The sequence below is a fragment of the Rhinatrema bivittatum genome, chromosome 3, assembly GCF_901001135.1.
Source record: "Rhinatrema bivittatum chromosome 3, aRhiBiv1.1, whole genome shotgun sequence".
Taxonomy (NCBI): domain Eukaryota; kingdom Metazoa; phylum Chordata; class Amphibia; order Gymnophiona; family Rhinatrematidae; genus Rhinatrema; species Rhinatrema bivittatum.
In genome coordinates this window covers 408,841,959-409,130,316 of record NC_042617.1, presented here as the reverse complement: position 1 = coordinate 409,130,316, position 288,358 = coordinate 408,841,959, and the positions used below count along the sequence as shown (strand labels likewise).

Below are 288,358 nucleotides of genomic sequence, written 5' to 3'. Positions count from 1 at the left end.
TTAGTTGGAATCAGCACGGCAAAGAGAGAAAGAAAAATCCATAGCTTGCCAGAAACTGAGATTCAGCACTTTTGTTTTTTTTTTTTAAGAAACATGATGGCTAAGTAGTACCAGCACCTTTCGCATCCAAAATGGTTGCCAATTATTTCTCAGGACAAAGAGTTCCACACAAAAAGGCAAGCTAATGAGAGCTTATTTTGTGAAATACCAGTTGCCTGAAACTCGGGTGGAGGAGATGACTCCTGGAGTCATTTTACCCAAACAGCATGGAATGATTCATATAATGAAAGCAATCTTTTATAGTATTTATTAACTTACATGACACTGCTGCATTATTCAACCTGATCTGAAATAATGGAAACGTTTCTGACATACCGGTAGATTGTAAGCTCCATGGAGGAAGGACTGTCTCTTATGCATATCCATACAGTGCTGAATGTGTCTAGTGGTGCAAGAGAAATAAGTAGTGGACGTGTTAATAATTAATTTTGCTTATCTAGCTTTGCATAACTAGTGACATTTACTTTGTTTTTCATCATTTTTTATTTATTAAACACAAACTATGATCTTGAGGCCTATGCACTTTCTAAATATTTTTTAGCTTAAAAGCATAAGAAATGCCATGTTCAGTAAGACTAATGGTCCATTGAGTCTTGCATCTTATCACTGACAGTAGCCAGCTGGAAGTACTCGGACAGTCTGTTTCATGTTGCCCTCCCAAGAATTTAGAGGTAGATAAAACAAAGTCTATCTGGGTAATAATTATTTATGGACCTGTCCTCCAGAAACTTGTCCAAATTTGTTTACACTACTATCCTTAGCCAAAACAAGTTCCATAGCTTAATTGTGTGTTAACTAAAAAAATACTTTCTTAAATTTACTTTAAATCTGCTACCTGTTTGTTTCAGGGAGAGTCCCCTCGTTCTATTACTATATGATAGTGTAAATAAATAACCATTCCTATTAACCTGTTCCTCACCATACATAATTTTATAAACCTCTATTGTATCCCCAAGTCATCTCTTATCTACGATGAAGAGCCCTAATCTATTTAGCCTCTCTTCATAAGGTAACCAACCCATCTCCATAATCAATTTTGTTGCCTTTTTCTGTACTTTTTCTATTTCTGGTATATCTTTTTTGAGGTGTGACAACCAGAATTGCACTCAGAACCTAAGGTGTGGCTACAACATGAATCTTAATAATTTGTAACATTCTATTTGTTTTTTGGCCACCGCTGCACACTGAGCTGAAGATTTCAACAAATTGTCCACAGTGATTCCAAGGTTGTTTTCCTGGGTGGTTAACTCCAAATATGGAACTCAGCATTGGAAACAGATACGTTTTCCTAAAGTGCATCACTTAAAAAGAGGTGCAACACAAAATTCTGATATGTGGTTCTATAGTGGAATAGTATCAGAAAAAGATGTGCTTTGTTGATGTAATCTACTGCCTCTTCCCTGCAGTGGGCCTCAAGCAGTGCTGAAATACCTGCACCAAAATATCACCTCATTTACCAAACCTGTTAAATCTTTTCATATCCCTACATATATAACTAAAAAATAAATGAATTTTCAAAAAGTTGTACTTATCTTAAAACTGATGCCCAAAACCTAATAGCCAATATTTATACTCTTCTCTATATCACCTTTATATTCTTCTTTGTATAAGAGTGATATAGGTGATACAGAGAATAATATAAGGGTGATATTAGTGATACAGAGAAGGTGATATAGAGAAGAGTATAAGTATTGACTATTAGGTTTTGGGCATCAGTTTTAAGATAAGTACACATTTTTGAAAATTCATTTATTTTTGAGTTATATATATATAGGGATATGAAAATATTTAAGAAGTTTGGTAAATGACGTGATATTTTGATGCTGGTGTCTGATCACTGCTTGAGGCCCATTGCAGACGAGAGACAGTAGATTATATCAATTCAACACATCTTTTTCTGATACCATTCCTCTATAGTGCTTCATATCAAACTTTGTGTTGCACCTCTTTTTAGTTCTTTATTGTGATTAGTAAAATGTTCACACTTTGTAGATTTCTAGTTTGCACTAATTTTAGTGCATACATGGTAACATCTTTTTAAACTAGCAGTAAGTATGCAAGGGCCTTCGTGCATAGCATACTATTAACTAAATGTTAATGTTAAATGGTTTTAGTTACTGTATATGCTAAGCTTAGTGCATAGGCCCCTTTGATATCTCTGCATAAGACATCCATCTCTGTAGTCATCCTTCCAAAAAGAAAAGAAAATTAATTATCCTAAAACATAAGTAGCTAGCACAAGATGTAATGTTTGATATTTTTTTCTTGCAGAAAGGGAAAGGTGCTACTATTAGCTGAACTGGAAGAGAATGAGCAGTAGCAAAGTTGTAAAATAATGCAATCTGAAAAGAAAGGTTCTGAAAGAACTCAAAAATGAAATTTCAGTTCTATTACTAGTAATTTTTAACCTATAATTGAAATAGTCTGTTGTACTTGAAGATTGGAAGGTGGCCAGTGTAACCCAGATATTTGAAAAGGGCTCCAGGGGTGATATGGGAAACTAGAATGGTGAGCCTGACTTCAGTGCTGAGAAAAATTGTGGAAACTATTCTAAAGCATAAAATCACAGAATATATAGATAAACATGGTTTAATGGGACACAGCCAGCATACATTTACCCAAGGGAAGTCTTGCTTCACAAATCTGCCTTGTTTTTGGAGGGATTAATAAACATATGGATAAAGATGAACCAGTAGATGTAGTATATTTGGATTTTCAGAAAGCATTTGACAAAGTCTCCCATGAGAGACTCCTAAGAAAATTAAAAAGTTATGGAATAGGAGGCAATGTCCTTTTGTAGTTTGAAAACAGGTTAATAGATAGGAGACAAAGAGTAGGATTAAATGGTCCATTTTCTCATTAGAGAAAGGTAAGCAGTGGAGTGCCTCAGGGATTTGTACTTGGACTGGAGCTTTTTAATATATTTATAAATGATCTGGAATGTGGAACAATGAGCGAGGTGATCAAATTTGCAGATGATGCAAAATTATTCAGAACTGTTAAATCACAAGCAGATTGTGATAAATTACAGGAGGACCTTGGGAGACTGGAAGACTGGGCATCCAAATCGCAGATGAAAGTTAATGTGGACAAGTGCCAAGTGATGCACATAGGGAAAAATAACCCATTATAGTTACATGATGTTAGTTTCATATTAGGAGTTACCATCCAGAAAAACAATCTAGATATCAATGTGGACAATACATTTAAACTGTTGGCTCGGTGTGCTGCAGCAGTCAAAAAAGCAAACTGAATGTTAGGAATTATTTGGGAAGGAATGGTGAATAAAATGGCGAATGTCATAATGCCTCTGTATCGCTCCATGGTGAGACCACTCCTTGAGCACTATGTGCAATTCTGGTCACCACATCTCAAAAAAGATATAGTTTTACGAGAAAAGGTACAGGGAAGAGCGACCAAAATGACAGAGGGCTAGAACGGCTCCCCTGTGAGGAACGATGTTAGGGATGTTCAGCTTGGGGAAGAGATGGCTGAGGAGGGATAGGACAGAGATTTATAAAATTATGAGAGGACTAGAACAGGTAAATGTGAATTAGTTATTTACTTTTTCAGATAATACAAGGACTAGGTGGCACTCCATGAATTAGCAAATAGCACATTTAAAACAAATCAGAGAAAATTATTTTTCATTCAATGAACAATTAAGCTCTGGAATTCATTACCAGAGGGTTAGGTAAAAGCAGTTAGCATAATTCATTACCAGAGGGTTAGGTAAAAGCAGTTAGCATAAATAAGTTTAAAAATGTGTGACCTTTTTCGGTGGTTCTATTGTCTCCCAAAGGATCCTAAAATAATTTGTTTCTTGTGGCATAGTTTTCTCCTCCCTGCATGACCAAAGACTAGGATTCTTTCTGAAGGGGAAGGATAACACTCTAGGCCCAGGTGGTGGTGGTATGATACTCTTCCTGTATGTGCCTCTTGTTTTCTGACTGGATGCAGTTTTGGGCGTTCAAAATAAGTTTACTGTGATTCTCAAGAATAAATAAATGTGTAATCAATTGAGTAACTATTCCTTTTCGTCTGTGTTCCAATTGAGTATTTACAATGTGGAATTTCCCACGGTTCTCTCTATATGTGTTCTGGTACTATCCTCTGGGATGCAGCTTACCCTGTGCAGCAAGTGTCCCAGCCTAGCATGGAATTCATAATTGTGAGGATCCCCATAGCCATGAAAAAAGTGTACCTGTATTCCAACAAAGTCCAAGGTTTTCTCCAGTTTGTGTCCTGAGTTCCCTCGTAGAGGGTCTCCAAACCATTCAACCTCTTTTCTCTTAACTCCACCTGGTGTGACATCTCTGGAGGAAAGGTCCCCCTGTTGTACAGGAATCTGGTTATCACAGTCCAGATTCCCAGTGAGGAGGTGTGGTACAAGAAACCTTCTCACAAACTAAAAAGGGTAAAATACTTTGAAGTAAAAAAAATTGCCTCTTGGGTGACACTGTCACCGAAGCTCCTTTGCTTGTTTAGACAGGGGCATGCAGGTCTTTGCTCCCTGGTCTCTGGAATCCAGGACATATCCTTCACCAGGGATGGACTAGGGTTTTATCACCAGTCAGGAATATCAACTAAAAAAAAAACTGTTCAGATTCTAACAAAGGTCTCCAGTTAACCTTGAAGCAGATCGTGAATGGACTGCAGGGACTCTACCCAGCTCAGCAAGATAAACCAAAAATATATCCTCACTCCTTGAAAGCTAATCCAAAATATCATACCTGCTCTACTCCTAGCTCCTCTTCTAGATAGAAGTCAAACCATCACAGACAACATTCAGAAGGAGGTGCTGTGGAGAATGATTTATCCCTCCTACCTGGTTAACCAGATCTAGGGCCATCTAGTGGAGACCTGGTGGTCTCTATAAAAGGTTTGGATAAGTTCCTGGAGGAGAAGTCCATAAACTGCTATTAATCAATTTGATTTAGGGAATAGCCACTAGGGATGTGAATCGTTTTAGGACGATTAAAATTATCGTCCGATAATTTTAATATCGTCTTAAACCGTTATGGAACACAATACAATAGAGATTCTAACGATTTATCGTTATAAATCGTTAGAATCGTGAGCCGGCACACTAAAACCCCCTAAAACCCACCCCCGACCTTTAAATTAAATCCCCCACCCTCCCGAACCCCCCCCAAATGAGTTAAATAACCTGCGGGTCCAGCGGCGGTCCGGAACGGCAGCGGTCCGGAACGGGCTCCTGCTCCTGAATCTTGTTGTCTTCAGCCGGCGCCATTTTCCAAAATGGCGCCGAAAAATGGCGGCGGCCATAGACGAACACGATTGGACGGCAGGAGGTCCTTCCGGACCCCCGCTGGACTTTTGGCAAGTCTCGTGGTGGTCAGGAGGCCCCCCACAAGCTGGCCAAAAGTTCCTGGAGGTCCAGCGGGGGTCAGGGAGCGATTTCCCGCCGCGAATCGTTTTCGTACGGAAAATGGCGCCGGCAGGAGATCGACTGCAGGAGGTCGTTCAGCGAGGCGCCGGAACCCTCGCTGAACGACCTCCTGCAGTCGATCTCCTGCCGGCGCCATTTTCCGTACGAAAACGATTCGCGGCGGGAAATCGCTCCCTGACCCCCGCTGGACCTCCAGGAACTTTTGGCCAGCTTGTGGGGGGCCTCCTGACCCCCACGAGACTTGCCAAAAGTCCAGCGGGGGTCCGGAAGGACCTCCTGCCGTCCAATCGTGTTCGTCTATGGCCGCCGCCATTTTTCGGCGCCATTTTGGAAAATGGCGCCGGCTGAAGACAACAAGATTCAGGAGCAGGAGCCCGTTCCGGACCGCTGCCGTTCCGGACCGCCGCTGGACCCGCAGGTTATTTAACTCATTTGGGGGGGGTTCGGGAGGGTGGGGGATTTAATTTAAAGGGTCGGGGGTGGGTTTTAGGGGGTTTTAATGTGCCGGTTTTGCGATTTTTAGATTTTTAGATTTTTCACGATTTTTCATGATATTTTACCCCCCCCAAACGGCAACAATACGATTCCCTCCCCCTCCCAGCCGAAATCGATCGTTAAGACGATCGAGGACACGATTCACATCCCTAATAGCCACTGCTTCTTAGCGACACTAGTAGCATTTCATTTATTTAATGTTTGGGTACTTGCCAGGTGCTTGTATCCTGAATTAGCTACTGCTGGAAACAGAATGCAATTATTTAGCAAACAGCCACTACATGAATTTCTACTCCCATGCCCTATTGATTGAAGCGGATCAAGAATTAATCAGGGTGGAGCTACAATTAGCTCAGATTTTCTTGTGCTAGGATAACGGTCTAAGATTTAGTCATTGTTACACTGGGTTAAAAAAGTAGCTCCAATAATCCACATTTCATCTTCTTTTCTTTGAGAGGTTCTGATTGATTTTATGATGATTTGGCCATTTATTTTATTTATTTATTTAGAAACTTTTATATACCGGTATTAGTGGGGACATCATACCGGTTCACATAACAACTGAAAGATTGGAAAATACATTTCAACAAGGGGGATGTAACTGGGAGAGGGTAGAACATAGAGGCAGTAGGAAGGACAGGGAAAACAAGAAAATCATAACCAAAACAATTTACAATTTACAATGAATGTCTCCTTAATATAAGGAGAGGGAGTCACCTGAATGGGGAGACTACGAGGGGGGAGTGGAAGGAATTATTCTGTGTAGGCATGGTTGAACAGGAGAGTTTTTAGTTTCTTTTTGAATTTAACTGCACAAGGTTCAAGTCGCATGTGGACAGGTAGGGAGTTCCAGAGAGCCGGACTGGCAATAGATATGGCACGGTTGCGGGTGGAGGAGAGATGAGCCAATTTCAAGGATTGGACATGTAGGGTGCCTTTGTTGGTGGATCTGGTGGCTCGGGTGGACAGGGGGGCAGTGAAAGGGAGGTCGAGCCAGTTGGAGTTATGGGTGTGAATGGACTTGTGAATTATGGTCAAAGTTTTGTAGTGTATACGGGACATTATGGGAAGCCAATGTAGATCCTTGAGGATAGGGGTTATATGGTCATGTTTGCGTGTGTTAGTAATGAGTCTTGCAGTAGCATTTTGCAGAAGTTGGAGGGGTTTTATAGAAGACATTGGGAGCCCTAAGAGAAGGGCATTACAGTAATCTAGTTTGGAGGTGAGGGTGGCTTGGATCACTGTGCGGAGGTCATGGGCGTAGAGGAGGGGTCTGAGTTTCTTTAGCACATTGAGTTTGAAGAAGCCAGTTTTGAGGATGGAATTGATGTGAGGTTTCATACTAAGATTGGGATCAAGAAGGACTCCGAGGTCTCTAACGGAAGGTTGAGCTGTGAGGAGGTTAAGTTTAGGGTCGTTAGGCAGGCGGTCAGGGGGGAGCGAGGAGATGTGGAGGAGTTCCGTTTTGTTGGTGTTGAGAGCAAGCTGAAGGTTGGTGAGGAGGGCGTTGATGGCTGCAAGGCACTTTTCCCAGTGCTCCAGGGCGTCAGATATAGAGTTGTGAATGGGAATGATGATCTGTACATCATCAGCATAGAGGTAGAATTTGAGTTTAAGGTCAGAGAGGAGGTGGCAGAGAGGGGTGAGGTAAATATTGAATAGGGTAGATGAAAGTGATGATCCTTGAGGCACTCCTTGTTGAAGGGGGTGTGAGGCAGATAGGTTGTTTCCAATTTTAACAGAGAACTTTCTGTTAGAGAGATAGGATGTGAACCAAGCTAGAGCTATTCCTGAGATGCCGATGCTTTCTAGCCGTGTCAGGAGGTGGTGGTGGCTGATGGTGTCAAAGGCCGCTGAGATGTCAAGAAGGGCTAGTAGGTAACTGTGGCCTTGTCCCAATCCTCTGAGAAGATAGTCGGTAAGGGAGAGCAGTAAGGATTCGGTATTAAAGTGTTTCCTGAATCCAAATTGGGAGGCATGGAGGATGTCATGATTTTCTAGGTAGTCCATGAGTTGTGAATTGACCACCTTTTCCATGAGTTTGGAGATAAAAGGGAGGTTGGAAATGGGGCAAAAGTTGGAAGGGTCTTTCGGGTCTAGGGAGGGTTTCTTGAGTAGGGGTTTGACAACAGCGTGTTTGAGGGAATCTGGGACTATCCCGTGGGTGATGGAGCAGTTGATAATCTCAGCTATGGTGCTGGCTATGCTGTTGGGGATGGCTATTAGTGCTTTCGTGGGAATGGTGTCGTTGGGATGAGAGGCAGGCTTAAGTTTTCGAAGGAGGCCTGTAATTTCTTTAGAGGAGGTAAGATCCATTGTGGCCAATGAAGGTTGGGACAGAGAGGGGAATGAGGGTAGGATAGTAGGGGGGGAGGGGTTGGTGGGGGGAAATCTAGAGAGAAGGTTGGAGATTTTGCTTTGGAAGTAGTTGGCCAGTTCTTCACATTTGGCCACGGCCTCAGAGTCTGGGATAGTGGGGGGGATCGGGGAGGTGAGGCTGGCGACGTAGGAGAAAAGAGCTTTGGGGTTGAAATTATAGTCATGGAGGTAATCCTACCATTATCCTCAAGTCATGGAGGCCATCCTACCATTATCCTCAAGGTATTAGTAGAAAACAGTGAAATGTAATAGCATGTTTTCATTTATCTCTGCTGATAATCATTTTGTATTTTTTCTTATTGCTGTTCTGCTTATTTTCCCCTGAGATAGTGCAATTTTTACAAATTAGGGTCAAGTTAAATAAAGTGCAACATATATGCAGTACATGTATCTTGCTGATGTAAATCGAAATAATCTGAATGAATATTTGGTGTGCTTTTGCTTAATTTTCCCAAGAAATAAATGTGACACATTCATCTTACGTTTATCTCCATAAATCAGCTGACTCACTCTAAAGATTAAAATCTTTCCTGTTCCACATATTTTGCAGTGCTCTTGATGTTAAAAGATTATTCCAACTTCCTTTCTCCCAGTAACCACGTTTAGTCAGGTTGCTTATTTATAGAAACCATAGATGGTGATACAGTGAATCTGCAGAAAAGATGTGCACATATGCACAGAGTATGGGGATTATAAAAAGTCTGTTGCACATTGGCATTTGGTATCCAAGTTCCCTTCCAGGCAAAATTAGTAAAGGCTACAGTGAAAGTTAAAGCCTGCTGGTTGCAAAATTGGAAATTGGTTTCCTGGGGCTCTCTGTAAACTCTTCATTACTTTACTCAATCATGGTTCATTAGCAAGTTAAGAGACAGAAGGCCAGTGCACATTAGGAGATGTTTTGAGGCAGCCTTTCCATATCTTTGAACAATTCTTAAAATGTGACTAACACAGCAGATTAGACACTGTGTCAGACTGTGTTTTCTCATCAGTCTGTAGAATAGTCAGCTGTGAGATCACAGTCATTTAACTTTCTAAATTAGGAGCTTCTTATCAAGTCCCCCAGCAGCCACTTTAATGTGACACAACATGCCCGCTGCCATGTGGCCTGGCAACCACCCCCAACTGGAAATGGCTGGACCTTGGTCCTCAGCTCAGGGTCAGCTGAGGTGAGGCTTGCTGTGGCAGCCAATAGCCGTACCATGGGAAGGGGGTGGGGGTGGGGTTGGGGGCAGGACAAATGGTTTGCTATCCTCTCGAAAGATGGACTTCCAGGTTAAAGCACCTTAAGCTTTAACCCACATCCTATACTATTATGTTACAATACTTCCTGCCTTTATTTTTTTCCAGCTATTTAGCTTCCAAGTTCTACACCCTGTTGAATGTAACTTTACCTTTTTCTCCTCTATTGTTAATCACTTTATTTATTGCTTCAGTTATCCTTGTTATATGTAAACCGATCCGATATGGTTATCACTATGAAGGTCGGTATAAAAAAGTGTTAAATAAATAAATAAATAAAATCTTGGTAAAAAGGCAAGCACGGATTACCTCAGTCTCTTTTGCTGACCCTGTATGCCAGCTTCTCCTGGAAAGTCTTACAGCTGCTGCCTGAATTTAGAACACATAAACAAATAAGCAAAAAGAAAAATCTTGCTGCTCTTTACTGAATTAGAACTTCCAGGGCCAGGACTGCAGCCTCAGCACTGAAACTGTGCATTTAGAGAGGGTGCCTCCACCTCTCAGGGGGACGACACATTTTTACCTTCCTGCATGCATTGCAGACTCAGAGCTGGCATTCTTCAGACAGAGAACTCAATCTGCCTTTGCACTCTCCGCTGCTTAGGCATGTAACCAAGAACCGTTCTTTGGTTACCAGCACTAGGTAGAATAGGTTAGTGGATGGGGGGAGCACCCATTCAAATTCAGTCTCTCCCTTTGAGTGGCCTGGGGATGGCCGTCGACTAGGAGGCTTTACAAAAGCTCTCCCTCCTGAGAGTCTGGATGAGGTCGTGTATAATTTTGGGAGCATTAGGAGGTGATAGGCACTTACCTTTACTTGCAATTTCAGGCCCAGTCAGAGGGAGCAGGCTAACCCAGCCTGGGAATCTTGACCAGGGTCGGGAAGGTGGTCTTGCCAGTCTACTCCCTAGCCAGTTTTGATACCCCCCTCCAAGTTGTTTTCTGGATTTTGACCCTTTCTTGGCAGGAGCCTTGCTGGACCCCGGGGACTTTCCTGGATTCAGGGAAAGGGGGAACACTATATTCAGGATGCCCGGGGAAGACCTGCCCATCTGAGGTGGTGACCCTTTACAAGGGATAACTTCAGTGTTATCCTTGGTTAAGGGAAAAGAGCCTTTGGTTGGACATCCAGTAGGAAGATTATTTGGCTGCTCCTTCCTACCTGCAGTAGAGCAGGGTAAGAGAACCTCTTTCCAGGGATCCCTCACATAAGGAATCCAGAGGAGGGTCAGAGACAGAAATAAGTCTAAGGAAGTGGAAGAGTTGTGACTAATAGAACTGTAAAGCTTCTAGAGGACACTGATCAGCCCCTGGGGAGAAAGTTTACTCTCTGTACAAGGACAGGATTTTTGGCCATCCATGGAAGGGGTTTTCCTAACCTGCTTAAAGGTTGCCCTGCCCATCAGGACCTCCATTTCACCTAATCCAGGAGAGTGAATGGATCCCTCACCTTTTGAAAGATTCCCGCACAGATAGAGGTGAATGCTGTAATTGAGAGAAGAAAGATTGTGGGGCTGGAAGCACATTTATTGTGCCATCTGCAACTCTCTCCCAGGGGAAAGGAGGGAGGAGGAAGGAGTGAGATGTATCCCAGCTCCCCCAGCACAGCACAGCTACAAGTAGGGGCTTTGTGAGAGTTTTCCCTCCTTTCCCAGTTAAAATTTGAAGCCTTACTAGAGGTTTTTATTCATCTGCAGCCTTGTGTCTCACCACCTGATTAAAAAAATAAATAAAATCTGAAGGGACAACACTTGCAGGATAACGGATCCCAGCAGAATTGTGCATCTTTAAGAAAATATATTTTTTTAAATTGGTAAATGAGTCTGCTTTACAGTCAGCTTGGATAGGTGCTATTCCCCTCTCCTCCTTTCTTATTGGGTCTCTGGAGACCTGGTATCCTAATTCATGTCTCCAAGAAGGCATTCAGGAGCAGGAAGACCAGTGAGCAGCATCTTGATTTTCTCATCATGGCTGCTGTAGGCTGCTAAACCCCGGGCACTCAGAAAAAAAGCTAGAGATTTTAGGGATGTGAATCGTTTTTTGACTATTTAAAAAAATCGTCGATATTTTTTAAATCGCCAAAAATCGTTAGAGTGCGCAATACAATACAAATTCCCCCGATTTATCATCAAAAATCATTAAATCGGGCACGGGAATTATTTTGGGGGAGGGCGGGAAAACCGGCACACCAAAACAACCCCTAAACCCACCCCGACCCTTTAAAACCAATCCCTTACCCTCCCCCACCCTCCCGAACCCCCCCAAAATGTTAAATTACCTGGTGGTCCAGTGGAGGGGGTCCTGGCACGATCTCCCACTCTCGGGCCATCGGCGCCATTTTGGCTGCCACTAATATATATGGCGCCGATGGCCCGATAAAAACCCCCCCCCCACCCGACCCTTTAAACCGACCCCCTTAGCCGTCCCCACCCTCCCACCCCCCCAAAACCTTTTAAAATTACCTGGTGGTCCAGGGGGGGGCGCAGGGAGCGATCTCCCGCTCTCGGGCCATCGGCTGCCACTCATAAAGATGGCGCCGATGGCCCTTTGCCCTTACCATGTGACAGGGTATCCGTGCCATTGGCCGGCCCCTGTCACATGGTAGGAGCACTGGATGGCCGGCACTTTCACTTATTCTTTTTTCAGACCACACAGCTATATCCTTTTCCATGCATTGGAATCTTCAGCCCTCTGACACCCCGTGTTGGAGATTCAAGGCTTCCCTTTTAGGAGATTCTGAATTTATAACACATCACTCAATGCACAATAAAGCTCTGGAATTTGTTGCCAGAGGATGTGGTTAGTGCAGTTAGTGTAGCTGGGTTCAAAAAAGGTTTGGATAAGTTCTTGGAGGAGAAGTCCATTAACAGCTATTAATCAGGTTTAATTAGGGAATAGCCACTGTTATTAATTGCATCAGTAGCATGGGATCTTCTTAGTGTTTGGCTACTTGCCAGGTTCTTGTGGCCTGGTTTGGCCTCTGTTGGAAACAGGATGCTGGGCTTGATGGACCCTTGGTCTGACCCAGCATGGCAATTTCTTTCTTTTTTTTTTTTTATTTATAGTTTAAGCATGGCAGTTTCTTATGTTCTTATGTTCTTAAATTGAGTATTTCTTACATGACACTCTAGAACTTAACACAAAACCTATTTGAGAAGCTTTTAAAGTTAGGGTTATGGGGTTTAATTATTAATTATTCTGCTACAGCTCAGAGGGCTTTAAGAAAAGAAATAGATCTAGAAACCAAAATTTCTCAACTAGAAAAAGAACATATTCAATCCCTTTCCAATACTGTACTCTTTTCCTTATATTAGTTGAAATATAACTATAATATTTTAAGTGTAAATGCTGGGAAACCAATTTTTTATTTTATTTTTTTTTTTTTACAAAAATACAGATATTATGCTGAAGATATGTGTGGTCGCCTTCTGGCAACCAATTTGCAAGGCCAGAAAGATTATAAGAGAATAGCTGATTTAAAATCTAGTGCTGGACAGATAGCCACCAAGAGGCTCGATATTCTTAATGGGGTAGATTTTCAAAGGGTTATGTCCCCCGAAAACCTACCCCAAACCCCCCCTGCGTGCGCCGAGCCTATCTTGCATAGGCTGCCGGCATGCGCAAAGCCCCCAGGACGCACGTAAGTCCCGGGGCTTTCCTGTCGGGGGCGTGTCACCGGTGCATCATCGGGGGCGTTCCGGGGATGTGGCAGGCATACCTTGTGCAACAAAGGTGCGGGGGGGGGGGGGTGTGTGGCCTCGGAGGGAACGGAGGCAGGCTGCGCGGCTCGGCGCTCGCAAGCTGCCGATTTTGGGCAGCCTTGCACGCGCCGACCCCGGATTTTAACAGATACGTGCGTATCTATTGAAATCTGGCGTACTTTTGTTCGCGCGTGTAGTTTTACAAAATCTGCCCCAATATGTTTAAAGAATATAATGTTTCCCAATATTCCACTGAATCAAAGAAGGATCCTTCCCTCTTTACTAATTTTCTTTCCCCTTTAACTTTGCCTAGGCTTTTCAAAGATGATACGGCATTTTTGAGTTCCAATATCACCCCCACGGAAATCAAACATGCTTTATCCTCCTTGCTCACGGTAAAGGCTCTCAGCCTGGATGGCTACACTGTTGAATTGTGTAAACCCTTCTCTACTCCATCGATACTAATTCTACAGGTTCTATATACGGCAATGTCTGATTCCAGCATAGTCACCAGTCAGTTCAGTGAGGCACAAATTGTAGTTTTTTTATAAGCCGGATAGAGACCCACAATTACTTACCTATTACAGACCAATCTCATTGTTGAATGTAGTCTATACACACCTAGCAAAGGTATTGACATCCTGTTTGGAAAAGTTTATGACTACTGTTATTCATCCATTTGCATGTGGATTCATAAAAGGCTGGTCTTCTACTGACAACGCTAGACAGACCCTCAATATACTTCACACTGCTAATACTCTGTGGCAGTCTCCTTAGATGCAAAGGCTTTTGATCATGTGGAGTGGAATTACCTCTTTGAGGTTCTCAAGGGGTTTGGATGTGGACATTGCTTTATCATGTTTGTTCGGTTATACCATTCTCCCTATTCTTATTTATATATAAATAGGGCTTTGTTGGAATGGATCTCCTTGCAAAGGAATATAAAATAAGGTTGCCCCCTCTCCCCTAATCTTTTTAACTTCACCCCTAGAACCGTTGCTGCAATCTATCCATCAAGATCCACTAATTCAAGGTATGAAAATCGGTAATGTGGAAAAGAAACTATCTGCTTATGTGGATGATGTCGTGTAATTTCTCATTCTGAAACTGTTTTGCCTCATATTATGCAAACTGTTGCACAATTCTCTTTAATTTCAGGTTATAAAATTAATTGGTCTAAATCTGAAATGATGTCCTTAAATTTCTTGGCCGGTACTCTCTCTTCCCTTTTTCCAGACTTTCATTGGATAGCTGAAGGTTTAAAATAGAAACATAAACAAAGAAATGAAGGCAGAAAAGGACCAAATGATCCACCCAGTCTGCCCAGCAAGCCCATGCCAGAATCTGCCGCAATGTGCAGATTGCTCCCATGCTTATCAGTTTCCCAGATCATAAAAGTCAGGGCCCTCGGATGCTGTTTGAATCCAATTTCCCTTAACCATTGCCGTGAAAGCAGAAAGCAATGGAGTTGCATCAAAAGTACCAGGCTTAAGGGAACATTTTAAAACGTGCACCAATTTTATAACATGCGCGCACTGGCATGCGCATGTTATAAAACACGTGGGCCGCACGCACATATGGGCCGGATTTTATAATCCGCATGCATATGTGCGTGCAAGGTGGGGCAAAATTATGCAAATTTGCACGGCGACAAGTATCGGGGCTCCACCCAGTCCGCTCCAATTTAGAAGCGGACTGGGAGGGAACTTCCTACCCCCTACCCTAACCTCCCTTCCCCTCTCCACCCTACCCTCTAAATTCCTTTTTTTTTTGGTTTACCTTTTTTCCATTAAGTTACTTCAGGGCCCGACCTGAAGTAACTTGCGCACGTCGGCGAGGAATGGTGCTGTCCCTGCCCACCCCTGGCCCGTCCATTACGCGCGTGGTTGGGTCTTTTTTAAAATGCATGCAGTGTGCAGTCACGCGCGTAAGTGGCGATTTCTATGCCCGTGGCTGATTTAAAATCCAGCTGTTAGTGAATAATGGTAGTAAGTACTGCTTCAGCTAGTTAACCCCATGTTTATTTGTTCCTCAAAATGTAAAAGACAAGGCCCTCGTTGGTTGATGTCTGAATCCAATTCCCCTTTTCTCACTGCCTTTGAAGCAGAGAGCAATGATAGAGTTGCAATAACAGTATCAAGGCTTATTTGTTAAAGATAGCAACTGCTACACCAGCAAGTTACTCCATGCACTCTTTTTTTCATTTCCAACCTCTAGCCTTTAGGGATCCACAGTGATTACCCATGCCCCTTTGAATTCCTTCACTGTTTTCATCTTCACCCCCTCTTCCGGAAGGGCATTCCAGGTATCCACCACCCTCTCTGTGAAGAAATATTTCCTAACATTGGTTCTGAATCATCCTCCTTGGAGTTTCATTTCATGACCCCTAATTCTAATGATTTCTTTCCACCAGAAAAGGTTTGTCGATTGTGAATCATTAAAACCTTTCAGGTATCTAAAGGTCTGTATCATATCTCTCCTGCACCTCTTCTCTTCCAGGGTATACGTATTCAGATCCTTCAGCCTCTCCTCATAGTCTTCCAATGCTGACCCCTCACCATTTTGTTTGCTTTTCTTTGGACCACCTCTATCCTGTCTTTATCCTTTTTGAGATATGGGCACCAGTATTGAAGGCAGTACTCCAAGTGAGGCCTCACAAGGGCCTGTACAAGGGCATTATCACTTTTTTTTTTTTTACTGGTTATTCCTCTCTATGCAGCCCAGCATTCTTCTGGCTTTAGCTAGCACCTTGTCACATTGCTTTGCCGTCTTCAGATCATCAGACACTATCATATCAAGGTGCCTCTCCCAGTTTGTGCGCATTAGTCATTCACCACCCATCACATAAAGCTCTTTTGGATTGCCGCACCCCAGATGCATGACTCTAAGAACATAAGAAATTGCCATGCTGGGTCAGACAAAGGATCCATCAAGCCCAGTATCCTGTTTCCAATACAGGCCAAACCAGGCCACAAGAACCTGGCAAGTACCCAAACACTAAGAAGATCCCATGCTACTGATGCCAGTAATAGCAGAGGCCATTCCCTAAGTCAACTTGATTAATAGCAGTTAATGGACTTCTCCAAGAACTTCTCCAAACCTTTTTTAAACCCAGCTACACTAACTGCACTAACCATATCCTCTGGCAACAAATTCCAGAGTTTAATTGTGTATTGAGTGAAAAAGAATTTTTCTCCGATTATTCTTAAATGTGCTACTTGGTAACTTCATAGAGTGCCCCCTAGTCCTTCTATTATCTGAAAGTATAAATAAACGATTCACATCTAATCATTCAAGTCCTCTCATTATTTTAAAGACCTCTATCACATCCCCCCCTCAGCCATCTCTTCTCCAAGCTGAACAGCCCTAACCTCTTCAGTCTTTCCTCACAGGGAAGCTATTCCATCCTCTTTATCATTTTGGTTGCCCTTTTCTGTTCCTTCTCTATCACAACTATATCTTTTTTGAGATGCAGCGGCCAGAATTGTACACAGTATTCAAGGTGCGGCCTCACCATGGAGTGGTACAGAGGTATTATGACATTTTTTTGTTTTGTTAACCATTCCCTTCTTAAGAATTCCTAACATTCTGTTTGCTTTTTTGACTGCTGCAGCACACTGAGCCAACAATTTCAAAGTATTATCCAGTATCCACTATGATGCCTAGATCTTTTTCCTGGGTGGTAGCTCCTAATATGGAACCTAACATTGTGTAACTACAGCAAGGGTTATGTTTCCCTATATGCAATACCTTGCACTTGTCCACATTAAATTTCCTTTGCCATTTGGATGCCCAATCTTCCACTCTCATAAAGTCCTCCTGTAATGTATCACAATCCGCTTCTGATTTAATTACTCTGAATAATTTTGTATCATCTGCAAATTTGATAACCTCACTTGTCATATTCCTTTCCAGATCATTTATAAATATATTAAAAAGCACCAGTCCAAGTACAGATCCCTGAAGCACTCCATTGTTTACCCTTTTCCACTGAGAAAATTGACCATTTAATCCTACTCTCTGTTTCTTGTCTTTTAACCAGTTTGTAATCCATGAAAGAACATTGCCTCGTATCCCATGACTTTTTAGTTTCCTTAGAAGCCTCTCATGAGGGACTTTGTCAAACACCTTCTGAAAATCCAAATACACTACATCTACCGGTTCACCTTTATCCACATGTTTATTAACCCCTTCAAAAAAATGAAGCAGATTTGATAGGCAAAACTTCCCTTGGGTAAATCCCTGTTGACTGTGTTCCATTAAACCATGTCTTTCTATATGCTCTGTGATTTTGAACTTTAGAATAGTTTCCACTATTTTTCCCGGCACTGAAGTCAGGCTCTCTGATCTATATTTTTCCGGATTGCCCCTGGAGCCCTTTTTAAATATTGGGGTTATATTGACCATCCTCCAGTCTTCAGGTACAATGGATGATTTTAATGATTCTGTACTTCTTGGCATTGAATCCCAGCTACCAAATCTTCGACCACTCTTCAAGTTTTCTTAAATCACTTTGCATTCTCTCTTTTCCTTCAGATGTGTCCACTCTGTTGCAGATAGACAAACTTTACCTTCTGTCCTTTCCATCAGGTTGCTCACAAAGATATTGAACAGAATCAGTTCCAAAACTGATCCCTGTGGCACTCCACTTAACACTGTTCTTTCTTCAGAGTAGGTTCCATTTACCATTATATGCTGTCTCCTGTCAGTCAACCAGTTTGCAATCCATGCCAATGCCTTGGCACCCACTCCCAAGCTTCTCATTTTGTTCACAAGTCTCATATATAGGCCATATCAAAAGCTTTACTAAAATCCAAGTAAATCACATCAAGCACTCTTCCCTGATTCAATTCTCTGTCAACCAATGACAAACATCAATCATATTTGTATGACAGGATCTTCCCCTGGTGAATCTATGCTGGCTCAGGTCAAGAAACCCACTGGATTGTAGATAGTTCATTATCCTTTCCTTCAGCAGAGTCTCCATTAATTTTCCCACCACCAAGGTGAGGCTAACCGGCCTGTAGTTTCCAGCCTCTTCTTTACTCCCACTCTTGTGGTGTGGAACCACCATCATTCTTCTCCAATCTTGCAGCACCATTCCCATTTCCAGGGATCTATTGATCAGGTCCCTCAGCAGACCCACCAGCATATCTCTGAGCTCCCTTAGTATCCTGGGATATAACGTATTTGGCCCCATGGCCTTGTCCACTTTCAGTTTTCCTGGCTCTTCATATACATTATCTTCTGTAAAGGGAGTTTCACCTACTTCACTCCCATTCACAGTCTGGTCAATAGCGATGGTGCTTCTCCAGGGTCTTCTTTAGTGAATACCGAACTGAAGTGTTTGTTTAATATTTCGGCCATTACTTCATCTTTTCACACATTAATCTTTATCGTCTTTCAATTTCATTATACCACTTTTGACCTTACTCCTTTATTTGACATATCTGAAAAATGTTTTGTCACCTCGATTTACTTGTTTGCCAATCCTTTCTGCCACCTGACTTTTTGCTTTCTTGATTTCTTTCTTTGTCTCGCTCAGTTTTACCAGTTATTCTTGCCTGTGTTCCTCTTTTTGGGATCCTTTATATGTCTAGAAAGCTGTTTTTGTTTTTATTTTATCAGCCACCTCCTTTGAGAACCAGATTGATTTCTTATTTCTCTTACTTTTGTTTACTTTCCTAACATATAGATTTGTTGCCTTTGTAATTGCTCCTTTTAGTTTGTTCCACTGTTCCACCTCTCTCATTTTCTCCCAGTCTTATAGTTCTACCTCCTGGAATGTCCTCATTTCAACAGTCTGTATTTTTGAAATTCAAAACTCAGGTCTTTGTGTGACCTCTCTGTATCCTATTTGTGATATCAAACCATACCTTTTGATCACGGTTGCTGAGGTGGGCACCCACCTGGATATTAGAGACATTATTCTCATTAAAGAGCACTAGGTTGAGTATAACGCCATCCCTCGTGGGTTCCATTACCATTTGTTTGAAAAGAGCCCCTTGCAGGGCATCCACTATCTCTATACTTCTGGTAGGATCCTCAGAAGGGATTCTCCACTCCATGTCTTGCAGATTAAAATCTCCAACAATCAAAACTTCTCCTTTCTTTCCTACCTTTTGGATGTCTTCAACCAGATCTCTGTCTAGTTCGTCCATTAGAGTTGGAGGCCTGTAAACCACTCCAGTAAAAATGGATGCACCATCATCCTTTATTTACGATGGCCCATAATGCTTCTTTTTCTACCCTACATTCCTTGAAGTTCAGTTGTTTGGATATTGTTTTTGACATAAAGAGCTACTCCTTCCCCTTTTCTGTCCTCTCTGTCCTTCCTTAACAAGTTATCGCCTGGTATGGCCATTTCCCAATTTTGAGAATCTATGAACCATGTCTCCATAACAGCAACAATGTCCAAGTCTGCCTCCAGCATTAGAGCTTGCAGGTCTGTGTTTTATTACCCAAATTATGAGCATTTGTGGTCATAGCTTTCCAAAATTTCTCCCTTGATTTGTTGCACTTCCTAGTCACCTTTTCTGCTTTTTTGAGCTGATTAATTTTTTTCTCCTCCCAATTCCTGTATTGCTTGGGGGTGACATCTGTTTCAATGGCCATCTCCTGCTGCCCCCATGTAGTTAGATTCACCATTGTATAGTTACAAAGTAAACACATTTAACAATGTTAGTTGTGTGAGACATTGTTTCCAATTTTCTCAAGGGATTATTAGAATAACTTTGTGTTAGGTTTAAGTAGTCCTTTATTGTTTATATTTGTGTGTGTGTATATATACAAATAAAGTGTTGTAAAAAATTACATTTTAACTTGCATTTGCTCAATCCCATAAGTGCTTTTGCCCCCACTCTTTTTGGAGTATTTTTTTATGTTATCACAAGCACTAGCCAGTACCACATATTGCCATAAGAACTTAAGATGCCATACTGGGTCAGACCAAGGGTCCATCAAGCCCAGTATCCTGTTTCCAACAGTGGCCAATCCAAGTAACAAGAACCTGGCAAGTCCCTAAACATTGGATATATCACAAGCTACTATTGCTTATTAATTACCATAATAGCAGTTTATGGATTTTTCCTCTAGGAAATATTATCTCTGCTGGTTTCTATTTGCAAACTATATATTCTTGTATACTACTGGCTATTTTTTCTTTATGTTTCTCCTTTTTTGTAACCATTCAAATCTCCTAATAAAAAGATTTGAACTAAAAAATTATATATATGCAAAGTAGGTGCCAATTTTATATGCATAAATGGCCTCTCTGGTATATCCTTGGCCCCTCCCTTTTTTAACAAGCAAATTTAATTGTGGATCCTGATTTATGCATATATGTTGAGGTTTCTAAATAGCATATACGTGCACTTATGCTATTTTATATGCATAAGGAATATTTTTTATATGAATAACTTTTGAAAATTCACCTTTCAGTATCTTGGGATGATGCCATTTTTCTTGCTGCCTTGTTCTGCAATCAATGTCTTTGGGTGTTGATGTCAATGCTCCTGCTAATTTATTCCTCTTTTGGTGTCTATAGTTATTTTGCCTCCGTTCCTGCTGTCTTTAAAGTTACATTCAAATTTCCTTATGGTAATCACTGATTATTGGTTTCATCTGTTATTAGTCTTCCATAGAGTATGCCATCATTTTAGGCTGCATTGCATTACTAAACAACCTTCCAATGATCAGCATTGAATAAAGCAATACCTTCATGTCATGTCTTCTAACCTTTTATAGGAATGAGATAAAAAGTTATTTCATTTTTTTACTCAAGAATGTGTTTGAGAGGTAATAATTCTTTAGTGCATTAAGTTATTTATGAGCACTATTATTCCTGGAGAAACACAGTCTCTGGAGATTGAGATACCTTTTTATAAGATCAACAAAACAATATTGCAGTACTAGCCACTGCTTCTGACACGCTGCTTCTATCACGGGGCCTTGGATTGTTCATGTCAGACTTCATGCCACTGTTTTAATGATTTCCTCCTTTTGCAGCATTGGGTTGCTGATTTTAACTCTGCTGCAATTCCCTTGCTCCTCACTTAATGCCTTGGAATGTTAATGCAATAGTTGCTTAGTCTCTGACCTTCATGCAGTGCCTTGGCATTTTTCATACCACCATTCTTGCTGTCACAATTCCTGCTTCTTTGCCCTTCTTTCACTGCCTTAGAATGTCATTGATGCAGTTGCCACTGCTTGTTCTTCTTTTGGTTTCTAAGAGTTCTGTTTATGTCTTTCCTCATGCTGGTCCCTCATTTCAAGTCAGTATTAGCACAAAATCATAGCAAGTGAACATCAATATCTAAACCTGAACCCTAATCCCTTTCTCCATGAAATACTGTAGGAAAACTACATCAGGACTGCTATAGACCTTCTATAGAGATTTCCTTTGATTTCTCCCTGCAGAGGGATAGTAAGTTCACCTTTCAGCTACTACATGTTTCAATTAATTTTTGGTCGCTATTTCCAGGTCCAAAGACTAATTTAGACATTAGAAACTCTACAGAACTCCTCCACAGTTTTTTGTATGGCTTCAACCTACTCAAGGATAGTAAGTTTACCATTTTTCAGCTATTGGATAGTTTGATTAGTCTTTTGCACTTGCATTCAGACCTGTTGACTGATATGTACATCAGAACCACTACAGACCTTCTCCAGAGTTTCTTCTGGTTTCAGGTAATGATTTATGCTGCATTACCCCATCTCACAGTGCTTTAGGGTTCATGCCACTGTTGGTGCTGCTTTGTACCACTCATGGTGCCCTGGGGTGTGCATGACTCTTTTTGTAGGGATGTACAGGGGAAAAAAAATCATCTTCATTATTCAGTTCATTTTTGGGAGTTTTTTTTCCCATGAATTTTGGTTTGTGGATTACATGATTCGTTTCATTTGTGTGAAAAAAAACTAATTCAGCAATAAATCCTCCCCCCTCAAAAAACAGCCAAAAACCAAAAGCGAAGCATCCCTCCCACCCTCTCAGAAAAATGATGGGGCCAGAATCCCCTCCCAAGCCCCTACTTACCCATAGGGATGTGCAGACAAAAAGTTTTCGTTGCGTACGTGATCCGTATTCATGGCGGGGTCAATTCCGTTTCATGCAGAAGTATGGAGAATTCAATAAGTTGTCAATCTGTAAATACGTTACTACTAAATTAACTACAACCCCCCACCCTCCTGACCCCCCCAAGACTTACCAAAACTCCCTGGTGGTCCAGCGGTGGGGTCCGGGAACTCACTCAGACCCTCGGTGCTAGTTTCATCACGGCGCCGATAGCCTTTGTCACAGGGGCTACCGGTGCATTGGTCAGCCCCTGTCACATGGCCATTGGCGCCATCTTGTGCTCCTACCATATGACAGGGGCTGACCAATGGCACCGGTAGCCCCTGTGACATAGTATGGGCAAAGGCTATTGGCGCCATTTTGAGTCCTGGCGTTGGACAGCAGGTCACTCCGGGACCCCCGTTGGACCCACAGGGACTTTTGGCCAGCTTGGGGGGGCCTCCTGACCCCCACAAGACTTGCCAAAAGTCCAGCGGGGGTCCGGGAGCGACCTCCTTTCACGCCGGTTGTCCGATCCCAATACTCAAAATCGCGCCGATCGCCGCCATTTTGAGACTCAAAATCGCAATCCCCCCAATACTCAAAATGGCGCCGATCGCCTTTACCCTTACTATGACGGCGATCGGCGCCATTTTGAGTATTGGCGGGACGGCGATTTTGAGTCTCAAAATGGTGGCGATCAGCGCCATTTTGAGTATTGGGATCGGACGGCCGGCGTGAAAGGAGGTCACTCCCGGACCCCCGCTGGACTTTTGGCAAGTCTTGTGGGGGTCAGGAGGCCCCCCCAAGCTGGCCAAAAGTCCCTGTGGGTCCAACGGGGCTCCTGGAGCGACCTGCCGTCCGACGCCAGGACTCAAAATGGTGCCGATAGCCTTTGCCCATACTATGTCACAGGGGCTACCGGTGCCATTGGTCAGCCCCTGTCACATGGTAGGAGCACAAGATGGCGCCGATGGTCATGTGACAGGGGCTGACCAATAGCACCGGTAGCCCCTGTGACAAAGGCTATCGGCGCCATGATGAAACTAGCACCGAGGGTGTGAGTGAATTCCCGGACCCCACCGCTGGACCACCAGGGATTTTTGGTGAGTCTTGGGTGGGGGTCAAGAGGGTGGGGGGGGGGGATGGGTTTAAATTTTTATTTAGGCTGAATTAAACAGAAATCTGTTTAATACGTGGGGAGTCGCGATGCGTTTCGCCTCCCCACGTATTTAACAGATAGCAAAAAATAAGTTGCGGATTACAAATACGTGGAAAACAGATGCACACCTCTACTTACCCAGTCCAGGGGGATCCGCCGCCACAAACTAGGCCAAAGCCTTGGACTTGTATAGGCCAAGGCTGTGGTAGGTCTCCATGGCCTCGGCCTACTCAAGTCCAATGCCTTGGCTGGAGTCTGAACCCAGGCAAATTGCTATAGCCTGGAGGCTGGGTTCCAATGCTGGGACCTCAGTCCGGACCCAGGCCTAACACTGCGACCCAACCCGGAGGCCAGGTCCCGATGCCTGTGCCTCAGCCTAGGCTGGAGTCCAAGCACAGGCCCAATGCCAATACTTTATTTGGAGGCCAGTTTACAATGCCAGGATCTCAGCCCAAACCCAGGCCCGATGATGTGACCACCCAGGAGACTGGATACTGATGCTAGGCCTCAGACTAGGACAGATCCCAAACGCAGGCCTGATGCCTGGGCCCGGGTTCTGATGCCGGGGCCTCGGCTGGGATCCAGGCCCAAAGCAGCACCATGACCCAGAGGCCGGGTCCTGAAGCTGGACCTTGGCTTAGGCTGGAGCCTGAGGCCAGGTCCTGATGCTGGGGCTTCGGCCCAGACCCAGGCCTGATGCCCCAACTTGAACCAGAAGCCGGGTCCCAACATCTGGGCCTTTGCTCAGGTCAGAGCCTGAGCCCAGGCCCAGATTCCGCAACACAAACTGAATTCCAGTGTCTGATTCTGGGTCCTTGGCCAGCAGGCTGGATCCCAATGCCTGGGCTCAGGCCTCTGAGCCCAGGTCTGGGAGCTCCTTTTTGGGTCAGCTGTACTTCAAAATGGGCACTATTCATTGTGGTTAATTTGCTGGAGTAAATTAACTCTGGCATGACCACAGCAGACCCCATCACTTTGAAGAGCTGAAGAAGGAGCCAAAGAGGAGCACCTGGGCCTGACTATGGGCCAGGTCCAGGTGACAGGACTTGGTCGTAATGTCGGGCCTGGGCTCAAGCTTCAGTCTAGGCCAAGGCCCTGGCATTGGGACATGTACTCCAGGTCATGACATCAGGCCTGGTTCTGGGCCAAGTTTCCTGTGTTGTGACTCGACCCAGGTCACGGCGTTGGGACCGGGCCCCTGGCCTAGGCAGCCCAGATGTTGGGACCAGGCCTCTGCATCAGGAAGTGGCATCGTGCCTGTGTCCAAGCCAAGGCCCAGGCTTCAGGTTGCAGAGTTGTGCCTATGTCCAGGTTGAGGCCGAGGTGTCAGGAACATAAGATATGCCATACTGGGTCAGACCAAGGGTCCATCAAACCAAGAATCTTGTTTCCAACAGTGGCCAATCCAAGTCACAAGTATCTGGCAAGTACCCAAACATTAAATACATCTCACAACATAAGCTATTATTGCTTATTAATTAATAGCAGTTTATGGATGTTTCCTCTAGGAACTTATCCAAACCTTTTTTTAAACCCAGTTACACTAACTGTTGTAACCACATCTTCTGGCAATGAATTCCAGAGGTTAACTATGCACTGAGTGAAAAATAATTTTCTTCACTTTGTTTTAAATGAGCTACTTGCAAACTTAATGGAGTGCCCCCTAGTCCTTCTATTATCTGAGAAAGTAAAGTTCAAGTCCTTTCATGATTTTGTAGACTTCTATCATATCCCCTCTCAGTCTACTCTTCTCTAAACTGAACAGCTCTAACTTCTTTAGCCTTTCCCGGTCGGGTCATGGCATTGTGCCTGGGTTCAGTCTGAGGCCCATGCACTGGGACCTGGCCTTGGGTTGGGTCGCAGTGTCAGGCCTTTGCTCGGCCTCTGGCCTAGGCTGAGGCCGAGACATGGTGACGCAGTATCTAAGTCTGTTCGTGTCATCGGGCCTGAGTACGGGCTAAGTCTCTGACTCTGGGACTCAGACTCCTGGTCAGGTCATGGCATTGGGTCTGTGCCCATGCTCTGTCCTAGGCTGTGGACCAAGTGTCATGACCCAGACTCCTGGTTGGGTCATGGTGTCAGGCCTGGGTGTGGGCAGAGGCCCCAGCATCAGAACCCAGCCTCTAGATTGGGTCTCAACATCAGGCCTGGGCTCAGGATCTGGCCTAAGCGGAGTTCCAAGTATCAGGATCCAGCCTCCAGATCAAGTTGTGGCATTGAGGTTGGATGTTGGCTCTGGACTAGGCCAAAGCCCAGTTATCGGGACCCAGCTTCTGGGTCGGGTTGTGCCGTTGGGCCTGGACTTGTGCTCCATCCTAGGCCAAGACCCCAGCATTGGTACCAGTCCTCTGGTTCAGGTCACAGCATCGGGCCTCGGTCCAGTTCCAGTCTTATGCTGAGGCCCTGGCATTGGGATCCAGCATTTGGGTCGGGTCATAGCACTGGCCCTGGGTCCAGGCCGAGGCCCCCAGCATCAGGACTCATTTTCATTTCATTTAATTTATTAAACTTTATTAATTGCTTAACACAAAATGGTCTAAGCGATTTACAATAAAATACTAATAAAAAAACATAAATATCACACTATATACAAATAAGACAATGAATAAACAAACAAAAATTATAAGCCACAAATATAAAAGGAAGTCAAAAATAGAAAGTCTAGTAAAAGCCATCAGTGGAAGGCTCGCTTCAATAAAAAGCTTTTTGAAAGAAATCTGAATTTCTTAAAACAGTTTTCAAGCTGAAGCTCCATGGCCGATGAAGACTCTGTCTTCATTAGCTACCCAACAGATCAGGTAAGGTTTTTTTTGTTTAATTTTTGGGGGTCTCGGCCGAGGCCTGCTGGCAGCCCTGCCTCTGCCGAGACCCCGGCATCGTGCTTAGGCCTAGGCAGTGGCCCCTGGGCACTTTCATTTTAAACGAATGCACACCCCTGGTTGCTTGTGCTCTTTACCCCTCTTTGAATGCCTTGGCGTGTTGATGATACCACCTTTTATGGTGTTTTGCTCCTCTGAAGTACATAGGGGTGTTTGTTCCTGCCACTGTTGGTGCTGCTTTGCTCCTTTCATTGTACTTTGAGGTGTTCCTGCCTCTGTTTGGGCTGCTGTTTCCTGCCACTGTTGGTGCTGCTTTGTTCATTCCACAGTGCACTGGGCTGTTCATGATACTATTCATTCTGCTTTGCTCTCCTCATGATTTCTTTGGCTATTCATGGCATTATTGGTGCAGCTTTTACCGCCTTTCTTGACTTGGAGTACTGTTTCATCTGCTTCTGATGCCTATTTGCAAGTTTTCATTAAGCTTGGATAAAAACCCCGAAGTTAGAGTCCAAAATAGGATGCATTGCTTCCCCCATTGATTCAATGGAAACAAATTCAATGATATAAAATAAACTAATTTGGGAACAGGAATGAACAAAATGAATTAAAATGGCAAATGAACGAGACTGAATTTTTTTCCATTCATATCCTCAATAGACGCAGATCCCTTTTACATAATACTTTTCTATCATTCCATGTTAGAAATCCTAAACAGTTTGTTTAAAATATTTTTAAAACCTCAATCAGACCAAAAGCAAAATTAATTTGATGCCTGCTGAATCTGACTGCTGATTAACTGGCAGTAACATTGTATTTTCTAAATATGCAGTGAATGAAAACTAGGGAGCATGCCAGTCAATTAATTGATCTGATTGTCTTCACTGTGATGTTTTAAGATATTATTTTTAGGTAATAAATTTGATAACACAGATCTGGGATACTTTTGTGGGATGTTTTAGGGGTTTTGGTCTTGTTTCTTTTGCCCATTTAATCTTTGCAGGAAGGGTCCACTATGCTAGATATGAATGATTACATTAGTGAAAAAATTAATCACACTCCAAAGCTGTTAATTAGCAAGTCTGAATAACAGATATTTTTGGTATAATCCCATAGGTAAACTGTAGTGTGACACAATAGAAAAAAGCAAACATACATCTTTACCGTAAAGACATTGGGCCAGATTTTTAAAAACCGACGCAAACAAAAGTACACCGGATTTTAAAAGATACATGCGTAGCCGCGCATATCTTTTAAAATCCGGGGTCGGCGCACGCAAGGCTGTGCAAAATTGGCAGCCTGTGCGTGCCGAGCCGTGCAGCCTGCCTCTGTTCCCTCCGAGGCCGCTCCGAAATCGGAGCGGTCTCGGAGGGAACTTTCCTTCTGCCTCCCCCCACCTTCCCTTCCCTTCCCATCTATCCCACCCCCCAGCCCTACCTAAATCCCCCCCTACCTTTGTTGTACAAGTTACGCCTGCCGGCTCGCCATCCCCTGGCACAGGCTGCAGTGCCGGAGGGCTCAGGACCGCCCCCAGCCCGCCCCCGAACCATCGCCATGCCCCAGGACCGGCTTCGAACCGCCATCTGACCCCGGACACGCCCTCGGACACACCTCCGATCTGCCGACATGCTCCCAGACATGCCCCCTCCCGCCCCTTTTACGAAGCCCCAGGACTTGCGCACACCGGTGGCCTATGCAAAATAGGTGCACTGTCGCGCAAGTGCCCTGCGCGTGTAAATCCGGTAGTAACCTTTTGGTTCTATTTCCCTTCCACCCCCACGGCCCATCCAGTCTGCCCAGCAAGTGTCGCACTTTTTTTTTTTTTCTCATACTTCTGTTAGTCTTGGCTCTTAGTAACCTTTTGGTTCTATTTCCCTTCCACCCCTACCATTAATGTAGAGAGCAGTGTTGGAACTGCATCTAAGTGAAATATCTAGCTTAATCTGGCAGGATTTATGCACGCAGGGTTTTAAAATCTACCCCATTATGAGTAGTATTTATAAATATTAAATATTATACGACTCTTAAGTATCTTGGGTATTATCAAGTTTATAAAAAGTTAATATATTTACTTTAGTTCATCATGAGGAGGATGATTTTCAAAGCCATTTATTTTATTTATTGATTAACACATTTATTATCAGTCTTCCTAAAATAGTTTCACCCAAGGAAGGGTTCAACTATAAAAATCGACAGGTATGTAAATTGGCTTTTGGAACATTGCCCTTCCTCAACACAGCTAAAAGTTTGTGCATTGTTCCATAATGTGTGTACTTCAGCCAAATTTTCAGTTAGCATTCTCTGGGGCCTGTTGTAAAATAATGCATATAGATCGTATTTTCATTTTATTTTCGGAAGAAAATGTTAGTGCAAATTTCAAAGTGAAAGTATGCATCTGTTTTTTCTTTGAAACTTCATTCAAAGGCCATGGGTAAAAAGTACCCATAGAATTTTTGCCAATGTAAACAGTCTGACAATTGTCCCCATGCTACAGTTTTTAATATGTAGTTCCCTCATCTAAATGGGAGACGGGGCAATTTTCATTTGGATCCTCCATGGGTAAATAGTTGTTTAGTGGTGGATAAAATTCCTTTCAAAATTGTCCTCCCCCTTCCCCCTAGTGCAGGGAAAAGGCACAGCACTGGGGATGGGGCCAAGGCTGTCCCTGCATGTTACACGTCATAGAAACATACATAGAAACATAGAAATGACAGCAGAAGAAGACCAAACTGCCCATCCAGTCTGCCCAGCAAGTGTCACACTTTTTTTTTCTCATACTTATCTGTTACTCTTGGCTCTTAGTAACCTTTTGGTTCTATTTCCCTTCCACCCCCACCATTAATGTAGAGAGCAGTGTTGGAACTGCATCTAAGTGAATATCTAGCTTAATTAGTTAGGAGTAGTAATCGCCTCAATAAGCAAGCTACACCCATGCTTATTTGTTTACCCAGACTATGTAATTCAGTCCTTGTTGGTTGTTGTCTGTATATAGATCCACTTTTCTTCAAACCCCCCCCCCCACCATTGAAGCAGAGAGTTATGCTGGATATGCATTGAAAGTGAAGTATCAGACTTTCTCCCCTGCCTTTGAAGCAGAGAGCTGTGCTGGATATGCGTGAAGTATCAGTCTTTCTCCCCTGCCGTTGAAGCAGAGAGCTATGCTGGATATGCATTGAAAGTGAAGTATCAGGCTTATTTGGTTTGGGGTAGTAACCGCCGTAACAAGCAAGCTACTCCCCGCTTTTTTGTGAATGGAAATCCTTTTTTCCAATTTCCTCTTGCCGTTGAAGCTTAGAGCAATGTTGGAGTCACATTAACCGTGTGTATGTTTATTGAATGTATGTTTATGTGTATGTTTATTGAATAAGGGTATTATCTCCAGGTAGTAGCTGTCATTCCTGCGAGCCCCCCACTCTTCATTCACGGAGTTCATTTTTCACTCCCCACTTGCACTTCCTGTTGAGGAGTTTGCACCTGTAAACTCTGCAGGCATTTATATACCCAGAGTCCCTGCAGGGTAAGATATTTTCAAAGGGAAACTTTGAGGGGAGTTTCCCTAGGAAAATTACATTGCAGGCCCAGGGCTACAAGGTATCTGTACTAGGGATGTGAATCGTTTTTTGACGATTTAAAATATCGTCCGATATATTTTAAATCATCAAAAATCTTTAGGGCCACGATACAATACCAATTCCCCCGATTTATCATCAAAAAATCGTAAATCGGGGGAAGGGGGAGGGCAAGAAAACCGGCAAACTAAAACCCCCTAAAACCCACCCCGACCCTTTAAATTAAATCCCCCACCCTCCCGAACCCCCCCCAAATGCCTTAAATTACCTGGGGGTCCAGCGGCGGTCTGGAATGGCAGCGGTCCGGAACGGCCTCCTGCAATTGAATTGTGTTGTCTTCAGCCGGCGCCATTTTTCAAAATGGCGGCGAAAAATGGCGGCGGCCATAGACCAACATGATTCGACTGCAGGAGGTCATTCCGGACCCCCGCTGGACTTTTGGCAAGTCTTGTGGGGGTCAGGAGGCCCCCCCAAGCTGGCCAAAAGTCCCTGGGGGTCCAGCGGGGGTCCGGAAAATGATCTCCTGCCGCGAATCGTTTTCCGTACGGAAAATGGCGCCGGCAGGAGATCAACTGCAGGAGGTCGTTCAGCGGCAGTCCGGAACCCCCGCTGAACGACATCCTGCAGTGGATCTCCTGCCAGCGCCATTTTCCGTACGGAAAACGATTCGCGGCAGGAGATCATTTTCCGGACCCCCGCTGGACCCCCAGGGACTTTTGGCCAGCTTGGGGGGGCCTCTTGACCCCCACAAGACTTGCCAAAAGTCCAGCGGGGGTCCGGAACGACCTCCTGCAGTCGAATCGTGTTGGTCTATGGCCGCCGCCATTTTGCGCCGCCATTTTGAAAAATGGCGCCGGCTGAAGACAACACAATTCAATTGCAGGAGGCCGTTCCGGACCGCCGCTGGACCCCCAGATAATTTAAGGCATTTGGGGGGGGGGGGTTCGGGAGGGTGGGGGATTTAATTTAAAGGGTCGGGGTGGGTTTTAGGGGGTTTTAGTGTGCCGGCTCACGATTTTCACGATTTTCACGATACTTCAAACACCCAAATGGCAACAATACGATTCCCTCCCCCTCCCAGCCGAAATCGATCGTTAAGACGATCGAGGACACGATTCACATCTCTAATCTATACTGCAGATCTGCAGCCTCCCCTTTATGTGTGGGCAAACATACATTAGCAGTGCAAAATGTTTTCATAATTGCCCCCTAAAGTCATAAGCTTTATACATGAAATCTTAAACTAGTCATTGGGCTGGTTGGGACAAATGTGAATAGGCAGGTTCTCATATTTTATGCATTGGCTTGTCTGACATAATTTGTTGCCCCACTGTTTTCCACAGTATCACTTTTCTCCTTTCCAGCATTAGACCAAGATAGAGAGAGTACCTTTTTTCTTTTTTTTTCACTCTTACTACCTGCCCTTACAGATGCATACATATATTTATATATGAATTATGTATCTTATGAGTAAAGTGTACAATTTGGATAATATGAACATTAACATTATCTCCTGGATTCTGAAATAATGTGAGCATTATCCACTGGATTTTTCAGTTAATGTTCATTTAATGTTTCAATTAATATTATTCAATGTATCATTTTACCTATATCATAGTCATTGCAAATGTTTTTATGACATTCTACAGTAATTACAATGACATTTATGATTTACATTAACTATGGAACTATACAGGAGAGACAAAGTACAAACGGCTTTCTTGGAGATAACTTGCTTCCCTAGTAAAATTGGAGCTATGGATCACTCTGAAGATCTTAATGCCTCCTAGGTCATAGAAAGCCATAGAAATAAGAATTATTGGCAGTAACCAGAGCCAGAAACTGGGGTGCATAAGGAGAGATTTAACTAGAAAGGAAAGGATTATGTATTTGTACAGGTTGTTGGTGAGAACTCATTTGGAGAGAAGTGTCCAGTTCTGGAGGCCATAGCTGCAGAAGGACATCAACAGAGTGGAAGCAGTCCAGAGAAAGTGTTGTATGTGTGGACCCTTGGGCTGAGGTAAGATTGGCTCTACCTGAAGGGAGGTTCTCACCATCAGCAAGAGACGCAAGTGAAGTAGAGACCGGTCAGGAGCTTCACCTTTACCAACCCACATTCCCCTTGGGTTGAGCCTATGGGTACAGGTGGCCAGCAGGACTTAGGCGAGGGTCTCTGCTGATGACTAGAGACTTGGTCCAAGGCTGGGCTAAAATCGAAGGCAGTGATCTGGCATATCAAGTGACCAGGCAGTGGTCAGTGGCAGGTGGCAGTCAAGCATATCGTGCATCCAGGTAACTGTCAATGGCAGACAGTGGTCAGATGCATCAAGTGTCTAGGCAATGGCCAAGATCAGATATCCGTCCGAGGAAGAGGAACAAATAGGGCTCAGGCAGGCAGGGCAGGCTGGGCGAAGAAGACTGGAACCTGTTGCTGAGGTAGTGAGGGAGAGGCAGAGGGGGCCGTTTACAGGGCTTAGCATGTGAAATCATCAGGAGGGACCATGGGGCTTTTTCTGCCGCTGGCTCTTTAAGTAGGATGACAGGCAGACGCATGCCTACGGAAAGGCAAGGCGTGCAGAGCGTGGCGGTGTCCTGCCACATAGTGTCCGGCAGCATTTCACCACATTGGGCTGCTGAGTGGTCGGCCTGTCCATGGAGGTAAGGGCAGTGGTTCATGGGGACAACCTTTGGCCCGCTGAATGCAACAGAGAGGTTGCCAAAATGATGCAGTTTGTACCAAAGACTTTATGAGATGAGGCTAGGGATTTAAATATGGATACCCTAGAGACGTGGAGGTTAGAGAAGTAATGGTTAGGGCAGCAGGCGGTGAAGCAGGGAATCCAGAATTGAAATCCCACTTCCACTTCTTGTAACTTTGGGCAAGATATTTTACTTTCCACTGCCTCTGGTACAAACGTAGGGTCTGATTTTTAAAAAGCATTTACATACTTAAAATAGGGTTTTACACTTGTAAATGCACAGTAAGTGGGCTTTTGAAAAATTGCTACAATATATGCCATTGAATTGTCCATAGTGCACTTTACTCGAGTAAATGGCTTTTGAATATAGCTACAATAATATGTTACCTTTACTTGCATAACTCCTTTGAAAATTACCTCCTTAGGGGGTTCATTCACTAAGCCAAATTAGGCCATTTATCACATTAAAAATGCCCTAACATGGGCATAATGTGAGATATTTGAAATATCTCATGTTAAATTTGCCCCAGTTCTGTGTATTAAAATGAGCTCATTCGCATACAAACACATGCAAATGAGCTCATTAATACCCAAACTTCCCTAAATTATGTAAATCAAATAATTCAGCTTTCCAAAAAAACTTGCAAACTGCGTTATTGATTAGAAATTAGCTACAATGCAAGAGATGTAGCTGACTTCCCCCAGGACTCTTGGGACATTAATGCACATGCTGAAGATCCTGGTGCATTGTCTTAAGAAGGAGGCTTGGCCCTGAGTCCACTTCCCCAAAATTAGTAGTAAAACCTGGAGTTCTGCTTATACTTCCTGTCCCCTCCCTCCTCTTGCAGGTGGCCCATTGTAATTAAAAAAAAAAATTACACTTTCCAAGTATGGTGCAAGTCCAGCCCCCAACCTCTAACCCCACTACTTCACTTACAAAAAATCTGGTTCCCAGAGTCCAGAAGGCTGGGAACAGGACCTCCCTGTTGGGGTGGGTTTGGGTTTTTTGGGGGTTTTTTTTTCATGTGCCCTTTCTCCACCCCCCCCCCCCCCAAGAAACAATAAGAAAACCACACGGAATTTCATGGGTTTTCCTATTGGTTCGTCAGGCCCCTGAACTGCAACAAAATAGGTAATATCATCTTTATTTCCTATTTCATTGCAAACTAATGCACATCCCTAACAGACATGATACTGGTAGCGGAGGTACACTATCTGAAAGGGTGAGGATCCTATGGCGACACTGATGTGGGGATTGTGCGAGAATTCCACCCATGGGAAAAGGGCCGCTTAGTCATTTTGGTGCTCATTGGTATAGGACCTCAAGAAGGTTTTCAAGGTCTGATTGGTGTGTTCCACTTGTCCATTGGCTTGTGGATGGTAGGTGGTGGTATAACCCAATGTGATATTGAACTTCCAGCAAAGGGAGCACCAATATTTGGCAGTGAATTGCACACCCCTATCTGAAGCAATATGTTTAGGTAAACCATGCAGGTGGAAGATGTGATGGACAAACAGCTGGGTCAACTCAGGTGTGGAGGGGAGGCCAAGAAGGGGAAAAAGTGAGCCAATGTCAGCACTAGGGATGTGAATCAGGCTTCGGACGATTGAAAATATCGGATGATATTTTCAAAATCATCAGAAATCGGGGGCTCCCGATAAGAGAACCCCACAATTTTGTTCCTGGTGTTCTCTTATCGTTTTGGGGGAGGGCGGGAAAAACAGCACATCAAAACAATCCCTAAACCCACCCTGACCCTTTAAAACTGTTCCCTTAGCTTCCCCCACCCTCCCGAACCCCCCCAAAACATTTTACAAGTACCTGGTGATCCAGTGGGGGTCCCAGGAGCCATCTCCCGCTCTCGGGCCGTCGGCTGCCACTAATCAAAATGGCGCCGATGGCCCTTTGCCCTTACCATGTGACAGGGTATCCATGCCATTGGCCGGCCCCTGTCACATGGTGGGAGCACTGGATGGCCCGCGCCATTTTTAAAGATGGAGCGGGCACTGCTTCCCCTGTTATTACAACTTTGTTGCCTGTAAAAGAAAACTCTGTCCTGTTGTAACCTGTCTAGGGAAAGCATAGCCTAGACCCTGAAAAATCTATGATATGCACTGGCTCTCTGAAAACCATAGCTTGCCTGACTAAATTAAATTCTGTTCCAATTAAAGCAAACCCAGTACCAATTGCAGCACTGGAAGTCACAGCCTGCTCAAACAATTCCAGTGGCATAGTTACTGCAAACAACCAAGGGAATTCTAAACTCATACCTGCTTTGGCAAACATTGCTCCCTAGTCTAGCCATACCAGACTGAAATTAAAGAATGTCTCACATCATTTTATTTTAAAATCATTTCCTGAGCCCACAGAAGCGGATAATCTGCCTGCGTGATGACTGTAGAAGAAGCTCCCAGCACAGGAATGTTAACAAACACAGATATTCTGAAAGTCCCAGGTAACCTAATGGACTCTAATTGCACAGCTAAAACAGCAATTTGTCAAACCAAATCTAATTTCTTATCTGGAAAAGTAAAACTTGCTCTTGAATATAACCCAGAAGACCAGGGGCAAAGGAATATACTAGACACTTCTTCTCTCTCACTGTCAGTAGAAGTCCTAGCTCAAAAGCAGTTGATTTACCCAACAAGAGGAATTGCTCTATTATCAGCTGCAAAGAATCCATCTCTAATGAGGGAAGCTTTGAGATCTAGGAAAATAGGCGGAACTTTTTTCTCTCCATAAGAACCCAGCTCATAGACCAGCAGACACCTTACTACACAGAATCCACGCCAGATTTCTGTTTCCATTCCTGCTGCCGTTCTCTCTACAGAAGAAGGCAAGGCAGTGCCCCTTTTCAACTAGTGAACTATGTAAAAACTGTATTAATGTCTTTTGTACAGCCTGCCTTGTCTTCCCAGTCTGAGAAAACAGCAGATCGAGCTGAAGCCTAATCACTGTCAGTGGTGACCAAACTGCAGGAGGAGTCCACTCCAGCAGCTATTCCAGCCAGCTGAGGCCAGAGAGACTCGAGCCCTCCTACTCAGTCTCAAAGATATCCTGTGCCAGTGATTAAACACTCCCCAATCCAGCTGCACCTTTGAGGGACTCCAGTCCTGAGACTTAGCACCCAGAGGGAGATGCTTCAGGACAAGCTCCAGCAGCCCAGCAGTCAGAGGGAGGTTCTGTGATTCCCAATCCCAGTGGCTCGGCGCCCAGAGAGAGATGCTGCAGGTCAGGCTCCTGCAGCTCATTGCCCAGAGGGAGGCACTGCATTCTCAGTTCCAACAGCCCAGTACCCAAAGAGTGCTCCTCTAGTTCCCGAATGCCCAGATGGGGGATGCTCTTCCACATCCTGAGTGCTCAGAAGGGGGCAGTATTCTTGAGCCTGACTGCCCAGAAGACGGTAACTTTCAAGATGCTATCTGGCCAGGAAAGGGTGCTATGAATGTTGTCCAGCACCAGGAAGGTGCTGTTCCAGGGGTCGAGCAATTGGTCCAACCATGGAGAAACTCTGAGCTGGTGGTTCAACCACGGAACCAGCCGTCTAGATGTCCTGAACTGGGGCTCCAGCCATCCAGATGTCCTGAACCTTGGCTCCAGTTATCCAGAGATGCTGTCCTCCTTGGAAAGGGCACCCATCCAGACGCAGTCCGCCCAGGAGGGGACGTCCTTCCAGACGTAGTCTGCCCAGAAGATGGTGCCCGTCCAGCTTTTCAGCCAAGCCTCGCCTTGGTATTTAACTATAGCCCTCATGCAAAATGGGACCCAGGTGGAAAAGATCTTGAAAGGGGGGGGGAGGGGGGGTACTATTAGGATTTCACCTGCTACAGTCTTATCTGTACAGACTTATCCATATCTGCAAAAAATAGGAATGGGAGAGCAAGTCTCATGATGATGATTGTTTTCTTTTCTAAAACACAGAGAGGTCCACATTCAAATGGAATTAGCTGGACAGACCTCAATGTTTTAAATACCCCCTTCCTTAATCTGTGGGCAAACTTTATCTGAATAAAAAGAGGCGGTGCTGAGGACATTCCTGGGACAGTTTTATTTTGGCTGGGCAGCGCTGCTAGTCAATGCTGGTTAGACAAATTTACTTGGGTAATTCTGTCCCGGCAAATATCTGTCCTGGAATTACCTAAACATAAACGTTTGTCTGGGAAACTTTAGGAAGGTTATTTAGCTGTTGTGGATATGGACTGAATATCTTAATGAAGTTAACTGGAGAGAGTTGTCTGGTGGCTGCCAGCTCAATATTGACCACATAATCGTGAAAACATACACCATAACTGCCTGAAATGTTAGAGTTCAAACGAGGAAAACAATAAATGTCTTGATAAGGGGAGATATCTTACACGCAGGTCCTACTCTATGGTTGGTAGCTGGGTTATATTCTTGCAGTCAGGACAGGACTAACTGGACAATTGGATGAGCCTGATGGTCTTTTTTTGCCTCATCTACTATGTTACAATACTATCTATAATGTTAAAAAAAGGAAATATTAAAAAATAAACATTCCCTATGTTCTCCAATGTATGATATTTAATCAAAGCCTTCCAGGTGACTTTTCAAAGGAGTCACATGTATAAATGTAACATACTATCGTAGCAGTTTTCAAACGCCATTTATAGTATGCTCGCAAAATGCACTTACGTGAGTAAACCCTATGGAGAATTCAATGGCATGCACTGTATCAATTTTCCAAAGCCCACTTACATGGGTAAAGTGCATTTACATGTGTTAAACCTATTTTTAACTGTGTAAATGCTTTGGAAAATCAGACCTATAAGAAATAATTGAAGCAGTTATATCATCTAAATTCATCTGTTAAGCTTCTAGTCAGGTAATTTAAAAGGTAATCCTAAAATACACACCTAAAGTGTTATTTTCTCATGCAGCCATTCTAAAAGTAAACATGTACAGTGAAGACAGAGAGAACTGAAGGAAAGGGCTGCCCTCTTGGGCAATTAGGAATCTGATAGGTCTATTTTTGTAATGATTAATGGTGTATCACCATTTAAAGCAAGGGTCACTTGCTAGGACATCTACAGTAGTATTTGTGGACATAAGAGTGCTTGCAATGCAGTCAAATATCCACTCAACTAGCTTTCAAGTGAATTCTATACATTCAGGACAGACATGAGAGTTGGAAGATGAAAAAAAACATACTCTAGAGATGGCTTAATGTCAAAACCAATAAGCCAAAATGAGATATGTTTTGCAAAATATTAAACTTTGAAACATATTTACTATTTTTGTATTCAGAATTTACTCTGGATCTTTCTTTATATGTTTGGGGCAGGCTCATTCCAAAATGACCCCATTCTCCCCCCCCCCCCCCCCCCCCAGCAAGGGAGTCAAATTTCACCTCCGGGGACGTGCATACGCTGGTGTCTCTGGTGTATCTTCTTTCCCATCCAGAGGGTCCGATGGAATAATTGGGTCCTGTGGCAGGCCTGGAAGGAACTGCAGATCCACTACAATTGCCAGGCTACCTACCCCTGAGGTGTAAGTACAATGTGGGGCTAGTGGAGTGAATGTGTGAGTAGGGATGTTGGGGGTGGATTATAGATGTAATAGGAGGTGGGAGTATGGGGAGGGGTTACTAGAGGTGGGTTAGGGGGCAATAGCAGGTGAAGATGGGGGTAGGGGATATTAGGGGGCAATAGAGAGTGGGGTGGATAGGGGGTGTTAGGGGTGGATTAGGTGGCAATTGTGGGTTGAAGACCTTTTTTAAAGTCACTGATTCTGCTACATTGAACTTATTGCTATGTATTACTATTTCTCTTTATAGACTGAGGACCTCATGAAGGCCTCGGACTTGAGATGACAGGAAGGGGAGTGGCTGGACTAGCTGCAGGCCTGGCAGGAGGGGCACTGAGGTAAGTTCATAACATGACCATCAGAGAGAGATCAACATAGTTTGTAGATTTCTAGCTTACATCACTGGTCCCACTATTGCCCTGACACTCTACCCTGTCTTACATTTACTTTATATTTGACTATTCTCTGGGTCACAGGCACCAATGTCATGTTATAGACATAGTATTGTACTAAAGTGGATATTAGATCCTACTCCTTATACTTCACTAGGCAAACTCAGTTCTTCCTAAGCAACAGCACCCATAGACTAGTGACAGCATCCTGGGCCATGACTTCTTGCTATCTAGGGTACACCACAACAAAAAACAACCCAGACATGGATCCTACCTCCAAGCCCAATCACTATCTAGCCATCATGTATTCAAAGACAGCTTTACAAAAGCTTCCATATCTCTGGGAACCCATTTTACATTTTACCTCCTCAAAGGACCAAAGAAGTGAGTACAGGCAAGACACAAACACTAGTATAGTCTACGGATATAAACTTGCATGCTTTTCCATTACTAAAAGTACTGCAGGGTAAACGAGCAGCAAATATATTATATGGGAATTTCTATTACAGCATATCTTCCAGCAGAGAAAATGTGCAGTTAGTTCTATTCAGCTGCTAGTTGTAACAAATCACATCTAAATTACAAAAGCTGCATATGTCGATGAAGGCCTATCTGAGGAAATACAGGTGTCAGATGTATCTAAACCAACAGGCCTCTAACCCTCTCCCTATTCACATTATCTATCTTCCCTGGTAGGGACCAGATTACCTCCTGAAGGTTCCCATCTTACATCAGCAAATTCCTTCAACATGCACAAATGTTTATATGTCAGAAAGACCCACCTTTCTATGGAGATCTGCCTGCAAGAAGCCTGGTTTGCCCTGTGTTTTCCAAGATATGTAGGCTACTGCTCTATTCAAGGGTTCTCGCACAGAAGCTCCCAGCTGTGAGCTATCAAGGACTCTTTGCTGTTTCTATGACCTTGCTCTGTCACCCACTTCCTCCACCTGTAATCCATAAATATCCTCAAGCAACACTGTTTGCAGCCAAAGTTTTATTTTATCCTTTTACAGTATTTCCATAGTGAAGGCAAGGGCCATCTGACAACAGTCTCTCACCTTCACCTACGGCATAAATAGGAACACTATTTGAGCCAGTCATCAGAGCTTGGCTATCACCTGAAGCAGGGTCAGAGCTATAATTTTCCTCAGCTGTTTCACAAAGAGTTTGTAGGGTAGATTAAGCAACAGAGACCCAGTAGAAACTTTTTGCCTTATATATTGTAATACACATGCTTCATATAATTTCCTAAGAGATAGTTTGTTGCTGAATGAAGGTTCTGTTCCTTATGGATAACATATGATATAACGAGTAAAATCCAAGGCCAAAATAAAAAACAACCAAGCTTTTGATGAAGATTTCATCATGCATACATGTCTTGCTTTCCTAACAGCCAAGATATACCTTCTGGACATGGGCTAGTTGCAGAATCCATGTCATCAAAAACTGGCAGAGCTGGTCCAGGTGTTACCCATAGTGAAAGCAATAGGGATAAACATTGGACTGGTTCTGACTGTCCATGCTGACATGGAGCCTACTGCTATCCTTTATAGACCAACTTTGCACACACAAGTGGAAAAATATCAATATACTACTACATTACAGTGGCTGTACATGGATATATTAAACCAACATACACTAAATATAAATACACACATACATTTGCTATCAATTTATAACATATTCACATATAATTATTACTCGCATAATTTCTGACCCTTTTTTAAATTTGTTTATTAAATTGGCAATTTTATGACACAGTATCCTCATTGTTACAGAAAAATGGAGAAAATACACAAAGAAAGAAACAAAATATTAATAGGAACTATTCCTCATCCATTAGACACAAAATTTAGGGGAAAGGGAAGAAAACAAAGGAAAAAAATCAAGAATACTACTAAAGAATCAACATAACATGAAATCAGTCCTGCATCTCTGTATATCTGACTGACTGGACACTATATTAGAGGGATATAAGGGTAACAATGGTTTCATGGAATCAACAAAGGTTTTTAACTGTTCTGGAAGAAAAAAACCAAAAAGGATATCTCAAGAGAAATGTGGTTACCAAAGTTAGCATTTCCAGGCACAGGCCAGAAAACCTTTTCTTCTTTCTTGTGTAGTTCTTGACAAATCAGGAAATATCCTTATATTTTGGACCATAAATTGAATATTTATATTTCTAAAATAACTTTTTATTACTAAACTGAAATCATATTCAGAAAGAAAGGAAACTAACAAAGTTGTTCTCTCTGAGACATCATAAACTGAAAGCTCCAAAAAGGCAGTCAAATCTATTTATTTATTTATTTATACTTTTTTTATACCGACCTTCATGAAAAATATCATATCAGATCAGTTTACAATGAACAGTGTGACAAGAAACATTAACCTTAACAAAAAACATCAATTGCAGAGCGCTGAATCATTTGGCCAGTTGATAAAAAAGTAAGCTTATTAAGGGGGTGGGGGGGGGGGGGGGGGGGGAGAGATTCTGAAGTAAACACCAAAATATTTGTAAACTAGCTATTTAATGTAATTCATGGTAATTCCCCTACCAGCCTAGGAAATTTCAAGAAATGAAGGGTCAAATGTCTCAGCCTGTTCTCAACAAATTCCACTCTTCTAAGTTTGTACAGATTTAATTTTTATTTAATTTTTATTTATTGCGGTCCGGAACCCCCGCTGAACGACCTCCTGCAGTCGATCTCCTGCCGGCGCCATTTTCCGTACGGAAAACGATTCGCGGCAAGAAATCGCTTCCTGAACCCCGCTGGACTCCCAGAAACTTTTGGCCAGCTTGGGGGGGCCTCCTGACCCCCACAAGACTTGCCAAAAGTCCAGCGGGGGTCCGGAACGACCTCCTGCGTCGAATCGTTTTTGTCTATGGCCGCCGCCATTTTGCGGCGGCCATTTTGCAAAATGGTGCCGGCTGAAGACAAAAGGATTCAATTGAGGGGGCCGTTCCGGACCGCCGCCGTTCTGGACCACCGCTGGATCCCCAGGTAATTTAAAGCATTGGGGGGGGGGGTTCGGGAGGGTGGGGGATTTAATTTAAAGGGTCGGGGGTGGGTTTTAGGGGGTTGGCTCACGATTTTAACGATTTTTCACGATATTTTTAAAACCCAAACGGCAACAATACGATTCCCTCCCCCTCCCAGCCGAAATCGATCGTTAAGACGATCGAGGACACGATTCACATCTCTATAATTCAGTGGGGAGTGCATTCCATAGTTTTGGAGTGGTGAGTGAAATTGCATGTTCATGATTTAATAGAATTAACTTCCTTTTCCAAGAAAAAAATCTTGTTTTTGAGAATTATCCATAACCAGAGATTCAACTTTTTTTTTTAGAGATAGTATTTACCCTCATTGCAGACTCAGAAAATGCAGACCCATGTTTAACCATAAGGTCCCACAATGAGTCCAGCATGACCACTGCCAGTTTCTAAGGAGGAAAACAGGATGTAACTAGCAGTTGGTCTGAAGAAAGATGAACACCTCTAGCTGCTAAAACTGGTGTCCCAAAGCCTAATACCGAAGTTCTCCAACTAATGGAAAAACCTCTACATCTGGGGCTCCAACTCCAACAGATCATGCATTCTTGGCACTGACAATGGTTTTATCAGGCTGCACTGCCAGGGCAACAGGAATAGAGCTTCGAGCTTCTGGCAGGGTTCTATCTTGCAAATATGTGCCATTTATGCACGAAAAATGGGTATAAAGGGCTTGTTCCCAGTACTTATTTTCCTATTGCACCATGTCTGGAAGGAGAAGAGGCCTGCTTAGGAAGCCCAACTTTCAGCAAAAGAGGTGAATCTTCTGGTTCAAGTGGTCATTAAGGACTAGAATGTCCTGTATGGGCCAGAGTCAGGAGAGTAGGCTCATACAGGAAAGAGAAAATATGGAAGAATGTGGTCTTCCAAAACAACCGCAATGAGAAAGATCTGAGCCATTAATGGTGAGATCTCTGATGCCTGGTGAAACAGAGCAAGCCAGGGGGAGAGTAAAGGGGCCAGCAAGCCAGATCACTTTCTCTGCAGCAGAAAGGATGGTACTCACACAATTTTGGGGCAGCTATAAGAAGTGTGGTAGAGCTGGGCACCTCATGTCCTGAAGGCCATCAAGGTGAACAGTTTATATAGGAAAGGTATATAAAGTGCATGTAATGACTATAATTATGTGAAATGCCTTGATTATATAAGTATATAAGTAAGCCTATCCAGTAAAGCTTCTGAGCATGTGGGCACACAAGCAGTGCCATGGATCATGCAAGGCCTCATGTACTATCTGGGTTCCTGCACAGGGGAGAAAGCTGAATATTTCATAGCCATAATGCTTTTTTACTCAGATACTTTTCCTGCTCGCTAGTTAATTTCTCCAAAAAATACCCACTGCACACCAGTGCTGTTGTAAAAAAAAAAAAAAAAGCATTACTGATTGATGGCTGGAAAATGAATGTCCAAACATGAAACACTTCTGTATCATATTCTAACAGTATTACTTTTAAAAAATACCCAATATAATTGTTTCTTTTCACCTCCTGACTTTGAAACACTTCCTCCTTGGCCCACCCTAGTAGATATTAAATAGTTGAAATCTTTTCCTTCTAAGCCATTTGCTTTCTCCTTACAGTGTAGGGTTTCTTGTAGCAGAATCAGACTCAAACTCTGGTGACAATTCCTTGGTAGGATGCCCTATATCTTGCATATCCTTGAACACTAGTTCCCAGCTCATTATACCTTCTTTCTCTCTTCACTCTTCTGCACTTCTCAGAACCCATAGTAACATATTAATGATGGCAGAAAAGGACCAAATGGTTCAGCCAGTCTGCTCAGATAGCTTCTTAAGGTAGTAACTGCCAATCTGTGCAGGCCATTCCCATGTTTCTCCATGCAGTTATCCTCAAGTCCTTTGATAACATAACAATTTCTGCTAGCAATATTTTTATTATGCTTGGCAGTCTGCAGGCTTCCCCTGCAAACCCCCGCATTCAACCCTTGATCTGGGCCACTCTCTTTGACCAAAGCTGCTGAGCTCTCCCTTTCACCTGAGCAGCAGGATGCAACATGTCGAGGGATCAGGTCACAGTTGCGGCACCACATGACAAGATACTACCACCACTCAGTCAGGCCTCCCCTAGTTGCATGTGTGCCTGACTCAGGATATTTAAAAGGCTCTTGGTGGGAAATTCCCCATGGTACCCATTGATAACGTCACAGGCTCAGGCTTATATAAGGCCTTTACCTCCTCTTCCTCATTGTCTCAGCAACAGGTAGTGTGTGTTGCCCCAGTGTTCCTCATCTTAAGTTCCTGTAGTCCTTGTCTTCAGTTCTTCTATCCAGTGGTCCTTCAGTTTTTCAGTTCTTCTTCCTTACCTGCCCGCCCATTCTGCTCCTCACCTTCCTGTCCTGCCTGTCTGTCCTGCCTTTCCCTTCAAAAGGAAACTTGGCATTGACCTATGCCTGACTGCTGGATACTCTGATTGCAGCCTACCATGGCCTGCCACTGGATATGACTCATCTACTCTAATCCAGCTACCTTGACAGATCTCTCAACCATCAACAGAGGCCTATGACCTGCCCGCCCTGGCATCCAAAGGCTCAACCTGAGGGGAAAGTGGGCTAGTAAAGATGAAGCTCTAGCTGGACCTCTGCCTCATCCAGGTCCACCTGTTGATGGTGGGGACCTGCAGGGCTCTTTTCTACAGGTTGTGTCAACCCTGCCTTGGTCGAAGGGTCCACAAATACAACAATTTTTCAATGGGGGGTGAAATTTCTTGAAAATTCAGACAATGCTGCTTGACGTGCTTTGATTATAGATTTGGCCATAGATGCAGTCCTGTGCTTTTCTCTGCTGTCTGTATATCAGTACCTGAGACCGTAGAAGTCAAGGACCTTGATTATTGTCTGAAACCAATTCCTTTTTTCCCCCTACCATCAAAGTGAGGAACAATGTTGCCATTGCATTAAAAGCGTTAAGGGTAGTAATCTCTATGCCTTCTTCTAAGGGTAATAACTACCACACCAGCAAGTTACTCCCCCCACCCCTCGCACGCTTTTCTTCATTTCCATCCTGTAGACTTTAGAGATCCACAGTGTTTATCCCATTCCCCTTTGAATTCTTTGACTGTTTTTGTCTTTACCACCCTCTAGAATGCCTATCCTCAGAACCCTTTTCTTTAACTCTTCTCTGAACCTTATCTGTGGAGATACTGGCCCTATGCTGTCACTCATTGACAACACCTTGCCTAATGGGGAATGCTGCTCTTTCATTGCACACTGACACAATGCTGACATCAAACAGATTGGGTCTAGTGAAAACTCTGTCATACTAATGGGACTCAGACCAGATGAAGCCACATACAGCATGTTTGTAAGGGGCTGTGACATTTTCCATGGTTTAGAAAAAAACCACTCCAGTACACATAGATATGTTCTTTAAGTGAAATATGAAATGGTGCAAAAGGCTGATATGGCAAGTAGTCAAAAGCTATGTCAATTTGTGAGTCCCCTATCTGTCTGTCTGCTGATGCTTTACAAGTGCTTCATGGTACCTTTATCAGGCATGGGAAGGCTAAATAAACGCTTTGTGGAGTAGCAGGAGATGCTAGAGTAAGGCCATGGAGTTATTATGTTAACCAATAAGGAAGATCCAGTGAGTGTAAAGCCTACACAGCATGTATATTGAAAATATGTACATTTTTCGTTTTTGCAGGGGAGAAGACAGGCAAGGACTCTGATGCTTCTTGATTCAGTGGCCAACAACATGCAAAGCATTATTCAGTAGGGATGTGCAGCAGGGACAGATTCGTCCCATTCGGTATTTGTATTCGTGGGGAGCCAAATCCGTTGCATCTGTTCTTGGGGGACCCCGATCCGTTCATTAGTTACATACGTATTCGTTTCCCAAAGAAAACCCCATCCCAACCCTTTAAATTTAATTAACTACAACCCCCCACCCTCCTGACCCCCCCAAGACTTACCAAAAGTCCCTGGTGGTCCAGTGGGAGTCCATGTCACATATGACATGGTAGGAGCACAAGCTGGCGCCGGCCATCCATTGCTCCTACCATGTGACAGGGGCCAACCAATGGCACCGGTTGCCCCTGCGATATAGTGAGGGCAAAGGCTATTGGCGCCATTTTGAATACTGGCAGCTGACAGCTCGAGTGCAGGAGATCGCGCCAGGACCCCCACTGGACCACCAGGGACTTTTGGTAAGTCTTGGGGTGGGGGGGTGTCAGGAGGGTGGGTATTCGTTACATATGTTGTATTCATGGGAGATCGCCATACGTTTCGTGACCCCACGAATACAATGAATAGGGACATATATGTTGCACTTTGCCAATACGTCAAAAATGAATGCACACCCTTAGTATTCATGGGTGCTGCCCGCAAACCCAGAAGAGGACATTGTACCCATTGCCTGAGCATTGCCACTCTGTCATGGAGGAAGAGGAGAAGACAGAGACCCAGCCAGCTCAGACCCTGTAATATGCACCAGACATCTGGTGGCATGCAGTTGGAGAAGGGGAGGGTGGCTTAGCAGAGGAAGACCTCTTCTCAGGAAGGGGTCCAGTCCACTTCAGCTGAGAGGTGTATGCTGGAACTAAATGCTAGAGACAGAGACAAGATGGAGGTGGTCCAGAGAAGGGCGGCCAGAAAGGTGGAGGGTCTTCATCGAATGACTTATGAGGAGAGTTTGAAGAATCTAAGTATGTACACCCTGGAGGAAAGGAGGAGCAGAGGTGATATGATACAGACTTTCAGATACTTGAAAGGTTTTAATGATCCAAAGACGACAAACCTTTTCCATCGGAAAAAAATCAACAGAACCAGGGGTCACGATTTGAAACTCCAGGGAGGAAGACTCAGAACCAATGTCAGGAAGTATTTCTTCATGGAGAGGGTGGTAGATGCCTGGAATGCCCTTCTGGAGGAGGTGGTGAAGACCAGAACTGTGAAGGACTTCAAAGGGGCGTGGGAGAAACACTGTGGATCCATAAAGTCTAGAGGACATGAATGAAGAGTGTGTGGCTCGCAGGAATGACGGCTACTGCCTGGAGATAATACCCTTATTCAATAAACATATACACACTTAATGCAACTCCAACATTGCTCTAAGCTTCAACGGCAAGAGGAAATATGGACAAAAGGATTTGCATTCACAAAAAAGCAGGGAGTAGCTTGCTTGTTACAGCAGTTACTACCCCAAATCAAATAAGCCTGATACTTCACTTTCAAATCATATCCAGCATAGCTCTCTGCTTCAACGGCAGGGGAGAAAGACCAATGCTTCACGCATATCCAGCATAGCTCTCTGCTTCAACGGCAGGGGAGAAAGACCGATGCTTCACGCATATCCAGCATAGCTCTCTGCTTCAACGGCAGGGGAGAAAGACCGATGCTTCACGCATATCCAGCATAGCTCTCTGCTTCAACAGCAGGGGAGAAAGTCTGATACTTCACTTTCAATGCATATCCAGCATAACTCTCTGCTTCAACAGCAGGGGGAATGAAGAAAAGTAGATCTATATACAGACAACAGCCAACAAGGACTTAATTACATAGTCTGGGTAAACAAACAAGCATGGGTGTAGCTTGCTTATTGTGGCAGTTACTACCCCTAACTAATTAAGCTAGATATTCACTTAGATGCAGTTCCAACACTGCTTTCTACATTAATGGTGGGGGAGGAAGGGAAATAGAACCAAAAGGTTACTAAGAGCCAAGACTAACAGAAGTATGAGAAAAAAAAAAGTGCAAAGCTTACTGGGCAGACTGGATGGGCCGTTTGGTCTTCTTCTACCATCATTTCTATGTTTCTAGAGTGGTGGAAGATATAGGCCTCAGGAATGACATTTGGAGCCTGAAGAATGTGGGACAGGTGGAGATACAGAGCATGTGGCAGGAGCTGGGGTGCATGCGGGAAGAATTGCAGACCCAGACTGAAGTGTGGAGGGAGATGCTCAGAGGATGCCACTCTGCCAGCATGGAACACTCCATTGTATCCAATGGTTCCCTTGATGCAGCTCCCACCAACCTTTGCTGCACCACAACCCTGGATGGTGCCTCTCTATGTCATAATTCCACCTGCATCATTGGCAGCTCTTCCTGCTCCACTGCTGCTTATGATGGTTCTACCTCTTCCCATGCCAACACCACCTGCAAAATGCGGCCTCCAGCAACATCAGCTCCAACACAAAGAAGATTCTCCCTCTCCAAGGGCACAAGTGGGATCCTCACCCTCTGACATCCTGGAGATGGCCTTAGCTAATGCAATGGCAGAAGAGGAGAGGTCTACCACTACTCCCAGGTTATCTCTGTAGCTTCACATCCCCTTGATGGAGAAACACAGCCCTCCAGGCCCCTACAGCAGCTATCAATCACTGCCACTGCCCCAGGTTTCCAGGCTCTCTGAGGGCATGGTCAGAATTGACTGGACTCTGCTGCAGAGGAGCTTGCATTTGGGAGAGGCAAAGGCAGTAAAGCTTCCATACCAGAAAATCAGGGTGCCAGTGGTTTGTGTTCCACCTTCACGGAGCGGAAGGTTGGAGGGCTGCCATCTCCAAAAAAAAACAAAAAACAAAAAACCAAAACAAACAAACAAAACAGAGGTTGGTAAGAGTATGGGGCAGGGGTGTGGCCGTTTATTGCGGCAGTTGCTACCCCTGATTGAGCTGGATGTTCATTGGGATGCGGATACGGCACTGCTCTCTGCATTGGTGGAGGGGTGGAAGGGAATTGGGGCCGGAGGGTGCTGGAAGACAATAGTGACGGGGGGGGGGAAGATAAAAAATAAATAAAATGGATAAACTGCGTAGCTTGCTGGGCAGACTGGATGGGCCGTTTGGTCTTCTTCTGCCGTCATTTCTATGTTTCTATGTTTCTATGATTGTATACATATTTAGTTTTCTGCACATCTGTCACTCATGCAAATAAATGCACCTTCATATTCTAAAATGTCTTTATATCAATGTGTTCCTTTCCTGTACAGCTTGCTGTTGGAGGGAGGTGGGCCTCTGGTTTTGGCAAGGTTATGAAGCATGAAGCAGGCTAGAACAATCTCACAGACCTTAGTGGGGTTGTAGAGAAGGTATCCCCTTGATCTATTCAGGCAGTAGTAACTTGGTTTGAGTAGGCCAAAGGTTTTTTTTGATGATTGCCCTGGTTTGCCGATGGGCCCTATTGTATCAAACAACTGCAGCAGTCTGTGGGTTAGCTAGCAGGGTCATGAGCCAGGTTTTGAGTGGATATTCTCTATCACCTGTAGGGAAGAGAACACAGAAGTTGGGTCTGGGTGAAATGGGGGAACTTCAGGCTGAAGAGCCAATAGGGTCTTGATGACCTGAAGATGGATTGGGCAAACTGGTAGACTAATTGGTAAAACTAGTAATTTCATTGCTGTGCGCATGTTAGAAAATTCCCCGACTTATGTGTGTAAAAGCCAACTTATGGGGGGGGGGGGGATAAATGCATCTATACACACATGTTAAACCTGCTTGCATATCATTTTAAAATTAGACATAAAAATATTCAGGTATAGCAGTTGCACACATTTTTCCAGCGCCTCTAGAAGTGCCAGTCCCAGATCGCGTTAGCAGGCTGCCGTGATCTTGGATACCCGACTGAAAATAAAGATACGGGGCATAGGAGAAGAGAAGAAGGGAAAAGGTTGGGGTGCGCTTTGGGGGAAGAGGAGCTTCAGGCTGTGAATTTTACCATTTCCACAGAAAAGGGAAAGTCAGAGGGGAGGGTGAATTCCTGGCACAATTTTTTATTTATATTAAATAGGCTGGTTTTTTTTGGGGTGGGGGACTAGTTCAGCCCCATAGGGCCTTTGCAACTGGAATAGGAGGGAGGCAGAGGACAGGCTGAAATGTTCTTCTTTTTTTTTTTTTTTTTAAGAAAACTAAATTAACTGGATATTCTTTTTTTGCATATATCTGGTCAAGTCTAAAGTTATATGGCTAGCCATAGCCGGACAACTTTAGACATAACTGACGATATTCAGAAGAATATCTGGTTATGTGTAAAGTTATCTGGCTATGGTTAGTCATTATCTGGCTAACATTAGTTGGATAACTTGCCCACTAAATGTCCTACTGAATATGGATACCTTGATGTTTGTTTATTTGTATAGTAATGTATGATTTTATATATATATATATATATATATATATATATATATACATTTTTTTTTATTATGCCTATTTTATTGTACATTATTTTAGACAGTGGTCGATAAATAATTAAAAAATAAATACACATCTTTATTTACGCTTCAGGTACCCACATAGATGGTAACTTTTAGACAGCCGCACAGGCATACGTGTACGCTCATATGCCATTTTATACCATACACGTATATATGCGCGTATGTTATAAAATTGGCAGTATGTGTGCAAATGCCGCTTCTATCACATAAGTGGGAGGACTTTGCAAGGCACTTCTGCCAACGTAAATATCTGTTTCTCCAGTTCATTCCCAGTTTGCCCCAGTAAAAGTATAGGACTTCCTAAGTCCCCTAGCTAGATAGCCTCCCTTTTACACTAATAGACCTGACCCTTCAAACCCCACTGACTAGCCCTGAGTTTTATTTCAAAACTTACATGCTAGCCAAAGCAGAAGTAAAGTTGCACAGTAGGGGGACTCTGGCACGTGCTTGTGCACGTAAATATTTACGCACAGACTTCATGCTACAGACCTGGACTACCCATGCTCATCCAGACCCTGCTCATGCCATGCCCCTTTATTTTCATTTTTGATTTGTGCATGTACCGAGAGAAATGCACATACTCGGGCACTTCTTGAAATCCACGCAGCATGCACCGGCCTGAAACACACACATATCTCCGGGCTTTGGCACACGTAGGGCTTTTAATATCTGCCTGTTAGTTCTTTTGGGCAAGGTCATATCCTACCTGAATACATTGTACAGCCCTCCACTATACAAATAATTATTATTCTCAAGCTTCCTTTGCACTTCTTCTTCCTTTTCCTTTGCTCTTCTTCTTCCCAATCTCCCTTCTCCTCTACATTCCTTAATTTCCTCTTCTTGTACATTCTCTTATTCTCTTCCAAATCTCCTCTCCTCCTTGTCTTCTCCACATTCCCACTAGCACTTTCATACTGTCACATATGGATTCTTGGCCCTTTGCATGTTCCATACTTGCATCACATATGCTCACACATTCATCTATAATAAAGACCAATAAAAGAGATAGACAAATGAAGAGACACATCACAATATCAGAATATCTGATTCAATGCCGATGAAAATAACATTTTTTTGAACAAGATCCAGGAGCTCTGACAAATGATCCATGTCAACTGAAACTACATAGCTGAGAGCTCTGCAGATGGACTTGCAGGTCAAGTTTAGATAGAACAGCTACAAGCTTTTTGGGGGGAGCTGGCACTATTCATAGCATCCCTCATTTTTAACTACAGCTGAAATTGAAAATGTACCTGACATGTTTGACTATGGGACCATCTATCACTCACTATCAGTTAACGGTCTATGTCATTCTTGGTCACAAGAACAGTAAATAACCGTGATCTCTTTATCTTTACAGTTAAGTGTTTTGTAACATTATTGAAGCTAAGACAGCACTTTAAAGGTCTATTCCATTCCTTTACAAACACAGGTCTGGATTTATCAAAATGCGATAAGTATCGCATGTGATAGCAAAAGGGGTGTGTTTTATGCTAATATACAGTTTATTGCAAATGCTAAGAGTGTGCAAATTGCAATAACATTTTCAGATGAGTGCCAGACCTGCTGTATTTCCTGCATTCAACCACTGGGGGACCATTGTTTATGGAGAGGGAGGGAGGGAGAGAGAGAGAGAGAGACTAGCCATAATGCTCTCTCCCTAGATAGGTATTTGTATCCCTATGGGAGGCCCACCTAGTAACTCGAGGTGAGGTTTAAGTATTAGTGAAGGGGTTAGGGGCCACTTTGATATTCAACGTGAGAAGTACGAACAGAACAGTGGTCTCTTGTGAAGATTTGATGACCTACGGAGTGAGGAAACTCACCCAAAGATGAGATTTGTGCAAGGTTCTCTCCACCTAGCTTGATGTTACCCAGGTAGAGTGTCCATCAAGCTAGGTTAAGAGAACCTTGCACAAATCTCATCTTTGGGTGAGTTTCCTCACTCCGTAGGTCATCAAATCTTCACAAGAGACCACTGTTCTGTTCGTACGTCTCACGTTGAATATCAAAGTGGCCCCTAACCCCTTCACTAATACCTAAACCTCACCTCGAGTTACTAGGTGGGCCTCCCATAGGGATACAAATACCTATCTATGGAGAGAGCATTACAGCTTCTCTCTCTCTCTCTCTCTCTCTCTCTCTCTCTCTCACACTCTCTCAGAGCTTCAATTCTAGTAAAACAGGCCTTTCAGGTGACAATGTGATAAGCCCTTAATGCATGTGAAAACACCTTAGTGCATTTTGATAAATGACCCCCACAGTGATTTTCATTTGGTAAGAGTATAAATACTGGTAAATTAGATTTAAAGCAGTAGTGAGACAGGCCATGAAAGAATTTGAGAAGAAGCATGCCAGAAAGGCACATGCAAGGGGGGACGACACATATGCACTTACACGTGGCGATGCTTCAGGCCTTCCCCAGTTCCCTCCCACTCTGCTCCAATTAAGGCGTGGACTGGTTGGGAACTTCCCAACCCCCTAGCCTAACCTCCCCTTCCCCTATCCTGCCCTCTCCCATCCCTATCCTAAATCCACAATGGCAAATGGCCGCTGTGAGGGCGCGTCTAGCCCTGCCCACCCTCGGACCACCCCTCCCCACCCTCCAGACCACCTCTTTTGCTAACCCCAGGACTTATGTGCATGGCCGGGCCCTTTGAAAATTGCCCGGCATGAGTAAGGCCCGGCCACACACGTAAACCCTCGGGTTTCACATGCATAAGTGTTTTAAAATCCAGCCCTTAGTAAATATCTCAAGCATCATGCATCCTGCGGGGACTTTGAATGAATAAGGAACCAAAGGTTTATACTGAGTATCCTGCCTTTCTGTATAAATGGTGCTATATCTTGAACAAATGCTCCATGGATCTCATGCTTTTGATCACTAAGCAGGCACAGAAGATTTCTGGTGAACTATAAGATAACGAAAAAGGAAAACTATCTCCCCTGATTTTTTGCCCAAAATAATTTGTTATATAATGATGACCATTAGGTTATATCTACTTATGTGATGATCTTCATATATGCCATATGGTCATTATATAACACATTTTTTTGGCAAAAAATCAGGGGAGATAGCTTTCCTTTTTCAATTCTATATTCACTATCACCTGAAGAGAAATACCCACGTTGACACACCAGCTTGTCAGTTGCTTGAACTATAAGATAAACACAGTCAATGCTAGAAGAATTAAAAAAGGACACTATTTTGGACTTGTTTGATACAACCCATCAGGATTCTTTATACAGCATGGACAAGCTCCATGTTGAATTAAGTAACATGAAGATCAAAAAATTCAAATGTATGCTGATTATCAGAGAGGACATATATATATCCTTGGCTCAATCATGAGCACAAAGAGAAGAGAGTCATTTTTTACTTTCCATCTGATAGTTCATTTGGTAATGATGAAGAAAATATATCCATTGATTTTTTTGGGAATGGAAGACAACAGTGGTCATGGAGACCAAGGAAGAGGGGTAAGGGTAGACGGCAAGTTAGCAGGTTAAACGCGCGGCAAAATGGCAGGTAAGAAAGTCGCTTCGTCGCTTTACACTGCCAGTCCCCCCTCCCCTCCTCCCGGAGCAAGGCTGCTTTTCGCACCCTGCTTTGGGAGGAGGGGAGGGGGGACTGGCAATCCCGAGCGTAGGATTGCCATCCTCTCTCCCCTCGTTCTCTTGCTACTTTTTTTTTCGCTTTTTTTTTTGCTTCGGGAGGAGGGGAGAGGACTGGGGCTGCCCCGGAACCGGCACCCATGGACGCGGCCAGGGCAGGAGAGCGGGGGCTGGGGGAAAAATAGGCCTCTAACGCAGGGGTAAGGGTAGGCGGTAAGTTAGCAGGTTAAACGAGCGGCAAAATGGCAGGGTAAAATAGCGATAGCGATAGTCGGGGCGCGCCTTACTGGATGGTAGGGAATAGCTAATTCGATCGTTTACATGCAATATACATGCCGCGTGCGGAAGGGGTTGCCCGGGGATTTTAGGACATGGTAGGAGTAGGTTAAAGGGGATAGTGTATCGCAGGAAGGGCTAACGCGGCCGGAAAGTGAGTAGAACGCGAGTTAGGAGTGGGGTAAACGCGGCCGCACTTTACTGGATCGATCTGTTAGTAAAAAGATAGACAAATATCTCTAAGAAATTGGCATAGGTAGTGGCAGACATTCATAACCACTGGCATATTATAATCTGCTTGTGTCCACTGATTTATGCAGACCACATTAAGCAGTTAGTGAAAATCTTATTCATTGAACTCTATAGCTGCTGGAATGTATGTAAAACACAAACTTAGCAGATGGACATACAGTTTTGGATCTCTGTATTAAGTAAAGGAAAACATCCATGGCAGTCCCCAATGCAGAAGATCTTTGAAACACAGAGTCATGTCAGGATGGGATACGTATTGTTATTTCCTTATTCATGGAATTGGTGATTTTAGTAGCATAAATAACCCCTGGAATGAGGTCCTTACTGAGGAATCCTTGTGCCACCCTCAATTCCAAGGACTCAAGATATTCAAACTTCCCATACAGTTCTTAAGTCTCTCTCTCTCTCTCTTTGAGGAGGAGCAGGGGTGATATGATATAGACCTTCGGAAACTTGAAAGATTTTAATGATCCATGGCTGTCAACAAACCTTTTCCATTGGAAACAATTTAGTAGAACTAGGGGTCATGATTTGAAACTCCAGGGAGGAAGATTTAGAACCAATGTCAGGAAATATTTCTTCTCTGAGAGGGTGGTGGATGCCTGGAATGCCCTTCTGGAGGAAATGGTGAAGACTAAAACTGTGAAGAATTTCAAAGGGGCATGGGATAAACACCTAGGATCCCTAAAAGGCTGGAGGAGGGGGATAAATAAAAAAAGCTTAACCGGTGCGGAGCGGCAGTTACTACCCTTAAGAGAAACATGGGGGTAACCTGCATGGAGCAGCGGTTTACTACCCTTAAGAGAAACATGGGGGTAACCTTCATGGAGCGGCATTTACTACCTTGGGAAGCTTACTGGGCAGACTAGATGGACCATTTTGGTCTTTTTCTGCTGTCATTACTATGTTACTATGGTGAGAGGGTGGGAAGAGACTATCTCCAAATCTCTGTGTTGTTAACACAGTCTTTTCACTCCACAGTAATAATCATGCAGGAAGCTGATTGTGGTTTCCAACTTAAATTCAGTAATAATGATGATGGAAGAGTGAAAATTATTATTTTCAAATCCTTATGCAATCAAATCCATTTATATTTATGCCTCTTGAATAAATCTGTGACATTGTTACACTTAATGCATCTTTTCTTTCATTCCTGATTTTTGCCAATTGTAAAGGTAGTTTAGAAGCTGCCCCCAAATTTCAGGATTCAGGTTTTTCTAATCCAATTCAGTTGATACACTTTAAAGTGCCGTAAAGCATACCTCTCTTTCAACTGACCTTGTTGATACTTGAAGGATACATCTCCACTCCTCTCTTCACTATCCAAGTGATAGCATAGTGGTTAACACTGGATGGGTGCCAGTCCAACTTCTCCTCCCAGGAATAAATGAAGATTCATTCCAACACTGACCTTCAAAAGTTATTGGATCTCTCAGCATGAGATGCTGCTATTCTCATTTCAGATGATAATCCTGAGTCCCTGGGTCCTTGGGAACTCAGACAGAGAGTAAAAAAAAACTAGTTCAAAAAGGTAACCCAAAATGAGGAAAGAAGGTTGAATAGAATTTCTTCCTCAAAAGAAAAAAGGATCACTAAAAACTGGGATCACTGAAATGGGAGACAGGCACCTTTTTTTTTCTAGTTCATACCCCAAGTTTCTTTCCAGAAAACTTGAAAGGTCCTTTTCCCAAAAACAAACAAACAAACAAAAAAAAGCCAGGGGCAAACTTGTAAGCAGGTTGCAACTCAAAATCCACACCTACTTAATGGTGCCTTGGTTTTTTATAGCCCAGGACGCCACCATTAAATTCTCTTACATATGGGCGCTATAACCCAACTAAACCTACTCTTTTCTCTACCCACTAGATAGATTGGTATGCTTCTTTAGTAGAGGTTCAGTAGAGCTCTCTACATAGAGGATGGAATTAAGAAATGGAGAAAGCTATAGTAACTTTTTGTTTAACTTTTCTGAATGGTGTTAACCTGTATGGAGCTGCAGTTACAACCCTTAACAGAAGGCATTGAGGTAACCTGCATAGAGCACCAGTTACAAACCTTAACAGTTTCCTGTGTAGACTGGATGGAACATTTTGGATCTTTAACTGCTATCATTTACTATATTATGTCGAGACCCCTAAAGCTCCTTAGCTCAAGTCCTGAGTTAAGGTGTAGGATATAGGAGAGGGCACACCTTCCCTAATAAGCACCTCCAGTGAGACTGCTTGGCTTGGACAGCCTAGCCCACTGATGGTGAACTCCAGTCCTCAAGTACCAAAAACAGGCCAAGTTTTCAGGATATCTACAATGAATATGCATGAGAAAGATTTGCATGCACTGACTCCATTGTAAGAAAATCTATCTCATGCATATTCTTTGTGGATATCCTGAAAACCTGGCCTGTTTGTGGCACTTGAGGATTGGAGTTCGCCATCACTGGACTAGACTATATAAAAGCAGGCAGAGGAGAAAATCAGTGTTGGAGTTCTGAGTTAGTTTTGAGAAAGGAGACGAGTGAGGTTTGGAGTTTCCCCAGCCTGCAAACTTTGGTCCAACAGCCTGATACCTTAGTTAAGACAAGAAGTATATCATAACTCTGCCTAGCACCCAACTGGCCTGGAAGGGGTTATGTTAGAAGGGAGACTGAGGGGCGGATTTTAAAAGCCCTGCTCGCGTAAATCCGCCAGGATTTACACGAGCAGGGCCTTGCGTGCCGGCGCGCGCAGAGCCCCGGGACTCGCGTAAGTCCCGGGGCGGTCCGGGGGCGGTCCGGGGGCGGTCCGGGGCGGTCCGGAGGGTGCGACCACGCCCCCCGGACCGCCCCCGGACCGCCCCCGGACCGCCCCCGGACCGGGGGCGGTCCGGGGGCGGTCCGGGGCGGTCCGGGGGGCGTGGCCGCACCCTCCGGAACCGCCCCCGGATCACGTCTCCGCGCGCCAGCAGGCTGCTGGCGCGCGTGGATTTACGTCTCCCTCCGGGAGGCATAAATCCAGGGATAAAGGTAGGGGGGGGGTTTAGATAGGGCCGGGGGGGTGGGTTAGGTAGAGGAAGGGAGGGGAAGGTGAGGGGAGGGCGAAAGGGAGTTCCCTCCGAGGCCGCTCCAATTTCGGAGCGGCCTCGGAGGGAACGGAGACAGGCTGCGCGGCACGGCGCGCGCCGGCTGCCTAAAATCGGCAGCCTTGTGTGCGCCGATCCAGGATTTTAGCAGATACGTGCGGCTACGCGCATATCTACTAAAATCCAGTGTACTTTTGTTGGTGCCTGGTGCGCCAACAAAAGTACGCGAAGGCGCACTTTTTAAAAATCTACCCCAGAGTGTGTTTGAGTCTTTTTGCTTTTGTGTGGATCCTGGTCTTTCTTCTGGGACAATTTTTCCCTCTGCCTAGAGAAGGTCAGGGAAAAAGAATTCTGTGGCTCCTATTTACAGCCTGGGGAGGGACATCAGTTCTCCTTACCAAAGAAAGAAGCTTTCAGTTTTTGGACAAGATTTATTTTTTTCCTTTTTGTTGGGAGGAATTTTTACCCATCATTCCTGCTTGGGAGATACACCTGAGGAGTACCTGTTTGCTGTTTGTGGGACTCTCTGTGAAAGGTCCCTTGGAACTTTAGACAGGAAACTCCCCCCCACGAATAGCCTGGCTTCCCCATCTCAAAAGAAGTTTTTCTTGGTGCCTTGCCAACCTGAAGGGCACTCTTGTGGAGGTAAAGGACTGAGACTATGTGCATATCTGGATTTGAATTTGAAGATTAACCAAGAACCTTTCTGTTACTGGCTTTGAAGATTTTGTTGTAGTAAAGTTGTTTTGGAATGCCTCATTTGAATGTTCTGTGAGTCTTTTGGTACTAGGTACAGAGGCTGGTGGACAGGAGAAGTCATCTAACAGTGAATAGTTAGAACACCTGTGCATGTGAGAGAGAAAGAGAGGACGCAATGGAGCATTGCAATAGCAACATTTCTCCTGGATGCCTTGATTCCTGGAGGTTCAGGTCACACGATGAATTGATACAGAAGCATTTTTATATTCCCAGTTTTGTTTTCTATTCTGTTTCAAATAATGTCTAACATTCTGCATGCTTTCTAGACTACTGCTGCACTCTGAGCTGAGGATTTCAATTTATTGTCCAAAAATGACTCCAAGGTCCTTCTCCTGAGTGGTAACTTCTAATATGGAACCCAGCATTGTGTATATATGGGGAGCAGTTTTCAAAGGGATTTCCCTGGGTAAAGTGGTGTGCTTACCTGGGGAAGAAAGCCCTTTAAATATCACCCCCACTGAAACAAAGAGGAAGCACTGGGGGGGAGGAAGCATTGAGGTGGTGCTGTGGCTGTCCTGGCAAAGTATGCTCGGGGAATACATTTTTAACTCCACGTGACTACTTCCTAGTGGTGAGTTTGCACCTGTACAAGTATGAAAATGGAATTCAAAAGGGCTTGGGATAAACACAGGAGTTCCCTAATGGCTAGACAGAGGATGGAAATGAAGAAACAGGGTAACTTGTGATAATTTTAGGTGTAACATTTATGCATCGGGTCAACCTGCACAGAGTGGCAATAACTACCCTTAATAGAAGGCATGGGGATTACATGTATGGAGTGTTAGTTACAACCCTAAAACACTTGCTGGGCAGACTGGATAGAGCAGGTTGTTCTTTATCTGCCATCATTTACAATGTTACGATGGTACTATGAGTGGTACTTCTGAACCTGCAATCCCTGCTGCAAAAGGGATATTTTTCAAAGGGAAAGCCTTTTGAAAATGAACTTGTAGGACCATGAATATAAAGTACCACGGGGCCTGCAAGCTATGTGGGGTTTGGGTGGAGGGTTGAAAATATCCATCTCTCTTAGGATTATAGTTTCCTTTTGCACATGTCTGCATGAAATTTCATCTGCCATTTAGATGCTTAGTTCCCCCATTCTCATAAGATCCTCTTCCTATTGATCATGATCAGCTTCTGTTTTAACTACTTTGAATGATATTGTGTTATCTGAAAATTTGATAACTTTTGCTCCCTGATAGCCCCTTGCTAGAATGCTCTGGGACAAAGTGTTTGGGTAGCTCTGTGATTGTCTTGCCTGCAGGTTGCTGCAGTGTGGTCAACTCTAGGCCATGTCAGATGGATGATGCCAATAAAATCACTATTGTGGTAGGCTTATGAGACCCTGACCAGCAGATGGCAACCAGAGTCAGGAGGGCAACAGCATAGGTGGTAGAAAAACTAAAATATAAAGAGTGACGTTAGTGAACTGCTAAACATCATGGCTGTTTAATCTTTCAGCTCATATGAAAGTGATTAGTCAGAGCAAATAGTGTTTCTTGATCCTAATTATGATGCTCAATTAAAGCTAAGATCATGCATATCTCTGAGTAATATTGGAAACTGTATATTTTTTATGTCTGGTTCTTACTGCAACTTTTCCTGGCATAATTCTCATTGAAGAGGAATTATGGCTCCTTTTCACAACATGCCTGCATCTTCTTTTTTTTTTTTTTTTCTCTTTCTTGAAGATTCTGCTCATAAATCTCTTGCTTCTCCTGTGGATGCTCTGATGATTTGCAAGTGATACTTTCTCACTGATTGTGAAATGGAGGAGAAAGCTTCATATGCATCAGCACTGTCAAAATTCAGCAGGGAGTCTTGAAGCAAAACCAGGCAAGTCCATACACAGGAAGAAAAACTTAAGAATACATTAACCATAGAGAATCCCCAGGTTTCAGAAGCAGTAGTTACAAAAGCAGATATTATCTCTCTCAGGAATAAATTAAAGCTAATTTGCTGTGGCACCACCAATTCAATAGTAGATATCTGTGGTGAAATAAAAGGAATTAAACACAATGTCAGAACAAAATCATCCCTGGCGAGCAGATAGATGTGACAGCCTGTTTTTTTATCAGCAAAATGAAAACTCTGGAAAAAGCCTCAAATGAACTTAGAGAACGCCAAAGTGACCTTGAGAACTGACAAAGAAGCTTCAATGTCAGACTACTTGGAATCCCTGAAGTGGACAAAATGAAGATCTAAAAGGCCTTGTCAGAGAGATATATCTGGCAATCATGGGAATAAAAACCTTAAATTGAACACAGCACACAGAGTTTCTAGAAGAGATGATAATTACACCTGCAATAACAAGGCAATAAAAGCCTACTTTTAGGAGAAGCAAGAACTGATTGATGAGGACAAAAATGTTTCAATGTTATGGGAGCAAACATTAAAGATTATGCAGACCTATAGCGACATAATTTATTCAGGAGAAGGCACTTTAGACCTTTGATTATGTGGCTGTAATCCAAGGAGGCAAAATACAGATTTGGTTCACTTTTGCACTCTTTCAATTTATGTCAAGGAAATATCTGATCACCATGGCGGAGGTGCATACAGGAACATTTGGAAGCCTATCTGGAGACACAAACAGGGATATGTCCAATAAGGATCTGCATGAAGAAGGATGGAGAGAAACTCTGCCGAAGAGGAAAAAAGATTTCAGAAAAGAAGAAGAAAGACCAGAATAAAGAAATTTGGTGAGCCCGGGAATAGCCTGTCATTTACAGTGATAACGTTTTAATGCATCTATTCTTAATATACTCTTTCGTTTGTAAAGTTTACCTAATAGACTAAGGGGCCAGTAATCTGTTAGTCACAATGTGTTAAAGAATATTTGCTTTGGTCTTATGTTTCTACTGTAACATTTTCTTGTTCTGCTTTTCTGGTCAATAGGTTCTCATTTTTTTGTCATTTTGAATATATTTAAGTGGTATTTTCATTACATATACTACCTGATTTGTAGCCACTGTCCTTTAGTTTATTATTTTAAATTACTATTTTTCTGTAGTAAAATTAAAGCAGTTAATAAAGCAAAATTACAAAAACAATACAGTAAATTATGAAAAAATGAAAACAATACATTTAAAATGAAACTATAAACAATTAAAAACATGTTCTATAAATATACTGCTAGTATACATAGCAGTGCCTTGATAGATTAAGAGGTGAATTTTAAGTCCAGTGCGTGCATCAATCAGGGGATGTGCGAATAAATCGGGCTGACGAGTGCCCGATTTATTTATAAAAAAGCCTGATTTATAAAAAAGTGCCCAATTTATTTATAAAAAAGCCTGATTTATTTATAAAAAAGCGCTCAGATACACACATAAAACCTGCTGCGCGCACATCCGAAAAGTTTCTGAAAAGGGATAGGCCATGGGCAAGTTCTGGGTGGGGCATGGGTGTTTCAAGATCTGGCCAAGAGATGTGTGCGTAAATACTTATGCGGCCCGACACGCACTGTGGTTCCCTGCTGAGTAACTTCACTTCTGCTATGGAGGACATTTAAGTAATAAAATAAAATGATCAAGCCATTTCTGAGGGGTTTGGAGGGGGGACTGTAGACTTTCAAACCAGGGGTGGGGGTATGGAGGACATAGCTGTTAACTGCGCAAACTAGAGGGTGAACTGGTTAAATTGGCAATGGCAACAGAACTCTTCCACGGTGGAAAGATCTGGGTTTACCCAGATCTTTCCAGAACAACTCAATTAAGGAGAAAAAAATTCCTAGAATTAAGAACAGACGTGGAAAGTAAAGGTGGGAAAATGATTGTAAAATATCCATGTAGGTGTGAAGTTTGGAGAAATGGTCAAAAATATGTTTATTTTGAGATAACACAGTTAAAAAAGTTTCTTGAATCTTCCCCCCTGTGAAAATTAGCAACACGAACGAAGCAAAAAAAAAATATATATCTAGGTTTGTCTTTTCCTTTTTCAATTGTAAAAGGTATTCCTGTTTTCCTTAAACCGCTCAAATTTCTTTCTCAATCCTGGAGCATTACCTCTTACATTTCTTACTGCAGATTAGAGATGTATACCTCAGTTATTATTGATAACAGTATGGAAAATCTGTAACCAATTGTTTATTTTCTTCTATGTAAGATTGTTAAAATCAGCATAAATAAAAAATTAAAAAAAAAAAATTGGCAATGGCATGGTCATGCGCCCCTTTTAAAATTCCCCGACTAATGCAGTAGAAGGGGGATTTATACACCTTTGTGTGCGTCTACTTAAAATTTGACTTGCCTTTGCACATGGCCAGGCTATTTTATAATATGCACGCATGTGCACATGTATGTTATAAAATGATCGCATATCTCAGCATGTGCGTGCATATATGCGCTCACGTGCCAGTTTGAAAGGTACTATCTAATAGAATAAATAATACAATAAAAGAGAATAAAAAAAGAAAACAAGCACTCAAGAATGCCCTAATTCAGCTCTTAAGCAAAACAGAATATAAAAAGAGCTCCCTGCCGACCGCCGCATGGTTGAAATTGCCATCGGGGCAAAGAAGTTCTCAATATTTAGTTGAGAAAGAGCTTGTGTCGGGGTGGTCGGGGTTTCCACCCGAATTCTTCCCTTTCTTTTGGTGTGAGGCATCTCCAAAGCAAGGTAGTACAATAACAATGAGATCTCCTCACCACACGGCCTCTCTTGTTGCAGCCATTTTGATTCTCCTTCAGAGAAAAAAAAAAAAAAAAGGGATAACAGCCTAAAATAAAAGATATAATTTATAAAAGTTCCAACAGTCAAAAGTGTGGCTAAAGAGCCATGAGGTTAATGCCTTTCCAAAATCTCAAGAAGTTGTTGTCCTGTCTAAGCTCTAAAGGAATATCATTTCAGAGGAAAGGTGCCTGATAGCTTAAAGTAGTAAAGTGAGTACAGAAGGTGGAGGAATGGTAAGAAGAACTAGGGATGTGAATCGTTTTAGGACGATTAAAATTATCGTCCGATAATTTTAATATCGTCTTAAACCGTTATGGAACACAATACAATAGAGATTCTAACGATTTATCGTTATAAATCGTTAGAATCGTGAGCCGGCACACTAAAACCCCCTAAAACCCACCCCCGACCCTTTAAATTAAATCCCCCACCCCCCCCAAATGACTTAAATAACCTGCGGGTCCAGCGGCGGTCCGGAACGGCAGCGGTCCGGAACGGGCTCCTGCTCCTGAATCTTGTTGTCTTCAGCCGGCGCCATTTTCCAAAATGGCGCCGAAAAATGGCGGCGGCCATAGACGAACACGATTGGACGGCAGGAGGTCCTTCCGGACCCCCGCTGGACTTTTGGCAAGTCTCGTGGGGGTCAGGAGGCCCCCCACAAGCTGGCCAAAAGTTCCTGGAGGTCCAGCGGGGGTCAGGGAGCGATTTCCCGCCGCGAATCGTTTTCGTACGGAAAATGGCGCCGGCAGGAGATCGACTGCAGGAGGTTGTTCAGCGAGGCGCCGGAACCCTCGCTGAACGACCTCCTGCAGTCGATCTCCTGCCGGCGCCATTTTCCGTACGAAAACGATTCGCGGCGGGAAATCGCTCCCTGACCCCTGCTGGACCTCCAGGAACTTTTGGCCAGCTTGTGGGGGGCCTCCTGACCCCCACGAGACTTGCCAAAAGTCCAGCGGGGGTCCGGAAGGACCTCCTGCCGTCCAATCGTGTTCGTCTATGGCCGCCGCCATTTTTCGGCGCCATTTTGGAAAATGGCGCCGGCTGAAGACAACAAGATTCAGGAGCAGGAGCCCGTTCCGGACCGCTGCCGTTCCGGACCGCCGCTGGACCCGCAGGTTATTTAAGTCATTTGGGGGGGGGGTTCGGGAGGGTGGGGGATTTAATTTAAAGGGTCGGGGGGGGGTTTTAGGGGGTTTTAATGTGCCGGTTTTGCGATTTTTCGATTTTTCACGATTTTTTCACGATTTTTCACGATATTTTACCCCCCCAAACGGCAACAATACGATTCCCTCCCCCTCCCAGCCAAAATCGATCGTTAAGACGATCGAGGACACGATTCACATCCCTAAGAAGAACCAACTAAGAGGACCACAATTTATTATTTATTTGTTTGTTTATTTATTTATTTATTTAGCGAGTTTTATATACCGTCGTTCGGGAATTGCCATCGCAACGGTTTACATATTTTGAAATTAGAAGGGAGGTTCAAAGTACAGTAAAGTGGGCATTGCAAGGGTACAATGGTCACAGAGGTTTAAAAGGAAGTAAAAGATCTGACAGATACTTGCACCTACCCATTATACAAACTCCTTAAAACAATAATCACAATTTTAAACTTCACCCTTCCTGAAATGGGAAGCCAGTAAGGCAGAATCAATAAAGGTCACATGGCCCTGCCTTTTTGCACCAAAGATCAATTTAGCTACCATGTTTTGGAGTAGTTGAATATGTTCAACAGAACAACTGGTAAACCTTGGTAAAGCGCCTTGCAACAATTTAAGTGGCTTAGAATTAGAGAATGAATAATAAAATCAAGATCTTTTTTTTTTTAATTGTAATTTTATTGCAACGGAAGTACTCAAGTAACATGAACAAGAACATAATTGGTTACATAATATAAACCATTGGAATGCCAGTTAAAAAGGTCTAACCTGGTGAACATTTCAAAGATAAAAAAATAACATAGTCTATAAAACAGATGAAATCCGGTTATAGATAGTGGAGATCATTTTCAAATGTTTTCAGCATGTAAAACTGGAAGTTATACATGTAAGTAGCATGCATGTGCCTAAATACTATTTTGCAAAAGCTGGAAGTATGCCTGCTCTAGCAGTGTCATACATAAATGTTAAAGGGAAAAAAATAGGGGCAGTTTAGGGGCATTCTAGGGTGGAGTTCAGAGATTTGTGCACAAGTAATGTAAATACCGCCTTCTTGCATAATCAATTTTATACCTGGCTCCTTATATAAGCCTTTGTAACCAGTTATTACTCCATGTTCCTTGTAAATGTTTGCTGTTCCATGTTCCTTGTAAAAGCCTCACCTTGTTACCTGGTGTCGCTCTCTTAGTTCTGTGTAAACCGATACGATGTGCAAACAGTTATCGGTATATAAAAACCACTAAATAAATAAATAAATAAATACAGTACGTCTTTTGTTAACATTAAGGGGTAGATTTTAAAAGGAGTGCACACAAATGTTATAAAATCTGTTGGCCGTGTGCACATGCGTGCTAGATTTTATAATCTGCGCGCACATGTGCGGGCGGCACGCACAGGGGAGTGGAATTTAGTAAATTATGGGCAGCGATGCAATCGGGCCTTCCCCAGTTCCCTCCCAGTCCACTCCAATTAAGGAGCGGACTGGGAGGGAACTTTCCTAGCCCTAATCCTACTCTTCCTACCTCTTCCCCTCTCCAACCTGACCCCTAACCTAACCCTAACTATCCCTATATATTTTTTTTTTTTTTACTTACTGCTCCATTGGAGCAGAAGCAACTTACATGCGCCAGTCGACTGCTGGCACATGCTTCCCCAGAACAGCAGCTAATGGCCACATCCCAGCCAGCCTCCACCCCACCCAGACCATGCACCCCAGCCCGCCATTTTTTCAGGGCCCAGCACTTGTGCTCATATTGGGACTTACGTGCATGGCCGGACCCTTTTGAAAATGCGCATAGGGCCCAGCCATGCACATGTCCTGATTTTTTCGCGTGCGGACCTTTAAAAATTTGCTCTTATATGCGCATACATTACTGAACTTTTTTGCACACTTTTATACTTGCTAATTGAGTATTTTGTTTGCAGTGTTTTGGTAGGAGGACTGAGTTAAATAGTGGGGGTCAGAGTGAAGTGCTGGAGGGTCTGAGTAAACTGGTGTTTATATGGACAAGGAAATATTTTCATAAGTATTGTATGCACAAACATTATAAAATACTTGCCTTTGTGCATAAATTGTAGTAATTGCAAGTTACAATTATTTTCTGTGTAAAAATATGCATGCGCTTTTGTAAAATATATACGGGCGGATTTTAAAAGCCCTGCTCGCGTAAATCCGCCCGGATTTACGCGAGCAGGGCCCTCCCGCGCTGGCGCGCCTATTTTGCATAGGCCGCAGCACGCACAGAGCCCCAGGACGCGTCAGGGGCGGGGCCGAACGACGCGGCGTTTTGGGGGCGGGACGCAGCGTTTTGGGGGTGGGCCCGGGGGCGTGGTTTCGGCCGGGGGCGTTCCGGGGGCATGGCCGTGCCCTCCGGAACCGCCCCTGGGTCAGGTCTCGGCGCGCGTGGATTTACGTCTCCCTCCGGGAGGCTTAATCCATGGATAAAGGTAGGGGGGGGGTTTAGATAGGGCCGGGGGGGGGGGGGGTGGGGTGGGGGAAGGGAGGGGAGGGCGAAAGAAAGTTCCCTCCGAGGCCGCTCCGATTTCGGAGCGGCCTCGGAGGGAACGGAGGCAGGCTGCGCGGCTCGGTGCGCGCCGGCTGCCCAAAATCGGCAGCCTTGCGTGCGCCGATCCAGGATTTTATAAGATACGCGCGGCTACGCGCGTATCTTATAAAATCCAGCGTACTTTTGTTGGCGCCTGGTGCGCCAACAAAAGTACGCGATCGCACTTTTTAAAAAAATCTACCCCATAGAGAATAGTATGAGGCGCTCTGCATTCAATAAATGGATGCATACTGAGCATACTTGTATACTTCTAGGGCAGAGATATTTGGTATTTTATAAACTGTATGGCTCTTGCCACGCAGTTTATAAAATACAGACATAACTGCGCACATTTTCTTCTGTGAGTATGTACTGACATGGAGGTTCCGGGACCTGTGCCCAAGGAACCATAAATAAGATGGTGCTGGAAACTGGCACGCTGACAGCACCACACACTTATCAGGCGTGGGTGGAACTATTGCTATAGTATGTCTTCCTACTGGGTTTCAAATGCTTGGGTACCTGCAGGGGAACATACGTGTCAGAGTAGGAGATGGGGGTATGCAGGGTAATGACATCCCTGGGATCTTTAAAACAGGCAATGGAAAACATGCTGCTTTTCTTGGCTTACATTTGAACCTCCACCCTCCCACCGGGTCATTTTATTCTGAATTGTATTATATTATTGGGTACAACGAGTGTGCAAGGTCATGATCAGGTAGCAGACCATTCTTAGTTAGTCATTGTGTTACGGGGAATATAACAATAAAAGAAGTCACGTCTAACTATGTATATAAAATTTATACTGAATATAAGATTTATTCTGATTATGAAAATTCAGAAAAATTATCATTGATTTAAACATTGCATAATGTATTGTTAAACAAACTTGATAACAGATGACAAGAAGTAAATAAACATCTTATTAATTGCAGTTTACACAATGTATACTGTATAAGTAGCTTCTCTCATAATATTGTCTAGGAATCTTTAAAGGTAAAATAGTAGTAATATGGTACAATCTAAATTCCTGTCTTTCATTCCTCATTGACACTTGCTTCAAATCATCCTGATGGACTAAATTATGGTAGGTGGGGAGACAGGATGCAGAGATGTCTTCTTCTTCTTCGTTTGATCTTCTCTTTCTGTCCAATGATGAAATATTAACCTTGCCTTTTATAAGTTCTCAATACCATGAAAATGAAGTTCAGAATAAGTGTCTCTTTCTGATTATATATATGTTCCAATTCTTTCTCTCAGAAAAGAACATATATAAAGTCCTGTATGAATAGCCAACTTATTTGATGCTAATAGCCATATAGTGTCATGGTGATAGGCATGGCTATTTTGTAATACATAGCAACAGATGTTCATCTGTAGTATTTTAAACAGTCATGGGGTAACTTGCTGGTGCAGCAGTTACTACCCTTAACCAATAAGCCAGATTTTTTTTTAATGCAACTTCAATATTTGCACTCTGTTTCAATGGCAGGGGGTAACAGGGAATTGGATTCAGACAGTAACCTATGAGGGCCCTGATTTTTACTATTTGGGAAACTGATAAGCAAGGGGGTAACCTGCAAGGCATGGCAGATTCTACCATAATCTTGCTGGGCAGACTGGATGGACCATTTGGTTCTTTTCTGCTGTCATTTCTATGTTTCTATGTTTGCATCTTTGTCTGACTAAAAGAGCATATTGCATGCAAAATCTCAAAACTTGGCTGTTTGAACAGGCTTTCTATCAATGATCAAGGACTAACAGTAAAATTCAGTTTTATTGTATTAATTCTCACCGGATCCATGTTGTCATCATGTTCTTCCCACTCCCCATGTTTGTTTCACATTTATAATCCCACTTTTCCCCATCCCCCATCCTTCTCATGTTTGTAACTTCTGGGAAGCAACCTGAACTTGTCCTTAATGTCTCCTCCATCAGATTAATGGCTTAAATTAATTAAATTACTATCATGTTCTTTCTCTTATGTTAAACTTTATTGGTTGATTATAGTTACTATAGTTATATTTTGGTATAGGGAAACCTGATTAATGTAAACTTAAAGCTGCTAATTGTTTACATATTCTTTAAAACGGTTAATTGTAAAATCTGTTACTAATTTATTTTTTTTTGACTGTTTAATTTTTGTATAAACGGTTTAATGTAAAGCCTGTTGCTAAAATTAATGTTGTCTGTAAACCGAGGTGATGTATATCTATACGTACCACGGTATATAAGAATCTCGAATCTCGAAATATTTCAGATTCTTAGCAATTCTTGTCAATCTTCAAGCAAGCCACTGCCAATTGCATCAAAAAAATCCAAACCATTTTTGATCAAAATAATTAAACATGATGGCTCAAGCTCTCCCTTCTTTTTGTAAAAACATAATAGATGATCTTATTAGAGCAGTTCAATAAACTATAAGAAAAAATTAAGAAGGGAGCATTGGTTTCATACAATTACATTACCCCAAGGTAATGTTTGTACAATGTAAATATGTATTCATTAACTGCCGCCCTCCTTCCCCATGATGGTTTTTTATCATTCAAGTGCTCTAAGTGCTGTATGTTTTCTTTGTATAAATCAAACATAACAAACTATGGGGGTCATTTTCCAAAGTGATCGCACGCGAAAAGTCCCTTTTCACGTGCGATCACTAAATGGGGGCGGAGTCAGGGAAGCGTCAAGACTGGAACAGGAGGAGTCGGGGCGGCACCGGGGCGGATGCCACGAAGACATTGCGGACAGCGAAAAGGTAAGAACCCCTTTCGCTGCCAATTTCACGCCCAATAGCGCCACCTTTTATGGTGGCGCTATTGGGTGCAAATGCCGGCAGCAATCGTACCGCAGAGGTGCGATCGCTGCTGGCTTTCGCAGGCCCGCCTTCTGTTTCGCCCCCCCGCCCCCCTTTACCGCGCGATTCAAAGAGCCCAGCGGTATTAGAGAATCCAGGCCTATGAGAAAACTGTCCAATTCTTATTGGTCTATGCAAATGGTGCTGCACATTGATTTAAATATAACAAAACAGGATACTTTCCTCCCAACATGGCCATGTTTCAGATTCGTGGTCCTACCTCAGGGGCTATTGGAAAGTAGATGTCCAGCTGTTTCCTGTTATGTCCTTGTGTGCTCGTGAATAGATGGTGGTCTCACTCAGATTTTAAAAACCAAATTTGCCTGTTTCAGTATTCAGATCTGCTTATCTATAAAACAAAGGTTCAACTGGAGACATCTGACAAATTTCACATGATTTTTGCTGCTCAGACATTGTATGTATCTAATTGGGTGCAATACTTAAGTAAGGATTACATAAAAAAAACATGCAGCCCTCTGATTAAAATGTTGTATTAGAATAAAAGAATAATCATCGTTTGACTAAATAAAGCTAGTGCTTAAATAGATTAATTTTATTTGTTTGAAAATATATCCTGCAACAGTTTAAAAACAGAAAATCACTTGCCCATATTATTTGCAGCACATTTTATAGAGAGTTATTGCTTAACAGTGATCTGTCAGCATATTATCTTTTGCAATAATGATTTGAAACCACCACTTGCCATTAGATGAAATGTACGTATATATAGTATACCTAATACATATTTTAAATTGTTAACTTTATTCTTTAGTGTTCTATGAGAAAATATTTAACTAATATGTAATCAATGAATACAAATTTTTTTATTTTTATTTTCCCTTATTTAGCACACTGCGTTTTGGTTCATCCGATTGATAATTATAATAATTACCTAATGAACATTGTATAGCAGGTTAATTAATATTGACACCATGTTTTCATTTGCTTTATTTAACATTATAAATGTTATCTGAACACATGACTGCAATTCAGATTTGAGAAGGGAAGGCAAGGTACTTTAACAACGTGAAAGAGAAGGGAAAGGGAAAGATTCAAAAGTGCCTCAAGCTAGTGACCCCCCCCCCCCCCCCGACGTCAGCGATCAGGCTGTTGAAAAAAAGAACCTGAAAGAGGCTTCACTCGCCGTTGGTTCCAGCCACCTCTGAACACCTGACTGCAGTTGCGATTTGAGAAGGGAAGGCAAGATGCTTTAACAACATGAAAGAGAAGGGAAAGGGAAAGATTCAAAAGTGCCTCAGCTAGTGACACCCCCCCCCCCCTGACGTCAGCGATCAGGCTGTTGAAAAAAAGAACCTGAAAGAGGCCCCTGTCACATGGTAGGATCAATGGACGGCCAGCGCCATCTTGTGCTCCTCCCATGTGGCAGGGTCCGACCAATGGCACTGGTAGCCACTGTGACATAGTAAGGGCAAAGGCTATTGGCACCATTTTGAATACTGGCAGGCGACGGCCCGAGTGCAGGAGATCGCTCCAGGACCCCTGCTGGACCACCAGGGACTTTTGGCAAGTCTTAGGGGGGACCGGTCGGCCCCTGCCACATGGTAGGAGCACAAGATGGCACCGGCCATCCATTGCTCCTACCATGTGACAGGGGCCAACTAATGGCACCAGTAGCCCCTGTGACATAGTAAGGGCAAAGGCTATCGGCGACATTTTGAATACCGGCAGCCGATGACCCGAGTGCAGGAGATTGCTCCAAGACCCCCGTTGGACCACCAGGCACTTTTGGCAAGTCGGGGGGGGGGGGGGTCAGGAGGGTGGGGGTTTATTCGTTAGTGATACGTTGTATTAATGGGGGTTCGCCATATGTTTTGTGACCCCCACGAATACAACGAATATGGCATATATGTTGTGGATTGCCAATAAGTTGCAAACGAATGCACACCCCTACCTGGTATTAATCATACAACAAAGATAAGACACAAGCCCCAGTTCAGAATTCCTCACCAGTTTGGAGAGAAGAAGATCTAACAGGGAGCTACTAGAGTCAACAACATGCTGATCTCAAAATTTTTTTTAATATAAAACTCATAACAAGAGAGGAGTTAAGGTCACCCAGCTGTTAATTCTCAGGCTTTGTGTGAACACAGGATAGTGGGATAGCAATTCATGCTGAATATCTAAATTATTTATCAAAATGGTCAGCAAAAGAATGTACTGTAAGATCTTTCATGTCATCCTTAGTTAAATTCTTTATCTTGTTTTATAGGTTAGAAATAATTTTTAAAGAGTTATCTTGGATAATTATCTGCTACTCTAAACTGATTTACAAAATCATCTTTCTTAGCCATCTTAATCTCTACCTTATATCTTAGTAATAAAACATCTACACACTTCAAAATTGAGTCCTATTCTTCTTCCATTTTCATTTTAAATGTCAGTTTTGACTTTTGAGTAACCTAAGGCCTAGATGAAACCATGGTGAATTCCAAACATAGTGAACACATGATTCTTTGAAGAGGAACAACTTTATCTAAGACAGTCCTCATGATAGTGTTCCATGTCTCAATCTGTCAGACCAATACAGTAAAACGCAGCCGCAGTTACCCCATTTCTAACCCACTGTGTACTCACAATTTGGCCGCATAAGTCTAACCCGCGATTCACTATCTGTTTTTACCGATCCTTACAGCTTCTTTAACTCGACGCATTTCCCTTTCCGCCCGCGGCATGTATATGTATGTAAACGATCCGATTAGCTATTCCCTCCCATACAGTAAAGTGCTCCCCGACCATCACCTTTTTAACCTGCTATCTTGCCGTGTCTTTAACCTACTAATTTACCACCTACCCTGACCCTGGCGTTAGTGGTGAACTTAGCCACCCAGTCCGAAACGAACCCAATCCACAGAAAAAAAAATGCTTCTCGCACTTAGCCGCCCAGTCCCAAACCAACCCAATCCACAGAAAAAAAAATGCTTCTCGCACTTAGCCGCCCAGTCCCAAACCAACCCAATCCACAGAAAAAAAATGCTTCTCGCACTTCGCGGGCGGAAAGGGAAACGCGTCGAGTTAAAGAAGCGGTAAGGATTGGTAAAAACAGATAGTGAATCGCGGGTTAGACTTACGCGGCCAAATTGTGAGTACACAGCGGGTTGTGGCATTGGGCCTGAGTCCAGGCCGAGGCCCATACATCAGGACCCAGCCTCCTGGTCAAATTTGTGGTATCGAGCCTGGGCTCAGGTTGTGGCCTAGGCTGAGGGCCAAGCATCGGGGCCTAGCCTCTGGGTTGGGTTGCAGCATTGGGCCTTAGTCAGGGCCTAGGCCTTAGCACTGGAATCTGGCCTCTGGGTTGGGTTGTGGCATCAGGCCTGGGGTCAGGCTATGGCCTAGGCCGAGGCCCCAGTGTCAGAACCTGGTCTCTGGGTTTGGTTGTAGCATTGGGCCTTAGTCCATGCCTAGGTCTTGGCCTCCAGAATGGGTCATGGCATTGGGCCTGGGTCTAGGTCTAGGCTCCAGCGCTGCTACCTGGCTTCCAGGTTGGGTCATGACATCAGGCCTAGGGTCAGGCTCCAGCTTAGGCTGAAGCCCCAGCACTGGGCCCAGCCTCTGGGTCAGGTTATGGTGATGGGCCTGGGTCAGGCTTCAGCCTAGGCTGAGGCCCTGGTGTTGGGACCTGGCCTCTGGGTTGGGTTGTGGCTTTGGGCCTTAGTCAGGGCCTAGGCCCAGGCACTGGAATCCGGCCTCCGGGTCGGGTTGTGGCGTCAGGCCTGGGGTCAGGCTGTGGCCAAGGCCCTGGTATCAGAACCTGGTCTCTGGGTTGGGTTGTAGCATTTGAGGCCCAGACATCATGACCCAGCCTCCTGGACAAATTGCAGTGTCAGGCCTGGGCTCAGGTTGTGGCCTAGGCCCAGGCCCAGACATCGGGGCCTGGCCTCTGGGTTGGGTTGCAGCATTGGGCCTTAGTCAGGGCCTAGGCCCTGGCACTGGAATCCAGGGAAGGGGATGGAGGAAATCGAGGAAAGGAAAGTCTACCCTTTATTTTGAAAATTTCACATGCCATTTCTCCAGATACTTTTGCACCTTCTTCAAAGTAGGCATAAATGTATGAGGGTACATTGGAACTGCTGTCTTCCTACTGGCTGGATTTGCAAAGGGAAATCCCCCATCAAGTATTCATCACCTCTTCCCTTAACCCCCTCTTTTAACATTTACTCCTTTTCCCTCACCACAAATCATTCTGACCTGACTGGAGCTCTGAGTGACTTCCTGTTCTCCTCTTCTCTCAGCTGAATTGCAAGCCCTGTGTACACAGTGAACTATGGTCTGTGGCAGTGTTCACTTTAGCCCTTCTCATCCAGATAGCAGAACAGAAAAGAACCTGCTACTCCAAACAGCAGGTGAGGTGTGGAGTTGGACAAGACGAGAGGGCTGGAGCAGGGAACTGACTGGCTTTTCTTTGCTGTCCTGTCAGCTTCAGTCACACTCTCCCTCCTGTCCTCCACTGATGCTAGATGCAGGCAGGAGGGGAGGGGAAGAGCAGGGTTGAACAAAGAAAACATGTTCCCTCCTCCAGCCTTTCCCTCCTGTCTCCACTGCTTATTCTTGGGATAAGCAGCTTGGAATCTATTTACCCCTTGGGATCCTGCCAGGTACTTGTGACCTGGCTTGGCAACTATTGGAAACAGGATACTGGGCTTGATGGACTTTTGGTCTGACCCAGTATGTCAGCACTGTGAGGCCAGATATGGAGCGACTGAAGCAGGGGGAAGAACAAGTTTTGTCTTCTCTGTTTTGCTATGCTGCTCCAGGCCTTCCCCTTTTTCCTATGCAGTGCTGCTCAGTTGTCAGAAGAACAAGAACATTTTGCACATGAAAGAACCACATGCAGCTCCCAAGCCACAGGTTGGCCGCTCCTGATATAGAAATTGTGTGGATGCCTGCATTTAAAAAATATGCGTGTACTGAAACATGCTTGCGTACGTTTGGGGCAAAGATATGCAATATTTTATACACTGTAGTGCTCCCACCACACAGTTTATAAAATACAGGCCTAATTTTGCACATACTTAAATGTGTGTGTGCGGACTGATGCATGCTTTTGAAAATTACCTGAATATTTTAAAAACATGATTTTGTCTGAGCCAGAGAGAATTTAGGGATTTGCTTATATACAATGGAGACATAGTAATCTGTCCAAGGTCACAGACATTTATACTGTAATAATATTTTTTTTTAGTCTCCAGAAAACTGTTCACCATAAATGAAGCATTTGGGACACAATTTATAACTGTTCAAAACTGTGTTTTGTAGAGAATATTGCCTTTAATCCAAGTATGCTTTAATATATTCTTTATTTTTCAAGTGTTTTGTAAAACAAATAAGACTATATATGGAAAGCAACTTCAGTTAATAGTTACATATATTCCATATCAACAGTAGGGTCCTAAAAATCTAAACTTGAAGCATGACTATCATGCTAAGTGTAAGATGTGGCTAGAGATATTTTACACATATTGAATTGTACTGTGTCTGTCACAGATGGCGCATGAATAATTGAAGTGTTACCACTCCATATCCAGTGTCACCTGAGCACTGTGTTCTGCATATCAATGAATCCATGACATGATTTACAGCATATGGAGATCTTTGACTACAAGAATTCATATATTACTGTTACCTCAGCTCAATCCTCATATATTCATAAAGTAACCGAAAAAGTATCCTGAATTACCCTGAATGCAGAGAATCTTAGAAATCCAAGGACAGGAAGAGGTTATCCAGACATTCTTGGCTGTGCCATACTTAGCTTTCCTGAAATAGTAATTTCTTAGCACCATTGGGTTAGCAAAATAATACAGAGATAATCCTGGACTAAGAGAAAAGAATTTTAAAAATGCCATTGTAATACTTTTACAGTTGTCCCTATTCATCTCCCAATCCCCACCTATTCCCAAAGGATGGCTTGACAATGAATTCTCCATACTTGCTATGGCAGTAATAATTACATGTCTGCTTAGTATTCAATTCTTCATTGTCCGAGCAGCCAGTAAGCAATGAAGCATAGAAGTATGGAAAGAGATTATGACAGAAAAAAAGGTATATTTAGTTTTTAAACTATATGATTTTCTATGTTGCAGGAACTTTAACATGTTTGTTAATGATTATAATGTATTGTATTGCTAATAGTTGTGACTGGTTAATTTTTGAAACTTAACAAGGAGATGAGTTTCCAGGAAAGCAGAATAGCATGAAATCCCACTTCATCTAATGTATAGGACTCATAGATAAGACTTGTCCTACTACACTAGGTTTAAATCTTTCTTATCACTCACTTTCACTTTGTTTTGCTTCTTGTTACTATAGATCATTTTGTTGATTAATAAATTACAATTTATAGGGAATATGACAGGATTTGTTCATTTGTCTATGTAACAAGATTTTGTGCATTCTTTGTTCAAACCATTGCAAACCTAGAGTAATTAAAGTAAAGGGAGACACTTTACCATGCTGACACATGTTGTGGTTTAATCAAAATAAACACTTCATACCAGCAGTTTAAGAAAGATCTTTATTTTAGATAAAATATTGGAATATTCCAGGATAGTGCAAGATTTCTGACAAGGCATTGTAGAAGCAGTCTCAGAGAGCATTGTTTACACAATAGGTTAAATCCAATTTAAACACAAATGAGCTAGTTTGTTTTCATAACATTTTCCTAATTGGTGGACATTATCAGAACATCCTCTTAATAGAATAGCTAATAGTTTTATCTCATATATATTAATGAGCTGGGATTCTTATAAGTCATAGGCTTTCTTGTTAATTGAGCTCAGAAGACAGAGTTGAAACCTAGGACTAAACTTGTCATACTTTTTGACTTTTGGCCTACATTCTAGCATTTAATCATATTTTGGCATGTCATTCATTTTCAATAATTCTACAAGTTTAATCAGAGTATATTCACTGGGCCAGATTTTTAAACCTACACGTGGGTGTAGATTTGTGCGTGCAACCCGCACCGCACAAATCTATGCCTGATTTTATAACATGCGTGCATGCTATAAAATCTGGGGTCGGCACACACAAGGGGGTGCACACTTGTGCACCTTGCGCACGCCGAGCCCTAGGGGAGCCCCAATGGCTTTCCCTGTTCCCTCCACCCCCCCCACCTTCCCCTCCCCTTCCTAACCCGCCCTCCAGCCCTATCTAAAAAAAACCCCTCACCTTAGTTGGCAAAGTTGCGCCTGCCTCTGGACAGGCGTAGGTTGCGCATGCCGGTATGACCGCTGTGCCAGAGGCCTCAATCCCGCCTCCGCCCCGCCCCCAGCCTGCCTACTCCCTGCCCATTTTTTCAAGCTCCAGGACATACGCGCGTCCCGGGGCTTGCGTGCGTCACCAGGCCTATGCAAAATAGGCTCGGTGCGTGCAGGTGCGGGTTTTCGGAGTTACATGCATAACTCTTTGAAAATATGCCCCACAGTGTAGTAACAATAGCTTTATAGGAAAAACCTTTTCAAAGCACCCTAACACACATAGGATACATTTTCAAAACATTTACATGTCTAAAATTGGAAATTAGGAACATAAGTAGCATGTACACACTTAGAATTTGGCAAGAACCTTTAGTATGCATGTAGTAGCAATGTTGCATGGAAATATGAAAGGGGAAAAAGGGGGTGATTTAGGGGCATTCTGGGGTGGGGTTCATAAGTTTGTATACAACTTGATATTTTGTAAGTGGTATACATGCAACTATTACCAAATTTGTCCATATGCTTTTGCACCTGCTAATTGAGTCTCAGAATTGAAATCACACTTGTGATTTGTCTGCTGTTCTTGGATGGGAAGTATGGGTTAAGTGGTGGTGGTAGTGGTGGGGGTGGGGGTCAGAGTGACATGCTAGAGGGTCTGGGTGAATTGGTAGAGGTATCAATTGAATGGTGATTGCAAGTATGGACATGAGTAAGTATTTTCATAAGTAGAGTATACATTATCTTTATAAGATACCTACTTTGCATATAACTCAGAGTTTTTATGTTCATGTTTAAATTATTACACCATCTTTTATAAAATATGCAGAAAAAGTATGCATTTTTCTGCATTACAAATATGTGCATATACTGAAACATATGCATTAACTTTCAGGACTTTGGCTCTCATAGTAGCTGGGGTTGCCACTGTTGTAGTGGGTCCTGAAGCTGGCTTGAGTCTACATAAGGGGAATGCTCTACCATCTTGGGGTGCGAGGAGCACAGCATCATGTTAGGCAAAACTCCTATGCATCTTAGCCCAGATCATTACAATTCTTCTTCTGTTTCCAGCAGCACTGAAATAGCCAAAGTGGCAGATTACGGTAAATCAGCATGTCCATTCTGCCTTTTACAAGGTTGGTCTAATTTTGATTGAGGGGATATAAGAAATGGTGAGAACCTGTAGTATAGCTTCAGGAGTAATTCTAAGATTTCCCAGAAGATATTTATTCAAAAATATCGAGGCCAATTTTCAGAGCTGCTTGCACATGTAAATTGTGATTTACACATATAAACTGGATGGCTGAAAATTGCCCTCCATCAATGTGGCTAAAAGTATGCTCTTTTAGCTGCATTTTGAGGAGTTGTTCCCAGGGCATGGGTAGGGCAGAGAAGGAAAATAACACACGTACATTGCATGTTTAAATCTGTATGTGATATTTTCTGTGAAAATAGTATCTACAGAAACAGCTGGTGTAAGCACATGCACGATATTTAGCTGCTGAGATGCTTACAAAGAGATGCTTGGACCTAAAACTGGAGTCAAAGGTTCAGAAGTGTAAGACTCCTGCTTAACCTTTCGTTTGACCATTTTTAAGGCAATTAATGAAGAAAAAAAAAATAGGCCAAGAACCTTTGCAGCTAGCTATTACCAGGTGAATACCATCTATAATCCCCCTAAAGAAGGCTTTTCTTGGGAAGTGGCAAATACGCTGGTGAGAGATAGGTCCACATGAGAAGTGGCAAGGCGCTAGTTTAGGAGATTCCCAAACATTTGAAGAGAAGGGCCATGTAGGACATTTAAAGTTAGTGAGAGGGCGGGGAAGTGGTTCCTCCCTCAGAGTTTGATGAACAATGGTGGGAGAGCAACAGATAGGCCTGGCCTTTTTGATGATTTGAAATGCTGGGGAAGACAAGGGTCAAGTTTCCAGGGGTGTGGCATATAATCTAATTTCTTAGAAGCAAACAATCCTCCTACACCTCTGGGAACTCTTTCCTCCCTCTCTGGCTTCCTCACAAATGCAGCAGTTTCAGTAGTAATGTAACTGTGGCAGTGATCTGCCAGTCTCTAAAACTGCCAGTCGTACAATTCCTGTTCCCCCCCCCCCCCCCCCCCCCTCAAGCTTTGGCAGCAATGGGAGTCAATTGGAACTTCTCCCTTTGCTGCTTACTGCCTTTGTCACTCCACAGATTCGTTTTATTCTTCATTGGCAGGGCTAAGAAATATTGTGAAAAAACAGCAGTATAAGAAAACAAAGTATTAAATAAATAAATAGAATCACTGAATAGATAAATTAATAGGGGTAGTGTTTGGTTGGCCATAGGACAGACCTGTGACTGGCCTCACTCACTCCAACATGCCTTGGCCTCTGCTAGCACACCTGATATACTGCTGCCATTTCTCTTAGGCTTGTGCATGTACATTCTCTCCAGCTATAGAGGCCCTGTGGAGGGAAAGGAACTCGCAGCAGTTATCAATGAGATCAGCACAGTGGGCTATTTAAATCCCATCTGTGTTCTCAGCTGATGCCTCAGCAATAGATCCTTCTGCCCTGCAGTGCGTGTTGCTATCTCCTTGTGCCTTGTCTTGTTGTCCTTGTGCCTTGCCTCCTTGTCCTGTACCTTGCCTTCTTGCTTTATTCCTGCCTTGTCCTGTCTGCTCTGCTCTTTGTTCCTCTGTGTTCCATCTTGCCTTGTCTTGGCCTGATTCCCAGTTCTGACCTCTGCTATGGACACTGACTACTCTTTTGGATTGCCACATAAGATGACTCTTGACTGGATAGTCTTCTGGATTGCCACCTGCCATGACCCCTGCATGGACCCAGATACTGTGTGCTTGCTGCCTGCACCGACCTATACCTGGAACTATTTTATTTACCTTGCCCATCGCCAGGCCTGACCACTGTCCACACCTTGACTTTGACCACTCCTTATGGGACATTCGTCTAAGCCCTGCTGGTTCCTGGAACCTAAAGCCCAACCTTCAGTCAATGGGTCTAGTATAGGTGAAGCTCCAACTGCAGTGCCAGTAAGAGCAATCCACCAGCTATCAGTGTGAGCTTAGTGGGTTTGCCTACTAGGCTGCGTCAATCATGCTATAGCACCAAGGACTCCCATTCGGGACAATAGGTAGATTAAAAAGACATTTTATTATACAATATCAAATTAAAATTCATAACCTGACATGACCATGCTTTGACAATAGTGCCTTTAGCAGGGTTGAATACTTTTGTAACAACAAGCAAAATGAAATCCAAGATAATTCAAAAAAGTCTGAAAAAGTGGTATACCTATAAGGCAAAAAAAAAAAAAATTAATATTGTCAGCTATTGAATCACAATACTTCCTCAAAATGATATTACCATTAATTATAAAATATACACCTAGGCAGAAAATGTCAAATCATGTGGAAAAGAATGCCTTTTCAGCTGTGGTGGACAAACTCAGATTCCCATCTCTGAACTAGTGATCCCTAAAAATACAAATTGAAGGTATTGACACAAAAAAACAAGTTGGAAAATAAAAAAATAAAAATATAAGAGAAAAAAACTAGAATAAAAAGCAATAGTTTTAAAAAAGTGTTCATGGAGAATGAGAGAGGATGCGCTTACCATTGCAGCATCCTGAGACTACCACCAAGTGGGAGAAAGAGGCAATTTCCATCTACAGCCGGCCATTTCCACCTAATCTCTTTACCAACATCTGACATCATTTCAGAGCTTCCCCCATTTAAGGATCTTGTGCGGCATACAGACTGGGGAGTGAGAGAGGATGCTTTCCATCATAGCATCCTGACATTACCTGCGAGTGAGAGAAAGAGGTGATTTCTGTCTACAGCTGGCTGTTTCCACCTGATCTCCCCACTGATGCTTGATGTCATTTCTGGGGCTTCCCCCATTTAAAGATCAGCACACAGACTGAGGAGTGAGAGAGGACGCTTACCATCGCAGTGTCCTGGTACTATCTCCAAGTGGAAGAAAGAGGCAATTTCCATCTACAGCTGGCCGTTACCAACTGCTCTCTCTGCTGATGTCATTTCCGGGGCTTCTCCTATTTAAATATCTTGTGTGGTGCCACACCAAAGCCAGAATTACTGGCCATCCTAATTCTTTAGAGTCTGAATTTGTCATTATGGGTAAGAAATGGAAAGGATCTGCTTGTCCATTCCCATCTGGGTCAGCTCCTCCAACCACTCTTACTCGATTGACTAACGGCTTGTTTGCAATACAGAGTTTACGGCCTGGGCTTTTGGAGCTTGGATGCAATCCTGTTTCATTGGCGTCTTTGGTCTCCCTATGCCCAGGTGGTCTTTCACCATGTCAGGCCTCTCACGCCCCTTTGCCTGGACTAGGAGGAGAGGGTGTGATTGGTACTTCCATACCCATATCTCCTCAGGATGGGCTAGCCCTAGCAGTAGCAACTGGAGCTTCTGGGAATGGAGCTATAGTATAGGGATGTGAATCATTTTAGGACGATTAAAATTATCGTCCGATAATTTTAATATCGTCTTAAACCGTTATGGAACACAATACAATAGAGATTCTAACGATTTATCGTTATAAATCGTTAGAATCGTGAGCCGGCACACTAAAACCCCCTAAAACCCACCCCCGACCCTTTAAATTAAATCCCCCACCCTCCCGAACCCCCCCCAAATGAGTTAAATAACCTGCGGGTCCAGCGGCGGTCCGGAACGGCAGCGGTCCGGAACGGGCTCCTGCTCCTGAATCTTGTTGTCTTCAGCCGCGAATCGTTTTCGTACGGAAAATGGCGCCGGCAGGAGATCGACTGCAGGAGGTTGTTCAGCGAGGCGCCGGAACCCTCGCTGAACAACCTCCTGCAGTCGATCTCCTGCCGGCGCCATTTTCCGTACGAAAACGATTCGCGGCGGGAAATCGCTCCCTGACCCCCGCTGGACCTCCAGGAACTTTTGGCCAGCTTGTGGGGGGCCTCCTGACCCCCACGAGACTTGCCAAAAGTCCAGCGGGGGTCCGGAAGGACCTCCTGCCGTCCAATCGTGTTCGTCTATGGCCGCCGCCATTTTTCGGCGCCATTTTGGAAAATGGCGCCGGCTGAAGACGACAAGATTCAGGAGCAGGAGCCCGTTCCGGACCGCTGCCGTTCCGGACCGCCGCTGGACCCGCAGGTTATTTAACTCATTTGGGGGGGGTTCGGGAGGGTGGGGGATTTAATTTAAAGGGTCGGGGGTGGGTTTTAGGGGGTTTTAATGTGCCGGTTTTGCGATTTTTAGATTTTAGATTTTTCACGATTTTTCACGATTTCACGATTTTTCACGATATTTTACCCCCCCCAAACGGCAACAATACGATTCCCTCCCCCTCCCAGCCGAAATCGATCGTTAAGACGATCGAGGACACGATTCACATCCCTACTATACTAGGGAGAGAATAAGTTTGTTCCATCAAGCTTGAGGCAGTTACACTTGAAGTACTTTGGAATGCCATCTACAAATTGGAACAATCCCTTACCACTAGAACAGACTCTATGCTAGCAAATTCAGGGTCTATATCTAAAATGGTTAATGAAGATGTTGTCTATTAAAAATATTAATGATAATATTAAATCTACAGAGGAGAAATGCATAAAATTACAGAATTACAATGTATCTTTGGTTAAAGATAATTCAATATTATACTCTAAAGTGGAAAATTTGGCTAATTTTTCTTGCAGGTTAAACTTATGATTTATTAATTTTCCCAAATGTATAGTGACTCCTACAGAGATGTTGAAAAGATTTTACCTAGAATTTCTAATGATCTCCCAGTAATGTTTACATAGTTTTGCAAAATTATATTATTTACCTGATCGGAGGTGCATGCCAGACAATGCTACTGCTTTCGTAGGAGAAATTGATTTGTCAGTCTTCCTAGAATGGTCTCAGACTGTAATGTTGGAATCTGTTACCCTTATTGTCACATACTTTTAGGAATATGACAAGCAATTATCTCTGATGTTATTTTTTCCTAAAAGACAAATATTATTTATGGAAAAGAATATTTCTATTTTTCCTGATGTAGTCAGGGAAACACAAACTAAAAGGAAATTGTTTCTTGCTCTAAAGCCCAGAAACTTAACACTTATGGTTCAATTCTTATTAAAATTCCCATGTAAATGTTATTTTATTTTTCAGGGAGTGAGATTTTTACATCTAGATGAGACCGATATATAAATTTCTGTGATTTTTTATATTTGTTGATTGTTTCCTTAGATTTCTCACTTCTCCTAATTATAGTGAACTAATTTGTATTAATCATGTAATCTAGTTTCTTTATATAATTCCTTTATTTTGATTATTATAGTATAAATGATTGATACATGCTTCTTATTCAAGGTCATTTGAATGTATTAATTGAAAAAATACAATAAAGAGAGAATTTATATAAAAAAAAGTGTCCATTTAAGAGACAGCTGAGAGGAAATATGATAAGAGATCTATAAAATAATGAGTGGAATGGAATGAGTAAATGTTAATCAGTTGTTTAAGCTTTCGAAAAATACAAAAAACAGGTGACACACATTAGTTTTAAATACATTTAAAACTAATGAGAAAATATTTTTTTACTCCACACATAATTAAGCTCTGAAATTTGTTGCCAGAGGATGTGGTGAAAGCTGTTAGTATGGCTATGTTTAAAATAAGTTTGGACAAGTTCCTGGAGGAAAATTCCATTAACAATTATTAAGGGAGAGTTGCAGAAATCCACTGCTTATTCTTGGGATAAGCAGCTTGGAATCTATCTACCCCTTGGGATCCTGCCAAGTATGTGACCTGGAAACAGGATACTGGGCTTGATGGATCTTTGGCCTGACCCAGTATGAAAAGCCTTATGTTCTTATTTTCTTAATATTTATTTTTATATTAAAACTAACAAGATAAGAAAACAGATAAAGATCAGCCAGATAATTAAAGTGTAATTAATTAAAATGAATAAATGGTTTTCCTAAGAGGATTATACAATGGGCTTAGGGGAAACTGCAGTAGTATTATTGGTGGGTTTTATCTCCTTCATGTGAGAGACTATATGGTAGAGTCCCTAGAGCATATAAACCCATGCCACTAGTTTAGGGTGTGGACTCTGTATTTATCCCTGGTAGGGGCAACATGTCTTTATGTTGGCTCCTGATTTGTTAGTTTTCTTAGGAAAGGACCCTCAGTTCAGGTGCCCTGGCCGCGGGCCTGCGTGGCTGGTTCCCCCTCAACTTCAGGGGCAGGAGGCTCGCTCCTGCCCTGTCCATGGCCAGCTCTTGCCGCCGACGCCAGTTGCCGCTCACGCGGTCTGCTTCAGCATCCACCATGGCTCCAGAAGCCATTGACAACGACGCTCCCCATGGATCCTCTAGCCGAACGCATTCACTGCCCTCTCCAATTTAAAGGGCCAGCAGCGGGAAAGTTCCCTGCAACCCGGGATGATGATGTCAGACAAAGCAGGTATAAATACCCTGTCTCAGCAACAGGTCCTGCTTTGTCCAGAGTGTGAGTTGTTCAGCGTTCCTGCTCTGATTCCATAATCCTGCTTCTGTTCCTGGTTCTTGGATCCTGTTCCTGCACTTGTTCCTGTTCCTCGTTCCATGATCCTGCTCCTGTTCCAGTTCATCAACCCTTCAGATTGCTCTCCTGGTTTTGACTCGGTATGTCCCTGGATTCTGCCTTGTCTGCTGCCTGCTTCCCTTTTTGCTAGCCACCTGTCTTGACCTCTGGCCTGTCCCTGGAACTCCTCATCTGCTGCCGGCCCTGACCTCTGGTACACCTGATGCTGCCTCTGCTTTCTGCCTTCGTTGGATTGTCTTTGGAGACCCGCACCTAAGTCCTGCCAGCCCCAGTACCCAAAGGCTCAATCTGTGGGGAGCATGGGCTGGTATAGGTGAAGGCCCAGTTGGGTCTCCAGTCCTCCTGCATCCCCCTCCTAATGACAAGGATCTACAGGGGGCTTCCTCCTGTAGGTAGCATCAACCTCATCTCAGCTCAGGGGTCCACCTCCTTAACAGTTTGAATCCTGTTGATTTCAGAGAAGGAAGGTATTCCATCCTTACTTTCTCTATTTTTGGTTACCTGTTTTTAAAGGTTTATTTTCTACTTGCTTGAGTGCCCTAGGGCCCAGGGGCTCAGAGTATGTTTCATTTAAAAGGAATGCTGTCTGTCCTCCGGAGAGAATTTGTTGATTATTATCAGTCCTGTGGAGGAATTAATCTATATTTATCCCTGAGGAAAAGGAAACTGTGAAAATCCGTGGTACCCATCCAGTGTAAACCACATACAAATCACTATGATATTGAAGAAAAGAGTGATGAGATACCATTCAAGTATCCATTAAGTAACTATTCAGGTATCCATTAAATGCTTTTTACCTGCATAAAGCTCATTGAAAGATATCCTCTTAATTGCCAATTAGGAATGGTCTTTTCACATGCCAACCAGCTTAAAATTAGGCATAAAAGTATATCCACTGTGAAAAACTATTCATGTTGTGAGAAAGTATCCACATTGATTAATTAGCTATCTTCAATACAGCTCAGTTACCAGAGGATCCTTTGCTGTTCACTTGCCCTAGTTTCAGATAGGGTGTTTTTGAGTTATTATGCAGGTGATTTGGCAAAGTCTTTGATTTAAAGCCAATAGTGAGTTGAGAAAAGTCATACTTCTTTCTTGTGAATGACTTCACTCTTATGACTTCAGAGGTATAACATCTCTAATCCGTGGCAACTGGCTATAAATGAAAATTTGATGCCTTTGCAGTAGACAGTGCTATCAGAGATTCTTCACTAGTCCTTAAGACATGCACTGCATCTCCTTCTCTTCTTTCCAGGTCAGAAGTAATGCAGTGTGATTCATGAGGCTAAGCAAACGTTTGCCCAAAAGCAAGAGATATTAGAGATGTGAATCGTGTCCTCGATCGTCTTAACGATCGATTTCGGCTGGGAGGGGGAGGGAATCGTATTGTTGCCGTTTGGGTGTGTAAACTATCGTGAAAATCGTTAAAATCGTGAGCCGGCACACTAAAACCCCCTAAAACCCACCCCCGACCCTTTAAATTAAATCTCCCACCCTCCCGAACCCCCCCCAAATGCTTTAAATTACCTGGGGATCCAGCGGTGGTCCAGAACGGCGGCGGTCCGGAACGGCCCCCTCAATTGAATCCTGTTGTCTTCAGCCGGCGCCATTTTGCAAAATGGCCGCCGCAAAATGGCGGCGGCCATAGACAAAAACGATTCGACGCAGGAGGTCGTTCCGGACCCCCGCTGGACTTTTGGCAAGTCTTGTGGGGGTCAGGAGGCCCCCCCAAGCTGGCCAAAAGTTTCTGGGAGTCCAGCGGGGTTCAGGAAGCGATTTCTTGCCGCGAATCGTTTCCGTACGGAAAATGGCGCCGGCAGGAGATCGACTGCAGGAGGTCGTTCAGCGGCGGTCCGGAACCCCCGCTGAATGACCTCCTGCAGTCGATCTCCTGCCGGCGCCATTTACCGTACGGAAAACGATTCGCGGCAAGAAATCGCTTCCTGAACCCCGCTGGACTCCCAGAAACTTTTGGCCAGCTTGGGGGGGCCTCCTGACCCCCACAAGACTTTTCAAAAGTCCAGCGGGGGTCCAGAACGACCTCCTGCTGAACGACCTCCGGCTGAAGACAACAGGATTCAATTGAGGGGGCCGTTCCGGACCGCTGCCGTTCTGGACCACCGCTGGATCCCCAGGTAATTTAAAGCATTTGGGGGGGGGGGGGGGTTCGGGAGGGTGGGGGATTTAATTTAAAGGGTCGGGGGTGGGTTTTAGGGGGTTTTAGTGTGCCGGTTTTCCTGCCCTCCCCCCTCCCCCTTCCCCCGATTTATGATTTTTTAACGATAAATCGAGGGAATTGGTATTGTATCGTGGCCCTAACGATTTTTGACTATTTAAAATATATCGGACGATATTTTAAATCGTCAAAAAAACGATTCACATCCCTAAGAGATATCATCCTGATATCACCCTCCAGTGCTTCATCACAGGGTTAGACTTGGTCTGCTGCATCACCACAAAACTGTCTATTGTGACCTGAGGTTTCAGGTTCTGAATGTAGAGGGGTATACTCTGACTTTGCCCTTTGACTTATCTGTGGAACTAAATAAAAGAGCTGAAATAAATGAGCATAAATCACAGGTGCGGCACCTTCAAGTAGCCATCTTGACTCCAGAACACCACTTTCTAACATAGCTAAATGTATGCTTGTTGTAAAAGTCTTCAGGTACTTTTTAGAGATGTGAATTGTGTCCTCGATCGTCTTAACGATCGATTTCGGCTGGGAGGGGGAGGGAATCGTATCGTCGCCGTTTGGGTGTTTAGATTATCGTGAAAAATCGTTAAAATTGTGAACACACACTAAAACCCCCTAAAACCCGCCCCCGACCCTTTAAATTAAATCCCCCACCCTCCCGAACCCCCCCCAAATGCCTTAAATTACCTGGGGGTCCAGCGGCACACTAAACCCCCCTAAAACCCACCCCCGGCACACTAAAACCCACCCCGACCCTTTAAATTAAATCCCCCACCCCAAATGCCTTAAATTACCTGGGGGTCCGTAGCGGCGGTCCGTAGCTTAAATTACCCCCGGGTCCGTAGCTAAATCGGGGGAAGGGGGAGAGCAGGAAATCCGGCACAGTAAATCGTGGTGTCTTCAGCCGGCACCATTTTGCAAAATGGCCGCCGCAAAATGGCGGCGGCCATAGACCAATACGATTCGACGCAGGAGGTCGTTCCGGACCCCCGCTGGACTTTTGGCAAGTCTTGTGGGGGTCAGGAGGCCCCCCCAAGCTGGCCAAAAGTTCCTGGGGGTCCAGCGGGGGCCCCTGGAGCGATCTCCTGCCGCGAATCGTTTCCGTACGGAAAATGGCGCCGGCAGGAGATCGACTGCAGGAGGTCGTTCAGCGGCGGTCCGGAACCCTCGCTGAACGACCTCCTGCAGTCGATCTCCTGCCGGTGCCATTTTCCGTACGGAAACGATTCGCGGCAGGAGATCGCTCCAGGGGCCCCCGCTGGACCCCCAGGAACTTTTGGCCAGCTTGGGGGGGCCTCCTGACCCCCACAAGACTTGCCAAAAGTCCAGCGGGGGTCCGGAACGACCTCCTGCGTCGAATCGTATTGGTCTATGGCCGCCGCCATTTTGCGGCGGCCATTTTGCAAAATGGCGCCGACTGAAGACACCACGATTTACTGTGCCGGATTTCCTGCTCTCCCCCTTCCCCCGATTTAGCTACGGACCCGGGGGTAATTTAAGCTGCGGACCGCCGCTACGGACCCCCAGGTAATTTAAGGCATTTGGGGTGGGGGATTTAATTTAAAGGGTCGGGGTGGGTTTTAGGGGGTTTTAGTGTGCCGGGGGTGGGTTTTAGGGTGTTTTAGTGTGCCGCTGGACCCCCAGGTAATTTAAGGCATTTGGGGGGGGGGGTTCAGGAGGGTGGGGGATTTAATTTAAAGGGTCGGGGGTGGGTTTTAGGGGGTTTTAGTGTGCCGGTTTTCCTGCCCTCCCCCTTCCCCCGATTTATGATTTTTTGACGATAAATCGGGGGAATTGGTATTGTATCGTGGCCCTAACGATTTTTGATGATTTAAAATATATCAGACGATATTTTAAATCGTCAAAAAACGATTCACATCCCTAGTTACTTTTAGTCAGTCTTAGGGAGATATGTTTTAAGCAGAGCAATCTACATGGGTAAATGTCCATGCCATTGAAAATTTGTCCTTCCCATGGGTAAATGGAGTCCTAAATTTCATATTGTTAGACTGAGTGACTTATTCAGTAATGCCCAAATTTTAAAATCCCTGCGTGCGAAAAATCTGGGGGTTACGCACATGGCCAGGCCCTGCACGTATCGCATGCATTTTTGAAAGAGCCCAGCCATGCATGTAACCCCCGATAAGCGCAGAAGTGCCAAATCAGAAGAAAGGGGCTGGCTAGGGGCAGGGGAGGGATCTGGGTATATTGGAAAGCATGAAAAGTGACATAAGGCATTAGTAAATTTTAAGTGATCAAAAAAGAGTGAGAATCTTCAAGTAAGCCAAATCATTACTGAGTTTACTTCTGCTCTGGAGGAGCAGGGAGTATTAAAAAAAAAAATTGGGGATAGATAGGTTTAGTTTAGGGGTTGGGGAGGAGAGGGGAAGAGGGAGGAAGGATAGAGTTAGGTTTAGAGAAGTTTCCTCCCAGTACGCTCTTAATTGGAGCGGACTGGGAAGGGACTGGCAAAAAGGCCAGTCGCGATGAGCGCACGTTATATAATCACCGCGTCCATGTGCGCGCACCGGGAACCGTGTGCACATGGATGGCTTTTAAAATCGACCCCTAAATGAACACAGCAGTGGCAGCAAGAAAAAAATGGAAAGGTTTCACCTGCAAATTTTGTTAGATATATATTAGAGAACAGTACTCGACTAAACCAGTTAAGCAGATTTTATTGTACTTTAATAGTGTCATGTAGAGTATAGCTGGAGAGACTAGATTCAGAACTGACCCAAAGAAAGGAAAGGATACCTGCCTGGTATAGATCCCTGGTTATTTTGATTGTATTTGGACACATAAGAGAACAAAACTCATCCTAAAGGTACATTTTGGTATTTTATAATTCCTGTTTAGATACTCTGCTAACCATTAAAAGAGACACTTAATCAATAATGGACTTTTGTTTTGTGTGGGTATACGTGGATGCATGCATTTCTTTTATATTTTATGAGTCAGGAAATCTCATAGGTTGCTAATTCAAAACTCCTCTATCCTCCCTGTAAAATCATATGCAGGTTACTATGCTTTATATTACCAAAATGTAATTGTGTAATAAATAATATTTGGTTCACTTCCCATTCTCTCCCCTTTGAACATTTTCATATAACCTAGTGCCAGAATTTTGATGAGAAGCCATCTTTCACAGAAACAACAGCACATGCCTGCTTTTGAAGTAATAAACTGTAAAGCACATTGGTTTTCTGTTTGTTCAAAAGGAGCTATGCAAATCCCAATTATTATTTTTGCTTCTTTGGAAATGGCAGTGAGAATGCAATTTTTCATGATTTGGTTCTTGATCAAGGTACATGTTACTTTGTAATTAAAATCGATTTCTCACTTTCATCCATTCATGATGGTGTTACCTTTCTGAAGGCTTGTTACTTTGCTCACGGATTTGTGTCTTGAACCTTTACCTGATAATACTTGATTTGAATTTTATATACTTATTCTGCCTGCAACAAAATATCAAGCTTAGATCCAAGCACTTGACTCTGTTTTCTACTTTTGTCTCCAGATGAGATGAGATGAGTAAATGTTTTAACAACAAGTAAGGGAAGCATGCAGAGACATACATTTGTAGAAAGGGGTGATGACTTTCTTACATTAAATTTTGAGAACATGCTATGCCTCTTTATGGCTTTCCAGTTGTTGTTACACACTTAATCCTTACAATCCTGATTTTAAAAAAGAAAAGTCTGCTGTTTCAGAATAAAGCGTGTTCTTTAAGACCATATTTAAGTGTCTTGAACATTTGCCTCAAAGCTCTCACTTGTGTTGGAGGGAGAGATGAGGGGTGTCCAAAGGGGTGTGAAAGTATGTGGGTATTTTGTTATGCTTGCCGGCCGCAGAGCTTCACGGCCGGCCTCACTCACCATGACCCGAAGATCCCCGACCTTTCTCATGGCAGCAGGGACCCATCGCCGACGCCGCACTTCCCCTTCGCAGCTCTCTGCAGCATTTAAAGGGCCCATGGCAGGAAAAGCCCCGCAGCCCTCATTGATGATGTCAGCGATGCAGAACTATTTAAGCCAGCCCCTGCCTTCAGTCTTCGCCTTAGCAACAGGTCGAACTCAGTGCGAGTAGATGGTTGCCTGACTCTGTGTTCCTGACTCCGTGCTCCTGATCCATTGTCTCATCCTCCTTGCATTGACTCTTGGCTCGGACCTCGGACTTCTTCCTGGACTTGCTTTATCGCTGCCTGCCCCGAACTTGGTACGCTTCCTGGACTTGCTTGATTACCACCTGCCTTGAACCTTGGCCTGCCTGCTGATTCTGTAGCTACCTGCCTGCCCTGACCCTTGGAACTTCCTGAATCCTCTTTCATCGGCCGTCCGTCATGGGAACCTTCATCACTGGAGACCTGCGCCTAAGTCCAAATGGCCCCGGCACCCAAGGGCTCAACATGCTGGGAACAAGGGCTGGTAGTGGTGAAGGTCTGTTGGGTCTCTGCTCTGACCAATATCATTCACCGACAACGAGGACCTGCAGCACTCCCCTCTGCAGGTAGCGTCAACCTCATCTCGGTCCAGCAATTTTGTCTTTTTATTTTAAAATAAATGGTAATGCGAAGCCAATTGAGCATTTTCATTTTGGTTTATTTTACCCCAAAATGTACGATCCCCTGAAAATCCCCCAAATGTTTGGGTTCATTCGTTTTGGAAAATGTGTGCCATTTGCAAATAGTGCATGCTGTTTTATGAAATCAATAAAAACAAAAAGATAAAACAAAGGTTATTGTTACAGTTTCCCATAGAAAGCAATTGGGATTTTTTGGGAAGCTTGGTCATCTGAAAATACTGGCCCCCATGTTTTTAGTTTTCAAATTTCTCCAATATATTCTCATTTTCTTTCTGCATGCCACATTTGGTGACACTTCATCCTTTTTTAAAGGGTTATTGTGCCTAGAGAAAGACATGGATAATTTTTACATAATTCTTTCCAACATTCCTTATATTGGAAAGCATGAAAAGTGACATAAGGCATTATTAAAAAAGAAAGATCTATATTCAGTAAGCTGCCAATCATTAATATAACCAGCTAATTTTAAGTGATCAAAAAAGAGTGGGAATCTTCAAGTAAGCCAAATCATAACTGTCTATGTCTGATTATTAAGGCATATCCTTGTAGAAATATAGATTGAAATGTTAGCTGGACAAGTGAATATGGGTATGTCCATCTAATAATGAAAATGTCAATACAGCCACATAAATTATGTGCGGATAACTCTGAATGTGACATACTAGCTGTTTAGAATGTATGCCCAGCTAAATACGAATATGGCTCTTATAACTGGTTGTGATGGTTAACTGGCCAAATATGCTTATATTGGATATAGACATAACCAGCTATATATGAGAATCATCACTTAGCCGGATATAAGTGTTACTGGATACTGTTGGAAGACAGCCATTTAAGACGCATATAGTTGTTTATAGAAAATCAAGTGTATTTGGGCACCAAGATTAACTGGGCCCTCTAGCAGCTGGGAAAACATAACATAAAACTGCTCCATGTTATAGGAAGGCCAGCTTTTTTGTTGAAGAAAAGAAGCTTTTGGTCAGGCTTGTTCTGACCAAAAGGACAAAAGGTTAAAAATTGAACATTTTAAACTCATGTGCACATTTTTTAGTGTTTAAAAATTTTTTTCAAAATACTTTAAAAAAATTCTTTTTGTACAAATACACTATAAATTCATTGAATTATCTTGCTCAGAAATAAAAATTGGATGGAGTGTGGGTGGCTGATGATTAAAAAGTAGGGATGTGAATCGTGTCCTCGATCGTCTTAACGATCGATTTCGGCTGGGAGGGGGAGGGAATCGTATTGTTGCCGTTTGGGGGGGTAAAATATCGTGAAAAATCGTGAAAATCGTTAAAAAAATCGAAAAAATCGAAAAATCGAAAAACCGGCACATTAAAACCCCCTAAAACCCACCCCCGACCCTTTAAATTAAATCCCCCACCCCCAAATAACTTAAATAACCTGCGGGTCCAGCGGCGGTCCGGAACGGCAGCGGTCCGGAACGGGCTCCTGCTCCTGCATCTTGTCGTCTTCGGCCGGCGCCATTTTCCAAAATGGCGCCGAAAAATGGCGGCGGCCATAGACGAAAAAGATTGGACGGCAGGAGGTCCTTCCGGACCCCCGCTGGACTTTTGGCAAGTCTCGTGGGGGTCAGGAGGCCCCCCACAAGCTGGCCAAAAGTTCCTGGAGGTCCAGCGGGGGTCAGGGAGCGATTTCCCGCCGCGAATCGTTTTCGTACGGAAAATGGCGCCGGCAGGAGATCGACTGCAGGAGGTCGTTCAGCGAGGGTTCCGGCGCCTCGCTGAACGACCTCCTGCAGTCGATCTCCTGCCGGCGCCATTTTCCGTACGAAAACGATTCGTGGCGGGAAATCGCTCCCTGACCCCCGCTGGACCTCCAGGAACTTTTGGCCAGCTTGTGGGGGGCCTCCTGACCCCCACGAGACTTGCCAAAAGTCCAGCGGGGGTCCGGAAGGACCTCCTGCCGTCCAATCTTTTTCGTCTATGGCCGCCGCCATTTTTCGGCGCCATTTTGGAAAATGGCGCCGGCCGAAGACGACAAGATGCAGGAGCAGGAGCCCGTTCCGGACCGCTGCCGTTCCGGACCGCCGCTGGACCCGCAGGTTATTTAAGTTATTTGGGGGGGGTTCGGGAGGGTGGGGGATTTAATTTAAAGGGTCGGGGGTGGGTTTTAGGGGGTTTTAGTGTGCCGGCTCACGATTCTAACGATTTATAACGATAAATCGTTAGAATCTGTATTGTATTGTGTTCCATAACGGTTTAAGACGATATTAAAATTATCGGACGATAATTTTAATCGTCCTAAAACGATTCACATCCCTATTAAAAAGTGATTAAGTCATTAAGTCATTACCTCATTAAGGAAGCGTGCCCTTTCCACAGCTGGTCCTCCCCTTTGGAACTCGCTCCCTCTGGACCTCCACCAAGAACCCTGCCCACTGGTTTTCAAAAAGAAGCTGAAAACATGGCTTTTCAGAGAGATAATCCTCTTCACTGAGGCTCCCCTGGTCATGTTCGAACTATAGACTAGTTTTTGTCTCTTAGCCCGCTTAACTATACCTGCACTCCATATATCCCCCAGCTCTTTAACTACACCGGGAGCCAGAGACTACATTAATTCCTTAACCTAGCTGTGGTCCTATACGCAGCTAGAAGTCACTTAGTCCCTCTATGAACCAGTAAATTAAACGTTCTTATTGCATCTTTGCGTTATTTCCTCCCTTTTAACTTGCCCGCTAGTCAAGTTAACTCCTCCCGTTATCCATAAGTTACTCCAGTTTTCCCGTTACTATGGCACTCACCAAAAGTTTATTTTGAAGTGTCATCATATATAGCCCTATGTTTCTTTATATTATAGTATATTTCTATTGTACCACATGTTTTTTGTTTCCGTATGTTCATTGTACCACATGTTCATTGTATCCGCCTCACGGCGACAGTTCAGTTTCTATGTAAACCGGTGCGATATGTATCCTATACAGGAACATCGGTATATAAAAGTAAAAAATAAATAAATAAATACATACTGGGTAGTAATGCTGAAATTGTATGTAACCTACCACCCCATCCATATCTAATTTTCTCTATAGTAATTATTTAATTAATACAGCTTAACCTGCATCTTCTAATTATTGAATTTGTCAATAAAGAATATCTTAGAGGTGTTATAGATTGAGTTGCATTTAGTAGTTTACACCTCATACAGTGAAAATGTTGATGTGTTTTGGACAAGTATTAGGCAAACTTTTAATTGGTAAGTATGATGTTTATTTATGGGGTTTCATCCTTTATCCTACAGTAGATGGAAGTGTCGCACTAATCATTGGACAGAAAGCCTGTGAGAAGTGAGGGTATGTCTTCTACTGCAGGAGCAAGTGTCTCAGCTGCAGACGTTGACCCTGTAGCAACTGTAAGGAAAGTGGCCACACATTCAAAGCATGTTGGAATTTGAAGAAGCAATGCATGTTACCACTCTGATAGTGCCTAAGACCCTTAAGTGCATGTCTGACAGGGCAGATGGAATACTACAATGTGAATGGTATGCCAAAACCCCAGTAGACATGGAACTGTCTCATCTGCCAACTTCAGTAGTGCTGTTAACACTTCAGCTGAGTGTTTATTTGGGATGAAGAGTAGGCAAACGGCAATTGACTAGTTTTGCTTATATAGCATTGCAGCACCCGATAGCCCTACCATGAGATGCAGGCCTCAAGGGAAATAGAGCAATAGGCATGCAGGCCATGGCCAAGAACATTTATAAATACTAGGATGATTTTCACACTACTTTAGAAATATTGTATATTAAGAGTGATCAGCTTGAGGAGTTATCAGGAAAAAAGTGAAGAAAGCTTGATGGCCACTGGCATAGTAAACAGAACAAAGGTCTCATACATAGTGCTTTCTTACTTACATTCCCTTATGTATCCTACAGCCAAAGTGACTCCCACTGGGAACTGGAAGAGCTGAAGGCCAAGTTCTACACTCTGAGGCGGAAGTGGTTATTTATTCCCGATGAAGCCTAATATGATGGTCATTTAATAACATCTCAGCGTATTTAATTTATTTTGGTAAAATTTGAAGTTAGTTGGTCTAAGATTTTTTTAAAGTATAAATATAAGAACATAAATTTTGCCATTCTGAGTCCCTCCAAGGACCATCAAGTCCAGTATCCTGTTTCTAACAGTGGCCAACCCAGGTCTCAAGTACTTGGCAGGATTCCTAAGTTCAATAGATTCCATGCTACTTATCCCAGGGACAAGCAGTGTATTTCCTCAAGCACACTTTAATAATGGTTTATGGCCTTTTCTTCCAGGAAGTTGTGCAAACCTTTTTTAAACCCAACTACACTATTATCTTTTACCATATCCTCTGGCAATGAATTCCAGAGTTTAATTCTGTGTTGAGTATAAAAGTATTTTCTCCTATTTGTCTTAAATGTATCAACTAATAATTTAATTGCATGTCCCCTAATCTTTGTATTTTTTGAATGCATAAACAACCGATTCACATTTACCCATTGCAATCCACTCATTATTTTGTAGACCTCTATCATAACTTCCCTCAGCTGTCTCTTCTCCAAGCTGGGGAGCCCTAACTTCTTTAGCATTTCCTCAGAGTGGAATCATTCCATCCCCTGTATCATTTTGGTTGCCCTTCTCTGTACCTTTTCTAATTCTGCTATATCTTTTTTGAGATGCGGTGACCAGAACTACACACACTATTTAAGATGCGGTCGCACCATAGAGAGATATGGAAGCACTATGATATTCTCTGTTTTATTCTCCATTACGTTACTAATAATTCCTAGCATTCTCTTTGCTTTCTTGGCTGCTACCACATACTGTGCAGAGGATTTCAAAATATTATCCACAATGATTCCTAGATCTTTTTCCTGGGAAGTGACTGGCAATGTGGAACCTTGCATTGTGTAGTTATAGATTGGATTCCTCATTCCAATATGCATCACTTTGCACTTGTCCACATTAAATGCCATCTATCATTTGGATGCCCAGTCTGGCAAGGTCCTCTTGCAGTTTCTTACAGTCCTCTAGTGATTTAATAATTTTGAATAATCAGAAAATATGACCATCTCACTCATTATTCCCATCTCTAGATCATTTATAAATACCGTATGTTATACAGCAGCAGTCCGAGTACAGATCCATGGCCACTCACATTTTTACAATGAGAAAATTGACCATTTAGCTCTATTCTCCATTTTCTATCTTTTAACCAGTTCTTAATCCACAATAGAACATTGTTTCCTATCCCATGACTTTTTAATTTCCTGAACAGTCTCTTGAGGGATGCTTTCTGAAACTCCAGATACACTATTTCACCTTTATTCACATATTTATTCATGCCTTCAAAAAAATGTAAGGTAAGACGTCTCTTGGCTGAGCCCATTGGAGTAGATTTTAAAAAGGTGCGCACGTGGGTCCATGTACGTGCGCTACCCGGTGCGCACACATGGACGCATGATTTTATAAGATGCACCACTGGCGCATGCATGCTATAAAATCCCAGTCGGCACGTCAAGGGGGGGGGGGGGTTGAAATTCACAAATTTGCATGGTGACACATCATCAGGCTTCCCCAGTTCCCTCCCAGTCTGCTCCAATTTAGGAGCGGACTGAGAGGGAACTTTCCTACCCCCTACCCTAACTTCTCTTCCCCTTCCCCTCTCTTCCTCACCCTCTAAAAACAATTCTTAAATTTTTTTACCTTTTATTTTTCAAGATACTTCAGGGCACGACCTGAAGTTGTTATTATTCGGTGTGGTTGTGGACCCCTGGGTCGTAATGAGAGTTGGCTCCACCCACAGGGAGGAGCCCTATGGGGACTCACTACGACAGGCACTAGCCTCAATAGACAGACAACAGTAATAGATTTTATTAAGCAGGAACGTAGGTATCCCAGTAGGTGGGTATAGACTCAGTCCGGAGTGAAGTGGTGTGAAGCTGGTCCTCCTGGTAGTGGTCCACTGAGCGGGGAATGCCAAGGCAGCTCCTCTGGAGTGGAGATGCTTCTTAGATGTGATTTGGTAGTGGCCCACAGCGCGGGTTATGCCGTGAATCAGGTGGAGATGAGAGAAAGAAGCACTTGTAGCAGAGGAGCAGAGAAGACGAAAGCACTCACTTAGTAGAGAAGCAGGTAACAGAGAGCACTCGGTAGTGGTCCGAGGTACGGGGTGCGCCGGAGGTCTTGTCACCAAGGTGGTAGATGATGGTACTCACAGACAGAGGTAGTAGATTCCTGCAGAAAAGATGGCCCTCTGAAGAGCGGATAGTCAGATCACAATAGGCCCCCGAGGAGCGGGTACCTTAAGTCAGGAACGAGTACTGCGATGCGAAGCGAAGAGAAGATCACCGTAGGTGTGGAATCAGACAAGACGGACGTCCTTGCTAACTCGATGGATGTCAGGAAGCATAGGGTTTAAATAACTCTTGGTGGGTGACGTCATAGGTGAGAACGCCCCAGAGCTCCTGCCTTGATGGGAATAAGAGGGAGGCTGATGCGCACGCACCCTAGGTAACTCCATCATCAAGATGGCGTCCGGGATCACCCACACCATCCCAGGGATGCCAGGGAGAGTGGTGTTTGCAGGCTAAGGCCAAAAGACTCCTTGAAATCACTGGAGCAGGCAAAAGAGAGGTGAGCAACAGAGGTTGTAGCTGTCTGCGACCGACAGGTGCAACAGAAGTAACTTGCGTGCACTGGCAGCTGGCCGGCATGCGAGGCTCCGGGACAGCAAACAATGGCGCTGTCCCGGCCTGATCCCCACATTGAAATTGTTGGCTCAGTGTGCTGTGACAGTCAAAAAAGCAAACAGAATGTTAGGAATTATTAGGAAGGGAATGGTGAATAAAACGGAAAATGTCATAATGCCTCTGTATCACTCCATGGTAAGACTGTACCTTCAGTACTGTGTACAATTCTGCTTGCTGCATCTCAAAAAAGATATAGTTGTAATGGAGAAGGTACAGAGAAGGGTGACCAAAATGATAAAGAGGATGGAACAGCTCCCCTATGAGGAAAGGGTTAAGAGGTTAGGGCGGTTCAGTTTGGAGAAGAGACGTCTGAGGGGGGATATTATAGAGATTTTTAAAATCATGAGATGTCTAGAATGGGTAAATGTGAATCGGTTATTAACTCTTTTGGATAATAGAAGGACTAGGGGGCACTCCATGAAGTTAAAACTAATCGGAGAAAACTCCTTTTCACTCAATGCATAATTAAGCTCTGGAATTTGTTGTCAGAGGATGTGGTTAGTACAGTTAGTGTAGCTGGGTTTAAAAAAGGTTTGGATAACTTCTTGGAGGAGAAGTCTACTGACTTCTATTAATCAAATTGTCTTAGAGAATAGCCACTGCTATTACTGGCATCGATGGGATCGACTTAATGTTTTGATATTTGCCAAGTACTTATAGCCTGGATTGGCCACTGTTGGAAATAGGATGCTCGGCTTGATGGACCCTTAGTCTGACCCAATATGGCAATTTCTTATGTTCATTTTTCAGGTCTTTTAGTACTCTGGGATGTATATAATCCAGACCAGGTGATCTGCTACTCTTTAATTTGTCAATTCACCCTATTATTAGAGATGTGAATCGTGTGATTGATCGTCTTAACGATCGATTTTGGCTGGGGGGGAGGGAATCTGATCGTCCCGGTTTTGTTTTTTTTAAAATCGTTTAAATCGTAAATCGGGAGAGGGCGGGAAAACCGGCACACTAAAACAACCCTAAAACCCACCCCGACCCTTTAAAATAAATCCCCGACCCTCCCAACCCCCCCCCCCAAAAATGTTTTAAATTACCTGGGGTCCAGTGGGGGGGTCCCGGTGTGATCTTCCACTCTCGGGCCACGGCTGCGTTAATAGAAATGGCGCCGGTGCCATTTTGGTTCCTGTCCCCCGACATCACGAGCGCAGGAGATCGCTCCTGGACCCCCGCTGGACCCCCAGGGACTTTTGGCCAGCTTGGGGGGGGGGCCTCCTGACCCACACAAGACTTGCCAAAAGTCCAGTGGGGGTCCGGGAGCGACCTCATGCACTAGGGCCGTATTGCAAAATGGCGCCGGCCGTATTGCTGTATTGCAAAATGGCGCCGGCCATACGCCGGCGCCATTTTGCAATACGGCCATACGGCAATACTGCCATTTTGCAATACGGCCCTAGTGCATGAGGTTGCTCCCGGACCCCGGCTGGACTTTTGGCAAGTCTTGTGGGGGTCAGGAGGCCCCCCCAAGCTGGCCAAAAGTCCCTGGGGGTCCAGCGGGGGTCCGGGAGCGATCTCCTGTGCTCGTGACGTTGAGGGACAGGAACCAAAATACGGCCGGCGCCATTTTGCAATACGGCCCTAGTGTATGAGGTCGCTCCCGGATCCCCGCTGGACTTTTGGGTCGGGCTGGGTTTTAGGGTTGTTTTAGTGTGCCGGTTTTCCCGCCCTCCCCCTTCCCCTCCCCCCTCCCCCGATTTACGATTTTTGACGATAAATCGGGGGAATTCCTATTGTATCGTGCCTCTAACGATTTTTGACTATTTAAAATATATCGGATGATATTTTAAATTGTCAAAAAACGATTCACATCCCTACCTATTATACCTTCCAGTGAGATTTGTTATATTTCCTCTGAATCATTAACTTTAAATTTCAATTCTGAAAAATGTATCTGCCTTATATCCTCTTCAGTAAAAACTGAAGCAAAGAAATCATTTAATCTCTCTTCAATGGCCTTGACCTCCATTAGTGCACATTTTACCCCTCAATCATCTAATGGTCTAATTGACTCCCTTGCAGAATGTATTTGAAAAAGATTTTATTATGAATTTTTGCTTCTTCAGCAAGGCTCTTTTAGAATTCTATATTAGCCTTCCTTATCAGTGCTTTACATCTAACTTTCCAGTGCTTATGCTATTTCCTGTTTTTTTCATTTGGATCCCTTTTCCATTTTTTGAAAGATGTTCTTTTTACTATAATAGCCTCTTTCACCTCACCTTTAACTATGCTGGCAGTTGTTTGGCCTTCCTTCCACCTTTTTTTAATGCATGAAATACATCTGTTCAGGGCTTTTAAGATAGTATTCTTGAACAGCGACTATGCCTGATGTAAAGTTTTAACTTTTGCAGTTGCTCTTTTCACTATTTTCCTAACCATTTTTCTCATTTTCTTACAATTTCCTTTTTGAAAATTAAATGCTATCACAGTAGATTTCCTTAATGTCATCTCTCCAGTTATCAAGTCAAATTTGATCATGTTATTATTTCTATTGCCAAGTGGCCCAAACATTAATACATCTCATATCAAATCATGTATTCAACTAAGGATTAGATCTAAAATAGCTCCCACTCTTGTTGGTTCTTGTACCAGCTGCTCCATAAAGCAGTCATTTATTTCATCTAGAAACTTTACCTCTTTGACATGTCCTGGTTCATTACCAGGGTAATTGAAATCACCCACTATTGCTGTGTTGCTAATTTTGTTAGCTTCCTTAATTTCTGTTAGCATTTCCATCATCTGTCTGTTCATTCTGCTCAGGTGAATGGTAGTACATTCCACTTCTGTTTTATTACCCTGCTCATAAAGAAGTTCTATCCATAAAGATTCTATACTACATTTTGGTTCTGGCACAACTTTTATCCTGTTTGACTATATGCCCTCTATAACATATAGCACCACACCTCCCCCAATTTGAACCATCCTATCATTGCGATATAATTTATATCCTGATATCACAGTGTCCCATTGATTATCCTCCTTTCACTAAGTCTCAAAGATGCCAATTATATCTACTTCTGTATTCAGTGCCATATATTCTAATTCTCCCATTATTTTTCCGACTTCTAGCATTTGCATACAGATATTTCAAAGTATGATTTTGTTTGTATTAACAATCTGCTTATCAGTTGCCAGGGGTAATTTGGGATCTTTTTGCTCTGTCTGCTCTTTAATTAAAGGTCCCTGGGTTACTTTAGCATTTATTGCCACACACTTTCTTTGTCTCAGCCAATAGCTGCATTATTAGATTAGGAAAGGGTGTTATACCTACTGGGCTCTATATCACTTACAAGTCATACACATGGGGATGGGATGCATAGTTATATATAGGTTTTGCATATAAATCTTTCCAAATACACAAGTGAAGTCTGTATTCTGTAAGTGATGCATGCTTACAATATCTATCTGTTTAATCGAGGAGGCACTGAAGAAAAAGGTGTCGGATGTAAAAAATACATCATAAATATTTTGGGCCCATTAAGCACCTTAAACTATAAGAGGAAACAGATTGACTATCATACAAACCCTTCATATAAGCCTTTCGCTGATAGAAAGTAGTGAAATTACATATCCCTTTACCATATGTTTTTATAGCTCTCATCCCCTATCATTATTAATGATTATGAAGGCAAAAAAATAAACTGTTAATGGAACAAGATCATCACTGTTGTACATATTACCAATATATCTTATGTGATCAGTTTTTAGAATTCATATAGCTTACAGTTGCTATTTGTTTTGGGATCATCATTTATTGTACTGTTATTTACCCAGGGTAATTTTTAGTGCTCATTTAATTAGCTTTACTTCTCTGACAGCATAATAAACAACAGGACAGCTATCAAAGGAAAAATCTTTTATCCTCATGGCTTTTATTTTTTTTTCTATTAATGTTGCAGGAAAACATCTAGGAACACAGAAAACTCAAGATCTGAAATCAAGCTTGGTATCTCAGCATATCAAAATAGGCTAGCTAGCTTTATTCTAATGTCACTACTAGATTGTCCCCAAATATGACACCCTCACAGACTGAAATAATGTTTTATATCACTTTTTCATTACATATACCCATCGCATATACATATTGTTCAAATGTAGTGATACAGAAGACATGAGTCATGAGGAGGGCCATCATACATGGTTATTAGTGGTAGCCATCTCATGAGCATCAAATGTACTACTACCGTGGGAAAACTAAGAATTTATTAAAAAGGTTCCGTAAGCACTAAAAAAAAAAAGATCATGGCATCTGCAGATATATAGAAGAGGCTTTCATCTATCTGAATGTTTTATAAGGGTGTAATTCTGACTTACATTTATTTTTTGTTTAGTGAACCCTTAGGGGATGCTAGCAAGAGAGGTGTGGGGAAGTGACCCCGGCAACCAAGAGATGAAGATCAGGAGAATGCAGATGAGGAGGAGGAGGAGAATGCTGAAGAGGAAGAGGAGGGTAAAAAGTCCAAGGATGAACAGGAAGAGACCAAGGAGGACCTCACCCTGTTGCCTGAGCAGCTTCTGCCCCACAAGGCCCCTGCAGCTATTCTGGATAGCAGCCACACCAAAGAGCTGGTGGAGCAACTACATTTCCTCACTGATGCTATCAATTCCCTGGTGAGACAGCTGGAACAATTCAATGAGGTGACAACTGTCCTACAAGGGAAATAGAACTAAAGCATCATATGGATCTTTTGACATGGACCATAGCATTTACAAGCCCACTGTGACAAAAGCTATACCAGCCACACTATTAATATTAGATGCTATGCTGGCCAAGTCCATTAAAGTATTATTTTGTCTTTGTTGGGAGGAAAGGAGATAGTACTTTTAATTTGTGTTTCTGGGTCAGTTGTTAAGAAGGGCCAATTAGTTATAGGTAGAGATGTGAATCGTGTGCCCGATCGTCTTAACGATCAGGTTCGGATGGTGGGAGGGAAAAATCGGATCGTTAGAGATTGTGAATTGGAATCGTTCCGATTCCAATTCACATTGTTAATTTTTTAGTGAGGCCTGAGCAGATAAACAAAACCCCACCGAACCTCCCCCTCAAAAAAAAATGTTAAATTACATGGTGGTCCAGTGGGGGGGGGGCCCCCCGGCGTGATCTCCCGCTCTCGGGCCATCGGCACCATTTTGGCTACCACTGATAAAAAGGCGCCGATGGCCCGAAAAAAAAAACCCACCCCGACCCTTTTCAAATTACCCCTTTGCTTCTCCCACCCTCCTGACCCCCCCAAAAACCTTTTACATGTACCTGGGGGTCTAGCGGGGGGTCCGGAAGGCATCCCTTCAATCGTGCCGGTGCCGGTGCTGGAGGTTTCAAAATGGCGCCGATCACCTTTGCCCTTACCTTGTCACAGGGAGCGATGGTCGCTCCCTGTGACAAGGTAAGGGCAAAGGCGATCGACTGCCAGTATGGCGCCAATCGCCTTTGCCCTTACCTTGTCACAGTGAGCGACCGCTGGACCACCAGGTAACTTAACATTTTGGGGGGGTTCGGGAGGGTATGGAATTTCTTTTAAAAGGTCGGGGTGGGGTTTAGGGGTTGTTTTGGTGTGCCGGTTTTCCCGCCCTCCCCCAAATAATTCCCGTGCCCTATTTAACGATACAATATAAATGCTCCTGATGATAAATCATGGGCATTTGTATTGTATCGTGTACTCTAACGGTTTAGAACGATTTTAAAATTATCGGACGATAATTTTAATCGTTCAAAAACGATTCACATCCCTAGTTATAGGTATTTGTGAAGGAGGATGTTAATTTATTTTGTGTGGAGGGGCTCTGGTATGGGTGGGTTTTCTTTGTTGGTGATGGTGGGGGAAGGGGTGTTGAAATCCCTTTATTGTAAATAGTTTATGTTGAATGTAAATAAAAATATTTGTGCATTTTCTATAGGAGTGATTCTCAACCGGTGTGTCACCAATCACTGGTACTTGTGTTGCATGCTACCAGTCTCCCACTGCTCTTCCCTCCTCTTCCTTCACCGAGCAAGAGGCAGATGATCGTCCACTGCTGCTGTTCCCACCCAGGCTATTAGCAAATGCAAGCCTGGATGGGAACAGCAGGAGTGGTCGTGGAGGCTGGCAACTGTAGCTGGGCATTTTATTTTTCCCGCACCTGCTTCTATGGCCCAGAACAGGAACTGATGTGCAGTAAGATGTGCGAGAAAAAGAAAGAGCCATGTTGCATGGAAAAGTAGCAGCAGCAGCATCGGCCCTGAGCAGTAGCGTGGGTCCGGAGCAAAATCCGAAGCAGCTGGCAATCAGCAAAGGAGACAGTAGCATTAGCCTCCTGCAGCTGACAGGATTCTTCTTTCTTGGCCTGTGGGAGCTGGAGGAGGAAGCTACTGCAGCTACCATTTGTGCTCTGGGGGGCAGGAAGTGAGAGATAGAGAAAGCCAGCCAGCCAGCTAGCCTGTGTGTAAGTGAGAGAATGTGTGTGTGATTAATAGTGTGTCTGTGTAACTGTGATTGAGAGCCTGTGTGTAAGTGAGAGCATGTATTTGATTGAGAGCATGTCTGTAAGTGTGTGAGAGAGAGCATATGTGTGATTGAGAAAAACTGGTCATAGAGGTAATGTGAGAGACAATGAAAGTGACTGCTCAGGGAGTTAACTGGAGTTGTGTGTGTGTGTGAGAGAAAGAGAGACTGATCAGAGAGATGACTGGTATATGTGTGAGAGTGAGAGATTGGTCAGGGAGGTGACTGGTGTGTGTGTGTGCCATAGAGAGAAAGCATGGAAGTGAGAAACCTGTGTATGTGAGAGAGCATAGGAGAAAGAAGCCTCATGTGGGGGTATGTGTGAAAAAGCATGGGAGTGAGAAGTCTGTGTGTGTGTATGCATGAGAGAGAGATTGGCGACGTCGGCCCCTATGACATAGTGAGGGCAAAGGTAGCGCCGGCGCCATTTTGAATACTGGCAATACGGCCGGAGTGCAGCAGGTCGCTCCCGGATCCCCTCTGGATCTGGGAGTGGCTCGGCGGCGCGCAAGCCCCGGGACGCGTGTAAGTCCCAGGGCTTGCATGAAGGGGCGTGTCGCGTGTGACAACGTTTCGGGGGCGGTGCCGCAGGTGTAGTTTCGGCCCGGGGGCATTCCGGGGGCGTGGCTGCGCCCTCTGGAACAGACCCCGGGTCAAGTCTTGGTGCGCCAGCAGCCTGCTGGCGCGTGCAGATTTACGTCTGCCTCTGGCAGGCGTAAATCCATCGATAAAGGTAGGGGGGGGGGGGGTTTAGATAGGGCCCGGGGGGGGTGGGTTAGGTAGGGGAAGGAAGGTGAGGGGAGGGCGAAAGAAAGTTCCCTCCGAGGCTGCTCAGATTTCCGGATCCCCGCTGGACTTTTGGCAAGTCTTGTGGGGGTCAGGAGCCCCCCCCCAAGCTGGCCAAAAGTCCCTGGGGGTCCAGCGGGGGTCCAGGAGCGATCTTCTGCCCTCCAGCCGTATTGCCATTATTCAAAATGGCGCCGGCGCTACCTTTGCCCTGTCACATGCTAAGGGCAAAGGGCCATCGGCGCCATTTTTTTAGCGCAGCTGATAGCGTGGGAACGGGAGATCGTCCCGCGGCCCCCCTGGACCACCAGATATGTGTAAAAAGTTTTGGGGGGGTCGGGAGAGTGGGAGAGGCTAAAGGGTAATTTTAAAGGGTCGGGTGGGGTTTTTTTTTTATCAGCGTGGGCCCCATTAGTGATGTGAATTGGAATCAGAAACGATTTCAATTCACATCTCGTAATGATCAGATTCCCCCCCCCCCCCCAGCCGAACCCGATCATTAAAGCGATCGGGCACACGATTCACATCCCTAGTGTGTATATGTTTGTATGGAAGTGAGGTGTATGCTTATGTGTGAGAGACGGATCCTGTGTGTAGGGCAGTGTATGTGAGAGAAAGAAATGGAGGGAGCCTGTGTGCAGGGTGTGTGTGAGAGTGTGTACAAGAGAGAGAGGGAGCCTGAGAGAAGGGGTGTGTGTGTGCAAGAGAGAGAGAGAGCTTGTGTGAGGATGTGTGTGTGTGTGTGTGCGTGCGTGCATGAGAGAAGGGAGAGAGAGGGAGTCTGTGTGAGGGAGAGGGGAATTGGAGGTAACTGTTGGGGATGGAGAAGTGAACTTTTTGGGGGGGGGGGGTGCCAAATGAAGTATCCACCCTGGGTGCCAAATTCTTTAGGTACAACACTGCCTCTACAGAAAACACCTAGGGGTAGATTTTCAAAGGGGTACGCGCGTAGGATACGTGCGTACCCCCCGAAAACCTACCCCAAACCCCCCCTGCGCGCGCCGAGCCTATTTTGCATAGGCTCGGCGGCGCGCGCAAGCCCCGGGACGCGTGTAAGTCCCGGGGCTTGCATGAAGGGGCATGTCGCGCGTGACAACGTTTTGGGGGCGGTGCCGCAGGCGTAGTTTCGGCCCGGGGGCATTCCGGGGGCGTGGCTGCGCCATCCGGAACAGCCCCTGGATCAAGTCTTGGCGCGCCAGCAGCCCGCTGGCGCGCGCAGATTTACGTCTGCCTCCGGCAGGCGTAAATCCATCGATAAAGGTAGGGGGGGGTTTAGATAGGGCCGGGGGGGTGGGTTAGGTAGGGGAAGGAAGGTGAGGGGAGGGCGAAAGAAAGTTCCCTCCGAGGCCGCTCAGATTTCGGAGTGGCCTCAGAGGGAACGGAGGCAGGCTGCGCTACTCGGCGCGCGCAGGCTGCCCAAAATCGGCAGCCTTGCGCGCGCCGATCCAGGATTTTAATGGATACGCGCGTATCTATTGAAATCCCGCGTACTCTTGTTTGCGCCTGGTGCGCGAACAAAAGTACGCGATCGCGTATTTTTGGAAGATCTACCTCCTAGTCTATGAAAGAGGGCAAGCATTTCTAACTTAATAGCTTGATATCTTTATGTAGCCTATGTTGTTATAGCTCTTACCTGGCAGCTGCACACACCCGACAGTGCTTAACCAGATATTCAGAACCTCTGCCTTCATTGAAAACTAAAACACAGGTGGCATTAATTTTATCTACAAGCTAATCACATCTGGGTGAAAGCCTGTCAAAAATGTAATATATTATCAAACTGCCAATGGAGAAATAGACATGTATCAATATTAACAGACTTATTAGTATTTCTAGCCAGATATGTATCACATATACTTGGTTATGTGAAATGACCAGTTATCTGAGAGTAGCCGTGTAGGCATTTAGCTGATATTCATTGTTTAACTGTTTATAATATATACAGTTAAGTACTTGATTCACTTTAAGGGTTTTTCCCATGGACAAAAAATGGGAGAAAAGCCTTAATGAATCTGGGCCTAAGTGGGACAATTTAATCGAGCCTATTACTAATTATCATCAACTTGCCTGACCATATTTAAAACTTAACCACCTATATGCAAAACCTCTTTCTCTGTGTGCTTACTACTATGGCAGGAAGAGATGAAAGACAGTGAAACGGCAATTTTTGCTCTGCTGAAACAAGGCTAATGGTCTCCCTTATAAAAGAGCACCAAGCTACCCTCTATGGCCACAGTAGAACTTGGAGGGATGGTGTCCATCAGGTGAATGTGATACACCACAACAACAGGGAGGTGGAGGATTTGAAAAAAAAAATGGCAGATTCCGCATAAGATAGTAAAAAGAAAGCAGAAGGCCAACCACCACCACCCTGTAGCAGAAAGGTTTCAATTTATAGAACTAGAAGAAGAGAACCTGCAGTATATTGATGAGGTTGCCATCCAGGGGCTATCCAGCCTGGACACTGCAAGGACAGCAAGAACACTGTGAGGACAGCAAGAACACATTTTTGTGATATATTATTATGGTGGTGTTAAGACTTCTGACATGCTACTGTATGCATGACTATTAGGTGACTATGTACAATTTTCTACAGATAGGGCATATGTTTACAGATACAGCTGTAGCCTTCCTTTCTGGTTCATAGAACAGTTTGGTACCCCATCTGGGAGCATGAAGTTTGTACCCAGCAAGGTCTGATTGGAAAATTGGGCATCGATATGGCAGATGAAATTCAATGTAGATAAGTGCAAGGTGATGCATATAGGGAAAAATAACCCATGCTATAGTTACACAATGTTAGGTTCCATATTAGGTGCTACCAACCAAGAAAGATATCTAGGCGTCATAGTGGATAACACATTGAAATTGTTGGTTCAGTGTGCTGCGGCAGTCAAAAAAGCAAACAGAATGTTGGGAATTATTAGAAAGGGAATGGTGAATAAAACGGAAAATGTCATAATGCCTCTGTATTGCTCCATGGTGAGACCGCACCTTGAATACTGTGTACAATTCTGGTCGCCGCATCTCAAAAAAGATATAGTTGCGATGGAGAAGGTACAGAGAAGGGCTACCAAAATGATAAGGGGAATGGAACAGCTCCCCTATGAGGAAAGACTAAAGAGGTTAGGTCTTTTCAGCTTGGAGAAGAGACGGCTGAGGGGGGATATGATAGAGGTGTTAAAATCATGAGAGGATTAGAAGGGGTAGATGTGAATCGGTTATTTACTCTTTCAGATAATAGAAAGACTAGGGGGCACTCCATGAAGTTAGCATGTAGCACATTTAAAACTAATCAGAGAAAGTTCCTTTTCACTCAACGCACAATTAAACTCTTGAATTTGTTGCCAGAGGATGTGGTTAGTGCAGTTAGTATAGCTGTGTTTAAAAAAGGAGTGGATAAGTTCTTGGAGGAGAAGTCAATTACCTGCTATTAATTAAGTTGACTTAGAAACTAGCTACTGCTATTACTAGCAACAGTAACATGAAATAGACTTGGTTTTTGGGTACTTGCCAGGTTCTTATGGACTGGATTGGCCACTGTTGGAAACAGGATGCTGGGCTTGATGGACCCTTGGTCTGACCCAGCATGGCATGTTCTTATGTTCTTACTATATTCCTCAATTGGTCTAACATTTTATTTTATTTATTTATCGAGTTTTATATACCATCATTTGGTTTCGCCATCATAACGGTTTGCAAAATACAAAGGTTACAAGGTTAAGGAGGATAACAAGGGTTTCAAAAAGGTTCAAAATCTTGTTAACATAGGGATATCATATAGAAGTTAGTTTTTTCTTTTTGCATCAAATTCATTATGATGTGCACAGGCCTACGTTTGTCCACCTAGGAAGATGCTAGTATGCTAGGGCATGTATGCCATGTAATCCAATTACTCAATTTCCCAATTTGCTGGTTACCCTAATAGACCTCATTTTGTCTTATCTATGTTATCCCATACATTTGTAGTTATAACTTATCCCATCATGCCAGCCAGAATAGTCTTCAGCTTATCCTATGTAGGTGTTTATTAGTGGCATATAGATAGGGATATGTGACGTGGCATTTATAATATATGCAACTATCCTCCCTCCCAATGAAGTACCAGAGCTGATGTGCCCATCCTGTTAGCCCCATTTAATAGGCAGCATATACCTTTTGTGTGAGGATAATTTCCTGCAGCCAGAGCATAACCACAGCATGAGATTGAAATACTGAACACCTTTATTTGCTTTCTTCTTTTCCTTTAGGAGACAACAGAGTGGATGGTGGGCCCAAGGGAGGGCCTTCACTGCGCAAGCTGTCCAATACCAAGAGGCTCCTAAAGGAGGCAGGGCAGATGACAGCCCTGCTTTAAATCAGAACAAAAGTGTGAGGAGTAGTATTAAATCTGTAAATATATTATTTTGATAGTAGGTGCTGGTCATAGAATCAAAATTCTTAATCCATTGCGAGTGTTCCAAACTTTCTAACTTTATTATAATATTTATATAAATGCAGAAAGCAATTTTCAAAAGTATCACTGTGGCAAGTCCATAAAACTTATTATCCAAAGTCTATAATAAATATTTAGACTTTACATAGCATAGTCCCCCAGCACAGATGCTGGAAGGAGAACAAGAAGAGGTAGAACTGGTATCTCCAGCATCTTTGGAACAGGTAGAAGAGATTACCCATCCTGTTGAGTCCAATATTGCTGAATCTGATAGGGAGATGATGTTGCTCACACGACAGAGATAACAGGATGTACAGGGTATGCGGGCAGCCTTGGAGCAACAAAATGATCATTTGGGGGCCTTTGCTAGATCTTTGCAGCTCCTAACTCAGCAACTGGCACCCATCATTGCTGTGGCTGTTGATAATCACAAGCACATCCCCATTCTACCATGAATATTAGAGGCAAGCAGCATGACAGAGCATATCCTTGGGTCATCTTTATGAACTGAGATGACAGGTGAATAGCAAGATGGAAGCACCATGTTTTATTTTATTTATTTATTTAAAGAATGTATATATCGGGGTTCCTGTATAGTATACATATCACCCCGGTTTACAAGGAACCATAACTATCGCTAAGGAACCACTTATGCTCCACTTTATGCTCCACTTCTAAGAAGGAGCACAAAAAATGTGATAGATGGGAACTGGAGGGTGGGTTGGGGAGAAAAGGTAAAACATAGAAGCTTGCTGATCACTTGTGATACTGTTAAATACATAAGCAATACGCACCAGAAAATGTTTTTGAATCAATAATGCTCTTAGAGAGAGGGCAGCAGCTGATGCTTGTGTCTGAATGTTGAGTGATTCTGGATGTATGTCTGAATCAGTGTCACTATCTGGTACAATCTCTTAATCAGTTGATGGGATTCCTTGTTCTGTAGCTATGTTGTAGATGACATAGCAGGCCATGAACATCTGACATACCATGTCAGGACTATGTAGTAAGATGCCCCCAGTCCTGTCCAGACATCTAAAGAGGGTCTTCAAAATACCAAAGGTTCACTCTATGACTGACCTCATGCACCAGTAGACTTATTATAGGTTTCTTCAGCAAGTGCCCGTGGATATCTTACCAGAGTGAAGAGCCACAATTTCAATGGGTATCCTCTATCTCCTGTGAGGGGGAGGGAGACTGAATGGGTGTAGATTAGCTGCATCTAGGATGATAGGATAATACATGGTAGCAAATAGAGAAGCATGAATGTGTGCTCCAAGTACCATGTTTGTCAATTAATAGGTTGCAATGTTAGTAGTGGGGTTATTAGTATCATACATTTTGTTCAATGAATGACAGATCACAAACTGATAAGAGAGTGAGAATCTGCATGCACTGCCTGGCCTCCAGGGTCAACTCTTTGCTAGAAGAAGTTAAGTTCATGACATGGACATAAGAACATAAGAACATGTCATACTGAGTCGGACCAAGGGTCCATCAAGCCCAGCATCCTGTTTCCAACAGTGGCCAATCCAGGCCATAAGAATCTGGCAAGTACCCCAAAACTAAGTATATCCTATGTTACTGTTGCTAGTAATAGCAGTGGCTATTTTCTAAGTCAACTTAATTAATAGCAGGTAATGGACTTCTCCTCCAAGAACTTATCCAATCCTTTTTTAAACACAGCTACACTAACAGCACTAACCAAATCCTCTGGCAACAAATTCCAGAGTTTAATTGTGTGCTGAGTGAAAAAGAACTTTCTCCGATTAGTTTTAAATGTGCCCCATGCTAACTTCATGGAGTGCCCCCAGTCTATTATCTGAAAGTGTAAATAACCGATTCACAGCTACGCGTTCAAGACCTCTCATGATTTTAAATGCCTCTATCATATCCCCCCCCTCAGCTGTCTCTTCTTCAAGCTGAAAAGTCCTAACCTCTTTAGTCTTTCCTCATAGGGAGCTGTTCCATTCCCTTTATCATTTTGGTTGCCCTTCTCTGTACCTTCTCCATCGCAACTATATCTTTTTTGAGTTGCAGCGACCAGAATTATACATAGTATTCAAGATACGGTCTCACCATGGAGCGAATCAGAGGCATTATGACATTTTCTATTTTATTTACCATTCCCTTTCTAATAATTCCCAGCATTCTGTTTGCTTTTTTGACTGCCGCAGCACACTGAACCGACGATTTCAATGTGTGTTACGATCGCGCGCGGTCGTCTCGGGCGGGTGGTGAGCCCTTGGGCCACGGCAGGACCCCAGGAGGAGCCCAAGGCCACACCGTGGGAGGTGAGCTGAGCAGGCATGGTGAGCCAGGCAGGCAGGCAGGAACAGAAACAGGGAGTCCGGCCCTCAGCCGGACCTGCATGCCCATGGTAGCCAACACGGGGAAGTTGACTAGTGAACGGTCCTCCGACTGTTCCCGGCCCTTTCGGACCCGCCGCAGGGAACAGCAATGGGCAGCAGGCCGGACAGAGGCGAGGGCAGACAGAGTCCTTAAACTGAAGACATCAGACGGGGCAGAAGCAGGCTGAAGCAAGACGGAGACATCAGGGCAAGGGCTGAAGCGAGACACAGGAAAGGTCCAGGCGAGCAGGAACTCCGATGCTGGGATACTCACATCCGAAGCCCCCTCGGCTGGCAGAAGCTCAAGAGCCCGTGGGACAAATCCCTCCTGTTGGCCACTCCAGGGCCCAACAGGACAGAAGGCTCAGGAACCAGATTAAGGCAGAGACAGGAAGACATCCGGGCAAGGGCTGAAGCAGACACTGGAGACAAGGCTGGACGGGAACATTGCACTGTCCATCAGGGCGCCCTACTCAGCCCACCCGTGGGACTGAGTCGCGGACCACCCTGTCCCAGACACGCCCTACACAGCCCAGGAAGGCTGGTCGCGGACCACGCTGAGAAGGAGGGTGCGGGGAAAACCCAGGCGCACATGAACTCCGATGCTGGGATACTCACATCCGAAGTCCTTACGGCTGGCAGAAACAGGGGCAGACATCAGGCAAAGACACTGGACTAGGAACCATGGAAGACCTGGATCAGCACGGTTACAGCCAACTGTAAGGCCTGATCGAAGGCCCTGAGGAACTGACAAGCAAGTCCTTAAATACTGGAGGTTGCAGGCAACTCCCTGGGAGGAGTTAGTCAGGACCGCCCACCGCTGGTCCTATAAGTCAGGTGGAGAGCTGCGGGCCAGCCCCTAGGAGAAGGGCGTCGCCAAACAGGAAGTCCAAACACTGAGGCTTGCAAGCCACAGGCATGCCTCAGGAGCAGCTAGGCCTCTCAGGCCCTGGAGCAAGTCCTGGATGATGCGCAGGCGAGGCCCTGGCTTCAGAGCGGCCTCCAGAGGAAGGTAAGAGACCTCCTGCAGCGCAGCAGCAGGGGGGATCGCAACATGTGTTATCCACTATGATGCCTAGATCTCTTTCATGGGTGGTAGCTCCTAATATGGAACCTAACATTGTGTAACTATAGCATGGGTTATTTTTCCCTATATGCATCACCTTGCACTTATGCACATTAAGTTTCATCTGCCATTTCGATGCCCAATTTTCCAGTCTTCCAGGAATAAAGGCTTCTGAGATCTGCCTAGGAGCCAGGCCCATGATATGCATCCACTATCAAAATCTTTGGCCAATCCAGATTGTGAGAGAATGTATACATTTATTTATCAGAATGTTTATTATTTGATTACAGTTTATAGCTGTGCTAGGAGAAGTATAGCAGAAAAAATGTAAAATATAATGTCAATAAGATAAAACATTAACATAAAACAAAATCATAAAATCAAATACTTGCCTGTTATTTACAGCAACATATAAACCCCTGATAATTGGTCAAAATCTTTAAGATATTTTTGAAATACAACAATGTCATCCATCTCTCTAAAAAAGAAAAGTTGGAAGAGCATTCCAGCATGCAGAGAAGAACGCATGCATGATGCTTGTTTACAGATACAGGAGTTAATTTGATGACCAACTTGATAACACATACTTTCCTGAGGACTGTAAGTCTCAAGAAGGAAACAGAATTTCAGGAGGACCTTGAGATAGTCAGGGCCATCTTGCTTTAATATTTTAAATGTCAAATTTTGAATTTTGAATTTTACTCGCTGCTTCATGGGTAGCCAGTGTAGCTCTTTTAAAAACGAGGTGATGTGATCTCACCTGTGTTTCCCTGAAATCAGGTGAATGGGGGAATTTTGCAGAATATGTCCTAAGACAGGAACCTGGTAGTCCAAAGTACTGTGAATTACAATAATCAACATTGATAAGTAAATAAGCTTGGATCTAATATGTATTTCAAATGTCTTAGTAACTGGTATTGCAAATGTCTGTAATACCTCAGTTGAAGATCCTGTTGAAGCTAAGGCTTAAAAGACAGTGTAATATCAAATAAAACCCTATGGTTTCTGACTGTATCTTTAAAAGGAATCAATTTTCTCAAAACAGAGAAAAAAGAAACATTGTGATCCATTAATAAGGTACCAGACCTTGAAAAGAACATTATCTCTGTTTTTTCAAAATTAAGCATAAGAAGTTTTTTGCACATCCGAAGATTAATGCATTCAAGTCTATCACAGACTTTTTCCAGTACTGATGTCAAACTATTCTTCACAGGAAAGAATAGCTGAATGTCGTTGGCATATGTTCTAAATGTGATGGCTTGGGAATATAACAGGGAACATAATGGCTGTAAATAGACATTAAAAAGGGCAGCTGACATGATTGGTCCCTAGATGACAGCCGCAGATATTATATACCTTTCAGAAAGGAGATCATTAATGTGAACCTGTTGCTGTCTGCATTCCAAATAAGAGGGCAATACTTGACCTCCAATGCTTATATCCTGCAGATGGTCCAAAAGGTTTCCATGGGAAATAATGTTAACACAGAGGACACATCAAGAAAGACAGCAATCACAGCCTATCTACAAAGAGCTCCTGAAGCAGGAAATTAGAAACTGAGAGCAACAGTATCTCTGTACCATGGGTTTTTCTGAAACCACTCTGGAAAGGATGAAGAATATTATTATCACTTAAAAATTTAGCAAACTGTTCATAAACAACCATTTTCAATAATTTCACAAGAATGGATAAATTAGAAGCTGGGCGAAAACTTGAAGGATCGGCAGGTAAAAGAGTTCCCTTTTCAAAAACTGGGCGAACATGAGCCCTCTTTAAAACCCCGCATGCATTACCATATGCTGTGATGTGGCTGGCTGCTCATTTGCCTCCCCACACCCCTTTTTCTATCGCGTGTGATCATTTCACTATAATTATAGCAAGATAAAGATTTATGAGCCGTACAACCACTTTCAAGAATTCAGTTCTAAATAAGTGCAAAAGCAAAAAAGAACACAGATCCAAGGGGCAGAAAGAGTTTTTAAATTGTTATATAAACTCAACAACTCTTTTTTTCCCAGCAAGAAAATAATTCTCCCATAGGGCAGAAAATAAAGCTGGCAGAAAAGGTACTTCAATAGAAGAATGTGAGGAATGTTTTAGTACTGTAAGCTGTACTTGGACTTTTATCAGCTGACAAGGAGGTTTTTCCCTTTATAATTGACAAATTCTTGAGAACTAAAACTAGGCTTATTGTTCTGTTTGTTACGTCCTTCTATCAAAGTCTTCATAATATGAAAAAATTCCTGAGGACAATTTAAGGTACCTTGTAGTTCAGTAAAATATTTTTTCCTATAACGCATCAACAATTGTTTATAATTGCTTCTAGCAGTTTGAAAAAGTGATTGTACCTCAGGGACAATTGTTTTCACCATTTTCTTTCAGCCTGTCGCATTAACTGTTTATTGGAAAAAAGTGCAGCATCAAACTAAGGGACCCTGAGATGTTTCACTCTATCCCTTTAGTCTTAAACAGGGAAATCTTGTGTTTAACACTGGACAAAACATGAAAGGAGTGGATAATTGGTCTGCTGATGTAAAGTCAACATGATTTTTTAACGTTTCCCATTCAGTTTTAAAATTGTCAGGGTTTCTCAAAGCTTCAAGTTGTGTCTTTGGTAGATTATAATGATGTTTAGCTGGTATAGCAATCTGGATGTAGCAATCACTAAAATTAATGGATCACTCAGCACTAAGGTACACCGTAAACCAACGGATAGGAACAATCTATTGAAATTCCCAAGTCACCATGCTCATAATTTCAAAACTGGCTTACCAGTGAGCCAGTTTTTTAGAATGATGTTTGGCTGGTATAGCTTCATGTTGGGACAACTCTTGTAAAACCAATTTATGAAATGTTTGTACATGTGGATCAACTGTTCCTGGTGGTTGCCAATTTGAATGGGGTTTAACTATGGACAAATTGGAAGTGGTCTCACCATCATTCGTAAAAAACAAACAGATTTAATTTGCATATAAATCTTTGAATCGACACTCTACTATCAAACTTCGAGTGTCTGGTGGTGGGAACAAATGATATACCCTGATTTAAAACTTCAATTTTGATGATGTAAGAGTCATGGATGATAGGTTCACTACTGCTGATTGTTCTATGTGTGAAAACACGTTGTCATTCACTGATGGTGTTGGTCATTTCTTGTGTTGTCTGGTTTGATGCGGTTCTTGGCCCTCTCCTGGGTCAAACTTCCTGCCTCTCCCCCGGTATGACCAACGTGTTCCATGTCTCTGAGAGGGAATATTCATCCCATTTCAATGCATAGTACCCTCATTAATGCCCACATTCAAAGGTTCTTCCCCCTCATCAGAGCCACTCAAGTTTTCATCAGATGGGAATGTAAATCTTACTCTTTTAGCTTGTGATTTATTTCCAGTCCAGTTGTAAACCCAATCCAATTTGTAGTTAGCCTGATCTCTCTTTAATTTGGCTATTTTTACGTTTTTAATTGATGTACAAAATTGATCCAAACTGCTTTGCAATTTGCTTATTTTATAATCCAAAGCTGTGGACATTGGATCTTGTTTGATTTGTTCTAACATATTATGTGTATGTTCTGTGAGTTCTTTCACTCTTCCTATAATATGCAGCATAAGATCCAATGAGCACTTATTTAAGATAGCGTACCATGTTTTCACAAAATCTGGATCATTATTGAATAGCATAGGATCTTTCAACACACGTAAACCGCGTAGTATTATCTGAAGTTTAACATATTCTATTAAAGTTGTTCCATGTAACTCTGCCCTTATAGCTTTTTTATTGAGACGAACATATTTGTCCCAGGACAAGTCCTGTTGTATTGCATTGGATTCAGAAAAAAGAGACTGCTCTCTAAGCACATCTGCAACATGTGCCTCTGAAAAACTGAAGATGTGTTTCTATGATTCCATTATTGTGGCTAATCTAATGTGACAAACCTGTGAAATATCAAAACCACCTAACAGCGATATATAATTATACTTCAATCACAAAGGGAACACAACTGTTCAATCGCTGTGCCAAAAAAATATTTTTTTTCAATTTCCACTTCAAACTATTTTACTGTCAGTATAAAAAATTGTTAATACTGATTTGTGAAGCCTACACGATTGTGGTGAAAAATTATTGTAATAAATGTGTATTCATTAAAACTACTTTTTATGTTAAACAATTTTTTTTTATGTTAAACAATTTTAAAACTACTTTTTAAATATTTATAAGAATTGGTTGAAGGTTTCATATAATCGTGTAGGCATCCATGCACCACGAATGTATGTTATAATCATTAACCTCCAACCTCTTCCTTATGTGAACTATTTTTATAAACGATATTTTTTATTTTTTTTTCTTAAATGTGTTGCATGACATCCAATAAAGTTGTTCTTATGGACTTCAAACTTTCAGTGTTCTTTCCCATGACATTGTGTCATGGTTACTTTGATAGTATGGTAAATACCTTAAACCCATCTGCTATAAATCAATCTGTTATTAAAAGTCCTAACACGTATATGTTTCAGACGCAATCATCTTTCCTCAGGGGAGTATACTATGCAACAAGGTTACAAACAGATGGTCATTACCACACCGTCCTTCACAGACACGCTGTAACTTAGCTTGAGAATCTTCACCGCTTTCCTTCAACTCCATAAAGGTTCGCTATTTCTGAAAGTGTCCAGATCTTGAGTCTCTCCCGTTCTGGATGTCAACTGAACCAATGCAGAAAATAAACTCCTTATAACCAACGCCTTGACATGGCCTTCTAAGATAGCCAGCTATATGCTTTTAAATATGGACCTCTACATATTTCATTTTCATTTAAAATTGCCTCTGGGTATCATCAGTGGACTCTGAATATGGCTTTTCTGTAAACAAAAATTTGCTTGAAAATTCAACCTATGAGCATTTCCCTACCCTGCCCTCTTATGGAAGCCCAGATGTACTTTTAGCTGGGCAGAATAGGACAAATTTGAAATAGGCCTATTTAGCTAAATAAATGTTTTTGAAAATTGCCCTCCAGATAGGCAAAATAACATTCCAAGGGTGGGCAATTCTGGTCCTGGAATGCTACAAACAGGCCTGGTTTTCAGGATATCCACAATAACTATGTATGAAGTATATTTGCATGTACTGTCTCCATTGTATGCAAATATATTTCATGAATATTTAATATGGATATACTGAAAACCAAGCCTGCTGGTGTTACTCCAGGATTGGAGTTCAACTGCAGGATTCATTGTTTTCCCATCATGTCTTTGACTTGTTTAAAATGTTGTTTGCTTTGTTGTGCTTGTCAGTTTTGCCTGTGCTAGTCTGTAGTTGGTGTATCTGTTTCCTCTGCACTGTCAGTGAATATAGAAACTAATAATTCTAAATAGAGATAATTATTGCACTATGCTTAAAGGGATTAATTGTCAAATCTAGAGGTTGGCCCTCCAAGTTAATTTTCAAAGGGAAACTACTTATGGAATTTTCTTTTGATAATTCAGAACTAGTAGCAATATTGGATAGTTTGCAGAAGGTGCATAGTGTACATTTGGCAATTTCAAAATGAAATCTCCAGGAGTAGTTTTCCTTCCCTGATCTAATCCTGCCCCTTTTCTCCATGGGTAAAAATACTCTATAGCCCAAATTTTCAAAGCACTGCACATGCAGAATCGCCGGCTTACATGCATTTGTAATGCCTATAGCCGGCAGTTGTGGCGAATGTCTACTTGTGCACAAACATGGGTGTGTCAAAAAGTGGCGTGTTGGGGGCATGTCAAGATGGACACTAGACGTACGCACATTTGACATATTTTATAAGGGCCGCACACTTTTGAGATGGCACTTTCAGCCAAACTCACGCGCATATATTTGCTACTTAAGAACATAAGAACATGCCATACTGGGTCAGACCAAGGGTCCAACAAGCCCAGCATCCTGTCTCCAACAGTGGCCAATCCAGGCCATAAGAACCTGGCAAGTTCCCATAAACTAGGTATATCCCATGTAACTGTTGTTAGTAATAGCATTGTCTATTTTCTAAGTCAACTTAATTAATAGCAGGTAATAGACTTCTCCTCCAAGAACTTATCCAATCCTTTTTTAAACCCAGTTACAATAACTACACTAATCACATCCCCTGGCAACAAATTCCAGAGTTTAATTGTGCGTTGATTGAAAAATAACTTTCTCCTATTAGTTTTAAATGTGTCACATGCTAACTTCATGGAGTGCCCCCTAGTCCTTCTATTATCCAAAAGAGTAAATAACCAATTTACATTTACCTGTTCTAGAACTCTCATGATTTTAAACACCTTATCATATCCCCCCTCAGCCATCTCTTCTCCAAGCTGAAAAGTCCTAACCTCTTTAGTCTTTCCTCATAGGGGAGCTGTTCCAACCCCTTTAACATTTTGCTCACCCTTCTCTGTACCTTCTCCATTGCAATTATATCTTTTTTGAGATGCGGTGACCAGAATTATACACAGTATTCAAGGTGCCATGGAGTGATACAGAGGCATTATGACATTTTCTGTTTTATTCACCATTCCCTTCCTAATAATTCCCAACATTCTGTTTGCTTTTTTGACTGCCGCAGTACACTGAACTGATGATTTCAATGTGTTATCCACTATGACGTCTACATCTCTTTCTTGGGTGGTAGCTCCTAATATGGAACCTAACATTGTGTAGCTATAGCATGGGTGTTATGGTTGTGAGGTGTTGGAGTGGTTTCTTGGATACTGCATGATGGCCACTCCCACGGGGAGGAGCCCCGTGAGGAACTGCAGTACCAGGCTAGACTCTTGCACACAACACAGAGAAGATAGTTTTCATTGTACAGCAGGGTGGCACTGCCCGGGAAGTGGACAGCAGTGGTAGGTAGCTTCAACAGTGGTAGTCCAGGGATCCTCAGCTGAGAGGAACCGTATCACTCTGTAGTAGGTGGAGACAGCGTGGAGAACAGGAACAAGTCCTGGATGTAGAGCGCTGAAGCTGTAGAGGAGATAGACTGGGTTGTTAGTACTCACTGAAGCAGAAGCTATATCTTTGAGAGTCCTGGCAGGCAGAAGTTGTAGAGTGGCAGGCACCAGGTTAGGGAGAGCAGGCCCTCGAGGAGCGAGTACATGGGATCCCAGGATAGGCACCTGAAAGAAAGTAGAAGGGCCCCCAAGGAACAGGCGGCTTCAAATTGTGAAGTCAGGTGAGAGCCCACTGTTCTGTGCCCTCTCCAGTCACGGCGCGAGTGGAACGAAGCGAAGCATACTTTCATTGGCCTGAGCGCCCGTCAATGAGAGCACAGAACAGTGGGCTCTCACCTGACTTCACAATTTGATGAGCGCCGAGCCAGGAGAACCGGGACCTGCACAGGGGGGGGGAACGCTGCAAGCTGCTTTTGCTTTTGCTGCCCCCTCCGGAGGGTGGCAGAGAAGGGAAGGGGCTGAAAAGCACAGAACAGTGGGCTTTCACCTGACTTCACAATTTGATGAGGGCTGAGCCAGGAGAACTGGGACCTGCGCGGGGGGGACCACTGCGAGCCGTTTTCGCCACCGGCTGTCCCCTCCCGAGGGCGGTAGAGAAGGGAAGGGGCTGAAAATCAACAAAAGGTAAGTTGGCACATGTCGAGCTGCTTCAGGAAGAGGGGATTTTCGGTTTTTAGGTTTTCATGGGTTAAAGTTGGGATCCACTTCCTGGTGCCTGTCATTTCAAATGTCATTTGAAATGACAGGTACCAGCGCACCCATTTTACTGTATAGGCGCTGTATTAAGCGCCTATACAGTAAAATGGGTTGCGCGGGCCTAACGCTTTGCCTAACGCTTCGCAGATGCGGCTTGCATTTGCAAGCAATTTAAATAGAGTATCGAGCGGTATGTGATCAGAACAGTGCGTGGGGCAAACGAGAGTGCGCCCGGCACTGCCGCACTCTTTCTAACGCGTCCTTGCTGTATCGAGCTGTGTGCTAGAAATCTGGGTATTCTCATAGATTCAAAACTTTCTATGTCCAATAACATAGCTGCAACTGTAAAAAAAATCTTTTCAAATTACAAATGCTAAAGAAACTCAAACCACTACTATTTGAATCTGACTTCAGATCTGATGTCCACGCATTGATAGTATTCGGTCTCGATTACTGCAACTCACTCTGTCTAGGACTCCCGGCCATGACTATTCGTCCTCTCCAACTCATTCAGAATTCTGCTGCTCGCCTACTATACAATATACCTCGTAAAGACCATATCATTCCAACACTGCAATTTCTGCACTGGTTACCAATCTCATACCGTATTAAATATAAAATCCTCACCATTATACACAACTTAATCTACACCCCCTCATCAATCATGCTTTGCTCAATGCTAAGACTCTATAAACCATCTCACCAACTACGTTCAATGGAAAAATGCACACTTGAAATACCTACAATAAAGACAGCAAGATTAGACCTGACCCGCAAACGCACTTCTTCAGTTGCTGGTCCGGATTTATGGAACTCCTTACCAGAAGACATTTGTTTCATGTCCAATACCAAAGTTTTTTAAAAAGCTTTAAACATAGAAACATAGAAATGACGGCAGAAGAAGACCAATCGGTAGGGATGTGCAGAGCAAAATTTTATGTTCATATTTTTTATGTCCGAAAGGGGGTCCCACTTGCGGCCAATATGGACATAAAAAAAATCCAATGAGTTGGGTATATGTACATATGTGCAAAAAAAAAATTTAAACCCCCTCACCCTCCTTAATCCCCCCCCCCAGACTTACCACAACTCCCAAAAAGAACTTTTGGCCAGCTTGGGGGGGCCTCCTGACCCCCCCAAGCTGGCCAAAAGTTCTTTTTGGGCCGAACGAGCCGTCCGGCGCGAACGAGCCGGGAATCACGTGACGCCGGCGTCACTCGACGTGCCGCCGACGTCACATGCTTCTCGCCAAGGATTGCAGAAATGACGTCCTCACTCCTCGCTCGATCACCAGGGAGTTGTGGTAAGTCGGGGGGGGGGGGATTAAGGAGGGTGAGGGGGTTTATATTTTTATTTTGGCTCAACAATCGCGATTTCCCACATATCGAACATATCTATGTTCGATATGTGGGAAATCCGATCGTTTATGTCGAATCAATTTTTTAAGTAAAAAAAAAATATGAGTTGCGTTTTACTAATGCGGTCAATCCGAATGCACACCCCTACCAATCGGTCCATCCAACCTATTTTGCAGTATCGCTTATAACATCCATAGCCTGTCTTAATGTTCTCTCCCATCATAGTTATCAACTTTATTATTTAAGTTTAATCCATATTCTATATTGTTTTTAACCTATTTGACTTGCCTATTATTTAATGTCCCTTTCTTTATTTTATTCGTTTTTAACAGAATTCTATGTATGTTAATTTGTAAACTGCATAGATCAATTAACCAATTATATAAGCGGAATATAAGAACTTTTAAATAAATAAATACATAGAGAAAACATTTGACTTACTTAAAACAAGCTTCCACTGTCTGGACAAATCTGGAGGAAGCCTTCTTTACAGCCCCCCCTAAAGTTTGTGAGATCTTTCTAGCCTGCTGTATGCTACATAACCTTATGCTAAACAGATACAAGCCTTCTCCGGAGGAGGTTCATCAAGAGAATGAGGAGGAGGAGGAGGAAGAACATCTGACTCAGGATGAATTGCAGAAAATAAATCGCTTAAGTCAAAGGCAGGCTATACAACAAAGGTGCACTCTCATTGAAAGACATTTCAGAAAGTGCATTTATTTACAAATAAGTGCAGCAAAATAAAGGATAACAAAGTAAAGCATCACTTCCTTAGCTGGCCTCTTTTTCTGGCTTCAGGAAGCTTAGGTTGCCCCAACCTGGAGCTCCTGTGCAGTGGACTCCTACCACTGCTAATGCTGCCCACAAAAGGTAAAGGAGGCTGTGGCCGTTTAAGTTCATGGCTACAAGAGGCAGCAGTGGCAGTGGTGGTGCTGGTGGCGGAAGCAGGTGGGGGTGGTGCTTGCTGAGGTACCATCCAGGGATAGCCTGGTGCAGGCTGAGGTGCAGGTGGCTGGGACACAGCGGGATCTTCAGCATGGGCAGGTGCCATCCATGGGTATGTTGGTCCATAAATTGGAGGGTACTGCATCCAGGGCACCATGAAAGGCCATGGAGCCACTAGTGGCTGCAGCTGTAAGGTGGGCATCCACTGCAGTATCTCCCCTTCCACATTGCAGTTTGCTCATCTGTTGTCCGACAAAGATCCCATATCGCCTGCTGAATTCTCTGCCCTTCCTCCCTGATGGTATCACGGAGGGCCTCTGCTTCCTGCCTCACCACATCAGGCAGGCCTGAGATAGCAGCCAAGAGGCTGGTGCTTTGCTGTATTAACAGTCTCTCAGCCTGACTGGCAACCATTTCAGGTTCATGCTGGTCAGAAGCACTGCTGTACTGCGGACGATCCTGTAGAAGATCAGCCAGTGTGTCTTCCAGCTCCTCTTCCTATCACTGTTGCTCCTCTTCCTCCTCAGGCTGTTGCAACTCCTCATGGGCTCCCTCTCCCTCCTCATCTCAGCTTTCAGGGATTACCCCCAGATGCTGGTACTGCCTTTGGGATTGTCTAGGTGCAGGTCCTGGATGCTCATCATCTGGATCTTCTAGAAAAAGAAATAGGTAAATGTCAAACACTGCCATTCAGTGTTTTCTGTACTTTGGTTCATTTGCCCTGCATGCTCCACTAGATAGCCCTTATTACTAGTCCTTTGGTACAGAGCTATAAATTTCCATAGAATTCAATATTGCTCCTACCCTGATTTACACTCCAGGTGGGAGTCCCTGAGGCAGAAGGAGGGCTTCAGAATGCTTGGGTATTATGAATTTCTAAGGAGACAGGGCACTTTAAGTATGCTCTACATATTTGGGTCACAGTTTACCACTGAGACAAAGACAAGGCCCTGTCTTTTGAAGAGTAATGAAAAGGGAGAGAAGCAGAGAAAGTCACAAAGACACCCCAATAGTAATTTCCACTGCTTCGACACAAGACACAGTCATGATGGACTTTTGGAGCCACTGTGAAGGATAGTTACTGTGGTGAGGGATGCATTCACTGTTAGCTGATCCCACCCCACACAATGGAGGCTAAACATTTGCACAGACCTGGCCTTGAGAAACACATGGCTAGGAGATAGAAAACCATTACATCCCAACTTGCTTAAATCTTGGGGCCCTGCTTTACCTGCACACACATTTTACACACACATGGTTTAAACCCTTATAAAGGAGCCTGTTTTTGCAGGCTCCTTTATAAGGGTGCCTTTTCCCTTAAGCTGTAGGAATGCACAGAAAAAAACCACAATAGATGTTACTTCTGCCATTGGTATAGGTTTTTTTTGTGTCCACATACATTTGCTATCCCTTGGGGAATTTTGATAGGGAAATTGACAGAGGAGATATCCCCCAACAAAGAACATCCCTTATGCTCTTTAATATATAGGCTATGCAAGAACACAAAAAACATACTTTATTTTGCCATTAAAAAAAAATTTGGATTATAGCTGATAGCATATCTTCATACACACCAGAAATACCACTGCACACTTTCACATAAGTGAAATCAAAAAAGCCGCAGCAGACATAAGGTGTATGCTGTCTTTGTAGATAAATGTGTAGATCAGGTATTCCTGCAATGTTTTTATAGCTTTAAAAAAAGCTGTACTGTGTAGTGAATAATGAGCTGACCACAAACTGCTTTGCTCTATATTGTGTGTTGCGCTGGAGGTGGACCCTTGGGCCGAGGTGGGGTTGACGCTATCTGTAGAAGGGGTCCCCACCATTGGCAGGTGGAGTGGGCTGAAGGACGGAGGCCAACTGGCGCTTCACCAATACCAGCCCTCGTTCCCTGCGGGATGAGCCTTTGGGTACCGGGGCCGGCTGGACTTAGGTGGGTCTCTGTATGTCGACGTCGATGGAAGGATCAAGAGGTCATCCCAGAGGCAGCAACAGTGGCGAGAAGAAGTCTGTACTGGATGAGGTGAGTCCCAGAGACCCAGGCGCCAATAGAACCAAAGTCAGATGGGGCACCCGAGCAAGAACAGGCTGAAGCCTGGATAGGCCAAGTCCAGGACATAGACTGAAGACGCATTGTAAGGCAAGCTGGAGTCAGGGCCGGTGGCAATCTGAAAGCAGTGGCAAGCAAGCCTGAGGTCTGGATGAGGAGAGAGTCAAGAGCATAGTCAGGCAATGCAGAGGTCTGGGCTTGGAGAGAGGCAATAGAGTAGTCAGGCAATGCAGAGGTCCAGGCTTGGAGAGAGGCAAGAGCGTAGTCAGGCAATGCAGAGGTCTGGGCTTGGAGAGAGTCAACGGTGAGATCAGGCAAAGCAGAGGTCTGGCGCTTGGAAAGAGTCAATGGCATGGTCAGGCAAAGCAGAGGTCCGGGCTTGGAGAGAGTCAATGGCGTGGTCAGGCAAAGCAGAAGTCCGGGCTTGGAGAGAGTCAATGGCATGGTCAAGCAAAGCAAAAGTCGAAATACGAGAAGGCAATCCGAGAGTAGGTTAGGGATCAGGAACACAGGAATGTGGAAACCGGGAACAGGAGTCAGTGAGAATCAGGAACCAGGAATGAAGGAGAATCACCAGGAAGCAACGAGTACACGACCGGTGTGGAGACTTGTTGCAAATGCAATCCTTAGGAGCGGAACCTGGCCTTAGGTACTGGAGCTCCGCTGACGTGGCTAGGTTCCCGCTGTGGGCCCTACTTAAGACACAAGGATGCGAGCATGTGTGCCTAGGGAGGGGCGCGGCGCTGAGTGGCAGCATCTCTCCTCAGAGAGGCCCACCACCATCAGGGATGAGGAATCAGGCACTGGATTCATCTGAGAAAGGTGAGGGGGACGGGCCGTGGGTCTTCTGCAGCCAGCACGCATAACACTGTGTACATACAGATAGATAGAGATGTAACCAATAATGGTTTGCATAACATACATGATCAAATTTACTATGGCATTATGTTTATTAAGGCTGTATGTCTTGCTTATAAAGAATTGCCTGATGGATAGCTCTACTCATAACCTACTTTTAGAATGCAAAACATAAAGCTCACCTTTCTGGCCATAGATGTTGCATGGTGTCTAGCTGCCCAACTCCAGCCACAGCTTCTTCAGATAAGGTACTCAGCAATAGCTGCTCAGAGGGTGTAAAGCTGATGTGGCTGCCTTGTCCCTCTTCCTGGGTAACATCAAGCTAGGTTGAGAGAGCATTGCACAAATCTCATCTTTGGGTGAGTTTCCTCACTCCAAAGTCATCAAATCTTCACAAGAGTGCACTGTTCTGTTCGTACGTCTCACTCTGAATGTCAAAGTGGCCCCTAACCCCTACAATAATACCTAAACCTCACCTTGAGTAGCTAGGTAGGCCTCATATAGAGGTATAAATACCGACCTAGTATGAGGGCTTGATAGCTAGTCTCTCTCTCTCTCAATACAACAATTCTGGCACTTATCACGAAGTGTGGAAAGTTATCACAGTTTGCGCTAATGCATAGCACAGTTTGTGATAAACAGCCTATTACCATAAAACATGCCCATTTTCCTATTGCATGTGATATTTAGTGAATTTTGATAAATCTAGGCCTAAGATTGATGAGTGAGATGTGTGCGCTGGCTAATTTATGCATATAACAATTACACTTGATGGCCGACATATGAGTGCTTGTTGATTTGTGTGCATTGCCATTAAGATTGATGCCGCACATGTGCATGCTCTTTGATTTCAGCACGTACAAAGAAGATTCAGTATACCTACATGAGTTATGTTGTGGTTTTGATGAATTTGTGAACCCTGGGCTGAGGTGAGAGATGTCTCTGCCCACAGGGAGGAACCCCGTGGGCCTCACCGTCGGGGGGCGTGGACTCAGCGACATAGGACACAGCTGTGAGAGAGACTTGAATAAGGAGATAAGATAGTACATAACCCTAGGAGCGGGAAATCTAATAAACACAGTCTTTGAGCAAATACAGTAGTCAGGATGATGATATAGATACGAGGGTCCAGTAGTGGCCCGCAGCGTGGGGTACATCCGGGGATTCTGCAGGCTGATGTAAATACCTCTTAGTGCAGATCCGGTAGTGGCCCTATGCCAAGGAAGCTGTACTATAGATGCCAAGGAGGCAGAGGTCAGTGATACAGGAACCAGGCCGTAGACCCTGTACAGATGGTGTAATATCCTGAGGCACAGATAGAGTAGTGTAGACAGACTGAGAGAACGGTAGTGGCCTGAGGAACGGGGTATGCCGTGGAGTCTTCAGTAAGGTTGATAGAAGTTGGAGAATGTACTCACACAAGGAAGTCCCAGCAGAGATACCCAAGGAGTGGGTTAGGAAGTCAAAGGCAGGAGGGCCCTCCGAGGAGCAGATAGCCAAGATGTGGAAAGCCCCTGAGGAGCGATTACTCTGAGCGTCCAAATGCCAGATGGAGAGTCTGGAACTCAAGATCCAAGTTAGAGTGGATTTAACAAGCGAGATAACTCTTTACTAACTTGTCTTAGCAATGGGCCAGTCAGTATACGTACACTAGCGGTGTTGAAGTCATCAGGAGGGGATGCCACCGAGGTTCCCACCATGACGTATTCATAAGGAGGCCCTGCGCACACACCTAGGTGATGCCGGAAGTAAGATGGCAGTCAACAGTGCCCACACTGTCCCGGGGACGCTGGGGAAGTTGGCGTTGGTTGGCGGAGGCTGCCATTCTCCCAATGATTGATGGTGCAGGGAAAAAAGAGGTGAGCATGAGAGGTTGCAGCCATCTGCGACTGATGGGTGCAACAAGTTAATTAGAATGAGGCTTTGGAATGGCAATTCTGCACCCACTGATCATCACACAGCTTGGTTCAAGTGTTAATGATATCCAGTGTGAAATGGCTGTTGGTATTTAAGCAATCAAGGGTAGCCTTTTGACGTTTAAGCTTTATGACTGTGAAGAACATAAAAGCAATGTCCCTGGTGGTAAAATTTGGCTATCTCCCCCTTGCAGCCATCTTACATGCATGCAGTGAAGAACAGGAAGTCCCGTCCTTGTGTTTTCGTTGGCATACGCAAGCATGAGTGTGCGAACATACAAGCACCAGTGCTCAGTGTGCGCAGGGGCATGTGCAAGAACGCATGGAAGGATGCGTGCTGCACACAAGGGTCGTGCGCAGCTAGTGGCTGAAACATGCATGTATTTAGCATAGCTCGTGCGCATATGCATGAGTATTGCAAAATACGGGTTCCTTTCAATGTGCTGCGCCATGTTTTAAAATCTACCTTTTTGTATATAATTGTAAACCACTATAAGGTGTGTAGAACTACTTTCTGCATGGTCACGTGGGTAGCTGGGTGGGTCAGGCTTCAGGGGTTTTCCTTTTTCTAGTGTTGTTAAAAAGTAACAGCTTCCACTTTCCCTCAAAGAAGTTTCACCAAAAAGAAAATAGCCACATCTTTATCAATGAAGTTGTATTTATTAAACTGGCAGTTGAGAACTTGTGACTCTGATTCATTAGTAAAAAAAAATCAAATGAGGACACAATTGAGTTTTCCAATTATAAATAGAATAAGTGAAACTCTGGTACCAGGTTTTGAACAGATTTAAAATTATTATGTTCCTTTTCAGCTAAAATGAACTACTTCAGAATTCAGCTTTCAGATTGAATTTCTGAACAACTTAACTTCAGATAAGTATAATATGAGTATAGTTTTTTTTTTTATAATTAATGTATATTAATTTACTATTCAAAAATTTATCATAAGAATTGATTCTCTGTGAATCCATTGTATCATTTCAGATTATTACTCAAGAAGTTATAAGGATCTTAATACTTTCAGAAAAGTATATTTAGTGTGAGTGTATGTGGTATGTCTATTGGCTAAGTTTCACTAATATGAAAACGCAGGGGCGGATTTTAAGAGCCCTGCTCGCCTAAATCCGCCCAAATCCAGGCGGATTTAGGTGAGCAGGGCCCTGCGCGCCGGTGAGCCTATTTTACATAGGCCTACCGGCGCGCAGAGCCCCGGGACTTGCGTCAGTTCCGGGGTTTTCGGAGGGGTGTGTGTCGGGGGCGGGCCCGAACCGCGCAGCATTTTCGGGGCGTGTCGGGAGCGTTCCGGGGGCGGGCCCGGAGGCGTGGCTACGGCCCGGGGCGGTCCGGGGCGTGGCCGCGCCCTCCGGACCCGCCCCCAAGTTGCGTCCCGGCGCGCTAGCGGCCCGCTGGCACGCGGGGATTTATGTCTCCCTCCGGGAGGCGTAAATCCCCCGACAAAGGTAAGGGGGGGGGGTTTAGACAGGGCCGGGCGGGTGGGTTAGGTAGGGGAAGGGAGGGGAAGGTGAGGGGAGGGCAAAAGAAAGTTCCCTCCGAGGCCGCTCCGATTTCGGAGCGGCCTCGGAGGGAACGGGGGTAGGCTGTGCGGCTCGGTGCGCGCCGGCTATACAGAATTGATAGCCTTGCGCGCGCCGATCCAGGATTTTAGCGGCTACGCACGTATCTACTAAAATCCCGCATACTTTTGCTTGCGCCTGATGCGCCAGCAAAAGTACGCCAATTCGCGCGGTTTGAAAATCTACCCCACTGTGAGGATGAATTAAAACAGTGTTTGTATTTGGTAATGTCTGAATGTCTTTTAACATTTCTCACACATTTTTCTTGAATGCTGGTGCACTAGTGTTCCATTGCTAGGGTGACTCTTAGGAAATAGCTTCCCTGAATACCCATTGCCATGCCCTATCAGCTGTTGTGTCTCATTTTTGCTGGTCGTTTCAAAGTTTAAAATAAAATATGACCAAAATCAATAAATAAAATATATTTTCTGTCCCAAAATAATCCAAAACTATTCATTCCCACTCATATAAACCTCAGAGTTACCCCTCTATTAATACAAATGTTCCTGCACTACCCTATGTCAACATTTTATTTTTCTAAAGAAATAATTTTCCTCAAAAACTACTTCTAAAAACTTCTTTACACTTTCCTGTGGCTTACCTGGCAAAATCCTCTTTTTACTGTGACATTCTACCTCATTCTAAAGGAATAAAGTGACTCTGTAATACTAAGATAACTAACTACTGTATAAAATAATCTTTTATGTAAAAAATAGACTGAGGTTTTTTAAGTACCTGCACCTGACCAACACCATCGAAAGCAATGTTTCATTTAGTTTACTATGGACTTTAGAGTCCTATGGTTTCCAGAATATTAAGATGTTCCCTGAGGTTTGAAACTCATATTGCATCTTCTCCTCCTGTCTGCCATCAAAAACACTAGGTTTTGAAACATTACATTTTCCCATTTCTATTTTTTTTTTTTTTACTTAAAATAGTGTTTACAAGCACTGCTTTGGCACTCACGGACATTATCGATGACATCATTGCAGGTCTTCAGCTAGCGTCATTGTGTGGCACCAGGGCTTGCCTGTGGCCCCAGTGTCATGGCTCTTTTCATTCTACTGCAGCAACAGCATCTCCAGGGCTGCCGCTGCTAACTGCCAGCAATCGCGCGGTGACATAGGTATTTATTTATTTTATTTAAAAACATTTCTGGCCTTAACCGTTGCCTCGGGGACCTGCTCCTGAGCATGTGGCCTCACTTCCTGGTGTCGCCGGGAGCTCCTCAGGCTCCTATGGCACTCAGATAGCACCCTCTGAGATAAGGCCGTCATTGGGGAAACCAGAAGCGGCAGCAGTCAGATGATTTAGCTGACTGCTCCTTTTTCTCTGATGACTGGCCATCTTCCTGCTTGATAGCAGCACTAACACCACTTTTAAATGCATCTGGCCAATGCTGCTGAAGCAGGCAGGTCCTGGCTCTCACTCTTTCCCTCCCCCGGGCTAACCCCCCCCCCCCAAAAAAATAACAAACAAACAAAAAAAAAACATTGTGGCCATGTCCCTGGGCCTCCCTAGCATTCCCAAAGTCACTCGGGTCCTGAAATAAATGAATAAAAAATAAATCGGGCCATTTTTATCAGACCTCCAAGCCTCAGTCCAGGAACAGCAGTCACAGAGACAGCAGTCAGGTAATTTAAAATATATATATATATATATATATTTTTCTTTTTCTTATCTGTCTACATTATAAAACAGCAAGTATAAAACAAAACAAAACAAAAAAACCCCAACAATATCCACTCCACAATTTTTGCTTAAAAGATGAGCAGTACTAAATGTTTAAAGAGATGATCCTATAATTCAGCTTTTGCCCCCCACTGTTTCAAATCATAATCATAACCATGCTCCCAAGCAGTCACTTTCAAAAGCATGTTTTACTTTCTTTCAATAGAAGAAAAAGTGGTAAATATACACACCACAGAATGCAATCAAATAAATCTAAGAAAACAGGTTGTGGACTGCATGCCTGACATAGTTCTATATTTTGAGACTGCTGTCTGCTCATGGGCAATCTTCAATAACAGGTTGCCCCATGCCACTTCATTTCAATTGGTGCAGCATATATACTTTTTCCCACTGAAGGAAACTAAACAGTTACCCTAGTAAGTAAACAGTTACTAGTGGTAATTGGTAACTATTTAGTTACCCAGGCAAATTCCTTTGAAGATTGCCCTAAAAGCAGTGTAAAAAATGGCATCTTCATGAAATGTCTGGGGTGGGGTGCATGAGATATTTGTGTTGGCTGGGATTTAGAAAGCTATTCAATAACTGGATAAAACAATCATGGAAGGGCATGTAGGTTAATCCTTAGCCTTCACTTTTAGAATATTTACAGCTTATAACCCATATTGTAATTAATTTTACTAACTGATTTTAATTATTGTATGTGTCTAAAAGGAAACTCATGTCCAATAAATACCTTCCTTCAGCAATGGAACAATACATACTCTATGCATGTTCTATGTATAGCCATGCAGCCCATTCATAGGTTGAATTGTCCATCACCCTGACTGATTTGGAAATTTATGGCAAATCAGAGCATATATGTACATTCATGTATTAGCTATGAAAACAGTATGAAGTGACGCCTTAGTGCTGGTGATCTTACTATTGAGATTGCTTTTAACCTTCTCAACTTCCATTAGCAGCAGAGTCAGTACTGATTAATCACCCATGTTCTCAGATGATAACAAAAGCCAGAGAACCATTTCCAAGACTACGTTTCTGATCAATTGTCTGAGTTTGTAATTTGCTTTCTGCTTAACTCCTTTGACTGCTGTGCTGGCAGTGTGTTGCAGATATGTCTTTACATCTTTTCTGGTGTCATGCAGCAGTAGATCTGACTGAGTGGCAGTGTTCTCTTGGGCACCATTTGTCTTTGACTCATATTTGTTCACCGCTCTATGTTTAAGAATTCAGTCTAGAACACATTTCTTACAAGATTAATCATGAAAGAAGTGGTTTACAATAGATCTCTGTTGTACCTGCAGGTACATTGATACACTCGTACGTGGGTCAGTTATGCTTTTTTCTCACCTGCTCTTCTTTATTTCTAAGTATCTTTAGTCTTGTCTGTAATATGAAACTAAAGTAGAGATATTTCTTTTTACACCTCTTTTATTAAAGGCATTTCACAAAGGCAAGGATCCTAAGAATTTGCAAATAATTATATATTTAAGTACAGAACAAAACAGACTCAGAACTACATTTTCTTTTTCATACCAAAATGAGCTATGACATTATCCAAGGTGATTGCGACCCCTTAAACTTTCTGAGATGTAAATGTCCCATCAAGTGACCTTGAGATTTTACTTTATAGGCACAGAAGCAGAATAAATCAGTTATTACTAGGGATGTGCAGAGCAAAAGTTTATGTTCATAAGTCCATAAGTCGAAAGGGGGTCCCATTTGCGGTCAATATGGACATATGGAGAATTCCATAAGTTGAGTCTATGTCCATATGTGCAAATAAAAATTTAAACCCCTCACCCTCCTTAATCCCCCCCCCCCAAGACTTACCAACACTCCCTGGTGGCCTCCTGACACTCCCAAGCTGGCCAAAAGTTCCTTTTGGGTCGAACGAGGGTCCCGGAGCGAACCCACGGGGAATGCCCCCCCAAGCTGGCCAAAAGTTCCTTTTGGGTCGAACGAGGGTCCCGGAGCAAACCCGCGGGGAATCACATGATGCCGCGTCACTCCGACGTGGCGCCGACATCACGTGCTCCTCGCAAAGGAGTTCAGAAATGGCAGAAATGGTGTCCTGACTCCTCGCTGGACCACCAGGGAGTTGTGGTAAGTCTTTGGGGGGGGATTAAGGAAGGTGAGGGGTTTAAATTTTTATTTTGGATCAACAATCGGGATTTCCAACGTATTCAACATAGCTATGTTGAATACGTTGGAAATCCGATCGTTTTCGCCTCATCACTTTTTTAAGTTAAAAAAAAAAAAGTAGTGTTTTACATTTAAGTTCAAAACGAATGCACACCCCTAGTTATTACTCTAATGGAAATGTTTTGTCACAGTGAATTAGATATATGATCAATGCAATTGTTTTATAATACATTGGAAAATAGTAATAGAAATATATTTTACGAAACAATAACAAGGAAATGATATAACTAGCTAACAAATACTATCTAACCCACAAAATGATTAAAAAAAGGATTGAAAACTCCATATACTTCACTACTGTGAAGGAAAAGTCTAGCAGCTGCAATCATCAAGGGCGAGATTTAAGTTTCATGTTAAAAAAAGTAACTAAATCGGCAAGTTAGTTGCTTGCACAGTTATGAAACAATGCAACTTTTTGTACCTCTCAAAGGGGAAAAATAATCAAAGAAAAATATATACATTCACCAGCTGCTAATTTTGATGTGTTAGTTTTCCCCCAAAATGCTACATTTAAGAATGAGGCAGAAGTTCCATAGTGACTCCTGTATAACTGTTTGCTTGTGCATTTTTTCCTGTGGAATATTTTTGGCTTCCAAAAATTGCTGTAAACTGCATCCTTGTGTTATGGGCGCTCAGTTTAGTGGACCCTTGGGCCGACTCGGAAAGATGGTCAATGTCTCTAGTATGTAGCAGGCCGGGAGGCAGATGTTCAGGCAGGATGTAGAGGTGCTTTCACCCTGGAAGCTGGTACTCCCCCGGGAGGAGCCCGTAGAAGCCCAACCGCTGGGACTTAGGCGGCTTTACCCTTAGAAGCTGAAGCCCCCCCGGGAGGAGCCCGTAGGGACTTAAGCGAGTTGATGATCTGGACTGGGAACTGGAACCAGACTAGGACAGTAGAAAGTACTGTAACAGGGCTCGGGTTCTGGAACCAGGCAGGAACTGTAGCAGGGATCAGGTACTGGAACCAGGCAGGAACTATAGCAAGACTCGGGTACTGGAACCAGGCAGGAACTGTAGCTGGCAAGCAGGAACCAGGCAGGTACTGTAGCAGGCAAGCAAGAACCAAGCAGGTACTATAGCAGGCAAGCAGGAACCAAGCAGGTACTGTAGCAGGCAAGCAGGAATGGAGCGAGTAGCAAGGCAACTCACTCCGGGGCACGACGCAACAGGGAACTGGGAGGTAAACCCGTTGCAAGGCAAAGACTGAGTGTCCTCGGCCAGCTTATTAAGGCGGCGGCGTCTGACGTCAGGAACTGGGCAGAGTCACCGCTGGCGGGAAACAGCCTAGAAAAGCGTCCAAGTGGCGCATGCACGCGCCTAGAAGCAGGGCATTCATGGGAAGCTTCCCGGTGGCACGGCCCCCGCAGGGACGCCGCCGAACAGGGCGCAAACCAGGCCTCCAGAAGCGGAAGTAGGTCCAGGAGCATGGAGGTAAGGGTCTGGTCGCGGCACTCGCGGCCAGAACTGCAACAGTACCTCCCCTCTTACGCTCCCTCTTAGCCGGTCCGGGTTTACTTGGGTGGTCCAGATGGAACTGCCGTAATAAGTCCTTGTCAAGGATGTTTCGGGCTGGTTCCCAAGAATTATCCTCAGGTCCACAACCCTCCCAGACAAGCAAGTACTCCCAGCGGCGTTGATGGAACCGGACATCCAAGACCTCATGTACTTGATACGTAACCTCGTCCGGTACTGAAGAGTCCAATAGTTCAGGAGCCCGGGAGTGGTATCTGGATAAAACAAGAGGCTTTAGCAATGACACATGGAACACGTCATGTATGCGCATGGAGGAGGTTAGGCGTAATCGGTATGAAACTGCTCCCACTTGTTCAGTGACTCGAAAAGGCCCACAGAATCTCGGAGCTAGACTTTGAGATGGAATACGTAGCTGTAGATTTTTGGTACTAAGCCAGACGCGATCTCCTGGGAGGAAGATGGGCACTGGCTGACGATGTCTATCCGCTCATTTCTTGGCGGACTGGGCGGCTTTATGAATCTTTCCCTGGATAGAGGTCCATAAGGAAAGAAGCTGGTGGGCTGAAAGTTGCCCTGCCGGGAGTGCACTGGGTTCAGGTGAAGGCAAGGGCGGTCGAAGTTGCTTCCCATAGACAATGAGGAAATGCGAACTTCCAGTAGCAGCATGCGTGTGATTATTATATGAGAACTCCACCCACGGGAGTAGCTTTGCCCAATTATCTTTTCGTTCATTCACGAACGAATGGAGAAAAGTCTTCAAGGTTCGGTTAGTCCATTCCGTTTGCCCATTACTCTGGGGGTGGAACGCAGATGAAAGACTAAGTTGCACATTGAAGCGTTTGCAAAGTGCTTTCCAATAGCGAGCAGTAAACTGTGGTCCTCGATCGGAGACTATATCCTGCGGGAGACCGTGAAGTCTGAAGATATGCTGAGCGAAGAGGTTAGCCAGGTCAGGTGCAGAAGGGAACTTTGGCAAGGGGACAAAGTGCGCCATCTTGGAGAATTGGTCTACGGTCACCCAAATAACCGAATTACCTCCACGACAAAGTCAGTAGAGATGTGTGTCCAAGGCTCCACCGGGATGGGCAATGGTTGCAACAGGCCTGTGGACCTCCCGATAAGTGGCTTTTGAACTGCGCAGGTAGGGTAAGAGCCCATGAAAGCTTGGACGTCCTGTCTCACTGTTGGCCATCAGTAGAATCGGTTCAACAAGTCTAAGGTCCCTTTACAGCCAGCATGGCCCCCAGTGAGGGAGTCATGGGCCCAAGTGAGAACTGCTCTCTGGGAGCGACGTGGAATGACGGTCTTCCCTTGGGAGGACACCAAGGTTGCTGCAAGGCTCACTTTCCCAGGATCCAAAATATACTGAGGAGTGTCAGGAGTCTCTTCGACCTCAGAGGAGCACAAATGCATGTCGGCTCGAACATTCTTAGAGCTGGGTCGATAGCGTAAGGTAAAATCGAACCGATCAAAAAACAGCGAGCACCGGGCTTGCCTTGGGTTCAGGCATTGGGCTTGCTTTAAGAAGGCCAAGTTTTTGTGATTGGTGTAAATCATAACCGGATGGTTGGCCCCCTCCAACCACTGTCTCCATTCTTCCAGGGCAAATTTCACAGCTAGCAACTCTTTATCACCAACACAGTAGTTGCTCTCTACCGGGGAGAATTTCTTCGAGAAATATGAACAGGGTAACAATTGTCCAGAATCAGAGTACTGGCTCAGCACGGCCCCCACGGCCACATTGGAGGCATTGACTTCCACCACAAAGGGCTGGCTGGGATCCAGATGACGAAGGCAAGTGTCTAACAAAAACGCTTCCTTAAGGGCCTCGAAGGCTTGGCAGGTGGGAACAGGCCAATCCACCGTGTTGGCCCGCTTTCGAGTGAGGGCAGTCAACGGGGCCACAATACAGGAATAGTTAGGAATAAAGTGACAATAGAAATTGGAAAAACCGAGGAAGCGTTACAACGCTTTAAGGCCCTTCAGCCGGGGCCAATTCTTAATTATCTTACGCGTGTAACCCTTTGAAAATCTACCACATTTGTTTTAAGGGTATCACCTAATAACATCATTACTTCAGAAGACACACAAATAAAAAATAAATGAGAGGTTTTGAGTTAAAAAAGTGAGGGCATTGGAAAGAACTAAACTAGATAGTTTATAGATGGGACTAATCAAGGAAGGAATAACTTCAATTTGAGTAATCTGAAAAAATCAGGCCTCTTAAGAGTCCATTTAAGTGTGGCACTCTTAATGGGTTGGCCACTAGATGTCCCTAGTAACCCATGAATCATCTACAAGAAACACCAGTTTTCAGCTCCTCCTCTAGGCAGCCTGATTGGGTGGACCTTATTAATAACTAGAGGTTGACAGGATAATAGGTGTGGTTTTCGTTTAGCTCTTAAAGAGGAAGGAGCTCTGTTTAGTTTCTGCTTAAGTGAGCCCTTTACTCTAGGGATGTGAATCGTTTTTGAACTATTAAAATTATCGTCAGATAATTTTAAAATCATCCAAAATCGTTAGAGTGCACGATACAATACAAATGCCCCCGATTTATCGTCAGGGGCATTTGAATTGTATCGTTAAATAGGGCACACCAAAAAACCCTAAAACCCAACCCTAACCTTTAAAACAAATCCCCCACCCTCCCGAACCCCCCCAAAATGTTTTAAATTACCTGGGGTCCAGTGGGGGGGTCCCGACGTGATCTCCCTCTCTCTGGCCATGACTGCGTTGAGAGAAATGGCGCAGGTGGCCCTTTGCCCTTATCATGTGACAGGGCAAAGGTAGCGCCGGCGCCATTTTGGTTCCTGGTTCCCGACGTCACACGTCCAGGAGATCGCCCCCGGACCCCCGCTGGACCCCCAGGGACTTTTGGCCAGCTTGGGGGGGGCCTCCTGACCCCCACAAGACTTGCAAAAGTCCAGCGGGGGTCCGGGAGCGACCTCCTGCACGCGGGCCGTATTGCCAATCTTCAAAATGGCGCCGGCGCTACCTTTGCCATCACTATGTCATACGGGAAATACGGCCCGCGTGCAGGAGGTCGCTCCCGGACCCCCGCTGGACTTTTGCAAGTCTTGTGGGGGTCAGGAGGCCCCCCCAAGCTGGCCAAAAGTCCCTGGGGGTCCAGCGGGGGTCCGGGGGTGATCTCCTGGACGCGTGACGTCGGGAACCAGGAACCAAAATGGCGCCGGCGCTACCTTTGCCCTGTCACATGATAAGGGCAAAGGGCTACCGGCGCCATTTCTCTCAACGCAGTCGTGGCCAGAGAGAGGGAGATCGCGTTGGGACCCCCCCACTGGACCCCAGGTAATTTAAAACATTTTGGGGGGGTTCGGGAGGGTGGGGGATTTGTTTTAAAGGTTCGGGGTGGGTTTTAGGGTTTTTTGGTGTGCCGGTTTTCCCGCCCTCCCCTGATTTACGATTTTTAACGATTAAAAAAACAAACCAAAAACACGACGATAAGATTTCCCTCCCCCCCCAGCCAAAATCGATCATTAAGACGATCGATCACACGATTCACACCCCTACTTTACTCCTTGTAAGCTGTAGAATGTGTGTGTGTGTGTGTGTGGGGGGGGGGGGAGTTTGAAAACTTGCATCATGGACAGAATAGATGTTATAAAATGTAGTCATGTAATGAGGCATCAAAAGAAACAATGTTGTACCAAGGAAATACAATTCAACATTTAAATCTTATTTACCGCTGACTCCAATTATGTTTGAAGAGTATTCACATTTTATTCACAAAGACCTTATAACCTATCATTAACAATATATCTATATGTACGTAAAACAAACTATGGGGGTCATTTTCCAAGTGGCTCGCACGCGATAAGGGACGTTTCACAGGCGAAAAGTTCCTTATCACGTGCGATACCAGGATGGGGGCGGAGTCGGCCCCGGAAGCGGAGGAGTCGGGGTGTCCCTGGGGCCGACTCTGCGAAGACGCCGTGGACGATGAAAAGGTAAGGCCCTTTTCGCGTCCTATTTCGCGGCCATTAGCTACACTTTCTATGATGGCGCTATTGGGTGCGAAACCGGCAGTGATCGCACTGCGGCGGTGAGATCGCTGCCGGCTAGCGCAGGACCGCCTCCCGTTTCGGCCCCCTGCCCCTCACTACCTAAAGTATCGCAGGCCTGCGATACTTTAGAAAATGAGGCCCTATATGTCTTTCCTATAATCAATGTACTTTTTCTTATTTTTCTTTTACAGAATTGACTACTAAAATATATTCATGAAATCAACATTTATATTGAGACTACAGTCCAGATCATCAGATACGTATCCTATTAAAATTCTTCTACTTTATGTTCAATACAAATCTTTTATCTATTATTCTTATGATTTGATGCTTTGTTTTAAATCTTTTTCAGGTCTGCTGTGTTTACTACTGTTGAATGTCCAATTAAGATAAGTACATTTCATGGTTTTTTCTTTTCTTGTGTAATTTTCTTTTATCCATCTTTTGCTATAGCATGCTGAGCTCAGGCCTGGCTATGTATTTGTTTTACCATATATGCACTTACCTGTTTCCATTGCTGGCTAGTGCCTGTTAACTTCTTTTCTTCTTTTTCTATTTAGCTACTACTTTCTTCTTTAACTAAGTTAAAAACAGAAACTGACTCCCTTTACCACTCTAGCATCTTCTGCAAGCTAAATCAGTGGAGTAACTTGGGTGTATATTCTTACAGACTAATTGTTACTGTGCATATTCTAACTATTAAAATAAATAATTATTATTTTCCCTAGTACTGGGTTAAAAGAACTGCTTTACCTTTCACCACACATGCTCTCTCTTTCTTTCAGGATCTTTTCTTATAAGTTTAATTAATTATTTTACTTTCCAGAGTTGTTCTAAAACGTGGTACAACTCATATTTTAACTTTACAAATGATCCTACTCTATTCTCAAATTAAACTAGGTCATACTCCAATCACAATAAAGCCGTCCTTTTAAAATATCTACTTTCCCTAAACCTACTAGGCCTTGGAATGGGAAGAATTGCAGAGTACCTCCTCCCTCATCGAAAGCCGGTGCCTAACTGAACTTTCCTCCTAGCTGTCTCTTGCTTAGATTGATAGGAATATCCCTACTTCTGATGAAGTCACTACCGCAAATATTGCTATGGGCTACTTGACTGATCTTCTCATTGGTGTTTAAAGGCATCCTTTTTATTTTATTTCTAATGCTATTGATGTTACAGAATTTTTGGCATCATTGATGACATCTAAGCTTTTGCTAATTTTGAATTTGGTTTCTGTGCTTTTCCTGTCTTTAGTATACCTGCGCTGGTCTCTTCACTCGTATCCAAAGAAGTTGTTGTCACGTTGCCTCAGATATGGCTTCGCTTCTTCACTTGGTTGTCGAGGTGGTACCCAGCTAGTGGTGATGCGTTGGCTTGTTCTATCTGTAATGGGGGTAATGGTCCATACTACTGTCACTAAATATAATCATTTTTCTCTCCTTTTGATTTTAAAAAGTGTTATTTTTTTGGTAAAAAATCTTTTCAGCTTCCTTTAATTTTTCTTGAACTATTCTGAATTCTGTTGAAGTCGCCAAGTTCCTAGAAATATGTTTTATTTTTTTATTTAAATTCCAATTGCTTTAAAATTTTTTCTTTTGCTTAGTTAGATTCTTTATAGTTCCTTCTAATTGTCCCTGATCAGGATTTTGCTGCTTTATAAAGTTTTATGCTTTTAATTGGCAGTGGTTCCCTTGGGACATGTAAAATTTGTCTTGGAGGTGGGGAAAAAACATTGCCCAAGTCTCCAGGATCCTCTAACCTGCTCACTACTTTTATTTTATTTTGCTCAGTTTTCTTTATTTTCCCTAAATTGGTAACCACCCCTGCCCAGGAGTTGTGGGTGATTGTTGACGTAACTAGTGACGTTTCCTGTCTTGGCCTGAACTTTTTATCTACATTGGAGCTTATCAGCATCACAGCAATAGCTAAAATAATTAAAACAAATATAATGGGCTCAAAGATATTCACTGAAGGAGTTCCCAGTGATGGTAGCGAGGGCTGGTAGGCTTCTTCTTTATTTCTTTTTTATATCTTAGTGGCTTTGGTCCCGGGAGAAGGACGCCCTGGCAGGGGGGGCCGTCATTATCACTGCTGACCGCTGCTGGTCAGCTTATCTCTCCTGTTTCATTTCTTCAGCTTCTCTCTCCTTTCTTCGACGCTGTCTGTGTGTGTGGCCTCGACACAGCTCATTCATTTTTGTACCTCTCTGAATAGTGGCCTTTCCCTCATATTGTATCAGGAAATCTCTCTTCATTGCTGAACCCAGACCTTAAGGCCATTGTGACATTCCCCCCCCCTCAATGCTGCATGACTCTCTCTTTTGTCTGTGGGCCCTTCACTCTGCAATGCGGATAACCTCACCTGAGGCAGTACTTCCAGATTGCCACCGTTTCCTTACCTTTCAGCAGCTTCTCTATTTTTGTTCAGGTGCCCCTTTCTCCCTCTCTCTATCAGGGTGGCAGCGATGGTGTAATGATTCGATGCCTCATTTCTGACCTAGGTCTCTCTCTCTCTCTCTCTCCTGTCGGCTTTTTCTTCTCTCCTAATTCCGTTGTTGGCCCTTAGTGATTAGCAACTCCCTCAGCTTGTTGGCCAAATTCTCCTGGGTATCTCCTTCTCTCACTCCATTAGCAGTGGTGCATCCCGTAGGAGGGCCCTGCCAGTGTGACGATCTGACACCGCAGGATCACCACTCAGGCACCTCCTTCCTGCTGTTCAGCTAGTAACTGTTGTCTCTGTTTGCCTGGACCAGCAGTAGGGGTTTTGCAGGGTCCATTTCCTTTCGTGTCTTTGCCCTTCCGGGTTCACTTAATATATTTTTTTTTATAGTGGTTTCTTCTTTTTCCTCAATCGTGGCAATCAGACACATATCGTAGGTGTCTCAGCTCTCCTTACCTGGTATCCCCTCTGCCGTAGCCGTCTCTCTGTTCACTCTGTAGCAGTGACTCTTTCTTCTGTCAGCTGCTTCAGTGTTCTGCGGCAGCGCTGTCCTTTCTCTCTCTCTCAGGCTGCTTCAGTACTCTGTATATTACAGCCCCAACATCGCAGTCGCTGCTAGGTGCCAATGCCGTTGCTTCCATGGGCTTTATCTTCAATTTTTTATCAAGGGTCACTAGTTTCTGGGCAGTCTCTCATGGCTTCTCTTTTTCGGCAGCTTCTATATACTGCTGCGTTACAGCTTCCTCTTTCTCCCGGCATCACCGTTCCTCTCTCTCTCACATGGTTTAGACAATTTTCTTCTTATGGTTGTCTTTTTCCCCTTTGTATTGTCTTCTTAACCTTGGGGGGTTTTATAGGCATTCAACATAGTTTTTTCTCTCTACTTTCACTTGGTCTGTGCTCATCATTCCTATTTTGCCTGGCCTGGTATTTCTTTAGTTGTTCTTTATTTATCAACATCGTGGTCTTCTCTCTATTTGTTACTATGATGCTGTTCTTTTTTCTCTTATAGACTTTTATCTCTGTTCTTGGTTTTCTTTCCTTCCTTTATTTTACAGGTCTCTTTTCTTGTGAGTGTCTTCAGTTACTGGCCTCTAGCCTCTGGCAGTCCTTTGTAGCTGAACAGAGTGCTGTTATCAGACTTTGCCCTGCTGCTGTCACTGCCTTTAGCCTTCTCAGCTCAGGCCTTGTCTAAACACTGCTGTCTTCTAGAACTTCAGTATAAGGTAAGTCTACTTATATTATTTTTAGGGTACCACCTTTACATACTTAATAGATGTGCTTTTTGTTAAGGGTATTTCCTGCCAGGCACTCCCTCTCACTGTGGGGCAACCCTGGGAGTTATAATTGAGGATTTTTGAGAGTGGATGTGAGAACCTGGAATTTCCTGGGAAAAGATCACCTTTAGATCCAGAAACCTGGGAAATGAAGACCTGTAGTCTCCTACTCTGAAGAAAAAAGGGGCTACAGTGACAGTGATCACTCCAGAGAAGACATTTTGCTGTTAAATAACTTTTATCCAGATTTTGTTTTGAGGAGGTTCTGTTTGTCACCCCTCCTCTTTTAGGAATAAAGCCATATTAGCACAGTTCTGAAGTTCCATCTCAGGTCTCTCCCACTGAGGGGTCATGTAAAGAAGACAAGAGAATGAGGAATAATCTTGAAGACCCTCCACAGGATCTTCTGCTGGAAATACAGGTGCAGACTGGGTAGCTGTTGGAGCCTACTGCATTTCAGGTAGGACTCTGTCAATCTCTTAGGGCATCTCCTTCGTGGCAAGGGTTTTTCCCCAAAGTCTAGGATGCTGATACTCTAATTTCAGGAGAGATAGGAGTCACCCAGGAACATGAATTGTTAGAACATATACAGAAAAATTGGGACACTTATCTGTAACATTATTTATTTCACTTGGAAAATGATTATCTTTTTTGAAGAAATCAGTAAACATGTATTATTTGAACACCTAGACCTCTGTCCTGCATCATCTGTCCCCGCCAAGCATCAGTACTATATTAACTAGCTACACACTGATAAAGGGATCCACCTCACTGCCTGGGCCACAAACAACAGCTTTCCCCAACAGAAAGGACTCACCCCTGGGATATCAGCACCAGGAGGGGGCAAGAGAGACAACCCGTAAAGAAAGAAATTATTTTGTGCCCTAAAGAATATATCACTTTCAAGAATAGGGTTACATAAAAAAACTGCTAGTGATGCTTACCATTCAGCTGTTGAAGTACAGGGAGGTGACTTACTATTGGTGAACTGCTTGGGTATTTTTTCCATTTTTCTAAAAGAGATTGCTTAAAAATGTTTATTTGCTCTGACTTTATCTTACACCCTCCTTTTCTTCCCTACACCCACCCACCCCATCTGCTGTTTTTCTCATATAGACTTTTGGAAGGCAGAGACCTGTTTTCTGGCAGCTGTACTCAGTTAAAGTACACTTTTCTCAATCAATTATACCTAATTATCCACCTGATTGTAATTCTTTCATTCCGTGTGAGGGGAAGTGAATTTGTGATTGCCAGCATGTTTCTAATAAGTACTTGCATTTGTGTTTCAGTGATGGGGGAAAAGTGTTGATTTGTCTGATTCTATATGTCTGGATCCTCTGTGCTTTAAGGATATATATATTTTTTGGTATTGTTTCTTGCTATATTTCTGGCCTTTGACTACCGTATGGTCTTCACCTGTCTTATTTAAATGTTAAATTGTGCCATGCTCTATGTTATAAAGTTATTTAGCAGAACGTCAAGAGCTCTATTACAAAGGATTTATTGATCTGAGATGTTACAAAATTCATCACAAATCCTAGATTCTGATCTGCAACAAATCTCTAGCTCACTAATGGTGTCTGATATGCCACCCATTCATGTGGATAACAAGCACAAAGGATCTCTAGTTGCAAAGAAGTTAACATCTTACAATTCTTATCTGCCATCATCTTTTTTTTTAGTTCAAAACTTTTTTGTATTATGTAACAAGAATACCCAGGAATGACCATACAACAACACTTAGAGTCAGCTAGTACAGAGAAGAAGAGATACATAAGGTCCCTGCTCATACATAAAAATAGAAAAAAGTACAAACAGAAAAAATTGATGTGAGTGAGGCGCTTACTCCAGAGTGTCGAGAGTGTGAGTGCCTGTGTCATGACATGACCTGCAAAACCCCAGGGCTGGCTGTGGTCTACGAAACACATCCAAGCATGGGCTGACTGAAACAGGAATAATCTTGGCTTGGAATCAGGAACACTCGGATGTCCAACAAGTACCAGGAACTATGACCCAACAATGCAATCCTGGTCTCTGGGGTAGCCCTCCAGCCACTCAAAAGTACTTTCAAAATGCAGCTTTGGATCGGTTTAAGCATGAGGATAGATGGAAGCAGAGGATTCTGGAACAAGATGAAGGCTCAGGACTTGGAACAAGATGAAGGCTCTGTGAGAGACTGGTGCCACAGTGCACCTTACACAACTCTGGGGCTGGTTGCTGACCATGCCTATAGTAGCCCATGCACTGGAATCCAGAACTTGGAACAAGGTAGAAGCTGGAACAAGAACTCTGAAGACCAGGGACAGGGCTCAGGAGCTCAGATTCAGACACAGACTCGGGAACTCGGACTATGAACTCAGACTCAGAAACTAGGAAGGACTTCTGAAGACTCTGAAGACTCTAGACAAGATGAAGGTTGGAACCAGGGTCAAGGCAAAGGCTTGGATTCAGGAACAAGATGAAGACTTGGATTCAGGAACAAGGTGAACACTTAACCAGGACTCAGAAAACATGACAACCAGTAACATGATGAGAGACCAGGAACATTACAGGAATGAAGACATGGAGGACCTCGAATGCTGAAAACAGGAAACAGAAGACCTTGAAGATCATAGGAAGACTGAGGACTTTGTGAAGGCCAGGAGCAAAGACCGAAGAGCCCTTTCATAGGGCTGGCAGGAGATGACATCATTGAGAGGCACTCCTGCGAGCAGAATCACAGCAAAAATAAAAGTTATCTGATTCATAACGTGTTAGCATAGTGCTGTACAAGACACCATTTTGAAAGCTTCAAAAGCCTAATCTGTCTTCTTAGAAGTTGCAATTTTAAACTTATGAGTTAAACAGACAGAGTTCCACCAAAATATAAAATTTAAGAGAGAACAGCTTTTCCAGAAACCCATATCATTCTGGCAAGCAATAGAAAGCAAAATATTCAAAAGCTTTTGAGCATGAGAAGGAAGAATATCCATAAAAAAGTACAGCCTTCAAGATCACAATAGAATAGGAAAGAGGCAATTGTATATGTAGATGCCCTTTAGGTATTCACTAGATGACCCTGTTTCCACCCTGGGGTTAGAGAGCTGAGGAGAGGAGCATACCATTCTTTATATCATCTCTCCTGAGGCTGCTTGGAATGGTGAGCCCCTGTAACATAAGAGAAGAGGAGTTTAGGTAGTAATATGGCAGTTTAGAGTTTCATGTGGAAGGATCAGGAAGATTTTTAGGCTCCAGCCTAGAAAAAGAAGGGAGAGGTACTGTCTTGCCAGCTCCTTTACAGGGCTGGAAGGGAGTTTAAAAGTGAGAGAGTTTTTGTTTTCCCTTTTTTTCTGAGATTTGGAGTCTTTTTCCTGTCTAAGATCTGTGCTTTACTGGGAGGCTGTTTCACCTGCCTAGAAGGCCAGGAGGGTCCTGTATGCCTTTTCACCCATATTTATTTATTAAACATATTTATATTCCACAAATACAAGACTTCCTGTGCTAAGTGGATCACAATATGGATAATTTTAATACAATTAAAATGACTAGTAAAACATAAAAACATATAACTACATAGTACAGTAATAAACCAAAAACATTAAATAATATGACATCTGAGCTGACCTCAAGATGGAAAATTGAGACCAAGAATGTTTTTTTCCAGCAGTTTTTGATTTTGTCTACCAGAAGTTTAGGGATGGAAGTTTCTATACTGCCACCTTCCTTACATCACAGCCATGAAATATTAATAAGAACTGTCTTCTCAGTGAGAGGCCTTTCTTCCAGGAAGGTCTATCACAATCTGTTTTTGGAGAGGAGATCTGGAGGCCCACCAAAGGAGTCATCATTCTGGGATACAAGACATTGCCAGGTTTTGAAGAACTGAAATACACTTAGACCTCTGACATTATGGGAAGGGAATCTATCTACCCCTAGGATGCCCACAGCCCACTTGGGATATTGTTCATTCTACTCTCTGGAATGTGCCCAGCACTAAGGTATACTTTCACAGACATAAAGACACCTCAAATCTGTACTCCAAGAGAACAGTAAAACCTGGATGTAACTGGAAATCATATTGTTTATGCAACTTAATTATTTTATGCCAAATCACAGTAAACTTAATTTGAATATCCTACCAGTGAGTCCATCTTGTTCTTTCAGTGTACCTTTCCCAAGCCTTTAGCCTTGAAGGACATCCTTACCCCCAGATATCAGGAACCCACACATCGGGGCAAAATGACTAGTGAGTCTAACATTTGGACTCAACCCCAGGACTTTTTTATGGCCCCCATTAGAATTCAGACCATACTCTGAATTGGGTTACATATATTAAAGATTTTACATATAATTTGCAAAACTTTAGTACAATATGACTGAACATTAGGACAATAAAAGAGAACATGATCAAGTGTTCCCACATTAGATGCATAAAACCAACATCTATTTGAAAATGAAGAAGAGTTAATTGTATGTATTCACACTGAAAACCGCAATACATGATGGGATAAAAAAATTTAGATCTATTGCTTTAGTTAAAAAATGCTTTGAATTTGCTCAAACTACATCTTGGATCTCCTATTACTTTATAACGGGAGTTAGTTTATGTTTTGTTCCAAACTATATTATCTCTTTGGAAAAAGTTTGTATTATATATATTTCCTTGGTTAAAGAGTATAGTATAGTGTATGAATGGAAAATTTCCTGTATTATTATTTTTACCCAATCTGTGACATGCGGTATTGCTGTTTTGTATTTTGAAATGCATAATAAAAAAAAAAAAATAAAATAAAAAAAAAATTTAGATTGAGTCAAAGAGGCAGAAAGAGAACAATGCAAAATTGATCCTCAAAAGTATTGCCATTTACCTAAGACAATGGGACTCAACTCACACTCCCAAATTTTCCTGACACCCACCCACCGTTGGTTGATCTTGCCTCAGAATTTAATAAAAACCGAAGCAAAGTGTCCAGATCAAAGCACTTTTTGACAGCTAAGGATAACCTTAGGAAGGTTATCTAGATCAGTAAAGCATTGCTTCCGACTCGGATCTAGTCCCTCAACTGGATCCACTGATAAAAAGCCGAAGGAGGGAGGTCAAACTTAACCCATAAATCTGCAAAGGATAAGAAGTTGCCATTCTACAAAAGGTGATTAACAGTCCAAATATGCTTAGACATCCAGGGGATCCATTGGCTACAAATATTATCAATCTTGAAATTGGAATTACTCAAATAAACTTCTCCAACAAACCTCTCCAAAAAAGCAAACGCTTGGTGGGTAGAGTATAAAATGGGATTATAATGTAAAACGTTTGGTAAAGTGCTAGCAGAGAGAAGGAATAACTTCAAAGGTGTAACTGCATGCTTTTCCAGAAGTAATCACATAGAAGAATTGGTCGTCTCCTTTGGCAACACTCTGCTGCAAAATAAAAGCATTATTATAATTTTAAAAATCTGGGAAGCTAGGTGATGGACAGGAGCAGGAGAAGGAATAGGATCACGCAACCCACAATCCATACTGCAGGCAAGGCAAAGCAGGAGGACCTACGGTAGAGAAACTGGCTAGGAGACAGCTGGGGTTAAAATACCCAGCTGCGCCAATGTCATCAGAGAGTGCCGCAAGTCTTCCTGCCATTGAGACCTGAATGTTGGAGCTGGTGTGTGTGTGTGCTTCTAGGAAGGGGTGTGGCACAGCTGGCTGAGGTTGTACTGATGGTGTCCTTGCTGCAAAGAGGTCCTGCAGGCTTGGCAGCATTTGGGGTGAGTGAGACCAGCCATGGGGACATTCTGCAAGTTTATTTATTTATTTATTTATTTTAAAACTTTTCTATACCGTCGCTAAGTTATATACCATCGCAACGGTTTACAAATAGGCACATAGACTAAGGTTAGTAAAAGCATTCAACCTTGGCAGGTGCCATGTTCCAAGAGGAAAGGCATAGAGAGGATAGAATTGACCAACACCTGAGCTGAAGGATTAACATAGAGAATTTTTTATCATACTCTAGAACCATGGACCAAAACCAAACCACTTAAGAACACTAAACAGATAACCCCATTCCACCTGATCAAAAACCTTCGTGGCATCCCAAGAAACTAAAAAATAGGAACTTCCAAAGAATTGGCTTTATGCAATAAGTGACATAAAAATCAAGAATTATCTGAAGAATACTTACTGCTCCCTGAACCTAGTTTGATCAATATGAATCTATAACCCTAGAACAACATTCAACCTGGAAGTTAGAATTTTTGCATAAATCTTGCTTTCCACATTCATTTGTATAATGAGTCTGTAGTTTTGCATATCCACGGGATCTTTACCTGGTTTCTCCAAAACCACTACTAGCATTTTGGCAAATGTACACTCCATTCTACCATGAGTAGAAATCTCTTGATATAACTTAAGCAGTTTGGGAGCAAATAAAAAACAAAACTTCTGAAAAAAAATTCCACAGTGTAGTTCTGAAAGAGCTAATAAATGAAATTTCAGACCTATTTCAATTAAGGCATCTCAGGAACTGTCCTCAGATGGTTTGAGTCCTTCCTGAGCAACAGATACTATAAGGTCAGAATAAGCAATAAAGAATCACCCCCCCCCCCCCATCAGCTCAACCTTTGGAGTCCCCCAGGGCTCTTCCCTCTCCCCTACTCTCTTCAATATCTATATCTTACCCCTTTGCCATCTCCTCGCAAACCTAAAACTAACCCATTTTATATACGCCGATAACGTTCAGATACTTATCCCCATAACAGAATCCCTCCCCAAATCCCTCAAATTCTGTGACAAATGTCTCCACTCCATCAACCTCCTCCTCACCAGTCTTAACCTTGTCCTCAACACAGCCAAGACCGAACTCCTTCTCATCTCCCCGGACCACAACAACCTTTCCCTCCCTAGCCCATCACCCACCACAGCCACTCAAGTGAGAGACCTCGGCATTGTACTAGACAACCAACTGAACTTAATAAAATTCATTAACAACACAAAAAAACAGTGCTTCTACAAACTCCAAATTCTAAAAAAACTTAGACCCCCTCCTCCACTTCTACGATTTCCGCACAGTCCTCCAAGTTACCCTTTTCTCTAAAATTGACTACTGCAACTCCCTTCTTCTAGGTCTCCCCGCAACTACCACCAAACCCTTACAGATGCTCCAAAATGCAGCAGCTAGAATCCTTACCAACTCTAGCTGAAAAGACCACATCACGTCCATCCTCAAGAATCTCCATTGGCTCTCTATCAGCTTCGGAATCCTTCATAAGACACTCACTATTATTCATAAAACCATCACAATCAGCACTCCCTTGATTTAATAAACTCTCTACGCCTACACACCTCAAAAAGACCGATTAGAGCTGCTTATAAAGGAACCCTCCATGCTCCCTCCCCCAAACTCACTCTCCACACATCTATTAAGGAATGTGCCTTCTCCACAGCGGGGACATCTCTTTGGAACACCTTGCCCCCAGATCTATGTCAGGAACACTGCCCCTTGACCTTTAAAAAAAACTAAAGACCTGGTTGTTCAAACGAGCCTTTCCTTAATCCTCCCCCCGCCCTTAACCCTTCTGCCGCCCTGCCACTCTAGACTATACCTTCCTATCTTTATGTTTATACAGCATCCCCCCCCACCTTCAAGTCACCAACTGTGCAGCTATACATTCATCTAAACCGCATTTATGTACGATATATTTGTTAGAGATGTGAATCGGAACCGGAATCGGTTCGGATTCCGGTTCCAATTCACATGTGTTTTTATTTTTCATCGGGCCCGATCGCGGTTTTGTTTATTGACTGCGCCCGAGCTGATAAACAAAAAACCCACCCCGACCCTTTAAAACTAATACCTTAGCTTCCCCTACCCTCCTGACCCCCCCCCCCCAAAAACTATTTACAGGTACCTGGTGGTCCAGTGGGGGTCCCTGGAGCGATCTCCCGCTCCCGGGCCGTTGGCTGGCACTAATGAAAATGGCGCCAATGGCCCTTTGCCCTTACCATGTGACAGGGTATCTGTGCCACTGGATGGCCCATGCCATCTTCTGCTCCTACCATGTGACAGGGGCTGACCAATGGCACCCGTAGCCCCTGTGACATAGTAAGGGCAAAGGCTATCGGCGCCATTTTGAATATTGGCAGCTGATGGCCCGAGGGCAGGAGATCACTCCCAGACCCCCGATGGACCACCAGGGACTTTTGGCAAGTCTTGGGGGACCCTCCTGACCCCCACAAGACTTGCCAAAAGTCCAGCGGGGGTCCGGGAGCGACCTCTTGCAGTCAGACCATCGGCTGCCCACTTTACAAAATAAGGGAAGGGACAAGAGTCATTAAAATCAAAGCATTCGTACAACTCACTTCACACAGTCCACAAAATCCTCATCAGCAAGATGAGAATTATTGAGCCTCCAGAGTGACAGAGTTTTAACATTAGACGACCACAAAAATGTCAATGAAATACCAACATGGTCAGAAAGAAGAATCTATTTTATCTATTTCAGCATCCAAAAAGAGAGCAGCAAACTATTTGAGATTAAAAAAAAAATCTATTCTGGAAAAAATGTGGTGGATGCTAGTCGGATGACACAGCTTCTAGGGATTAGACAACTCAGTTGATTTCATCATATCTCTAAGCACTATGGAGGATTTAGAAGGCATTAACTGAGAACATGATTGCTTATCCAAAGTTAAATCCAATCGCTGATTAAATTCACCAGAAACAATAAAAGTAATATTCCCAGGGGAAATGACTAGTTTGAAAATATCCTGAAAGAAATCTGGGGAATCCAAAGTAGTGCATACAAGTTTAAAATGCCTAAAGGATTATGAGCTATTTCCACATGGATTACACACATCGGCCAAGCTGATCAGAAGATTAAGGATTGATGAACTAAAATAGCCACATCACTCCTTCTGAACTGCAGGAGAAAGATGGCAGTCTTTAACCCAGTAACCTAAAAATTTAAGGGCGTCATTGTGTGTTAAGTGGGTTTCTTGAAGCAAACAAATATCTGATTTGGTTTTGTTAAAAAAATGGCAACACTTTCTCTTTATATGATGATTGAAATCATTGACATTTAGGGGCAGATTTTCAAAGGGGTACGCGTGTAAGATACACGCGTAACCCCCGAAAAGATGCCCCTTCCACCCCCTGCGCACGCTGAGCCTATGTTGCATAGGCTCAGCGGCACGCGCAAGCCCCGGGATGCACGTAAGTCACGGGGCTTTCCTGGGGGGACATGTTGGGGGCGTGTTGCGGCCGGCGCGTCATCGGGGGGCATTCTGGGGGCGTGGCCATGGGCGTGGTTCCGGCCCAGGGGTGTTCCGGGGGCGTGGATGCGGGCTCCAGAGCAGCCCCCAGACAGGAGCATGGCGCGCAAGATACGCCTGCCTCGGGAAGGCGTAACATTTGAAATAAAGGTGGGAGGGAATTAGTTAGGGCCGGGGGGCGGGTTAGTTAGGGGAAGGAAAGGGAAGGTGGGGGGCACTGGAAAGAAAGTTCCCTCCGAGGCTGCTCTGATTTTGGAGCAGCCTCAGAGGGAACGGAGGCAGGCTGCACGGCTCGGCACGCATAGGCTGCCGATTTTGTGCAGCCTTGCATGCACCGATCCTGGATTTTAAAAGATACGCGCACGCGTATACTTTTTTAAAATCTGCCCCTTAAGGAATACACGTTAAGTGTGTTAGTCATGATATCCCAATGAAAATAAATGTTGCATTCGTCAGTCCTAGATGGCTTCGCCCCATTTGCCTCATCTTGTTCACGGCTCCTCCCACTTACCTTGGGAAAATGGCTACCGCCGCGTCTGCAAGCCACCCTCTCCGGCGTCCCCGGAACGGCTATGGTGCTGTATCCCGCCATGCTCCTCCCAAGGACCTACTAGGGTGAGCGCACGCGCGCTATCCTCATCTTTATTCCAGCTATGGCGCGAACCTCGGGGGCGTATTTAGCCTGCCCTTACGTTCTAGCTAATCAAGTTAGCAAGAACTTGGATTCGTCCGGTCTAAGCTACTCTGTCGCTTCCGTGCTGCCACTGGAAGCTTTCTCTCTGCCCTTCGGGGTATTGACTAACCTGGGTACCCGCTCCTTGGGGGCCCTCTGCTTTATTTCAATAGCCTTACAGGGATCAGGTACTTGCTCCTTGAGGGCCTGCTCTCCCTGCCTAGGGATTCATAAAATTCATTAAAAAATTTCATAAAAATTGAAAAATTGTTTTTGTATACTTTAGCGGAGAAACCGATGATTATATGATAGTGACAGTCGGAAACTTACTTGTGTCTGCACGACTACATATGTGGCGTTTTGAGCTACTGCTGACAAAGCCCGCCATTTTGTATGAGGTTTCTCTGCTTCTCTAATTTATAGACTACACGGTATCAGCTATATAAGTATTTCAAATATGATGTTGCTTTGATTTCTTACGTACTTCTTACATCATATCCATATACAGTTTGATTGTTTTTGGAGTTTAAGTACTATTGTATCTTCAGTTATGGATCCGTCTAAGCTTAAGGAAACCTTCAGCTACTCTGCCGCCATGTTCTGGTCCGGAGGCCGCGGCCACGCCCCAGGAACGCCCCTGGGCCAAAACCACGCCCATGGCGCCGCCCCTGAAACGCTGCGTCACTTGCGACATGCCCCCGAAACGCCGCGTCACTCCCGGCATGCCCCCGACACGCCCCTCCATGCAAGCCCCGGGACTTACGCGTGTCCCGGGGCTTGCGCGCACCGCCGAGCCTATGCAAAATAGGCTCGGCGCGCGCAGGGTGGGTTTGGGGTAGGTTTTCGGGGGGTACGCGCGTATCCCTTTGAAAATCTACCCCATTGATTTTAACTGATACCGCAAAGCCAGGAACTGCTTCCGGTAAGCAGGGCCGCCATCAGGGCAGTATTCTTGGGCCTGCAGTATGGGGCCCCAGGATCTACTGCCACATATGGGGGCCCGCAACCGCCAGGCGGCAGGTGCGCTTGGGGGATGTATTAGTTCATGGCAAAGAGGCCCACTGAGGCTCTCTCCGACAGTCTGTCGCCCAGGGGCCTACTGAAACCTGGAGCCGGCCCTGGGTGCGGGCCCCAGAGAAGGGAGAGAATCAATGCTATGCGTGTCTTTTAGACACACATAGCATTAATTTACAGAGCACCGCAGACAGAGATTCGTCCGCGCGCTCTGTCCTGCCAGCGTTCACTGTCTGACGCGGCTGTGACGTCACCGCCGCGTCAGACAGTATGGGGCCTCAAAATTCCTGATGGCGGCCCTGCCGGTAAGCAGCAGTAGATTTGACCAAGTCCGCAGTCACCAGCAAATTGCTGCTTTGCAAAATGAGTGGTACCCTACATTTTGCCTTAGATAGAATGGTTAGAGTCTGTAAATACCTCAAAACTTTAAATATAAATGGACTTGGATGAGTCACATTGCCCAAGGAGTGTGAAAGAATACAGTGCGCACGCTCTACCTCTAAAGATCTACCAAAGTTAATATCTATAGAGGAGTGAAATCCTTCACAAACTTGATCAGATCTGTTCCCTCCAGCCTTTTGGGAAAGCCTGTTGTATTTTCATTGCTCTGCTGACTCCAATTATTGGCCTTTTCCAGATCCCTTCTTAGGTCTGCAATGGTCTTCTGATCCCACTCAGTCTGCAGCATATCATCTCAAGACAGAAGACTTTTGCTTCAATTTTGGCTGTTCTATTGTGGCAAGAATGGCATGAATGTCATGAATGGCATCACTGTTTGTCTTTAGTATTTCCTTCAGAGACAGAAGTTCCAGTATAATAGGATCTAATAGTTTCTACGGGTCTTTCGAGGATGCTATCTTGATAGGAGATGGAGGATCTTGTTTAGCCCTTTCCTCACCCCTAGATGCCGCAAAAGTGACCTCAGTTTTATGATGCTTGGCACCAGACATAGAATGTATACCAGGATGAGAAGAGAAAGAAAAAAAAAGAGAGAAAACGGGTGCAAGTTTGGAGGTGCTAATCAGAATGAAAAGCTGGCCATCTCACTGTCAAAATGTTTTATTTTGATGTATGGAGAGGTGAATATTCAGCCTCTCAGCACAGTTTTTGGGTCTGTGAGTACTTTATATCCAGGGGCCTACAAGCTGATTTTCAAAGGGAAACTGCCCACAGGTACATATGCACCCACAGAGTTTGCAAGTGCAAACTCCCTGCTGGCAAGTATGCAATGGAAGTTAAAAATAAGCTAGCCATAGTCCTTCCCCAACCCTGCCACCTTTCCCTGAAGGGGTAGGGATGGAGAAATTTTCAAAGGTGGTTTCTCCATGAAGAATCCCTTTGAAAACTGTTCCCATTGAGTCTAAATTAATGCTGCAATCGCCACTAAGGAAACTGATAATGAACAATAGTGCTGATACCCATCTAAAGGCAGGAGGTAATACTGATATGGTCAAGAACTGAAAAATACACTGTCTAAGATATTGAAATTCCTCATATATAAAGTGCAGTTGGCTAGTTCAGTCTTTAAGAAAACACTATTCTGAAATTATCTGCTAACTGGTGCTAGAGCATCTGTTAACTGCAGTGCTACTGCTTTCAAGTCTGATGTCTGAGTACTTTAATTGTCACTGTAATTGATTTTACCTTTAACTTGGCATGATGATTGCTTTGTAATTTGTTGATGATTAATGGTGCCCCCTTGTTATCTTCACTGAGCTAGGCCTCAAGCAGAGATCAAGCAATTGGTTTTTCTGGACTCTTGACTTTTCATAGAGTACATGAAAACTGGATGATCAAGTACACCAGTGGAGAAAAAGAAGATGGTTCTTGCCCAATTATTCTTTTTCATAAAAAGACAAAGTTCTATGTCAAACAAATGTAGATTAACCTTTGTACTTTGAGTTTGGAATATATTGTTGAAGTTCCCAAAAGAAAGAGAAACTATATCTGATCCTTTATTGTGAGTATCCACAGTGGTATTTTGTGATTACACAATCTATCTATATATCTAGATACAGAAACATATATTTATTTTGCTCACGGTAATATTATACAGACTGACAGCAGGAGACTAGTCAGAAGACAGGAACACTCTTGCTGAACTCTGGTCTGCAGTCAGCTTTACTGGAGCAGTAAAAGAACAAAGGCAAAAATAGCTAATAGGGTAGATAGGTCAGGTTTGGGGGTCAGGGAGGAGAGGGGAAAAGGGAGGAAGGTTAGTTAGGGGGATAATGAAGTTCCCTCCCAGTCCACTCCAGTAAAAGAGCGACTGGGAGGGAACTGGGTAAAGGCCCGATTACGTCACCGCATGTTTTTTATAAAATACTCCCCCCCTTGCACGTGTGATTTGGAACCCGCGCGCAAATGCACACGCTGATATGAAATCGGGTGTGCATGTGCATGCAGGTAGCCAATCTAATCAAGACAAACATACAGGGAAAAAGAGACCAGGGAAATTTATTAAGACAATGATTAAAAATGAATGAGGCTGAAAACAGGACAATCAGGAGATGACATTTAAAAGCAGTTTCAAAAAGGTGGGTTTTTAAACAGGATTTAAATAAGGCAGAAGATGGAAATGATGCACCAGTTGAAGAAACTATTTCTAGCATATGGTGCAGCCACACAGAAAGCACAAAGTCAGGAATTGATGATAAAGAGAAGGGCATAGATAGGAGTGACTTGCCTAATGAGCAAAGTGCACAAGTTGGGGTGCAGAGAGAGATAATAGGGAAGAGGTAGTGAGGAGCTGCAGAGTGAAGGCTCTTGTAGGTGAGTAAGAGGAGCATGAACTGAATGTGGGAACAGATAGGGAGCCAATGTAGTGCCTCAAGAAGATGGGTTATATGGGTGTAGCAACTTCGGCGAAAGATAAGTTGTGCAACAGAATTTTGGAAAGACTGTAGTTGAGAAAGATTGCTTACTGGGTGTTTGACAAAGTCCTCCATGAGCGGATTCAAAGAAAACTAAAAAGTCATGGGATAGGAGACAATGTCCTTTTGTGGACTGCAAACTGGTTAAAAGACAGGAAACAGACAGCAGGATTAAATAGTCATTTTTCTCTGTGGAAAAGGTAAACAGTGGAGTGCCTCAGGGATCTGTACTTTGACCAGTGCTTTTTAATACATTTATAAATTATCTGGAAAGGGGAATTATGAGTGAGGTGATCAAATTTGCAGATGACACAAACTTATTTAGGGTAGTTAAATCAGAAGTGGATTGTGATAAATTGCAGGAAGACCTTGCAAAATTGGAAGAATGATCATTCAATTGCAATGAAATTTAATTTAGACAAGTGCAAGGTACGCATAGAGGGAAAAATAACCCATACTGTAGATACACGATGTTAGGTTTCATATTAGGAGTTACCACCCAGGAAAAAGATCTAAGTGTCATAGAAGACAATACATTAAAATTGTTGGCTGAGTGTATTGCAGAATGTTAGGTATTATTAGGAAGGGAATGGTGAATAAAACGGGGAATGTCATAATGCCTCTATATCGCTATATGGTGGGATCATAGCTTGAGTACTGTGTGCAATTCTGGTCATCACATCTCAAAAAAGATATAATTACACTGGAGAAGGGTGAACAAAATGATAAAGGAGATGGAACGCTCACCTATGAGGAAAGGCTAAAAAAGTTATGGCTATTCAACTTGAAGAGATGGCTGAGAAAGGATATAATAGAGGTCTATAAAATCATGAGAAGACTAGAATGTGTAAATGTGAATAGGTTATTCACTCTTTTACATAATTCAAGGATTAGGGGGCTCTCCGTGAAGTTAGCAAGTAGCACATTTAAAACAAATCAGAGAAAATTCTTTCTCACTTAGGGGTAGATTTTAAAAAATAGCGTGATCGCGTACTTTTGTTCGCGCACCAGGCGCAAACAAAAGTACGCTGGATTTTATAAGATACGCACGTAGCCGCATGTATCTTATAAAATCTGGGATTGGCGTGCGCAAGGCTGCTGATTTTGGGCAGCCTGCACGCGCTGAGCCGCGCAGCCTGCCTCTGTTCCCTCCGAGGCCGCTCCGAAATCGGAGCGGCCTCGGAGGGAACTTTCTTTCGCCCTCCCCTCACCTTCCCCTCCCTTCCCCTACCTAACCCACCCCCCCGGTCCTATCTAAACCCCCCCCCAACCTTTATCCATGGATTTATGCCTAACGGAGGCCCGCCCCCCAAATACCACGTCACGCCCCCGAAACACCGTGTCATTTGGCGAAGCCCCGACCCGCCCCTTTTTAAAAGCCCCGGGACTTACGCGCGTCCCGGGGCTCTGCGCGCGCCGGCAGCCTATGCAAAATAGGCGCGCCGGCGCACGAGGGCCCTGCTCGCGTAAATCCAGTTGGATTTACGCGGGCAGGGCATTTAAAATCCGCCCGTTAATGTGCAATTATATTCTGGAATTCATTGCTGGATGATATAGTTAAAGCTGTTAGCATAGCTGGGTTTAAAAAAGGTTTGGACATGTTTCTGGTGGAGAACTCCATAAACTGCTATCAATCAAGTTGACTGAAAGGTACATTTTTACAGGGCCGTGCGGTTCCTGACTCCTGCCGGTACGGTGCTAGCTCAGAAGCAGGAGCAAAAGGTAGGATAAAGATTTGGGGGGATTTAGGATAGGGATAGGGGGAGGGCAGGATAGGGGAAGGGGAAGGGAGGTTAGCCTAAGGGGTTGGGAAGTTCCCTCCCAGTCCGCTCCTTAATTGGGGAAGGCCCCGATGAGTCACCATGCGAATTTGCAAAATTATCCCCCCCTTGCGCTGGTTGACCCGGCATTTTATAACATGATGGGTAGCTCGCGCACAAGGATGCGCGCGCACAATTTTTTAAAATCTACCCCTAAATTTCCAGCATAAAGAAAACGTGAGGTAAGCCAGCACACATCTCTGCATTGGGAGGTAATAAGATATGCTATCATTAGCATAGGATTTGCATGAGAGGATGCTCCTTATACACATAGGGGTAGATTTTTAAAACACATGTGTGTGTTCATGTGCGCACACTACCCAGTATGCACACATGAACGCACGGTTTTATAACATACATGCACTAGCACGCGCATGTTATAGAATGCCGGATCGGTGCACGCAAAGGTGGGGGGTGTCTAATTTTGCAAATACACGCGGCAACACATCGGGGCCTTCCTCAGTTCCCTCCCAGTCCATTCCAATTAAGGAGCTGACTGGGAGGGAACTTCCCAACTCCCTACCCTAACCTCCCTTCCCCTTCCCCTTCCCCTTCCCCTATCCTACCCTCCCCCTATCCCTATCCTAGCTACCTCAAATTGTTTTATTTTACTTTTTGCTCCTGCCAAGGAGCAGGAGCAAGTTGCTGGCCCGCGATCCCCTGGCACAGCGGTAAATGGCCGCTCTGCCGGGTGCTTACAGCCCCGCCCCACCCAGAAAATACCCCCCGGCCTGCCCCGTTCAGGAAGGCCCGCACTTATGTGCGTACCGGCCTTTACATGCATGGCCTGGCCTTTTTGGCGGGTGGAGCTAAGATGGCTGCCGAGTGAGGATGCGGTGGAGATGCTCTCGTTGCAGCTTGCTTTGGTTTCGATTTTTTCCTCTTCTTGAATTTACCTCGTAATGCCTCATACTAAGAGGAAAGCAAAGTTGTGCAGGATGACAGCCACTTCTCCCGTTTTGGATCCTTTTCAGCCCTGCATCTAGGGTTTCTTTCCTGGAAATGTGGCTCAGACACCGAGAGATGTGGCTGTTGGAGGAAGTGAGCAGGAGCAAGCACCCTCCCCCCAGGCCTATGATACGACTCTCAGTCCCAGCGAGCCGAATAAACCAGCTCCTCCCCGCTTTGTGAATATCGGGAATCCGACAAATGCAGGAATAGCCCCGGAGGAGATTGGGGATTATTGGAGCATTCGCAATGGAGAATATTCACAGGAGAGAGTGGGGAATTATTGATTTTGGGAGCGATGACACCCCTAAGGTTGGAGGACAAAGGAGATCAAGTAACTCCCTTGGAGGTGAGAGTTTCCAGGTCTTTTAGACCTGGAAACTCTCACCTCTCACCTCTCACCTCTCACTCGTTCAGCGAGGGTCCGGAACCCTCGCTGAACGACCTCCTGCAGTCGATCTCCTGCCGGCGCCATTTTCCGTACGGAAAACGATTTGCGGCAGGAGATCATTTTCCGGACCCCCGCTGGACCCCCAGGGACTTTTGGCCAGCTTGGGGGGGCCTCCTGACCCCCACAAGACTTGCCAAAAGTCTAGTGGGGGTCCGGAATGACCTCCTGCAGTCGAATCGTGTTGGTCTATGGCCGCCGCCATTTTGAAAAATGGCGCCGGCTGAAGACAACACGATTCAATTGCAGGAGGCCGTTCCGGACCGCTGCCGTTCCGGACCGCCGCTGGACCCCCAGGTAATTTAAGGCATGGGGGGGGGGGGGTTCGGGAGGGTGGGGGATTTAATTTAAAGGGTCGGGGGTGGGTTTTAGGGGGTTTTAGTGTGCCGGCTCACGATTTTCACGATTTTCACGATACTTTAAACACCCAAACGGCAACAATACGATTCCCTCCCCCTCCCAGCCGAAATCGATCGTTAAGACGATTGAGGACATGATTCACATCTCTAATCTTTGGATCTCTCAGGGATATTAGAGTCATCTCAAGAAGAGGAGGTTACTCAGCGTAGACCTTTACTTGTATCTTTTGCTTTTCTAATGGACCGTAATAACATTTTGAGACAATTTTTTCGTAACCGACAATCTTTATTTCTTGGCCAGAAAGTGTGGGTATTTCCGGACTTAGCAAAAGCTACACAGTCCAGAATAAAAGATTTCCTTGTTATGAGACCTGATGTATTGCAGATAGGTGCAAAATTTGACTTGCACTATCCTTATAAATGCTGTGTTACTTACCAAAACACCAAGTATGTTTTCTTTGATACAAATCAACTCTGAGGCTTTCTGGATGGCCACCGCGAAAGAGACTCTACTGCTGGTTCGACATAAAGAAGATAGCCACATAACTCATCGACGTCATTAGTAAGTAGTTATTTTTGCCTATTACTTCTGCTCGTTGCTATGTTCAACCCCTCCAAATTTCTTATATTGTGGTACAAAATATTTCTAAATATCTTTATTATGTAATCTTAATTTGATTTGTAAGATATCTAAGTATCTTGATTGCTTTAAAGTTCTTCTTGTAAGACATGTAAAACTTATAAAAATAAAAAAATAAAAAAACATAAAATAAAATTTAGCAGTAAGTGAATGAAAATAGTCTATCCAGTCTTTGGAACAAATGGGGCAACATGGTCCAAAATAATCACATGGGTCAATCCATAATATGCCAACCACCCTTTTACACAATGTATAACTGAAGCTTCTGTTCCATACCCACAGACAGGGTATTTATGGCCAGAGGAAAAAAAATCATCCCAGAGTATAAGACATTTCATTCTCTCGATTTCACTCAAATCCACATGAGCATTCCCAAAGTATCTTCCCTGGGGAAATGCACTGAAGTGTGATGAACATAAGAAAATGCCAAACTGGGTCAGACCAAGGGTCCATCAAGCCCACCATCCTGTTTCCAACAGTGGCCAATCCAGGCCATAAGAACCTGGCAAGTACCCAAAAACTAAGTCTATTCCATGTTACCATTGCTAATAGTGGCTATTCTCTAAGTGAACTTAATAGCAGGTAATGGACTTCTCTTCCAAGAACTTATCCAATCCTTTTTTAAACATCGCTATACTTACTGCACTAACCACATCCTCTGGCAGGGCCGCCATCAGGGCAGTATTCTTGGGCCTGCAGTATGGGGCCCCAGGATCTACTGCCACATATGGGGGCCCGCAGCCGCCAGGCGGCAGGTGCGCTTGGGGGCCCAGACATTTTGGCTGTATGGGGCCTCAAAATTCCTGATGGCGGCCCTGTCCTCTGGCAACAAATTCCAGAGTTTAATTGTGCATTGAGTAAAAAAGAAATTTCTCCGATTAGTTTTAAATGTGCCCCATGCTAACTTCATGGCGTGCCCCCTAGTCTTTCTGCTATCCAAAAGAGTAAATAACTGATTCACATCTACCCGTTCTAGACCTCTCATAATTTTAAACATCTCTATCATATCCCCCCTCAGCCGTCTCTTCTCCAAGCTGAAAAGACCTAACCTCTTTAGTCTTTCCTCATAGGGGAGCTGTTCCATTCCCCTTATCATTTTGGTAGCCCTTCTCTGTACCTTCTCCATCGCAACTATATCTTTTTTGAGATGCGGCGACCAGAATTGTACACAGTATTCAAGGTGCGGTCTCACCATGGAGCAATACAGAGGCATTATGACATTTTCCGTTTTATTCACCATTCCCTTTCTAATAATTCCCAACATTCTGTTTGCTTTTTTGACTGCCGCAGCACACTGAACCAACAATTTCAATTTGTTATCCACTATGACGCCTAGATCTCTTTCTTGGGTTGTAGCACCTAATGTGGAACCCAACATTGTGTAATTATAGCATGGGTTATTTTTCCCTATATGCATCACCTTGCACTTATCCACATTAAATTTCATCTGCCATTTGGATGCCCAATTTTCCAGTCTCACAAGATCTTCCTGCAATTTATCACAATCTCCTTGTGATTTAACTACTCTGAACAATTTTGTGTCATCTGCAAATTTGATTATCTCACTCGTCGTATTTCTTTCCAGATCATTTATAAATATATTGAAAAGTAAGGGTCCCAATATAGATCCCTGAGGCACTACACTGTCCACTCTCTTCCACTGAGAAAATTTTCCATTTAATCCTACTCTCTGTTTCCTGTCTTTTAGCCAGTTGCAATCCACGAAAGGACATCGCCACCTATCCCATGACTTTTTACTTTTCCTAGAAGCCTCTCATGAGGAACTTTGTCAAACGCCTTCTGAAAATCCAAGTATACTACATCTACCGGTTCACCTTTATCCACGTGTTTATTAACTCTTTCAAAAAAGTGAAGCAGATTTGTGAGGCAAGACTTGCCCTGGGTAAAGCCATGCTGACTTTGTTCCATTAAACCATGCCTCCTGAATAATCAAGAGGAATGTGCAGAGGAAAAATTTAATTTCATTTGTATTTCATATAGTTTTTTTTAAATTGTTCTATTTACTTTTGTTACCTTTTTTTTTGTTTCAGAAAATAGTGCATGCTATTTGCAAATATTGGCCTGGATTTATCAAAATGCGATAAGTATTGCATGTGATAGCAAAAGGGGCATGTTTTATGCTAATAAACAGTTCATCACAATTTGCATTAATACCTAAGTTAGTACAAATTGTATGTATTTCCTGCATACAACCACTGGGGGACCATTTTTAATGTGAGAGAGAGCACCTAGCTGTAATGGCTGCTCCCTAGATAGGTATTTGTATCCCTATGGGAGGCCCACCTAGTAACTCAAGGTGAGGTTTAGGTATTAGTGTAGGGGTTAGGGGCCACTTTGACATTCAAAGTGAGACGTACAAACAAAACAGTGCTCTCTTGTGAAGATTTGATGACCTTTGGAGTGAGGAAACTCACTCAAAGTTGAGATTTGTGCAATGTTCTCTCCACCTAGCTTGATGTTACCCAGGTAGAGAGTCCATCAAGCTAGGTTGATGGACTAAAACAGGAAAGATCACAAAATGTGCTAACATCTTACTAAGCTATCACACAGCTTAACACTACTGAAAACATTGCAGTTAAAGTCATGCAATAGGACTTTGCAAAATTGTAAGCCCACTCTTCCTCTTTTTCAGATTTGCATCGCACCATATGACATGGTGCTAACGCATGCGAAAACACCTTAGCACATTTTGATAAATGAGGGGGAATGTGTGCTATTTTCCAACATTTAAAAATAGTAAAAAATAAAAAAGGAAAGAAAACTCAGTCATCCCGATAAACATCCCACCCCAAGTATCTCAGACCCCCGGGGTCCCTGGAGAACCCCTGTCCCACTCCACTACTAGTGCTAGAGGTGAGCAAAGTTTCCCTGGAAAAAATTACAGTTATGGAAAAAAAAAAACCCAGTCACAGGTTCCTTCCTCAACAACCCAATCCCTCCCCTTTGCTAAAAAGAAATCATTCCACCAGGAGCTGGCTCTCCCATCGCCCACCCTAGCCCACAGTCCCAATCCCCCTTAGACTTACTAAATTTGCCCCTGTGGTCTAGTGATAGTACATAGCAACCCCTATACTCAAAAACCCAGTGGCTGCCATTTTCCAAAATGGCACCAGTAGCCCCTATCACATGATAGGGACAAAGGGCCAGCCAATGCCTTTTTGGAAAATGGCAACTATCAGGTCCAGGGCACAGAGATCACTCTGGGACCCCATTAGACCACCAGATCAGATTTGGTAAATTTGATGTGGTTGGGAGGGTGGGCAAGGGTGAGTGATGGGGGGGGGGGGGGGGAGCTAGTTCCTGGGATAAGGCTATTTTTAAATAAATGGACGAGGTTGGGGAAGGGACCTGTCTTTTTTTCATAACTATAATCTTTTCTGGGGTAACTTCGGGCACCTCCAGAGGTATGCACAAAAAATGATAGAAAATAAATGTAGCTCCACCAGAGTGGCCTGTGTAATACTGGACTCCCCTATGTTAATAGATTACTGTCCCTGTGCACCAGCAAATACACTTGTAGGATAAACATGTTCTTGTTAACAGGTTGTGCAGCTCCCTGTCAGGAATAAGGCGGTCTGATCAACCCCTACATGCCAAGGACAGGATGAGTCCGAGTGGGCAGTAGCAACTGTTGACACATAACATGGGGGGATAGTGATCAATCATTTCTCTCTCGCACGCACACTTGTTTACAGCATGGTATAAAAGAGCTGGACTTTCCAGTGTCCAGCGGGAGTAGGAGATATTGCCTCTATAGATGTATAGAGTGCTGGACACTGAAAACCCCCTTCTCGCCTTTGCTGACCTGACGACTCCTCGATACAAGGCTGATGACACGAAGGGTGCTGGATGGCATATGCAATCATGTGGTATGTAAATACCTTTCTGTAAATAATGTATGTTACCATGATGTCACATTAATAAATGATGTCATAGATATTGTGTCAGAGTACCTTACTCTCTCATTCCCAACAACACTGAAATAGGTTATTCTGTTTTTAATTATTGCAAAAACAAACTGCATTAAAAGCTATACTTAAAGAACAAAAAGATTAAACCACAAATATAAGCACCAACAACCATAGACAATACAAAAAGTTTCAGAGCAATGTTCTTCACTTGAAATAATTAACCATAGACTTTTATATCTTTGTGCTTACTTGTACTCAGGCCTGGATTACTTTAGAATTACCAGCAAGCTTGCTATATCCCCCCCTCCACAGGAAATATTACTATGCCAATCATTATTCATGTATAAGCAAAGACAATTGCCTGTCACACTACAGTATATAATGTTACTTGACTCTAGGAGATAGCAGCCATGTGAAATGCCCTTGACTTCTAGGAGTGTCGGGAAATATTGTAGCACAATGCTGTTGCAACTGAGATATGCTAAAATGTGATGGGTCTGGGGAATAAAGGTTGCACGGTTAAACATCTCAGACAAGGATTTGCTTGTAATCCAATAGTTTATAGGTGCTGCAGATATTTAGCTTTCTTTGACATAATGCAGAAAGTCACAATAGGGAGGGTATTATTCAGACATTAGCATAGAGCCCTGTGATAAGAGTCTATTCCCTTATATCTGAATTAGACAATACTCACAATTCCTATTTCTAGATCCTGGAAGCTTTATTCTGCTCTTTTCTAGCAGGAGATTCAGCAAATGGCCTCAGGAATGCAGCTATTCTTTTGCAGCTACCCTACACTGTTTGCTTTACTTTTGTTTACCTGCTCAAGCTGGGCAGGAAACCCACTACCAAGATTCCTCTTGTAGGGCAGACAAGCAAAGGCAGGTTGATACAACTGTCTGCTAAACTTCAGCTGCTCATCCAGGCAAGGGACTCCAGGGGCCTCATTTACTAAGCATTTTTCCCATACACAAAAAAAGGGGGGAAAGCCATAGTAAATCAGGCCCTAGGAAACAAAATTGCTGCAAAACCTGAGCTAGAGTCTGTTGTTTTTCAGTCCGTCTCCAACTGACTTCTGCCCAGCAAGCAGACCGTTTCGAAATCTTTCCCTTCCTCTGTTGGCTCTTAGTCAGGAACCCTGAGGAATAATGCAGAAATATGATGCAATGACAGATTAAAGCAGCCATGTTGAGGAGGTCTGCAGTAGTTAATCATCAGTGCTCTGGCTGTTTCTCTGTGACAGGCATACAGAGCAAGATAGGTGGGTACTACATAGAACACAAAATCTCATGCTTTTTTCTATCATTTTAAAATTTAAAAATGACATGAACCGAAAGCACATTCCTAGTAGTCATTCCTACCTTTGGCCTCAAAATTCACAAGAGAGATTTATGGTCTATGCAAAAAGAAAAAAGGCTCCATACAAAAATAGACAGAGAATGTTCACTGCAAATAAATTGCTAGTGCTTCCTTTTCAAGCTGCATGTAGATGTTCTCTGCCTTTGAGAGCATGCAGGAAGTAAAAACAATTAGATACAAATCCCTATGTGGAAATTTGTATGGTATCACAGTGACAACCTCCATAGATGAGGCATAACATTCCACAACAAAAGGTAACCTGAAGTCAAGGTGCACTTTAATAGCTCTGTCTCTGTCCAAAGCAATCTTAAAATACTTTGCCCAGATACCCTTTTTCTAAGTAATTTGTTAACAGGATGTACTAAGGTCACCATGTCTGGCACAAATGTGATATAATAAGCCAATAAGGACAAAAAAAATTTGAACTTTTATATTTTTAGGCACTAGTATCTCCACAAAGACCCTTTTCTTGTCTGGATAATCCAGTGGGAGCACTGAGAGAAGAGGATCATCTTGCTGGTGGCTGAAGAGAATTGGTAAGTACTGCTTTGTGAAATTTTAGAACTTCAAATATTTGGGGAGAATTAAAGCGTTCGCAACATTACACACAAACCAACCCTAAACCAGACCCTAACCCTGCACTCAGAGCAACCCTCCCCCCCTCCCCACCACCACACCAATAAACTCACCCCTGTTACTCGAATGCTTACTGCCTTTATATTTCTATTTATGCTATTTATTCTATCCATTCACTTATGCGATCTATTCCTATCAATGTCTTTGATACACAATGTACCTAATGATAATTATTGTTACCCTGTTACTCTAATGCTAATTAATGATATTATGCTACTATTTATGCCATCCATTCCCTTCTTGTTACACTATTATTATTTATGCTATCTATTTTGGTACTATTTTTACCCATATTAATGCCATATGTATATACCTAATGATAATTTTTGTTACCCTGTTACTCTAATGCTAATTACTGCTACTATACCACCATTTATACCATCTAATCCCTTGTATTACACTATTATTATTTATGCTATCTATGTTAGCACTGTTTTTACCCACAATGCTACTATTTTATTATGACATTTCTCTAATCATTCACTGCACCTTTCTAAAGGAAGGTACTCCCTTCCCATACCTCTCAAATTGTTTGTAAACCGATGTGATATGTAAATCGAACACCGGTATATAAAAGCAAATAAATAAATACATAAATAAATATTCTTTAGTGTGTTTGTGTGTCTGTGTTAAATAACTAGTCAGAAGCAGGCAAAAGCCAGGAGTTTGTGTGCATGTTTTAAATAGCTACTCAGAAACAGGCAAAAGCCAGGAGTTTGTGTGTTTGTATTAAATAGCAAGTCAGAAGCAGACAAAAGCCAGGGGTTTGTGTGTTTGTATTTCCCTCCCTTTCCCTCCTAGCTCATGCTTTGATTTATAGTCAGGAGACACTTTCAATTAAACAAAATAATCAGCCTTTTAACTTAAACTCAGGATTGTCCCAGGCCTTATTAAGAGTATAAACATCCCCTTTTGGATTACTACCAGATAAATAATGAATACACTAATATATTTAAATGACTCTAATTGTATGCATTCCTACACCCATAACAACCTAAACTTAACTAGGAACTGAACAAAATTAAGATGAAGGCAGCAGTCTAGTAGCAAGAAGGGGGCCTTTCAGTCTTTTGCATCGAGTATCACATGTATGAATTTTTTATCCGCTGGTGAAAGTTTGTATGTGTGCAGAAAGCTCCTGTCTCTCAGAGAAGGAGTCCAATCTCTGGAGGCTAGAGTGGCAGGCCTGGAAGAGCTGAGGCAGAGAAGTATATAGTTGAGACCTTCAGGGATAGTAGCCAAGTCCCAACTTCAGTCTGACAGCCCTGGTGCTGCCTTAGAGGAGGAAGGTCTCATGATCAGAGAACATCAAGCTGGTGCAGCAGGAAATGATCCTATAGCAAGGACCTGTTCTCCAGGTGATGCATTGTCCTCTCGCATTGAGGATGTGTATCCCAGGACTACTGCCCAGGAGGGAAAGGTTAGGTCATAGTTGGTAATTTGATTATTAAGAATGTAGATAGCTGGGTGGCTGGTAAGGCATGAGGATCACCTGGTAACCTGCCTACCTGGTGCAAAGGTAGTGGACCTCATTCATCACCTAGATAGGATTTTAGACTGGGGAAGAACAGTCTGTCATGGTACATTTGGGCACCAATGACATAGGAAAATGTGGGAGGGATGTTCTGGAAGGGAAATTTAAGCTATTATGTAGAAAGCTGAAATCTAGAACCTCGCAGGTAGCATTCTCTGACATGTTCCCTGTTTTGTGTGCAAGTCCCCAGAGGTAGGAAGAGCTTCAGAGTCTGAATGCATGATTGAGATGATGGTGCAAGGAAGAAGGATTCAATTTTGTAATGAACTGATGACTCTTTTGGGGAAGGGGAGTCTTTTCCAAAGGAAAAGCTCCACTTTAACCAGGATGGAGCCAGTCTGCTGGCGCTAACCTTTAAAAAGGAGATAGAACAGCTTTTAAACTAGAACAAAGAGGGAAAGCCAGCAGTGGATAGTTTGGATGGAGGTATCTTTGATTGATACTAATGAAGCAATAGAGTTAGGACATCCCAACAGAGAGGTTCCAATAATAAGAAAAGTAGACCATGTGCCTTTTAGTAAAGAATCACCTGATCTAAAATATTCCAAATTATCCCTGTCAACTGAAAAGCAGAATGCTAACACAAATAAAAAACACACTTTGAAATGTTTGTATGCTAATGCAAGAAGTCTAAGAATTAAGATGGGAGAGTTAGAGTGTATAACAGTGAATGATTACAGAGGATAGAGAGGAACAACTTGGTGGTAGGATGGCATTTTATGTTTGGGATGGCATGGAATCTAACAGGATAAAGATCCTGTAAGAGACTAAATGCACATTTGAATCTTTATGAGTTGAAATCCATTGTGTGTTAGGGAAGAGTATAGTGACAGGAGTACTATAACGTCCACCTGGCCAAAATGATGAGACGAACAGAGAAATGGTAAAATAAATTAGGGAGGATAACCAAATTGGTAGTGCAATAATAATGGGAGATTTCAATTATTACAACTTTGACTGGGTATATGTAACATCAGCACATGTTAGAGAGATAAAATTCCTGGATGGATTAAATGATAGTTTTATGGAGCAATTAGTTCAGGAACTGACAAGAGAGAGAGCAATTTTAGATCTAATTTTCATTGGAGTGCAAGATTTGGTGAGAAAGGTAATGGAGGTGGGTCTGCTCGGCAATAGTGATTATAACATGATCAAATTTGAATTAATAACTGGAAGGGGGACAGTAAGTAAATCCACGGCTCTAGCTCTAAATTTTCAAAAGGGAAACTTTGATAAAATGAGAAAAATTGTTAAAAAAAATTAAAATGTGCAGCTATAGAGGTTAACAGTGTGCAACAAGCATGGGCATTGCCAAAAAATATACCATTTTAAAAGCACAGTCCAGATGTATTCCACACATTAAAAAGGTGGAAGGAAGGCCAAAAAATTGCTGGCATTGCTAAAAAATTAGGTGAAAGAGGATATTTTAGCCAAAAGATCCTCATTCAAAAATTGGAAGAAGGATCCACCAGAAGAAAATAAGATAAAGCATAAGCATTGCAAGTTAAATGTAAGACATTGATAAGAAGCTAAGAAGGAATTTGAAAAGAAGTTGACTAGATGCAAAAAGTTGTAATAAAAACTTTTGTAAATATATCGGAAGCAGAAAGGCAATGAGGGAGTCAGTTGGACTGTTAGATGATTGAGGGGTTAAAGGGGCACTTAGGGAAGGTAAGACCATTGCAGAAAGACTAAACAAATACTTTGCTTCGATTTTTACTGAAGAGGATGTTGGGGAGATACCCGTTCCGGAGACAGTTTTCAAGGATGACAATTCAAATGAACTGAACCAAATCATGGTGAACCTGGAAGATGTAGTAGGCCAGATTGATAAACTAAAGACTGAACTGGATGGCATATACTTCAGGGTTCTGAAACAACTAAAAAATGAAATTTCAGACCTATTAAAATTAATTTTCAACCTTTAATATCATCCATTGTATCTGAAGACTGGAAGGTGGCCAATGTAACCCTGATAGTTAAAAAGGGTGCCAGGGGTGATCCAGGAAACTATAGACTGGTGAGCCTGACTTCAGTGCCAGGAAAAATCATGGAAACTGTTATAAAGAATAAAATCACAGAACATTTAGATAGCCATGGTTTAATGGGACAAAGCCAACATGGATTTATCCAAGGAAAGTCTTGCCTCACAAATCCTAGATTTTTTTGAAGGGGTGAATAAACATGTGGTGTATTTGTATTTTCAGAAGGCATTCGACAAAGTCCTTCATAAGAGGCTTCTAAGAAAACTAAAAAGTCATGGGCTAGGAGGCAATGTCCTTTTGAGGATTGCAAACAGGTTAAAAGACAGGAAACAGAGAGTATGATTAAACAGTCTACTTTTCACAGAGGAAAAAGGTAAACAGTGGAGTACTCCAGGTTCTTATGACCTGGATTGGCCACTGTTGGAAACAGGATGCTGGGCTTGATGGACCCTTGGTCTGACCCAGTATGGCATGTTCTTATGTTCTTATGTGCCTCAGGGATCTGTACTTGGACTGGTGCTTTTTAATATATTTATAAATGATCTGGAAAGGAGTATGATGAGTGAGGTAATCAAATTTGTGGATGACACAAAATTATGCAGAGTAGTTAAATCTCAAGTGGATTGTGATAAACTACAGGAGGATCTTGTAAGGCTGGAAGACTGGGCGTCCAAATGGCAGATGAAATTTTATGTGGACAAGTGCAAGGTGATACATATAGGGGAAAAATAACCCTTGCTATAGTTACATGATGTAGGTTCCATATTAGGAGTTACTACCCAGGAAAGAGATCTAGGTGTTATAGTGGATAATACATTGCAATCCTTGGCTCAGTGTGCTATGTTGGTCAAAAAAGCAAACATAATGTTAATAATTATTAGGAAGGGAATGGTGAATAAAACGGATGCCATAATGCCTTTGTATCGCTCTATGGTGAGACCGCATCTTGAATACTGTGTGCAATTATGGTCACCGCATCTCAAAAAAGATATAGTTGCACTGGAGAAAGTACAGAGAAGGATGACCAAATGATAAAGGGCATGGAATGGCTTCCCTATGAGGAAAGGCTAAAGAGGTTAGGGCTATTCAGCTTGAGAAGAGACTCCATGAAGTTGTTAAATAGCTCATTTAAATCAGTGGAGAAAATACTTTTTCACTAAACGCATCATTAAGCTTTGGAATTCATTGCCAGTGAATATGGTTATGGCAGTTAGTGTAACTGGGTTAAAAAAGGTTTGGATAAGTTCCTAGAGGAGAAGTCCATAAACTGCTGTTAATCAATAAGGAACAGTTGCTTGGGATCTATTTAATGTTTGGGTACTTGCCAGATACTTATGACTTGGATTGACCACTGTTGGACACAGGATCCTGGCTTTGATGGACCCATGTCTTATGTTCTTATGGTTGAGGTGCAACCCCCTTGTTTGAGATGACATGACCTAAGTACCCATGTGTGACTGGAAAAAGACACATTTCTTGTTATTTATTTGGAAACCTGCTTCCTGTATCTGGATTGTATGTGTATTGCCCAGTTTAGTATTGTTTTATAGTATTTTCTGTATTGTATTTTAGTTTGAGTGCACCATCTTGATTTGTCTTTGGACTAGAATGTGATATATATAAGAATTTCAAATAAATAAATAAATAAATAAATAAGCTTCCCCTGAGGTTATTTAGGTGTGTACTGTCATCTGGGCTTATTATCATAAAGTCACCAAGATAGCAACAAACCCCCTCCAATCTCTGCAGCAGGTGATCCATTAGTTTTTTAAACAAGTCTTGGGCACTTGCAATGCCAAGACTCATACTAAATCTTAGTATCAAGGGACTCTTTAATGAGTAGCATATTGAGAATTGTAGCACTCTGATGCTAGTGGCCTTACTGTGGCAATCAACTGTGGTAAACTTGCAAGAGTCCATAGCATACCTTCTTCCACAATGTCAACAAGCTTATGCAACATACACATTTATTTAGTTATTTATTTATTTTGACATTTTAGATACCATCATTCCAAATAAAGATCATAACAGTTTATAATATTAACATTCATATGTATAAATTAGCAAATTATGACTTGTTACATAGGAAGTATTCATCAACAGGCATTAATATTTATCAATTCCATTGTTCAAATACACATTAATTAAAGATCAAGGACATAAGAAGTGACGTACAAAATAAATAAAGTAACAAATTTCACACAAGGGTAGATTTTATAATTTTGTGTGAGCGCGTACGTTTGTTCGCATACCAGGCGCGAACAAGAGTACACGGGATTTCAATAGATACGCGCGTATCCATTAAAATCCGGGATCGGCGCGCGCAAGGCTGCCGATTTTGGGCAGCCTGCGTGCGCCGAGCCGCGCAGCCTGCCTCCATCCCCTCCAAGATGAGATTTGGGCAATGTTCTCTCCACCTAGCTTGTTGTTGCCCAGGTAGAGTGTCCATCAAGCTAGGTGGAGAGAACATTGCCCAAATCTCATCTTGGAGTGAGTTTCCTCACTCCGAAGGCCAGTAAATCTTCACAAGAGACCACTGTTCTGTTTGTACGTCTCATGTTGAATGTAAAAGTGGCCCCCAACCCCCTACACTCATACCTAATCCCCACCTTGAGTTACTAGGTGGGCCTCCCATAGGGATACAAATACCTGTCTAGGGAGGAGGCACTATAGCAAGGCTCTCACTCTCTCTCTCTCTCTCTCTCTCTCTCTCTCTCTCTCCCTCCCTCCCTCCCTCCCCCCCTCTCCCTCCCCACCCACCCCTAGCCTGCAGCATATATACTGGCAATGTAGCCCAAATTGGGTTAATAGTGCAACTTGCGGTAAGAGCGTTTTGCATAGCTGTTATCGCAATTTGCAATACACATGCTTATTAGCATAAGGTACGCCCCTTTTTGGTATCACATGCGATACCAAAAAGATATTGGAAAATGAGGCCCTAAGATTTTCAGCTGAGGAGGTGTTGGTTTGATGTAGTTCAAGGAGTCTCTTTTCTATTGTTGCTGCAAGTACCTCCATGTCTATCTTTTTCCTGAAGGTAAAAGTACGATTATTATTAGAGTTGTGTTTTTGGCCCAACGGTTCGGGCCTTTGAAATTTGGGGGACCTGAATTTCGAGTTAGTGCATGCTAACTCCCCATTAGTGTGCACTATTTTAACATTAGCACGCACTAAAGGGGAGTTAGAGCGCACTAACTCCCATTAGTGTGCACTAATTCCCGTTAGTGCGCACTAATCTGAAAACCAAATTTTCATGAAATTTCAGGAAAATTTGGTTCGGTTTTTGGGTTCCCTGAACCACGACGAATTAGGCAATTTCATTGAAATTGCCTAATTCGGCCTAAATGATTGCACATCCCTAATTATTATCTATACTTTTATGAGTCGGCTTGAGGAAGGTTATTTCTGCCTTTATTAATTGGTGATCAGACCAGGGTAAACTGGTGTGAGAAGTATTGATTAGACAGTTATCAGTAATGGCAAATATTAGGTCTAGACTATGTCCCACTTTATGAGTAGTTTTGGAAACAAAGCTTCCATTGTCTCTAGAAACATTTTACAGGCTGCGGTTCTTGGAGCTTTATCTCCAAGAAGGTTAAAGTCTCCAACAATTAAGGTAGATTCTAGTGATGGAAACACCTTAGTGAATAATTCATTCACTGGTGAGCAATCTTTTTGTAGTGTACCTAGAGGACAATAGAATTGCCACTTTGTAGGGAGGGTTGATCTGAACTTTGTAAGGTATTAGTTTAGTTTACCAATTATTAATAAACACTTACCTTTTCATTTGGTCTAGGAAAATGAAATACCTCATAATTAGGGAGGAAAATTTGGTTTAAGAGAACATTATCTTTGTCATTCAGCCAGGTTTCAGAGATGCAAAAAATCATGGGATGTAGATCCTCTAGCAGGTCATTAAGCAAAGGGGGTTTTCTTTGACAGAAACTGAACATTTAATAGAAACAGAATAAACATTAAGCAGGAAGAGATAGTGGAAGAGTTAGTACTTATCGTAAGGAAGACCAGGTTTGTGATTCTTCTTTGCTTCTTTCTTGGGGCATTCCTTCACTCTCCATACAGACCTCATCATAGCAAAGGCTCAATGAAGTACATTTAGTCTATGATTATAGCAGTTATGGTAAGGGTTCAGTGGAATAAAGCACTTCAGGCATACACAAAGGGGAAAGCTCTTTTTTGCACTCCTTCGTGCGCACCAAGGGTGCACCCCACAGCGCAAGCATCTTTGATATCACCACCGCGGTGAACTAGTTGGTGGGCGGGCAGTGGGCGGGCTGTTGGTGGGCAGCTGATGCATCGCTGACTCCCTCCAGCAACTCCTTCTTTCGGTGGGAGAGGGGAGGAGTTTTGCTCGTCCTCTGCCGGTTCCTGATGATAAGTGCCAGCAGAGTATGGCAAGGCCGCGCTCCTGGCAGGCCCAGGTATCGCTACCGCAGTGAACTGGTTGGTGGGCAGGCAGTGGGAGGGCTGTGAGCGGGCAGCTGATGCGGCACTGACTCCCTCCAGCAACTCCTTCTTTGTTCCTGGTTGGGGGGGGGGGGAGGAGTTCCATTCATCCTTTGCCGCTGCCATTTCCTGATGACAGGTGGCAGCAGAGCAGGGCAAGTCATGCTACCAGCAGGCCCCAGCATTGCCGCTGCAGTGAATTGGTTGGTGGACGGGCGGTGGGCAGGCGGCCGATGTACTGCTGACTCCCTCTGGCAACTCCTTCTTCATTCTGGATGGGAGGGGGGAGGAGTTCTGCTCATCCTTTGCTGCCACCTGTTCCTGATGACAGGTGCTGGCAGAAAACAGCAAAGCTGCACTCCCGGCAGGCCCAAGCATCGCTACCGTGGTAAACTGGTTGGTGGGCGGGCTGTGGGCAGGTAGTCGATGCAGTGCTAACTTTTTCCGCATCGGCAGTCTCATCATTGGGGCAGTTGAATCACCAAGCCTCAGGCGTCCACTTAGTGCACTAGCTATTAGGGATGTGAATCGGATCCGATATCGGATCCGATTCTGGTTCCGATTCACATCTCTATAGATGTGAATCGGATCCGATATCGGATGTGAATCGGATCCAATATCGGATCCGATTCACATCCCTACAGCTATACCTGCTTGCTTGCTGCTGATTTTGTAGAGCAATGGCAGAAGTGGAGGCAAATACAAATTCCTGTGTAGTTGCCAGAATTCTGTCCCAGGCCAATAGTGCCAGTCCAAGTATGCACAACAACATATTTCTGAGGGATGGATCCCTCATCTGCAATTCTTTCCTTCAGGATAGTGCCAGAATGATAGCGAGCTGCCAGGCGGTGAATCTTAGCAATACAATTCGAAAGGGATTTACATTGAACTTGCATATGGCAAACAGATAACAAAATATTACCATGCTCTGATGTTGTTCAAAGTGACCCCGGAATTCTGCGAAAACATTTGCCATGGAAACCTCTGCTGGGGATGTAGGTGCTAGCAAGTGTGAAAACAGAGCAAGGAATTCTCTGCTTAGTGAGGACAAGAGAATTTCTCTCTGGCAAATCTCATGCTAACAAATATTCTTAAAACCTGAACACATAGCCAGCCACTGACTCAGCATTAGGCAGGAAAGCCAGCTCCAAAGCTTCAAAAGATAACTCCACGAACACAGCACATCCAACAACCACTTAGTCACCATTGTAAACCAGTGGGCTGCTCGGTCCAGCAGATGGAACTCACTCGAAGACAGTTTTTCCAACAGACTTGCTTATTCACAGTATAACACAGCCAACTTCCAGCAAGTTTTGTAGTGTTCTTCCTAACTCTATCCAGTTCCACCTAGTTCTCTAGCATGTAAAGAGTGGTCACACTCTGGCCTCTGAGAGAAAGAACTATTAACTCCATGAATGCCAGCTCACAAGCTGCAAAATCTGCTACAGTTCCCAACAATCAGATTACTCAGTCTGCATGCTGCTGAACTTTCTGCTGCCATGGCCTTTCCCTGCTTTCAGATTTCTTATCACAACATTATACTGTAAATTCCTGCTCCATGCTTCCTGGGACCTATGCCTAGGTGAGACCCTAGCCTTGGACCTAGACCCAGTCCCCGGTCTCAGTGTTGTGCTCAAGCATAGGCCGAGGCTCCTGGTTTGGGCCTGGGCCTATTCCCTAGGTGAGGTCTGGCTTCATGCCTTGAGCTAGGCCCAATAGATCAAATTTTTTTTTGTTTTCAAAATGAAACATGGAAACCAATGAAATTTTGTGGGATTATCAATTGTTTCACTTTGAGAATGAAATGGAATGAAATATGAAATTTCATCTCATTTCCTATTTCATTTCTTCTGAATGCTCATCACTAGGAAATAGGCTTCTTAGTGTAGCTATTGCCCTAACATTTGGCTTCCTAGTTCACAGCACAGCCTGCCAGAGAAACCTGGCCATATAACTGTCTGTATTTCCACTAGGACTTCTAGTTATTAGTGTAGCTACAACCTGCCAGTCAGACCTGGTTGTTAGTGAATTCTATCATCACATTATTTTGCCATGTAATCTGGCAGCCCTAACCTGCATTGTTTAAACATTTTAAATAAAAAAAACCCCATACTGCTTGGTTATACTTTTGCTCTGTCTTTACTTTTGACACTAAGGATTTTCTGTGCTTACCCCATGCCCCATTCATTTCAAATTTTGCTCTTTGGTGATGCTTTGTGTAAAGATGGACATCTCATTTTATTTTGCTTCACCTTGGTTTATGCAACTTTAATAATGATAGCATTGTTCCATCTCTTCTCTTCACTTTGCAATCTGTTCTAGAGAACACGCACCAGAATTGATCAATAGATTATATACCCAGTTGCGCTGCGTGCATGTTTTCTTTGAAGTCTCCTGGGTACAAGTTTTCCTGTCTCTCTTGTCTATAGAGTTTATTAATTGTTTCATGTTCATTTTTTCGTCAGTTACATATATTTATTTTTAGGCTATATACTGGTTTGGATACCTTCTTGCATTAGACTTTTTATTATTGTCTGATTTTTTGACTATGTTATTGTAACCCCCATTTTCAGGACATTATCTGTAGAAGGGAAGAGGCCATCTTCATATGCTGCAGATTTGGATCAGGATTTTCCAGTGGGGGGGAGTGAAAGAAGCTGGAAGGCCCAAGGTGGGATTTATTGCAAAAAATGATTCCACACATGTGGGTTTTGTCCCAAAACAAAAGTCACTTTTCCAGCAATGAAAGTAAAGGTTTTGCTGTATAAAAATAGAAGAAACAAATTAAGGATTCAAACAAAAATACCAAATAAAGAAATAAACAGCTTCTCATACAAATTGAATAATTGGAAAGTAACTGGGATCTCCTTTTGTTCTCTACAGACTGCTTTCTCTTTTAAAACCCCTAGTGAATTAAAAACTCTTCTCTCTAACAAACATAAATACTATTTAGTACTGCAGAATCCCAAATACCCTATTGATGTTAACTAGGATAGCAACCCTCCCGGATCTCTGACTGACAGCTGGATCCCCCTGGAACCCACTCCAAGCAGGTAGAGATAGCAACAAAACTCTCCCAAGGAAAAGGAAGGCAAACCATCCTTCCTCTTTCAAGATCCTAGAGAGCCACACACTTTGCTGCCTTTCCCTAGCTCCCCCTGGATGATACCCCCATTTGCGACTCATGGACCATTAGACACAGACCTACCTTGTATGTGATGGACCCTCTTTTCTCTCTGGGAGAAGCATAGGAAGTTCTACATAATTTATTCTGCTTTTGTTATTGATTGTTTTTATCATATTTATACTATCATTATGCTATTTGTTATTGTAGTTGACTTTGCATGCTCAGAAGATAAAATAAATGATATATGTTTTAAATAAATACATTTTGGGTAATTCACTGCTTCTTCTAGATAAAAATCACCTCTCCTTTGTTATGAGAATATGATACCCTCTGTAAAGTTGTTGGTAAACTGGTGTTGCAAGCACAGAGGTGCAGTCGCTTTTCGCAAGTGATTGTGAGCCCTTGGGCCATGGTGTGGCTTAGGGAGGAGCGCCAAGACACATCATGGGCGGTGAGAGTGTACAAGCATGGGCTGGAGCTGGAACAAGGCGGGATCAGGATCGAGGAACATTGAGGACTGGAATTAGGCAGGCTCAGACCTCCAATGGACCTGCATGCACCAGTGAGACCCAGCAACACAATGCTAGTCTCAAGAGTAGCCCTCCCGCCACTCGGTAGCCCTTCCGGACCCGCCACTTGGGAACAACAAGTGCATGAGGCCAGACAGAAGCTGAGGGCAGGAACAAGACGAGACATGGAATTCAGGAACTTGGAAGACTCAGATGAGGACTCGAGGAACTTGGGAAACTCAGACAAGGTTTCAGGATACTTGGACAACTCAGATGAATTTTTGTGGAAATTGGAAGACTCAGACACAGATTCAGGGTACTTGGAAGACTCAGACAAGGATTCAGGGTTCAGGCACTAGTAAAGGGTGAGGACTGCACCGCAGCGAGCCCTACACAGCCGCCCATGGCTGGTTGCGGACCATGCTGAAAGTGAAGCAGACTCCAGGCGAGAAAGTGAAGACTTGGAACCAGAAACATGTCGAAGATTTAGGAGAGGCCTGCACCGAAGCGTGACCTACACAGCCGCCCATGGCTGGTTGCTGACCACGGTGAAGCAGAGCAGGTTCTGGCTTGAATTGAGGGCATGGACGGAAGCAGGAATAAGGTACTCCAAAGACTGGGAACAGGATTCAAGATTCAGGATTCAAGACTCAGGATTCAAGACTTCGGAACTTGGTTTCAGGAACAGGTCTTGGCATTAAAAGCAAGGGCCTTCTGAAGACTTGCACTGCAGATGTGAAGACAGGCCTTGTACCATGAAGCACCCTACACAGCCCCCCATGGGCTGGTCACGGACCACGACGGTGGCATGCCAGGGAAAGTGGACAAGCAGGAAATCTGGAAGCAGGACAAAGAGCCAGAGATGGGAACATCAGGACCAGGACTGGATCATGGAACATCAGAACATGGAACATAAGGAGCTTCAGGAATGTCAGGAACATGGAATATCAGAAACATCAGGAACAGGTAACGAAGGAGCTCTGACGAGGAACAAGACCAGGAACATCAGACGAAGGAGACCAGGAACATCTAACAAAGAGACATCAAGGCACGAGAAGACCACAGAGGACCTTGACCGGAGAGAGACCACAGGCCACTGTGAGACCTGATTGGAAGGCCCCGAGGAAAGGAAGATGAGCCCTTTTATCAGGCTGGACTAGGCACAGTCTGAAGACATCGTCTGTTGAGGCTTCAGGCTTTTCTGGCCGCTGGCTGTTTAAATATTGTAGTGAGGTACACGCATGCACCTATGCAGCATCCAGAAGGTGAAGGAAGTCGGCATTGGTGGTATCCCTGCCAATTGAAGGACGCAGTTAGTAGCGGCACCAGGGCCGCAAAGAAGATGAAGATGGTAGCGACTTCCATGCTGTGAAGATGAGGCGTCCCGGCAGCGGCTCCTGCCGCGAAGAAGCTATGGCAGCCCCTCCTGCCACATACAGCGACTTCTGGCCACGAGTAGCAGCAGCGGTGGTCCTGGGCCAATTAGGCTGCGAGAAGGCTTCCTGCAGCATCGGTGCAGAGGTGAGATGCTGCTCATGGGATGGACTCCGCGAGCAGCATCGTAACAGCACCCCCTCCTCAAAGCCCCCCTCTTCAGCCTCTTCTCTACGGCTGAAGACAAGAAGGCATATCTTTTATACCATCTGGGGAACTTGGCGGTCCAAACACAAGATCTCAAAATGCTTGGAAGGAGCTGAAGCGATGAAGTGAAGAAACATACAGAGGACTTAGTCATAGACACAAAAACTCAGAAGAAAGCATGACCCAGATTGAACTGAAGGCACAAATGTAGAAGTATCATCTTGAAGTATAGTCTGGTTCTTGGTTCTTGTTTAGTCGAGATGGACGTGAGAGACACATTGGTGTTGTCTTCCTGCTGTTAGCAATGGCAAAGGTAGTTCGAATAAGGCATCATTGCTAGATTCTTAGAGGTGAAGGTCTTACACCAGGAGAATGCGTAGACAAACTTACAGATTACCACTTGCTCTTAGGTAGGCATTGGTAGGAGGAGCACCAGGTGGAACTAGGAAGCCCAACAAACGTTACTCATAGAGGTAGATTTTCTAAATCTACGTGCGCGCGTACTTTTGTTCGCGTACCTGGCGTGAACAAAAGTACGCCGGATTTTATAAGATACGCGTGTATCTTATAAAATCCGGGGTCGGCGCGCGCAAGGGGGTGCACATTTGTGCAACTTGTGCGCGCCGAGCCCTGTGTGCGCTGCTCGTTCCCTCCAAGGCCGCTCCGAAATCGCACCTTCCCCTCCCTTCCCCTACCTAACCCAACCCCCCCCAGCCCTATCTAACCCTTCCCCCTACCTTTGTTTGCAAAGTTACACCGGCTGGAGGCAGATGTAACTTTGCGTGCGCCAGCGGGCTGCTGGCGCGCCATCACCCAACCCAGGGGCTGGTCCGGAGGCCATGTCTCCGGCACGCCCCCGACATGCCCCCCGACATGCCCCTAAAATCATGCCGCCCACCTGGAATGCCCCCGGCACGCCCGCCCTTGCGAAGTCCCGGGGCTTGTGCGCGCCGCCGAGCCTATGCAAAATAGGCTCGGCGCACGCAGGGGGCTTTTAAAAGGGTTACGCGCATAACTTATGCGCGTAACCCTTTTAAAATCCGGCCGATAAGGTGGAAAGCTGATCTTGGAGACACCTTTTATACCTCTTGATAATAGATGGTATACGAACTTAAGGTTGACAGGCAGAATGAAACTCAGGGTTACCAACCCCAAACGTTTGCAGAGCCAATGATAGGTCAAAGTAGTTCCTTCTTGTAAGGTCAAAGAAGGAATTGTACTTTAGGTATAATTCACATGTTAATGCAGGCTACCATATGGCAGTGAGTTTGTTCCTAGAAGGAGCTTGATAGTCGATGGACGTAATTGCTCAACTTTACAAAGGATATTGCCTCCTTGTAAGGGATATCCCGGAATGGCTTGGTAGGTGTAAAATCCCTCAGGCTCAAATCAGACGAGCTGCTTCAAGGTTGGTGATAAGGCTCAAGGAGGCAAAGCTTGGAGACAGTGGAGGTTTCCAACTGATCTCATTGAAATGCTCTTCCACTTTCATAGATGGATTATAAATGCAGCTGATGGCAGAGATTCTTGCAGGGACAGCTTTTACAAATGGTAAATAAAAACAACTTTAGAGACTAGCAAGTTTTAGTTTTTTCTTGAAGAGCAGTCCTCTTCTCCAGAAATGGATCTCCGGGGTTTAATATTGGTGGTCAGCTCCCAGAAGTACAGAGGAAATGTAACTCAAGGAGAAGATGGCAGCAACAGCTCTCAAGGGATCCATGGGTAGCAGTGTAGAATCCCAAGTATAGTTCTAAAGGGAAGACATACGGTCCTCAGATGGACAGTAATGGTCCCTCCTGAAGGATTCTCAGCAGAACTATGTAAGCTTACCAAACAAGCCAGAAGGTGGCAATTATGGACCTTTGCCTGGCAGTGGAGACAGCACTGGGTGAGCAGATGAACAAACAAATCAGGATCTCCCAATCCTGATTCTACCAGCTCAGAAAAGCTGTGTGGAGAAGCAGTGGAGGATGGTGGCCTGCAAGCTGTAGGTTCAGAACAACTCACCACATTGGTACAATGGAGCAGTGGTAAATGAGAAGACATCTCAGGAACTTGAAGTGGAATCAGTGGCTGGAGTTACTACTTGTGCAGAGATGAGTCAGGATTGTGGCTGTAGATAGTCCCATTGCAAGAACCAGAGCTGTATAAAGCAAGGACTAGATTGAAACTGGTGAGACAGAGCCAGGCCTAGGGTGCAGGTGTCTCCTGCAGGTCATTCAAACCCAAGGCCCTGGAGTTGCTGTGGAATGCCTAGCTTATGAAGGTATACGCCCCCTGAAAATCAAGGGTACTCAGCAGAGGAGCAAGGAGACTGAAATGACTACAAGTGTTGAAACCTGAGCACAGGCGCCTCCTGCAGGTCAAGAGGAGTTCCAGCACTGGACTGAACTTGGCTAGGCACAGGAATCAGAAGTCCAGGAAACTTGGGCAAAAAATTCTTGACAAGGAACAAGGGATCAAAGGAATCCAGGAAAAAACTTGGGCCCGTCACAAGAGCACATGCTCACCGAGCTCATGGCCATTGTATCCTTGTGTTGTGTTGTGAGCACGGAGCTGCAGTTACTTGTTCTAGAGGGATTGAGAGCCCTTGGGCCACGGCACGGCTCAGATTGGAGCTCCAAGACACTCCAAGCACGGGCTGGAGCTGGAACAAGGCTGGACCAGGATCGAGACGAGGAACATCAAGGACTGGAACTAGGCAGGCTCAGACCTCCACTGGACCTGCACATACTGGTGAGACCCAACAATGCAAGGCTGGTCTCAAGTTGTAGCCCTCCGGCCACTCAGTAGCCATTCCAGACCCACCACTTGGGAACAATGAGTGCATGAGGCCAGACAGAGGCTGAGAGCAGGAACAAGATGAGACATGGAACTTAGGAACTTGGAAGACTCAGATGAGGTTTCAGGATACTTGGAAGATTCAGACAAGGTTTTGTGGAACTTGGAAGACTCAGATGAGGATTCAGGGTTCAGGCACTAGTACAGGGTGAGTAGTGTACCGCAACGCGCCCTACACAGCTGCCCATGGCTGGTCACGGACCACATTGAAAACGAAGCAGACTCCAGGTGAGAAAGTGAAGACTTGAAACCGGAAACATGTTGAAGATTCAGGAGAGGCCTGCACCGAAGCATGCCCTACACAGCCTCCCGTAGCTGGTTGCGGACCACGCTGAAGTGGAGCATGTTCTGATTTGAGTCTAGGGCATGGACAAAAGCAGGACAAGGTACTCCAAAGACCGGGAAAAGGATTCAAGACTCAGGATTCAAGACTTCAGAACTCGGATTCAGGTACAGACCTCGGCATTAAAAGCAAGGGCCTTCCAGAGACTTGCATTGCAGATGTGAAGACAGGCCTTGTGCCACGAAGCACCCTACACAGCCCCATGGGCTTGTCACGGACCACGGCAGTGGCATGCCGGGGAAAGGTGGACAAGCAGGAAACCTGGAAACAGGATGAAGAGCAGAGATGGGAATATCATGACCAGGACTGGAACATGGAATAGTAGGAACAGGGAACATCAGAACATGGAACATCAGGAGCTTCAGGGACATCTGGGATATGAAACATCAGAAACATCAGGAACAGGTGACAAAGGAGCTCCGACGAGGAACAAGACCAGGAACATCAGGCGAAAGGAGACCAGGAACATCTAACAAGGAGCCATCAAGACACGAGAAGACCATGGAGGACCTTGACCGGAGAGAGACCACAGGCCACTTGAGACCTGATTCAAAGGCCCCGAGGAAAGGAAGCTAAGCCCTTTTATAGGGCTGGACTAGGCACAGTCTGAAGATGTCATCTTTTGGGGCTGCAGACTTTTCCCACTGCTGGCACTTTAAATATTGTAGTAAAGCGCACACGCGCCTATGCAGGGCCCAGAAGGTGGAGGAAGTTGGCGTTGGCGGCATCCCTGCTGCATGAAGGAGGCAGTCAGTGGCAGCACCAGGGCTGCGAAGAAGATGAAGACGACGGTGGCTTCCGTGTCATGAAGATGAGGCATCCCGGCAATGGCTCCTGCCGCGAAGAAGCTACGGCGGCCCCTCCGGCTGCATACAGCGGCGTCGGGCTGCGAGGAGTGGCAGCAGTGGTCCAGGGCGGCCTAGGCCATGAGAAGGTGTCCTGTGGTATCGGTGTAGAGGTGAGAGGCTGCTCACGGGATGGGCTCTGTGAGCAGCATTGTAACAACTGGTTGGTCTGATGTTCTGCTTTTCTGCTTTTTAAAGCCCAGCATCTTAAAATCATCTACAGTAGAGGTGGGTAAACTATGGCCCTTGGGCCAGAAAAGGCCCATAGGGCTTTAATATCCAGTCCCCTCAGTATTTTAAAAAAGTTGCATGCTTACCAGCCTATCAATACTACAATGCCAGAAAGCATGTCAACACTTTTGCTCTGAGGCCGATATCATAATCAGAGACCTGGTATGATGAAATCAGAAGGTGAAGACACAGCTTTTACCATCACTGGAGTGTGGCTGTGCACCTCCTCCTGCCATGTCCCCCATCCCCATAACTTATCAATGCATTCAAGCCCTGACATACTTGGCCTTCACTGTCAAAGACAGGCAATGCTGTCAGGGTCCTGGTGTTGCTCTATTGATGTGATCCCAATTGATAGGAAGCCTGCCTTCATTCATGCACATTCCAAATTACAGTGGGAAGTTGGCATACCTTTAACAAATCATCTCAATGGCTGGGTCAAGACCGCAGTGGACCATGGGATGTCAATTAGCTGAACATCAAAACATCCTGATAGCAATCCCCCCCCTTTACTGGACATCGGCACAAAATTTCTTTGTACTAAAGCAAAAAAAACAAAACAAAACCCAAACACATAGAGGTAGATCTTAAAAAAGTACGTGCATTCGTACTTTTGTTCTCCAACCGGCGCGAACAAAAGTACGCCGGATTTTATAAGATACGCGCGTATCTTATCAAATCCGGGGTCGGCGCGCGCAAGGCTGCGCAAAATCGGCAGCCTGTGCGCGCCGAGCCGCGCAGCCTCGGAGGGAACTTTCCTTCCACGTCCCCCCACCTTCCCCTCCCTTCCCCTATCTACCCCACCCCCCAGCCCTACCTAAATCCCCACCTACCTTTTGTTGTGCAAGTTACGCCTGCTTGAAGCAGGCATAACCTGTGCGCGCCGCCTCCGAATCATCGCCACGCCCCCGAACCCGCCCCGGACCACCCCTGACCCCAGACACACCCCAGGACACGCCCCCGGACTGCCGACACGCCCCCTGGACACGCCTCCTTCCACCCCTTTTACGAAGCCCCGGGACTTACGTGCGCCGGCGGCCTATGCAAAATAGGCGTGCCGTGCGCGAGTGCCCTGCGTGCGTAAATCCGGCAGGATTTACGCACGCAGGGCTTTTAAAATCTAGCCCATAATGCCCATAATGTGCATTTTTTTGCACTGGACCAAGCAGAGGTTCCTCCAGTGACTCTCCTCCCTCTTGCTCTCCATAATTCTTATCCCTAGCGTACAGAAACCGCTGCAAGTACACATGAGGTTTGGTGCCCTTTCCTCCACCCTCCCTTTATATTTCTTTGAGGAAAAAGGATATAAAAATGCCCAAAGCACAGTCCACATACAGAAAGCCACAAGACAAATGACTCCAGAGAAATCCAAGGTGGCTATTGGGCAAGGTGAGTATCCAAGAGGCTTAAAGGGGGAAAGGAAACTCTGCCAGGGGGAACCCTATTCCCCCCCCCCCCCCCTGCTCTTCAATGGGAGAATTGAGGTGGACCTCCCCTCTGTCATCCTTAGAGCAGGTGATAGCCACTAATGTGGGCCTGTGTATAAAAAAACAAAATTGCCTCTCCACCAACCTACAGCTTTTCTTTCAATGCTCTCTAATAATCTTTGGATCATGGGATAGCTTTCTTTTGCTTGACAAATTTTAGGAATTCAATAACTTATAAATATGTGCACATATATTGGACACATGGTTGGAGACACAAAAAGGAGATGAATTAGCACAAGTTTGTCATTACAGGTAGGTTGATTTTGAATGTGTAGCAAGGATATTCTCTTTAAAGTGCCAATGAAATGATTCCCTTGTGTGGCTGAGATTGTTACTTGGTTGTGAGTGTTCTGGGAATACTTGTAATTAAATTGGATAGTCTAAAAGACCTAAAAATAATTAAAGAAGCTTCAAATTTATATAGAATGAGGATGAGGTTCATGGCAGGATCAGTTACAACATATGATTCTTGCTATCTTTTTATGATTTTTAACTCCATTTCCCAGTCCTGCATCATTATGTGTGTATCTGTACAGCATTTTGTACATCTGGCATGTGCTGTAAAAATGATATGATAATAGTTAGGGGGTACATTTACATTTTTTAGTGTTTTGTTTTGCTTTTCATTTTGGTTTTATTTTCATTTCATTTGTGGTTCATGTTATTTCGCCTTTTTTTTATCTGAAGGGAAATTAACAACAAAATTAATGAAAAATGCAGAACAAAATTAAAGAAATCCTCCCGTCCCCTAGTGAAAAAATACCAAATGCCTCAAAAATTAAAAAAGTCAAGGCCCTTGGGCCTTTTCACCCTAATTGCTTCTTTCCCCATGATTGGTCTTCAAAGTACAAATACCTGGTCAGTATTTCAAAATGGCACAGTCAGCTCAGGGGATAGTGCCATTTTATTGTTTAGATATGCAACAAAATGTCCATATTTATTTATGTATTTATTTATCTATTTATTTATTTATTTAAAAATGTTGTATACCGTCATTCGCAAGAAACATCACAACGGTTAACATTATAGAATCAGAAAATCATAAAAGCAACAATAAATTCTGGTAGTTAAAATACAATAAGATATTTAAACAAAATAAAATTATTAATAAAAGGATGGGTAAAAAAAAACAACTTAAGAATAATCGCTTATTAGTTCTAACTACTTCTTTCCTCTAAATGGTCTGCGTAGGCCTGCTCAAAGAGCCAAGTCTTCAGTGCTTTCTTAAACGCCTTAAACTCAGTTTCCAGATGTAGTTCAATGGGCATTGTATTCCAAATACAGGGACCAGCAATAGAGATGGATCTGTCCCCTACTAGTATGAGATGGGCTGAATTTACTGACGGGATTTGCAATAGTCCCTTATTGGCTGATCTTAATGATCTTTGTGGGGTGTGAAGCCGAATTAAAAAATTCAGGCAATCTGTTTTTTGACCATGTATCGCTTTGTGTACAATACAGCATGGCTTATACTGTATTCTCTGTAAGATCGGTAACCAGTGTAAATTAATCAGCACAGGAGTAATATGATCTCGTTTTCTACAGTTTGTTAGAACTCTCACCGCTGAGTTTTGAAGGACCTGTAAAGGGTGCAATATGGTTTGTGGAAGACCCAGAAGAAGCGAGTTAATTAGTCCAGTGATGAAAAAATTAGGGCCTGTAACACTAAACAAAAATCATTAACATCCAGCAATGGCTTCAATTTTCTCAGGACCAACAACTTATAATAACTTTCCCTTAATTTCACAGAAATATGTTTTTTGAAATTCAGTTGACAATCAATGGTTAACAAAATAGTACTGGCTGGCATTCTGAAACACTGACCTGGTAGGGCAGGAGTGACTAGAGATCACGTTTACTCCATTTGGTCTTAGAAGACCAATAATGGGATAAGAGGCATCTGGGGAGAGGGGCAGGCCAAGAAGTCTTGAATTTTATGAGGCACATATTGAAAAGATTTGTCTGGCTAAATTTGGGACTTAATTGGACAGAGCGTAGGATAATAAAATCTGCTGCTCTGAATGCCTCTAATTTATCTGCTTATGTTATTAGCCAGATAAAACTTGCTTGGATAAATTGGAGGCATTCTAGGCCTAATTTAGATAACTTAGGATCTAACTGGGTTTATCCAGTTAACTGGACAGGCTGTGACATAATGTGGACTTCTTTAATTTTTGTGGTGGAGGCAAGATATGTGGGAAGCCCGGGCTAGGCCCACCATAATAATCATCTCAGCTGCTTTTAAAAAAAAATGTGCTTTTCTCCCAGTCCCATCTGCCTACCCCTCCCTGGACAATCACAACCATCTACAAAGCTGCTCCCCTACTGATATGTAAGTTTCCTAAGGAAACTCCTTAAGAGTTTGCAGCCAAAATGCTGCTCTTTCATGCAGCTATTCTGATTAAAGAATGAGGTGTGGAAATGTCAGATATATTTTCCACTTTAGATATATTTTTTAGAAAGAGGATTAAATTATAAATGTTTATTAAAGATATGCAAATGGCTAATAACTACAATCGGCTCACAGGTTTTAAAATTGTGCTAATTCACTTCATTTTCTTAGATTGTACTCGAATGTAACTCACCTTGAGCTTGAGTTTGGAAAGGCAATTCAATATTATATAAACATTGATTGATTGATTCAGAATATTTTGCTTTATTTTATATTGTACAGATTTGTGTACCAACATATGAATCAGCAGTCAGCTTTGAAATTTGCTGTTTTGGCTTTGGGGATATATCCATATACTTTATAGAATAATTTGTATATACTTTATGGAATAATTTTATGGAATACTTTTTGGAATAATTTGTATGGAATTTGTATGGAGTAAGTAGTATTTTGTAAAGGTCTAAAGTATGCATTCTAGCAATATTGCACATAAATGTTAAAGATAAAAAGAGGGACAGTTTAGAGGCATTCTGGGGGAGGGTTTAGAGGTTCCTGCACAAGTTGCTATTTTGAAAGTGGTTACATGTCCATACATTTCTGAATTTGTCTCTATGCTTTCATGCTTGCTAATTGACTCACACAGCTGAAATTGCTTTTGTCTTTTGCCTATAGTTTTTGGGTAGGAGGTCTGGGTGAATTGGTGTGGGTTCAGGGTGAAGCGCTGGAGGTCTAGGTGAACTGGTGAAGGTATTGTAAAAGATCTTGTGCAAGTATTTGTAGAAGCACAGTATGCTCAGATTTTATAAAATAGCTGCCTCCATATTTAATTCTGTATTAGTAGATACACATTATTTTAATTATCATGGGTGTAAAATATATATGAGTCGTTTTTTTATAAAATGAGTAGATAATTATGTGTGTTCCTGCATTACAAATATTGCACGTTACTGAAACATTTGCATGTGGGGTGGCTCAATGCAATCTTATGCCTGAGGCGAGGAAAGAGATAGTGCCCTCTCAAGATGTGGCACAGGTTGAATCTGTGAGAGGGCAAAAAGTCAGGGGGGGGGGGGGGGTTCCCTTGGAGTCTGGGCCTTTTGGTGATTTGGAATGCTGAGGAAGGGGAGAAACACTCTACCAGCCTTTGCTACCAGAGAAAGTGCGCCCCTTTGTGTGCACTTCGCCACTTTGCTTCACCATAATATTCAATACATTAACTAAATCTCTGTTTCTTTCAGTTTGCAGCTTATTACCCTATTTTTTAAAACGAACATCTCTGTCATCACAGGTAATGGAAGATATGGTCTGCTACATCCTACTCACCATCCTTCGAGAAGACGGTACCTACTCCCCTTACCTTCACCTAGCACCATATCTAAAACCTCAGTCCTTTTGTTTACATCATTTACAATATTATTCATCAATGCTCAATCTCTCAGGAAAAAAACGCCCATTATTTATGATCTAATAACTGAACTTACCCCTGATATCACTGTCATTACGGACACATGGCTATATGAACATGACTCAGTCACAGTTAATAACCTTTGTCCTGAAGGCTATATCCCCTTTTCACAACCCTGTCTCAATCATAGAGGAGGAGGCCTTTTAGCAATTATCAAATCATCCTTGTCTCCAGCTAAGAAGACTATCTCACAAAAAGAAAACTCCACAGAAATGCTTTTCATTTCTACCTCTATACTAAACATCTGCCTTGTATACAGCCCTTCCAGTATTCTTTCACATCACTTGTCCTCCTTTCTTGAAACTATAGTCACACTTTCATCTGATCTCTCCAATACACTGCTAGTAGATGATTTCAACCTACATTTTAATAGTCAGTACTCACAACCGCCCATTTCCAATTTACTAGATGCCCTGTCTGGCCTCGAGCTCGTAAAATTAATCAATGTCCCCACTCACAAACATGGAAACACCCTGGACCCAGTCTTCTACAACCAATCAATTTTTGACCTCACTGCTGATATCACACCAGTTCCTTGTTCTGACCACTTTTTAATTAAATTAACAGGAAATATTAAAATGCAACCCCATAATTCAATTAACTTACAATATAACATTCAAGCCCTATTAAAACGCAAAAGGATCAATCCAGCCGTCTTCATAGAATCTATCCTACCAAGTTTCAACTTGAAACCTCACACTGATCCTGACTCAATGTTAACATACTGGAATACAAATATAGAAAATAATATGAATACTCTGGCCCCCCCTCCCTATCTCTTCACAAAAAAAGACCTAAACCAACCTCTCCTTGGTACTCTGATTCCCTACGTCTCTTAAAATGTAAACTCCGTAACCTTGAACATCGTTGGCACAAAAACCCCCTACCTGTATGCAAGCAAGCTTATTACAGCCATCTTCATCATTACAAGAAAGAAATCATACATGCCAAAAAACCATTCTATGTTTCTAAAATCCATAGGGGTAGATTTACGACCTACCCGACGTGCACACATGGATACCTTGTGTGCTCCGAGCCCGTGCTGAGCTGCACTGCCTTTCCCCATTCCCTACCCCCAACCCCACCTTCTCTTCCCTTACCCCCCCAGCCTTAAGCTAACCCCCCCCCAAAAAAAATTGTCCTACCCTGTTGCGCCTGCTTGGGCAGGTGCAAATCGCGTGCACCGACCAACTGCCATCACGCGATCCCCCAACACAGCGGCAAATGGCCACTGTGCCGGGAGACACGTCTAAGTCCCGGGGCTTTACGCGCGTCACCAGGCCTTTTTAAAATAGACCCGGCACGCATAAATCCGGTTACACGTTTTGAAAATCTGGCCCATAAAGCAAATGGTAACCCTCACATTCTCTTTAGCATTGTAAAATGTCTAACATCAGTACCCTATAATGCAGCTCCTCCCCCCATCAATGACTTTTGCAACAAAATAGCAACAAACTTCAAACAAAAAATAGAAAATATATCCTCTGATTTTGCATCACTCCCACTCCCTAAATTCACTCTACCTCAAGTGACCAGTTCTTTATCAGAATTTAACACAACAAACCCAAACACTGTAATCCATATTATAGCAAAATACAAACCATCTAATAGCCCCTTTAACCCTTGTCCCGTAAACTTACTGAAAAGTATTAAAGAACACATTGCTCTCTCTATATCTGACATAGTGAACGCATCCCTTTCCCAAAGTATTTTTCCATCCTCATTGAAAAAAACATCCATCCTACTGATCCCAAAGAAGAAAAATCAAGACCCCTTAGATATCACAAATTACCGTCCAATTGCTACCTTCCCATCAATAGCCAAAATCATAGAATCCGTGGTACTTCAACAACTCTCCGATTATATACAAGAAAATAATATTCTACATAACAACCAACATGGTTTTAGAAAAGGGAACAGTACGGTATCTCTACTTATTTCTTCATTTGACACAATCCTTAGAGGTTTTGACACTAACACAGACGATATCACAGTTTTACTAGACATCTCAGCTGCTTTCGACACCCTAAATCATGAATTTCTCCTATTAAATCTTAAACAAATTGGTATATCCGGTTGTGCTCTACAATGGTTCCAATCATTTCTATCAAATCGCCCTCAAAGAATAACTATTGGTAACTCTCATTCTGACAGGTACACTACAAACTCAGGTGTTCCTCAAGGCTCACCTCTTTCAGCAATTCTTTTTAATTTCTACCTTTTACCCCTATGCTATCTTCTATCTGGCCGTGATCTAAACTTTAAAATCTACGCATATGACATTCAGTTTATTATTTGTTTTACAGATTCTTGGAAGAAAACATTTTCCTTACTGCATCTATATCTAAAAATTATAAAAACATGCTATCATAACAGACTAAAACTGAATGCATCAAAAACCGAACTGATTTTTTCTATCAAACATCCTAGACTCAATACACCACCCTCCAAATAACTTTACCTTTGAAGAATACACAATTTCCACAACAAATTGCGCCCAAAATCTAGGAATCTTTATAGATTCTAAACTATCCATGTCCAACAATATAACTGCAATAGTAAAACAATCCTTTTATAAACTGTAAATGCTAAAGAAGCTTTAACCGCTTTTGTTTACATCAGACTTTTGGTCGGTGGTTCAAGCACTAATTTTATCCAGCCTCGACTACTGTAACTCGCTCTATTTAGGTTTACCAGCTTCAACAATTCATCCACTTCAGCTCATTCAAAACTCTACTGCACGCCTATTATTTAATCTATCTCGCAAGGATCACATCACCCCAGCACTCCAGCATCTCCATTGGTTGCCAGTTCAATATCGTATCAAATACAAAATTCTTACCATAATCCACAACTTACTTTACAATCCCTCATCAATTTGGCTCTGCATAATGTTAAGGCTTTATAAATCAACACACCAACTATGCTCAATGGGCAAATGTATTCTTGAGATCCCAACAATAAAAACAGCAAGGCTTGACCTAACTCACAAATGAACTTTTTCAGTTGCCGGTCTGACTCTCTGGAACTCTTTGCCTGAAGACATTCGCCTAATATCTAACATCAAAGAATTCAAAAAGGCCTAAAAACTCACCTCTGTACAATTGCCTATAACACTAGATAACTAATCCCCAAATGCCTACCCTCTCTTCTAATCCTTATCTTAATGAATTTTAATTTTAATCATGGTTTTATGTAGTTGTCTATTTTATGACTCTGCTTTATTTACTTTTTAATTTACATTTTTAAACCTGTCCTGATGTCTTTTATATATAATCTCAATTATTATGTATGTGCTACTGTAAACTGCCTAGATGGATTATTTAAATCTTATTAGCAGTATATACAAACTTTAAAATAAATAAATAAATACATTTCTAGGAAGCTGATTGAACGTACGATAAAAGGAAGTCCCTGCCTGCACTTCCTTGCCTTGGCAATCGGGTCGGCACTGTAAGTGTACTAGTTTGCCTCTGCATTCACAGTCTTGTTCCAGTCTTGTTTCAGCATCTTGCTGTTCCAGCATCCTACTGTTCCAGCATCCTACTGTTCCAGCCTTGTCCAGCATCCTTCTGTTCCAGCACCTGTCTGTCCTGTCTCCCCAGGTAGTACCCTCGGACTGTCTCTCTGGTACTGACCTCGGCCTGCTCCTTGACCATTCTGTTCGCAGCCTGGATCCTGTTCTCTGCCTGCCTTGTGACCTCATCTGACCTCTGGAACCTGACCCCTGTTCTTTGACTACTCCTCGGACTGATCCTCGGATTCTGACCCCGGCTGCCATTGACCGCATCTCCTGATTCTGGCTCTGTCCCTTGCCTTGTCATCGCCTATGCTGTTCTGGCCTTCCTTGCTCCTCCAGACCTACAGCCTAGTGTCCGACTGTGCTCCCTTGCTGTTCATGGGCATGCCTCTCTACTATCTCTCCGGGAGACCCTTTGAGGCCCACCTAAGCCCAAGCAACCCGGGTCCCTATGGGCTCCACCCGAGGGGACCATGGGCTTCCAGTGATGAAGCTCAGCCTAGTCTCTGTCTCCTCCTGTGCTCCACCACCTGGGGGCAGGTGCTTCATGGTCCCTACCAGGGAACCATTCTCCACTGCTCTAGGACAAGGGTCCACCTCCAAGCTCAACAGAATCCATGTGATATTACACCTTAGTGTTAGATGTGAGCTTGGCCTTCAGGAACCATGAGTAAACTGAATTACAATTACAATACAATAAACATCCCATAGCAAAACAAAGCTAACTACTGTGGAATTAGAATAGAAGAGACCCTCTGGGTGTCTTAGGGCCTCCATTACTAGGCTAAATCTGTTGAGTTTAATGCTGTGGAACAGAAAAACAGAGCCTAGCATTTTGTTTTTGCATGTGACTAAAATCTTACAATCTGATTAAGAAATGAATGACTAAGTCATAACTGAAATCAAGAATTCTTTTAGGGCCACAACAATAAACATGTTTTCCAGTTGAAAAAGTGAAAAATATCACATGATGTTTCATCTAAGATGGGGGACTAAGGATATATTGTCCTTGGATCTAAAATGGTGAATAAGATTTAAGATGGAGGAAAGGGGTGTATTATACCTTACATCATATTAAGTACTAATCAGTATATCGTTGGATGAAGGAATAAACACCATCCATGATTGGCTGTATGAGGTGATGATGTCATAAGAACATGATACAAGGAAATGGGTAATCAAACAATAATGTATTGATTGGCTATGTGTGTGTGTAATGAAACATGAAACATATTGAAGTGGGCAGAGCAACTGCATTTTTAAATTTTGCTGTTAGAGCTCTACATTTTGCAATAAAACCATATAAAAGACGTTTAATGCCAGATTTTCTTAGTCAGGTCATTCTGCTACTTTCAAAGTTGCTCCTGGAGACAGAAATCAGGGATCTGGTTGGCAGCTCTTATGTTGATGAGTTTCTTTTTGAAAGGAAATAAGGGACATTTCCTGCATTACCAGCACTTGAATAGAAACAACCCTACCTATGAAAAAGCAACACTGCAAATATTATACTAGGCCTTAAAACACCAATATACCTCCTATTAGAAAAACAGAACAAGGCAAGCTAGTATAGATCCATACATAGAAACTATAATCTAGCAGAATACCTCACCTTAGTCACACATGCAGAACACAGATAGACCCTCACCAAATACAGAATAAAGTGACCATAACATATAAATAAAAATATGCAGACTAAAATTGAACTGGAAACCACAACAAGCCAGACCCTGTATGAAGTATAACAATGGAAAAAACAGAAACATCACCATTCCTCATAAAACGTCAAATACAATCAAGAAATAGAAAACATTAATTATAAGAGTAAAAACATATTAAGAATAAATATTTTTAAAAAGCTGATAAATAGAATAACATTCAATAATTTAACTCATTTAAAAACTTTAAAACTTTAAAAAGTACCCAAAAATCAGTAAAATATTTCAAAACAGGGGACACATAAAAAACATCAATAATTAATACTACTAAGCATAAAGCAGTCTCCATACCAGGGAACATTTGATTTCCAGTCACCCTGAGATCATTGTGGATTAGTAGGGGGAGGAGGACTGTACACAGGCTTTGTCTTCTCTCTCTCATGACACACACATACTCTTAAAAACACACACACACACACACACACACACTCTTCTCTCCCTCCAGTATGCACAAGCGGCGGCAACCTCCACCTTCAGTCCACACAGCTGATGGATCTCCTTCTCTTTCTTCTTAGGGTGTGGACTGATTCTGATCCTGATCCTTTCTTCTGGCCATAGTAATTGTGCCTTCTTCTCCTCACTTGCACAGGCCCAGGCCACTCACCTTCCTCTTCTGGGTTCATGCATATGGAAAGAACAAGAAGTCACAAATGTCGGACTCCTGCTACTGTTGTGCCACTCCAGCTATTGTCCCTGAACTCTTTCCCATTCTTGCCTCTCCCCATATATTCTTGTTCTTTCTCTATTTTCCACCCTTGTCGTCTCTTTTCCTCACTTCCCTCTTCTACCCCTTCTCTTCACTCCCCCTCCCTTTTCCCCTCATACCTCCCTTCTCACTCACATCCCTTACCTTCTCTCTCACAACCCCCTTCCTTTCCCTCTCACTCACACTTCCCTTTCCCTTCACAATCCCTTCCCTCTCCTCTTGACCTCACACCTCTCCTTTCCTCTCACATCTCCTCCCTTCCCTCTTCTCCCTTTCCACATACCCCTTCCCTCTTACTCATACCTCCTCTCCCTCGCAATCCCCTCCCTTCCCTTTCCTCCTCTTCCTTCATATTCATCCCTTTCCCTTCTCTTTCCTCCTATTCCTCCTTACTCATCCCTTTCCCTTCCCTTTCACTAGCTGAGCTCTGCTTCCTGCTCACTTCCCTGTGCCCAGGCCTACTGTGGATATTTTCTTCTTGCCTGCGGGAAGTGGGTACTCCATGGGCCCATCATCTTCAGTGGTAGTGAGTAGTTCATGCCTGCCTATAACCCCATAGGCATATTATCTTTTTTTGCATAATGATGTTGCCTGGCTGCCCAAAGAGGGTGGTGGACAACTCATTTTCTTGTGCTGGTGCAGTTCCTGTCTTCCTGCCCATAGGGAATGGGAACCACATGGGCACATCATCGTTTTACTTCATCGCAATTCCTGTCTTCCTTCTCATGGGAAGTGGGAACCCTGCGGACTTGTATTTAAAAACTGCACCACATCTTGGGTCTGCAGGCAGAATGAGGCAGCTGCTGTGGGAGTGTGTTGGGGAGCATTAATTGCCATCCCAAAATGTTGCCTCCTGAGTTGGCTGCCTTACCTTGCCTAATAGTAAACTGCCCCATACATGTATAATTTCAGAGCAGAAATACACGGTAGTTTCTACAGTATATGGCTTCTGCCACCCACTTTATAAAGTACTAGCATAAATCTCTGTGGACCTATGTATATGCGGAAATGGTTTTCCACAAACAGTTTTGAAAGCTGGACTCTATATTTACTATGGTCCTTTATGAGGAAACAGAAAAATTCACTAACTACTAGCAAATTTTGTTTTCTAGTATATGTGGCTGGCAACTTGATCTGTGCAAATCACAGGTGACAGATAAGAAATAGTACCAGGCACTAATCTGATGTCTAAAACAAAGACTCGACCTTTTTGTGTCACAGAGTACCAGTCAACAGAGTTTTGAAATCTGACCTTGGCAGAAAATGTGGCTCACGTTTATTATCAGATGTTGAATGCAATGTAAAACAGTAACTGCAAACAGAAATTAGGAGATGCAACCTTTCATAAGCAGCAGCTTTTGTGGGTCAATAAAATCCACCCTCCTGAGGCCCCCTGTGGATCAGATTGCTTGTATTCTCTTGGGAGACAGTATTTATCGCTTCTGATGGGCATCTACAATCACTAGGAAAGCAGCAGAGAATACTCACAACAGGAATAATAATGAGACTTTTGTTGCCTAACAAAAGTCAGCACCATGCAATTTACTCCAGTCGCATACCGCTTATGCCTTTGATGTTTGTAAGTCACAGTAGAGCTGCCTTTAATCTCTACACATGTAGCTTTAGCTACAGTTCTTAGAGGGACAGAAATTGAAAGGGGAGAAATGTAACACACACACACAAAAAATCAGCAAATAGTTTAGAGGATCTTGGGAGCACAGGAGTGCTAAATAAATTGTTTTTTCATGGAGAACAAAACTATTAAAGTGTCTAACCCATTAAAGCAATATTCAAGGTAAAAATAACTACAGACACATAATCTTGCTACCTCTCTGTGTGTTAAAATGATACTTTCCAAGCTTTATAAATGTGAGAAATAATCACTAAACTGTTATTGGAAATGTCATCTTAGTAAACTGACTGTGATGAAATCCTCATGTGTCTGTGGGTTTAACACTTACAGCTGTGGGAATGACTACATTTCTATTCTTCCTATTCACAGCTGATGAAGCAGATTAGGCTTAAGCTTTTCAGCCACACAGAAAAGGGCTCAGTCTCACAGCAGCATCCTTGGCAATGGAAAATGAAAAGCCAACATTCCTGCTAGGAAACTCAGTTATTTGTTATTTTTGCTGTACTTGTATTATTGAAGCTTAAGAAAATGTCAGCTGCACACATTGTGGAATATGGCAAAGAATGATGCCGATACTGGCCAAATTACATTGGCTACCAGTGGAATATAGAATCTGGTTTCAAATTATTTTGAGGGGCATTTAAAACATTACAGGGGAATGCTCTAAGGAATCTGATGAATCAATTACATTGGTTGCACCAGAATTGTGCATTAAGATCCTTGCAAGTAAACATGCTGGAAGGACCCTCTATTAAAAAAAAACAGATGGGTCTGCTTCAGTCTGGAAAGTTTTTACTTGTATTGCCCCATGGTTGCAGAACAACCTTTTCATGGCAGGCTTGTCTTTTAGTAAATTATTAAAAAAGCCAGTTGTTGCAGGAAGCATTTAATGGGATATATGCTAGGTATGAAGTAGGGTCATCTCCTGAGACAAGGTCACTGGCTGATAATTGATGCAATACAGTGCGCTCAGCATTGCAATAGGGGGATTAGCGCCTATTTAACGCACTTCTGATGCGGAGTGAATGAGTTAGCGCTCATCACATGCAAATGCATGTGAATGAGGCTATTACTCATTCACTCCAACTGCAAAAACATAAATGTGCGTCTCAGAAGCACATTTATCGCTCAGCTATTAACGCCTGCCTGGAGCAGGCGTTAATAGCTGAGCGCATTGAAAAGAAGTACAGATAAGCAGAAAAAACTGTTTTTCTGTACTTCTTTTTTAAAGTAAAAAAAAAAATATATATATAACTCGGCAGACCGCCGAGTTATGAAGGCTGACGCCGGTAAACTCGGCCTCGGTTTTCATAACCGGCCATCTGCCAAGACAGGCTGGTTATGAAAACAGAGGCCGAGTTTACCGAAGTCGGTCTTCATAACCGGCAGCCTCTTGGGTCGCGCTAGGAAGGAGGCGCTAATGTCGCGCAAGCAACCCTAGCGCCTCCTTCCTAGCGCGACCCCCTAATTGACATATTGCATGCATTAAGAAAGCGGGCACTGAAAAGTCAGCGCCCATTTTCCGCGAAGATTATTGCATCAGCCCCCAAGTTTCTATAGCTTTCTTGGTTAGCAATACCAACACTGAGCTCCTGTGGAATGTTTTCTCTCTTTTTTTGGTCTGGTTTGATTATTTAGTAATTAGAATGATTTCATAAAATTAAAAAAACTTTACTGTCCACCTTGCAGGATTCGAACAGTGACCATCCCCTTGAGGAAGAATACTAGATTTGAAACATAGATCTGTGTCAGGCATGTAAATTGAGTATCACAAAGTAGAGCGGAATCGAGAGTGTTGAATGCTGACATGGCAGTTCAATTTGAGTGTAGGGTAATGCTGTGACCAGTGACCACTGCACTACTCACCCCTGAAGCAGAGACTCAATCATAACATGACGTTGTGTCGGGTAATTTTGGTGACTTGTAAGTCAAAGTGCTGCCTGCTTGCCTCTTGCCAATGGCACGGATACCCTGTCACATGGTAAGGGCAAAGGGCCATCTGCGCCATTTTGATTAGTGGCAGCCGATGGCCAGAGAGCGGGAGATCGCTCTCGGGACTCCCACTGGACCACCAGGTACTTGTAAAATGTTTGGGGGGGGGGGGGGTTGGGAGGGTGAGGGAAGCTAAGGGATCAGTTTTAAAGGGTCAGGGTGGGTTTTTTTGTTTATTGGCTCGGGCGCAGCCGATAAACAAAACCGCTATTGGGCCGCACGAAAAAAAATTAACGATGTGAATCGGAACTGGAATCAGAACCAATTCCGGTTCCGATTCACATCTCTACTGCTCACCAGCCGTCTCATGTAGCAGCTCCTCCAACCTCATGAGTGCCCCCCCCCCTCTGATTACCCCCCTTAGCATCACAATTATTAACAATTGACAATTTTGGGCATGGGTTTCCACCTCCAAACCGCGACATAACACCCTCACAATATTACATCAAATTCAGAACATACAATAGGGAGGGAAAAAACAGCCAACCATTGCCTGGCCCCCACCGCAAAGCTATCAAAAATGAAGCTTGAGTGAGGTAAGGAACCCCGTGCTGTCAGCAGGGACAAATAACCTTGCAGCATTTCAAAAATATTTATAAATTCTGCAACGGTCCCTGAGGCGCAGCACCTCCGTCCCCCACCCCATCCCTGCCACGAAAACATGCCATGCGCAATGCACATCCCACCCTCATGTTAATGTCGGCAGGGGGGGAATCAGGGCCCCCCATCCTTTAACTTAAATAGTTTTGCTTTGAAAATTGACTGAACATTATACAGACACAAGAGAACCTGCATAGTAGAGATGCACATCTTTATAAAATGAATGGTAATCTGAACCCAATTAGTAATTTATTTTGGTTTGTTTTACCCCAAAACAAATGCACAATCTCTCCCCCCCAAAAAAATCCCCCAAATTATTAGGTTATTACTTTTTTTAGAAATAATGTGCAATATTCAAAACTAGTATGCAGTTTTTGTGAATAGCAAGCACTGTTTTCCATTCAAATAAAAAAAAAAGAAAAATAAAAATCCACACAAATCAAAAAATCTAAATAATGATCTGCAAATGAATAAAATAAATCAAATTCTCTTGCACATCCCTACTGTGTACCAGGTTTAATTTTGTATTTATTTATTTAATTTATATTCTGCCAAAAGGTATAACAGTTGTGGTGAGTGGAAGATAGAGGTACCACAGTATTAAAGTGTGTTGATGTTCACACAAGTGTTAATGAATATTAAAATCATTGTTAACATGTACAATTGACAACACAGTATAACAATAATTTTAATACTTAATAATTTTGTTAATATCAATGCAAAATCTATGCAAAATAGGTAATGTACTGCAAAAAATGTGCAAATCAGCTCATTATTCATGAGCACATAATTAAATAAAAGTATGCTAGAATATACACACATTAATGCTGAACCTTTAACTTGAGAAGCCTAATTACACCCAAGGGAAGTATAATTAAGTTTTGCATTATTAATAGAATTAACATGCTAAATTTAATGTAATAAAATTAATGCCAAAATTATTTTCATCACTATGACACAATATCACCTCTAATGTTGGAATATTACTATTTACTAATTCTAAATTAATTTCATATGATAAATATATCTATCCAATTTTTATTAATTTTGTCTGAGTTAAGCAAGAAGAAATTTGCCACAAAAAATATTTAAGGAGAGAAGAGGAAAGTTTCATATAAATTCATCGTGTCACTGCATCCAGCAGTGTATTGTAATTTTAATCACTAACCAACCTCCTCCCACCCATCGTGGGTATTTCTGTATGCTTAGCATGCACAAATGTGTGTTTTAAATTAATAAAACAATATGTGAAATCAAGAAATTATTTTGTAAATTCATGACACTAGTCACTAATTATTTTAACAAAGAATTTTTACAAAGAATTTTTGAAACAATTCTTGAAACAATGCCAAACTTTTCCCTAAACACCGACACTTTTTGGAGTAAATCTAGAGTCTTAAAACAGGAATCAATTCCCTAGAACTTATCTGCTTGCATATTCATCTGCTGTGTCCTTGTCCCAACAGGGCCTTGTTTCGAATCTATGATTTATTTATTTATTTATTTATTTATAGATTTTTCTATACCGGGGTACGTAAATAACATCACCTCGGTTTACATTCAAACAGTAATTCAGCATTGCGCTTTACAATATAACAAGTTAACTAAACGAAAAAACAATACAGTATATAACTTTATATTAATAGAATATCAGCAATATATGAGAGATTGTGGCAGTTAGGAAGAGTAGTTGAGGATTCAGATCATTGATAGTAGGCTTTTTTAAATAGCCAGGTTTTAAGGTTTTGTTTAAATTTTTTGTGACAGAGTTCCTGGCGTAATTCAGAGGGCATGGTGTTCCATATTGTTGATCCAGCAATGATGAAAGATCGTTCTTTTGTACTAGAGAGTTTAGTCAGATTGGGTGCTGGGATATTTAGTTTGGCTAAATTCTGGAATCTCGTTGGGCGGGAAGACGTTTTGAATTGTAGTTGATCTGTAAACCAGAGCATTTCTCTGTTTTGAATGGCTTTGTGTATCAGCGACATAGATTTATAAATTATCCTGTAAGCCACAGGTAGCCAGTGCAAAGACTGAAGAGCTGGAGTGATGTGATCATGGCGGCTTGTGTCGGTGATAATGCGGGCAGCTGCATTTTGCAGCATTTGCAAAGGTTGAATGGTGGCTTTGGGTAGACCCAGTAACAGAGCATTGCAGTAATCAATCTTTGATAAAATAGTTGCTTGTAAAACTGTGCGGAAATCATATTGGTATAATAGAGATTTAATCCGTTTAAGCGTAAATAGCTTAAAGAAACCATTTTTTACCGTATCCGCGATGAATTTTTTAAACGTGAGATTGCTGTCAATGATGATACCAAGGCTGTGTACTTGTTGTGAAATAGTGGAGTTGTTTTGAGCAATATCAGAGTTGATCAGTATTGTATTTTTTGGAGGTGAAATTATGATAAGTTCAGTTTTATTGGTATTTATAGCCAATTGGTTGTCTGTGAGGATTGTTTTAATTTCTAATAAAGCTACCTTCCAGGTACTCAGTGCATTTGTGATTGTGCTGGTTATAGGTATGAGTATTTGAACATCATCTGCGTAGATGAAGTGTTGAAGACCCAATTTAGAGAGTAGCCGGCATAGCGGTGTAAGGTAAACATTGAACAATGTGGAGGAGAGAGAAGATCCTTGGGGGACTCCTTGAGAGAGGTTTCTTGGCTTGGATTCACTTCGTCCACATCTAACGCTGTATGTTCTATTGCTCAGGAATGACTGAAACCATAGTAAAGCCGATCCCGAGATACCTATTTCAGATAGACGGGTAATAAGGGTGTTGTGGTTTACCGTGTCGAAAGCAGCTGATATATCAAGAAGGGCGATGAGGTATGATTTGCCAGCATCTAAAGCTTTTAGTAGCACCTCAGAAAGTGATATCAAAAGTGTTTCCGTGCTGTGGTACTTTCTGAACCCATATTGAGATGGAAAGAGTATTTGATGATCATCTAAATAATCAGTTAGTTGTTTGTTGATGACTCTTTCCATAATCTTTGAGAGGAAGGGAAGGTTTGATACTGGACGAAAGTTTGCTGGATCAGATGAATCTAGGTTAGATTTTTTTATCATTGGAGTAATGATAGCATGTTTAAGTATAGAAGGAACTATGGCTGTGGTGATGGATTTGTTAAGAATCTTTGCAATAGGTTTTGCTATTGTAGAACGTATTGTAAGAAGAGTCTTAGTAGGTAATATGTCGGTGGGGTGGAAAGCTGGTTTCATTTTCTTTAGAATTGACTCAACTTCAATACCAGTAGTAATCTCAAGATTAGATAGCTTTGTTTCAAATTTATCTTGAGTGGCTGATGTAGCTTGGTTGGTGTGTAAAGGAGCAGAAAATGAATTAAATCGTGTTAAAATAGAATGTATTTTGTTATAAAAGAATGTAGCTAGTTCCTCACATTTTGAATCATCATTGTTGTTTAGATTGTTGTGAGTTGGAGCAGTAACAAGGCTTTTGACATATTGGAAAAGTGCTTGAGGGTTGAATTGATATTGATGAATTCTGGAAGCATAAAAATCTTTTTTTGTTTTGTCGGTGGCTTGGCGATATTTGTGTAGTAATGATTTGAATTTTAATAAAGTCGTGGAATTTTGGTTTCTGCGCCATTCTTTTTCTGTCTTACGTAGCTCCGTTTTCATAGCTTTAAGTTCGGGAGTATACCAAGGTTTTTTCCTTATTATTTTTTCGGAATTGATTTCCTTGGATTGAATAGGACAGAGTTTCTCTGCTATGTTACTAGTAATTTTAAACCAAGAAGAGGTAGCTGTTTCAGCGTCTGTGAGATCTAAATTTTTGAGATCTTCTGATATCACATTATTAATTTCATCTGTTTGACCTTGTTTTCGGAAGTAGATGGTTTTTTTGCTGTGAACATTAGATGGTAATTGTTTTATTGTACAGCAGGTGTCAATCCGAAAGTGGTCCGACCAAGGAATGGGAGTGCAGAGGGGAGGTTTTGTATCAATATGGGAGTTAGTAAACATGACATCAAGGGTATGACCAGCTTTATGAGTCGGGTTAGTCACAGCTTGTTGAAAGCCTAGAGCATTAAGAGAGGTCAGTAAAGTTTCGCAGGCTAGGGTTAGAGGGATGCGATCAAAGTGTAGGTTCAAATCCCCCAGAATAATTGTTGGGAGGTGAATATCAAGGTTTTTGATAATAAATTCAGTTAGTAGAGATGGGTTATTCTCAAGTATGCTGGGGGGGGAGTAGATCAGGCAAATTTGAAGATCCTTAGATTTGAAAAGGCCAGTCTCCATTTTGGAGGAAGGGGAAGTAGTTTGAACTGTAAGGTTAAATTTCTTTTTGGCAGCCAGGAGAATACCTCCACCTTTCTTTTTGATCCTTGGAATGGAGAAAACATTGTAAGTGTCAGTGGGAAGTTGATTTATTATGGCTGTGTCAGTGTCTTTTAGCCATGATTCAGTGATCGCACATATGTCTGGCTTTTCATCTGTGAGGATATCGTTTAGTAGGGTGATCTTTTTTAGAAGAGATTGTGTATTTAATAGAAGGATGGAGAAAGTTATTAGACCTAACATTTGAGTGATAGGTGCTACCATAATAGGTGTTAATGTTCTGGTTAATGAGGAGTGATGGAGAAATCTAGCCGGTTTATAATTCACGTTGAAGTGTTTGATAGTGGGAATGTGGCGAGATAACATTTCTGATTGGTGCATTATTTAATGGTACTGAGTGAATAGGCGAGAAGTAGGGGCAAGCTCTTTTATTGCTGTAGGTCCAGAAATTGAAAGGCTTTAGACGAGCAGGAAGTCTTTGATAGCAGCGTGGTCAGATAAGGAAAGCCACTGAAGAAAGGAGGAGAAGAAAAAAAAATAGTAGTCCTGAAGTTAGTAGGTTAGGGATTTGGGTCAAAGTGAAGCTTGCTGGAGTGTGTCTGTGGTTGAGAGAGGTCCGAGAGAAGCTTGCTGGAGTGTGTCTGTGGTTGAGAGAGGTCCGAGAGAAGCTTGCTGGAGTGTGTCTGTGGTTGAGAGAGGTCCGAAAGAAGCTTGCTGGAGTGTGTCTGTGGTTGAGAGAGGTCCGAGAGAAGCTTGCTGGAGTGTGTCTGTGGTTGAGAGGGTACCGAGTGACTGAAGAGGTGATATAACTGTGAAATTAGAGTTATGAGCCAAAAAAAAAAAAAAAGAAAGGATTTTTTTTTCTTTCCCTTTTCCCTTTCCTCTCTTCCTTCCTTCAGTATATTTTGTTTAAATTCTTCACAAACTCAGTGGCTGCACGAAGGGGCCAGCCCCTTTGTTGCGCTCCTTCGGCGTGCGACGCAGGCGCGCGGCGCCAGCAGTTCAGGCAATTTAAGTAAAAATTCAGAGATTCAAATCTCCCTCTCTGCTTTTAATTGGCTACTAGTTGGTGATAATAATAGTTGGTGGGAGGGTCCAGGAGACGTAGTCGCGCTGATGGGCGGCACGGCTGGCAGGCAGGCAGCGTGATCGGAGGCTGGGCTCGCCGGGGGCAAGGGGAATATGAAGGCCTTACCCCGACGGGTCTGGGCGCCGATCGCGCAGGCCTTTCTCCCCAGGAGCTTCGCAGCAGCGGCTGAGCGGCAGAGCGGCTAAAGCAGCAGAGGTCCGAGTTGAAAGGGACACGGCGCCAGCAGTTCAGGAAATTTAAGTATGATTTAGAATTTTAAATCTCCCTCTCTGCTTTTTAATTGGCTGCTGATGATTCTTCATCAGATGACGTGTTGTTATGTCCGGATAGTATGGTTCGGTGTTTTACTGGATTCTGCTGGCCATGCAAATGTTGCCATGTTGATTTAAATGCCCAGGTTGATGTGCCTTATGGGGTGGATTTTAAAAGGCCTGCGCACGTAAATCCTTCCGGATTTACGCACGCAGGGCCCTCACGCGCCGGTGCACCTATTTTGCATAGGCCACCGGCACGCGTAAGTCCCGGGGCTTTGGAAAAGGGGCAGGAAGGGGGCGTGTCAGGGCACTCCCGAAATGACACGGTGTTTCGGGGGCGTGCCGTGGCATTTCGGGGGCGGGCCCAGGGGCATGGTTGAGGCCTCCGGACCAGCCCCCGGGACCAGAACACGGAGCGGGGCTGCCGGCCGGCACGTGCAAAGTTATGCCTGCTTTCAGCAGGCGTAACTTAGCCGTCAAAGGTGGGGGGGGGGGGTTAGATAGGGCCGGGGGGGTGGGTTAGGTAGGGGAAGGGAGGGGAAGGTGGGGGGAGGGCGAAGGAAAGTTCCCTCCAAGGCCGCTCCGAAATCGGAGCGGCCTTGGAGGGAACAGGCAGCGCGCGCTGGGCTCGGCGCGCGCAGGTTGCACAAATGTGCACCCCCTTGTGCGCGCCGACCCCGGATTTTATAAGATACGCGCGGCTACGCGCGTATCTTATAAAATCCAGTGAACAAAAGTATGCGATCGCGCAAATATTTAAAATCTACCCTTATATCTGTTAGACCTGCCTTGAAATGTAACCAATCCCGAAAGACGACAGATGATGTAATGGCGCTGTGCCTATCAAGCTGTTTCCAGTGCATCACTGCATGTTTCATCTATCTTAATTTGATCAAATGCTGCCAGTGTATCATAACTGCTGCACTACAAAGTGCAACTATGAAATTATTTAAAGCAAGACACATCAAATTCCAATGATTTATATATACCACACAAGATCGTGCTTATGATGTCCATATGCGTCAAATGACGTCATCTCGTGACAGCTGTAAAATTATTTGAATTTCTTCACTAGATGAGAGTGTTCCATTCAAGTTCTTCATTTAAACCCTGCGGAGATTGTGCACCCAACGTGAAAATCCAGTAGGCTTCACTTAGATTTAATGTATGACTGTGGTCTCCTCCATGTGGGGTTGCTCGTATATGATCAATAATATCACTCAAAAAATAATTAGTGCATCATTTATTTGGTATCTCAAAATTATTTTCATGGCATTAATAAAGCAGGGTCTCCAAAGTTGCCTCCTGCTCTCTTGAGCTTATGCTATGCTAGAAATCAAAACTGAATGAGCAGTCAAAATGGCCTCTTCACCTTGTCTTTCGTACTTCTCTATTGAGCCAAGAGGCATTCAGCCCGCTAACTGCCCCTGGCATCAAGGAGAAGTGGAACTACGGAACTGTTGTATGTTAAAACAATTTGCTTTTGCAACTTGGAGCTGCTGCCCTGCAGAACCCAACACTGAAGGATTAACAAGTAGAAGAAATTGTACTGTGACTTAAGAGAGCAAGGGAATCGGAAGCCTCTTGACCTTGGGAGCCAATGGGGACTGAAGAGCCTGCTCAACCAAACAGGAAAACTGAAAAAAAAAATGTTTTTTTTGCTTTTGAATTGCCTGGGTTTTTGGGATCCCGAGAGTACCTGCTGAGTTGATGGAGAGGAGAGATGCAATTTTCCTAACTTTGAGAAGCTGATAGGTGCAGTGCAAAAACTGTTTCTATGGATCCATAGACCAGAATTGGAGTGTCATAAATCAACAGAAGCCTCTGACTGGAAATTGGAGCTCAATTCTAGAATCTGACTCCATGGGAAAACAGAACTAAGTAAACTGAGGTTTTGTAGGGATGCACCTGAAGAGGGGATTTTTTTTGTTTTGGGTTCCTTACCCACTCCTGTAGAGTTGGAGGCACATCTCAGAGAAGAAAATAAACTCACTAGCTTCACAGCTGTTTTCCAAGCACTGCTGATTGTCCTGCATTGTAGAGTCTGAGACAAGTCCAGGGATCTGCTTAGAGCAGAAGGGATGCTAAGCCAGAAAACAGAGAGGTATTGGAGGATTTTATACAAAAGACAGGAAGAAGTTACAAATTGCTCATTGAACTCTTCAGGCTCTTACTTACTGCCTTCGTAAAACTCATCAAGGGCCCCAGTGGTATTTATTTTTTTGTGCACAGTTGGTGATGTTGCACTGATTTTTGAATACCCAGTATTGCATATAAATGTTTAAAACAATTAGTAAGTTTAGCTACTGAATGCTAATAAGGCTATTGTACAGTGAAATTGGTTGAAAATTATGTGCCTCTATTTTGCTAACTCTCTACCAAATTTCATGCTGCCTTTTCCCTTCTCTTTCTAAATAACTACCTTCATTTTTTCACTACCAGTAAAGTCTTAAACTGTTGCTCTGTGTGATCATTGTTAATTGGTCTCAGGGGTGGAAGAGGGGATATCTTGAGTAGTGCGCAGGTTGTGGTACTGGGGTTTGGGAACACTGTAACTCCTCAGGTTTTTGTGAACCTGCAGATATAACCAATTTGTTTCTTCTGTGGTGGATTCCCCTCCCTTGGCCCAGAAGGAGACTGTTAATGTGAGTTAATTAATTGCCCATATTAGCGCACTGCAGAACGTTGGTCTCATAGACAGAATGCAAAGTCTGCTTCCTAGTTTTTAGTTTCATGCAGGCTCAGTTTCAGCTTTAGTTCATAATGTAAGTGTCTTTCTGCAACTAGTTTTCATTCTCTGGTTACTCCTTTCTTAGCATTTAGATTCCTATTTGCTTAGCCTGTGGGTTCTTTATTTTCTTTTTCTTTTCCTACTTGATCAGTTCCTCCATCTTTGTTTCTCTTTGCTATTGCATCTCAACATTAAGCCTTTTAACAGCTATTCCCATTAGGTTTTGTATTCTTTCTCTGCTGCTTATAACCACTTTTTCCTAACAGTATAGCATTAAGTAGGCAATTTTCAAAGGGGATTTCTACAAGTAAACAAATGTTTACCTGTGGAAAAATTCCCTTTGAAAATTGCCTCCCCCCTACTCTTCATGTGAGGAAAAGTATGCACACTATAGACAGCACTATTCTGTTGATCCAGGAACCCACAAGAAAAATAAGCACTAGACTAGAAGAAAGAAGTGCTTTGCCAAACATGGTGAAATGTTTGTACAAGATACGTCTTGTGTTGTCTTATTGCTAATGTTTATTTTATGCTTTTGTTTTGACTATTTATGTTTTTACTGTATGTTTACTTAGAAACCATTTAGAAAGTTATATTTGCAGTATAGAAATGTTAAATAAGTAAGCAAATAAATAAATAAAAGCTCCACAATCCAAAAGAAAGAAATCATTACATAAAAATTTCACTTGCTTTTCTTATGACCATCATATATATACGACATGGATCAGATAAACAATTTATATGACATGTCTAAAATGAACGTATGAGAGGTATAATTATTAGTCATGTGGGGAGACAAAATCTTAAACCTTTTTTTAAGAAATTATATATTTGCAAATAAAATCTTGTTCAAAAACCATGGTACTTATGAAAATTTCTTAACACTTATAGTATCTGTGAAAAGACCTGGTATTAGAGAATACTAATCATTTGGAAGAGATAGGCCAAAGTAGGAATATAAAGTCTGATGAAAATCCAGGTGAGCTGTTCAATCTGTTGTCTGATGGAAGACCCGACACTGCAGCATTTTGAAAGAATTCTCTATTTCTGCTTCAGGGGTATTCAAAAAACTCTGGAGACTATCCTATGTTCAATCAGGAAAATCAATCACATTTAAATTAAAGAAAAAAACCATACCAGTGGTGACAAATGGTATTCTTGAAATAGGGATGTGAACTTAATTAAAATGAACATGGAGAAACAGAGAATTCTAAAATAGATATCTAAAAAATGTACTCTTTCTAAATGGATGTATTCACATACAATAAAGTGTCAAGAAAAAGCAGAAGAAAATAACTTATTTAGGCTTAATTTCAACTGACAAAAACTTACACAGATCCCCATTTGATTGTGGGACACTTTAATAATCAACTACTAAGCTCTAGCTGATAAGCGGCAGCATTTTTAAAGAGCAAAATCATAGCAAAATGGCACATTCTCAATCAAAAAAAAATATTTTTTTGCACTTTACAGATTACAGGTTGTTTTTTTTTTTCAGAATCCAGGGGCTAATTTGGACTCCTTCCTGAAAAAAAAGTGGTCTTCCTGGTTGCCCCCTGGCCCAATAGATCTGCACATACAGGCCTTTCACACACATATTAAAACCTTCCACAATCTTACTGCTGAGGAGAAAAATGCACTCCTTTCTCCCACCACTAATCGAGACAGGGTTATAAAACCAGCAGATAAAGGTGGCGGTATTGTGATCCTAGACATCTGTTCTTATGTAGTTGCATTGCAAATAGTTCCTACTCCAGAACTGATGAAACACATTGCTGCATTATTAAACCATGTGGCCCAATCAGAATTCTTGACTAACAAACAATTGGCTTTCCTACATGGATTCCTGTGCTGTTTGAAGTGCCCAACTTGCCCAAGACGTTGATCAACCTACCATGCTGTCCAATTGTATCAGCTAATGGCTCAGTGCTGGAACCCCTTGCAATGTTATTAGATTTATTTTTCAGCCATATGTCCAACATGCCATATCATATATACAAGATTCTGCGCCATGCTTAGAAAACTGTCTGTTCTAGCTATGCTACCTGAACAAGCATATTTAGTGAGTTTAGATGTGAAATTACTATACACAAATATCCCATTACAGTCGGCTTTAGAGTTGGCACAACATTTAATAGATCAAAGCCACAATAACAACATATACTATTTTGGTTCTTTCAAAACATTCCTGAATTATTACTATGCAAAATAATTTTGTTGTGTTTGCATCAGAGTTTTATCACCAAACCCATGGAGGGGCTATGATGTTCCCAGTAGCCCCAGACATAGCTAAAGTCTATGTGACTCGCATTGAGGAAAAACATATTTATCAGGCCCCTTTTTTAACATGTCATAATGTGGAACAGGTACACTGATGACATATGGTCCAGTATAAAAGAGCAGCTTCTACATTTTCATTGTTGGTTGAATACAAGAGACACTAATTTGAATTTTTCTTTAACCTATGATCAGAATAAATTATCTTTCTTGGATATTTTGATACTTCTTCAGGTCAGCCGTATCTCTACCGCCTTTTTTTCTCCGATTTCAGAGCTTTCACCCATGGCATTTCAAATGTAGATTTCATGTCAGCCAATTCTTTAGGCTCTGCCGTATCAGTGCAGATATCTCCCAATCTAAACATCAGTCTACAGACTTAATGCACGGATTCTTGCAGAGGGGGTATCCTACAAAAATGATTCAGCAGGTATTTTTAAGAGTAAGGTTTTCTGATTGTGATCAGTTCTTCAATACAAATCAAAAACAGTGACAGAGACTCTTGTCTGGGTCCTTAAATTTTCCAACATGGCTCACTGTATAGCAACCGTGATCTAACAGCAGTGGCATATACTGAGCATTCATCTAGTATTGTTACTTCAGATAGGGCAAGAGCACACAATATAAAGATAAGCACATTCTCAGGGACTACATAAAGAGGTCACTGTGACCTAAGGTACTTCAGAGCCAGATACATTGTTTATATTTATTGAAGGTCCAGCCTTCACATACAGTTTGCTCTGGATGTTCCATTTCTGCCAATTTAGTTATAATTTGTTACTTTTTTTTACACCTTTGGGGTTTAATGCATGACCAAGCACATCTGGCACCCAAGTAGGGTACTAAAAGCTTTCCCCTTTATTCCTAGGAAAATCTTATTTTGGCCAATTTGATTGATTGATTCTGGTCTTTAAAAACATAAAGTCCTTACATAGAGTTGCAATCAATATCTCTGACCTAATTCCTTTATGGAATCCTATAGAATTCAAAGGGTGGAGGGATATAATACTGAGAGGGTTCATATAAAAGTAGAAAAAACTTGAAAGTAGAAAAGTCAAAGGTGTCTCAAGGAATACATCCCAGGGTATTAAGGGGGCTCAAAGAGGTTCTGGGAGCTTTCCTGCCAGTTACATTCAATGACTCTTTGGAAACAGGGGTAATTCCAAAAGCCTAGAGAAGGGCAAATGTATTTTCATTAATGTGGAAGTAAAGAGGAGACTGGTAGCTACAGTCTGATCCCAGTGATGTTTAAACTGAGACACACTATTAAAGGAAAGCAAAGTGGAGAATCTTGAATCAAATAGATTAGAAGATCTAAGTCAGCATGGAAAAGAAGGGGGACATACGGTAACATAATTCACAAAGATGTAAAAAATACACAAGAAACACATTTTTTCCAGTAGAGCAAGAGTTAATGTTGTGACACTCAAGAGAGGTAGACGAGTAATATAAGGAAATATTTCTTCATAGACTGAGTAGTAGAAGTATGGAATAACCTCCCATTGGTGATAGGGAGATAAAAACAGTTTCAGACTTCAAGAAAGCATGTGATGAGCACAGGGGAACCTTAGTTGAGTTGAAGTACAGGTAAAGTCAAGGGTGGGTACACTTTTTGACCTGAAGGACAAATTAGGGTATGCTGCTTCTTATAAAGGCAAGTGGAGGAGTGGGGAGGAAGCCCTCAGGTCTAATGGAGGACTGTGGTGTTACGCTTGCCAGCAGTGGAGCCCTGTGACCAGCTTCGCTTACCCGTTGCTGTCCCACTGTGGCAGGAGCAGGCCTGGGCTCCTTGGCAGCGGCAGGGAGCCACTGCTCATGCAAACATAAGAACATAAGAAATTGCCATGCTGGGTCAGACCAAGGGTCCATGAAGCCCAGCATCCTGTTTCCAACAGAGGCCAAACCAGGCCACAAGAACCTGGCAATTACCCAAACACTAAGAAGATCCCATGCTAATAATGCGATTAATAGCAGTGGCTATTCCCTAAGGAAATTTGATTAATAGTCGTTAATGGACTTCTCCTCCAAGAACTTATCCAAACCTTTTTTGAACCCAGCTACACTAACTGCACTAACCACACTAACCTCTCTGTCCCACAGCTTCACGTGTCTCCTCTGCCTGGTCTGTGGCAGGGATGCTGCCATCCTCCTCCTGCCTGGGACCTCCCATAGGTGCACGCATGTGCCCCCTTCTGATTCTTAAAGGGCTTGCGGTGGGGAAATGCCAACCGCCCTCCTCAATGACATCAGCCCCTCAGGCTTATATAAGGCTGCATCCTGCTGCTAGGGAACACCTTGGCAACAGGTCTCCTTACTCCTGGTAAGCTGTGATTTTCTTGTTCCTGCGTTCCTTGAGTTCCTGCATTCCTTTTCCTGTGTTCCTATCTTCCTATGTTCCTCACCTTTCTCTTTGCTTCATTGGACCTCTGTGTCTTGACCCCAGACCGGATACTGACCATGAGATACGCCGCCTGCCTCGAGCCTTTGCCTGGATCCCAACCATGAGATACACCGCCTGCCTTGACCCCTGCCCTGGAATCTGACCATGAGTTATGTCACCTGCCTCCATCTTCACAGAGACCCCATGTAAGTCCAGCCCTGGCACCTGAGGGCTCAACCCAAGGGGAATGAGGGCTGGTATTGGTAAAGGTCCATAGGAGTCTCTGCCTGTCTCCAGCCTCACCCACCGATGGTGGGGACCTGTGGGGCTCCTCCCTGTATGTAGTGTCAACTCCCCCTTGGTCCAAGGATTCAGCTACTCAACAGGTTGCCAAGACCATGGACTTAGTGGAGGCTTCGGTGCTTCAGGCCATTCCTGGACTTGCCCACAAGATACAAGAGCAGCAGTGATTCCTAGAGGCTCTGGCGACTTCCATTGAATGCCTCAAATTGGACGCTATGGCTAACAGGCCACACCATTTCTTCCGGTGGTGACTTCTCTGACCCCGACGACGCTTCTGCGTCTGTCAGTACCCTTACCAGCACCCCCTGCGGAATGGTGGAGATCCTAAATCAGTGCTTTATGCACTTTTGTCTCCAGCCGGCTCTTTTTTCAGATGACCTCACCAAGGTCATGTTTATCATCTCTTGCCTTGAAGGCAAGGCCCTGGTTTGGTTTGGGCTTTGCTGTTGTGGGAATGTTATGACCCATTCCTGTAGGACTTGTCACTTTTCATCTCTCCTTCAAGAAGGTCTTTGACGACCCTGGGTGACTGGCAACTTCCTCTGCGGATCTTCTGCATCTCCGTCAAGTGAACCATTCTCTAACAGTATTGTGGCAGGACAAGCCATCGACTCTCGGAGTGCCCCATCCATCTGGGACTACCAAGCCTAGGAAGTGTTGGGGGCATATCATTAGGCTTTTCCCCTCCAGCCCCTCTGTGACCATCTCTTTGGACCAGCCCAGTCCTGGCTCTTGTGGACTCAGGGTCAGGTGGGAATTTTCTCATGAAGTCCCTCATGGGCTATCTGCATAATCTGACTGTGCTTAAGGATTTGCCACTCGTCATAACCTCCGTCCAAGGTGATCTGTTACCCGGGAGGGTTACCTTAAACATGGTTTCGGTCACTGTGAGTATCAGAGAATCACATGTGAAAGAAATTGAATTCCACGTGATAGATAAGTCTACTCATCCTATGATCCTAGGACAGCCATGGCTACAACTCCACTCTCCTCAGTTCAACTGGGGTTCCCTTGAACTTTTGAACGTGGGCCCTCTTTGTCACCAGTCTTGCTTCAAAAAGGTTGTGGCTCCCTTGCAACTTCCGCTGCTGTCGTCTACACTTTAGATCCCTGCTCCTTCCGCACATTTCTCTGATGTCTCCTCCAACTTCAAAGCAGAAATTCTACTACCCCACTGAGACTTCAACTTGAAGAACCACCCAGCAGACAAAAATGCTCAGGCTGTTGCCCTATCATGCCCTTTTTTGCTGGAGGATCTTCCTGAACCACCACAATACATCATAGATCAGCACAAATCATTTTGTCCATTTCACAGACTGTTCCTTCAGGAAAGACACTTGTGCTCTGCAGACTCCACAACAAAGTTTTGGAATGTGTTATGCTTGCTGGCCACAGACCCCTGTGACCAGTTTCTCTCACCCATTGCTGTCCCGCTATGGCAGGAACAGGTCTGGGCTCCCTGGCAGCAGCAGGGACCCACTGCCGACACAAGCCTCTCCATCCCAGAGCTACATGCGTCTCCCCTGCCTTGTCCACGGCAGGGACGCCGCCGTCCTCCTCCTGCCTGCGATTGCCGATTTCCCATAGGTGTGTGAGTGTGCCCCCTTCCAATTCTTAAAGGGCCCGCGGTGGGGAAATGCCACCGGCCCTCCTCGATGACATCAGCCTCTCAACCTTATATAAGGCTGCACTGTGCTGCAAGGAGACACTTTGGCAACCGGTCTCCTTTACTCCTGGTAACCTGCAAGGTGTTTGTTCTTGCATTCCTTGAGTTCCTGCGTTCCTGCCTTCTTGTGTTCCTCGCCTTCCTCCTTGCTTTGTTGGACCTCCGTGGTTTGACCCTGGACTGGATACTGACCACGAGATACACCGCCTGCCTCGACTCTTTGCTGGAATTCGACCATAAGATACGCTGCCTGCCTCAACCCTTTGTCTGGAAACCAACCACGAGTTATTTCACCTGCCTATATCTTCACAGAGACCCCATGTAGGTCCAGCCAGCCCCAGCACCCGAGGGCTCAAACCAAGGGGAACATGGGCTGGTATTGGTGAAGGTCCAGAGGGGTCTCTGCCTCCAGCCTCTCCTACCAGTGTGGGGACCTGTGGGGCTCCCCCTCATTCCAAAGGTCCACTTATTCAACATGGGGTATGGGGCTCATTTCCTGCTCCTGTAAAGATCCAGGTAGTAAATGGAGCCTACTCTGCAAAGAGAAGAGTGATACATGGAGTACCTCAAGGACTGATTCTGGGACCAGTTCTTTTCAGTTTCATCAAAAGTGATATTGCAGAGGAGATAGAAAGAAAAGTTTTTATTTTCATGGATGACACTAAGATCTACTACAGAGTTGATACATCTGAAGGAGTAGAGAGAATAAGAAGTGATTTAAGTAAGCTGAAAGGTTAGAGACAAGATGGAAGTGGAACAGAGAAAGGCAACCAAAATGGTGTGGGATCCGCACCAGAAGAGCTGTGAGAAGTGACTGCAGGCCCTAAATATATATACCCTGAAGGATAGAAGGGACCGGGGAAATATGATACCTTTCAAACACTTGAAAGGTATTGATACACAAAAATCAAACCTTTTCCAAAGGAAAGGATTCTTTAGAACAAGGGGTCATGACTTCTGCAATGGTTGAAGCCGCTTCTAGATCTAACTGATTTTTGTTTTGGGTTATAAGCATTGATCTAAAATAGCTTAGCTAATTGTAATTGACTATACCTAAATTTGCCAACTTACTCCATCAAAGCAATGCAAATAGTTCAAAATTCAGTGGAAAAGATACTATCTGCTGCTAATTTACATGATAATATTACCCCTGTTTTACAATCAGTCCCTTGGCTACCAGTATAATATTGTATCCATTATAAAGTTGCAAGTTTCATTCATAAACCTTTACATAATGATATCTTAACTGGGCTTTCCTCAATCCTGAGGCTTTACAGGCCACCAAGAGCTTTGAGCTCAGCAAATAAAATTCTACTTGAAATATCTTCGCCAAAGCTAGCACACCTAACAATAACTAGAGACAGAACTTTTTCTGTTGCCATCTGCATATATGGAACTCAGTTCCTGAAGCATTGCTTTCCAGTTCTGCCCAAAAGATTTTAAAAGTCAGGCCTTTGAAGCATCAGCATGACTTGTTTAAGTTTCTGCTCAAAGTTTCTGTTATATCACAGCTTCACTTATGTGATTTTGTTTGTTTTATTGTACATGTTATTTATTATGTATCTATAGACATATAATCTGCTTTGAATACAATTGAAAAAATGTAGACTTGTTTTAAATCAATGAATAAATATTAAACACCAAGGGGATAATTCAGCACCAACATTAGGAAATATTTCTTCACAGATAGAGTAGCGGATGCATGGAATGCCGTCATGAAAGAGGTGGTGAAGACAAGAACGGTAATGGAATTCAAAAGTGCATGGGATGCACACTGTGGAACCTTTGAGGCTTGAGGATGGAAATAACGAAATGTTGTAACTTGACTTAACATTAACTGTATAACAAAAAAGAGCACTACCACAGTCCTATATATCAAACAGTAGAGAAAAAAAAGGAAACCGCTGATGCAATATTCAAAAACAGCTCTACCATCAAAAAGAAGGTTTATAATTTTGCTCAATTTTAAAGGTGCTGCATCAGCAAGCCTGACAACATGTTCTTACCCATGGAAGAACTGTCCGATCTAATAATCATTTGTGCCTTTTCAGCAAGAAGCTTGAAAGGATGTCAAAGTAATTTTTGTTAGGAAATTTGTACTATGTCCGTCTGTCCTGAATGAAAATAGCTAACACTTTTAACTCGACAACAGCTGATGTTTCGCTACGAGGCACATAGCTTCCTCAGGGGCAAGTATGATGTTTGTCAAAAAGATATCTGTGAAAAAAATAAACATTCAATCAGACGTGTGATAACAAAAATGTTTATGAACTTAGCTTTTTGTTGATGGAGAGACGACCTTTCCTATTCAGACGCTGAGTCTCACAGGGATTATCCAAAGAGTGGGACAGAGACCGCATAGAACCGGTTGTCAAAGTTAAATAGCCCGCGCCTAAATAGTGTGGTGACATCATGACATGCAAATGTCATGACGCCTAGGCAACAGACAACAAGGAAACAAAATCACAGAAACACATGCAGATCTAAGGCTGTGTTTAATCCGGCGGGGTGTACTGTGTTCAAACGATAGATCCAGCGCTGTTCTGCCTGCAACAAAACAGCATTAAAATCACCTCCTCGCCATGTTGTGTGAAGTTGCTTTAGAACGCATGCTTTTAATGTTTCAAAAGAATGCAACTTCTCTAAACAATGTGCAACTAATGGTGCAGTAAGGCGGCCTTTATTCAAACAAGAGCGATGCTCTATAAGACGAGTTTTCAAGGATCGTTTCGTCTTCCCAACATACCAAAGATTGCATGGACATTGTAAGAGATAGATAATGCCTGTAGATAGACAATCAGTTTTATGTTTCAAAACCAAAATAAAATTTAGTCTAGAAAAAAATATAGCAGATGTCTGAATCATTATAGAACACACTGAACAGGAGCCACATGCATTGTGTGAACCTGTTGAGAAGGAATGATGACGTATAGAGGAGTTAGAGTGGACCAACTGATCTTGTAAATTGGTTCCTCGAGTATATGTAAACCTTGAGGTATCTTGAAACTCTTGATATAGCTGAAGAATGTGCCAGTTATTGAAAATTATATTTTTCATTTTGTGAATCATTGAGGAAAATGGTATTACACAAGTGAGGACATGATTAGTGTGTCAACTGGGCGTGGTAAAAATAACCATTCCCTATGGGAAAACTTAGCTCTAGTATAAGCATGTTTTATACAACGTTGAGGATAGCCTCTGGCTTGGAATCTTGCACTTAAAGATCTTGCTTGTGTCTGATAGTCAATCAGAGTTGTGCAAAGACATCTAATTTGGAAAAATTGGCTGACAGGCAAGTTCTCTTTTAATGAGCAAGTTTGAGCGCTAGAAAAATGTAAAAAAGTGTTGTTGGATACCGGTTTCCGATATAACGTTGTGATGAATCTTTAGGGTGTCTTAATTATTGTAATATCCAAAAAATGAATACTAATCATTTGGATGTCAGCGGTAACTAACTGTAACATTTCTGCATGGTGCAAATCTGCACAGAGCAGCAATTACTACATAAGCAACCCACTGGGCAGGTTAGATGGGTCATTTTGGTCATTATCTGCCATCATTTACTATGTTACTATGTAACATACCCCAATAGAGCTTGCAGGCTTTGCCAGCCATGAACTCACTCACTCCCTGCTGACCATACACAGAATGCTCTCATTCCTCCCACACTCCCAGTACAGCTGCTGCTCCCAACCTCTGGTCTTCACACCCTTTGGCATTGCTGGGGATGCTACCATCTTCCCTGCCTGCTAGCCAGCATCCAGCAACTCCTATTCACCCAGTCAATCTCCAACCAACTTCCTTTCACTACAAAGCCTTTGGAAGATACTGCTTTGCACATTGGTTTTAATTTCAGCTCAGATATGTTTTATAACATCTACAAACACTTGCTATGGTATTCCAAATATTGTTGATTTTATCTGTCTATTCATCAATCTAATCTTTCACAAATGTAGGGAACATCACTTCAGTATATATTAAATTTTACAACACATTCTATTATAATACTTCACCAACAAATCTCATATGATTATTTTTCATGCTTTATTAATTAAATTCCAACATTATCAAAAATAGAAAATATTTTTTCACATATATCATTTACTTCACATCATATTTTCACAAGAGTTTTATCACAATTTATCACAACATGGACATGCCAGTGTTACCCAAATACATTTTAATAAAACACCCCATCACATTCACTCATTCCCCCCATTAAAAATCCCATAACCCACATTATTTATTACAGGAGAATCAGTTCTGTTATCAATTCCTATATCTTTTGACTTGCCCAGATATCATTCAAGTCTTCATAATTCAGATGAGTTAATTCCAAAATTCTCTTCTCAGTAGTTATATCCTTTATCACTCCTTCAGACTTGCTAGAACCCTTTAACATCACTCCCTACAAGGTTCCTTGTTTCGCATATGCTTACTCAGGGGATAATTTGAACTCTGAATTCATCTCTGAACTGACTTTTCCAACTTCCCAACAATACCTCAATAAACAAAAAGACACCATTAAAAAATACAATAAAACCAGCAATGTGTTAGTATTTCTCCCTTAACCCCACTACTTTTAAACTTACTTATTCCAACATTATTAATACCTGTGCATGCCCACCACTACTACATTAAGGGAACCCTACAATGACATATAATAATCACTTTATATTGTTTGTAACACCATTTCCATCATCTTAATCAATATATTACCTATAAATCTTATCCACAATTGAAACATCTCACAATCTCTTCCACATGATCTCCACGACTCTTAATTAGCAAGCTCCACATGGCTGTTTACTATCCGCTTCTCCTGTGCCTATTCAAAAAACAAAGGCAGACATGTACACCACTTCAAACTTAACTGAATTTACAGATCTCTATAGCCACTATAACCAATAGATCATATCTCTTACCTTCAATAGTAAATCACCACTCACCGAGTTTTTCATTCCAGCTCACCATGGCACATATCACGCAGTTACTAACGGCAATACCCGAGGCCTCTTACCTAACCCTTAAATCAGTGTCCTATGCTGATAACCTTCCAACCCTACCCATTCATGTGACCAATGTAAACCTGTCATGACAATCACGCAACCCGTCTCTCCACACAGCAGACGAAACTCCACCCTTACAGCGTACCCAGAAAACGTAAAAATATTAGTCTATCTCAAGCAATTTATGACCCGCCCAATACAACCACCACAAACAACCTCTCAACAGAACCACCATACACTCACCACAAACAAACACACCCAATCTAAATACCAATTATACCATTACATACATCGCTCAACTCGCACCCCAATTCTCTACCAATCAACAATACCAAATGCATATATACACACCCCCATAAACAAACATTCAATACTGCTAATACAACAGAATAACTCCAACCTCACAAACATGCTTGGAAGCCATTGTCAAAATACTAGTCTCTCTCTAGCAGCCCAAAACTCAGCCTTGCAAAACCCAGCCACTCTTTAATAACACATACTACCACTTACCAACCATACACTAACCCAAACACACACACCTGATCTAAATGCCAATTATACCATTACACACATCACTCAACTCACACCCCAATACACAACCAATCAAAAATACCAAATACATATATCATAACTCACAAGCCTCATCACACACCCAATACCACTAATACAACGAATGTAACTATAACCTTACAACAAATCTGGAAGACATTGTCAGAATACTCATCTGTTTCTAACAATCTATGTCCCACATCACCTAAATCTCAACACTCTTACATATAAACATCCATCCTACCAATCACAAAAACCTAATACCACCATTCACTGCACTTCACAAATACGCTAAACCATCAGACATATGATCATATCAAACTCGAATACACTACCTTAAATAATCCATGGTACTACCTATAGAATGCCTCCCAGTCCACACAACTCTTTAATCCATGTGGATGTATTGAGTTCCACCAGAAAACAAACTTCTGCTCCAATTTCCATAACCTACGGGTAATATTGCCTTGTATATGTGCTTTAACTTGTGTGATGATAAAAAATCTGAGCTGTTCCACCTCATGTTTTGCTTTGGATCAATGGTCCACTAGCAGGGCACCCTCTTTCTTAATTCTTAAATTACTTTTATGCTCTATAATCCGAGATTTTATCTGAAGCTTAGTGTGGCCAATATACAACAGTTGACAGGGGCACAAAATGTCATAGACAATTCTCTTAGATATACACGAGTATTGACCCTTTATTATATATGGGACCCAATTTTGAGCATATTGATAACTCTCCACCTCTATTCTTTTATCACGCACTGAACAACCCTGACACAAATCATCTTCACTTACAATTCGTAATTGTCTATCCACCCTATTTGCCACCATAGATCTTAAATTACTCCCCTTAGAGTATGCAAACACAGGGGGTTCTTCATACCCTGGTATATTTCTAAGCAGTCCCCAAAGTCGCATAATAATTTTTCTAATGGCATTACATTTTACAGAGTACGGCAAACAACACACTATCCGATTCGATCTCTTTTTGAGATTTCACCAATAAATTCTCTCTCTGCAAGTATAAGCCTCTTTTATAAGCTCTTCTCACACATCCCCAAGGGTATCCTCGCGCAATAAATTTCATACACAAGGTCTCAGCCATCTTCTTGTATTCAATCACTGAAGAACAAAGTCTTCTGTATCGAAGAAATTGACTCATTGGCACACTTTCCCTTAACCGCCGGGGGTGGAAGCTCTCGAAGTGCAGTATAGAATTTTTATCAGTTTCTTTTATAAATACAGTTGTCTCAGTCTTCGAGTTCCTACAATATACTATCACATCAAGGAAATTAATCCTTTCCTTACTACTTTGGAAAGTAAAATGTAAATTCTGAATGGGTTGTGAAGTGATGTTCCCTACATTTGTGAAAGATTAGTGATACTGGGGAACTGAATAGCTCTCTGTACCTAATATTCATTAATCTAGCCATATAGGCAGGGGTAAAAAAACAGTCAAATTTTAAAAGGCCTGCGTGTGGCTGGGCCTTGGGTGCGTTGTGCACATTTTCAAATAGGCCTGGCCATGCGCATAAACCTCGGTACGTGTTTAAGTGCCAGACCTCTTCAAAGGGATGGGATGGGGGCATGCCGGCAGCTGGCCGGCGCGCCACTTCCTTCAGCTCCAGCCCTGAAGTAAGTTGAAAAACAAACAAAAAATAAGGATAGATAGGTATGGTTTAGGGGGTGGGGAGGAGAGGAGAAGAGAGGGGAAGAGGGAAAAAGTTTAGGTAGGGAACTGGGGAAGGCCAGGTTGCGTCACTGCACATAATTTGCAAAAGTTCACTCCCCTTGAGTGTGCCACCTGCACATGTGCATGTGGATTGTAAAATCCAGTACACATGCGTGTGTGGCCACCTGATTTTATAACATGTGCGTGCCAGGAATTGCATGCACATCTTTTAAAACCTACCCCTTAGTCTATTCTCTGCCTGTCATAGTTTATATTCTACTTTTGACACTTCAAAGTAGATTATAATATATTCAAGAACTGTAATTATTTCCCTGTCCTCAGAGGACTCATAATCTAACCCCTTGATTCATCATTGTGTAAGTCACTTTACAGAGGGTAAAGTGACTTGTGTAAGATCACAAGGAATGGCAGTGAGATTTGAATACTTGTCTCCCTGTTTCAGCGGTTGCTTCTGTAACCTCTAGGCTACTCCTCTACCCATGCTGGGTTTGGTACCCCTTTAAGAGATCTGGTCAGGACATTAAGAAAGCTAGCTGACAAGGTGAGAAAAACAGGAAGGAGACCATCAGCAGTGGGGGGCATGGCAGCCTGTGGAGATGGGAGGAACATGACTATTTTTCTCTCTCTCTGTTGCAATCATCTGTTTGGTGAAGTGGCAGGGAGTGCTGATGACTGTGTTGGTTAAGTGCTGGTAGCTGGCCTGAGGGGCAGGGCCTGGAGAAAAGCTGCACTACCAGTGGAAGCAGGTAGTGCAAGGGTAGTGTAACAGCAGAGAATTAACTATTTACCTTCAAATGATTAAAATATCGTTACGTCACAACCTCCTGGCTATGAATTGAACAAGGCCGATATTCTAGTTTTGACAAAGAGAAATGTAAATGAAGATCTACCAGTTTTCTCATTTGAGGGAACAGAATTTCCATTATCTAATGTTGAGATCTGGGGTTGCAGCTTGATTCTAGATTATCTATGAAAGAGCATGTGCGTAAATTTGTAAAAACAGGGTACTACAAGTTGTGAATATTATATTGTTTGAGGCCATATTTACAAAGTGATGATTTTTGATTAGTCTTGCAGATGTTAATTTTTACAAACATAGATTATTGCAATTTGCTATTTCTAGTTTTACCTAGGAATATAATTAAACCTTTACAATTGCTCCAGAACTCTGCAACAAGAGTGTTATCTGGAGTAAGTAGATTTGATCATATTACACCTGTCCTTTATAACCTGCAATGGTTGATTTCAGAATCCGCTATAAGATCCTTGCAATAATTCATAAAATTGTTTACAACTTGGAGAATATTTGGTTAGGAATCAAAAAATAGAAAGAGTGTCAAATAAGAATGCAGTTATTAACTATCCAAAAGACAACACAGCATTCACCCTTGTTTTAAAAGTGATTCATATCCTGAAAAAAACTTTTGTGCAGACAGTGACACTTCAAAAACATTAAAGAAATCAGTCAAATAGCTGCAGTGAGGATCTTTTGTGCTGAATGTGCAAAGACATTCAGCACAAAATTTCCGGGTCATCTTTAATCTTGGGTCCATTACTTTCACATGGAAAACATCTCTTCTTCAATTTTTTTAATGTTTTAATTCTTAATTTAATGGAAATAAAATTAATTACTTCCCTTTTGTTCATTGAAAGCAGTGGCAGTGGCAGGAGCTAACACTCATCATCCACCCGACATAACATCATGTTTTGCAGAGGGCTGCATCAGGACTCACATAGAAACTGTGTTCATGTCTTTCTAAAACAATAAGGGATAAGTCAAATAAGGTATTAGAAAACAGCACACTTACAATTTTTCAAAACGACCATGCACAAGTAAGCTGATTACATGAGAAAAAGAGTAACCATGTCTGTATGATTCAAAATGGCTGTGCATAGCGGCTCTATGCAAAGTTTCTTTTAAAGTGAACCATGATGACATCAGCAAATACGTAATTAAAAATGACAACTGTCAAATGCGAATGTCAAAGGAGTAGCACTGAAATGTCAAGGAAACTAAACATGACAAGATGTTAATCAGAAAAAGTGGAATCACTATCTCTAAGTTCATCCCTGCATGGTATACTGACTGCAGACGAAAGATCCACTGTTGTTCCCGTTGCAATAAAATGTTTTCCTGATTCCCACCCCTTCAATCATCTTTAACTTGATCTAAAATAGACCATTTAATATAAAAAAATTAATGTCCAGCAGCTGAAAAATGAGCTTCTATAGGTGCCTGTACTTTATTAGTTTACAGACGACTCTTGTGTTCCAAAAGATGGATCACATAATACAAGCCACATGGGCATTGGAGCAAATATACCACATATTTAGCATTACATGTGGGAATAAAAATAGTCTTAAAGACTCTCCCAGAGGGAGTCGTGATTTGGTTATCCATGATTTGCATTTCACAAATAGCACATTGTTGACTTTGTACAGGTTCAACCATAGTACGCTCTACTTCAGGTGGAGAAGATGGACTACCCAGTCTTTAAAGTTGTGTGCTTTCAAGAATGCAAAATGAATGGGTGACTGTGTACAAGCAAAATAATCCAAGAGATTCCAGTGTTGGTGTATAATGCGACAGATTTGCGGAGACAAGGGAGAATGCCTCATCACGCATGTGGTTCTATCCACAGCCTCCAATTGTGACCTGGGAGTTAGTAACAATTCTCCATGATTAAACAGGGCCCTCTGATAAGCTCACTTGATACTATAATAAGGATATCCTTTATCAAGAAACTTGTGGCTAACATACAAACCTGTTCTTTGTATTCATAGGTATCAGAGCATATTCGACATATCCTTAAAAATTGTCTGACAGATAAGTTTAGTTTTAAGGCTGTGGGATGACAACTCTCATAAGAAAGTAAATTATTTCTTTCATTAGACTTGTAAAAAATGGTGATTTGCAGCGAGGAGCCCACTCGAAAGATGGAGATGTACAGGAAAGTACTTTGTGAAGCTGAATAGCTCATAGTAAAATTTAGATAGGGGCTACAAGCATTCAACCATTAATGAAATTGCTGCAGGGAGTCAATTGATCCCTTCCAAATTATGAATACGTCATCAATATAATGTTTCCAACAAGTGAGTTATTCATTCCAAACACTGTCAAGTATGTGTTGTGCTTCAAAAACAGATACAAAAATATTGGCAATGTCTGGGGCCATTGCAGCATCCATCACTGTTCTTGGATCTAAAGAAAAAATTGACCCTTAAATGCAAAAACATTTTTTAAGAGCAATGTTTGCTAACTCCATGATAAATTCTTTGGGAATGCGTTATGGCACAGGACAACGAGACAGTATGTGTCTAATTTCCAATAGTGCCTTGTTTTGAGGAATCACGGTACAATGATTCAATATCAAAAGAAACTAGCAAAAAGTCTTCTTCAATGTGTACAGTGTCCAAAAAGTGAAGCATATGTGTGCTATCTTTGATGTAAGAGGTAGCTGCTGGTACTGCAGGTACTGCTGGTTTCAAAAGACGATTTTAAAATATACAGATAGGTTCCAAGATAGAGATACAGGCTGATACAATGGGTCTCCCAGAATGATATTTTGTAGATTTTTGTGGATCTTGGGTAATATATAAATCACAGGAACCCGAGGATGTCCATTGATCAAAAACATTTTCTGCTTTTCTGTCCAAATCCAGCCTCAAAGCTGTGTGGTACAGTCTCGTGGACTAGAATCTGGATAGATGCTGTTGAATAGGCTACTAACAGTTCATAATACTGATTATTATTAAGCTGTTGCCAGACCTCTTCTTCACATTGTAGTCAATCCACTGTTGCGGTCCTGGCCGCGAGCGTCGCGACCAGGCCCTTACCTCCTTGTTCCCGGACCTGCTCCCGCCTCCGGAGCCCTGGCTTGAGGCCTGTTTGGCGGCGTCCCCGCTGGGGCTGCACCGCCGCGAAGGTACCTGAGGACGCTCTGCTCCTAGGCGCGTGCCACTTGGGCGCCTTTCTAGCCCGTTTCCCGCCAGTGGTGACTCTGCCCAGTTCCTGACGTCAGACGCCGCGGCCTTGATAAGCTGGCTGCGACCACCCAGTCCTTGCCTTGCAACGGGTTAGCTTCCCGGTTTCCTGTTGCGCTGTGCCCCGGAGTGACTCGCTTGGCTTCGTCGCTCCGTTCCTGCTACAGTACCTGCTTGGTTCCTGTCAGCTTGCTACAGTACCTGCTTGATTCCTGCCTGCCAGCTACAGTACCTGCTTGGTTCCTGCCTGCCAGCTACAGTACCTGCTTGATTCCTGTTTACCTGCCACAGTTCCTGCCTGGTTCCAGTATCCGAGTCTTGCTACAGTTCCTGCCTGGTTCCAGTACCTGAGTCCTGCTATAGTTCCTGCCTGGTTCTAGTACCTGAGTCTCGCTACAGTTCCTGCCTGGTTCCAGAACCCGAACCCAGTTACATTATTGCTACTGTCTTAGTCTGGTTCCAGTTACCTGTCCTGATCCACGACCCGCCTAAGTCCCAATAGCCGGGCCCCTACGGGCTCCTCCCGGGGGGGTGGGGGGGGCTTCGGCTTCCAAGGGTGAAGCCACCTAAGTCCCAGCGGTTGGGCTCCTACAGGCTCCTCCCAAGGGCGTACCAGCTTCCAGGGTGAAGAGCATCTACGTCCCACCTGAACATCTGCCTCCCGGCCTGCTATTCATTAGAGACATTGACCATCTATTCCCAGTCTCCAGCAGGTCGGCCCAAGGGTCCACTAAACTGAGACTCCCACAACATCCATATCGACAATTGCTCTACCTTTAACAGTTGGCTTGATGACAATTTCCTGCTGTTGTAGGAGTTCTGTTAGTACACATCTTTCTTCTTTCAAAATGTTAAAATAATGTTTAAATCTGATCCCCTCGATTTCTTGTAGAACATTTAATTCAAAAGTATCAAGGATTGGGTTGATGGGACCAGGAGGATTCTGTTTGAAATACATTTTCCTCTGTAGTTGATGAACTTGAAAAAATTACACCGAAAACCAAATGGAGATAAGTGGGTACAAAGGAAAGGCCCCTATTGAGTACTTTCTCTTGGCTATGTGAAAGAGGTACTTTAGACAAGTTAATAACAACTAACTGTCTCACCTATTTATGTGTTGAATCTATAGCTGTCATAACAGATTTGTTTGCGATCATCCATGGATGATGCCAGCCTGTGTCCTGGTTTGAATTATATTGATGTCAACCCTGCATCTGATGACTTCACTGTAGAGGGCAGGCTAAAAAATGTGCAGTATTAGATGACAGATCTTCATCAGTGCCTGATGACTCATCAGATGAAAATCTGAAAGATTCCTTCACTAGTTTTAGTGGATTTAATCATGAGTAGACCGGACCAGGTTTATAATCTGCCTTGTCTATTTGGAACTTCTTAATTTTAAAGGCTTTTAATTCAACACAAAATGTATCCATGGACCATTGGAAGTCTCCAAGAGCTGTATCGAAAATTTTTATCACCGATTCCTTCTTGATATTTTCAAGGAGCAAGGTGGTCTGTTCCCGAAGTTCAGACAGCATCTTTGTAGCTTGTTTGACTATCAAGATCATCAAGAGCATAGTACATTTATTAAGGATGGATGACCATTTACCCAGAAAATCAGGATGCTCGCAATATGGGGTAGATTTTCAGACGAGCGCGAATAGCCTACTTTTGTTTGCGCTCCTTGCGCAAACAAAAGTACGCTGGATTTTAGTAGATACGCGCGTAGTTGCGCGTATCGGCTAAAATCCTGGATCGGCGCGCGCAAGGCTATCGATTTCGTATAGCCTGCGCGCGCCGAGCCGCGCAGCCTACCCCCGTTCCCTCCTAGGCCGCTCCGAAATCGGAGCGGCCTAGAAGGGAACTTTCCTTTGCCCTCCCCTCACCTTCCCCTCCCTTCCCCTACCTAACCCACCCGCCCGGCCCTGTCTAAACCCCCATCCTACCTTTGTCGGGGGATTTACGCCTCCCTCTGGGAGGCGTAAATCCCCGCGCGCGAGCGGGACTCCTGCGCGCCGGGCTGCGACCTGGGGGCGGGTACGGCGGGCGCGGCCACGCCCCCGGGCCATAGCCACGCCCCCGTACCCGCCCCCAAAACGCTGCCGACACGCCCCCGAAACGCCGCGACGACCGGGCCCGCCCCCCGACACGCCCCCGACACGCCCCCCTCCGAGAACCCCGGGACTTACGCGAGTCCCGGGGCTCTGCGCGCGCCGGGAGGCCTATGTAAAATAGGCTTCCCGGCGCGCAGGGCCCTGCTCGCGTAAATCCGCCCGGTTTTGGGCGGATTTACGCGAGCAGGGCTCTGAAAATCCGCCCCTATACTTTTGGCTCCTTGTTGATTCAGAGTCCTTTTGGTATTCTCTGATGTTTCAGATATTCAACCAATATTGCACTGTGTAGTTTAGTCCTGATAAGCCGTTTCTGGGTAGTTGCTAATTCATCCCAAGTTGCTGATGTTGTCGGTCCACTAGGTTTTTCAAATAATGAAACACCTTTCAAAGTTACAAGAAACTGTTCAATTGTGTAGCTATGCACCTTATCCCATATGAAGTGTGACATGACTCAAATTATTGTAAATCTAAAAATAGAGAGACAAATAAGAATGCAGTTATTAAATATCCAAAAATTAATACAGCATTCACCCTTGTTTTATGCTATAAGAGGAGGCCTATGAGGCAGACTTACTGGCTCAAGAGCATGAGGAGGATAGTTGCTGGTGAGGAGAAATTTCTTGAAGAGAAATATTGACCATCGGAATGGGGGAACTCAAAGACCAATAAGGATCGGGATGCGATTTAGGACTCTATCACCACTGGGAGGAGATAAGGATCTTTGGAGAAATCAAGAAGAGGGGAGGGGGGGGCGTTGCTTGGCATAGAGAACCAGGATCACCAGAGCTGAAAGGAGGAGGGAGGGTAGAAAAAGGGAGTCCCATTTTATCTACCATTTTACTTACATCTGTGACCCTCCATCCACAATTTCCAACAACTCACAGTTATCCTTCACTCACCAGTGCTTATTGATCTCTGGTAGATGAAGAATGGCTGAGGGTTGAGCAGTATAGGAGGCTGGAGGTGAAGGATCACTGGGATAAGTAGGAAGAAGAATGTTTTAGCATCTATGTGTGTATAAGTGTGTGCATTTAGGCGTGTGTTCATTCCCAGCCCTGACCCCTTCTTCTCATACAGGTCATATCTGGGCCACTACCACCTCCTCTTTCTTTCCCCAACCTCCCCCAACTCCACAGTTCCACTTCCTTTGTGTCTACAAATTAAGCCCAAATTTACTTTCCTTCTCTCCTTCTTTAGCTATTCAAGTACAGGTCTCATCCTCAAGTGACAATCAGCATACTTACCTCTGCTTAGAGGGGCAGAAACATACTGGTGTGCTTAGTGTATTGTCATTGGTCTCCTTGGACATGGATGTGTTGCCTAGTATTGTACTGCATGATCTTCTCTTGACCTCCTTTGGTGTGGAATGAAGGGAACAATACCAAATGCTTTCTGCACTCCTCTCTCTACCCACCATACCCAAACCTCTCAGCTACCCTCCTTCATTTCTTTTTATCACATCTCACAGACTGCCACACTTCCCTTGGACTTGGATACCTCCTGCCTGCAGTCCATGGCCAAGGTCGAGGATCTGCCCTTCTAGTCCACTTACTGGCTGGCAGGATTTCTAGGTTATTTGGGTATTCCATTGTAAGAAGCCTTTGAGACCCTTGGGTGTTATTTAGTGAGAGTGCACAGGGAATCATCTCCCTCGGGGGCCCAGCATAAGGAAGATCTGCCCCACTGTGACCTTCGTAGGAAGCAGTGGGATGGTGGTGATCCACTAAAGTGCCTTCTCGTGTTTGAAGCATTTTTTGGGAAAAAGGTTTTGTTAGAAGACCTGGGAGAAAGAGTTTTGCTGCCCCTTCTTCCAGCCCTGATAGAGGAACATCAAGAGCCGTGTGTTCTAGGTGATTCCTTTCCAACTTGGGAAAAGAGAAAAAGATTACGAGAGACATTGGAAAACTGTGAGTAAGATCAATATATATTTACATCTGAAGACCTCCACTTGGAGTCTTGACCCCTGGGAGTGAGAAAGGAATTGAGACTCTCTGAGCAGAGGCAGTATTTGCATTTTTGTCAGCATTGGAGAGGGGTTTCTGCCGAAACAAGATCACCCCTGGCCACCTGGGAAACATATTTGTCCAAATACGGAGGGTGAGTGTTTTCCCTTGCTCTGAAAATGTTACCACTATTGGTAGGATAAGAACTGATGTGAAGTGTGCTATTTCTTTTTTAGAACACACCTTCAGAAAAGATTAATTAATTAATTAATTAATTAATTAAGACACTCACCCAGAGTCTCCTGCATGAGATAAGTATACCTTTCCCAGGGACAGGTACATAGACACTCCATCTAGGGTCTTGGAAGCTACATTTCTCCCCCCCCCCCCAACAGATCACTAAAAGAATCTATACCCTGGAGAAAGAAACTTGTGAAAGAGAATTTAAGCTAGTCTAGCCCCAAAGAGAACTGAAAAAATAAAGGACATACAATCAAAGTTGAGGCAATTAAACAATTTTACTTAAAAAATGATTAAAATTAGTATTTAACAATCTCAAAATAAATAGGATAGGGGTGGGTCAAACTAGGGACCAAAACTATTTACAATTACATAAAAAAGGACTGGGCCAGTAGGGAGGCCAGGGTAAGCAGACTTAGGTGTCTGGTTGGTATATTGACAGGCACCAAACTATAGGGATGTGAATCGTTTTTTGATGATTTAAAAAAATCGTCCGATATTTTTTAAATCATCAAAAATCGGTACAGTGCGCAATACAATAGAAATTTTCACGATTTATCTTGAAAATTATTTGGGGGGAGGGCGGGAAAACCGGCACACCAAAACAACCCCTAAACCCACCCCAACCCTATTAAACTAATCCCTTACCTTCCCCCACCCCCCCCCGAACCCCCCCCAAAACTTTTTACGAGTACCTGGTGGTCCAGTGAGGGCGCGGGGACCGATCTCCCGCTCTCGGACCATCGGCGCCATTTTGGCTGCCACTCAAAAATGGCGCCGATGGCCCGATTAAAAAAAACCCCACCCGACCCTTTAAAGATGACCCCTTAGCTTCTCCCACCCTCCTGATCCCCCCAAAACATTTTTAAATTACCTGGCGCTCTAGTGGTGGTCCCGGGAGCGATCTCCCGTTCTCGGGCCGTCGGCTGCCAATCATAAAGATGGCGCTGATGGCCCTTTGCCCTTACCATGTGACAGGGTTTCCGTGCCATTGGCCGGCCCCTGTCACATGGTAGGAGCACTGGCTGGCCGGCGCCATCTTTAAAGATGGCCACCGCCAGATGGCCCGAGAGCGGGAGATCGGTCCTCGTGCCCCCACTGGACCACCAGGTACTCGTAAAAAGTTTTAGGGGGGTTCGGGGGGTGGGGGAAGGTAAGGGGTGAATTTTAAAGGGTCAGGCCTTACTAAAAAAAAATTAACGATGTGAATCGGAACCGATTCTGATTCACATCTCCAGCGATTAGATTTTTTTTCTCCCTCCAGCCGAACCCGATCGTTAAGACGATCGGGCACACGATTCACATCTCTACCAAACTTTGATCTGGAGTGTCTCAGTGTGGCACTGTAATGTCTCAGCCTGGTGCTCTGATATAGCAGCCAGACCTCCAAGGGCTACTCGCATCACCCTCAGCTGAGACACAGGATTATCGCCTGGAGCGGGTGCTCTAGACAATGAGCCTGGTTATGAAGCCAGGGTAACAGATGATGGTGGTGGAGAGAAAGATCGATGTGGGCCTCCCTCGGCCAGCACTGGTAGGCCAGTCTGTATACCAGCATCCCTACTTCCCTGGTCCAAAAGGGAAGGAGGCTCTACTGGGATTGGGAGAGGGTGCTGAGGCTATAGTGGACTGGGGTGTGCCACCTGGAGGTGGAGGACTGCCACTGCTGCTGTTTCTCCTAATGGTGGGTGGGATAGGTGAGGAATATTATGTTCTTCTCCAGCAATGACAGCTGCATTGGCAGGGTCTGGGGATGGGTCCTCACCACCAGACCGCTCCTGTTCTTCCTTTACTACTTGCTGCTCTTTTTGCTCCTCCTTCTCCTCCTCCTGCTGCTGCTCTAGCAACGAGTTTTTGTCATCTGTGATGAGAACAGCAATAGTGTCATGTCTTGTACTCCCATTCTGTTAGAGGGTATTCCTTTACTTGGAGAGGGCAAGGGAAAAGGTCATAGCTATGGGGCTATGACATCCTATCTGTGGTATCTCATCGTAGAAAGACCCTTTGACATTCAGAATACACAAGCCAGCTGCATGTTGTTTGATGCTGCTGTGCATGTGCAATGGGCTGTGTGTTAGACTCAGTGTCAGGATTTGGTACAATGGGAGGTGGTTTACATAGCAAGATATCTAAAGCCATGAGGCTGTACAAAGTTGTGTTGAATAGCGCCCATATAATTAGCACGTGAAGAAATTTTAGAGTTGTTGTGAAGAGCCTGAAGAGTTATCAGGTAGGCTAGAGCGTATCTTTCAATGAACCCCTCATAACAGTGCTGCCTGTGACCCAGAGAACTTTCTCAATATAATTATGTGTGAATGAGGATTTTTGGATGATGAAAACAGAAGCAGGGTCATGCAGAGCAGTAAGCCCATAGTGTGTGTTCTGATGGAAACAGGATCTATACAGACCATGTGAATATTGCCTTGATAGAGAAATAACTTACCTCCAGCCCCATCTTGACGAGCCTGTAGCCAGTCTATCCACCTCTTCTTCTGCAGGCACAACCGCCAGGTCTTCTTCTTTAGGTCCTCAATCTATAGGGTAAATTACAATGACAAAGTTGAGTGTGCATTATAACTGTTACTATGGCCTCCATATTTGTATGCCTTCATGTATCCTACTGATGTCTGAAATGGGCAGCATAGTTCTTAGCATTCCATTACTGTACATGGACGTGATGTGATGCCACCTGCACCAAATGTATACCTGTACAGGCAGCCTGCATGACCTCTTAATAGTGACCTCCAATACCCCTGGTCAGTATTATGGTAGCTTTGCAGTACAGCCAGCAGGACTATCTTTTTACATAGAGGAATACCAAGAGCCATGCGACAGGCCCTAACAATGTATGAAATTGGCAATATATATAAATTCATGCCATTAACTGACAATGTTAAAACTGATTGAGGAGTGAATTGCAATGCATAGTTCTGTTTTCAACAAAAATGGATCTTTCATTTAAAAACTATAGAACCTTTTGGACTAAATGGTGTGATGAATGGGGCATTATTAATTTTAATGTTTTCATTTTTTGAATACCACAGAGAAAGTGGAGTAGAGCTAAAACATACCAGATATATAAATCTAGGAAGAAAAGTGTGTTGCAAGTTTGTTTAGGTGGTCTGTGCTTTACCAAACAGGTGCTCACAGGCAATCAGTTTTAAAGAGCCAGGAGGTTTTAGGTTTGAATATTGAGAAATACATTTATTGCAACATGCAATTGTAGAAAACTAACCAGTTTTCTAATCCGTTTTCTACAATTGCATGTTGCAATAAATGTATTTCTCAATATTCAGACCTAAAACCTCTGAGCATCTGCTTGATAAAGCACATACCACTTAAACAGATTTGCAACATACTTTTCTTCCTGGATTTATTTTTTGAATGCCATTATGATGTGTTCTTGCCATTCACTGAAGGATATTATGTGTGCCTGGACTGGATTTTTTCAGTCTAATGAAACTTTAAAAGTGCCGATAATTGGATATTGATTTAAATCCCTTTTTGGATAATTATGATTGGTCAATCATGGGTCAGCTGATTATTCAGCTACTGCATATAAATGCTAGACTCACTAAGAGTCAGTGTTGCACTATCTACAATGCTGTAGATGTTTTGATACTTTAAAGACTTTTTTGAGCTGTCTACATTGCAAGTAAGTCATACCTGAAACTGAATGTATCTGGTATTTATTGCTGTCATTTAATCTTTTTACACTCAGGGATTTAGTACTAATGCAGCTCATTTTGTGAAAGTGTTTGAAAATTTCATCACTATTCTGCCATTTCGAGAGCAGAGACAAGATAGATTATTTAGTGGTTTTGCATGAGTATATGTTTATGCTTTTAAAATAATATTAAGGTAAATATAAACACAGGGTAATGAGATCACAACGTATCCTTTTAGGTACACAATTATATTTAACAAAGAATACTACACTTTTAGAATAAGGTGCAAACTTTATTAATTCTTTATTCTATCTAGACAATAAAATACTCATAATCGTTGTTCCGTTCCAAAACCAAATTCATATCACTGTCCAAATTCATATCACTGTCAACAAAAAAACAAACCACATAACAATTTAATAAACTGATGTTGGGTTAACTTAAGAAGTTAGAAAGTTGAACAGAGAGGAGAACGCCACTCCTTTTGTGCCCATGCTATGTATTGGACTCCTCTTCATCTTCCCGTTGCAGTTGCTCAATCAGCTGCTGCCTCTCTGCTGCTTGCCGCATCCGCATCATAACCAGACTTTCATAGTCACGCTCTGAGCACACAGAACCCTGCAATGTCGTGGAGTGGCTGGTGTAGTTGGAAATTGTCATACTGGGATTGCCTTGCAATACTGACGATGGCAGGCCGTCCAACCAGGAAATCTTTAAAGGATTATTTACTAAACCAGTTTCATTCTTTATTGCCAACTCAGCTGCCTTGACTGTTGCAAATTCCACAACCGCACTCCCTTTCTTCTTACTGGATATTAATAAATTTAGCACTTCTCCATACTTCTGCAGGAGTCTCAGGAGGACGTCTTTGAGTAGCCACCTTTTGTCTCATTGTGCTTCTTGCACTTCCATTTCAGTTTGAGTTTGGCAGTCACTATGCTGTCAGCTTTGTTCCCTCCAGATTTACCGTGAAGTCTTTCTTCTCTTTCCAGTCGGAGCTGTTCCTGAATCAGCTTCTGCTGCTCCTCCAGCTGGCGAGATCCCTCCTCTCTCAAGGGTATAATCTCTTGTTCTAAAGTTCTGGTGATTCGTATTTCTTCCTCTTCAGTCACTTGAGCTTGGGCTTCTCGTTCCCGAGCCTCGAGGTCTAATTTAACTTTCTTCCTCCTGTCATCAAGTTTTTGAGTCCTCTTTGCTGCAGCCTTCTTGGCTTTTCTCACCTTATCATATGCAGCTTTCGCTGCTGCATCTGTGAGCACTTCTAATGCTTGAGACAGCTGGTGGAACAGCTCCGCTGCTTTAGGGTTATCCGGGTTTTTGTCTGGATGACAGGTCAGTGCCTTTTGTTTGTATGCCTTCTTAATCTCTTTCTCTGTGGCCTGCTCCCCGATCCCCAGAAGGGAGTACAGATCCAGCTGCAGTATCTCCTTGGTGGCTGCCATCACCTCTCTTCTTTTTATCCCAGAAAAATATTTCTCCCTGATCACTTGTTTTTTTTCCACAGCTTTCTCACACCAAAACAGTCCCCAAAGTCTCTCTCTTCCGCCTTTTCTGCGGCTTCACATCCTGCGGGCCCTTAACACACTGACTGCTGGGAAACGTAGTTCGTCGAACACCTGCAAGTCAACTAAGCCAGGGGTCGGCAGCTTGTGGATTGTTCAACATCCATGTGTGTCTCTTTCGTGGTGAGTGCCAGCGCGAGCACCAGATACGAAAGCTAGTATCAGCAGCTCGCGCCGTTCGGGAAGGAGGAGGCGCAAAGTAGTCTGCTGATGATCTCATCGAGCTGCACGGACTAAAATAATATTGGCAACCCTAAATATAGTGTTGGTTTCAATACTGCAAAATTTGGAGATGTGCAAAGATGAACACATAATAATAAATCTCTGCCAGTGCAAACTTAATTTTCCCTCAACTGACCTGAATATCTTTCTTTGCAGAATGAGAAAATATTCAACAGACTGAACTTCTGAGATTATTTAGTCATTTACACAGCTCAGCAGTTGGAAGAAATGATTCCAATATCTACAAAATAAAAGCTAACCCTTGATTTTATAGTTTTGCTAAACTGCAAAGCTGAGCGGTCTGGATAGGGAAGTAAAACTACAGAAGGGAAAAATGAAGTCAGAGTTAATGATCTCCATGCATTTCAGAATGTTTTTGCTTGCTGCTATTAGATGAGCTGTTTGCTGCTTTAGCAGAACTAGCAAATTTCACTATCACATAAAATAATAGGAGAGAACATTTCCATTTCCAATGGACTCCTTTAGAAGGAGAAGTATTTCATGCACCTTTAATTAGAATAAGCATCACCTTCAATGGAAAGGTCTCTCTTATAACTCATTTGTACCTTGAGTGCTGTCCAAGCTGCATAGAATAATAAGGAAGTAATCCATGAAAACATCCCTCAAGAATAGTGTTAAAGTGATGGTAATGTAACTAGTAAACAATATATATATATATAATATCCTTTCGGCATCGCTGCTCGAGACAATTTTGTATTCTTTGGTTATTGTAAGTATATGTAAACAAATGGATCATGCATACTGCAGTAAAACACTAAGTTGCTATATAGAAACCAGTCTTTGTTTTGAATATGTATAACTCTACCTCAGATGCCCTGATCATTGTGCAGTTCCTGCTTGTCATGTGGTTTTAGCTCAGGAAAATCTGAAGTAATTTTCCTTCATTAAGAGCAATTCAGAAAAGAATGGTTACAGTTTATTGTTAGACTAATTTCTATGTTTAAACAGTATACAATTATCCCAATTAAGAGGAGGGTTATGCTTGATACTGAGGCAGAAGCAACATACTAGAATTTGCTGTTGATAGTACCCGGGCCAGATAATTTGCACATACATATTACAATTATGACCTGATTGTACTAACAGTGTCAGACCCTCCAGAGCATTTGGGGAAAAAAAAAAACAATTAACCTAAAGTAAGATTGTAGTGGTAATATAAATCCTGCATGCACAATAATTATTTGTTTTTCAGTATCCTTTATATCTTACTCTCTCTGTCGCTTTTTCTTTCCACTCATCTTTCTCTCTTTCTCTGCCTCTCACATTAACATATTTTCCACTCTCAGACTTTCAGGATATCCACAATCAATATGCAAGAGATAGATTTGCAAGCACTGCTTCTATTGTATACAAATCTATCTCCTGCATATTTGTTGTGGAAATCCTAAAAATCTGCATGAATAGGTGTGTCCCAAAGACTGGGTTGAGAAGCACCGAAATAGATTATTGCAGGAGTTTGTATATATTGGACTACCAAAGAATCAACTCCAACTTCTACAATTACTGCAACATGCAGCTGCAAGGCAGCTCTTTGAGCTGATGTTGCGGGACTATATCGCTCTGGACCTGTGTTCATTACTCTGGCTCCTAAATTGGCTGGAGATTGCAATTCAAAATAATTACAGTGGTGCATAAACTATTATATTCTGTAAGTTCCTGAAATTTATTTATTTATTTATTTAGAATTTTTATATACCGACATTCTTGACAAAAAATATCAAATCATATCGGTTTCCATATTAACTGAACAATCGCGACTAAGGCGTTACATTGAAAACAAGTCGTCAGATAACAAATAGTGTGTTAAGGCGTTACATTTAAACAAGTTGACAGATAACGAATAACAACTGCTGATTAAGCAAGAGTCACGTGTTTATTTAAGTCATCTAGTAGGAATTTATTGCAAATTCTTAATTTGTGGGATTATAAACTTCAATAAACACGATCAAGTGTGTTTTCCTTTATGGATGCAGTGTTGTGGAATGCACTGCCTGAAGATTTAAAGAATGAAATTGAAGAGGGGGCACTGGTGAGCAACAAGGAAAATGGTCGCTTAAAACTTCAGCTCTTCAGATCTCCTTGCATAAGTTTAAATTTTGTTGTTGATACTCATCATTGAAGACCAGTAATTTGCCTCTACTACTTCATCACCAAGTTAGTATCAAAGCCTTGCAACATCAAAGCTGCTTTCACTAATGCTTTCAGGACAAAGAAGACCAAGCATGACCTGCCAACACAAGAAAAACAACCCTGGCTGAAATCTCTCTTGCCTTCTGACTCGATTATCCAGGAGTTAGAGTACCTAAAGGAAATGCTTCGGAACACTGAAACAACTTGTGCCATTAAAATAGAACATTCGGACTTAATGACAAGTGTTGCTGCATTTCAGCCCTGCCAGGATTCACTTCAGCAGAGAATGGATGAATATGAAGTCATGATTGTTGAGCTTCATGCTGCGACTATCAAAATGGCTTCCCTACAACGTGATCTAGATGACCTCTCCAACCAAAATCGGTGAAATAACATCAGAATACTAGGAATACCAGAAAGTAAAGAGGGCTGATATCCTTCTATTTTTGCAACAACCCATTCCAGCGAGCCTGTGCCTAAAGTTTGATTTACCCTTGGAAATAGAGTGTGCTCACCGCATAGCTTCTAAGCCTATTTCTGATGCAAGATATCCATGCCCTGTCATTTTGAAAGTCCTCATTTAACAACAAGTGCTGGAGATCTTAACCACTGCAAATACCAAAGCACCAATTGTTCATAATTCCATGCTTTTCAATCACAAACTTACACATACAGGTTCTCAGTCATACACTTACATTCATGCTATCTCACACACATAGGCTCTCAATCACAAACATACTCTCTTTCACATATAAAGGCTCTCAATCATTCATATATATGCTGTCTCACTTACACACACACACAGGATCAAAAAACATATGTTTGCTCATTCACTCACTCGCTTCCCCCTCTCCACCGAACTAGCGGCAGCAGCATCCTCCTCCACTTCCAACCCTAAAGGCAGCAGCAGCATCCTATACTTTAAGCCCTCACGGAGAAAGGAGTCCCATTGGCCGTGGGGGTTGATATTGTTCCTCGTTTTACTCTGAGCCGCTCTGCTCATTCTTCAGGCCGCACCTCCCTTCTCTTCATTGGGCCAATGCTGCCTGTACTAGCATGGTCTCTTCTTCCCATGCATGCACCTGCTGCTCACCACATCCTCTTCTGGGTCATGGCGGGGGGGGGGGGGGCAGGAAAAAGAGAGCATGCCGGTGCTGCTGACTCCAGCTGTCCTGCCATGTTCCACCTGGGCTATCAGCATTTTAAGCTCGGGCAGAGGACCTATTTACCTTGGGTAGGGGGAACAGCCGGGGACTAGGAAGTATGGTGACACTCCTGCGTGTGCTTGGCAACACACTAGTGTGTCGCGACACAGCAGTTGAGAACCACTGCCTAAGAGTGCTACCTCTGTTGCTCTGGCTGTCTCTGAGATTCTTTTCAAATCCCCTTCTCCAACAGTTCTTGTTGACTTTTGGTCTTGGCCTGCTCATTTGTTACTTTGCACACTTGCTCCACCACTCCTTGGGGTTTTGATGCCTCATCCCTTGAGGTATATCTTGGGTGTTTTAACAACTTTTTGCAGTTAGGAATTCCTTGCCCTATATCTTGTTGGGATGTGCAATCATTTAGGATGAATTAGGACATTTCAATGAAATTGCCTAATTCTTCCTGGTTCAGGGAACCCAAAAACAGAATCAAATTTTCCTGAAATTTCAGGAAAATTCAGTTTTTGGGTTAGTGCGCGCTAACTCCCGTTAGTGCATGCTAATGTTAAAATGGGAGTTAGCGCACACTAACCCGAAATTCAGGTCCACCAAATTTCAAAGGCCTGAACCGAAGGAAATACGAAATTTCCCACAGCGGGCCAAAAATGAAGCCTGAACCAAAATGTTCGGGTTTTGCACATCTCTAATATCTTGTGGGCTAAGTTATTCATCATGTATTAGTTCAATAATTTCAGACCTGGAGGAGCTGAGGCAGACAGAGAGGTATATAGATGAGACCTTCAGGGACATAGTAGCCAAGTCCCAACTTCAGACTGGCAGCCCTGGTGCTGCCTTGGAGGAAGAAGGTCTCATGATCGGAGAGCATCAACCTGTTGCAGCAGGAAAGGATCCTGCAGCAAGGACCTGCCCTCCAGGTAGTATATTGTCCTTCTGTACCAAGGATGTGTCTCCCAGGGCTACTGTCCAGGAGGGAAGGTTTAAGTCGGCCGTCATAGTTGGAGATTCAATTATTAGGAATGTAGACAGCTGGGTGGCTGGTGGGCATGAGGATTGTCTGGTAACATGACTACCTGGTGTGGAGGTGGCGGTCCTCACACGTCACCTAGATATGATTTTAGACAGTGCTGGGGAGGAGCCAGCTATCGTGGTACATGTGGGCACCAATGACATAGAAAAATGTGGGAGGGAGGTTCTGGAAGCCAAATTTAGGCTCTTAGGTAGAAAGCTTAAATCTAGAACCTCCAGGGTAGTATTCTCTGAAATCCTCCCTGTTCCATGTGCAGGTGCCCAGAGACAGGCACAGCTCCGGAGTCTCAATGTGTGGATGAGACGATTGTGCAAGGAAGAGGGATTCAGTTTTGTTAGGAACTGGGGAACCTTTTGGGGAAGGGGGAGTCTCTTCTGAAAGGATGGGCTCCACCTTAACCAGGGTGGAACCAGACTGCTGGCACTAACCTTTAAAAAAGAGAGAGAGCAGCTTTTAAACTAGAACAAAGGGGAAAGCCGACAGTCGCTCAGCAGTGCATGGTTCGGAGGGAGGTATCTTCAAAGGATACTATTGAATTAGGGCATCCCGACAGAGAGGTTCCAATAATAGGAAAAGTAATCCAAGGGCCTGTAACTAAAAACTCACCTGAGCAAAAAAATTCTAACATCCCTATCAATTAAAAAGCAGAATGAAAATACAAACAAAAAAAAAAACTTTGAAATGTTTGTTAGCTAATGCCAGAAGTCTAAGAAGCAAGATGGGAGAATTAGAATGTATAGCAGTGAATGATGACATAGACTTAATTGGCATCTCAAAGACATGGTGGAAGGAGGATAACCAATGGGACAGTGTTATACCGGGGTTCAAATTATATCACAGTGAGAGAGATGAGCACCCGGGAGGTGGTATGGCACTTTATGTCCAGGATGGCATAGAGTCCAACAAGATTAACATCCTGCATGAGACTAAATGCACAATCGAATCTTTATGGGTAGAAATCCCTTGTGTGTTGGGGAAGACTATAGTGATAGGAGTATACCACCGTCCACCTGGTCAAGATGGTGAGATGGACAATAAAATGCTAAGAGAAATTAGAGAAGCTAACCAAATTGGTAGTGAGGTAATAATGGGAGATTTCAGTTACCCCAATATTGACTGGGTAAATGTATCATCGGGACATGCTAGAGAGATAAAGTTCTTGGATGGAATAAATGACAGCTTTATGGAGCAATTGGTTCAGGAACCGACATGAGAGGGAGCAATTTTAGATTTAATTCTCAGTGGAGCACAGGATTTGGTAAAAGAGGTAACGGTGGTGGGGCGGCTTGGTAATAGTGATCATAATACGATCAAATTTGAATTAATGACTGGAAGTGGGACAGTAAACAAATCCACGGCTCTTGTGCTAAACGTTCAAAAGGGAAACTTTAATAAAATAAGAAAAATAGAAAAAATCTGAAAGAAGCAGCTACAAAAGTAAAAGGTGTGCAAGATGCGTGGTCATTGTTAAAAAATACCATTCTAGAAGCACAGTCCAGATGTATTCCACACATTAAGAAAGATGGAAAGAAGGCAAAACGATCACCGGCATGGTTAAAAGGTGAGGTGAAAGAAGCTATTTTAGCCAAAAGATGTTCATTCAAAAATTGGAAGAAGGATCGAACAGAAGAAAATAGGATAATGTATAAGCATTGGCAAGTTAAATGTAAGACAGTGATAAGACAGGCTAAGAGATAATTTGAAAAGAAGTTGGCCATAGATATAAAATATATCCAAAGCAGAAAGCCTGTGAGGGAGTCAGTTGGACCATTAGATGATCGAGGAGTTAAAGGGGCAATTAGAGAAGATAAGGCCATCGTGGAAAGATTAAATGATTTTTTTGCTTCAGTGTTTACTGAAGAGGATTTTGGGGAGATACTTGTATTGGAGAAGGTTTTCATGGGTGATGATTCAGATGGACTGAGCCAAATCACTGTGAACCTAGAAGATGTGATAAGCTTGATTGACAAACTGAAGAGCAGTAGATCACCTGGACCAGATGGTATATACCCCAGGGTTCTGAAGGAACTAAATAATAAAATTTCATACCTATTAGTAAAGATTTGTAACCTATCATTAAAATCATCCATTGTACGTGAAGACTGGAGAGTGGTTAATGTAACCCCAATATTTAAAAAGGGCTCTAGGGTTGATCCGGGAAATTATAGTCTGGTAGTGGTTAGCCTGACATCAGTGCCAGGAAAAATAGTAGAAAGTGTTCTAAATATCAAAATCACATAACATTTAGAAAGACATGGTTTAATGGAACAAAGTCAGCATGGCTTTACCTAAGGCAAGTCTTGCCTCACAAATCTGTTTCACTTTTTTGAAGGTGAAGCAGTAGATGTAGTATATTTGGATTTTCAGAAGGCGTTTGACAAAGTTCCTCATGAGAGGCTTCTAGGAAAAGTAAAAAGTCATGGGATAGGTGGTGATGTCCTTTTGTGGCTTACAAACTGGTTAAAAGGCAGAAAACTAAGAGTAGGATTAAATGGACAATTTTCTCAGTGGAAGGGAGTAGACAGTGGAGGGCCTCAGGGATCTGTAGTGGGACCTGTACTTTTCAATATATTTATAAATGATCTGGAAAGAAATACAACAAGTGAGGGTAATCAAATTTGCAGATGACACAAATTGTTCAGAGTAGTTAAATCACAAGCAGATTGTGATAAATTGCAGGAAGACCTTCTGAGACTGTAAAATTGGGCATCCAAATGGCAGATGAAGTTTCATGTGGATAAGTGCAAGGTGATGCATATAGGGAAAAATAACCCATGCTATAGTTACACAATGTTAGGTTCCATATTAGGAAAGAGATCTAACATCATAGTGGATAACAAATTGAAATTGTTGGTTCAGTGTGCTGCGGCAGTCAAAAAAGCAAACAGAATGTTGGGAATTATTAGAAAGGGAATGGTGAATAAAATGGAAAATGTCATAATGCCTCTGTATTGCTCCATGGTGACACCGTACCTTGAATACTGTGTACAATTCTGGTCGCCACATCTCAAAAAAGATATAGTTGCGATGGAGAAAGTACAGAGAAGGGCGACCAAAATGATAAAGGGGATGGAACAGCTCCCCTATGAGGAAAGACTAAAGAAGTTAGAACTTTTCAGCTTGGAGAAGAGACGGCTGAGGGGGGATATGATAGAGGTGTTTAAAATCATGAGAGGTCTAGAACAGGTTAATGTGATCAGTTATTTACTCTTTCGGATAATAGAAAGACTAAGGGGCACTCCTTGAATTTAGCATGTGGCAGATTTAAAACTAATCGGAGAAAGATCTTTTTCACTCAAAGCACAATTAACCTCTGGAATTTGTTGCCAGAGGATGTGGTTAGTGCAGTTAGTATAGCTGTGTTTAAAAAAGGATTGGATAAGTTCTTGGAGGAGAAGTCCATTACCTGCTTTTAATTAAGTTGACTTAGAGAATATTAGGGATGTGAATCGTTTTTCAACGATTAAAATTATCGTCCGATAATTTTAATATTGTCTTAAATCGTTAAAAAACACAATACAATAGAAATTCTAACGATTAATCTTTAAAAATCGTTAAATCGTGTTAGTGCGCACTAACTCCCGTTAGTGCGCACTAACAGAAAATGATACAAATTGACACTTTCCAGGTCAGTAAAGGTCAGTTAGGAATGAATATGTATTCCTATTGGCTGGCTGCCCTCTTATCTATTGATGTTACCAAGGTTCCCACTGAGGTGATGGTTGGGAGGATGGGAAATGGAAATGGAAACTCAGGAACACTAACAGAAAATGATACAAATTATTGACACTTTCCAGGTCAGTAAAGGTCAGTTAGGAATGAATATGTATTCCTATTGGCTGGCTGCCCTCTTATCTATTGATGTTACCAAGGTTCCCACTGAGGTGATGGTTGGGGGGATGGGAAATGGAAACTGTTGGTAGTTGACAAAAAAAGTAATGTGATCAGTCAATGTGACTAGAACTTGTGCCCTATTCCTGATACCAGGGGTGTTGTGATCTTCCTGCACTCAGTGCCCTATCCCTGATACCAGGGGTGTTGTGATCTTCCTGCACGCAGTGCCCTATCCCTGATACCAGGGGTGTTGTGATCTTCCTGCACACAGTGCCTTAACCCTGATACCAGGGGTGTTGTGATCTTCCTGCATGCAGTGCCCTATACCTAATACCAGGAGTGTTGTGATCTTCCTGCACACAGTGCCCTATCCCTGATACCAGGGGTGTTGTGATCTTCCTGCATGCAGTGCCCTATCCCTATTAATACCAGGAGTGTTGTGATCTTCCTGCACACAGTGACCTAACCCTGATACCAGGGGTGTTGTGATCTTCCTGCATGCAGTGCCCTATACCTAATACCAGGAGTGTTGTGATCTTCCTGCACACAGTGCCCTATCCCTGATACCAGGGGTGTTGTGATCTTCCTGCATGCAGTGCCCTATCCCTATTAATACCAGGAGTGTTGTGATCTTTCTGCACACAGTGCCCTATCCCTGATACCAGGGGTGTGGTGATCTTCCTGCATGCAGTGCCCTATCCCTGATACCAGGGGTGTGGTGATCTTCCTGCATGCAGTGCAATATCCCTATTAATACCAGAAGTGTTGTGATCTTCCTGCACACAGTGCCCTAACCCTGATACCAGGTGTGTTGAGGTCTTCCTGCATGCAGTGCCCTATCCCTGATACCAGAGGTGTTGTGATCTTCCTGCACACAGTGCCCTAACCCTGATACCAGGGGTGTTGTGATCTTCCTGCATGCAGTGTCCTATCCCTGATACCGGGATGTGTGCAAGAAGATCACAACACCCCCGGTAACCGGGATAGGGCACTGCATGCAGGAAGATCACAACACCCCCAGTATCAGGGATAGGGCACTGCATGCAGGAAGATCACAACACCCCCGGTATCAGGGATAGGGCACTGCATGCAGGAAGATCACAGCACTCCTGGTATCAGGGTTAGGGCACTTTGTGCAGGAAGATCACAACACCCCTGGTATCAGGGTTAGGGCACTGTGTGCAGGAAGATCACAACACTCCTGGTATTAATAGGGATAGGGCACTGCATGCAGGAAGATCACAACACCCCTGGTATCAGGGTTAGGGCACTGTGTGCAGGAAGATCACAGCACTCCTGGTATTAGGGATAGGGCACTTTGTGCAGGAAGATCACAGCACTCCTGGTATCAGGGTTAGGGCACTTTGTGCAGGAAGATCACAACACTCCTGGTATCAGAGTTAGGGCACTATGTGCAGGAAGATCACAACACTCCTGGTATTAATAGGGATATGGCACTGAGTGCAGGAAGATCACAACACCCCTGGTATCAGGTATAGGGCACTGTGTGCAGGAAGATCACAACACCCCTGGTATCAGGGTTAGGGCACAAGTTCTAGTCACATTGACTGATCACATTACGTTTTTTGTCAAGCTACCAACTGTTTCCATTTCCCATCCCCCATATATTGTCAGAGGGAACCTTGGTAACATGAATAAATAAGAGGGCAGCCAATAGGAATACATATTCATTCCTAAACTGACCTTAACTGACCTGAAAAGTGTCAAATTGTATCATTTTCTGTTAGTGCACACTAACAACGGTTAATAAGCCATTCATAATTTCATATGTACTTTAAATGTGCATTGCTTAATCTTTGACAGAGTTATTTCCTACTGATAGCATCAACCAGGCCGCCATGTCTCCAAGTTAGGACACATATCCCTCATTCCAACATCTTCCAGCTTCTTGTCAAATCCCTTTCCTCTATGATACTTATTGACTTTTAGACTTGCCCTCACATTCCATTACTTTGCATGATTGCTGCAATACTCCTCAAATACTTCATGCCACTTCTGCTACCATTTTGTCCTGCCTGGTACCTTGGGGTTTTGATGCCATTCTTCTTCCTGCCTCAGTCCTTGAGGCACTCTTTGGGGGGGGGGGGGGGAAGGGTTCATCCACTCTTGCTGTGTTTTGCTTCTACCTTTTCTGGTTTTAATCACTAGCACCAATGCTGCCACTGGCATTCCAAGCCAGTCTTGAAAACTTAGGGCAATTCCTTTTCTACTCCAGCTATCTTTGAGGTTCTTTCCAAATCCCCTTCCTCTACAGTACCTGGTGACTCTTTATCTTTGTCCTGGCCATCCATTTCTTTGCATGCATCCTGCATCACTCCTTAGGTTTTTTTTTAAAGGCTTGTGCTCTACTCTAGGGGCCAACCCATTCTAGGGAGCCCTTTCCTGTGCAAAGGAAAGGGAACTCTCCCCGTGTGTAGCAGCCTATCTCTTAGTACTCATTGATAGGGGTGTGCATCCATTTTCGACGTATTGGCGATCTGCAACGTATTTTGTTCTATCCGTTAAATACGTGGGGAGGTGAAACGCATAGTGACTCTCCACGTATTTAACTTATTTTCTGTTTAATTCGGTGCGCCCAGTGGCGCGCGCTTTTCTTCGCCCCCATTAGCTACTTACTATCTACGATTTGCACAAAATGGCAGCGCCCCTGCAGTAACCATGCCAACCTGTCTGACCCTTTCCTGTGAGTCACAGTGACTCACAGGAAAGGGTTGGACAGGTCAGCATGGATACCGGAATGCAGCGTATCTGCGCTGACATTGTCTGAGCTGCACTGAATGCAGCCAATAGCGCTGTCATTCAGTGCTCTCTGTCGATTTTACTGATGAGCCAGCAGTATATATACATTAGCACGAGGAGCCACGCACTTATTTCCAGCGATGCTGTGGGGAGGTGGGCTGGGTGGAAGAGGGAGGAGGCTGAACTAAGAGAGATAGGCTACTAGTAAAGGAAAGAAAATTATTCTTTGTTTTGCTGCAGTGACAGGGTCAGCTACAGCTACTACTAGTCCTGTTTCTTTCAAGCTGTTTATTTTGGTCATCTCTGACTGAGAAGAGAAGCTGTGCTAGGTCAGCTAGCACTGACCACCATTTAGGGTGTTGGGCTGGCTTGGAGAGATATATTATTTTCAATTTCATCCATTTTTCTGGAGTGACAAAATTCATGCTTTTTAATATTCCAATTACTTAGTCTCTCAGTGCACTGGGCTTCACTGGGCAGTTTAACAGGCTGGGTCTGTGCAGTCAAGTGTCCAGGGAGTCTGCCTCTTTTGTGCTTACAAGCAAGCAGCGTCTGTGTGCACACCACACACATTAGTGCACTGCCAGGCGCCGTGACAGTGGGCAGTGGGTAGCTTTAACAGATTGATGCTATCTATTGGGTGGGTCTGTGCAGTCAAGTGCCCAGGGAGTCTGCCTCTTTTGTGCTTACAAGCAAGCAGCGTCTGTGTGCACGCCACACACATTAGTGCACTGCCAGGCACCGTGACAGTGGTCAGTGGGTAGTTTAAACAGACTGATCCAAAGTATTTGGTTGGGTCTGTGCAGTCAAGTGCCCAGGGAGTCTGCTATTTTGTGCTTACAAGCAAGCAGCTTCTGTGGGCACGCCACACACATTAGTGCACAGCCAGGCACTTTTGTGCTTACAAGCAAGCAGCATCTGTGTACACGCCACACACATTAGTGCACTGCCAGGCACCATGACAGTGGGCAGTGGGTAGCTTTAACAGATTGATCCTATTGGGTGGGTCTGTGCAGTCAAGTGCCCAGGGAGTCTGCCTCTTTTGTGCTTACAAGCAAGCAGCGTCTGTGTGCACGCCACACACATTAGTGCACTGCCAGGCACCGTGACAGTGGGCAGTGGGTAGTTTAAACAGAATGATCCAAAGTATTTGGTTGGGTCTGTGCAGTCAATTACCCAGGGAGTCTGCCTCTTTTGTGCTTACAAGCAAGCAGCTTCTGTGTACACGCCACACACATTAGTGCACAGCCAGGCATCGTGACAGTGGGCAGTGTTACTACTCAGTCACATTAAATCCATAATGTCAGGGAAAGAGAGATGTAATCGAGTGATTGGGACTGGCAGAGGAGGCACCTCAAAAGACACTAGTGCAACACCACCAGTACAGCTAAAAAGGCAACTGTCGCAATCTAAACTCTTTGTAGGGGATGGCAGTTCCATGCCAAAAAAAAATGAAATCTGACCATGATACATCGCCATCTCCACCACTTGTTTCTGGCCCTGTAGTTTTGGAGGTGAGGGAAGGGGAGGCAGAGTCATGCCAGACAAAATGTAGACACCCAAAAGTAGCAGGGGGACAGAAGTCTCGACTAACACTTAGCGTTGATAAGGTAGTGCAGTCACTGTTTGCTTCTGATTCAGATGAAGAATCTTCTTGTGTGGGATTCTCATCAGAAACTGAAGAAGTAATAGCTGACGAATCTTCGGTAGAATCAGTTAGTCCTGTCTTGGCCTCCAGAAATATGCAGCAGGGGAGAGATGACAGTGATAACGAGGAGGAGGAAGAGCAGTCAGTACGGGCACAGGGGGTGACGTAGGCCCCCTCTGGCATTGCTTCTCACGGTGCACCCACTACCTCAACTCCAGTGCCAGCATCCACCCCCAAAGTGTTAGAGAGGGGAGGATCAAGAAAGCCATCTCCGATCTGGAAACACTTTAAAGTGATGGAAGACCCGCGTTATGCTCGGTGTAATTACTGTGCCAGGGATATTAGCAGAGGCAAGCAAATGGGACATCTATCTAACTTTTGGCATGAACCATCATATGAAGAGGCAACACCCAACAAGATTACTGCCATCTGGGGATGGTGGCAGTTCCAGTTGGAGGACCCCTTCCAACCAGTGTGCAGTGGTAGGAAAGCAGCAGAGTCAGCCCACACCCTCATCCCCTTCTAGCAGTCAGGCGGCAGGCCAGCAACCCCCTGACATGTGGCAGAATCGACAATCCACCATGGAGGAAATGGGGTGGAGTGCGGTAACGCTATCCCGGGGTAGGAGGCAGGCAGCCTCAAAGGTTGTACCCAGGACCATCGGGGAAATGATTGCCCTTGATTACCAGCCCTTGCAGCTAGTGCAGAATGTAGGTTTCAAGCGTATTTTGAAGGTCGTACTTCCAAATTACAAAATCCCGTGCAGAACCACATTTAGTAGAAAGGTCATCCCCAGCCTGTACAAGCAGTGTCGCAGTTGCATGCAAGCACTGCTAGCTAAGGCAGAGGGAAGAGTGCATTTCACCTGCGATATCTGGACCACCATGAAGGCTGCAACTCTTACCTCTCTCTGACAGCACACTGGTGGGACATGGCTGAGGCAGGGGCAGCCAGCAGATCTATATTACTGAAGAAGTATCAGGGTGGAGGTGGGCTTTACTGCACACCCACCTGACGGACCAGGCCCATACCGCAGCCAATATTTTAGCATGCATCAGACAGATGCTGGAGGGCTGGCAACTACACCAGCGAGACAGGAAAACGCAGGCAGGGTTCTTTGTCACAGACAACGGTGCAAACATGGTTAAGGCAATAACCGATGGGCGGTTTAAGAACATCTGATATTTTGCACACACTCTGCACCTGGTGAAGTCAGCTCTGGGCTTGGAGTCCAATGACAAAGAAAATGAATACCTGCATAGGTTAATACAAAAGCAGACTGATTTGGATATGCCTCACAAGCATCTCATTCAAGACATTGCCACCCGGTGGAATTCCGCCTTTATGATATTGGAAAGGTTACTGGAGATGAAGATACCCCTTCATGAACTTTCTGGTACAATGGACATAGGTTTGCAGAATCCCTTAAGGCATCATGATTGGTTAGTCATGAGTCAGCTGGTAAAAATCCTGTAGCCCTTCAAGGATGTCACGGAGGAGCTGAGTTCCAGAAGTGCCACCTTGGCTGACATCATCCCTATAGTTAATTTCCTGGATGAACATTTGGAGGCCGTCAAACAGGAAGAGGGAATGACTGCTGAGGTGCTGCAGTGTCTGGACGTTTTGCAGCAGCAGGTGAAAGACAGATTAAGGCCTTTAACAGACGACGGCACATACATGCTCGCCTCTGTCTGTGATCCGCGTGTGAAAGGTAAACTCGCCCTACAGTCCAATTGTCTGTCATTTGTGAAGGAGCTGCTGTTAGCAATGGTCCGTGAACAGGAGCGCCATAGGCGGAGACAGATTAGGCTTGAAGCAGAGGTGGAAACAGCAGGCACGTCAGAGAGTTGTGCTGCTAGCCCAAGCAGGAGCAGCACTGTGTCAGCGACAGATAGTACCTCCTCCTCCACGTCAGAACGCCCAAGGCATGTTGCCCATAAAGATTCATCAGTTGTGCAACGGGCGAGAGAGAAAGCAGCTGGATTGAGTGACTCTGAGCCCGCCCAGCACAGGAGACACCAGCACAGCTGTCAGTGACACGGTATCTCTCAGAGCCGATAGAGAAAATGCAGACAGATCCGCTGGCATATTGGGCACACAAGTCCACTGTCTGGCCACACCTAGCCAAAGTGGCTCAGCGATATCTGTCATGTCCACCAACCAGTGTGCCCAGTGAACGTGTCTTTTCAATGACAGGGGATATCATGAGCCCTCACCGCTCAAGGCTGGCACCAGAGTTGATGGAAATGCTAGTGTTTTTGAAAGTAATCCTGCCTTTGCTTGGGTTTCCAGATTTTCCCTGTGAATGGCAAGATGAATAAAAGCAATTCAAAGCCTTGCAGCAGCTCCAATTGCCTCCTATGCTCCAGATAATATAAGCACTGCAGCACATGTACCTGACATGAAACGCTGTGCCTGACCGTCAACTGTCCAGGCCTTGTGTCCCCAGGTGGGATTGACCTCTGTCCTCGACTGCTTTGCCTGTCAGTCCAGGCCTTGTGTTCCTACAAGTGTTTGACTTCGATTGCTGTGCCTGTTCATCCAGGCCTTATGTCCCTATGTGGGATTGACCTCTGTCCTCGACTGCTTTGCCTGTCAGACCGGGCCTTGTGATCCTTCAAGTGATTGACCTCAATTGCTGTGCCTGCTCATCCAGGCCTTGTGTCCCTAGGAGGGATTGACCTCGGTCCTTGACTGCTTTGCCTGTCAGTCCGGGCCTTCTGTTCCTTCAAGTGTTTGACCTTGATTGCTGTACCTGTTCATCCAGGCCTTGTGTCCCTAGGTGGGATTGACCTCTGTCCTCGACTGCTTTGCCCGTCAGTCCGGGCCTTGTGTTCCTACAAGTGTTTGACCTCGATTGCTATGCCTGTTCATCCAGGCCTTATGTCCCTAGGTGGGATTGACCTCTGTCCTCGACTGCTTTGCCTGTCAGTCTGGGCCTTGTGATCCTACAAGTGTTTGACCTCGATTGCTGTGCCTGTTCATCCAGGCCTTGTTTTCCTTCAAGTGTTTGAACTCGATTGCTGTGCCTGTTCATCCAGGCCTTGTGTCCCTAGGTGGGATTGACCTCTGTCCTCGACTGCTTTGCCTGTCAGTCCGGGCCTCGTGGTCCTTCAAGCATTTGACCTCGATTGCTGTGCCTGTTCATCCAGGCCTTGTGTCCCTAGGTGGGATTGCCCTCTGTCCTCGATTGCTTTGCCTGTCAGTCCGGGCCTTATGTTCCTAAAAGTGTTTGAACTCGATTGCTGTGCCTGTTCATCCAGGCCTTGTGTCCCTAGGTGGGATTGACCTCTGTCCTCGACTGCTTTGCCTGTCAGTCCGGGCCTCGTGGTCCTTCAAGCATTTGACCTCGATTGCTGTGCCTGTTCATCCAGGCCTTGTGTCCCTAGGTGGGATTGCCCTCTGTCCTCGATTGCTTTGCCTGTCAGTCCGGGCCTTATGTTCCTAAAAGTGTTTGAACTCGATTGATGTGCCTGTTCATCCAGGCCTTATGTCCCTAGGTGGGATTGACCTCTGTCCTCGACTGCTTTGCCTGTCAGTCTGGCCTTGTGTTCCTACAAGTGTTTGACCTCGATTGCTGTGCCTGTTCATCCAGGCCTTGTGTTCTTTCAAGTGTTTGACCTCGATTGCTGTGCCTGTTCATCCAGGTCTTGTGTCCCTAGGTGGGATTGACCTCTGTCCTCGACTGCTTTGCCTGTCAGTCCGGGTCTTGTGTTCCTACAAGTGTTTGACTTCTATTGCTGTGCCTGTTCATCCAGGCCTTATGTCCCTAGGTGGGATTGACCTCTGTCCTCGACTGCTTTGCCCGTCAGTCCGGGCCTTGTGTTCCTACAAGTTTTTGACCTCGATTGCTGTGCCTGTTCATCCAGGCCTTATGTCCCTAGGTGGGATTGACCTCTGTCCTTGACTGCTTTGCCTGTCAGTCCGGGCCTTGTGATCCTACAAGTGTTTGACCTCGATTGCTGTGCCTGTTCATCCAGGCCTTGTGTTCCTTCAAGTGTTTGACCTCTAGTGCTGTGCCTGTTCATCCAGGCCTTATGTCCCTAGGTGGGATTGACCTCTGTCCTCGACTGATTTGCCTGTCAGTCCAGGCCTTGTGTTCCTAAAAGTGTTTGAACTCGATTGCTGTGCCTGTTCATCCAGGCCTTGTTTTCCTTCAAGTGTTTGAACTCGATTGCTGTGCCTGTTCATCCAGGCCTTGTGTCCCTAGGTGGGATTGACCTCTGTCCTCGACTGCTTTGCCTGTCAGTCCGGGCCTCGTGGTCCTTCAAGCATTTGACCTCGATTGCTGTGCCTGTTCATCCAGGCCTTGTGTCCCTAGGTGGGATTGCCCTCTGTCCTCGACTGCTTTGCCTGTCAGTCCGGGCCTTGTGTTCCTAAAAGTGTTTGAACTTGATTGCTGTGCCTGTTCATCCAGGCCTTGTGTTCCTTCAAGTGTTTGACTTCGATTGATGTGCCTGTTCATCCAGGCCTTATGTCCCTAGGTGGGATTGACCTCTGTCCTCGACTGCTTTGCCTGTCAGTCTGGGCTTTGTGATCCTACAAGTGTTTGACCTCGATTACTGTGCCTGTTCATCCAGGCCTTGTGTTCCTTCAAGTGTTTGACCTCGAGTGCTGTGCCTGTTCATCCAGGCCTTATGTCCCTAGGTGGGATTGACCTCTGACCTCGACTGATTTGCCTGTCAGTCCGGGCCTTGTGTTCCTAAAAGTGTTTGAATTCGATTGCTGTGCCTGTTCATCCAGGCCTTGTTTTCCTTCAAGTGTTTGAACTCGATTGCTGTGCCTGTTCATCCAGGCCTTGTGTCCCTAGGTGGGATTGACCTCTGTCCTCGACTGCTTTTCCTGTCAGTCTGGCCTTGTGTTCCTACAAGTGTTTGACCTCGATTGCTGTGCCTGTTCATCCAGGCCTTGTGTTCTTTCAAGTGTTTGACCTCGATTGCTGTGCCTGTTCATCCAGGCCTTGTGTCCCTAGGTGGGATTGACCTCTGTCCTCGACTGCTTTGCCTGTCAGTCCGGGCCTTGTGTTCCTACAAGTGTTTGACCTCGATTGCTGTGCCTGTTCATCCAGGCCTTATGTCCCTAGGTGGGATTGACCTCTGTCCTCGACTGCTTTGCCTGTCAGTCCGGGCCTTGTGATCCTACAAGTGTTTGACCTCGATTGCTGTGCCTGTTCATCCAGGCCTTGTGTTCCTTCAAGTGTTTGACCTCTAGTGCTGTGCCTGTTCATCCAGGCCTTATGTCCCTAGGTGGGATTGGCCTCTGTCCTCGACTGATTTGCCTGTCAGTCCGGGCCTTGTGTTCCTAAAAGTTTTTGAACTCGATTGCTGTGCCTGTTCATCCAGGCCTTGTTTTCCTTCAAGTGTTTGACCTCGATTGCTGTGCCTGTTCATCCAGGCCTTGTGTCCCTAGGTGGGATTGACCTCTGTCCTCGACTGCTTTGCCTGTCAGTCCGGGCCTTGTGTTCCTTCAAGTGTTTGACCTCGATTGCTGTGCCTGTTTATCCAGGCCTTGTGTCCCTAGGTAGGATTGACCTCTGTCCTCGACTGCTTTTCCTGTCGGTCCGGGCCCTGTGTTCCTACAAGTGTTTGACTTCGATTGCTGTGCCTGTTCATCCAGGCCTTATGTCCCTACCAGGGCTCGACTTCTAACGCTGTGCCTGTCTGTCCAGCTTGGAGTTGGGATATAGTTTTCATGACCTTCATAATACGGGCCATTTTCCCAAGCTGTTTCTGTGTTGCTACATTAATGTTTCTAGTGCTATAGAAAACTGGTGGTAGTTGTACTCTAGTTCATGCTCTGTGTTCCCATTGTTTACAGAGGCACTGTACAGTACAAAGTCAACATAGGTTGATATTGCAGATTTGGACTTGAGTAGCAGTATTCTTATTTCTGAGAGCTCTTCAAGTTCCTTTGTCATCAGCTGAAGTGCGTAAGTACAGTCGGTATACACTAGACGCCAACGGTATACACTAGATGCCAACGTAAACACCCCATTCTAAGGGTGAACCCGTTCTAGGGAGTCCTTTCCTGCACAAAGGAAAGGGAACTCTCTCTTGGGCCAGCCTGTCTTTCCCCTAGCAAAACCACAGGTACCAGACTACCTCCACTCTGCCAGCCTGTATTGCCCCTATCAGCTTTCTGCCACTCTGCTTTGATGCCATACAGCAGATGACTCACTTAACTCCATGTGGAGTTCTTGCCACTCTCATGGTTCCTCAGTGTGTTGGTGCTAGTCTAACTGCTTGCTATGTTCCCCCTTCATTGTGCTGTTGGATGTCAATGCCACTTGTCTTGCCGCTTTGCCTGTCGTGCTGCCTTCGATGGTTCATGCTTCTGCTATCGGTGCTCTCTTTTGAAGCTGTGGTGTGTTTTTGACATTCTCACTGCTACTTTGTGCCTCTGTTAAAGCACTCTTGCCACTTCTGGTACCCCTTTGCACCTTTCCAGTGCCTTAGGCTATTCATGCCACTTTGGTGCCACTTTGCCACAGTCTAAGTACCTTGGAGCTCTTTTGTTGTTGTGATGATTGCTCCCCAGAAGTTTCATGAAAATTGAAAATAAAACCCCAATTCTGCAGCCAAAAATAGGCTGGAAATCCTTCCCCCATTGACTTTAATGGGAACCGAAAACGTATTCACATATCGACGTATCGGATTCTCCATACGTCCGAATGCAACAGAAATGACCCCTGACGAATACGTATCACGAATGCAACGAAATCTTTTTGGCTGCACTTCCCTACCCATTGACACATGTTGAACCAGAACTGCTGTTTATCTGGAAACCTCTTCCACATCGACTCGCCACACTTTGAAGGCTCATGCTCTACTCTAGGGACCAACCCATTCTAGGGAACCCTTTCCTAAACTAAGGAAAGGGAACTCTCCCCCAGGTGTAGCCAGGCTATCTCTTAGTACCCGTTGACCCATGTTGAACCAGAACCGCTGTTCACATGCAAACCTCTTCCACGAAGACTCACTACACTTTGAAGGCTCATGCTCCACTCTAGGGCCAACCCATTCTAGGGAGCTGTTTCCTGTACAAAGGAAGGGAACTGTCCCCAGGTGTAGCCTATCTCCTAACACCCACTGACCCATGTTGAACTGCTGTTCACATGGAAACCTCCTCCACCTCGGCCTTCAAAATTCTTGTTTGTATATCTGCTATGTCCACAAGATTTTAAAATACCAGCGAGAGCTCACTAGATGCCAACGGAACCACCCCACTCTAGGGGCAAACCCATTCTAGGGAGCTTTTTCCTGCACAAAGGAATGGGAACTCTCCCCGGGGCCAGCCTGTCTTGCCCTTATCAAAACCACAGGGACCTGACTACCCCTGCTCTGCCAGCCTTTTTTGCCCCTATCAACTTTCTGCCACTCTGCCTTGCTGCCATACACCAGAGGACCCACTCTACTCCTTGTGGTGTTCTTGTCACTATCATGGTTCCTCAGTGTGTTGGTGCTAGTCTTTCTGCTGCTTTGTCCCTTTATCAGTGCCTTGTGTTTTTTTCTGACACTCTTTCTGCTTGCTATGTTCCCCCTTCATTGTGCTGTAGGATTTGATGCCACTTGTGTTGCCAGTTTGCCTGTCGTGCTGCCTTCGAGGGTTCATGCAACTGTTATCAGTGCTCTCTTTTGAAGCTGTGGTGTGTTTTTGACACTCTCACTGCTGCTTTGCACCTCTGTTAAAACACTTGCCACTCCTGGTACCCCTTTGCCCCTTTATATAGTGCCTTAGGCTATTCATGCCACTTTGGTGCCACTTTGCCACAGTCTAAGTACCTTGGAGTGCTTTTCTCATTCTGATGATTGCTCCCCAGAAGTTTCATCAGAATTGATAATAAAACCCCAATTCTGCTGCCAAAAATAGGATTCAAATACTTCCTCCATTGACTTTAAAGGGAAAACAAAAAACGAATGAAACTAATAAACAAATTGGTTTCCCCCCCCCCCTATGAAACTAATGAAACAAATTTTGGTCCCAGCGAAAGGAAAAACGAAACGAAGCAAAATATTTCCTTCTGCACATCCCTAGTCTTTACCCTGGTTGATATGAAAGTGAAATTGGCTTGTCATCTTTTGGAGTTTGGAAGTTGCAAATTATTTGTGACCCAGAGTTTTTACAAAGGCAACAGTGAAGTAGGTTCACCCCTGAGGCAATAGCAAAGATTCTGAAACAATGTCCACTGTCAGGTGGTTTTTGGTTGTTTTGTTTTGGAATTACAATTATTTTTAAGGACTGATTTTGAGGTATATTTTATGGTTTTTCAGACATGAATAGAGGCAAAATTTTCATTTTGGTTCATTTATTTATTATGTAGTTCACCTACATTCATTTCATTAATTTCAAATAAAAAAATGTTTATTTGTTTCATTTGTTTATTATTAAAGTAAATAGAAAAAGCAATGTAGCCTTTTTTGAGCTTCAAAATTTGGTATTTTCTAATCAATTGTAAAGAAACTTGTATATAGGCAACATCATAAGGAGTAAGAGAATTCCAAAGTGCCACTATTGTGGAAAAGTGGCACCAAAATTGGCATGAATAGCCCAATGCACCTAATGGGGCAAGAGGTTGTCAGCAGTGGCAGAAATTATCCAAGGCACTGCCAGAGGATCAAAGTAGCATCAAGACTGTCAAGAACACTCCAAGGCTTCAAAAGAGAGCACTCCTACCAGTGGCATTAACTCTGAAAGGCAGTAAGAGAAGGGTAAAGTGGCACCAAGAGTAGCATGAACATCCTAAGGCACCATGAAGGGGAAACAAAGCAGAAAAGGGGGTATACAAACAAAACTGGCACTGATAAAGGATACAAAGCAGCAAAAAGAGTAGGAAGAAGATTCCAAGATACCATGAGAGGTGAAATGCAGCCACCCTCAGTGGAAAGAACACTCCAAGGTAAGAAGTTTGGGGTATGACAGGAAAGCAGAATGGCAGAAGGACCCCTAAGGTGTAGCATGAATGGTCTAGCAACAAGGCAGAGTATCAGCCAGACCCCCACCACATAGTAGAGTAGAGATGTGAATCGGAACCAGAATCGGTTCGGATTCCGGTTCGGATTCACATGTGGGGTTTTTTCCATCGGGCCCAATCGCATTTTGTTTATCGGCTGCGCCCCAGCCGATAAACATATGGACATGATGGACACTCTACCTGGGCAACAACAAGCTAGGTGGAGAGAACATTGCCCAAATCTCTTCTTGGAGTGAGTTTCCTCACTCTGACGGCCAGCAAATCTTCACTAGAGACCACTGTTCTTTCCGTACGTCTCATGTTGAATGTGCAAGTGGCCCCCAACCCCCTACGCTCATACCTAATCCCCACCTCAAGTTACTAGGTGGCCCTCCCATAGGGATACAAATACCTGTCTAGGGCATAGGCACTATAGCAAGGCGCTCTCTCTCTCTCTCTCTCTCTCTCTCTCTCTCTCTCTCTCTCTCTCTCTCTCTCTCTCTCCTGAGCCGTTACAATGTAACGCGAATGAAAGAGTTGTAGCTATTAGCCGCGCTAACACTGCGGCTGTTTCGCGGCGCACGATACCTGTTTCCCGTTTTACATATACTCCGCCCCCTGAATATTAAATTACGAATTTGCATTCGCAAATCGCGTTAACGGATGTTAGCGCGATTTGCGAATTTATCTCCCGCGATAACACCTTGGAAAATGACCCCCCTAGTCTCTGGCATATCTAACCATCACTAAATAATGGGCCTTGCTACATAAGTACAAAACCACATAAATAAATCTGTCCTGCATTGCATTGATTCCCTCTCTACTGATAGGTTTCAAATTATATACCAAAAGGCTACAGCCCTAAATAATGGGAAAAAAGTTGCAAGAGATAGATGCACATACTTTTACTGGGATCTATTAATTAAACAGTGATAATTAACTTATCATGTAAAAATAGCCATTTTTGAGTGATAAAGTTATCACCGGATAAGTTATTTTTACCACAGTGATAAAATTTTCATGAGAAAAAAATCATGATATAGAAATAGCCATGGGAGTGAACTTTTAACACAAATTTCAGTATATTAATGAGGCAGAACATTGCACAAAATGTAAATATGCTATTATGACAAAAAAGAGAAATTATATATTTAGGTGCTATTCATTAAAGTGAGATAAGCTTGAAAAGCACAATACAAGGAACATAATACAAGAATAGTAATTACCATTTATGGTTGGTATTAGAACCAATAGTATAATTCAGTATGTTTACTTCAACATCAAATTATGAATGTATGGGCAATTTTGAAAGCCCACAGAGTCTCTGCAGACCCTTGGGCATAAGAACATGAGAACTGCCATGCTGGGTCAGACCAAGGTACATCAAGATCAACATCCTGTGTCTGACAGTGGCTAGTTATATCATCAATGTGGTGAAAAGCAGTTCAGTTCATGATATTAGCCACTCCAGTATGGGCGGCTTCATTTATATTTTGTGCAATAACTTTCCTTAGAAGTCTTACAATTCCTTAAGGACAGTGGTTATTAAGGAGAGTTTGCCAATAAGATAGAATATACAACACAAAATGCAGCACAAATACGAGCACTAAAGTTCACCTATAAAATTGAAAGCAAAAACATTATAGCAAAAACATTAGGGTACTCCCCTTTGGGTGTTACCCTTAAAGATACCAGACATTAAAAGTCTACCCATAAAGATTTGTATTTTCCCTGTATTTTGTTTGTTGTTTGTTCAAGGGGAATTGTATTTTTGAGGTGTGTATTTTTTGGTTAACCTGTGATTCAGCGCTAAAAAGTGTAAAGTCATGCAACTGGGTTGTGGAATTCCAAAAGAGCTATATGTGATGGGAGGTGACCACACCCCCGGGGGAAGATCCCGAGAGGGACCTCCGGTCAGGCTCAGAGTATGGAGACAGACACACACTAGTTCTTTTATTAAACAGTATATTGAACCACCAGAGGTGGCAGTAGTGAGCTCGAAGTGCCCGGCAGGGCTGTAGTCCCTCAGGTACTGGAACAGCGATCCTGGATAACTGAGCTATAGAGAAACTGAATATAGTGAGTAGGCAGAGTATGCAGAGTTCAGGAACAGAACCTTGATGGTAACACTCACACAATAGTCTCTAGAAGTAGTCCAGGTGGTGGAATGAGTTAGGCCCTCGAGGAGCGAGTACCTGGTTCCAGGGAAAGCTCTGAGAGAGAGATGGTAACTCACTGGTGTAGTAGGCAGCAATGCCTTCCAGGCAAAGGAAGTATTCAGCAACCAGTCTGGGAACATGGACCCTCGAGGAGCAAGTGCCGGTTCCTGACTGTGACCTGAAAAACAAAGAGAGAGCGAGGCCCCCGAGGAGCGGGTACCCCTGGTAAGTCCGAGGAGGCAGAGCAGCTTGGAGAGTGTGAAACTAGTCCTTGCTAACTCAATTAGTTAGCAATTTCTAAGACCTTATATATATCCGGTATTGCTGACATCATCTCAGGGGGACGCCCCTGAGGTTCGCACCCTTGCTGGTACATCAGTCGGGACCACGCCGCGTGCGCACCCTTAGGCCCTTGTGAAACATGGCAGATTGCAGTGTTGAGCCGCTCCGGAGACGCCGGAGGAAGACAGCAGAATGACGCTGCGGCAGCCAACCTTCCACTTGAGCAAGAGGGAGTCGCCAAGGAGGTGAGGAGAGCGGAGTGGAGACGTCGGGCAGTGATGGTCGCAACATCTTTCAACATAGTCTGTTAGGGTCTTCTACTTCAATTCTGCTACCTTGCTCTTTAGGCTTTCACCTTGAGTACATTCTTTCAACATGGACTATCTGGGCCTTCTTCTTGAACTCTGCTGCCTTGGCCTTTAGGCTGTCCCCTTTGAGTGCATTCTTTCAACATGGTCTGTACGGACTACCTCTTGCTACCACATAGTTGTGGTGGTATAAGTTCTAACATTAGAGCTGTACTGTAGCTATTGGGTTGCCACTTCTGTTTTTTATGTTCTTTGCTGTAATCATGATTTTTCAAAAGGATAAGATGCTAATACTGTATATGTCAAGTTGCCATTTGTAACTATGTATGTACAGTTCTACACTAAATATGCTGGTCATTTAAGATACAATGTCATGAGCTATTTGATCTCTTGTACTTGCAGAATATAATTACCAAAGATATTGACTTGCTTTGATTCTGTTGACTACAATTATTATGTAATAAAATGGTCACAGCTTTTTAAATTTCACTTTCTGGTTTTGTCTTTTCATTGTGTTTTTTTTTTTTCTTTTTAAGGGTTCACAAGGTTAAGGGTTTGTGACCCATAAGACTTTGCATGATAGAGTGACATTGGCCATTCCAACTAGGCATATTGCTTGCATGCAATACAGTATAGCCTAGTGTTGCGGTTCTGGCCGTGAGCACCGCGGCCCCGGACCTGCTCCCGCTTCCAGAGGCCTGGTTTGCAGCCTGTTTGGCGGTGTCCCCACTGGGGCTGCACCGCTGTGAGGTCTCCCATGGACGTCCGGCTCCTAGGCGCGCGCATGTGCCACTTGGGCGCTTTTCTAGGCCGTTTCCCGCCAGTGGTGACTCCGCCCAACTCCTGACATCAGACACTGTGGCCTTGATAAGCCGGCCGTGGCCATCTAGTCTTTGCCTTGCAACGGGTTAGCCTCCCCGTTTCCTGTTGCGCTGTACCCCGGAGTGACTCGCTTTGCTTCGTCGCTCCGTTCCTGCTACAGTACCTGCCTGCCTGCTACAGTACCTGCTTGGTTCCTGCTTGCTTGCTACAGTACCTGCTTGGTTCCCGCCTGCCTGCTACAGTACCTGCTTGGTTCCTGCTTGCTTGCTACAGTACCTGCTTGGTTCCAGCCTGCCTGCTACAGTACCTGCCCGGTTCCAGTACCCGAATCCTGCTATAGTTCCTGCCTGGTTCCAGTACTCGAATCCTGCTACAGTTCCTGCCTGGTTCCAGTACCCGAGTCTCTTGCTACAGTTCCTGCCTGGTTCCAGAACCCGAGCCCAGGTACAGTATTGCTACTGTCCTAGTCTGGTTCCAGTTACCTGTCCTGATCCACAACCCACCTAAGTCCCAGCAGTTGGGCTCCTACGGGCTCCTCCTGGGGGAGTACCAGCTTCCAGGATGAAGAGCATCGATGTCCTGCCTGAACATCTGCCTCCCAGCCTGCTATTCATTAGAGACATTTGACCACCTTTCCCAATCTCCAGCAGGTCGGTCCAAGTGTCCACTAAACAGAGACTCCCATAACACCTAGGACATACAATTGATAGCTCATTGTATGCTGTCAAAGAAGACAGCAAGAGCAACCCAAGACACTCCTTACTGTAGAGCTTCACATGTGATTCCTGTTGCCTTCCCCTCAGAGCATACTCTTAGCTAATTCTTGAATACATGGGCATGTATATGAGAAGGCCACTGTATAGCTAGTGTTCAACTCCAATAGCTGTCTGGTGGAATAGATGTAGAAGGGCTTAGCTAGAGGTGCTATTGCAATGTCTTCATGCTGTTTATGACAAATTGGTTCTATAGATATGCTACTGTCACAGTACCGCTATAACAAACTTTTGACTTCTTCCATTTTGAGGATAGCTCACCTCTGAACCAAACAATGGGTCTTCTCTCTGTGTCTAGCACCAAAATCTTCCATCACATAAGTGTTTAGTCAGAAACACACTTGCAAAGTATATACAGCTCTAGGTCTTGTTTATCTCTAGGGAACAGAAATGTGCAGCTGCAGAGAGCAGAAATCCTGGGCCAGAGAGTACATACTCAACATATAACTTCTGTGGTGTTAAGTGAAGTGACACCATGCACTCCACAAGAGATTACTTATGGCCCCTTACTTGTGCACTCTCTCCACTTAAAAGGCACTCAATACAAAGCTTTTTTAGGCCAGACACTTTATTTAACAAAGATGTCATCTACTTGCAAAGCTGTTAGAACACCATGTCAGGTAATGTGTGAGACACCTGAGGAGGAATGAGGGAGGTGTGGAGAATTGAGATTCCCCACTGATCAAGAGCAGACAGTGATGAGGCCTTTTGATGCTTGGGACCAGGCCAGCTTTAACAGACTGGCTCCCATCCCTGCACTGCCCTGGGTTGTTGATCAGTACATACCTCTTTGCAGGCCTCTCCAGCATAGAGAGAGAGAAAGACAAGGCCTGGCTCAAAGTCTGGAATGCATGAGAAGAAGCTACTTACACATATATATATTAATTTTTACTTGCATTTTTGAAAATTCACCCCTTAGCCTGATTAATTACTTTCTCATATCTAACCTTCTGGTGCTTATGCTCTTCCCTGTTTTCCTTATTTGGAATTGCTTTTGAAAGATGTCTCATGGGCTTTAATTCCTTTTTCACCTGACTATTAAAGCATGGTGGTAGTCATTTGGTTTTTCTTCTACCTTTTTTTAAATATGGAATACATATTCTCTGGGCCTCATGGATGGTAATTTTAACAGTTACTTTGTATCAAGCACATTTTCTGAAGGGAAACTCCTACGCTGTGAATAACACATGGGAATTTAAAAATAAATTCCTTGTGTATTGTTGGCCAACTCTATCCTTCCCCTGGCCCTTTTTGGTGCAGGTCTCTATCTGTTTTAGTACATTTATTGCTCACTAATCCTAAATACTTGCTCTTAGCCGAGTAAAAGTGTAGGCACTATTTTCCAAAGAGGGGAAGGGCAATTTGCAGCCCTTCTGGTTATGATCTGTTGAAAATTGCCCTCTTAATACATGCCTTTGCAACTAATGTCTTCTTTCTTCTTACCAACATGTTTTCTAGCTATTGGTTTACATTTGATTAAAAAAGAACATCATGGTATACATGTTGATGTCTTCTTTCAATATACAGTTTTATTCTCATTATATTATGTGTAAATTCTCACCGCTTCCTTTCACTCCCCTAAGATTTGCAGTAACAGCATTCTCTCAAGTTAACTAAGTATATTAGTAGGCACCAAGGTGCACAATTAACCTGCCAATATGTACAATTAATTGAGAATCTAATGTATCCAACTACTGTATTATCTATTGTTTTAATCTAACCATGCACATTAGAAAGCTAGTATAGGATTTTGTCAAACAACTATGTGGTCCTGGAGATGGAAATCATTTTAAAAGTATATTTTCTTTCACCAGATAAAGGCAGGAGCTAAAAGAGTTTATTCCAATATTTGAATGACCAAGTAAATGTTGCTGGTATGCTTGAAAAAGAAAAGTATCGGAGAAGTCACTTTGAAAGATTATATTAGAAGAAGTAGAGAAGCTGCTTTTAAAATTTAGGGGCGGATTTTAAGAGCCCTGCTCGCGTAAATCCGCCCGGATTTACGCAAGCAGGGCCCTGCGCGCCGGTAAGCCTATTTTACATAGGCCTACCGGCGCGCGCAGACCCCGGGACTCGCGTACGTCCCGGGGTTTTCGGAGGGGGGCGTGTCGGGGGCGTGTCGGGGGGGGCGGGCCCGGTCGTCGTGGCGTTTCGGGGGCGTGTCGGGAGCGTTTTGGGGGCGGGTACGGGGGCGTGGCTACGGCCCGGGGTGGTCCGGGGGCGTGGCCGCGCCCTCCGTACCCGCCCCCAGGTTGCGGCCCGGCGCGCGGGGATTTACGTCTCCCTCCGGGAGGCGTAAATCCCCCGACAAAGGTAAGGGGCGGGGTTTAGACAGGGCCGGGCGGGTGGGTTAGGTAGGGGAAGGGAGGGGAAGGTGAGGGGAGGGCAAAGGAAAGTTCCCTCCGAGGCCGCTCCGATTTCGGAGCGGCCTTGGAGGGAACGGGTTAGGCAGCGCGGCTCGGCGCGCGCCGGCTATACAAAATCAATAGCCTTGCGCGCGCCGATCCAGGGATTTTAGTGGATACGCGCGGCTCCGCGCGTATCTACTAAAATCCAGCGTACTTTTGCTTGAGTCTGATGCGCAAGCAAAAGTAGGCTGATCGCGCTTCTTTTAAAATCTACCCCTTAGTGTTTATATTTGAAATTGTTTTTGATTTGTATTTCTAGATAACCTGTCTCCTTTATATAGATGATGAAAAAATGTTTCATATTCACATCTTTGAACTGATTTCCTTTTCAGAAAGAAAGTGGGCTTTTCCAAGTAAAGGAAGATCATAAAAGGCTGTGAAAAGAGTGCCTTGTTAAAAGGTAGGGATGTGCAGCCAAAATCTTTTTCGTTGCATTCGTGATACGTATTCGTCGGGGGTCATTTCCGTTGCATTTGGACGTATGGCGCCCCCGATACATTGATATGTGAATTCGTTTTCCGGTTCCCATTAAAGTCAATGGGGGAAGGATTTCCAGCCTATTTTTGGCTGCAGAATTGGGGTTTTATTATCAATTTTGATGAAACTTCTGGGGAGCAATCATCACAACAACAAAAGAGCTCCAAGGTACTTAGACTGTGGCAAAGTGGCACCAAAGTGGCATGAATAGCCTAAGGCACTGTAAAGGTGCAAAGGGGTACCAGAAGTGGCAAGAGTGCAGCGAGAGTGTAAAAAACACACCTCAGCTTCAATAGAGAGCACCGATAACAGATGCATGAACCCTCAAAGTCAGCACGACAGGCAAAGCGGCAAAAAAAGTGGCATTGACATCCTACAGCACAATGAAGGGGAACATAGCAAGCAGAAAGACTTGCACCAACACACTGAGGAACCATGACAGTGGCAATAACACCACAAGGAGTTGAGTGAGTCATCTGGTGATTGGCAGCAAGGCAGAGTGGCAGAAAGTTGATAGGGGCAAGACAGACTGGCAGAGCCGAGGTAGTCAGTTCCCTGTGGTTTGATAAGGAAGAAACAAGGAGGCAAGACAAGATGAGGCTCAGCATGTGGTGGGACTGTCAACTGTGCATACTGTGCACCTGACCCATCTTGAAACAGGGACCAGGGAGCCTAACATGAGTGCTAGGACCTGAAACATGATGAACTATGCCTGGGTGGAGTGGAGCATCTGCGGGTGCCAATTTTGGTGGTAGTAGCAAATATTCAAACAAGAACCCTGGGGAGAGTTCCCTTTCCTATGAGCAGGAAAGGGCTCCCTAGAATGGGTTTGCCCCTAAACAGCGATTCAACATGCGACAGAGGGCAGATACAGGCAGGCTACACATGGGACCCCGAGGGACTGTAGTGTGAGAATAACCTTGACAAAAGACAGGTAGGCCGGAAAGCAGTCAGAGTACTGCTTGGCATAGAAAGAGGCTGATTTCAAAATGGAACAGCGGTTCAACATGGGACAGAGGGCAGATACAGGCAGGCTACACACGGGACCCCAAGGGGCTGTAGTGTGAGAATAACCTTGACAAAAGACAGGTAGGCCGGAAAGCAGTCAGAGTACTGCTTGGCATAGAAAGAGGCTGATTTCAAAATGGAAGAAACGACCGGAGGTAAAACACTAATAAAAATGCCTTCATCAAGTGAAGTAAAATCCCAAATGCCAGCTGTTGTTTTAGTAGAAACAGAGGCTTTGAAGAATTTTACTATTCCGAAGCTAAGAAGAAGTATTAATAAAGTGTGCTTGGCACCTAGCAACACAGATAGAAAAGAGTACATACAGAAGAAGTATACTTTAGAAGAATCAAGATTTGATATGTGCTATCATCTGCACTCTTCCTGGCATTTTGGTGATATGAAACTTGAAAATACATTCGACAATTGTCAATGCGGAGGCGGAGGAGGTTACCATGTAAACAAACAGCGGTTCAACATGGGACAGTAGAAACAAGCAGGCTATACCCGGGGAGAGTTCCCTTTCCTATGAGCAGGAAAGGTCTCCCGAGAATGGGTTCACCCCTAAATAGCAGTTCAACATGGGTCAACAGGTCCTAAGAGATAGGCTGCAACACCGGGGAGAGTTCCCTTTCCCAAGAGCAGGAAAGGACTTCCTTAGAATGGGTTGGCCCCTAGAGTGGAGCACGAGCCTTCAAAGCATGGCGACAGGGAGCAGGGAGCCATGTGAACAGCGGTTCAACATGGGTCAACAGGTCCAAAAAGGCTGCAACACCGGGGAGAGTTCCCTTTCCCAAGAGCAGGAAAGGACTCGCTTGGAATGGATTGGCCACTAGAGTGTATAATGGTACAAATTGTTTGGATTAAATCATTTGCAAACAGATCATGACTTCATAAGCAAGACGAAGAAAGTTCTCTTCTGTGCCCTGAAACTAAAGAAAACTCTTTGTTTTATTTAAGGATAAATGCTGTGAAGGAGTACTAGTTGAGGTTTCCCTTTGCAATGAGGGTTCAGCCATTAGGACTGGACATAAGGCCTGGACGGACAGGCACAGCAATCGAGGTCAAACACTTGTAGGAACATAAGGCCTGGACTGACAGGCAAAGCAGTCGAGGACAGAAGTCAATCCCACCTAGGGACATAAGGCCTGGACTGACAGGCACAACAATCGAGGTCAAACACTTGTAGGAACATAAGGCCTGGACTGACAGGCAAAGCAGTCGAGGACAGAAGTCAATCCCACCTAGGGACATAAGGCCTGGACTGACAGGCACAGCAGTTGAGGTCAAACACTTGTAGGAACATAAGGCCTGGACTTACAGGCAAAGCAGTCGAGGACAGAAATCAATCCCACCTAGGGACATAAGGCCTGGACTGACAGGCACAGCAATCGAGGTCAAACACTTGTAGGAACATTAGGCCTGGACGGACAGGCAAAGCAGTCGAGGACAGAAGTCAATCCCACCTAGGGACATAAGGCCTGGACTGAAAGGCACAGCAATCGAGGACAAAAACTTGTAGGAACATAAGGCCTGGACTGACAGGCAAAGCAGTCGAGGACCGAAGTCAATCCCACCTAGGGACATAAGGCCTGGACTGACAGGCACAGCAATCGAGGTCAAACACTTGTAGGAACATAAGGCCTGGATGGACAGGCAAAGCAGTCGAGGACAGAAGTCAATCCCATTTAGGGACATAAGGCCTGGATGGACAGGCAGAGCAATTGAGGTCAAAAACTTGTAGGAACATAAGGCCTGGACAGTTGCCGCTCAGGCACAGTGTTTGAGGTCAGGCCCTTGTAGGGACGTACAGACAGGGCAGTGGATGGCCAGGCACAGCATTTCATGTTAGGTACATGTGCTGCAGTGCTTATATTATCTGGAGCATAGGAGGGAATTGGAGCTGCTGCAAGGCTTTGAATTGCTTTTATTCATTTTGCCATTCACAGGGAAAATTTGGATACCCAAGCAAAAGCAAGTTTACTTTCAAAAACACTAGCATTTCCATCAACTCTGGTGCCAGCCTTGAGTGGTGAGGGCTTATGATATCCCCTGTCATTGAAAAGACACGTTCACTGGGCACACTGGTTGGTGAACATGACAGATATCGCTGAGCCACTTTGGCTAGGTGTGGCCAGACAGTGGACTTGTGTGCCCAATATGCCAGCGGATCTGTCTGCATTTTCTCTAACGGCTCTGAGAGATACCGTGTCACTGACAGCTGTGCTGGTGTCTCCTTTGCTTGTGCGGGCTCAGAGTCACTCATGCTAGCTGCTTTCTCTCTCGCCCGTTGCACAACTGATGAATCTTTATGGGCAACATGCCTTGGGCGTTCTGACATGGAGGAGGAGGTACTATCTGTCGCTGACACAGTGCTGCTCCTGCTTGCGCTAGCAGCACAACTCTCTGACGTGCCTGCTGTTTCCACCTCTGCTTCAAGCCTAATCTGTCTCCGCCTATGGCGCTCCTGTTCAAGGACTTTTCTAACAGCAGCTCCTTCACAAATGACAGACAATTGGACTGTAGAGCGAGTTTCCCTTTCACACGGGGATCACAGACTGAGGCATGTATGTGCTGTCTTCTGTTAAAGGCCTTAATCTGTCTTTCACCTGCTGCTGCAAAACGTCCAGACTTCAGCACCTCAGCTGTCATTACCTCTTCCTGTTTAAAGTCCTCCAAATGTTCATCCAGGAAATTAACTATAGGGATGATGTCAGCCAAGGTGGCACTTCTGGAACTCAGCTCCTCCGTGACATCCTTGAAGGGCTGCAGGATTTTTACCAGCTGACTCATGACTAACCAATCATGATGCCTTAAGGGATTCTGCACACCTATGTCCATTGTACCAGAAAGTTCATGAAGGGGTGTCTGCATCTCCAGTAACCTCTCCAGCATCATAAAGGTGGAATTCCACCGGGTGGCAATGTCTTGAATGAGACGCTTGTGAGGCATATCCAAATCAGTCTGCTTTTGTCGGAGAACTTGCCCTGCCTTGACACTTCTGTGGAAGTGTGCTGCTATGTTCCTGCACTTCTGTATTAACCTATGCAGGTATTCATTCTCTCTGTCATTCGACTCCAATGCCAGAGCTGACTTCACTACCAGGTGCAGAGTGTGTGCAAAACATCGGATGTTCTTAAAGCACCCATCGGTTATTTCCTTAACCATGTTTGCACCATTGTCTGTGACAAAGAACCCTGCCTGCGTTTTCCTGTCTCGCTGGTGTAGTTGCCAGCCCTCCAGCATCTGTCTGATGCATGCTAGAATATTGGCTGCGGTATGGGCCGGTCCGTCAGGTGGGTGTGCAGTAAAGTCCACCTCCACCCTGATACTTCTTCAGTAATAGAGCTGCTGGCTACCCCTGCCTCAGCCATGTCCCACCAATGTGCTGTCAGAGAGAGGTAAGAGTGTGCAGCATTCATGGCGGTCCAGATATCGCAGGTGAAATGCACTCTTCCCTGTGCCTTACCTAGCAGTGCTTGCATGTGACTGTGGCACTGCTTGTACAGGCTGGGGATGACCTTTCTATTAAATGTGGTTCTGCAGGGGATTTTGTAATTTGGAAGTACGACCTTCAAAAAATGCTTGAAACCGACATTCTCCACTAACTGCAAGGGCTGGTCATCAAGGGCAATCATTTCCCCAATGGTCCTGGTTACAACTTTTGAGGCTGCCTGCCTCCAACCCCGGGATAGCATTACCGCACTCCACCCCATTTCCTCCATGGTGGATTGTCGCTTCTGCCACATGTCAGGGGGTTGCTGGCCTGCCACCTGACTGCTAGAAGGGGATGAGGGCGTGGGCTGACTCTGCTACTTTCCTACCACTGCACACTGGTTGGAAGGGGTCCCCCAACTGCTACTGCCACCATCCCCAGATGGCAGTAATCTTGTTGGGTGTTGCCTTTTCATATGATGGTTCATGCCAAAATTAGATAGATGTCCCATTTGCTTGCCTCTGCTAATATCCCTGGCATAGTAATTACACCGAGCATAACGCGGGTCTTCCGTCACTTTAAAGTGTCTCCAGATCGCAGATGTCTTTCGTGATCCTCCCCTCTCTAACACCTTGGGGGTGGATGCTGGCACTGGAGCTGAGGTAGTGGGTGCCCCCTAAGAAGCAATGCCAGAGGGGGCCTCAGTCGCCCTCTGTGCCTGTGCTGACTGCTCTTCCTCCTCCTCATCACTTTCATCTCTCCCCTGCTGCACATTTGTGGAGGCTAAGACAGGACTAACTGATTCTACAGAAGATTCATCAGCTATTACTTCTTCCGTTTCTGATGAGAATCCCACACAAGAAGATTTGTCATCTGAACCAGAAGCAAACAGTGACTGCGCTACCTTGTCAACACTAAGTGTTAGTTGAGACTTCTGTCCCCCTGCTGCTTTTGGGTGTCTACATTTTGTCTAGCATGACTCTGCCTCCCCTTCCCTCACCTCCAAAACTACAGGGCCAGAAACAAGTGGTGGTGATGGCGATGTATCATGGCCAGATTTCATTTTTTTTGGCATGGAACTGCCATTCCCTACAAAGAGTTTAGAGTGCGACAGTTGCCTTTTTAGCTCTACTGGTGGTGTTGCACTAGTGTCTTTTGAGGTGCCTCCTCTGCCAGTCCCAATCACTCAACTACATCTCTCTTTCCCTGACATTATGGATTTAATGTCACTGAGTAGTAACACTGCCCACTGTCACGGTGCCTGGCTGTGCACTAATGTGTGTGGCGTGCCCACAGAAGCTGCTTGCTTGTAAGCACAAAAGAGGCAGATTCCCTGGGCACTTGACTGCACAGAAACACCCAATAGTTAGGATCAGTCTGTTAAAGCTACCCACTGCCCACTGTCACGGTGCCTGGCTATTCACTAATGTGTGTGGCGTGCCCACAGAAGCTGCTTGCTTGTAAGCACAAAAGAGGCAGACTCCCTGGGCACTTGACTGCACAGAACCACCCAATAGTTAGGATCAGTCTGTTAAAGCTACCAACTGCCCACTGTCACGGTGCCTGGCTGTGCACTAATGTGTGTGGTGTGCCCACAGAAGCTGCTTGCTTGTAAGCGCAAAAGAGGCACACTCCCTGAGCACTTGACTGCACAGAACCACCCAATAGTTAGGATCAGTCTGTTAAAGCTACCCACTGCCCACTGTCATGTAGGGATGTGAATCAATTTTTGACGATTTAAAATATCGTCCGATATATTTTAAATCGTCAAAAATCGTTAGGGCCACGACACAATACAATACCAATTCCGTCAAAAAATCGTAAATCGGGGGAAGGGGGAGGGCAGGAAAACCGGCACACTAAAAACCCCTAAAACCCACCCCCGACCCTTTAAATTAAATCCCCCACCCCCCCAAATGCCTTAAATTACCCTGGGGTCCAGCGGCGGTCCATAGCTAAATCGGGGGAATGGGGAGGGCAGGAAAACCGGCACACTAAATCCCCCTAAAACCCACCCCCGACCCTTTAAATTAAATCGGGGGAAGGGGGAGGGCAGGAAAACCGGCACACTAAATCCCCCTAAAACCCACCCCCGACCCTTTAAATTAAATCCCCCCCCAAATGCCTTAAAGTACCCTGGGGTCCAGCGGCGGTCCGAAACGGGCTCCTGCTGTTGAAGCGTTTTGTCTTCAGCCGGCGCCATTTTGCAAAATGGCCACCGCAAAATGGCGGCGGCCATAGACCAACACGATTCAACCGCAGGAGGTCGCTTCCAGACCCCCGCTGGACTTTTGGCAAGTCTTGTGGGAGTCAGGAGGCCCCCCCAAGCTGGCCAAAAGTCTCTGGGGGTCCAGCGGGCGTCCGGGAGCGATCTCCTGCCGCGAATCGTTTTCCGTACGGATAATGGCGCCGGCCATATGCGTATGGCCGGCGCCATTTTCCGTACGGAAAATGGCGCCGGCAGGAGATCGACTGCAGGAGGTCGTTCAGCAAGGGTTCCGGACCTCCGCTGAACGACCTCCTGCATTCGATCTCCTGCCGGCGCCATTATCCGTACGGAAAATGATTCGCGGCAGGAGATCGCTCCCGGACGCCCGCTGGACCCCCAGAGACTTTTGGCCAGCTTGGGGGGGCCTCCTGACCCCCACAAGACTTGGCAAAAGTCCAGCGGGGGTCCGGAAGCGACCTCCTGCGGTCGAATCGTGTTGGTCTATGGCCGCCGCCATTTTGCGGCGGCCATTTTGCAAAATGGCGCCGGCTGAAGACATCACGCTTCAACAGCAGGAGCCCGTTTCGGACCGCCGCTGGACCCCAGGGTACTTTAAGGCATTTGGGGGGGGGGGTTCGGGAGGGGGGGATTTAATTTAAAGGGTCGGGGGTGGGTTTTAGGGGGTTTTATTGTGCCGGTTCACGATTTTAACGATTTTCACGATATTCTAAACACCCAAACGGCAACGATACGATTCCCTCCCCCTCCCAGCCGAAATCGATCGTTAAGACGATCGAGGACACGATTCACATCTCTACTGTCATGGTGCCTGGCTGTGCACTAATGTGTGTGGGATGTACACAGAAGCTGCTTGCTTGTAAGCACAAAAGAGGCAGACTCCCTGGGCAATTGACTGCACAGAACCACCCAATAGTTAGGATCAGTCTGTTAAAGCTACCCACTGCCCACTGTCATGGTGCCTGGCTGTGCACTAATGTGTGTGGCATGCCCACAGAAGCTGCTTGCTTGTAAGCACAAAAGAGGCAGACTCCGTGGGCTCTTGACTGCACAGAACCACCCAATAGTTAGGATCAGTCTGTTAAAACTACCCACTGCCCACTGTCACGGTGCCTGGCTGTTCACTAATGTGTGTGGCATGCCCACAGAAGCTGCTTGCTTGTAAGCACAAAAGAGGCAGACTCCCATGGCACCTGACTGCACAGAACCACCCAATAGTTAGGATCAGTCTGTTAAAGCTACCCACTGCCCACTGTCACGGTGCCTGGCTGTGCACTAATGTATGTGGCATGCCCACAGAAGCTGCTTGCTTGTAAGCACAAAAGAGGCAGACTCCCTGGGCACTTGAATGCACAGACCCAGCCTGTTAAACTGCCCAGTGAAGCCCAGTGCACTGAGAGACTAAGTAATTGGAATTAAAAAAAATCAGTTTAAAAAAGCTGGAATTTTTGTCACTCCAGAAAAATGGATGAAATTGAAAATAATATATCTCTCCAAGCCAGCCCAACACCCTAAATGGTCGTCAGGGCTAGCTGACCTAGCACAGCTGCTCTTCTCAGTCAGAGATGACCAAAATAAACAGATTGAAAGAAACAGGACTAGCTAACCCTGGCACTGCAGCAAAACAAAGAATAATTAGCTTTTTCTTTCCTTAACTAGCCTATCTCTCAGTGCAGCCTTCTCTTACACCCAGCCCACCTCCCCACAGCATCACTGGAAATAAGTGTGTGGCTCCTCGTGCTGATGTTTATATAGTGCTGGCTCATCAGTAAAATTGACAGAGAACACTGAATGACAGCGCGATTGGCTGCATTCAGTGCATGTCACAAAATGTCAGCGCGGATACGCTGCATTCTGGTATCCATGCCGACCTGTCCGACCCTTTCCTGTGAGTCACTGTGACTCACAGGAAAGGGTCTGACAGGTTGGCATGGATACCGGAATGTAGGGCAGGGGCGCTGCCATTTAGTGAAAATCATAGGTAGCTAGTAGCTAATGGGGGCGAAGAAAAGCGCGCGCCGCTGGGCGCACCGAATTAAACGGATAATAAGTTAAATACGTGGGGAGTAGCGATGCGTTTCACCTCCCCACATATTTAATGGATAGGACAAAATATGTTGCGGATCGCCAATACGTCGAAAACGGATGCACACCCCTATTAAAAGGAAAAATATAATTGTGCTATCAATGAAAATAATTCACAAATGAAGGAATAAACTGCAAGCTGACATTTTTATCCACTGAATTGCAATAGCATTGGAAAAGTATATAACCAATGTTATTTTATTAATTTTAGAGCAGTGTGATATCATTTAAAGTTCTCTGCTGTAGCTACATTTCCATTAAAAAGTGGTTACCATCTGCTGCTTGGTGTATACATATTAAGTTCCAAGTCTTTCTTTTTTTTCTTCTTTTCAGGAGCAAAAAGCAAACATTCCAGTAAAATAGCAGATGCATCATTAGATCTTCTTGAAGGAAGTTGAAAACTGACTCTTTTTTATGTGCTTTCCACTATTACATATGGCACTTGCTTTGCTGACTTCGGAAAGCGGAGCCATATGTCATCATTTGAAACTGCCAAATCTACTTAAGTACTGCAACAAATACAAGTTTAAAGGGCACGAAAGATGTTGAGTCATTAAAGTCAGCAGTGTTACTGAATCCAATTTGACTTTTCTGTCAAGGGTGTACAATTTTTTTTTTAAATCTACTTATTTGATACTTTCCATTGCATAATATCCAAACATTGAATGCATTCCATTGCATAAAATCCAGACAATCAGAAGAGAGTGATATCTCATAGTACTAAATGCATAGGACCATTGCTTTCAGCTTTTACGTAAGTTTTCCTGGATATTTCAATATTAAAACCAAAAAAAAAAATCTGTGAAAAAATGACGTTTCTCATTATTTTTCTCCTGTTTAGATAAAAGTAATTTTTCTACTGATTTTTTTTTGTGTTATAACATTGAAATTCACAGGTAAAATATAACACAAACTGAAAATGAAATTTGAGGTAAAATATAATAAAAACTGAAAACGAAGGTCCCTATAAATGCATATATTTTGACAGGTAAACATAAATTTTACTTATGATTTTCAGGGGTCTATAAACTAAAGTTAATATGGGCTATAGGAAACACCAGAGGACATTGTATTAATGTCCACTATTTGCAAGTATATTATCATTACCTCAATTTTCATGGCAATAACACTAACATGCATACAAATGATCCAATTAAAAGAAAAAGTATATTTAAATTATTTCATTAATTATTAATGCTGAATGTTCTCTCCAGCATTAATACCTAACAGGGTAATTTTCAAATGAAAATATAAATATAAATTTAACATTCTATCATAGCAATTTTCAAAAGCCCATTTAGCACATTAACTACATTTAATGTGGGTGAATGGGCTTTTGAAAATTGCTACAAAAGTATACGATATTTACATTTCCCTTTGAAAATTACTCTCTATAAAGCTTAAATTGACCTATTAACACCATAAAAGTTAACTACTATAGATGAGGTATGGCGAGTGGGTCCAGGCTTCTGCAATTCTGTAGCCATGGGAGAAACCACAAAATGATCCCATTGCCACATAATTTATAACCTGCTATACAATCAACAAACCTGAAGCTACTTTTAATATTATTAGTTGAGGAGGCATTGATAAAGAATTGTTGAATATTATGTTACTTGTATTTGTTTTAATTGTTCTTTGTAAATTGCTTGAGGATGATCTAGAAGCAATCCAATGCATATAATTAAATAAATATTGCTTGAAAAAAGATATAATATAACAGATGAATTTTCAAATTAATAATGCATGCAAATGTAACATACTATTGAAACAATATTCAACAGCCATTTACCCACGTTAAGTGCACTTAACATGGAGAAAACCTATTGACAATTCAATGACATATATTGTAGCAATTTTGAAAAGCCTACTTACAAGACTAAAGTGTATTTACAAGTTTAAAACCCAGTTTTAAGTGAGTAAATGCTTTTTTTTAAAACTAGGCCCTTAAAGTTTAGTTTTATTTAGAGTTACAAATACAGGGGCAATACAGTGCGCTCAGCTGAGCACACTGTATAACCCGCAGTTGGACTTGGGTTAAATAGGTGCTAATCCACCCCCTAATGCAACGCAGACTGAATGAGATAGTGCTCATCACATGAAAATGCATGTGAATGAGGCTATTACTCGTTCACTCCAATGCAAAAAAATAAATGTGCATCTCAGATGCACATTTATCGCTCAGCTATTAATGCCAGCCTGGAGCAGACTTTTCAGTGCCAGCTTTCCACATTTTTTATAGCATCGGCCCCACAGTAAGTAAAAAGCATACACTACAACAGGTGTTCTCAGTCCTCTGGACACACCCAGCTAGTCAGTTTCAGAATATTCACAATACATATGCATGAGATACTTTTGCATGCATTAGAAACCCATTATATTCAAATTTATATCATGCATATTTATTAGGGATGTGGAGAAGGAAAACATTTGTTTCGATTCGGTTTTTGTTTCGCCGGGACCCAAATTTGTTGCATTAGTTTCGTAGGGGGAAAAAACAATTCGTTGATTAGTTTTATTCATTTTCCATTTTCTCATTAAAGTCAAAGTGGGAAGTATTTGCAGCCTATTTTTGGCTGCAGAATTGGGGTTTTCTTATCAATTCTGATGAAACTTCTGGGGAGCAATCATCAGAATGAGAAAAGAGCTCCAAGATACTTAGACTGTGGCAAAGTGGAACGAAAGTGGCATGAAAAGCCTAAGGTACTGTAAAAGGGCAAAGGGGTACCAGGAGTGGCAAGAGTGCTTTAACAGAGGTGCAAAGCAGCAGCGATAGTGTCAAAAACCACACCACAGCTTCAAAAGAGAGCACCGATAACAGTTGCATGAACTCTCGAAGGCAGCAAGACAGGCAAAGTGGCAAGACAAGTGGCATCAACATCCTACAGCACAATGAAAGGGGAACATAGCAAGCAGAAAGAGTGTCAGAAAAAACCACAAGGAGTCAATAAAGGGACAAAGCAGCAGAAAAACTAGCACCAACTCACTGAGGAACCATGATAGTGGAAAGAACACCACAAGGAGTAGAGTGAGTCATCTGGTGTATGGCAGCAAGGCAGAGTGACAGAATGTTGATAGGGGTAAGACAGGCTGGCAGAGTGGAGGTAGTCTGGTCCCTGTGGTTTTGATAGCGGCAAGACAAGCTGGCAGAGCTGAGGTAATCAGGTCCCTGTGGTTTTGATAGAGGCAAGACAGGCTGGCCCTGGGGAGAGTTCCCTTTCCTTTGCGCAGGAAAGGGCTCCCTACAATGGGTTCGCCCCTAGAATGGGGTGTTTCCGTTGGTGTCTAGTGAGCTCTCTCTGGTCTTTTAAAATCTGGTAGATGTAGCAGATATACAAACAAAAATTATTAAGGCCAAGATGGATGAGGATTCCATGTGAACAGCTGTTCAACATGGGTCAGTGGGTGTTAAGAGATAGGCTGGCTACACCCGGGGAGACTTCCCTTTCCTTTGCGCAGGAAAGGGCTCCCTAGAATGGGTTGTTTTCCCCTAGAGAGAAGCATGAGCCTTCAAGAGTGGCGAGTCGATGTGGAGGAGGTTTCCATGTGAACAACTGTTCAACATGGGTCAGAAGGTGCTAAGAGATAGACTGGCTACACCTGGGGAGAGTTAAGAACATAGGAACATAAGAACATAAGAAATTGCCATGCTGGGTCAGACCAAGGGTCCATCAAGCCCAGTGTCCTGTTTCCAACAGAGGCCAAACCAGGCCACAAGAACCTGGCAATTATCCAAACACTAAGAAGATCCCATGCTACTGATGCAATTAATAGCAGTGGCTATTCCCTAAGTAAACTTGATTAATAGCCATTAATGGACTTCTCCTCCAAGAACTTATCCAAACCTTTTTTGAACCCAGCTACACTAACTGCACTAACCCCATCCTCTGGCAACAAATTCCAGAGCTTTATTGTGTGTTGAGTGAAAAAGAATTTTCTCAGATTAGTCTTAAATGTGCTATTTGCTAACTTCATGGAATGCCCCTAGGCCTTCTATTATTCAAAAGTGTAAATAACCGAGTCACATCTACTCATTCAAGACCTCTCATGATCTTAAAGGCCTCTATCATATCCCCCCTCAGCCATCTCTTCTCCAAGCTGAACAGTCCTAACCTCTTCAGCCTTTCCTCATAGGGGAGCTGTTCCATCCCCTTTATCATTTTGGTTGCCCTTCTCTGAACCTTCTCCATCGCAACTATATCTTTTTTGAGATGTGGCACCAGAATTATACACAGTATTCAAGGTGTGGTCTCACCATGGAGCGATATAGAGGCATTATGACATTTTCTGTTTTATTTACCAGTCCCTTCCTAATAATTCCTAAAATTCTGTTTGCTTTTTTGACTGCTGTAGCACACTAAGCCGACTATTTTAAAGTATTATCCACTATGATGCCTAGATCTTTTTCCTGGGTGGTAGCTCCTAATATGGAACCTAACATCGTGTAACTACAGCAAGGGTTATTTGTCCCTATATGTAACACCTTGCACTTGTCCACATTAAATTTCATCTGCCATTTGAATGCCCAATCTTCCAGTCTTACAAGGTCCTCCTGTAATGTATCACAGTCTGTTGTGATTTAACTACTCTGAATAATTTTGTATCATCCGCAAATTTGATAACCTCACTCGTCGTATTCCTTTCCTTTGCACAGAAAATGGTTCCCTGAAATGGGTTGGCCCCTAGAGTAGAGCACAAGCCTTCAAGCGTGGCGAGTCGACGTGTAGGAGGTTTCCATGTGAACAGTGGGTCAACATGGGTCAGCAGATGCTAAGAGATAGGCTGGCTACACCCAGGGAGAGTTCCCTTTCCTTTGCGCAGGAAAGGGCTCCCAAGAATGGGTTGGCCCCTAGAGTGTGGTGGTTCCGTTTGCATCTATTGAATACTCAGAAACTATTAACTGTACTTATGCACTTCAGCTGATGACAAAGGAATTTGAAGAGCTCTCAGAAATAAGAAAACTGCTACTCAAGTCCAAATCTACAATATCAACCTATGTTGACTTTGTACCCTACAGTGCCTCTATAAACTATGGGGACACAGAAGATGAACTAGAGTACAACTACTACCAGCTTTCTATAATACTAGAAACATTAATGTTGGCACCTAAGAAACATCTAGGGAAAATGGCCTATATTATGAAGGTCATGAAAACTATTGAACATATGAAATATCCAAGTTCCAAGCTGGACAGACAGGCACAGAATTTGAGGTCAAGCCCTTGTAGGGACGTAAGACCTGGATGGTCAGGCACAGTGTTTGAGATCAAGCCCTTGTAGGGACTTAAGGCCTGGACAGTGGACAGACAGGCACAGTGTTTGAGGTCAAGCACTTGTAGGGTTGTAAGGCCAGGACGTACAGGCACGGCATTAGGGGTCAGGCCCTTGTAGGGACATATGGCCTTGACAGTGGACAGACTGGCACAGCATTAGAGGTCAGTCCCTTGTAGGGATGTAAGGCCTGGACGGACAGGCACAGCATTTGAGGTCAAACCCTTGTAGGGATGTAAAGCCTGTACAGTAGACAGATAGGCACAGAGTTAGAGGTCAGGCTCTTGTAGGGACGTAAGGCCTGGATGAACAGGGACAGCATTTGAGGTCAAAACCTTGTAGGGATGTAAAGCCTGGATGGACAGGCACAGCATTAGAGGCCAAGCCCTTGTAGGGACGTAAGGCCTGGACAGTGGGCAGACAGGCATAGTGTTTGAGGTCAGGCCCTTGTAGGGACATATGGCCTGGACAGTGGACAGACAGGAACAGCATTTGAGGTCAAGCACTTGTAGGGTTGTAAGGCCTGGATGTACAGGCACGGCATTAGAGGTCAGGCCCTTGTAGGGACATATGGCCTTGACAGTGGACAGACTGGCACAGCATTAGAGGTCAGTCCCTTGTAGGGACGTAAGGCCTGGATGGACAGGCACAGCATTTGAGGTCAAAACCTTGTAGGGATGTAAAGCCTGGATGGACAGGCACAGTGTTAGAGGTTAAGCCCTTGTAAGGGTGTAAGGCCTGGGCAGAGGATGGACAGACACAGCATTAGAGGTTAGGCCCTTGTAGGGACGTAAGGCCTGGATGGACAGGCACAGCATTTGAGGTCAACCACTTGTAGGGACGTAAGGCCTATATGGACAGGCACAGCATTAGAGGTCAGGCCCTTGCAGGGATGTAAGGCCTGGATGGACAGGCACAGCATTAGAGGTCAGGCCCTTGTAGGGACATAAGGCCTGGATGGACAGGCACAGTGTTTGAGGTCAAGCCCCTGTAGGGACGTAAGTCCTAGACAGTGGACAAAAAGGCACAGCATTTGAGGTCAAGCCCTTGTAGGGACATAAGGCCTGGACAGTGGATGGACAGGCACAACATTTGAGGTCAGGCCCTTGTAGATTCGTACGACCTGGACAGTGGACGGACAGGCACAGTGTTTGAGGTCAGGCCCTTGTAAATACCCAGAAACTATTAACTGTACTTATGCACTTCAGCTGATGACAAAGGAACTTGAAGAACTCTCAGAAATAAGAAAACTGCAATTCAAGTCCAAATATACAATATCAACCTGTGTTGACTTTGTAGTTTACACAGTGCCTCTGTAAACTATGGGAACACAGAGGACGAGCTAGAGTGCAACTACCATCAGTTTTCTATAGTACTAGAAACAGTAATGTTGGCACCTAAGAAAGATTTAGGGAAAATGGCCCATATTATGAAGGTCATGAAAACTATTGAGCATATGAAATATGCAAGCTCCAAACATCTTAAGACAGCTTTTTATGTTCTTACATTCCAAATGTTGCAAAACAGGAAAAAGAATATTCTGTAAAGAAGTGATGCATAAAAACATGAAACTGAAATTAGAAATATTAGAACTAAACTCAGACAGGTACAGCGTTTGAGGTCAGGCCCTTGGGGTGATGTAAGGGCTAGACAGTGGCAGACAGGCACAGCGTTTGAGGTCAGGCCCTTGTAGGGACGTACAGCCTAGACAGTGGACAGACTGGCACAGCGTTAGAGATATGGTACATGTGCTGATATTATCTGGAGATTAGGAGGAAGTAGGAGCTTCTACAAGGCTTTCAATTGCTTATATTCATCTTGCCATTCACAGGGAAAATTTGGAAACCCAAGCAAAGGCATGTTTATTTTCAAAAACACAAGCATTTCCATCAACTCTGGTGCCAGCCTTGAGCAGTGAGGGCTCATGACATCTCCTGTCATTGAAAATACACACTGGTTGGTGGACATGACAGATATCGCTGAGCCACTTTGGCTAGGTGTGCCAGACAGTGGACTTGTGTGCCCAATATGCCAGTGGATCTATCTGCATATCCTCTGTGGGCTCTGTGAGATACCGTGTGACTGACATTTGTGCTGGTGTCTCCTTTGCTTGGGTGGGCTGAGAGTCGTTCATGCCAGCTGCTTTCTCTCTAGCCCATTCCAGAACAGATGATTTTTTAGGGGGCAACATGGCTTTGGCATTCTGAAGTGGAGGAGGAAGTACTAGCTGTTGCTGACAGAGTGCTTCTCCTGCTTGGGCTAGCACTACTCTCTGATGTGCCCACTGTTTCCTCCCCTGCTTCATGCCTAATCTGTCTCCGCCTATGGCGCTCCTGTTCACAAACTTTTACAAACAGCAGGTCCTTCACAAATATGAGACAATCAGACTGTAGGGCGGTTTTCCCTTTCACACGGGATCACAGACTATGCCGAGCATGTATGTGTGGTCTTCTGTTAAAGGTCTTAATCTCTCTTGCACCTGCTTCTGCAAGAAGTCCAGACAATAAGAACATAAGAACATGCCATACTGGATCAGACCAAGGGTCCATGAAGCCCAGCATCCTGTTTCCAACAGTGGCTAATCCAGGCCATAAGAACCTGGCAAGTACCGAAAAACTAAGTCTATTCCATGTTACCATTGCTAGTAATAGCAGTGGCTATTTTCTAAGTCAACCTCTGCTGTCATTCCCTCTTCCTGTTTAAAGTCCTCCAAATTTTCCTCCAGAAAATTAACTGTAGGGATGATGTCAGCCAAGGAAGCACTTCTGGAACTCAGCTCCTCTGTGGCATCCTTAAAGGGCTGCAGGATTTTTACCAGCTGACTCAAGACTAACCAATTATGATGCCCTATGGGTCTCTGCATACCTATGTCCATTGCCGCAGAAAGTTCATGAAGGGGTGTCTTCTGCTCCAATAACCTCTGCAGCATCATATAGGTGGAATTCTACCGGGTGCCAATGTCTTGAATGAGATGCTTGTGAGGCATCTCCAAATCAGTCTGCTTTTGTCGGAGAACCTGCCCCGGCTTCACACTTCTGTGGAGGTGCGCTGCTATGTTCCTGCACTTATGTATTAATGTATGCAGTTATTCATTCTCTTGGTGAATGGACTCCAACCCCAGAGCTGACTTCACTACCAGGTGCAGAGTATGTGCAAAATATCGGATTTTCTGAAAGCCTCCGTTGCATATTATCTTTATCATGTTTGCACCACTGTCTGTGACAAAGAACCCTGCCTGAATATTCCTGTCTCGCTGGTATAGCAACCAGCCCACCAGCATCTGTCTGATGCATGCTAGAATTTTGGCTGAGGTATGGGCCTCGTCCATCAGGTGGGTGTGCAGTAAAATCTACCTCCACCCTGATACTTGTTCACTAATAGAGCTGCTGCCTGCCCCTGCCTCAGCCAGGTCCCACCAGTGTGCTGTCAAGTAGAGGTAAGAGTGTGCAGCATTCATGGCAGTCCAGATATCACAGGTGAAATGCACACTCCCATGTGCCTTAGCTAGCAGTGCTTGGATGTGACTGTGACACTGGTTGTACAGGCTGAGGATGCCATTTCTGTTAAATGTGGTTCTAGAGGGAACTTTGTAATTTGGAACTAAGACCTTCAGGAAATGCTTGAAACCCACATTCTCCACTATCTGCAAGGGCTGATCATCAAGGGCAATCATTTCCCCGATGCTCCTGGTTACAACTTTTGAGGCTGCCTGCCTACTTCCCTGGGATAGCATTACTGAACACCACCCCATTTCCTCCATGGTGGGTTGTCACTTCTGACAAATGGCAGGGGGATGCTGGCCTGCCACCTGACTGCTGGAAGGGGCTGAGGGCATGGGGTGACTCTGCTCCTTTTCAACCACTTTATGCTGCCTGGTACTGCCACCATCCCCAGATGGCAGTACTGCTGGGTATTGCTTCTGCATATGATGCATCATGCCAAAATTAGTTAGATGTCCCATTTGCTTGCCTCTGCTAATAGCACAGTAATTACACTGAGCAAAATGCGGGTCCTCCGTCACTTTGAGTGGCTCTGTATCGCAGATTTCTTTTGTAATCCCTTCTCTATAGCCTTCTGGGTAGATGCTGCACTGGAGTAGAAGTAGTGGGTGCACCCTGAGAAGCAATGCTAAGGGCATCAGTCACACTCTGTGCCTGCGCTGACTGCTCTTTCTCCTCATCATCATCAGTTTCATCTCTCCCCTGCATCACTGAAGTGGAGGCTAAGAGAACTAACTAATCCTCCTAAACCTTCTTCAGCTATTATGTCTTCCATTTCTGATGCTGAAAATCCCACACAAGATGTTTCTTCACCAGAATCAGAAGCAAACAGTGCTGCGCTACATTTTCAACGCTAAGTCAAGTCTGCTGTCGCACTGCTGCTTTTGGGTCTTGCCCTTTTGTCTTGCATGACTCAGCCTCCTCTTCCCTCACCTCCAAAACTACAGGGTCAGAAACAGGTGGTGGCTGTGCATCATCTTTAAATTTCAGTTTCAGTTTTTCCAGAGATTTTAAATTGGAATAGATCCCTTTTTAACTTTAATGGGGAACTGGCACTGCCTTTTGAAGTGTCTCCTCTGCCAGTGCCTCCTCTGCCTGCCAGTCCTAATCACTTGACCACGTCTAGCTTTCCCTGACATCATGTAATTAATGTCACTGCCTACTGGGATTTAAATTAAAAGAATTATTTCCAAAAGAGGCCTACTGGGGATTTAGCTTCAAGGAGCACCGCTGTCCCAATATATGTGAGTCTGCAAAACTGCCTACAGGCACACAATGCAGTGCCTTGATGTACACTACAACTGGGACCGCTGTATGTGCACACAACAAACTTTAACTATAAAAGAGGCATGCTGGGGATTTGGCTTGAGAGCTCCACTGTCCCTGTAGATGTGAGTATGCAAAACTGCCCACAGGCGCACGATGCAGTGCCTTGATATACACTAAACTGGGACCGCTGTATGTGCACACATCAAACTTGTAACTACAAAAGAGGCCTCCTGTGGATTTGGCTTCAAAGAGCACTGCAATCCCAATATATGTGAGTCTGCAGAACTGCCCACAGGTGCACAATACAGTGCCTTGATGTACAATACAACTGGGACCTCTCTATGTGCACACAACAAACTTGTAACTACAAAAGAGGCCTACTGGTGATTTGGCTTCAAAGAGCACTGCTCTCCCAATATATGTGAGCCTGCAAAACTGCCCACAGATGCAAGATGAAGTGCCTTGATGTACACTTCAACTGGGACTGTTGTATGTGCACACACCAAACTTGTAACTACAAAAGAGGCCTACTGGGGATTTGAATTAAAAGAGCACCACTGTCCCAATATATATGAGTCTGCAAAACTGCCCACATAAACAGTGCAGTGCCTTGATATACACTACAACTGGAAGCGCTGTATGTGCACACAACAAAATTTTAACTCCAGAAGATGCCTACTGGGGATTTGGATGAAAAGAGCACTGCTGTCCCAATTTATGTGAGTCTGCAAAACTGCCCACAGATGCAGTGCAGTGCCTTGATGTACAGTACTCTCCAAATGAGACAGTTCTGTGTGCACAATTCCTAGTGATGCTGCTTCTTGTTTGAAAATACCAACTCACACTATCTCCCACCCACACCCTGCTTGTGCCTGCAACTACTACCCCAGGGGGGTAAGGTAAGCAGCAAAATTCCACTGCTAGCAGCTTGTGTCAGTGGGAGAGACAGAGAGACCGTCTGAGATCAATAGAAAAAAGTGCGGTCAAAAAAAGCCTGGCTGGCTGGCACTGCAGCAAAAATGAACAAATATCTTTTTCAATGGAAAATTCTATCAAAGTTGCTAGCAATTGAATACAGATTTGAGACACTCAGACTAGCTCTGAGTAAGCCACCATCCCCGGACCACCTCTCTGAATCATCCCCCGCAAAGAAAGTATGCGGCACGCTGCGTGCTTAAGGTATAAATAGTGCAGCATCATCAGGAACAGCGTCACAGAGCACTGTGTGAGAGTTGTGATTGGCTACATTAGAAAAATGCTTAGCTCTGATAGGTTGCATTCTCGTCTCCTTGCCAACCTGTCTGAACCACTCTATGATAGGGCTGTGAGGTCACTTATGACTCACAGGAAAGGGCTGGTTTTTCTTATGGAGACTCCCACATGGCCTTCTCCTATTTCTAACAGCCGCTAAGAAATCACTCCGAACCAAAAGAATGAAACTAATATGATATATTTTATTCGTGGGGGATTGCCATGCATTTCGCGAACCCACGAATAAAACAAACAGGGACTTATGCGTTGAGGATTGCACATTCGTTGAAAACGAATGCACATCCCTATTATTTATTGTGGACATACTGAAAACTCACATGACTATGGGATCCCTAGAATAAGTTTGGGAAGCCTTTTCCTAATCAGTCAATGATCATCATCAACTTGAGAAGCTCAGGATAGGGTTGCTCTGAAAGACCATTCTGAATTCTGGAATATTCATTATACCAGATCTTCATCCTCATCACCTGGAGCATCTCCTGTTTCAATGTTTCTTCCTGGCTTTTATAGGCATGTGAATTCAGTATATACAGAGTAGAGGAGTAGCTTGGTGGTTAGAGCAGAACCCCAGCAAAAACAGGCTTCAAATCCCACTGCTGTTCCTTGTGACCTTGGGCAAGTTATTTCGGCCTTCATTGCCTCAGGTACAAATTTACTAAGGGCCAGATTCAATAAGGGAAAAACCTTTAGTGAATCAGGTCCTTAGATTGATAGCTCTCTGGGAAAAGGGAAATACCTATAGTACCTGAATGTAATCTGCTTTGAAGTGCCTAAAGAAAACAGAACATAATTAAGTATTCATAAATAATTCTGATATGTATAGGGTAACAAAACAAATAATTAATCTGTCATAAAGCATCTTGATAATGCATCTGGTATGCTAAAAGAAAATTTTGTAGCATTGTTGCCAATTGTTTATACAGGGCTCAGCCTGAAAAGTTCCTGTAATAATGAAATATATTTTATTTTATAATGTCTGACTCATTTTGTTTAATACATAAAGTGATAAGAATGCATAGCAATTTATAAGTTAAAAGGTAATATTAATGTAAGATGGGGTCCCCAACTATGGCCCAAGGCTGGATGAAACCTTTGGATGAATTTCACCTGGACCCTGGCAGTGACTGCAGAAGGAGTATGATCTAGCCTGCAGGAGTGATGACAGAAATGGCTGGAATTGGTTTTCAGTGGTGGCAGCAGGAGTGCATTCTGTCTCTACTGACAGCTGAGATAATTGAAGTTGGAAATGCAAGTGGCTGCATATTAGATTGTTATGAGCAGGGCATTCTGATGCAAGGCCATTACTAATTGGCTGCATTATGCATGGATGGTATAGCAGACATAATAATATGAGAAATATTTCTCCTATTGACTATATTCTGCTGGAGATCATCTTTATTTTTAACTAAAATGTCTTTTCTTTGGGTGCATCTATGAGTTGTACTGGATTCTTCCAATATGCAACCTACAGGGGAGTAAGCCTGTTGTGTCCAGTTATTCAGACAAAAAAATCAGAAGTCCATAATCATTTTTGTACAGTTCTGTTTAGTAATATCAAAGTTAGGCAGAAACGTCTGCATTGATATCACGTTGCATCTTCACTGTTGAGCAGTGGCTCTCACATAAGATGGTTTTGAACCTCACAAAAATGGATCTTGAGGTACTCCAACATGGCAACTCATTGTTAAGATCTCCATCCTTAAAAATTGATAACATCAAGATACAAGCCACTTTTCAGGTGAAGATCCTGGGTGTTTTTATTGATTCTACCTTGTCTTCCAAATCATCAAACAAAGGCAGTTTGGCTTTCAGGGTTCTACAAATTGAGAGTTTTGTGTAGTCTAAAACCAATCTTGCATCTGACTGACTTTGTTTAGTTGAACAAGCAATGATCATGCTGATCCTGAACTACTGTAGCTCTATACATATTGGTTTGCCAGCTACATTATTTAGAGGGTTGCGGTTGTTGCAGAACTGACAGCTTGCTTAAAATTTGGCCAGTCGATGAGACAACCTAACTTTTCAGAGCTTCAGGACTTATATTGGCTCCCAATGCAGTCAAGAGTCTCTTATAAAGTGACCTTCCTGGTGTATAAATTGCTAGCTCTAGACTCATGTCCAGGGGTTAATGCCAGTCTATAATTCAACATTGGCACTGCGATCCTCACAGAGAGGCCTACTTGAAGTCCCGTCTGTGTGTCAAGCACAGATTTCAGAGACCAGAGAGTGAGCTTTCTCTGTGGCAGTTCCAGAGTTATATAACTCTTCCCTATGAATTACATTTATTGAACTGTACTAAAACATATAAAGTGTTGCTATAGACTCATTTGTTCTCCTTAGCTCTGGTACTTTGATATACATCTAGGGTGAATATAATTCAGAGTTGAAAAAATTTGTGCAGGATTTTTTTCTCTTTTGATTTTCATTGTCTGCCATTAATGTTTATTGCTTTATGCTTTTGTTTTTTGTTCATTTTATTATGAATATTTCATTTGTGCACTGCCTAGGGCCTCAATATAGGCAGTATATAAACACCAATAAAATCAATAAAAATAAATATCAAAGTTGTAATAATTTATTTATTTATTTATTTATTTAGAAGAGTTTATATACCGAGGTATAGCAAGCTGCCTTCACTCCGGTTTACATTTTAAACAACTTATTACAGGAGAAAAATATAATTGTGAACATTAACGCACAACATTTTTCTATGTACAGTCAAAGTGAAAAGGGAATATATTATATAAAAAAACATCAACTGATAACAGGCATTATACGAACAGGGACTAATTGGGTGATACGGTATACAGACATGGAATCAGCGAGTACGGGAATAATGGAAGAACCCTGTTATTTCAGTGCTTTAAGTCAATTTTAAGCATGAGCAATTTATTTCTCCCCCCAGCCCCATACTTCCCTCTGCTTTCTCTCTCCCACCCTCAAGTTGCCTGTCTCAGAAGTCATTCATTAAATTTGTTCTAACTTTTGAGCAGGAAAGATTTACTTTTTTTTCTGTTTGTAGCATAAAGAATGCTAGAAATGGAGGGTTTTTTACATGCCTAAGGGGGTCATTTTCCAAGCGGATCGCACGCGATACCAAGATGGGGTGGAGTCACAGTGGCGTCAGCCCCGGAAGAGGAAGAGTTGGGGGCGGCGCCGGGGCTGACGCCGCGAAGACTTCGCCGACAGCGAAAGGTACGCATCTTTTTTGCTTCCAGTTTCACGCCGAATAACTACACCTTTTATGGTGTAGTTATTTGGCGCGATGCCAGCAGCGATCGTACTGCGGAGGTGCGATCGCTGCCGGCTATCGCAGGACCGCTCCCCCGGTTTCGTCCCACCGTTAACCACAGGATTCAAAGAGCCCAACAGTATTAGTAAATCCAGCCCTAAGTCTGGCTTTTATTTACTTCTGACTAGATGGGAAGGTAACTTTTGCGAGCTCGGAAAGCAGTTTTACTTTAGCAGGCAGCATGGCTGCATTTCTGTGGCTTTATAAGCAGAAGAAATGTATTACAGTTTGTTTCCCTTTTTGTGCTTTACATTATATGTTGAAAAAAATCCATTATATGTACTCTTGCTGTGTTTTCCTGCAGAACTAAAATTATGTCAATTATTAAGAAGTTTGTTCCTACATTTGAACAGATTCCAGCTAATAATATCCTTCTGACTGTAGCTGACTGGGGTGGTGTTTGTGCGTGTGAGATGTGCTGCTGGGCATGTTGCATGAAGCCAGTGGTTACCCTGACATTAGTGCTGCTTGTGCAGGTGGAGCCACTTGTGCCTGCAACACAGCCCTAAGGATTTTCTGGCCACTATGGAAGGTGATGCAGGCTATAAAGAGGAAGGAACTTGTGTTATGAATACATGGGTTCTGCGGGGCTAGCTGCCAGAAAAAAAAAACAAGTAAGGTGCCACCATCTTTTCAGAGCTGTGGGGAGGATACATGGATATCATCCCCTAACTAGGCCAGCTTCAGAGATGCAAAATTCAGAAATCCTCTTTATTTTAACGGATACTAAGTCCGAGTGTCTCTCTCTGGATTAGTGTCTCCAGAGCAGGTTGTTTTGATCATTTCACAAATCTGGAATGTTGCAAGAAAGGAGTGTTAGAAGCGGGGAAAATGGAGAAGGGGTAAGGGAAAGGGATGAAAAAATGGAGAGGTAGCAAGACAGCATGAGGGGTATAAGTGAGAGAAAATGCATCCTAAACATCGCATCCTGCCAACCATCCACCCTCCCTGCTCCCTACTTCCTTTGTGAGGCAGCTATTTGGGAAGAGGGGAGGTGGGGAGGGGGGAGCAAGGTTGCTGAGGGTATGACAGGTTTCCAACTTTGGAGAATCTAGAAATTACATAAGAACACAAGAAATTGCCATGCTGTATTACTAATACTCTATTTACCACACCCCTACACTCTTGGGAATTCTGCTCCCTACCTTCCCTTATCCCCAGCATTTCAAATCACTGAAGGGGCTAGACATTATCTCCAACTCAAACTCTTCTCAGCAAACAACTTCAAGGGGATCTCCCTTCCTCCCTAACCCCTCAGCTCAGAAAATTTGAGGAGGACCTCCCCCCTCCTGGCACTCTACTAATTTGAAATGTCCTATGTGAACCTTCTGTTAAAAGCTATGGGGTAGGGATGTGAATCGTTTTTCAACGATTAAAATTATCGTCCGATAATGTTTATATCGTCTTAAATCGTTATAGAACACGATACAATAGAAATTCTAACGATTTATCGTTAAAAATCGTTAAATCGTGTTAGTGCGCACTAACTCGAGTT

At 43.6% G+C, this 288,358-nt stretch overlaps 1 pseudogene; it reads right to left on the bottom strand.

Annotated features, from left to right (window-relative positions):
• Positions 1-233,375: 233,375 nt before the first annotated feature.
• Positions 233,376-234,556, bottom strand: LOC115088804 (annotated as a pseudogene).
• Between the last annotated feature and the right edge of the window lie 53,802 nt (positions 234,557-288,358).